This window comes from Mobula birostris, chromosome 13 (assembly GCF_030028105.1).
Source record: "Mobula birostris isolate sMobBir1 chromosome 13, sMobBir1.hap1, whole genome shotgun sequence".
Taxonomy (NCBI): Eukaryota; Metazoa; Chordata; class Chondrichthyes; order Myliobatiformes; family Myliobatidae; genus Mobula; species Mobula birostris.
Window position 1 is genome coordinate 23,398,523 of NC_092382.1, and position 259,065 is coordinate 23,657,587.

General features: G+C 45.0%; 3 protein-coding genes and 2 non-coding genes across 5 annotated transcripts; 2 read left to right on the forward strand and 3 right to left on the reverse strand.

The window, feature by feature from the left end:
* The first annotated feature begins 12,172 nt into the window (after positions 1-12,172).
* Positions 12,173-81,197, forward strand: LOC140208576 (uncharacterized). Its single transcript, XM_072277332.1, has 3 exons — positions 12,173-13,995; positions 49,052-50,462; positions 80,244-81,197. The coding sequence occupies exons 1-3, from the start codon at positions 12,536-12,538 to the stop codon at positions 81,015-81,017; spliced, it is 3,645 nt and encodes a 1,214-aa protein (XP_072133433.1). The 5' UTR covers positions 12,173-12,535; the 3' UTR covers positions 81,018-81,197.
* LOC140208566 (uncharacterized) lies at positions 26,150-215,853 on the reverse strand. The gene is given in 7 exon segments (XM_072277316.1): positions 26,150-28,934; positions 139,582-139,898; positions 155,870-156,077; positions 185,515-186,198; positions 186,787-186,861; positions 207,648-208,657; positions 215,794-215,853. Coding segments are annotated over 6 exon segments (3,216 nt in total). The 5' UTR covers positions 208,335-208,657; positions 215,794-215,853; the 3' UTR covers positions 26,150-27,689.
* LOC140207393 (uncharacterized) lies at positions 113,592-131,522 on the reverse strand. The gene is made up of 2 exons (XM_072275926.1): positions 130,448-131,522; positions 113,592-113,722 (listed from the first exon to the last, which is right to left on the reverse strand). Exons 1-2 carry the CDS (start codon positions 131,169-131,171, stop codon positions 113,592-113,594), a joined length of 855 nt encoding a protein of 284 aa, XP_072132027.1. The 5' UTR covers positions 131,172-131,522.
* A 28,420-nt stretch (positions 215,854-244,273) lies between the features above and the next one.
* Positions 244,274-244,355, reverse strand: trnas-gcu (transfer RNA serine (anticodon GCU)). Its single transcript has one exon. It is a non-coding gene; the product is annotated as a tRNA-Ser (tRNA).
* A 1,643-nt stretch (positions 244,356-245,998) lies between these two features.
* trnar-ucg (transfer RNA arginine (anticodon UCG)) lies at positions 245,999-246,087 on the forward strand. The gene is given in 2 exon segments: positions 245,999-246,035; positions 246,052-246,087. It is a non-coding gene; the product is annotated as a tRNA-Arg (tRNA).
* Positions 246,088-259,065: the final 12,978 nt, after the last annotated feature.

Sequence of the window (259,065 nt, forward strand, 5' to 3'; positions counted from 1 at the left end):
ATGAACTGGATCCTGGGATCCTTCTGCACATTAACACTGGACTTCAACACAATCCAATCTCACCCCATGACACGTATCCCAGAGTCCCGGTAAACCTCCTCTGCATTCTCCCAGCACAAGACATCTTCTCGACTGAATGTTGACCAGAACGGGATGCAAAAAATTCAAGAAACTTAGCAGGTCAGGCAGCATCTATTGAAAGATACAGAATCAATGTCTCGGAAGAGATCCATCCCTTTCAACATTGGCACGGGTCCTTCAACACAGCCCTTCCATGCCGACCAGGTGAGCACCTAAACTAGTTCTGTCTGTCTGCGTCTGACCCATTCCCCCTGAAACTGGAATTACATCGAATGCAGATCTCGGTCGCTTTGGCACATGGGCTGAAGGGTATTTTCCCTGCTGTAAATACCGCACCAGTAAGGAGGTCTTGTCCACTGACTTAAAGAGAATTAAGTTCGAGAACCTTCCAGAGCCTGGGGGGCTACACTGCACATTATTGTGAGATGGAGTAGATGACATTACTGGGGACTTCAGCAATACATTTGTCCTCTCTCTAGCCACAAGCAAGATCCCAGAAAGCCAGGGATAAATGTTATTATATTATTTAGGAAGCTGGATGAATAATATTGGAATACAATGACCCACCTCACGTCAGGATATGTAAATTACTGGAGAGCATTCTTTGGGATGGGATGTACTTATTGAACAAAACACACATAAACATACACCTTGTTTCTTCCAAACTGTTCTGACCTGTTCCCTGCTCTAGTCCCATCGGCCTGCACCCGGAAAAGAGTCTTTCATACTATCCACCCCTCCCCCCCCCAATCCACGTAGCTGTCCAAGTGGCTACAGAATGTTGCAATTGAACCTACGTTCTCCACTTCCCCAGACAACTCATTCCACACTCCCACCGACATCTGAGTGAACTTCCCTGTCCTCTGACCCTTAAGTATTTCATCTTTTACCCTTAACCTATGATCTCCTCTAGAGTCATCCAACCTGAAGTGGTAAAGCCTCATTTGGGCGAGACCCAACCTATTGAATATTACCCTATAACGCAGACCCAAAGTCCTGGGAACATCATTGAAATTTTCTCTGTAATCTTTCAAATTATTCACATATTTCCTGTAGATTGTTGATCAGAACGACAAACAATAGAAGTTTGTCCTCACTGACGTCACATTCAACTGCAATATAACGTCACAATTCTTGTACTCAGTAGTTTGATTTATGAAGGCCAAGGTGTCGAAAGCTTTTTTGTGACCCTGTCTCGGGATTATGGGACTGTATTCCCAGATCTCTCTGTTCCCCCGCACGCCACAATTCACTACCGTTTACTGTGTAATTCCTACCGGGGTTGGAGCTCCCAAAGCGCAACACCTTACACTTTCCTGCATTGAATCACATCTGCAAAGTTTTCAGCCCATTTTCCAGTAGCTCCACTCATGCTGGTCGGCACAACTTTGTGGGCCGAGTGGCCGGTTCCTGTGCTGCACAGTGCTATGGTCAATGTTGGACGTTTAGGACTGAGCACAATACTCTAAATGTATTCTAACCATAGTTTTGTAGACCTGCAACATTATGTCACGGAATTTGGTTTGGCTCTAGAGGTAGTACCGAGGAATAGATTATAGTGATGACGGGGTTAAGCCTATGTGTCTCCTGGGAGTAAACTGACTGTACTTCAGAAGAAGGAGAGGGGATCGGACTGAAATGAACCAAGTAATGAAAGAGGGATGGGTAAATCAGAGGCAGGGAAATCATTACCACTGGCGGGTGAGACTACACTTGGGGATCACAGACTCAAGATTCGGGAATTAGATTTAGGACGGAGATGAGGAGGAAGTGAATTTCACATAAGGTGGTGAACCTGTTGACTCCTCTGTAGTTGAGGCTACTTCAGTAAACACCCACTCAGTGGCCGGGTTGTCAGGTACAGGAGTGGAAGCCGGTGCCGCCTTTTGCCGCTGCAGCCCATCCACGACAAGGCTCGACGTGTTGTGTGTTCACGGATGCTCTTCCGCACGCCGCTGTGGCAACGTGTGGTTATTTGATTCACTGATGTGCGTGAAAATCCCAGAAGCTGAGTCGCTTCAGAAATTCTCAAACCATTCCGTCTGGCATCAATAATTATCCCACGCTCAAAGTCAGTTCAATCACATTTCTTCCCTTGTCTGACGTTTGGTCTCAACAGGGACTGAACCTCGTCATCATATCTGCACAATGTTTATGTGTTGAGATGCTGCCGCATGATTGACTGATTCGCTATTTGCATCAACGCACAGGTATACAGGTGTACCGAATGCAGCGTGTAGTTCAGACACGGGCAGGTTTCCGCACAGCAGGGAATTTATGAGTGCAGGGTGAAAGGCAGATAGTGTTACTGTGGTCACCGGCAGGACATTGGAGAAATGGCAGACTTTGTCCCGGTGAGGGGTGACCACAACTCAACACAGGTTTGGGGGAATATAAGATCCCCCGTCGAGACAGAAACAAAGGAATAGAAAGACAGCATCAGAGGCGTTACTAAACGGCAGCGCGAGGAAAATAATTCTTCCAGACACAAGGACGTTTGCACGATATATTTCTCTGTGAACATTCGGTGTTTGATAGTCTTTTTTTCACTTTGATTTGCCGAGAGTTTGACACTATGCCCGAATGCTTGAACTGTGGACAGTTAGAAGATGAGGTGTTGTTCCTCCAAATTGTTTTGAGCTGTGACAGAGTTTTTAATCAGAGATCACCATGGAGACCAAAATTATCTCAGCTGAAATGTCCTTCGCCCACTTGGCGTGCTTTGTAAACTTTTAACTGGGTAGAAGAGGCAAAGGATTTGTGTATGGGAATCTCAAACACAACAGCACGTTAGTTCCGCTGTATCTGTCAGTTCACCAGCGCTTGAATGCCGCCGATCCTTGAATGTGGAGACGGAGATGCTGGAGAAGACGGCGCCCCACTCGCTACAAGGAGATCCCGATCACGTGTCCATGTCCGTGATCTGATTGGATACATTGCCATGACGTTATAGCAGTGTGATGTCATTCACTGGCTCTCATTTTGGAAGGGATTCAGTCGGACATCCCAGATACACCAACAGCTTCGCACTGGGAAGCGGCCGTTCACCTGCTCCGTGTGTGCGAAGAGACTCATTCAGTTAACCCACCTTGTGATGCTCCGGTGAGTTCACAATAAATAGAGGCCACATTTCTGTCCGGAGTGAGTAAAGAGTTTTACTCAATCATCCCAGCTGCTGCAACACCAGCAACTTCACATCAGGGAGGAAGGTCAAATCAGCTCTGTGTTAAATCACGGTGACTGAAGGCAGCTGCAGGTTCATGAGGGACTGTTACTGTCAGATTCTGCAGTTCGTGCGGCTGCTCATCGCACCCAGTACTGAACCCTGGTCACTGAGCATTGGAGGAGTCTGTTCTGCTGATGTTAGCCTCAAACTAGACTGGTGTTTAATATTGTGGATCTGTGAAAGATAAATCAGTTCTGTATCAAATCCCGTGTCGCAGGTACTTACTATCTCTACCACACTCACAACGTACACTAGAGAGGCCACTCAGTCTATCCGGTCCCTGCCCATGTTTCTGTCACTGCCCTATCATTGCCGCTCCCCTCTCACTCTCCCTGTGATGACAGTCTATAACTAGTCACCACTCCGTGGGAGAAGAGATTTCGCTTGAATTCCATAGAATCACATAAATCTACGCCGCATTACAGGCCTTTCGGCCCACAGTGTTGTGCCGACCATGTAAACCAACTCAAGAAACCTACCACATAGCGCTCTATTTTTCTAAGCTCCATGTACCTATCTAGGAGTCTCTTTGTATCCGCCTCTACCACCGTCGCTGGAAGTGCATTCCACATACACACCTCTCTTATTGAAATATATAAGATTATTAAGGGATTGGACATGTTGCAGGCAGGAAGCATGTTCCCGCTGATGGATGAGTCCAGAACCAGAGGCCACAGCTTAAAAATTAGGGGTAGGCCATTTAGAACGGAGTTAAGGAAAAACTTTTTCACCCAGAGAGTGGTGGATGTATGGAATGCTCTGCCCCAGAAGGCTGTGGAGGCCAAGTCTCTGGATGCTTTCCAAAAAGGAATGGATACAGCTATTAAAGATAGTGGAATCAAAGGTTATGGAGATAAGGCAGGAACTGGATGCTGATAGTGGATGATCAGCCATGATCACAGTGAATGGCGGTGCTGGCTCGAAGGGCCGAATGGCCTACTCCTGCACCTATTGTCTATTGTCTCTCTATGTTTAAAAATCTTAGCTCTGACATATCCTCTGTACCTACTTCCAAGGAGCTTAAAACTAAGCCCCCTCGTGTTAGCCGTTTCAGCCCTGGGAAAAAGCCTCTGGCCATTCACACGACAAATGCCTCTAATCATCCTGTACACCTGCATGAATTTCCTGCATGATTTTCTCCAGGCTGAATAAGACGATGAGCTCACTGTGGTTTTGACGTTGTTCAGGGCTCTGGACTAAGATGGTTAAACTCCTTCTTCCCTGCTCTTTTCAAGTTTTGTGTCATTTTCACTAATTTCAAAGGTCTATGCCTCAGACAGCTGGGTTGTCGCAATGCACCTCTAAAGTCTGACAGCAGACTAGCGAGTGAATCTTCTTCGGAGCAGAGTCAGAAACCAAAGAGTTTCCAGCCTGAATCAGGGCTCTGCGTCTCCAGAAAGAGATGGGGTCTAGAGCTTACCAGAAGGAAGAGGAAGAGGAATCAGACCAGCAGGATGTGGATACAAGTGAAAGATCAGAAACATTTGGAAACTGGTTGATCGAAAAAAGGGTGGTTAATTTCTTCAAAATACTGGTGGATATCAACAGATCAGGCAGCAATCGTGGAGAGGATTAAATCGACAACGTTTAGGCCGAGCCACTTCAGCATGCTTAGACTGTGTACTCGTCTGCTTAGTCGCTGCCTGAACTGCAGAGTTCCTCCAGCATTTTGTGTGTGTGTCTCTGTATTTCCAGCAACAGACGAATCTCTTGTGTTTCATATCTGCCTTTGTAAGAGGATTGTACTTTGGCATTAGATACACGTCGATATTGAGTGTACTGTTTACTGGAGCCGCTTTCTGTGTTAAAACAGCTGCTGAATTTTCTACACACAAAAAAAAACCCTGGGGTATGGACAGAGAACCGGTGCTTGCAGGAACTGTTAATGGTACTCTGATTACCCATAAAGCTCTGTGTTAAAAATTTCGCTGATGCTGCAGCACCGATCAACTGCGCAGGCGTCAGCGCTGTTGACCTCAGAGAATGTCACGCATGCGCGCAGTACACAAAGGCCTTGCAAGTATCGAGTAAAGGTGAGAGTGAATTTCCGTGCTTAATTTTCAACACCGACTTCGGGTAGTTGTTGTGACTCCGGACTCTGTGACCCGCAATCCCGGGACAGTCCTGCTCTCTTCCCTCTCTCTCAGCCCCACCATCCGTACACGGGCCCCGGGGAGCTTCCGGCTGATGAGGGAATGGGAACCGATGGGTCTCTCAGACAGAGCTGAGCTCCAGCTGTCTAAATGCAAGGATCGGGAACTCGGAGAAAGGGAACAAAATCTTTTACATCAGCTGTTGTGAAAATCACCTTTGTTCTGCCTCCAGTCACAAACAAGAGAAAATCTGCAGAGAGGGCACAGTTTTAAGGTGCTTGGAAGTAGGTACGAAGGAGATGTCAGGGGTGTTGTGTTCTTTATACGTACCGTGGGTTACTAATAACAAACCATATTCTGCAGAATTGAACTTTTATTTAATAGCAACAAAACCAGGTTTTACACTGCCATGCTTCTCGATCATGCTTCATTTCTGCTCATGTTAAGAACTCTGTCCAGTCACGTCCTGACACGTGATATCACCACAAGGGGTGAGTTTTTTACACAGAGTGGTGAGTGCGTGGAATGGGCTGCCGGCGACTGTGATGAAGCCAAATACAATAGGGTCTTTTAAGAGGCTCCTGGATAGGTACATGGCACGTAGAAAACTACAGGGCTATGGAGAACTCTAGGGAATTTCTGAAGTAAGTAGCGTTCGGCACAGCATTGTGGGCCGAAGGGCCTGTATTATGCTGTATTGTATTGTGTTGTATAAATGGGGAAGTCACTTACCCATGACCATTAGTTGTCGTCCCACCCAACATCAATGGAAAAAGCTGCTTGCATTTACCCTATCTATACCCTCATAATTTTGTATACTTCTAACAAATCCAAAAGAAATGGTATAATTTCCTTGTGTATGCTTAGAGCCTTTTTCAGATGGATAAGATGATGAGGGGCATTGATCGTGTGGATAGTCAGAGGTTGTTCCCCAGGGCTGAAATGGCTAACGTGAGGGGCATAGTTTTAAGCTGCTTGGAAACAGGTACCGAAGGGAAGGCAGGGGTAAGTTTTTTTACACAGAGAGTGGTGGGTGTGTGGAATGCACTGCCAGCAGTGGTGGTCGAGGCAGATACAATAGGGTCTTTTTACAGCCTCTTAGATAGGTACACGGAGCTTAGAAACATAGAGGTCTATGTGCTAGGGAAATTCCAGGCAGTTTCTAGAGTAAGTTTCATGGTTGGCACAACATTGTGGGCTGAATGGCCTGGAATATGCTGTAGATTTCTATGTTCTATGTTGAAAAGCGAAATAACTTTGACTATCCAACAATCCTCGGATAACTCCTCCAGCACTAAGGATGATTTAATTATCTCTGCTAGGGCCCCAACAATTTCTACACTTGCCTCCGGTAGGGTCCGAGGGAGCACCTTGTCATGCCCCGGAGATTTATCCACCCTAATCTGCCTCAGGATAGCAAACATCTCCTCTTCTTTAATCTGTGCAGGGTCCATGATTTTAATGCCGCTTTTCCACACTCTCATTGACACTGTGTCCATCTGAGTAAATAGAAATGAAAAAAATATTTAAGATCTCCCCCATCTGCTTTGGTTCCAGCCATGGATTGCCATTCCGGTCTTCCAGAGGACCAACTTTGTGCCTTGCAATCCTTTTGCTCTTAATCTATCTCCAGAATCACTGAGGATTATCCTTCATCTTTTCTGCAAGGGCAACGTCATTCCTTCTTTTAGCCATCCTGAGTTATTTCTTATGTGTTCTCTTGCATTTCTTAAACTCCATAAGAACCTACCTGCCTATCCCTGTTATGCAACTCCATTTTGTGCTTCACCAGGGTCTCGATATCTCTTGAAAACCAAGAGATACAGTTTCTGTCTTTATCTTTTATTCTGAAAAGCACATACCCACTTTGTGTTTACAAAATTTTGCTTTGAAGGCCTCAATTTACCAAGCACACCTTTGCCATAAAGCAGCCTGTCCCAGGCCACAGTTGCCAGATCCTAGTGTCATAATTCCAGCTGTTGATCCATGCCCTGAACACATCCGCCTTTCCTGCACTGCTCCTTGTATTGAAGTATACAGGATTGAGCATATTCACTGCACCATGCTTAACTTTGTCAATCCTGTCTTTGAGGTCTCAACAGCAACTGTCTCCACAGCCTCTCCAGTATCTGTTCTGTTATTCAGGCTCCCATTCCCCCTGCAACTTTAGTTTAACCCTCCCCCACCCCCACCCCCTACCATGCAGCTCTATCACCCCTTTGGCTTTCATCTCCCAGATCAATAAAAAGGAGGTGCATACCAGGTACAGGCAGATAGGAACAAATGGGATACTTATGAAGTACAGGAAATTCAAGTGAACACTTATGAAAGACAAAGAAGGCATGAGGTTGCCCCAGCAGACATGGTGAAGGAGAATCCACAGGGATTCTGCAGACATGTTAAGAGCAAAAAGGATTGCAAGGGGAAAAAAAATTAATCCTGTGCAAGATCAGAACAGTAGTTCTGATCTGAGACAAAATAGATGTGGGAGATTTTTTTCTGCAACCGTATTTACACAGTACATGGACACAGAGTCTATAGAAGTGAGGCAAAGCAGCATCAACTTCATGGATCCTGTACAGATTACAGAGGTGGAGGTGTTTGCTGTCTGAAGGCAAATTAGCGTGGATAAATCCCCAGGGCCTGACAAGTTGTTCCCTGGGACCCTGCGGAAGACAAGTGCAGAAATTGTCGGGGCACAAGGACAGATATTTAAATCATCCTGGGTGACAGGTGAGGTACTGGAGGATTGGAGGACAGCCAATGTTGTTCCGCTGTTCAAGAAAGGCTCTAAAAATAAACTAAGAGATTGTACATTGGTGAGCTTGACATCAGCAGTGGGAAAGTTATTGGAACGTGTGTGCAGGAACTGGAGATATGCTGTAAGTATTTGGATAGATGTGGACTGATTAAGGATAGACATCAGGGCTTTGTGCACGGTAGGTCATGTCTAACCAATCTTGTAGAGTCTCTCGAGGAAGTTATCAGTTAAGGAAGTGGATGTTGTCTACATGGACTTCAGCAAGGCACTTGACAAAGTCTCATATGGGAGGTTGGTCAAGAAGGTTCAGTCACTCAGCATTCAAGATGAGACAGTAAATTGGATGAGACACTGTCTTTGGGAGAAGCCAGTGTGTGGTAGCAGATGGTTGCCTCTCTGACTGGAGGCCTGTGACTAGTGGTGTGTCATAGGGATCTGTACTGGATCTGTTATTGTTTGTCATCTATACCAGTAATCTGGATGATAGTGTGGTTAACTGGATCAGCAAATTTGTGGCTGACACCAAGATTGGTGGTGTAGTGGTCAGTGAGGAAGAGTATCAAGGCTTGCAGTGCGATCTGGACCAGCTGGGAAAATGGGTTGAGAAATGGAAAATGGAATTTAATGCGGACAATGTGAGTTGTTGCACTTTGGTATGATCTACCAAGGGAGGTTTTTCACCGTGACTGGTCGGGCACGGTGGAGAGTTGTAGAAGAAAGGGACCTGGGAGTACAAGTCCTTAATTCACTGAAAGTGGTGTCACAGTTAGATAGGGACGGAAAGCAGGATTTCAGCCCATTGGCCTTCATGAACCACAGTACTGACAATGATAGATACTTTATACTTTATTGTCGCCAAACAATTTGTACTAGAATGTACAATCATCACAGCGATACTTGATTCTGCGCTTCACACTCCCTGGATTACAAATATTAAATATTAAAATATTAAAAGTAGTTAAAATTAGTCAATATTAAAAATTTAATGTATAAATCATAAATAGAAAATAGAAAAATGGGAAGTAAGGTAGTGCAAAAAAACCAAGAGGCAGGTCCGGATATTTGGATGGTTCGGCCCAGATCCGGGTCAGGATCCGTTCAGCAGTCTTATCACAGTTGGAAAGAAGCTGTTCCCAAATCTGGCTGTACGAGTCTTCAAGCTCCTGAACCTTCTCCCGGAGGGAAGAGGGACGAAAAGTCTGTTGGCTGGGTGGGTCGTGTCCTTGATTATCCTGGCAGCACTGCTCCGACAGCGTGAGGTGTAAAGTAAGTCCACGGGCGGAAGATTGGTTTGTGTGATGTGCTGCGCCGTGTTCACGATCTTCTGCAGCTTCTTGCGGTCTTACGGATGTTATGTTGAATTGTAGAAGATATTGGTAAGGCCTGATTTGGAGTCTTGTTTGCAGTTGTGGTCACCTACCTACAGGAAAGATGTAAAAGAGGTTGAAAGAGTTCTGCGAAAATTCACAAGGACGTTGCCAGGTCTGGAGGACTTGGGTTATAAGGAAAGATTGAACAGATCAGGACTTTATTCCCTGGAATGTGGAAGATTGAGCAGAGATTTGATTGTGATAGCGGGGCATAGATGGGGTAAATGCAAGCTGACTTTCTCCACTGGGATTGGGTGGGACTACAACCAGAGACCATGGGTTCAGTGTGAAAGGTGAAACGTTAAGGGGAACATGAGGGGGAACATCTTCACACAGACGGTCATCCGGGTGTGGAATGAGCAGCCAGCACAAGTGGTGCATGCGAGCTCAAGTTCAACATTTAAGAGGTTTGTGTAGGTACCTGGATGGTAGGGGTATGCGAGTAGAAAGTTTAAGCAGCTGGGCACCACCTAGATGGCCCAAAGGGCCTGTTTCTGTGCTGTAATTTTCTGTGACTGTGACAAGAACCTGAAATAATACAAAAATTCACACTAAGTCCTTTTAACAGCTGTGCGGACCAACCATTCATCTCAGCAGGAATTGTTTATATGGTGTTAAAACTGTGGCACTTCAAGTTAATAACGCATAAAAGAAACTCCCAGCTGCATGTCAACAAAGGCTATTTGTGTGTGAGAGTGTTTCAGTTTCTGTGGAGCCAGGTACCCATGCAGCTCACTGGGAACAGGGAATAATACAAATGGAGAGAGTCAACCTGAACCAGGTCACAGATTGGGGACAGTGGAAACATAGACAGGCTCGTTGGCCCACAAAGCTGTGCCGTACATGTCCTTACCTGAGAAATTACCTCTAATCTTCTGAGCTCCATATACCTGTCCAGGGGTCTCTTAAATGACCCTATTGTATCCACCTCTGCCACTGTCGCCAGCAGCCCATCCCACACACTCAGCACTCTGCATAAAAAAACTTGCCCCTCACATCTCCTCTGTACCCATTCTCATAGAGACAGAAAGAACATCAGAGAATTTGATGGTCATTCCAGATACCATCACTGTGCCCAGTTACGAGATGATTTCTCTCTCTAACTTGGTTTGAACTTCACTGTAACAGTGTGATGTCGGATCACACCTTGACTTCATCTGAACTGTTGTGCTATACCAATTGATGGATTTTGTAAATCTCTTTACAGGTTAAAACTGACAAGGAATTTGTCTACGGGAATCTCGAACACAACACGCCAGTTTTGCTGTCTCTGTCCAGATATTTAAGAAGTGGAGCAAGGGATTCACTCGATCATCCTTCCTGCTCAGACTGTGGGGAGGGATTCACTCGATCATCTGACTGACCGGCATTCCCATCATTTTACACAAGGGGGAACACATTCACCTGCTCAGTCAGTGGGAATGGATTCAGTTGGTCATTTCAATTGAAGGTACATCAGTAAGTTCACACTGGCAAGGCCATTCCCTGTTAGTTTTTGCTCTTTTGTTTGCTCTCTCTTTGGCTTTTATTTTGGCTTTAACTTCTCATTTCAGCCAGGATTTTGTCCTCCTTCCTTTGCAATGCTTCCACTTCTTTGGGATGTATTGATCGCTCAGCTCCCGAATTGCTCCCAGAAACTCCAGCCATTGCTGCTCCATTGTCACTCCTACCTTTTCCCTTCCAGACAAGTTTGTCCAGCTGCTCTGTCATAGAAACATGGAGAGGTTCAGTACAGAAACAGGCTATTTGGACCATCTAGTCAATGCACTGGGACCTTCGCCCTCCATCCCCCTACCATCCAGGCTCCCATCAAAACTTCTTTTAAATGGTGAAACGGAGCTCATATTCACCACTTGTACTGGCATCTCATTCCACACTCTCACAACCATTTCAGTAAAGAGCTTTTCCAAATGTTCCCGTTAAATTTTCACCTTCCCCACTTGCCCATGATGTCTGGTTGTCATCCCTCCCAACCTGAGTGGAAAAAGCTGCTTGCATTTACCCTATCTATACCCTCATAATTTTGTATACTTCCAACAAATCCTCAAAGCAATGTATAATTTCCTTCTTTATGTTTAGAGCCTTTTTTAGATGTATAAGATGATGAGGGGCATTGATCATGTGGATAGCCAGAGGTTGTTCCCCAGGGCTGAAATGGCTAACACGAGGGGCATAGTTTTAAGGTGCTTGGAAATAGATACCGAGGGGATGTCAGGGGTAAGTTTTTTACACAGAGAGTGGTGGGTGTGTGGAATGCACTGCCGGCTATTTGTGTGAGTGTTCCAGTTACTGTGGGACCAGGAACCCATGCAGCTCAGTGGGAACAGGGAATAATACCAGCACAGAGAGTCAAACTGAGCCAGGTCACAGACTGGAAATGGCAGAAATGCCCCATTCTTATAGAGACAGGAAGAGCATCAGAGAATTTGATGGTCATTCCAGATACCAGCACTGTGCCCAGTTAGAAGATGATTTCTCTCTCCAACTTGGATTTAACTTCACTGTAACAGTGTGATGCCAGATCACACCTTGAAACTCAAGGGATCTCATCGGAAATATTGCCCAACACCCAATGATGGATTTTGTAAATATTTTTACAGGTTAAAAATGACAAGGAATTTGTCTACGGGAATCTCGAACACAAAACACCAGTTTTGCTGTCTCTGTCCAGATATTTAAGAAGTGGAGCAAGGGATTCACTCGATCATCCTTCCTGCTCAGACTGTGGGGAGGAATTACTCAATCATCTGACCGACTGGCATTCCCGTCATTTTACACGGGGGAACCCATTCATCTGCTCAGACAGTGGGAATGGATTCAGTTAGTCATTTCAACTGAAGGTACATCAGCAAGTTCACACTGGGCAAGGCCATTCACCTGTTCTGTGTGTAAGAAAGGATTCAGTCGGTATTCCCACCTGTGGACACACTAGTCATTTCGCACTGGGCAGAGGCTGGTCATCTGCTAAATTTGTGGGGAAGGATTCACTCGGTCATCTGACCTAATGGCTCACCAGCGAGTTCACACTGGGGAGCGGCCATTCACCTGCTCAGACTGTGGGAAGGGATTCACTTCGTCATCTGTCCTACAGAGACACCAGCGAGTTCACACTGGGGAGAGGCCGTTCATCTGCTCAGTGTGTAGGAACGGATTCACTCAATCATCCCACCTACAAGCACACCTGTCTGTTCACACTGGGAAGAGGCCATTCACCTGCTCCGACTGTGGGAAAGGATTCACTAATTCATCTCACCTACTGAGACACCAGTCAGTTCACACTGGGGAGCAGCTGTTCACCTGCTCAGACTGTGGGAAGGGATTCACTTGCTCATCCCACCTGAAGCTACATCAGCGAGTTCACACTGGAGAGAGTGCCTTCACCTGCTCAGACTGTGGGAAGGGATTCACTTGCTCATCCCACCTGAAGCTACATCAGCGAGTTCACACTGGGGAGAGGCCATTCTCCTGCTCAGACTGTGGGAAGGGATTCACTCGGTTATCTGTCCTACAGAGACACCGGCGAGTTCACGCTGGGGAGCGGCCGTTCACCTGCTCAGTGTGTGGGAAGGGATTCACTCGATCATCCCACCTACAAGAACACTGGTCTGTTCACACTGGGGAGAGGCCGTTCACCTGCTCAGACTGTGGGAAGGCATTCACTTGCTCATCTCACCTGAAGGTACACCAGCGAGTTCACACTGGGGAGAGGCCATTCACCTGCTCAAACTGCGGGAAGGGATTCACTCAGTCATCTGAACTGAAGGTACACCAGCGAGTTCACACTGGGGAGAGGCCGTTCACCTGCTCGGACTGCGGGAAGGGATTCAGTTGCTCATCCCAGCTGAAGGTACACCAGCGAGTTCATACTGGGGAGCGGCCGTTCACCTGCTCAAACTGCGGGAAGGGATTCACTCAGTCATCTGAACTGAAGGTGCATCAGCGAGTTCACACTGGGGAGAGGCCGTTCACCTGCTCAGTCTGTGGGAAGGGATTCACTTGCTCATCGCAACTGAAGGTACATCAGCGAGTTCATACAGGGGAGAGGCCGTTCACCTGCTCAGACTGTGGGAAGGGATTCACTCGGTCATCCACCCTACTGACACACCAGCGAATTCACAGTGGGGAGCGGCCATTCACCTGCTCAGACTGTGGGAAGGGATTCATTCAGTCATCTAAACTGAAGATACATCAGAGAATTCACACTGGAGAGAGGCCATTCACCTGCTCAGACTGTGGGAAGGAATTCACTCAGTTATCCACTCTAATGGCACACAAGGAAGTTCACAGCGGGGAGCGGTCGTTCACCTGCTCAGACTGCGGGAAGGGATTCACTCAGTCATCTGAACTGAAGATACATCAGCGAGTTCACACTGGAGAGAGGCCGTTCACCTGCTCCAAATGTGGGAAGGGATTCACTACATCATCTGAACTGAAGGTACACCAGCGAGTTCACACTGGGGAGAGGCCGTTCATTTGCTCAGTGTGTGGGAAGGGATTCACTCGGTCATCCCACCTACAAGCACACTGGTCTGTTCACACTGGGGAGAGGCCGTTCACCTGCTCAGTGTGTGGGAAGGGATTCACTCGGTCATCCAACCTACGGAGACACCAGCGTGTTCACACAGGGTAGAGGCCGATCACCTGCTCAGACTTTGGGAAGAGATTCCCTCAGCCATCTGCACCAAATGTGCACTATTGAGTTCACACTGGGGAGAAGCTGTTCACCTGCTGTAAATGTTGGAAAGGATGCACTCAGTCATCTAACCTTATGTAACTCTTGCTTCGGCAAGCAGCTTAATGTAGGAGGTGATAGCCCCCCAGCCCGGCCAAACTTAAGAAATCTCATTTGGGTGGATGCTGCTCGATGTGTCCCCTGTTACAAATCAGTACCCCGAAATAACAAACGGTACATAATATGTGAATAAACAATTGGGCTTTATAGTTCTTACTTTGACTATAGGGTTAGTAAAGAAAAAAAGAAGAAGGGCCCACTCTCTCCATTTGCGACTTCTCATCTCTCCCCAGCAAAAGACCGTGAAAATCTCTCTTCCAGACTCACAAGAAAGAACATTTCTCTCATTGGATAGCCCCGCACTCCAAAACCCTGTTATCTCTAGTCGTAACCTAAACATTGCTGCTGCAGAGAAACCATTACCTCAGCAGTGAAACATTACAGAGGGGCCATTACATTAACAGTGAAACCTCACAGCATGTTACACTTGTGACACACTACCAGGTTCACACTGGGGAGAAAGTTTCAATAAACTGCTTGCTGGATATTTGTTCGTCGCCATTGCTGAATGCAATTTCGAGAGTGACTGTCGGTGCTGAACTCTGCAATTATTGCTGATGCTCACCACACCCAGTTCTGCACCCTGGTCACTGAGTGTGGGAGGAGTTTCTTCTGCTGTGTATTCACCTTATTGGGACTGGAGTTTTATATGGACTGGAGTGGAGAGCGGCCAGTGAAGGAGTGGAGCTTTGAGGCTTTGGCTCGAGAGGTTCTGGCAGTTGGATTGTGCAGTCATGTCAATCAAGATTTGGATAGCTCAGACTCAGCAGACAGCAGCTGATTGGGCAATTGAAAATTGAAAAACTCAACAGACAAATAAAAAGAGGGGCAGCTCAAGTGGAGCGGCTAGTGAGTGAGTGGGCCAGTGAAGGAGTGGAGCTTTGGGGATTTGGCTCAAGAGATTTCAGCGAGCAGAGGCAGAGGATGACCTTGCTCCCAGTGAGGTAAGACCGGGTAAGTTTATTTAATTAATTAACCTAGGAGTCAGTAATAGAGGCAGTAGATAGGGCAGTCCAGTGCTCCGATTGCAGGACGTGGAAGTCAGGGACAGCACAATTTTCTCCGATGTCTACACCTGCAAGAGGTGCATCCAGCTGCAGCTCCTGTCAAATCGGTTCATTCGGGGGGCAGAGGCAGTAATAGATCAGAGTTTCAGGGAGACAGTCACCCCTAAAAGCCAGGAGACAGGTCGGGTGACTGTCAGGAGAGGGAAGGGGAATAGACAGAAAGAGCAGAGCACCCCTGTGGCCGTTCCCATCAACAATAAGTATACTGTTTTGGATATTGTTGGTGGGGATGACCTACCAGGGACAAATTGTAGTGGTCGCGTCTCTGGCACCGAGACTGGACCCTCAGCTCAGAAAGGAAGGAGTGAAAAGAGGAGAGCAGTAGAGATAGGGGATTCGATAGTTAAGGGGACAGATAAGAGGTTCTGTGGGAAAGATATAGAATCCCGGATGGTCTGTTGCCTCCCTGGTGCCAGAGTCCACAATATCTCGGATGGAGTTCTCGGTATTCTCAGGAGAGAGGGTGAGCAGCCAGATGTCGTGGTCCACGTGGGGACCAATGACATAGATAGGAGTAGGGATGAAGTCCTGAAGAAGGAATATGGGGAGTTAGGGAAAAAAAAGTTAAAAAGCAGGACCTCAAGGGTGGTAATCTCAGGATTGCTGCCTGTGCCACGAGACAGAGAGGGTAGGAACAGGAAGTCATGGCAGTTGAATGTGTGGCTGAAGAGTTGGTGCAGGGGGCAGGGGTTCAGATTTCTGGAGCATTGGGATCTCTCCTGGGGAAGGTCTGACCTGTACAACAAGGACGGGCTGCACCTGAACTGGAAAGGGACCAATATCCTGGTGGGCAGGTTTGTTAGAGCTGTTGGGGAGGGTTTAAACTAGTTTGTCAGGGGGGTGGGAATCAGAATGTGAGTGCAGAGATGTGGGTAGAAGGACAAGGGCATGATGCTGTGTGTTCTGAGTTGCTGAGGAAGGACAGACAGGGGACAAAACATACATGTAGCCAGTTCGAGGGGTTGAAATGTGTCTATTTCAACGCTAGGAGTATTAGGAATAAAGGGGATGAACTTAGAGAATGGATCAGTACATGGAACTACGATGTTGTGGCCATTACTGAAACTTGGCTGGAGGAAGGGCAGGATTGGCTGATGCAGGTACCGGGGTTTAGGTGTTTTAAAAGGAATAGGATGGGAGGTAGAAAAGGGGGGGAGTAGCATTACTGGTCAGGGATAGTATCACAGCTGTAGAAAGGGAGGACGCTGCAGAGGGGGTGTCCACTGAGTCGGTGTGGGTGGAAGTCACAAATAGGAAGGGATCAATCACTGTGCTGGGAGTAGTCTATAGGCCCCCAAATAGCCCTCGGGACACCGAGGAGCAGATAAGCAGGCAGATTTTAGAATGGTGCAGGAAATACAGGGTTGTAGTTATGGGTGATTTCAACTTCCCTCATATTGACTGGCACCTCTTGACTGCAAGGGGGATAGACGGGGCTGAATTTGTCAGGTGTGTTCAAGAAGGATTCTTGACACAGTATGGGGACCGGCCGATGAGAGGAGAGGCCATACTGGATCTAGTTCTAGGTAATGAACCTGGTCAGGTGGCAGACCTCTTGGTGGGGGAGCATTTTGGTGAGAGTGACCACAACTCCCTTAGCTTTAGCATAGCTATGGAAAAGGATAAAAACAGACAAAATGGGAAAGTGCTTAACTGGGGAATGGCTAACTATGAATGGATGAGGCAGGAACTAGCGAGAATAAATTGGAAACAGGTGTTCAAAGGTGAAAGCACAGAAGTAATGTGGAGGAAGTTTAGGGACCACTTGTGCAGGGTTCAGGATAGGTTTGTCCCACTGAGGCAAGGAAAAAATGGTAGGAAAAGGGAATCATGGCTGACGAAACATGTGAGGCAACTCGTCAAGTGGAAGAAGGAAGCAGATGTTAGATATAAGAAGCAGTCAGAGCCCTGTTGGTCGCTTTTCGATTGCTCCTACCCTGTTTACTTAATTGTTTCCTACCAGTCTTTTTTTTTGAAACCTTATTATAATACTTCAATACTGCTTTACTATGGCTGGGAAAAGAACCAGAGCATTTGCAAAAGAAAGAGAAACAGAAGATGAATCCCCAGTCACTTTGGATTCAATCAGTGACTTCCTTAAATCGCAGAAATAGGAATTCTCTGAGGAGTTTCAATGGCTTAACAGCAAATTGGATACAATTCAACAAACTTTATTTGAGCATGAGAACCAAATTCAGGAGAATACTGCGAAGCTAATGACACTTGAAGAGGACATTGAAGATAAAATTAAACTCTGCAAAGAGTTATCTTTATCCAGTGATAAAATGCTGAAAAGGATCATCAGTCTCGAAAACAGGAACAGGAGAAATAACTTGCAAATCCTGGGTCTTGAAGAATCAGTTGAAGGCGCTGACCGTTCGAAGTCTTTGCAAACTTTCTGAAGCAGATTTTCCCAGCTTTATTCACTTCTGAGCCGAAGCTCAATCGAGCTTTTGGCTCTCTGACTTTGAAGCCGTTGTCCTCAGCGGCGAAACCCAGATCGGTCGGACTAACCTTTCAGGAGTTTCATATTAAGGGCCTTTTAATTTGCCATACCCGGCGACAAGGAATGATTGATTTCCAAAGTTACATGGTTAGATTTGTGGAAGACTATTCACCTGAAATTTTGACTGATTGCATGAAATATAAAGAAGTTATGTTGGAATTTTATAATGAAGGATATAAACCATCCCTTCGGTTCCCCGCTCATCTGAGTATTGTTTTGAAGAACGGATTGTGAAAAAGAATAAAGTCAGTTGAAGATGCAAAAGATTTTCTGAAGGATGAAGTCTAAAACTGTTATACTTCTTATTTGATCAAGTTTTTTCTTCTGTTAATATGAATTTAAAATAAGGTTTCATTAAGCTTACATTTGGCTGTTCATATATTGTCTGTTGTTTTTTTTTGATACTACTTTATTTTATCCCTTTTTGAGGCTTTATTTTAATACAGCTTTCTTTGGATTTGTTTAAAGTGACCTTTTCATATTTTCGAATACTGAGTTCTTTTGCTTTTTATGTTGTGTATTGATAGGGACATAATGACCTTGCAAGACTGGAGTTTTTTCTGTCAACAGGATTTTTTTGGGGCCGGTACTTAGTTCTTAGCTCACTGACTGTCTATTGGTCAGCTTTCTCGCTTTGGATGGGGGAGGGCGTAGGGCCTATTTCTCTCTGGGAGCTGTGTTGGGTTGAATATATAATTGTTTGAGATTCCTGCACCCTAAGGACAAAGAGTTTTCATTCTTCTCACATGTTTATCATTCTTATTCTCGAATTGATTATTTTTTTATTGACTCATCTAATTCCATCTGTAATCGACTGCAAATATGACATTATCGCCATTTCAGATCATGCTCCAGTGAAACTTTCTATCAAGTTAATGGATACCACTTGTACTAATAGGCAATGGCGATTTAATTCCAATTTGCTTCAAGACCTGTACTTTGTTAAATTTATGAAGGAACAGATTGATTTCTTTTTTTCCAACTAACATTACGGAAGAAATTTCCAAAGGCACAGTTTGGGATGCTTTTAAAGCTTATATCTGCGGACAGATTATTTCTTTTTCTGTTGGTTTAAACAAACGTATTAAGAATGAAACATTTTTGTTGGTTGATAAAATTAAAGAAATTGATAAGAAATATTCTATTGCTCCTAGTAAGGAGCTCTACAAACAGAGAGTCGAACTTCAAATGGAACATAACTTATTATTAACATCCTCAATTGAAAATCAATTAATGAAAACTAGAAGTGAGTTCTATATTCATAGTGATAAATTGGGTAAATTATTAGCTAATCAATTGAAAACTACTTTGGTTAAACGTCAAATTATCAAAATTCGTAAACATGATGACACTTTGACAGTTGATCATGACGAGATAAAACTTTTCAAGAATTTTATATTTCTTTATACAATTCTGATTTTCCTCATGACTCTAACACTGTGCATGATATTTTAAGGAAATTGAACTTTCCGAAATTATCACCCCAAGAATGTTCAACATTAGAAACTCCTATTACAGATGAAGAAATAACAATGAACTCTGGCAAAATACCTGGTCCTGATGGTTTTACAGTGGAATTTTTAAAGTTTTTCCTCTATTCTCTCTCCTTGGTCGTCTAGAATATTTAAAGAAGCAATCAGATTAGGTAAATTACCACAATCATTTTATGAAGCTTCTATTTCTTTAATTCTTAAAAAGAATAAAGATCCTACTGATTGTGCATCATACAGACCGATATCGCTTTTGAATGTAGACGCCAATTTTTTTTCTAAAATATTAGTAACTAGGTTAGAAAAGGTACTACCTCAAATTATCTCTGTGGACCAAGCAGGATTTATTTAAAATCATTATTCATTTTTTTTTAATATTAGGAGGTTAATGAATATTGTTTATACTCCTTCATTTAACGTCCTGGAATGTATTATTTCATTAGATGCTGAGAAAGCTTTCGACAGAGTTGAATGGCCATATTTAGTTACCATGTTTGAGAAATGTAATTTCAGTCTGATATTTATATCTTGGATTAAATTGATATATCATTCCCCTGTAGTTTCTGTTTGTAGTAACAATCAAAGATCTTCCTTTTTTCGTCTATCTCGGGGTACTAGGCAGGGATGTTCATTATTATTTGATATTGCCCTTGAACCTTTAGCAATTGGTATCCGAGACTCACCTAACATTTTTGGTATTACCCGTGGAAATGAAATACATAAGTTATCATTATATGCGGATGATTTGTTATTATGCATCTCTAATCCTGGAAAATCTATTCCTGTTACTTTATTCTTGTTGGCTCAGTTTAGTAATTTCTCTGGTTACAAATTTAAGCTTAATAAGAATGAACTATTTCCCCTAAATATGCAGGTTTCTATTGATGGATGTTTACCATTTAAATTGGTTACTGACTCTTTTATATATTTAGGGGTTAAAATTACGAAAAAGCATAAAGATTTATTTAAAGCTAATTTTTCTACCTTTAATCGATCAGATTAAACTTTTGTTTACTAAATGGTCACCAATGTCTTTATCGTTGATCGGTCAGATCAATGTTATCAAGATGATTATTTTGCCTAAGTTTTTATACGTATTTCAAGTGGTGCCAATTTTCATTCCAAAATTATTTTTTGATAATGTTGATTCCAAAATCTCCTCATATATATGGCAGAACAAAAATCCTAGGTTAGACAAAGGACATTTACAGAAATCTAAAAAGGAGGTGAGGTTTAGCTTTGCTGAATTTTAGATTTTACTATTGGGCAATTAACATTTGATATTTAAATTTTTGGTTATGAGACTTGGACGCAACTTCAAGTCCACGTTGGGTGAGTCTTGAATGTAATTCTTTACAAGGGTTTTCATTGGGTTCTATTTTAGGGTCTTCACTTCCCTTTACTCTTTCTAAATTGTATAAACAAATGGATAACCCAATAGTTAAATATACTTGACATATATGGTTTCAATTTGGAATTCTTTTTGGGTTGAATCAATTTACTTTAGCAAGTCCTATTGTATCTAATTTCTTTTTTCAACCCACTACTATAGATTAAGAATATTTGGCTTGGAAAATTAAAAGTAGAGTACGATTTTGTGATTTATTTTCAGATAATTGTTTCACGTCTTTTGAACAACTAATAAATATAATTTGCCTAGATCTCACTTTTTTAGATATTTACAAGTTAGAAATTTTTCTAAAATACTGTTTTTCCTACCTTCCCGAATTTACAAACGTTTGTATAATCAATGGATATTTTGGAAAAACAAAATTAGATTTAAAGCCTCTTCAGAATGGTGTAATAGCAATTATTTATGATATAATTATGAAAATATGTCTAATAAAAATCAGAGTGATTGGGAAAGGGAACTTAAGATTATTGTACCAATTGAAAAATGGGAAAAACATCTTCAATTAGTTAATTCATCTATATGTGCGAAACATGCGTTGATACAGTTTAAAGTAGTAGATAGGGCTCATATGTCTAGGGATAAATTATCTAGTTATTATTCTCATATAAATTCTATCTGTGATAGATGTCACTCTGAGATAGCTTCTCTAACTCAAATGTTTTGGTCATGTCCTTTGTTGAAAAAAATATTGGAAATATATTTTTGATATTATCTCAACTGTTTTGAATATTGACCTACAACCTCACTCTATTACTGCCATTTTTGGGTTACCAATGATAGAATCAAGTCATTTAACCCCTTCAGCTCGTCGGATGATTGTATTTCTTACATTAATGGCTAGAAGATCCATTTTGCTGAATTGGAAAGAGATTAATCCTCCCACCACATTTCATTGATTTTCTCAAACTATGTTGTGTTTAAATTTGAAAAAAAAAATTAGAAGTGTTGTTTATGATCCCTCTATTAAATTCGAAGAAGACTTGGAGGCCATTTATTAAACATTTTCATATGATGTAACTTGACCTTTTCCAAACTTATTTTATTTCTTTGTAATACATGGTGAGAGGAACGGAGTCAACAACACTAATGGTTCCCTTTTTTTAACGATGTTACAAAACAGCCCATGCCTTTTTTTAGTTTAGTTGATTAACATTGTTTATGTTAGTTTTTTTTTCCGGGATATATTTCTGTTTTTTTTTTCTTTTTCAGGATTTTTTTATATAGATTTCTTTGTTTTATATTGTTCATCTGTATCATGTATGATAGGGAGATTTAATAGTCATGTGTCAACTGGGCTTATATTTAACTATGAAAATTACAATGCTGTATTCCCAATAATTTTGTATCAATACTGTGGTATGTTTATTATTATGATACTAATAAAGATTGAAAAAGAGAAAAAAATATATATGATTGTTTGTTTGAATATCTTACTTTATGGTTTGCTTTCTAGTTTTAATAAGTCATGGCCAGATATTTTTAGTTACATGTTGATTAGTATTTAAAATGGTTTGAAATAGTAACCTATTTAATTTGAATGTGAAAGGGCTGAATCACCCCACCAAAAGGAACAAAGTGTTTGCTTATATTCAAAAATTAAAAGCACCTTTTTTTTTTACAAGAAACACACATACGCAGCTGTGATAGCTTACGTTTTTTTTTACTCGGTGGTAGGATATGCAATTCCACTCTTCGTTTAATGCAAAATCATGTGGAGTTTCGATTTTTGTAGGCAATACAATTTCCTTTATTCAGCATAAAGTTGTTTCGGACCCTAATGGTCGATTTGTTATTGTATCGGAGTTCAGACAGTAAATTGATTGTTTTTGCTAATGTTTATGCCCCCAATGTAGATGATCTATGATTTTTTGAAAGTCTATTTTCATTTTTGCCAGATTTGTGTACGTACTCCCTTGTGATGGGAGGAAATTTTAACTGCTGGTTAGATCCAGTATTAGATCGCTCATCTATTAAACCAGCCACACTTAATAAATCAGCTTTGTTTATCCAATCGTTTCTAACTATATGTGGTAGAGTTGATGCTTGGCGATTTCTTCATCCGACGGACAGGGAGTATTCTTTTTTTTCTCTCATGTCCATCATACTTATACTGGGATTGACTTTTTTTATTGGTAGTCAAATGATTCTGTTAGTTCAATCGGTTGAATATAAAGAGATTGCTATCTCTGACCACTCTCCTGTAATTCTATTTTTTAAAGCTTCCTGGTCCTATCCCCATGAGTAGATTTTGGCAATTTAATTTAACTCTGTTATCCGATGAAGATTTTTTAAACATTTATGGAGAATCAAATTACTCTTTATTGTTGAAGAAAATATGTTGGAAAAGACGTCTAGCCTTATCATATGGAATACTTTTAAAGCATACATCTGGGGTCAAATTATTTCTTATATCACAAACATCATTAAAAAAGCTAACAAAGAAAGAAATGAATTAGCCAATCAGTTAAAGCAACTGGACCATACATATGCTTCAGTTCCTGATCCTGAAACATATAAGAGACGTACTGAAACTAAAACTAAATATGATCTTTTAATGTATCCAATTGAAAGCCAACTTTTAAAAGATAAGATTAGATTATGAGGACACTCAGTCCTCGTTTGTCATTTAGTAATGCATGCATTAAGAAATGATACAATGTTCCTCCAGTATATTATGGAAACACAAGACAGACCAAGACTAAAACTGACAAAAACCACATAATTATAACATAGTTACAACCCTGCAAAACAATACTGTATTTGATAAAGAGCAGACCATGGGCACGGTAAAAAAAAAGTCTCAAAGTCCCGATAGCCCCATCATTTCACACAGATGGTAGAAGGAAGAAACTCTCCCTGCCATGAACTTCCAGCGCCGCAAACTTGCCGATGTAGCACCCTGGAAGCACCCGACCACAGCCGACTCTGAGTCCATCCGAAAATGTCGAGCCTCCGACCAGCCCTCCGACATCCAGCACCATCTCTGCTGAGTGCTTTGACCCTGGTCCTGGCCGCCAAGCAACAGGCAAAGCCGAGGATTCAGGGCCTTCCCCTCCGGAGATTCTAGATTGCACAGTAGCAGCGGCAGCGAAACAGGCATTTCAGAAGTTACACCAGATGTTCCTCCGTGCTTCTCACATCCGTCTCCATCAAATCAGGATCGTGCACAGCATCCTACTTGACAAATAACAATATTCATCACTGGAGTGGCCGCTGTGCGCTTCGTCACGCCACCGTCTTCTCTCAGTCAACTTTATATTCACGGAGATAAAACTGGTAAGCTACTGGCTAATCAATTGAAGCCATTTTCAGCCAATCGGCAAATTAAAGAAATACATAAAATTAATGAGGACATGACAACTGACCACCTTGAAATTAATGCCACTTTTAGGGAATTTTATTCTAAATTGTATAGTTCTGACTCTGTTAATGATAATATTGCAATGAATAATTTTTAGATCAATTAAATATCCCAAATCTTTCGTTAGATGATCGTAGGCAATTGGATCAACCTATTTCCCAGGAGGAAATTGCTCAGGCTATTTGAGATTTGCATTCTGGGAAATCCCCAGGACCCGCTGGATTCTCTGGAGAGTTTTATAAGGCTTTTTCCTCCTTGCTTATACCACACTTATGTTCTACCCTTACAGATTCCTTTAAGGCAGGAAGACTACCGCAGTCTTCTTACGAAGCTTCCATTTCGCTCATTCTCAAAAAGAATAAGAATCTTACTGTATGTTCTTTGTATAGACCAATCTCTTTACTCAATTTCGATTCTAAAATTTTATCCAAAGTATTGGCTCGCAGACTTGAAAATATTATATTGTAGCTGTGTGCTACACACAGCGCTAAAAATAACCACACGTAGTCGGTGAGTTAGAGTTGTGATAAAAGAGATTTATTCAAACTTTGCGGCCTGCTTTAAAGCCTTCCTGTTCCCGCCCTCCCTGGGTGGGACTGCTGTGGGGAATGCATAATCACAGACCCTTTCCGCGCACGGGATTTCCCCCCTGCTGCTGAAGATGGCCTGGCGCCCTTTTTGGGGCCGGCCTCTCTGCCAGCGCGCGCCGGTTCGTGTGTGCTAGAAAGTGGGTCACCACGTAACCACCCCCCGCCCCCAGAACCGGCGATACCTCCCCCAATGTCCACAGTCTGGATCGGCCTCTGTTTGGGAGGTCTGCCCCTGCGCCGCGGTGCCTGAGCCTGGACCAGCTGCGCCAAGTCCACATGGGCCGGTTTGAGTCGGTCCACCGTGAAAACCTCCTCTCTCCCCCCAATGTCCAGCACGAACGTGGACCCGTTGTTCCTGATCACCTTAAACGGCCCCTCGTAGGGCCGCTGTAGCGGTGCCCAGTGTCCGCCCCGTCGTACAAAAAGAAACTTACAGTTCTGCAGGTCTTTGGGTACGCAGGTCGGGCTCTGTCCGTGCTGTGAAGTGGGGATGGGGGCCAGGTTACTGAGACGCTCCCGTAGTCAGACCAGGACTGCTGTGGGTTCTTCCTCTTGCCCCCTTGGGGCTGGTATGAACTCTCCTGGGACGACCAGGGGTGCGCCGTACACCAACTTGGCTGATGAGGTGTGCAGATCCTCCTTGGGCGCCGAGCGGATTCCGAGCAGGACCCAGGGAAGTTTGTCCACCCAGTTAGGCCCCTCCAAGACGGCCATGAGAGCCGACTTCAGGTGATGGTGGAAGGTATTTGTGTGGTGTAGCTGCGATCCTAAAAGGCTGGCCATAGCCGACCACAGGCTGGAGGTGAACTGGGCTCCCCTGTCGGAGGTAATGTGGGCAGGTACCCCGAAGCGGGCTACCCAGGTTGCGATCAGTGCTCGGGCGCAGGATTCGGAGGTGGTGTCGGTGAGCGGGACTGCCTGTGGCCATCTGGTGCACCAGTCTATCATAGTTAGGAGGTACCGCGCTCCTCGTGATACTGGCAGGGGCCCCACGATATCCACATGAATGTGGTGGAACCTCCAGCGGGTGGGTTCGAACCGCTGCAGCGGAGCCTTGGTGTGCCGCTGCACCTTGGCCGTTTGGCACTGCATGCACATTTTGGCCCATTCACAGACCTGTTTACGCAGTCCATGCCACACGAACCTGTTGGCGACCAGCCGGACGGTTGTCCTGATGGAGGGGTGCGCTAAGTTGTGAATGGATTCGGAAACCTGCCGGCGCCAGGCTGCTGGGATGATGGGGCGGGGTTGGCCGGTAGCTACGTAACACAGTAGGGTCCTCTCACCTGGGCCTACGGGGAGGTCTTGGAGCTGTAAACCGGAGACTGCAGTCCTGTAACTGGAGATCTCAGCGTCTGCCTGCTGTGCCTCTGCCAGCGCTGCATAGTCCACCCCCTGGGACAGGGCCTGTATGGTAGGTCTGGATAGTGCGTCCGCCACGACGTTGTCCTTTCCCGGACATGCCGGATGTCCGTCGTATATTCGGAGATGTAGGACAGATGTTGCTGCTGGTGGGAAGACCAGGGGTCGGACACCTTAGTGAACGCAAAGGTAAGCGGTTTGTGGCCTGTGAACGCAGTGAAGGGCCTACCTTCTAAGAAATATCTGAAATGCCGGATTGCCAGGTATAGTGCCAATAGCTCCCGGTTGAAAGCACTGTATTTGAGTTCGGGTGGTCGTAGGTGTTTGCTGAAGAATGCCAGGGGTTGCCAGCGACCCTCGATGAGTTGTTCCAGCACTCCACCAACTGCTGTGTTGGATGCGTCCACCGTGAGGGCAGTAGGAACGCCCATTCTGGGGTGCACTAGCATCGCGGCGTTTGCTAAGGCTTCTTTGGTTTTAACAAAAGCGGCTGCGGCCTCTTTATCCCAGGTAATGTCCTTGCCCTTACCCGACATCAGGGTGAACAGGGGGTGCATGATTCGGACTGCTGAGGGGAGGAAACAGTGGTAGAAATCCACCATACCCATGAAACGTCGACTGTACTTCTTCCTAGAGATGCTGCCTGGCCTGCTGCGTTCACCAGCAACTTTGATGTGTGTTGCTTGAATTTCCAGCATCTGCAGAATTCCTCATGTTTAGGAAAATGGTGCATAGTTCTCTGAAGGTGGAATCTCATGTGGATAGGGTGGTGAAGAAAGCTTTTGGTATGCTGGCCTTTGTAAATCAGAGCATTGAGTATAGGAGTTGGGATGTAATGTTAAAATTGTACAAGGCATTGTTAAGGCCAAATTTGGAGTATTGTGTACAGTTCTGGTCACCGAGTTACAGGAAAGATGTCAACAAAATAGAGTACAGAGGAGATTTACTAGAATGTTCCCTGGGTTTCAGCACCTGAGTGACAGAGAAAGGTTGAACAAGTTAGATCTTTATTCTTTGGAGCGTAGAAGGTTGAGGGGGGACTTGATAGAGGTATTTAAAATTATGAGGGGGAAAGATAGACTTGACGTGGATAGGCTTTTTCCATTGAGAGTAGGGGAGATTCAAACAACTGGACATTAGTTGAGAGTTAAGGGGCAAAAGTTGAGGGGTAACACGAGGGGGAACTTCTTTACTCAGAGAATGGTAGCTGTGTGGAACGAGCTTCCAGTTGAAGTGGTAGAGGCAGGTTCGATTTTGTCATTTAAAAAAAATTCGATCAGTATTTGGACAGGAAAGGAATGGAGGGTAGAGGCAGGTAGATGTGACTAAATGAGAGTAAGCGTTCAGCATGGACTGGAAGGGCCAAGTTGGCTTATTTCCGTGCTGTAATTGTTATATGGTTATATGAACTTGCGGGTGTCTCTGTAGGTTGGACAACTGAGTGACTTCCTTCTCAGACCGAGCAGGTGAATGGCCTCTCCCCAGTGTGAACTGACTGGTGTGCTTGTAGGTTAGCTAACTGTGTGAATCCCTTCCCACAGACTGAGCAGGCGAATGGCCTCTCCCCAGTGTGAACTCACTGATGTATCTGTAGATCAGGTGATCGAGTGAATCCCTTCCCACAGACTGAGCAGGCGAATGGCCGCTACGCAGTGTGAACTGACTGGTGTCTCAGTAGGTGAGATGCCTGAGTGAATCCCTTCCCACAGTCTGAGCAGGTGAACGGCCTCTCCCCAGTGTGAACTCTCCGATGCACCTTCAGTTGGGATGACTGAGTGAATCCCTTCCCACAGTCTGAGCAGGTGAACGGCCTCTCCCCAGTGTGAACTTGCTGGTGTCTCTGTAGATCAGGTGATCGAGTGAATCCCTTCCCACAGACTGAGCAGGTGAACGGCCTCTCCCCAGTGTGAAATCGCTGGTGTTTCAGTAGGTCGGATGACTGAGTGAATCCCTTCCCACAGTCTGTGCAGGTGAACGGCCTCTCTCCAGTGTGAACTCGCTGATGTACCTTCAGATGAGATGATAAATTAAATCCCTTCCCACAGACTGAGCAAGTGAATGGCTTCTCCCCAGTGTGAACTCGCTGATGTACCTTCAGTTTAGATGAGCAAGTGAATCCCTTCCCACAGACTGAGCAGGTAAATGGCCACTCCCCAGTGTGAACTGACTGGTGTTCTTGTAGGTGAGCTGACTGTGTGAATCCCTTCCCACAGTCTGAGCAGGTGAACGGCCTCTGCCCTGTGTGAACTCGCTGATGTATCTGCAGATGAGATGACTGAGTGAATCCCTTCCTACAGACTGAGCAGGTGAATGGCCTCTCCCCAGTGTGAACTCGCTGATGTATCTGCAGATCAGGTGATCGAGTGAATCCCTTCCCACAGTCTGAGCAGGTGAACGGCCTCTCCCCAGTGTGAACTCGCTGATGCACCGTCAGTTGAGATGACGAAGTGAATCCGTTCCCACAGTCTGAGCAGGTGAACGGCCTCTCCCCCGTGTGAACTCTCTGATGTTCCTTCAGTTGAGATGACGAAGTGAATCCCTTCCCACAGTCTGAGCAGGTGAACGGCCTCTCCCCAGTGTGAACTCGCTGATGTATCTGTAGATCAGATGATCGAGCAAATCCCTTCCCACAGTCTGTGCAGGTGAACGGCCTCTCCCCAGTATGAACTCTCTGATGTACCTTCAGGTTAGATGACTGAGTGAATCCCTTCCCACAGTCTGAGCAGGTGAACGGCCTCTCCCCAGTATGAACTCTCTGATGTACCTTCAGGTTAGATGACTGAGTGAATCCCTTCCCACAGTCTGAGCAGGTGAACGGCCTCTCCCTGGTGTGAACTCGCTGGTGAGACATTCGGTTGAATAACCAAGTGAATCCTTCCCCACAAATTCAGCAGATGACCAGCCTCTGTTCGAAGTGAACTGACCTGTGTGTCCAGGTGGGAAGACCGACTGAATCCTGTCTCACACATAGAACAGGTGAATGGCCTTGTCTCAGTGTGAACTTGCTGATGTACCTTCAGTTGAGATGACGGAGTGAATCCACTCCCACTGTCTGAGCAGGTGAATGGGTTCCCTTGTGTAATATGATGGGCATGCCAGTTGGTCAGATGATCAAATGAATCTCTCCACACAGTCTGAGCAGGAAGGAGAATCGAGTGAATCCCTTGCTCCACTTCTTAAATATCTGGACAAAGACAGCAAAACTGGCGTGTTGTGTTCGAGATTCCCGTAGACAAATTCCTTGTCATTTTTAATCTGTAAAAAGATTTACAAAATCGATCAATGAGTGACGGACAACATTTCAGATGAGATCACTTGAGTTGCCAAGGTGTGATCTGGCATCACACTGTTACAGTGAGGTTCAACCCAAGTTGGAGAGAGAAATCATCTTCTAACTGGGCACAGTGCTGGTATCTGGAATGACCATTAAATTCTCTGATGCTCTTCCTGTTTCTCTAAGAATGGGGCATTTCTGCCATCTCCAATCTGTGACCTGGCTCAGTTTGACTCTGTCCATTGATATTATTCCATGTTCCCACTGAGCTGCATGGGCTCCTGTCCCCACAGGAACTGAAACACTCTCACACAAATAGCCGGCAGTGCATTCCACGCACCCACCACTCTCTGTGTAAAAAACTTACCCCTGACATCCCCTCAGTATCTATTTCAAAGCACCTTAAAACTATGTCCCTCGTGTTAGCCATTTCAGCCCTGGGAATAAACCTCTGGCTCTCCACATGATCAATGCCCTCATCATCTTATACACCAAAAAAAGGCTCTAAACATAAACAAGGAAATTACACATTGCTTTGAGGATTTGTTAGAAGTATATAAAATTATGAGGGTATAGATAGGGTAAATGCAAGCAGCTTTTTTCACTGAGGTTGGGTGGGATGACAACCAGAGGTCATAGGTAAGTGGGGAAGGTGAAAATTTAATGGGAATATTTGGAAAAGCTCTTTCCTGCAGTGGTTGTGAGAGTGTGGATTGAGATGTCAGCACAGGTGGTGAATATGAACTCGGTTTCACCATTTCAAAGAAGTTTGGATGGGAGCCTGGATGATAGGGGTATGGAGGGCGATGGTCTCGGTGCAGGTAGTTGCATTAGACCAGCGGTCCCCAACCACCGGGTCGCAAAGCATGTGCTCCCGGGCCGCGAGGAAACAATATGATTTGGTGATATGAGTCAGCTGCACCTTTTCTCATTCCCTGTCACGGCCACTGATCAGCCATTACGCATGTGAGGTCATGACCCGCACGTCATCTGTGTCAGCGCGGGAAGGAGATCAACTCCTCGAGCTTGCAAATGACGGCGGGCTGAGAAGTATGTTTGACATAACATCCCTGTCGGCATTCTGGATCAAAGTCAAGGCTAAATATCCTGAGATAGCCACGAAAGCACTGAAAACGTTGCTTCCATTTCCAACATTTTTCTGCGAAGCGGAGTTTTCTCCAATGAATGCAACGAAAACTAAATTGCGGAATAGACTGGACAGGAACTCACTTCGAGTATCGCTGTCTCCCATCATCCCTCGATAGGACCGTGTTGTTGGAGGGAAACAAGCCCAGGGCTCCCACTGATTCAGCGATATTGGTGTGTTCCAATGATCTTATATATTCATACGGGGAAAATATGTGCTGTGTGTTTAAAATCCAAACGTTACTTAAAATGTCATGATGCTATTGACTTACCTATATAACCATATAACAATTACAGCACGGAAACAGGCCATCTCTGCCCTACTAGTCCGTGCCGAACGCTACTCTCACCTAGTCCCACCGACCTACACTCAGCCCATAACCCTCCATTCCTTTCCTGTCCATATAGCTATCCAATTTTTCTTTAAATGATAATATCGAACCTGCTTCTGCCACTTCTACTGGAAGTTCATTCATCACTTACTTCAAGCTCCTCTAATAATTGACTTATCACTATATTCATGTGAGGAAAATATGTGCTGTGTGTTTAATATTAAAGTCGTTAGATAAACACTTTTAGAAACGAAATTGGGTGTATTAGCCATTTATCACCTATATTCCAGTCATGATTAACACCGCCCCCCCCCCACTCCGAATAGAATCACGAAAAAGGATTTGCAGGAAAAATCGGTAGGCCACAACGCGCATGCGCACTGGTGCCCGCGCAAGGGTTCATGGTCATTGTAGTCTTTCTCTGGGTAAACGCAACGTATTTGACTGCTACTCTTGTCCGTTGGCAACCCTACCCACCAACCCCGCCCCCCCCACCCCACCGGGTTGGCCGGTCCACAAGAATATTGTCAATATTAAACCGGTCCGCAGTGCAAAAAAGGTTGGGGACCCTTGCATTAGACAGCTTAAATGTTTTTTCAGCATTGACCAGATGGGCTAAATAGCCTGTTTCCATACGGAACTTCTCCATGTTTCTATGACACAGAAGCTGGCCAAACTTGTTTGGAAGGGAAAAGTTGGGAGTGACAACGGAGCAGCGATGGCTGGAGTTTCTGGGAGCAATTTGGGAGCTCAGTGATCGATACATCCGAAAGATGTGGAAACATTGGAAAGGCAGGAGGACACAACCGTGGTTGAAATGAGAAGCCAAAGCCAACATAAAAGCCAAAGAGAGGGCAAACAAAAGAGTGAAAACGATTGGGAAGCTTTTAGAAACCAACAGCAGACGACTAAAAAAAAAGTCAGAGCTCAGGGCGTGGAATTATGATATTGTAGTCATTAGTGAGTCTTGGTAGCGCTCAACAGTCTGAGGCATTTAGAGGAACAAAATATCCGGGGCCTCAATATCTCTTGCAAACCAAGGTTCCCTGCACCAGTTAACTTTCAACTTTTATTATGCAGGCACATACAAACTCTACACCTTCAAAATTTCACTTCTGAAGGCCCCCCACTTACCAAGTATTCCTTTGCCAGAAAACAGCCTGTCCCAAACCACACTTGTCAGATCCTTTCTGACCTTTCTCCAATTTAGAATCTCAACCCACGGTCCAGACCTCTCTTTTTTCCATATTTACTTTGAATCTCATGGCATTATGGTCACTAATTTCGGTCACCAGCCCTGGATCATCAACCTATTGCACACTTTTACATCAGGAATTCTATGTACTGATTAAGGGCACATTTGACAAACTATACCCCATCTAGTCCTCTTACAGTATGGGAGTCCCAGTCAATACATGGAAAGTTAAAATCACTTACTGAATCAACCTTTGTTTCTTGGCATGGTCTGCGATCTCTCTACAAATTTGTTCCTCTAAATCCCTCGGATTGTTGGGTGCAACCAAGTCCCCAATAATGGCTACAATATCAGAATTCCCTGTCCTGAGCTCATCTGGTTTTCCTACAATTCTTGCATTGTGATATACACAGCTCAGCACATTCATCGCTCCATGCTCAACCATTTGATTGCTGACTGTATCTGGTGTCTGAACAACATCTGACTGGTGTCAAGAAAACAACCTCTCCTCATTGTCACAAAACATGCATCATTGCTGTCGCAGTTTATGTTCCACTGGATGCTAATGCTAAAGTAGCCATGAAAGACCTCAGTGCTGCTATTAGCAAGCTGCAGACATTGCATCCAGACGGAGCTTTGACTGTCGCTGGAGACTTTAATCATTGTAACCTGTGTACCGTGCTTCCAAGATTTTACCAAAATGTATTACGCACCACCAGGTGTAATAAAACCTTAGATCATGTGTACACAAATGTGGCTGACACTCAAACTAACTACCCTCCCCCATCTGGGACAGTCCGACCATCTTTCATTGTTTCTGCTTCCCAAGTATAGCCCGGTCATTAAACGTGTGAAACCCACAATGAAGACTATTAAGATCTGGCTGGAGGGGGCTGACTCTGCTCTTCAGCACCAATTCCAGCACACAGACTGGAGCATGTTTGCTGCCCATGCCACCACAGACTCTCAGATTAACATTGATTTATAAACCAACTCTGTCCTTGAGCACATCAACAAGTGTGTAGATAGAGAGACATTACTAAAACAAATAAGAGTTTTCCCCAATCAGAAACCATGGATGAACAGAGAGGTTCACCTCCTGCTCAAAGCCAGAGATTCAGCCGTCAGGTCTGGAGACGGGGAGGTTCACAGCTCAGCCAGGGCCAACCTGAGGAGGGGAATCTCTCAGGCTAAACACATATACAAACAGAGAATCGAGGAGCATTTCAACTCCTCAGACCCCCGGTCCATGTACATGGCATACAGGTTATACAGACTTCAAACCTCCTAGTACTGTGCCCCCTTCCAGCTCTGCTACCCTCCCTGATGAGCTCAATTACTTCTACGCTCGCTTTCATCGAGGGAACAAGGAGGTCACCCTCAAAGCGGATCTCCCACCTGGTGAACTGTCTCTCTCACTTTCCACCTCCGATGTTTGTGCCACCCTGAGCAGGGTGAATGTACGGAAGGCAGCTGGTCCGGATGGAATACCTGGCCGTGTGGTGAGAGTCTGTGCAGGGCAGTTGACCGGGGTCTTCACGGACATTTTTAATCTGTCCCTGGCCCGGGGTGTTGTCCCCACAAGCTTCAAGATCACCACCATCGTGCCAGTGCCGAAGCATTCCACTGCCACGAGCCTGAATGATTTCCGCCCAGTTGCACTCACCCCCATCATTGCAAAGTGCTTTGAAAGACTGGTTCTATCACATCTAAAATCCTGTCTGCCCACTACCCTGGACCCCCATCGCACCAACAGGTCAACAGAGGACGCCATCTCCACGGCACTTCACTCTGCCCTGACCCACCTGGACAGCCCCAACTCTTATGTCAGAATGAGGTTCATTGACTTTAGTTCGGCATTTAATACTGTGATCCCCTCAAAGCTGATCACCAAACTTCGCCAGCTTGCTATCAGCTCATCCCTCTGCAATTGGACCTTGGACTTTCTGATGAACAGACCCCAATCAGTTAAGTTAGACAACCTCTCCTCCTCCACTCTCACCCTGAACACCGGCGTGCCTCAAGGCTGTGTGCTGAGCCCTCTTCTGTACTCCCTTTTCACCTGTGACTGTGTTCCTGTACATGGTTCTAACTCCATAATCAAGTTCGCAGATGACACCATGGTGGTTGGCCAGATCAGAGGGGATGACGAGACAGCCTACAGGGACGAGGTCCAGCACCTGGATGCGTGGTGTGCCGACAACAATCTGACCCTTAACACCCAGAAGACCAAGGAGATCATTGTGGACTTCAGGCATGCCAGGAGCCACACTCACGTCCCCATCTACATCAACGGAACTGTAGTGGAGCGTGTATCAAGCTTCAAATTCCTTGGTGTCCACTTTTCCGAGGATCTCATCTGGTCCCTGAACTCCTCCATCCTGATCAAGAAGGCACAACAGCACCTTTACTTCCTGCGGAACAACAAGAAATCTCACCTCTGTCCCAGGATATGACAGACTTTTACTGCTGTACCATTGAGAGCATACTCACCAACTACATCTCAGTGTGGTATGGCAATTGTCCTGTATCAGAGCGCAAAGCACTCCAGTGTGTGGTGAAAACTGCCCAGCGGATTATCGACAGCCAATTGTCCACCATTGAGAACATCTACCATTAACGCTGCCTGGGTAGGGCGAAAAGAATTATCAAGGATACATCTCACCCTAACCATGGACTTTTTAACTCTCCTCCCATCAAGGAGGTGCTAAAGGAGCCTCCGCTCCCACACCAACAGGCACAGGAAGAGCTTCTTCCCTGAGGCTGTGACACTGCTGAACCTCTAGTCACAGCGCTAAGCAGTATTGCATCCATATTGTACTGTCTCAGTACTTTTATATTTGTGGGCTGTAGCACTTTTTTATTCAGTTATTTTGTAAATAACACGATTCTTTGCATTTCTGGTCAGATGCTAACCACATTTCATTGGCTTTGTATCTGTACTTGGCACAATGACAATAAAGTTGAATCCAATCTAATCTAAAAAAAACAAAGGAGCTGATTGTGAACGACAGGAGGAATGGAGACAGGCTAATCCCGATTGACATCGATGGATCTGGGGTTGAGACAGTGAACTGCTTTAAGATCCTTGGCATAAACATCAGCGAGGACCTGACATGGTCTGTCCATACCGGCTGTGTTGTGAAAAAAGCACAACAGTACCTTGCTCACCTCAGACGGCTGAAGAAGCTTGGGATTGAGTCCCAAATCCTAAGAACTTTCTACTGGAACACAACTGAGAGCATCCTGACTGGCTGCATCACTGCCTGGATGATCTGGAATTGATCCATTTCAAGTTCCAACTCCGTAAAGTGCAGGGTTACAAGCTGCAGCTGGACGCACATCTTGTAGGTAAGGGCATAAGGGACAGTGGAAGTTCCGCCACCAATGTCCCCTCTAATTTGTAATGACCGGTCTGCACATAGAGCTTTAAGTTCCTCGGGGTAAATATCACAAATGACCTGACCTGGTCCAACCAGGCAGAGTTCACTGCCAAGAAGGCCCACCAGCACCTTTACTTCCTGAGAAAACTAAAGAAATTTGGCCTGTCCTCTAAAACCCTCACTAATTTTTATAGATGCACTGTAGAAAGCATTCTTCTTGGGTGCATCACAACCTGGTATGGAAGTTGTCCTGTCCAAGACTGAAAGAAGCTGCAGAAGATCGTGAACACGGCGCAGCTCATCACACAAACCAATCTTCTGTCCGTGGACTCAGTTTACACCGTACGGTGTCAGAGCAGTGCTGCCAGGATAATCAAGGACGCAACCCACCCAGCCAACAGACTTTTCATCCCTCTTCCCTCCAGGAGAAGGCTCAGGAGCTTGAAGACTCGTACGGCCAGATTTGGGAACAGCTTCTTTCCAACTGTGATAAGACTGCTGAATGGATCCTGACCCGGATCTGGGCCGTACTCTCCAAATATCCAGACCTGCCTCTCGGTTTTTTTGCACTACCTTACTTCCCATTCTTCTATCTTCTATTTATGATTTATAATTTAAATTTTTAATATTTACTAATTTTAACTAATTTTAATATTTATAATATTTAATATTTGTAATCCAGGGAGTATGAAGCGGAGAATCAAATTTCGCTGTGATGATTATACATTCTACTACCAATTGTTTGGCGACAATAAAGTACAAAGTAAAGTAAATCTTGTACTGTTCATTCTTTTAACCAGTGACAACATGTGCACAGTGAATTTTATATAGAGAGGTATTCATTTTAACTGCTAGCAAATCACTGTCAGTAAGAACTTTGATCTCCTCTGGGTTTGATGGAGTTCATCTGCACTCTCACACAACCCATGTAGCAGGCCTGTAACGGGTAATGAAGGATTTTCTCGCCAGAGCTTTTGCACATTGTCCATATCTGATTTGCTTGCTAAATGACGCTTTAAAAAGTCAGATTTCAAACTATCACTCCACTTCTTCCCACTTTCAAATTCTCCAGCAACTTTTGCATCACCACAATACACACAGGTAACACCAGTTTCTGTATTGTAGACAAATATTTCCCCTGAACCCTCCCCCAGGTGACTGACGGTGGTGAACTCAGTGATGGCAATGCCAATGAATATGAAGGGAAGGGCAGTAGTCTGTCTCATTGGAGTCTGGCACATTTGTGATGTGAAAGCTACTTGTTGCCCAGGGCAAAGGTGTTTGATATCATTATGTACCCAGAGAGAATGGGACAAAACATGTTCTCACGGGTAGAAAGTCCAGAACAAAACGGGGGTGGAACAAGCAACAGACACAAAATGCTGGAGGAACTCAGCAGGCCAGGCAGCATCTATGGAAAAGAGTACTAATGCTGAGTTCCTCCAGCAATTTGTGTGTGTTGCTCGGATTTCCAGCATCTGCAGATTTTCTCTTGTTTGTGACTGGAGGCAGAACAAAGGTGATTTTCACAACAGCTGATGTAAAAGATTTTGTTCCCTTTCTCCGAGTTCCCGATCCTTGCATTTAGACAGCTGGAGCTCAGCTCTGTCTGAGAGACCCATCGGTTCCCATTCCCTCATCAGCCGGAAGCTCCCCGGGGCCCGTGTCCGGATGGTGGGGCTGAGAGAGAGGGAAGAGAGCAGGACTGTCCCGGGATTGCGGGTCACGGAGTCCGGAGCTCACAGCAACTACCCGAAGTCGGTGTTGAAAACGCCGCCCGGTGAGACCCCCAACCCGGAGATCCCTTCTCACCTCAACCGATCATCCGGGGCCTTTTGTGCCCCGCGCGCTGGTGAGCTCGAGCTTGGTCGGTTTAACGGCTGGGCTACTGATCACGTGACCAGCCCCTCCCCCACCGCTGCCAACAGAGGAGTCACGCGATGCGCTGTTCCCATTGGTCCGAAGTGATGTCAATCATTGCTTTCAGCCAATAGCGGAGGCGGACCAGCCGAGAGGGCGTTACCCCCGATGACTCCGTCTCCCGAACTTTCCGTCACGGCGGGACAACCGTCAAAGTAAATGTCCGCTTTCTGATTTATTTCCATTTCCCTCCGAGGGAAGTTGGGGCGTTTGTGAAGCGTCTCCTGCGGCCGGAGTCTGATGTGTCGCTGAGAGGTAGGAGGAGACCGCTCGGCCCGTCGGTTTGATGCCGGTTCCCCGGGGAGGGAGAGGATGAAGACGGTGAGAGAGGGGGCGGACAGGATGTTTGTCCCGGTGGGGACAGGAGGGGCTCATCTGTGGAAATGTCTGAGCCCACGGTGGTGGCGATTCACCACATTGGGGGGCAAACACCGGCAGACTGTTGCCCTGCAAGCGGGGCCGATGGTCCGGGCAAAGTGACAATTATTTGTGTTTTGTTGAGACTGTACCGGGAATATGGTGTAAAATCCCGCTCCCCACACTAACACGGGTCACACAGACCAAAGAACAAACTGCCGGAGGAACTCAGTGGGTCGGGCAGCATCTGTGGAGGGAAATGGACCGTCAACATTTCGGGCCGAGACCCTCCCTCTGGACTGAGAGTGGACGGGAAATAGTCCGAGAAAAGAGGTGAGGGGTGGGGATGGGGCAAGAGCTGGGGAGTGAGAGGTGGATCCAGGTGAGGGGGAGGTGGGAAGGTGGAAATAGTGACGGGGGTGGGAGGTGAGTGGTTGGGGCAACACGGGGCTGCAGAAGATGGAAATTAATTCCATAGAGGATTAACAAAGAGGTTAGAGAGTATTTGTTATAGAGAGTGCAATGAAGATTCACCAGACTGATCCCTGGAGTGGTGGGGTCATCATATGAAGAAAGATCAAATGCGATAACCCTTTCATTTAGAGAATCGAGGACTGAGAGATGAAGACATTGAAATGCACAACATCATTACTGGCTGAACCAGGGATCCCAGTCTCTGAAAAAGGGGGTGGACTGTCTGGGACTGAGATGAGGGGAAATGTCTCCATTCTGAGGGTGGTGAATGTTTGTAAATCCCCACCACAGAGGCCAGTGAAGACTCAGTGATCGTCCTCACATAAAACAGAGGCCAGCAGATGTGTGGAGACCGAAGGGATCGAGGAAATGAGGATTGGGCAGAAACATGTGGCTGAGATGGGAGAGCAGCTGTCATCTTCTTGATGGTTAGAGGGGCCGAATGGCCACCTCCTGCTGTTTCTCACTTGATGTTTCAGTGTTCCTGTCCAGTGAGGCTGGAGGAATGTGAATAGAAATTAGAAACATCGAAAAACTACAGCAGAACATAGGCCCCTCAGCCACAATGCTGTGCCTTACCTCATATATATCCTTACCTCAGAAATTACCTCGGGTTACCCATAGCCCCCTATTTTTCTAACTTCCATGTCCAGGAGTCTCTTCAAAGACCCTATCATATCCACCTCCACCTCCATCGCCAGCAGCCCATTCCAGACACTCACCACTCTCTGTGCAAAAAAAAACTTAACTTACCCCTGACATCTCCTCTGCACCTACTCCCCAGCACCTTAAACCTGTGTCCTCTTGTGGCAACCATTTCAGCCCTGGGAAAAAGCCTCTGACTATCCACAAGATCAATGCCTCTCATCATCTTATACACCTCTATCAGGTCACCGCTCATCCTCTGTCGCCCCAAGGAGAAAAGGCCATGTTCACTCAACCTATTCTCATAAAGCATGCTCCCAATCCAGGCAACATCCTTGTAAATCTCTTCTGCACTCTTTCTATGGTTTCCACGTCCTTCCTGTCGTGATGTGAACAGAACTGAGCACCGTACTCCAAGTGGGGTTGACCAGGGTCCTATTTAGCTGTAACGCTACCTCTCAGCTCCTAAACTCAATCTGAGGGTTGATTAAGGCCAATGCACCGTACGCCTTCTTAACCACAGAGTCAACCTGCGTAGCAGCTTTGAGTGACTTATGGACTCGGACCACAAGATCCCTCTGATCCTCCACACTGCCAAGAGTCTTACCATTAATACTATATTCTGCCATCATATTTGACCTACCAAAGTGAACCACCTCACACTTGTCTGTGTTGAATTCCATCTTCTACTTCTCAGCCCAGTTTTGCATCCTATCAATGTCTGCTGTAATCTCTGACAGCCCTCCACACTATCCACAACACCTCCAACCTTTGTGTCATCAGCAAATTTACTAACCCATCTGTCCACCTCCTCATCCAGGTCATTTATAAAAATCACGAAGAGTAAGGGTCCCAGAACAGATCCCTGAGGCACACCACTGGTCACTGATCTCCATGCAGAATATGACCTGTCTACAACCACTCTTTGCCTTCTGTGGGCAAGCCAGCTCTTGATCCACAAAGCAATCTCCCCTTGGATCCCAGGCCTCCTTACTTTCTCAATAAGCCTTGCATGGTGTACCTTATCAAATCAAATGTTCTTCTGATGTTAGCCTTAAACTAGACTGGTGTTTAATATTGTGGATCTGTAAAAGATAAATCAGTTCTGTTTCAAATCTCATGTCACAGATACTTACTGTCTCTACCACACTCACTCTGTACACTAGAGAGGCCACTCAGTCTGTCTGGTCCCTGCCCATGTTTCTGTTCCATATCAGTATTTTACAGTCTAGCCCTGTTGTTCACTTCACCTCTCACTCTCCCCATGATGACAGGTTGCAACTCGTCACTACTCTGCAGGAGAAGAGATTTCCCTTGAATTTCATAGAATCATAGAAATCTAGAGCAGATTACAGGCCCCTCAGCTCACAATGTTGTGCCAATCATGTAACCTACTCCAGAAACTGCCTGGAATTTCCCGACCGCATTGCCCTCTATTTTCCTAAGCTCCATGTACCTGTCTATTGGTAATCATTTTCCAATGTTCTATAGATTCAGGATCAGTTCCTGCGGATTGGAGGGTAGCTAATGTTATCCCACTTTTGAAGAAAGGAGGGAGAGAGAAAACAGGCAATTATGGACCAGTTAGTCTGACATCAGTGGTGGGGAAGATGCTGGAATCAATTGTAAAAGATGTAATAGTGGCACATTTGGATAGCAGTGGCAGGATAGGTCCCAGTCAGCATGGATTTACATAGGGGAAATCATGCTTGACTGATCTTCTGGAATTTTTTGAGAATGTAACTATGAAAATGGACATGGGAAAGCCAGTGGATGTAGTATACCTGGACTTTCGGAAAGCCTTTGATAAGGTCCCACATAGGAGGTTAGTGTGCAAAATTAGAGCAAATGGTATTGGGGGTAGGGTACTGACATGGATAGAAAATTGGTTGGCAGACAGGAAACAAAGAGTAGGGATTAATGTGTCCTTTTCAGGCAGTGACTAGTGGGGTACCGCAAGGCTCGGTGCTGGGAACACAGCTATTTACAATATACATTAATGATTTAGATGAAGGGATTAAAAGTAACATTAGCAAATTTGCAGATGACACAAAGCTGGGTGGCAGTGTGAAATGTGAGCAGGACGTTATGAGAATGCAGGGTGACTTGGACAGGTTGGATGAGTGGGCAGATGCATGGCAGATGCAGTTTAATGTGAATAAATGTGAGGTTATCCACTTTGGTGGCAAGAACAGGAAGGCAGATTACTTTCTAAATGGTGTTAAGTTAGGAAAAGGGGAAGTACAACGAGATCTCGGTGCTCTTGTTCATCAGTCACTGAAAGTGAGCATGCAGGTACAGCAGGCAGTGAAGGAAGCTAATGGCATGCTGGCCTTCATAACAAGGGGAATTGAGTATAAGAGCAAAGAGGTCCTTCTGCAGTTGTACAGGGCTCTGGTGAGACCACACCTGGAATATTGTGTACAGTTTTGGTCTCCAAATTTGAGGAAGGACATTCCAGCTATTGAGGGAGTGTAGCATAGTTTCACAAGGTTAATTCCCGGGATGGTGGGACTGTCATATGTTGAAAGATTGGAGCAACTGGGGTTATATACACTGGAATTTAGAAGGATGACAGGGGATCTGATTGAAATGTATAAGGTTGTTAAGGGATTGGACACACTGGAGGCAGGAAACATGTTCCCGATGTTTGGGGAGTCCAGAACCAGAGGCCACAGTTTAAGAATAAGGGGTGGACAATTTAGAATGGAGTTGAGGAAAAACTTTTTCACCCAGAGGGTTGTGGTTCTGTGGAATGCTCTGCCTCAGAAGGCAGTGGAGACCAATTCTCTGGATTCTTTCAAAAAAGAGTTAGATAGAGCTCTTAAAGATAGTGGAGTGAAGGGATATGGGGAGAAGGCAGGAACTGGATACTGATTGTGGATGATCAGCCATGATCACAGTGAATGGTGGTTCTGACTCAAAGGGCTGAATGGCCTACTCCTGCACCTATTGTCGATTGTCTAAGAGTGTCTTAAAAGACCCTACTGTATCCACGTCTACCAATGTCTCTGGCTGTGCATTCCACACACCCACCACTCTTTGACATCTCCTGTGTGCCTGCTTCCAAGCACCTTAAAACTATGCCCCTTGTGTTAGGCATTTCAGCCCTGGGAAAAAGCCTCTGGCTATCCACACGACCAATATCTCTCATCAACTTATACACCTGCATGAATTTCCTGCATGATTTTCCCCAGGCTGAATAAGACGATGAGCTCCCTGTGTATTTGAAGTTCTTCAGTGCTAAGAAGTAATTTAGCTAAACTCCTTCTTCGCTGATCTTTTCAACGTTTTTGGTCATTTTCACTAATTTCAAAGGACTGTGCCTCAGACAGCTGGGCTGTTGCAAAGCGCCTCTAAAGTCTGACAGCAGACTAGCGAATGATTCTTTGATGGAGCAGAGTCAGAAACCAATGAGATGCCGGCCTGAGTCAGGGCTTTGAGGCTCCAGAGAGAGATGTGGTCTAGAGTTTATGAGGAGGAGGAGGAATCAGACCAGCAATTTGTGTCTACAAATGAAACATTTGGAAACTGATTGATTGAAAAAAAAATGTTGGTTAATTTCTGCAAAATACTGGAAGAAATCAGCAGATCTGGCAACAAATGTGGAGAGGAATAAGTAGATAACATTCAGGCCGAACCCTTTCAGCATGCCTAGACTATGTACTCCTCTGCTTAGTCGCTGCCTGAACTGCAGAGTTCCTCCTGCATTTTGTGTGTTTCCGTCTCTGTACTTCCAGCAACTGCAGAATCTGTTGTGTTTTATATCTACGTTTGTAAGAGGATTTTACTTTGGCATTTGATACACGTTGATATTGAGTATATTGTTTATGGGAGCCGCTTTCTTCGTTAAAACAGCTGCTGAACAAAAAAAACTTAGGTATGGACATGGAACAGGTGCTCACAGAAACTTGTAATGGCGCCGTGATTACCCATAAATCCCTGCATTAGAAATTTCGCCGAAGCACCGATCAAATGCGCAGGCGTAAAGGTTGTGACGTTGTCGAATATCACGCATGCGCGCAGTACAGTGGGCCTAAGTAGATCTGCTGCAGGTAAGAGGGAGCCTCCGGGACAATTGCTGTTAATTCCGGACACCGTGGCCCGAAATCCCGGGACAGTCCTGCTCTCTTCCCTCTCTCTCAGCCCCACCATCCGTACACGGGCCCCGGGGAGCTTCCGGCTGATGAGGGAATGGGAACCGATGGGTCTCTCAGACAGAGCTGAGCTCCAGCTGTCTAAATGCAAGGATCGGGAACTCGGAGAAAGGGAACAAAATCTTTTACATCAGCTGTTGTGAAAATCACCTTTGTTCTGCCTCCAGTCACAAACAAGAGAAAATCTGCAGAGAGGGCACAGTTTTAAGGTGCTTGGAAGCAGGTACGAAGGAGATGTCAGGGGTGTTGTGTTCTTTATACGTACCGTGGGTTACTAATAACAAACCATATTCTGGCAGAATTGAACTTGTATTTAACAGCAGCAAAACCACGTTTTACACTGCCATGCTTCTCGATCATTCTTCATTTCTGCTCATGCTCAGAACTCTGTCCAGTCACGTCCTGACACGTGATATCACCACAAGAGGTGAGTTTTTTTACACAGGGTGGTGAGTGCGTGGAATGGGCTGCCGGTAACTGTGATGAAGCCGGATACAACAGGGTCTTTTAAGAGGCTCCTGGATAGGTACACAGCATGTAGAAAAATACAGGGCTATGGGGAACTCCAGGGAATTTCTGAAGTAAATAATGTTCAGCACAGCGTTGTGGGCCGAAGGGCCTGTGTTGTGCTGTATAAATGGGGAAGTCACTTACCCATGACCTCTGGTTGTCGTCCCACCCAACATCAGTGGAAAAAGCTGCTTGCATTTACCCTATCTATACCCTCATACTTTTGTACACTTCCAACAAATCCTCAAAGCAATGTATGATTTCCTTGTTTATGCTTAGAGCCTTTTTTAGGTGTATAGGATGATGAGGGGCATTGATCATTTGGATAGCCAGAGGCTTTTCCCAGGGCTGAAATGGCCAACATGAGGGGCGTAGCTTTAAGCTGCTTGGAAATAGATACCGAGGGGATGTCAGGGGTAAGTTTTTTACACAGAGTGGTGGGTGTGTGGAATGCACTGCCTGCGGTGGTGGTCGAGGCAGATACAATAGGGTCTTTTAACAGCCTCCTAGATAGGTACATGGAGCTTAGAAACATAGAGGTCTATGTGCTAGGGAAATTCCAGGCAGCTTCTAGAGTAAGTTACATGATTGGCACAACATTGTGGGCTGAATGGCCTGGAATATGCTGTAGATTTCTATGCTCTATGTTGAAGAGCGAAATGACTTTGGCTATCCTACAATCCTCTGATAACTCCCCTGTCACTAAGGATGATTTAATTATCTCTGCTGGGGCCCCAACAATTTCTGCACTTGCCTCCCGTGGGGTCCAAGGGAGCACCTTATCATGCCCTGAAGATTTATCCACCCTAATCTGCCTCAGGATAGCAAACATTTCCTCTTCTTTAATCTGTACAGGGTCCATAATTTTAATGCCACTTTTCCACACTCTCATTGACATTGTGTCCATCTCCTGAGTAAATGAGATGGAAAAAATATTTAAGATCTCCCCCATCTGCTTTGGTTCCACACGTGGATTGCCACTCCAGTCTTCCAGAGGACCAATTTTGTGCCTTGCAATTCTTTTGCTTTTAATCTATCTCCAGAATCCCTGAGGATTATCCTTTATCTCTTCTGTGAGGGGAATCTCATGCTTTCTTTCAACCGTCCTGAATTATTTCTTATGTGTCCTCTTGCATTTCTTATACTCCATAAGAACCTACCTGCCTATCCCTGTTATGCAACTCCATTTTGTGCTTCACCAGGTTCTCAATATCACTTGAAAACCAAGAGATACAGTTTCTATCTTTACCTTTTATTCTGACAAGCACATGCCCAGTTTGTTCTTACAAAATTTTGCTTTGAAGTCCTCAATTTACCAAGCTTACCTTTGCCATAAGGCAGCCTGTCCCACGCCACAGTGGCCAGATCCCAGTGTCATAATTCCAGGTGTTGATCCATGCCTTGAACACATCTGCCTTTCCTACGCTGCTCCTTGTATTGAAATATACAGGGCTCAGCATATTCACTGCACCATGCTCAATGTTTTTCATTCCTGACTTTGTCTGAGGACTGAACAACATCTGTCTCCACAACCTCTCCACTATCTGTTCTGTTATTCAGGCCCCCAATCCCCCTGTAACTTTAGCTTAGCCCCCCCCCCCCTTACCCCTACCTCCCACCGTACAGCTCTATCACCCCTTTGGCTTTCCTCCCCCAGATTCATAAAAAGGAGGTGCATACCAGGTACAGGCAGATTGGAACAATTGGGGTACTTATGAAGTACAGGAAATTCAAGTGAACACTTATGAAAGAAATAAAAGAAGGCATGAGGTTGCCCCAGCAGACAAAGTGAAGGAGAATCCTCAGGGATTCTGCAGATATATTATGAGTGAAAAGATTGCAAGGGAAAAAATTAATCCTCTGCAAGATCAGAATGGTAATCCATATGAGGAGACAAAATAGATGTGGGAGATTTTTTTTGCATCCGTATTTACACAGGAGATGGTCACAGAGTCTATAGAAGTGAGGCAAAGCAGCATCAACTTCATGGACCCTGTACAGATTACAGAGGTGGAGGTGCTTGCTGTCTTCAAGGCAAATTAGCGTGGATCAATCCCCAGGGCCTGACAAGTTGTTCCCTGGGACCCTGCGGCAGACAAGTGCAGAAATTGTCGGGGCCCAAGCACAGATATTTAAATCACCCTTAGTGACAGGTGAGGAACTGGAGGATTGGAGGACAACCAATGTTGTTCCGCTGTTCAAGAAAGGCTCTAAAAATAAACTAAGAGATTGTACATTGGTGAGCTTGACATCAGTAGTGGGAAAGCTATTGGAACGTGTGTGCAGGAACTGGATATATACTGTAAGTACTTGGATAGATGTGGACTGATTAAGGATAGACAGCATGGCTTTGTGCACGGTAGGTCATGTCTCACCAATCTTACAGAGCCTCTCGAGGAAGTTATCAGGAAAGTGGATGAAGGCAAGGCAGTGGATGTTGTCGACATGGACTTTAGCAAGGCACTTGACAAAGTCTCATATGGGAGGTTGGTCAAGAAGGTTCAGTCACTCAGCATTCAAGATGAGATAGTAAATTGGATGAGACACTGGCTTTGTGAGAAGCCAGAGTGTGGTAGCAGATGGTTGCCTCTCTGACTGGAGGTCTGTGACTAGTGGTGTGCCACAGGGATCAGTGCTGGATCTGTTATTGTTTGTCATCTATGTTAATAATCTGGATGATAACATGGTTAGCTGGATCAGCAAATTTGTGGCTGACACCAAGATTGATGGTGTAGTGGTCAGCGAGGAAGACTATCATGGCTTGCAGTGTGATCTGGACCAGCTGGGAAAATGGTTTGAGAAACGGAAAATGGAATTTAACGCAGATGAGTGTGAGGTGTTCCATTTTGATAGGACCTAGGTAGCACGAGGATTGCTGTAGAAGAAAAGGATCTGGGAATTCAGGTCTATATTTCACTGGAAGTGGTGTCACAGCTCGAGGGGGACAAAAAGAATGATTTTGGCAAATTGGCCTTCGTAAACCAAAGTACTGAGTACAGGAGACGGATGTTATGTTGACATTATACAAGACAATGGTGAGGCCTAACTTGGAGTGTTGTGTGCAGTTTTGCTCACCAACGTGCAGGAAAGATGTAAAAGAGGTTGAAAGAGTTTAGAGAAAATTCACAAGGATGTTGCCAGGTCTGGAGGACTTGGGTTATAAGGAAAGAATGAACAGGTCAGGACTTTATTCCTTGGAATGTAGAAGATTGAGGGAAGGTTTGATGGAGGTGTACCACTATTATGAGGGTTTATAGATACGGTAAATGCAAGCTGGCTTTCTCCACTGAGATTGGGTGGGACGACAACCAGAGGCCATGGGTTAAGGGTGAAAAGTGAAACGTTAAGGGGAACATGAGGGGAAACTTCTTCACACAGATGGTCATCCGGGTGTGGAATGAGCAGCCAGCACAAGTGGTGCATGCGAGCTCAATTTCAACATTTAAGAGGTTTGCATAGGTACCTGGATGGTAGGGGTATGGGAGTGGGCAGTTTAAATAGTTCAGCACAAACCAGATGGCCCAAAGGGCCTGTTTCTGCGTTGTACTTTTCTACGTCCACACTGCACCGGATAATTTTGAAAACAAACCTTTTACTCTTTGTTTTGACCCTCCGTCCACACTAAAGTGGCATTTTCATCCCCCGAAAAAGGAGATTTTCAGAAACTGTCTCCAGAGTGAATAAATCTGAAAACGCCTAATATCCGTCGTAGTGTGTACGGGGTAAATGGGGAGATTTAAAAACGCTGTCGTGACAACACCACAACAACAATGCTTTTTCTGCTGCTGCTTGGTACTGCGCAAGCACTGCCGTACGGCTGTTATAACGCGCAGTCGGTGTGAACAGCGTGAGAGTTAAATTGTAAAGTGAGCTTTATTGACTATTTAAAAATGCTGTCATGACGTGCCGGAACAGATCGCCGCAGCACCGCATTTTGTTGTTTTCTTGAACACAATCCCCCACCAACCTAACAATTTCAGAACAGACGGCAACGAGACTGAAGCCAGAAGAGTTAGAAATGTACTCACCAAATACCTTGACCCATAGCTTACTGAATAAATAAGTATACTCACTTTGCCCTGTTCTCTGTCCTTGCTTGTATGAAGGTGGTTTACCTATTTATGCAAGTACTTCTCTGACAAATAGATGTGTAACAGCTTAATGTAACGTTGTATTGAAATACAAGATAACACTGATGCAGATATGTTTTATACATTTAACAAGGTGCTTTATTAATGCAACAGAGTTAGTCAGTTTTTCGATGTTTGTCGTCAGCCGGGTCATGCTGTCCATGAACTCCCCGTCCATTGCCTCCATACGCTCCAGTACTTGATTTCAGTTTTAAGTCCTCCTGCGCAAGAGCCAAGAGCAATTCCTTTTAAAGTTTTCTACTCTGTAACTGGACAAACACACACCAAGTATACTGTTTCCTCTTCGCTTGTTTTCTGTGTGTCCTGCGCATACCCAGTGGGAGGAGATTCGCCCAAATATCCGTTCTAATGTGGACAGAGATATTTTGAAATATGCTTGGTGTGGATGCCTATCGTTTTTACTCGAAACTGGCATTTTCAAAATTATCTGGCGTAGTGTGGACATAGCCTAAGACTGTGACAAGAACCTGAAATAATACTAATATTCACTCTACTTCCTTTTAACAGCTGTGCAGACCAACCATACATCTGAGTAGGAGATATTTACATGGCGTTAAAACTGTGGCACTTTGAACTAACAGTACATACAAGAAAATCCCAGCTGCACGTTAACTAAGGCTATTTGCTTGAGAGTGTTTCAGTTACTGTGGGGCCAGGACCCATGCAGCTCAGTGGGAACAGGGAATAATACCAATGGAGAGAGTCAACCTGAGCCAGGTCACAGATTGGAGATGGCAGAAATATCCCATTCTTATCAAGACAGGAAGAGCATCAGAGAATTTGATGGTATTTCCAGATACCAGCACTGTGCCCGGTTAGAAAATGATTTCTCTCTCCAACTTGGGTTGAATCTCACTGTAACAGTATGATGCCAGATCACACCTTGGCAACTGAACTGATCTCATCTGAAATGTTGTCCTACCCCCATTGATGGATTTTGTAAATCTTTTTACAGGTTAAAAATGAGAAGGAATTGGTCTCTGGGAATCTCGAGCACAACACACCAGTTTCACTGTCTCTATCCAGATATTTAAGAAGTGGAGCAAAGGATTCAGTCAACCATCCTTCCTGCTCAGACTGTGGGGAGGGATTCACTTGATCATCTTGCCGACTGGCACGCCCGTCATTTTACACAGGGGAAAGGCCGTTCACCTGCTCAGACAGTGGGAATGGATTCACTCGGTCATCTCAACTGAAGGTACATCAGCAAGTTCACACTGGGCAAGGCCATTCACCTGTTCTGTGTGTGAGAAGGGATTCACTCAGACTTCCCACCTGTGGACACACCAGTTAGTTCTCACAGGGCAAAGGCTGGTCATCTGCTGAGTTTGTGGGGAAGGATTCACATGGTCATCTGACCTAATGGCTCACCAGCGAGTTCACACTGGGGAGAGGCCGTTCACCTGCTCAGACTGTGGGAAGGGATTCACTTTCTCATCTAAACTGAAGGTACATCAGCAAGTTCACACTGGGGAGAGGCTGTTCACCTGCTTGGACTGTGGGAAGGGATTCACTAGATCATCTCACCTACAGAGACACCAGTCAGTTCACACTGGGGAGAAGCCATTCACTTGCTCAATCTGTGGAAAGACATTCACTCAGTCATCCAACCTACAGAGTCACCAACGAGTTCACACTGGGGAGAGGCCATTCACCTGCTCAGACTGTGGGAAGACATTCACTCAGTCATCCCACCTACAGAGACATCAGTCAGTTCACACAGGGGAGAAGCCATTCATCTGCTCAGACTGTGGGAAGGGATTCACTCTGTCATCCTCCTTATTGGCACACCAATCAGTTCACACTGGGGAGAGGCCATTCACATGCTCAGTGTGTAGGAAGGGATTCACTAAATCATCTCACCTACTGTTACATCAGTCAGTTCACACTGCAGAGAGGGATTTCACCTGCTCAGCTTGTGGGAAGAGATTCCCTCACTCTTCCACCCTACAGAGACACCAGCGAGTTCACAGTGGGGAGAAGCTGTTCACCTGCTCAGAATGCGGGAAGGAATTCACTCAGTCATCCCACCTACAGAGACACCAGCGAGTTCACACTGGGGAGAAGCCGTTCACCTGCTCAGTCTGTGGGAAGGGATTCACTCAGTCATCCAACCTACAGAGTCACCAACGAGTTCACACTGGGGAGAAGCCATTTACCTGCTCAGAATGTGGGAAAGGATTCACTCAGTCATCCGGACTACTGGCACACCAGCGAGTTCACACAGAGGAGAGACCATTCACCTGCTCAGACTGTGGGAAGGGATTCACTCGGTCATCCGATCTGCTGGCACACCAACGAGTTCACACAGGGGAGAGACCATTCACCTGTTCAGACTGTGGGAAGGGATTCCATGGATCATCTGACCTTCACAGACACCAGCGATTTCACACTGGGAAGAAGCCGTTCACTTGCTCAGTCTGTGGGAAAATGTTCACTTTATTATATCACCTACGGAGTCACCAGCGAGTTCACACTGGAGAGAGGCCGTTCACCTGCTCGGACTGTGGGAAGACATTCACTCAGTCATCCGACCTACAGAGTCATCAGCGAGTTCACACTGGGGAGAAGCCGTTCACCTGCTCAGACTGTGGGAAAACGTTCACTCAGTCATCCAACCTACAGAGACATCAGCGAGTTCACACTGGGGATAAGCCGTTCACCTGCTCAGTCTGTGGGAAAACATTCACTCAGTCATCCCACCTACAGAGTCACCAGAGAGTTCACACTGGGGAGAAGCCATTCACCTGCTGTGAATGTGGGAAGGGATTCACTCAGTCATCTAACCTTGTGACACACTGCCGGGTTCACACTGTGAGAAACTTTCAATAAGCTGAATGCTGGATATTTGTCCATCATCGTTGCTGAATGCAATTTTGAGAGTAACTGTTGGTGCTGAACTCTGCAATTATTGCTGCTGCTCACCACACCCAGATCTGCACCCTGGTCACTGGGCATGGGAGGAGTTTTTTCTGTGGCACAATCACCTCTAATGGGACTGGAGTTTAATATTCTGGATCTGAGACAAATAAATCAGTTCTATTTTAAACTCTGTCTGTGGTACTTAGTGAATTTATAACACACCTAGTGTACAGTAGAGAGTCAACTCAGGCCTGCTGGACCCTGCCAGTGATTCAGTTCCACAACAGTCCTTTTAAATCCTCCCCTGTTGTTCTCCTCTCGCTGTCCCTGTGGTGATGGGTTCCAAACAGTCACCACTCTGTGGGTGAAGAGGTTTCCCTTGAATTCTCTGCAGACTGAAGAAGTCGAGCTGACTGCAGTTCTGTCTGAGATGTTCTTTGCCCCTCAAATCTCTGGGCTGAGGAAGAATGACATTGGGAGTTAACCTCCTTATTCAGGGCTCATTTCCACATTATGGGTCATTTTCCCTGCTTCTAAAGGGTTGTTAGAAAACACCTCTGTCCTCTGAAGACTGAAAGCAGAATGGGAAACCATTAGTTGGATGTTCAACAGAGTAGGGTCAGAAACCAGAGGCGGGTTTGCACAGGGCGGTGTTAGGGGCTCTGGACGATGGTCGGATTAAAAATGTATGATGAGAAGGGAATCAGCAGCGGGGTGTGGCAACGAATGACAGAGTGGAAACTTTGGAAGCTGATTGACAGATAAAATCTTTTGTCTGACACAAACAATACCTGTGGTGAGGTGCTCCACTGGTCGAGAAAAGTGTGTGTTGAGAATGGTTTGTCTACTGAGGGAGTTGTTCCTGTTGTTTATCCTGTAATATTATATCTGGATGGTTATTTTAGATTATCCTATCTGTAATAATGTATTGATTATCATATAAATTGTGAGATTCTGTCCCTAACTGGAACAGGCTTGAATTTATGGTGCCTTAATGAAGTGATGGTGGTCATTCATGAGTTTGTATTTCAAAGCAAGATTTTGGTGAATGATATTTGCCACTTGATTGTACCTGTGTAAGCAATCAGATTGAGTTAAACTGCTGCAGGATCCTGGAATGTGTTGGATTGTGTCTGGTTTCTCTTGGCATTTTCTGCACTTACTGCCTTGTTGGTTTGTATTTCATATATTTTCATTTTTTTATTTCCTTTTGTTACCCACCTTGTCCTGTATTTCTTCAAGAAACCCCTCTGTTTCTGGGACGAGCTCTCCAACTCTCAGTCAGGTGCTCGATGCTTCTTTGTCAACATCTAGTCTACTCAGATCGTTGAGATGTCTCCCATGGAGGATCATTCTCATTCCACTGGTTAATACTGACATTGACTTTTTTAATAAAAATATCTTGGTCCCATTTCAATCAGTAAAATTTTCATAGTGACGATTCATTTTTCTGAGTTGGCCACTCATTTAAGTTTTCTGGTCTGTATTTCTTATCACGATTGCTTATACACACATGGAGTGCTGAACCCTGTTCAGTTTTGATGAAAATATATACTTAGAAGTTTTAGCTGACTGTTGTGTGATTTCTCTTTCGTGTGTGTTATTTCTCTTCCTCCTTCTGTCCAAGGTAGTGTTAATCTAAGTGGGTTTGAGTATAAATAGTCTTTTCGAAAGTTTTCTAAAGTTCTTATTTATCTTTGTAAATTTTACTGATTGAAATGGGACCGTGATATTTTTTATTTAAAAAAAGTCAATGTCGGTATTGATGAAATTGATTATTGCCGTTGTTGTATTTGTTAACAATTGAGCTCTGTTTGGCAGGGTTTTTTTTTGCCTTGAACTAAATTTTGTCAAAGATTTTCCCTATTTCACACTACTTTCTATTGTCTTTGCTTGTTGATATTCCAGATACATGAGTATCAAGAGTCCCACTGAAGCGTCTTGGCCCGAAATGTTGATTCCCATCCATAGATGCTGCCCGTCATGCTGAGCTCCTCCAGCACGTTGTGTGTATTTCTCTAGATTTCGAGCATCGGCAGGTCCTCTTGTTTCCCAGATACTTGTATGTTTCTTGAAAGAACAAGCTGGTAGTGGGGTTGTGTGGCTTATGGTAAAATATTAAATAAAATCATTAGACGTGGCAAGTGTTGTAAGGCGTAGAATCTGTGGGTAGAATTAAGGAACAGCAAATGTTTAAAAAAAATCCCTGATGGGAATTGTATAGAGACCCCAAACAGTAGTATGTGGTCCGCAAATGACAATGGGAGATAGAAAATGCCTGCCAAAAGGGCAATGTTACAATAGTCATGGAGGATTATCATGCAGGTGATTAGGAAAATTAGGATGGTGTTGGTGTCAAGAGGAGGAATTCCTAGAATGCCTACAAGATGCTTTTTTAGAGCAGCTCATGGTTGATCCCACTTTGGGTTCAGCTATTCTGGATTGGGTGTTGTAATGAACCGGAATTAATATGGTTACTTTAGTTCAAATAACTCTCAGGGGCAAGTCATCTTAATGTGATCAGATTCACCCTGACATTGGAGAAGGAGAAGCTAAAGTCAGATGTGGAGTAAAGAGAATTAGAGAGGCATGAGAGAAAAATTGGTCAATATTGATTTGAAAAGAACACAGGTAGCGATGAAAACATTTGCAATGGCTGTAATTTCTGGAAGCAATTCAGAAGGCACAGGATATATACATCAGAAAGAGTAAGCAGTATTCTAATAGTAAGGTGGTAAACCCATGGCTGATAAGAGAGGGCACAGAGCAAAAATTACTAGGAAGTTAGAGGACTGGGAAGCTTTTAAAACCCAACAGAATGTAACTAAAATAATTGAGAAGGAAAAGATGGAATACATAGGTGAGCTTGCCAGTAATATTAAAGAGGATACCAATTTTTTTCTTCAGTTACATATAGTGTAAAAGAGAGGCGGAAGTGGATATCAAACCACTGGAAAATGATGCTGGAGAGGTAGTAATGGGGTGGGGGTGCAAGGTGATGGCAGATGAACTGAATAAGTATTGTACATCACTCTTATCTTTCAAAGACACTGGCAGGAATATGGAATTCGCAGATGTCACTGGTCAGAATGTGTAAAGTTACATTAATCGGGAGAAGGGTCTTGGGAAACAGAGATGGTCTGGAGGTAAATAGATCACCTGGACCAGATGGTGTACACCCCAGAGATCTGAAATGGTGACTGAAGAGATGTGGATGCATTAGCAATGATCTTTCGAGAATTGTTAAGGAAATTATGTCTGAAGAAGTTTTTTCCTTCACTACTCCCCCTCTCCCAGTTTCACCTATCACCTACCACTTCTTCCACCCAATTCACCCCCAGACTCTGACGTGTCATCTTTTTTCCCCCAGTTCTGATGAAGGGTCTCGGCCCAAAACATCGACTGTTCACTATTTCCCATATACGCTGCCTGGCCTCCTAGGTTCCTCCAGCATTTTGTCTATGTGTTAGTTGGATTTCCAGCATCCACAGAGTTTCTCCTGTTTTTGATAAAAGCAAAAGCAGGGTCATATAATATAGCAAGAAAACAGTGGGAATGAGAGGATTGGAAAGCTTTTACAAACGTACATAACCAATAGGAGACAACTGAAAAAAAAAACACACAGGAGAGACAAGATGAAACATTAAGGTAAGTGAGCCAATAATATCAAGTATCAAAATTTGTTCAGGTATATAAAGAGCAAAAGAGAGGCAAGAGTTGATATTGTACCGCTGGAAGATGATGCTGCGAGTTAGTAAAAGAGCAAAGAAATAGTGGTGGAATGTAGTAAGTATTTTGTGTCAATCTTCACTGTGTAAGACACTAGCAGTAAAAGACCATAAGACATAGGAGTAGAATTAGGCCATTCAGCCCCATCGAGTCTGCTCCGCCGTTCTATCATGGCTGATCCCGGTTCTCACTCAGCCCCATTCACCTGCCTCCTCGACATGTCCTGTAATGCCCTGACTGATCGGCAAACTATTAGCTTCTGCCTGAAATGTACCAACAGACTTGGCCCCCATCGCCGTCTGTGTCAGTGAATTCCATGGATTCACTGCTCTCTGACTAAATAAAATCCTCCTTAACTATTCTAAAAGGTCGCTGCTCAGTTTTGAGGCTGTGCCCTCTGTTATGGCTACCCCCACCATACGAAAAGTCCTCTCCTCATCCACCCCATCGAGACCTTTCCACATTCGGTGGGTTTCAGTGAGATTTAACACCCCCTCCCCACCCGCGTTTATTAAACATAGGTCAGTGCAGGAGTACAGGACCAAGGCTGGCAAACACTCCTCATATCTTAACCCCTTCATTCCCGGAATCATCTTGAACATCCTCTGGACTCTCCCCAATGACAACACACCTTTTCTGAGATATGGGTCCCAAATACTCTTAAGTAGAGTTTAGAAAGTACCAGCATTATCTCCTTGCTTATATATGCTACTTCACTTTAAATAAATGCCAGCGTTGCATTTGCCTCCTTTACCACAAACCCAACCTGTAAATTAACCTTCTGGGAGTCTTGCCCGAGGACTCATATTCCATATTTCCGAGGACTCAGAAGTTTACTATAAGCTTACTGCCTCTCACAGCTATTTGGACTGTTCCTCTTCTCACCCTGTCTCTTGCAAAAATGCCATCCCCTTCTCGCAATGCCTCCATCTCCGCCGCATCTGCTCTCAGGATGAGGCTTTTCATTCCAGGACAAGGGAGATGTCCTCCTTTTTTAAGAAAGGGGCTTCCCTTCCTCCACCACCAACTTGGCTCTCAAACGCATCTCCCCCATTTCACGCACATCTGCTCTCACTCCATCCTCCCACCACCCCACTAGGAATAGGGTTCCCCTGGTCCTCACCTACCACCCCACCACCCTCTGGGTCCAACATATTATTCTCCGTAACTTCCGCCACCTCCAACGGGATCCCACCAATAAGCACATCGTTCTCTCCCCCCTCTGCTTTCCGCAGGGATCGCTCCCTACGCAACTCCCTTGTCCATTCGTCGATCCCATCCCTCCCCACTGATCTCCCTCCTGGCACTTATCCTTGTAAGCAGAACAAGTGCTACACGTGCCTTTACACTTCCTCCCTCACCACCATTCAGGGCCCCAGACAGTCCTTCCAGGTGAGGCGACACTTCACCTGTGAGTCGGCTGGGGTGATATAATGTGTCCGGTGCTCCCGATGCGGCCTTCTATATATTGGCGAGACCCGACGCAGACTGGGAGATTGTTTCGCTGAACACCTACGCTCTGTCTGCCAGAGAAAGCAGGATCTCCCAGTGGCCACACATTTTAATTCCACATCCCATTCCCATTCTGATATGTCTATCCACGGCCTCCTCTACTGTAAAGATGAAGCCACACTCAGGTTGGAGGAACAACACCTTATTCCATCTGGGTGGCCTCCAACCTGATGGCATGAACATTGACTTCTCAAACTTCCGCTAATGCCCCACCTCCCTCTCGTACCCCATCTGATATTTATGTATATACACACATTCTTTTTCTCTCTCTCCTTTTTCTTCCTCCGTCCCTCTCAATATACTCCTTGCCCATCCTCTGGGTTTTCCCCCCTCCCCCTTTTCTTTCTCCCTGAGCCTCCTGTCCCATGATCCTCTCATATCCCTTTTGTCAATCAACTGTCCAGCTCTTGGCTCCATTCCTCCCCCTCCTGTCTTCTCCTATCATTTTGGATCTCCCCCTCCCCTTCCCACTTTCAGATCTCTTACTAGCTCTTCCTTCAGTTCGTCCTGACGAAGGGTCTCGGCCCGAAACGTTGACTGTTCCTTTTCCTAGAGATGCTGACCGGCCTGCTGCGTTCACCAGCAACTTTGATGTGTGTTACTTGTATTTCCTTCTGTTGTTTGAACCGTTTGCCCAATCAGATAATAGTTCACTAATGTTGTTTTTGCCAAAATGCATTATCGTACATTTCACAATATTGTATTCCATCTGCCACTTTGTTGCCCATTCTCCAAATTTGTCTGTGTCCTGCTGCAACAGCATTGCTTCCTCAGCACTACAAACACCTCCACCTATCCTTGTATCATCCGCAAACCTTCCCACAAAGCCATCAATTCCTTTATCCAAATCATCGACAAATAATGTGAAAAATAGCGGACCGAATACTGACCCCTGAAGACCATGAGTCACTGTTAGCCAGCCAGAAAAGGCTCTTTTTATTCTCACTCACTGCCTCTTGGCTGCCAGACATTCCTCTATCCATGCCAGTATTTCTTCTGAGTTTTATCCTGTTAAGCAATGGGAGTGTATGGGGTGGTTGGGTCCTGACTAAATATCAGGAAATTGCAATAGCGATTATATAGCTTCTGCCGCCCAAGACAACTCCGCCTTCACGTCGGGCTCAGGTCCGGGTGCAGCCTGTCTCGCTGAAGGAGCTCTGTCTATGGCGAGTGTTTAGCGCCAGAAAAATAACCAGACCGACGCTGGTGGTGTCACCTAAAATCACTGAAGTCTTCGGCAGCAGGGCGATTGATTTCAAGCTGTGGTGGAGGATTGTCTTTGTACAACAACAGCAAAGGTAGGGCGACGCCTAGTGTATGATTCCCAATCGGGAACACCAGTAGAGGTCAAATGCTCTAGTTAGATGAGCACTGCGGCAAGAGAAGGCAACGGCAACCCACTGTTGAAATTTCTGCCTCTTCAGTCATGAAAAGAAACAAAAGAAGGAAACCGGACAACAGCGTGAATGGGGTTGAAGCTAATGAACAGAACAACACCTCGCTCGGCCGGGGTAGTCACGTGCTGCAGGTGACACCAGACCGTCATCCAGAGACTGTAAGCAATAGGGAAAGGCTAAGGGTAGCAACATGGAACATCCGTATACTTTACCAGAAAGGAAGTTGGACAACACTTTAACTGTAATGTAAAGGTTGGAAGTTGATATCTTAGGCGTGTCAGAAATTAGGTGGACCAATAGTGGCAAATTCACTGAGAATAGTTCTCTGATCATGTACTCTGGAGGTCAACAGCGTATGTATGGAGTTGGAATTATTTTAAACAAACAAGTATCAGAATGTGTTATGGGATATTGGGCTGCTTTTAGTTAAATTTAGCGGTAACCCTTTTAATATTAGCATAATCCAAGCCAATGTGCCAACAAATGATGCAGATGAAGAAGATGTCGACAGGTTTTATGAAGGCTTTAGAAATAATATCACATATTCTAAAACCTACCCAGGAGTAGACTGTAGTTCAGATCACCATCCAGTAGTAACTACCATTAAAACAAAATTAAAGAAACTCAAACTTGGAAAAAAGAGAAAGAAGTATATGTTGGAAGAACTTAAAAATGGTAGCATAGCTAAGCAACAATTCAAAACAGTTTGGGATGGAATTAAATATGCTATACAGCAATCAGCAGAGGAGATAATCCCAGTACAAGAAATCCAACACACCAACAAGGGGAGGATACCTCAAGAAATTCTGGATCTGATGGAACAAAGGAGGTTAGTGAAGAATAAGGAAGTGGAACACAGAGAGCGAGACAGATAGACCAGACAATTGTGCAATATTGCAAAGGATGAATGGCTGATTCAAAAATGCAATGAAGTAGAAAGCCATATTAACAACAGCAAAGAAATGCACAAGAAAATTAAGGAAATTACTGTAATTAATTTCGGGAGGAATTAATTTCAGGCAGAAGGAGAAGATGGCGACGTGATGCGGCGCACACAGCTCTCCAGTGAAATGATATCATATTTGTTAAATCGGGTACCGTGCACAATTCTGATTTGATGGAGACAGACGTGAGAAGGCACAGAGGAACATCTGGAAATTTCTGAAATACCCGGTTCGCTGCCGCTGCTACTGTGGTATCGAGAATCTCTGGAGGGAAGGCCCCAAAATCCCCGGCTTTGCCTGCCGCTGGTGACCGAGGCTGAGGTCGAAGCATTCGGCAGATATGGCGCTCGGTACTCGGCGTCGGATGGCTGATCGGAGCTCGAAGTTTTTGGACGACTGAAAGTTGGATTGTGGTCGGGCATGGCAGGGAGAGTTTTCTTCCTTCTCCCGTCTGCGTGAGATGTGGGACTTTCGAGAGACTTTGAATTTTTTTACTGTGCTCATGGCCTGTTCTTCATCAAGTTATGGTATTGTTGCACTGTTGTAACTATATATTATAATTATGTGTTTTTTGTTAATTTTTAAGTCTTGGTCTGTCCTATGTTTCTGTGATATCACGCCGGAGGGATATTGTATCATTTCTTCATGCATGCATTACTAAATGACAAAAAAGAGGACTGCGTGTCCTCATAATCTAATCTAATTAACAAAACCTCCTCTACAGGATGCATAAGATCAGCAGACAGATGCATGCTAACAGACCCAAATAAAGCATGTGAGAGGTGGATTCAGTATATAGATCAGCTTTTTGAAGATAATAGAGGGGAACTCCCAGATATTAAACACCCTAATCCTGGCCCACCTATTACCAAAGAAGAAATAACTAAAGCAATGAAAAGCATAAAACATGGTAAAGCCACTGGACCTGATGAAATTTCAGTGGACATGATACAAGTCCTGGAGGATCTGGGCATAGATATTCTTTTTGAACTGTTTAATGTCATAAATGAGTCTGGTGTATGCTCTGACGATCTCTTGAAGTCAGTATTTATAACTCTGCCAAAAATTCCTGAAACTATTGACTGCGAAAATTATACAACAATCAGTCTGGTGAATCACATAATAAAGATTTTGTTGAGACTTGTTCTGAGTCGAATTAAAAACAAGTTAAGTCTAGCAACTTCTAAACTGCAATATATGTTTATTGACGATAGACGAACTAGGAACGTAATTTTCATACTATGAATGCTTTCAGAAAAGGCCATTGAATATCAAAGTGATGTCTTTTTATGTTTTATTGATTTCACTAAAGCATTCGACAAAGTGAAACATGAAAAATTCTTTCAACTCTAGCTGAACTAAACACTGACGGAAGGGGCCAACAACTGCTTCAAAATTTATATTGGAATCAAACAGCGACAGTTAAAAAAAGTATGATAAAATAAGCAGTTGGACTAAAATTCAAAGAGGAGTTAGACAAGGATGCGTTGCCTCACTGGAATTATTTAATATCTATAGTGAAATGATTCTCAGAGAAATAGAAGACCTAGATGGGATAAAAATTGGAGGTGTTAACATCAACAATATAAGATATGCAGACGATATCACCCTAATAGCAAGTGCTGCAGAAGACCTACGCATCCTCCTAAACAAAGTAGTACAAACAAGTGCAGATTTTGGTCTAACCACCAACTGTAAAATAAAACAAATGTATGGTAATATCAAAACAGCAGGATACGATTTAATGAAGCAGGAAGGTAGATAGAGTTTGGATGTCCTTCAGTAATGTTCCTAACAAAGCACCCATGGCAGATACAGGGATGCGGAGATGAATTGGCAAACTAGTCACAGGATTAGCTTGGTAAATGGATGTGAATGGTCATGTGCCAGCTTGTCTCTCCTCCCGGACGCCGGCAATAAGCGGCGAGCTGTAGATTTGCTGATGTATCCTTTGTTGTTTGTAAAAGAGTATGTGAAACAAAATATGACTTGATCCACGTTGTGAAATAAAAATCTGGGAGACAATATAGACCTTTGGAGGGTCGTTTTTAGTTGTAACCTTGCAATGCCAGGCCATACCTTTCTGAATGGAGGAGGACAGTACAGCAGAAGTGGATTGTGTTAATCTTGCATTGTTCACCGAGGCTTTGAGTGGAAGAATTCCGACTCGGTCTTACAGCTATACGGAGCACTGGTGATAACAGACTGAGAGCAATGGGTGCAATTCTGATTGCCACGCCATGGGAAGGATGTTGTAAGAACTGAGCTATGGTAGATCAAAATTCACCAGATTGTTTCCTGGACTGTGGGGAAGGGGATAAACTATAAGGAAAAGTTTGATTGTCTGAAATAAAAAATAAAATGAATGGTCCTTGTAAAAGTTTATACAATTATGAGGAGGTGTATATTGTACAGATAGCCAACAACTTTGTCTTCTCCTATGTCAGCAGTGGCACGTCCATACACAGATCTGAAGACATTCTTTTTCTCGCCCAGTGCGGCGTGGTTATGTCTGCAGCAGACGTGCTGAATGCAGGTGATAATAAAATAATGGAAACGTGTCTGGAGAACCCTTGGTTAACAAAGGTGGAGAGGGATACGGGCTGCATTATGGCTCTGGGGATTGGCATAGGTCGCCATAGTCGAGCTGGGGCAGCATCTATGCAATATTGATTCCGCACTGCAATCTACAAGAAGGTAGCTCTGTCACAGCGCTGACCGCAGCGAATCTGCACTGCCAGTGTAAAAGTCATTCCGATGACTCCACCTTTACCCGAGTTACCCAGCGGCCAAATGAGCCCTGAGTGTCAACGCAGCTGTCAAACGCAACGAGTGAATGAAATCAACTGAGCGATCGGATACCAGGATTGTTGATGCCGTCACGGCTATCAAGGACGCTTCTGCAAAGAAATGGATTTATATTTGATTCCAAGTCAATTTAATAGCGAGACACATTATAGTTAAACACATAAAACGCAGATGTACATCGCGACCCAATGACAGATTTCCGATGCGCAGAATTAGTGGGTAATGAACTTTCGAACTTTAGGAACATGTGCTTTGCTTTACCTGTGTTTTTTAACTAGTATTAAAAACAAAGTCCAAGGGTATTTTAACACCAGCCGCATTTCCTCTCTAAACTTAGCCTGGGTCGCTGTATAAATACAGGCGTTCGTGCAGGAACTCAGATACATGATCATGTAGCCGGCTTCAGTGGCGACATAGGCAGAGTCGGTGTAATCGCCGTCGTAATGCGCGGTTCCTGTGAGTCGGGTGATCTGAAAGATCACAGTGACCGACAGCCACAACAGAATGAAACTGCCGGACACACTAAAGAGTAAAATGATGGATTTCCGGCGGCCTTCCATCTCCGGATCCTTCTGTGTTTGACTGCCTTGACCGCGCAGTCCGCGGCGCACTTTACTGGCTAATAAAATGCGCCTTACCGTCAGACAGTTAAACAGGGTTATCAGAGCAAAAGGTAATATAACCGTTAAAATAGTCTGCAGAAAGGAGAATGCGACGCCCACAAGAGACGTAATGAACCATGAGCTCGGCTGACAGCCCCATTGAATACCGTTAATTACACGCACAGGTTTATACTCAAATAGATATGGGACGTTCTGTAAATACATCAGGAGCGGCACGGTTATAATGCCAGCAACAGCTGTCCTCGCCGTGCAATATTTCGTTTTAAGCTTCTGACAACAGATCGCTACAAACCGATCGGCTGTGAACAGGACAGTGTACCAGACCGAGGTTTGCAGGCAGGTCGAATTGAAGTACAGGACGACCTTACAGGCGGATGTGTAGGACAGGAAGGAGAATGGAAACTGGTACGTGACGATATGATACACAATTACAGAGACGATCATCACCAGGAAATCTGCCATTGCCATGAAAGCCATGTAGAGCGATATACATTTGGAAAGGCCACAATTCCCTCGGAAGAGGACCACCATTGTCAATAGGTTCGCTAGGGAAAGAGTCACAAATTGTGAGTTACAAACAGGGCGAGGAGAAACGTTCTCGGAATCGAAAGTGAAAATACTATTCCGACTGTGATCGGCAAAATTACCGGGTAAATATGTTCCAAGAGAGAATAAAAACTCCTCATTCAGTGAACTAAAACAGTTTGCATTCGAACTGCGCATTTGCTCCCGGTTAAGTTGCTGGTGACGTGCTCTCGATGTCACCTTGGCGATGTAACCGAGAGGGGGCAGCAGTGCTCCTGGTTAAGTTGCTGGTGACGTGCTCTCGATGTCACCTTGGCGATGTAACCGAGAGGGGGCAGCACTGCTCCTGGTTAAGTTGCTGGTGACGTGCTCTCGATGTCACCTTGGCGATGTAACCGAGAGGGGGCAGCACTGCTCCCGGTTAAGTTGCTGGTGACGTGCTCTCGATGTCACCTTGGCGATGTAACCGAGAGGGGGCAGCACTGCTGCTCATTCGCCATCTCAACCCAGAAAAATGGGGGAGATCACCATCTTCTCCCATACCTCCCTTGCGCCCTACACTCCCTACCCGTGGGATCGTCATTTCAATGGCTCTTACCCTCGAAGCCCCATTCAGACACCAGCCGTAGTGAATGAGAGCCGTGATAGAGCTGAACACGGTGGCTGTAGGAGGATCGGCTGATGTGCAGTCGACAGATTCCACTCAACGGAACTCTCGTTATTATTGAGCCGGTCCTGGCCCGGAGTAAGTGGGGCCGTGCCCGCTGTCGGTCATCAGCCCCAGGGTGAAACCGATGCACTCGTTCCCTCCGTTTAGTCAATGAATGAGCGCAGGGCCCGGTGAACAGAATTGGACTTCACTGACTCGTTTAGTGTCGCTTGTACGCAATCTAGCTTAAACTCGAATAATTTCAGAAACGTCTATCAATAAATAAGTTCTTCCACTTGGATATATCCGCCATTTTTGATCACATTCGTTATCATCTTAAAGGTGCGATAGGGAGAAATTAATTCAAATCTCCAGGTGGGCACCCCATTCTTGTGCTAGCTATATTTACTATAATTCCCAACTGGTTCGGGTAAGACATCTAATGAAAGGTTTGATCGGAAATCCACAAAGCGGGGAGGGAAGGAGAGGGAGAGAGTGAGTGAGCGAGCGAGAGAGAGAGAGAGAGAGAGAGAGGGAGAGAGCGAGAGAGAGGAAGAGAGAAAGAGAGAGACACAGAGAGACAGAACAAGAGAGATTGTGCGAGAGGGAGAGAGAGAGAGATGAGAGAGAGAGAGAGAGAGAAAATTCAGCTACGGTGGCAGTTGGTACAATCCGCAACGCTCCCACAAATCGTCCTGTTCTACTGCTCCTTCACCAAAAGTTAGGTCACAAAATACATTTCAATCTGCAACAATGCCGGTATCAGATTTACGCTGACAGTGGTGAACAGCGGAGAGGATTGATCTCCCTGAATTTCAGCAGCATCGTCTACGATGAACTCTGGGGGCGGGATGGGGGGTCGGGGTGACAGTGAACTTGACCCTGCATCAGCGTGTGGAGCGGAGACGAACCGTTCAGCAGCGGTAGTCTGCCGTGTCTGTGCGCTGGGTCGGTTTCGCCGGGAAACAACACCCAGTGAAATGACTGTTAATAGAAGTCCGTCGCTAACATCTCAGACAGAGGATGTGTCGACTTACCCGGAACACCGAAAGCTGCGAGAATAGGGTAAAATACAATCGTCACATGCCGGATTGTTGGTAGAGCCATTTTCGGGTGTTGTACAAAATGTACCGCACTGCTCGCACTGAGAGCCACTCGCCTGCGTTCTGACCTCGCCGCCCTTTTATACATTAATCTATACCCCGGTGAATAAAACACAGAGGCTGCACAATAACTCGAGTTAGTTACAGTCAGTTAACAAACAAGGCGCCGTTTCTCTCGGCACCGCGGGGAATACTTAAAGCTCAGTCCATAACACCGTCTAGTAAAGTAGACAATCAGAAAGTTTTTAAAGCTGTTCCACGCACTCCAGATTGAAATGCCAGTCATGACCTATCACCTGCTTATATTAACACACACAAAACGCTGCGTTCCACCAGCATTTTATGTATGTTGCTTGAATTTCCAGCATCTGCAGATTTTCTCGTATCTACTTCTATTGTTGCCTTCACATTCATTTTATTTGATATTAATTGTATGATATCTCGCTCCATAGCTCTCAAAGCAAATGTTAGCTCTGAGCGATCTCACAATTTATCCTGAAACCAACCCCACATTATATGAACATTACAGCGGGCCTGCACAGTCTGCGTTATTTGCCCAATGTCATTGTAGACCACACGGATTCCATCACCTTACTCCAAATTTGTCCATTCCTCTTCACTCACAGTGAACTCAGCAGCCCGTTGTGCGGGCATGATTGACAAGGGCAACACGAAATGTATTTAAGTAGTCCCTGCTTTTTGACATTGAAGGTTAAAAATCTCTATAATCACATCTGTGACCAATATTCCCGATACCGAATGTGCATCGGCTTTTCCGGCTCCGAATAAGGTCTCAGTAAATGGCGGCGCATATTATGGATCACCACTGGCTCCTCATTTCCATCATCAGAATCGCAACCAGCATCACGTTTACTGTCTCCAGTAAATGTCGTGAAATGTGTGTACAGTGCAATACGTCCAAAAGCACCGAAATAAACAATAAATAAATAAACAAGAGAGGCAGCGCTAAAAGAATGCAAACAGTGACGTAGTATTGTTTAATTTAGAAAAGTTTAGAAATAATTTAGAAAGCCGATGCTTGAAGAGAATAAGCTCAACTAAGATATGCGAGGCTTAGCGAGTATTTTGGTGATACTGACGACAACTCCCTGAACTTTTACAGAGCCATGGACAAGGATATGAGCAGAAAGTATTGGGACGTGTTTAATTTGCGGGAGTACCCATCATGACGCTATGAGGCAGGAACCTGGGGATGTAAACCAGGAACGGATGTGTTCAGGGAAATGCCCAACAGAAATGTGCAGCTTGTTCCGGGTGCCCTTGCTTGGCGTTCTGGGCAGGTTTGTCCCGCTGAGGTGGGGAAAGGACGCTAACTCGAAGGGGTCACGGCTGTGACGAGATGTGGAGCATCCATTCCCGAGGAAGAAAGAAGCATGCTTAAGGCTTAAGAAGCAGAGATCATCAGAGAGGGTTCTGGAGAGTTACGAGGTCGCCAAGAAGGAGCCAAACTGTGGACATAAGTGTTAGGAGTGTGCATTGGCGAGGAGGAGAACAGGAGGATGAGAGGGTAGAAGCGATGAAGGATACAAGAGGAACGAAACATGCACCTGGAGTCGGGGGCGGTAGTGGAGGTCGGTAATGAACGCTTTGCTTCAGTATTCACCAGTGCAGAGCTTCCTGACAGATCAGATGCCGCGGACCAGCACTATTCAGCCAGGACTCCGTAGACCACAGAGTAGGAATCCCAGAGGGAACTTGATGAATGTGGGGGCAGCGTGAACAGCCTGATATGCTGGAATATGTCAAGGTTTCGAAGGAAGATGCATTGGAGAATTTGAAGAGCATGAGGATAGATAAGACCCTGAGACCGAAAGGAATATCGCACATGATACTAATGGATGCGTGGGAAGAGATTTCCTCGGCTTTGGTGATGACATGTGCGTCCTCAGTGGCCACAGGAATAGGTGCGAAGCATCAGACGGTGGGAGGTTCTGACAAATATCATTATTGTGTTCAAGAAAGGTACCTGGATTAACCCTGGGAATGATAGACCAATTACTCTTACTTCAGAGACGGGCAAATTTGCCGAAAATTTCTGGAGATGACGTTCAGGAGCTCCACAAGTCTCGGCACATCAGCCTGTAATTGGAACTTAGACTTCCTCAGTCATCGTACCCAAACGGGGAAACTAAGCAAGTGCGCATCAAACCCCCAAAACTCCAGCACAGGCGCCCCGCAGTGGCGTGTACAGAGACACGTCTCTACTCTCTCTCTTCGCCCATGACTGCACTCCCGCTCCTGCTACAAACTCAGTCATCATAGTCGCAGAGGTCACAGCAGTGACTGGCCTCATCACAAACACTGATGAATCTGCATATAGAGAGGATGAACCTCAAACTTCGACCAGCACTAAGAAGACAATAGAAATGGTAATCGACTTCAAAATTACAAGAAGTGTCGAAAGCCCCCTATCCCTGCATGGTGAAGTAATGGGGAGCGTTCAGAGGTTCAAGTTTTTGGGGATGAATATCACCGAGGAGTTCTCTCGGCCCATCAGCAAAACCTCGTCAGCAACGAAAGCACAACAGTGACTATACTATATGAGGTGATTAGGGAGAGCTGATCTGTCTCAGAAATAGCTGGTCAACATTTTAAGTGCGGTAGAGAGCAGACTGACACACGGAATGGCAGTGCTGTGCTCCAGATGCAGCGAGACAGATTGCAAACCACTCAAAGGGTTGATTAGGACGGCTCCGATCATCACCGGGTCTCAACTACCGGACTGGGAGACAATCTAACTCCGGATGCTCACGGCAACAGTAAAAACCCATCCGATCCCTGACACTGTCTGGTTAATTTCCTGCCACCTGGTAGGAGATAGGGAAACCTCTTCGCCATGCCATTAGACGGAAATATCTTCCTCCGAGGGCCGTTGTTGTGCTGAATAATGCAACACCCTGCCTTGCCAATGGCCTTTGAGTGCCACTGAAATCATTTGAGTATGTAAATACAGTTTTTTTTCTTGTTTGAATGAATCCGGACCGCACGCATTGCAAATATCTGTTTAGCGCGGTCTGGAGCAGCGCCGCCATTTTGTTGTCTTCAGCCATGACAATACAGTTCCATTGTATTCTATTGATTTGCCGAAGCACAGTCTGATTAGGGATAGTCGACAGGACTTTCAGAAGAGCAGAACATGTCTCACGAAGATGATTGAATACCGTGAGGAATGGGCGAGACATATTGTTTAAAACCGAGGATTGGAGGTTGTGGATATGGATTTTAGTATGGTATGTTCGCCGAACGATAAGCTCATTCAGGAAGGTGGGAGGCACCAGTTCCAGGGAAAATTGCCCGTGTGGATTCAGAATTGGTTTGGCCGCAAAAGGCAGAGGCTGCGGTGGTCTTCATTAGACGGGGGAATGAGGGTAAGAGCCGTGAAATAATTTTGTAGCCTTAGAAAACCCTGCTGAATCCGCACTTCCTGTCTTCTGTTCCGTTCCGGTGGTCACATTATAGGAAGGATGTCGAATCGTTAGAGATGGAGCAGAGGAGTTTCACTGCGATGACACCAGGATTATGAAGAGCGGTTGACCGAGCTAGGGTTTTACTTTAGGAGGACAGAAAATGAGCTGTGATGTTGGGAAGGTGTACACAATGATAAGAGGCAGCGGTCGATTGTACAGCAAGAGATACTGCATGTTTCCCAGGCGGAAATGGCGAATACACGGTGGTATAACTTTATGGAGTTGGGCGGAAGGTATTGTGGTGATGGCGGAGGCATTTCTTTTACACACTGAGGGGTGTGTCCGTGTGACGCTTGTAATCAGCGGCGTGGCGTCATTTCCGTTATGGACATTCCACAGACTCTCAGATAGGCGGGTGGATGAATGGGAAAGATGAGGGCGATGTAGTCGGAAAGGGTCAGATTGATCTTGGAATCGACTAAAACATGGGCACAACCGAGTGCCTACGATGCCATATTGCTGTATGCACTGTGCGATCATGTGTTAGTGAAACGTACAGGGTGTGTCTTGTGACCAGTTACCTCCTTACTGATGCCAGCAATGCAAAGTGTTCCGGATCCTGAGGGTCCGTAATGATGGATGCCGTCTTCTTCAGACATTGCTTTCTGAATATGATGGGAGCCTGATGCCTTTGCTGGAGCTGACTGACTTTACAACGCGTTGTGGCTTTTTCCGATCTTCTGCATTAGCGCCTCCACACCTGACGGGAAACAACAGCCCGCACACTGTCCGGGGTACATCACTAATCTTCTCAAACGTTTTCGTAATTGCATCAATTCTTCATCTCCAACTCATCACCTACAGAGCTGTGGACACACGGGAAATAGAAGCTCCTCGGCCTTTCCTCTGCTGACCCGTCGAGGAAGACTACCTGTTCACAGTTCAAAATTCAAAGTGCATTTATCATACTTTTTCAACAATTAGATTCGTCTCCTTACAAATAACCACAAAACAAAGAAAACCAATAGAACCGGTTAAGAAAGAAAATCGTCAAACACCCGATGTGCAGAGAGAAAAATACAAAAAGACCAAATCTGCAAACGATAAACTTCACCAAATAACATTCAGAACTGAAGTTCAGAAAATTGAGTCCCTCCACGGACAGGAAGCCAGGTATTGCAACAACCGATTCGAGAACATGTCCCTGCCTCTGTTGAACGTAGTGCCGAGAAAACGTCGCGGAGCACCGAGCCGAAGCGTCCCGTCCATCGTTCGATCTGGCCCGTCGTTGAAAACATGCAAACATCGCGTCGTTCCTCGCTTTCGGACCCGGGCCCTGCTGCTTCGTTACTCTCTCGGGCCTGGCCTCACCGCCTCTATTCCGCTCGTTCCAAATTTTCCAATTCGGCCCCAGTTTAAAATCGATCACATCTCGGTTCTGTCCTCGCTGTCGGGCACGGGTCCGGGCTCTGCCTCATCTCCGCTCGCCTCTGTTCCGCCATATCGAATCGCCTCTAAGTCCGCGTCGGCAATTGGCTCGTTCTCGGATCTCCGACACGGACCCCGACGGCTGGATTCGGCTTTCAAGGCAGCACTGTCCAGCGCTTTCGAGCTTTCAGATCGCACCGCAAAAATGCCAGTTCATACAGGCGGTCCAATAGCTCAGCTCCGAATGGAAAGTTAGAGGCTTTTGTTGGCAGCGCTCGTTAACCAGAAAAAAAGTTATTAATAACGTATTTAGTTGTTTTCTTTGTTTTGTTTGCCGCCGCTAAGTGGTCACCGAGCTTCACCAGCAGCATCTCACAGCGGAAGCCTCTCCGCCTCTCCCCACTCCTGCTTCCTGAATCCACGATCAGTTCACTGGTTCCGATGACGCTGATGCTGGGCTGTTGTTGTGACGTCACTCAACCTGCCGATCCGTCTCACTCCTGTCCCGCTCCTCGTCACCCTCTGAGATTCTGCCTGCAACAGTTGTGTTATCAGCAAAATTACAAACAATATCTGAGCTGTACCTATGCCACTGTTACAATTAAAGGACGTTTATCGTGTCATCTGCAGCCGAATAGGCCTCCTGTACTCGTAGTCAGCCGGACACAATGAACACGATCACACGGACAGAATTAGTGGACCCAACGTTAACTGATCAATCGAGCAATCCCGTGAGTCACATGACACACCAATAAACAGTCGTTCTGTGGATTGGACATCTCTCCACCCTCTATGCTTTTAGGCGAAACCATCTTGATAATATTCCTCCAGTTCACTGGTCCGTTCTGATCGGCGCAATCCAGAAACCCCAGGCTGGAGTGATGGACCGGATCCAGTGCTTTCAACTGGGGATTCGCTTCGATAGCTTGCGGGGCTAACCTGGCTTGTTCACTCGCTGGTTGTGGAACGAGGGATTCACTTGGCCGTCTCCTGATCTGGTCCAGGTGTCGGCGGCATACAGCATCATCCTCGAGTGCTGAAGTTAATTGTCCGTCCTTTTTGACCACAACTTCTCTTTTCATCCAGGGTTCCGGCGAACACAAACCGGATCTCCCACCTCAGAGTTCCGATGTACCGTGTTTCAATCGGACCGCACGCCCATTGTCTTTTGTCTCTCTTACTCGGTCTTCCGGATCTGTCGGAATAAATCTAATCGGGAATATAACCTGCGGTCCATAAATCTCTGTGTGGTGGGTTGTGAGATTATCCGGCACCGGAAAACAAAAGCCGGTAGATTCTGTGGAGTATGTCCCCATTCAACTTTTGTGTCCCTGTTTGACAATCCGAACAGCTCATTCAGCCGTACCGTTTGAAGATGGGTGACAAAGGGGCGAATGTTGCGGTCGAACACTGCCTTGTAAAAATAGTTGGAATCCCTTACTTGTAAACGCGGGACAATTATCACAGTATCGGTGATACCATGCGTACAAAATAGTGTGCGTAAAGTGTTTATCATTGTCTCGCGGGTCGAAGTTTTAACCGCTTTGGCCTCAATCTATTTAAAATGCGCATCGGTGACGACCAATGATTTGTGACCGTCCAATGAACCCGCGTAGTCAATGTGTAAACGTCTCCAGGGGCTGGTTGGGCAATGCCATGGGACGGGAGCGTTTACAGGTCGAGACTGCCGGCAGGGGTCGCATGGACGAACAACGTGCTCGATGCCTTCATCAATTTTTGGCCACCAAACTGAATTCCTGGCTCGAGCTTCCATACCTTTTTTATGGAGTAGAAAATTTGCCATTTCAGCTTGCTTTCCTAGTCTTCATGGTCTCCTTTATCTATACAAAATACGCTAGTGTCCGAGAATCCATTTTACCTTCTTGAGAATGTTCGGCAAATAATATTCGGGTTGTGTATTTATGGAATGGTGACCTACATCAACAGTGAATTTCAACACCTCTTTTTGGCATCAGATTTGATGAGTGTCCTACTGTCAACACTCGAGGAAAGTGGACGTTAGTCACCATTGACCAGAACGTAGCTTGGTCAAACACATCATGATCAATAAGAAGAGATCAGATGCTGTGGGACGTTTTGGTTTGGATGGAGACCGAGATCGGCAAACTCTGGTCAAGTGTCCTTTCTTTTGGCAAGTAAAACGCAATGAGTCTCGGTGTCAACAGTTAGGAGGCGTCTGGTGAAATTCAGCGCAACGGTAACATCGGAAAACCCGGAGTATAATTCTTTTGATTCTTAGCTGGGGACACTTTGTTAGCGTCAGTACAATCTGTGGCAGTTGTAGATGATGGAGACGTCACCGCTCTTTGTACTTGGCACTCTTGCGACAAAACTGCATTTTTATCTGCCGCTTGCATGCCATTTGCGATTTCAAAAGCTGACTGAAGTGAGAGCTCTGATTCTGCCGGTAAGCGACGCTGAATGCGAACATCACGCCGACGACTGAGCGATCTCGTATCATAACTTCTCGAACAGCAACGTAAACACAAAGTTCAGTCAGTTTTCTTAATTCAGCATCAAACGTTGCTGTTGGTTCGTTTTCTAACTGAAAACGAGAGCTGAATCTAACGCGCTGCACAATATCCAATGGTTTAGGATTGTAATGAGATCAAATCTCAGAAGATGCTCTTAAGATTTCAAAGAGAGCAAATCGGGATCATTCAAACTTCGGACGATGTTGTATGTTTCCGGACCGCATAAACTGAGCAAGATAGTAACCTTTTGATTGGGCTCGGTGATGTTTGCCGCGAATAACGAGCCAAACATTTCAATGTAAACCTTCCCATGGTCTGTGAATCATAATATTCCTGAACTTGTCCAATGATGGTCATTGTTCAAATGTGAACACAGATTCCAAGAGAGCGAGTGTCACAGATCCCATCCCCGTCACCACTGTTTGACGTAAGAACGGTAATCGTGTCCAGTGCAGCCGAACTGGTCTGCTTGACTCGTAATCACGCAGAAAAAAAAACATGTTCACACGCACAGAGTTAGTAGGTCAAACGCGAATCGATAGATGGAGAAGTCGGCGACATCGACAGATCCCGTGATGTCACATGACAGACTAATAACGCCCACACAGTGGATAGGACACTCCACTCTCACCTCTATCTCTTCCTCCCTTTTAACCCCATTCTCCCTCCGTCTCCCCATCCCTCTTCCTCTACCGCTGTCTCAGCATTCTCTCCCACCCTTCTCACCCTTCTCTCTCACCTTCCATCTCGCCACATCTACTGTATCTCTCGATCTCTCGCTACCCCCCGCTCTGCCTCTCGGTCTATCCCTCTCTCTACTCTACCGGCCGAGTTCCTCCCAACATCTCCTTCTCCAACCTTTCCCCGATCCCCTCTCTCTATCTCACCGTGAGTGTGGTCACGGTGACTTTGCTGGTAAGCTGTTTCGTGTCGCTGATGGTGTCCTGGGTTCTTGCAAATGGGGATTTCAGTAACCCCTCCAGTTTCCAGCGTCGCAGTCCCGTTGGAAATGAACGGAAAGAGATCTCATTGAGAGTGCAAATGGCGAGAGTGGGTGGGAAGGGATGGAGTCTACGGGAGTGCGGATGATGGTAGTGAATGAGAAGGGGTGCGATCCCATTGGGAGTTCGAGTTCGGACAATCCTTCCGCTCCCCTCTCATTCTCCCTGTGATGACAGGTTGCAGCTGGTCACCACACCGTGGGAGAAGAGATTTCCCTTGAATTTCACAGAATCATAGAAATCTACAGCACGTTACAGGCCCTTCGGCCCGCAGTGTTGTTCCGACCATGTAACCTACTCCAGAAACTGCCATGAATTACCCTCCCGCATCGCCCTCTATTTTTCTAGACTCCATGTACTATCTAACATCTATGTAATATCTAAGAGTTTCTTAAAAGACCCTATTGTATCCGCCTCTACCACTGTCGCTGGCAGTGCATTCAACACACACACCACTTAGCTCTGACATCTGCTCTGTACCTTGTTTCAAACAAGTTAAAACGTTGCCCCCTCGTGTTCAGCCGGTTCGGCGGAAGGAGAGAGTGCAGCGTTCCGCGCGTGCGCAGCCCTTCGGAGAAAAATGATATCGTATCCGTGAAAAAGAGGCCGTGGACAATTCTGATTTGATGGAGAGGGACGTGAAAGTACAGAGGAACACCTGGAGACATTTCTGAAACGCCGGTTCGCTGCTGTCGTTACTGCGCGATCGTGAATCTTCCGGAGGGAAGGCCTCAAAATCCCCGGCTTTGCCTGCTGTTGGCGACCGAGATTGAGGTCGAATCGCTCGGATAGAGATGATACTCGGTACTCGGTGTCGGAGAGCTAATCGGAGGTTCGAAGTTTTCGGACGACTCGGAGTGGGACAGTGGTCGGGCATGGCAGTGAGAGTTTTTCTTCCTTCTCCCGTCTGCGTGAGATGTGGGACAATTGAGAGACTTTAAACTTTTTACTGTGCTCATGGACTTTTCTTCATCAAGTTATGGTATTGTTGCACTGTTGTAACTATATGTTACAATTATGTGATTTTGTTAGATTTTTCAGTCTTGTGTTTTGTGATGTCAGACCGGAGGAAATATTGTATCATTTCTTAATGCATGCATTACTAAATGGCAATAAAAGAGGACTGCGTGTCTTCATAATCTAAATCTAAAGCGCTAGGAACAAGCCTGTGGCTATTCACACGACCAATGTCTCTCATCATCCTACACATCTGCATGAATTTCCTGCATGATTTTCTCCAGGCTGAATAAAACGATGTGTATTTGAAGTTCTTCAGTGCTGTGAAATAATTTAGCTAAACTCCTTCTTCGCTGCTCTTTTCAACGTTTTCGGTCATTTTCACTAATGTCAAAGGACTCCAGACAGAGATGTGGTCTAGAGTTTATGAGGAGAAGGAGGAATCTGACCAGCAGGATGTGTCTACAAATGAAAGATCAGAAACATTTGGAAACTGATTGACTGAAAAAAAGTGGTTAATTTCTGCAAAATACTGGAGGAAATCAACAGATCAGGCTGCAAATGTGGAGAGGAATAAATAAACAACATTTATGCTGAGCCCCTTTAGCATGTCTAGACTGTGTACTCCTCTGCTTAGTTGCTGTCTGAACTGCAGAGTTCCTCCAGCATTTTGTATGTCTGTGTCTCTGTACTGTATTTCCAGCAACTGCAGAATCTCTTGTGTTTTATATCTACACTTGTAAGAGGATTGTACTTTGGCATTAGATACACGTTGATATTGAGTATATTGTTTATGGGAACCGCTTTCTGCGTTAAAACAGCTGCTGAATTTTCTATGCACACAAAAAAAACTGAGCTACGGACATGGAACTGGTGCTTCCAGAAACTTTTAATGGCACCGTGATTACCCATAAATCCTTGCGTTACAAATTTCGCCGTTGCCTAAGCACCGATCAAATGCGCAGGCGTCAACTTTGTGAAGTTTCCGAATATCACGCATGCGCGTAGTACACAGGGCCTTAGAAGAGCGGCGGGAGTAAGAGCGAGTCTCCGGGGGTAAGAGAGAAGGGAGAGAGGGGGCAGGGGAGCGGGGAGAAGGGGGAAGGGGGAAGGGGGAAGGGGGAAGGGGGAAGGGGGGGTTGGGGATGTTCAAAACCGACTTTGGGACTATTACTGTGACTCCGGACACCGTGAGCCGCAATCCCGGGACAGTCCTGCTCTCTTCCCTCTCTCTCAGCCCCACCATCCGTACACGGGCCCCGGGGAGCTTCCGGCTGATGAGGGAATGGGAACCGATGGATCTCTCAGACAGAGCTGAGCTCCAGCTGTCTAAATGCAAGGATTGGGAACTCGGAGAAAGGGAACAAAATCTTTTCCATCAGCTGTTGTGAAAATCACCTTTGATCTGCCTCCAATCACAACCAAGAGAAAATCTGCAGAGAGGGCACAGTTTTAAGGTGCTTGGAAGTAGGTACGAAGGAGATGTCAGGGGTGTTGTCTTCTTTATACGTACCGTGGGTTACTGATAACAAACCATATTCTGGCAAAATTGAACTTTTATTTAACAGCAACAAAACCACGTTTTACACTGCCCTGCTTCTCGATCATTCTTCATTTCTGCTTATGCTCAGAACTCTGTCCAGTCACGTCCTGACACGTGATATCACCTCAAGGGGTGAGTTTTTTTTTACACAGAGTGGTGAGTGCGTGGAATGGGCTGCCAGCGACTGTGATGAAGCCGGATACAATAGGGTCTTTTAAGAGGCTCCTGGATAGGTACATGGCGCCTAGAAAAATAGAGGGCTACGGGGAACTCTAGGAAATTTCTAAAGTAAGTACTGTTCGGCACAGCATTGTGGGCCGAAGGGCCTGTATTGTGCTGAATTGTATTGTGTTGTATAAATGGGGAAGTCACTTACCCATGACCTCTGGTTGTCGTCCCACCCAACATCAGTGTACACTTCCAACAAATCCTCAAAGCAATGTATAATTTCCTTGTTTATGTTTAGAGCCTATATTATTTGTGTAAAATGATGAGGGGCATTGTTTGTGTGGATAGCCAGAGGCTTTTCCCAGGGCTGAAATGGCTAACAAGAGGGGCGTAGCTTTAATCTGCTTGGAACTAGGTACCGAGGGGATGTCAGGGGTAAGTTTTTTTACACAGAGAGTGATGGGTGTGTGGAATGCACTGCCAGCAGTGGCGGTAAAGGCAGATACAATAGGGTCTTTTAACAGCCTCCTAGATAGGTACATGGAGCTCAGTAAAATAGAGGTCCATGTGCTAGGGAAATTCCAGGCAGTTTCTAGAGTAAGTTTCATGGTTGGCACAACATTGTGGGCTGAATGGCCTGGAATATGTGTAGATTTCTATGTTCTATGTTGAAAAGCGAAATAACTTTGGCTATCCTACAATCCTCTCATAACTCCCCCGTCACTAAAGATGATATAATTATCTCCGCAAGGGCCCGGACAATTTCTGCACTTGCCTCCCGTAGGGTCCGAGGGAGCACCTTGTCATGCCCTGGAGATTTATCCACCCTAGTCTGCCTCAGGATAGCAAACATCTCCTCTTCTTCAATCTGTACAGGGTCCACGGTTTTAGTGTCACTTTTCCACACTCTCATTGACACTCTGTCCATCTCCTGAGTAAATAGAGATGAAAAAAATATTTAAGATCTCCCCCATCTGCTTTGGTTCCACACATGGATTGCCATTCAACTTTGTGCCTTGCAGTCCTTTTGTTCTTAAGCTATCTCCAGAATCCCTGAGGATTGTCCTTTATCTCTTCTGTGAGGGGAATCTCATGCTTTCCGTTAGCCATCCTGATTTATTTCTTACATGTTCTCTTGCATTTCTTATACTCCATAAGAACCTGCCTGCCTATCCCTGTTGTGCAACTCCATTTTGTGCTTCACCAGGGTCTCAATATCTCTTGAAAACCAAGGTTCCCTGCAGTTTCTATCTTTACCTTTTATTCTGACAAGCACATACCCACTTTGTACTTTCAAAATGTTTGGTTTGAAGGCCTCAATTCACCAAGCACCTTTGCCATAAAGCAGCCCATCCCAGTCCACAGCTGCCAGATCCTAGTGTCATAATTCCAGTGTTGTTCTGTACCCTGAACACATCCGCCTTTCCTATGCTGCTCCTTGTATTGAAATATACAGGGCTCAGCATATTCACTGCACCATGCTCAATGTTTTTAATTCCTGACTTTGTCTGAGGTCTGAACAACAACTATCTCCACAAACTCTCCACTCTCTGTTCTGTTGTTCAGGCTCCCATTCCCCCTGCAACTTTAGTTTAACCCGCCCCCACCACCACCCCACACCATGCAGCTCCATCACCCCTTTGGCTTTCATCTCCGAGATCAATAAAAAGGAGGTGCATTCCAGGTACAGGCAGGTAGGAGCAAATGGGGTACTTGTGAGATACAGGAAATTCAAGTGAACACTTATGAAAGAAATAAAAGAAAGCATAAGGTTGCCTCAGCAGACAAGGTGAAGGAGAATGCTCAGGGATTCTGCAAGTATGTTAAGAATGAAAAGATTGCAAGGGAAAAAAATTAATCCTCTGCAAGATCAGAACAGTAATCCGTATGAGGAGACAAAATAGATGTGGGAGATTTTTTTCTGCATCTGTATTTACACAGGAGATGGACACAGAGTCTATAGAAGTGAGGCAAAGCACCATCAACTTCATGGACCCTGTACAGATTACAGAGGTGGAGGTGTTTGCTGTCTTAAGGCAAATTAGCGTGGATCAATCCCCAGGGCCTGACAAGTTGTTCCCTGGGACTCTGCGGCAGACAAGTGCAGAAATTGTCGGGGCCCAAGCACAGATAGTTAAGTAACCCTTAGTGACAGGTGAAGTACTGGAGGATTGGAGGACAGACAATGTTGTTCCGCTGTTCAAGAAAGGCTCTAAAGTAAACTAAGAGATTGTACATTGGTGAGCTTGACATCAGTTGTGGGAAAGGTATTGGAACGTGTGTGCAGGAACTAGATATATACTGTAAGTACTCGGATAGATGTGGACTGATTAAGGATAGGCAGCATGGCTTTGTGCATGGTAGGTCATGTCTAACAATCTTACAGAGCCTCTCGAGGAAATTATCAGGAAAGTGGATGTTGTCTACGTGGACTTTTGCAAAGCACTTGACAAAGTCTCATATGGGAGATTGGTCAAGAAGGTTTAGTCACTCAGAATTCAAGATGAGACAGTAATTTGGGTGAGTCACTGTATTTGGGAGAAGCCAGTGTGTGGTAGCAGACGGTTGCCTCTCTGACCGGAGGCCTGTGACTAGTGGTGTGCCACAGGGATTAGTGCTGTATCTGTTATTGTTTGCCATCTATATCAATAATCTGGATGATAGTGTGGTTAACTGGATCAGCAAATTTGTGGCTGACGCCAAGATTGGTCGTGTAGTGAACAGCGAGGAAGCGTATCAAGGTTTGCAGTGTGATCTGGACCAACTGGGAAAATGGTTTGAGAAATGGAAAATGTAATTTAATGCAGACAAGTGTGAGGTGTTGTACTTTGGTATGATCTACCAAGGGAGGTCCTTCACCGTGACTGGTCGGGCACAGTGGAGTGTTGTAGAAGAAAGGGACCTGGAAGTACAAGTCCTTAATTCACTGAAAGTGGTGTCACAGTTAGATAGGGACGGAAAGCAAGATTTCAGCCCTTTGGCCTTCATGAACCAAAGTACTGAAAATGATAGATATTTTATACTTCATACTTTATTGTTGCCAAACAATTTGTACGAGAACGTACAATCATCACAGCGATATTTGATTCTGCACTTCACACTCCCTGGATTACAAATATTAAATATTAAAATATTAAAAGTAGTTAAAATTAGTCAATATTAAAAATTTAAATTATAAATCATAAATAGAAAATAGAAAAATGGGAAGTAAGGTAGTGGAAAAAAACCGAGAGGCAGGTCCGGATATTTGGAGGGTACGGCCCTGATCCGGGTCAGGATCCGTTCAGCAGTCTTATCACAGTTGGAAAGAAGCTGTTCCCAAATCTGGCCGTACCAGTCTTCAAGTTCCTGAACCTTCTCCCGGAGGGAAGAGGGACGAAAAGTGTGTTTGCTGGGTGGGTTGTGTCCTTGATTATCCTGGCAGCACTGCTCCGACAGCGTGCGGTGTAATGTAAGTCCACGGACGGAAGATTGGTTTGTGTGATGTGCTGCGCCGTGTTCACGATCTTCTGCAGCTTCTTTCGGTCTTATGGATGTTATGTTGACTTGTAGAAGATATTGGTGAGGCCTAATTTGGAGTCTTGTTTGCAGTTGTGGTCACCTACCTACAGGAAAGATGTAAAAGAGGTTGAAAGAGTTCTGCAAAAATTCACAAGGATGTTGCCAGGTCTGGAGGACTTGGGTTATAAGGAATGATTGAACAGATCAGGACTTTATTCCTTGGAATGTGGAAGATTGAGCAAAGATTTAATTGTGATAGACGGGCATAGATGGGGTAAATGCAAGCTGGCTTTCTCCACTGAGATGGTGTGGGACTACAACCAGAGGCCATGGGTTAAGGGTGAAAAGTGAAACGTTAAGGGGAACATGAGGGGTAACTTCTTCACACAGATGGTCATCTGGGTGTGGAATGAGCAGCCAGAACAAGTGGTGCATGCGAGCTCAATTTCAACATTTAAGAGGTTTCTATAGGTACCTGGATGGTAGGGGTATGGGAGTGGGTGGTTTAAATAGTTCAGCACAAACCAGATGGCCCAAAGGGCCTGTTTCTGTGTTGTAATTTTCTGTGACTGTGACAAGAACCTGAAATAATACAAAAATTCACTTTAAGTCCTTTTAACAGCTGTGCAGACCAACCATTCATCTCAGCAGGAATTTTTTTATATGGTGTTAAAACTGTGGCACTTCAAGTTAATAATACATAAAAGAAAATCCTCGCTACACGTCAAGAAAGACTATTTGCGTGAGACTGTTTCAGCTACTGTGGGGCCAGGCACCCATGCTGCTCAGCAGGAACAGGGAATAATACCAATGGAGAGAGTCAAACTGAGCCAGGTCACAGATTGGAGATGGCAGAAATGCCCCATTCTTATAGAGACAGGAAGAGCATCTGAGAATTTGATGGTCATTCCAGATACCAGCACTGTGCCCAGTTAGAAGATGATTTCTCTCTCCAACTTGGGTTGAACCTCACTGTAATAGTGTGATGCGAGAATACACTTTGACAACTCAAGTGATCTGATCTGAAATATTGTCCGACACCCGTTGATTCATTTTGTAAATCTTTTTACAGGTTAAAAATGACAAGGAATCTGTCTACGGGAATCTCGAACACAACACACCAGTTTTGCTGTATCTGTCCAGATATTTGAGAAGTGGAGCAAGGGATTCACTCGATCATCCTTCCTGCTCAGACTGTGGGGAGGGATTCACTCAGTCATTTCAACTGAAGATATATCAGCAAGTTCACACTGGACAAGGTCATTCATTTGTTCTGTGGGTGAGAAGGCAATTCAGTTGGTCATCCCACCTGTAGACACACCAGTCAGTTCACCCTGGGCAGAAATTTGGTCATCTGCTGAATTTGTGGGGAAGGATTCACTCGGTCATCTGACCTAATGGCTCACCAGCGAGATCACACCGGGGAGCGGCCGTTCACCTGCTCAGACTGTGGGAAGGGATTCATTAACTCATCTGACCTACTGAGACACCAGTCAGTTCACACTGGGGAGCGGCTGTTCACCTGCTTGGACTGTGGGAAGAGATTCACTTGCTCATCCCACCTGAAGGTTCATCAGCGAGTTCACACTGGGGAGAGGCCGTTCACCTGCTCAGTCTGTGGGAAGGGATTCACTTGCTCATCCCTACTGAAGGTGCATCAGCGAGTTCACACTGGGGAGAGGCCGTTCACCTGCTCAGTCTGTGGGAAGGGATTCACTTCGTCATGTGTTCTACACAGACACCAGCGAGTTCACATTGGGGAGAGGCCGTTCACCTGCTCAGTGTGTGGGAAGGGATTCTTTCGATCATTCGATCTACAAGCACACTGGTCTTTTCACACTGGGGAGAGGCCGTTCATCTGCTCCGACTGCGGGAAGGCATTCACTTGCTCATCCCACCTGAAGGTTCATCAGCGAGTTCACACTGGGGAGAGGCCGTTCACCTGCTCAGACTGTGGGAAGGGATTCACTTCGTCATCCCAACTGAAGGTACATCAGCGAGTTCACACTGGGGAGAGGCCGTTCACCTGCTCAGACTGTGGGGAGGGATTCACTGTGTCATCTCAACTGAAGGTACATCAGCGAGTTCACACTGGGGAGAGGCCGTTCACCTGCTCAGACTGTGGGAAGGGATTCACTTCGTCACTTGTCCTACAGAGACATCAGCGAGTTCACACTGGGGAGAGGCCGTTCACCTGCTCAGACTGCGGGAAGAGATTCCGTTGCTCATCTCAACTGAAGGTACATCAGCGAGTTCACACTGGAGAGAGGCCATTCACCTGCTCAGACTGTGGGAAGGGATTCACTTCGTCATGTGTCCTACTCAGACACCAGCGAGTTCACACTGGGGAGAGGCCGTTCACCTGCTCAGTGTGTGGGAAGGGATTCATTCGATCATCTCACCTGCAATCACACTGCTCTATTCACACTGGGGACAGGCCGTTCACCTGCTCTGACTGCGGGAAGGCATTCACTTGCTCATCCCACCTGAAGGTTCATCAGCGAGTTCACACTGGAGAGTGGCCCTTCTCCTGCTCAGACTGTGGGAAGGGATTCACTTGGTCATCCCAAGTGAAGGTACATCAGCGGGTTCACACTGGGGAGAGGCCGTTCACCTGCTCAGTGTGTGGGAAGGGATTCACTCGGTCATCGAACCTACAGAAACACCAGCGAGCTCACACTGGGTAGAGACTGATCACCTGCTCAGACTTCGGTAAGAGATTCTCTCAACCATCTCCACTGAATGTGCATCATTGAGTTCACACTGGGTAGAGGCCGATCACATGCTCAAACTTCGGTAAGAGATTCTCTCAGCCATCTCTGCCGAATGTGCATCATTGAGTTCACACCAGGGAGAGGTCGTTCACCTGCTGTGAATGTGGGAAGCGATTCACTCAGTATTCTAACCTTATGTAATTCTCACTTTGGCTAGCAGCTTAATATAGGGGGTGATAGCCCCCCAGCCCGGCCAAACTTAAGAAATCTTGTTTGGGTGGAAGCTGCTTGATGTGTCCCCTGTTACATATCAGTACCCCGAAATAATAAATGGTACATAATATGCGATTAAACGATTAGGCTTTATAGTTCTTTCTTTGACTATAGGGCTAGTAAAGAAAAAATAAAGAAGAAAAAGGGCCCACTCTCTCCATTCATGTCTTCTCATCTCTCCCCGGTAAAACACCGCAAAAATTCCTCTTCCTGACGAACAAAAAAGAACATTTCTGTCATTAGATAGCCCTGCATTCAAAAACCCTGTTGTCTCTAGTCGTAACCTAAACATTGCTGTTACAGAGAGAACATTACCTCAGCAGTGAAACATTGCACAGAGGCCGTTACATTAGCTGTGAAACCTTACAGCATGTTATTTGTGACACACTGCCGGGTTCACACTGGGGAGAAAGTTTCAATAAGCTGCATGCTCGATATTTGTCCGTCACCGTTGCTGAATGCAATTTCGAGAGTGACTGTCAGTGCTGAACTCTGCAATTATTACTGCTGCTCACCACACCCAGTTCTGCACCCTGGTCACTGGGCATGGGAGGAGTTTCTTCTGCTGCACATTCACCTTTAATGGGACTGGAGTTTAACGTGGACTGGAGTGGAGAGCGGCCAGTAAAGGAGTGGAGCTTTGAGGCTTTGGCTCAAGAGATTTTGGCAGTTGGGTTGTGCAATCAAGTCAATCAAGATTTGAACAGCTCAGACCCAGCAGAAAGCAGCTGATTGGGCAATTGAAAATTGAGAAGCTCAACAAACAAGTGAAAAGAGGGGCAGCTCAAGCCAGTGAGTGAGTGGGCCAGTGAAGGAGTGGAGCTTTGAGGCTTTGGCTCGAGAAGTTTCGGCGAGCAAAGGCAGAGGACGAGCTTGCTCCCAGTAAGGTAAGGCTGGGTATGTTTCTTTAATTATTTTGATTAACTTAGGAGTTGGTAATGGAGGCAGTAGATAGGGCAATCCAGTGCTCCGATTGTAGAATGTGGGAAGTCAGGGACAGCACAATTGTCCCTGATGACTAAACCTCAGGGATCTGTACTGGGTCCAATGTTGTTTGTCATATATATTAATTATCTGGATGATGGGGTGGTAAATTGGATTAGTAAGTATGCAGATGATACTAAGATAGGTGGAGTTGTGGATCATGAAGGAGGTTTTCAAAGCTTGCAGAGAGATTTAGACCACTTAGAAGAGTGGGCTGAAAGATGGCAGAAGGAGCTTAATGCTGATAAATGTGAGGTGCTGCATTTTGGTAGGAGTAACCAAAATAGGGCATACATGGTAAATGGTAGGGCACTGAAGAATGCAGTAGAACAGAGGGATCTAGGAGTAATGGTGCATAGTTCCCTGAAGGTGGAGTCTCGTTTGGATAGGGTGGTGAAGAAAGCTTTTGGTATGCTGGCCTTTATAAATCAGAGCATTGAGTATAGGAGTTGGGATGTAATGTTGAAATTGTACAAGGCATTGGTAAGGCCAAATTTGGAGTATTGTATACAGTTCTGGTAACCAAATTATAGGAAATATGTCAATAAAATTGAGAGAGTACGGAGGAGATTTACTAAAATGTTGCCTGGGTTTCATCTCCTAAGTTACAGCAAAAGGTTGAACAAATTAGGTCTTTATTCTTTGGAGCGTAGGAATATTGGGAGTTAGGAAAAAAGTGAAAAAGCAGGATCTCAGGGATGGTAATCTCAGGATTGCTGCCTGTGCCACAAGACAGAGAGGGTAGGAACTGGAAGTCATGGCAGTTGAAAGTGTGGCTGAAGAGTTGGTGCAGGGGCAGGGGTTCAGATTTCTGGAGCATTGGGATCTCTTCTGGGGAAGGTTTGACCTGTACAACAAGGACGGGCTGCACCTGAACTGGAAAGGGACCAATATCCTGGTGGGCAGGTTTGTTGGAGCTGTTGGGGAGGGTTTAAACTAGTTTGTCAGGGGGGTGGGAATCAGAATGTGAGTGCAGAGATTAGGGTAGAAGGACAAGGGCACGATGCTGTGTGTTCTGAGTTGCTGAGGAAGAACAGGCAGGGGACAAAACATACATGTAGCCAGTTCGAGGGGTTGAAGTGTGTCTATTTCAATGCCAGGAGTATTAGGAATAAAGGGGATGAACTTAGAGAATGGATCAGTACGTGGAACTACGATGTTGTGGCCATTACTGAAACTTGGCTGGAGGAAGGGCAGGATTGGCTGATGCAGGTACCGGGGTTTAGGTGTTTTACAAGGATTAGGATGGGAGGTAGGAAAAGGGGGGGAGTAGCATTACTGATCAGGGATAGTATCATGGCTGTAGAAAGGGAGGTCGCTGCAGAGGGGGTGTCCACTGAGTCGGTGTGGGTGGAAGTCAGAAATAGGAAGGGATCAATCACTGTGCTGGGAGTAATCTAGAGGCCCCCAAATAGCCCTCGGGACACCGAGGAGCAGATAAGCAGGCAGATTTTTGAATGGTGCAGGAAATACAGGGTTGTAGTTATGGGTGATTTCAACTTCCCTCATATTGACTGGCACCTCCTGACTGCAAGGGGGATAGAGGGGGCTGAATTTGTCAAGTGTGTTCAGGAAGGATTCCTGACACAGTATGTGACCGGCCGATGAGAGGAGAGGCCATACTGGATCTAGTTCTGGGTAATGAACCTGGTCAGGTGGCAGACCTCTTGATGGGGAAGCATTTTGGTGAGAGTGACCACAACTCCCTTAGCTTCAGCATAGCTATGAAAAGGATAAAAACAGACAAAATGGGAAAGTGCTTAACTGAGGAAGGGCTAACTATGAATGGATGAGGCAGGAACTAGCGAGAGTAAATTGGAAACAGGTGTTCAAAGGTGAAAGCACAGAAGTAATGTGGAGGAAGTTTAGGGACTACTTGTGCAGGGTTCAGGATGGGTTTGTATCACTGAGCCAAGGAAAAAATGGTAGGAAAAGTGAACCGTGGCTGACGAAACACCTGAGGCAACTCATCAAGAGGAAGAAGGAAGCATATGTTAGATATAAGAAGCAGTCAGAGCCCTGTTGGTCGCTTTTTGATTGCTCCTACCCTGTTTACTTAATTGTCTCCTTTTTTTTTTGAAACCTTATTATAATACTTCAATACTGCTTTACTATGGCTGGGAAAAGAACCAAAGCATTTGCAAAAGAAAGAGAAACAGAAGATGAATCCCCAGTCACTTTGGATTCAATCAGTGACTTGCTTAAACAGCAAAAATCGGAATTCTCTGACGAGTTTGAACGGCTCAACGACAAATTGGATACAATTCAGCGAACTTTATTTGAGTATGAGAACCGAATTCAGGAGAATACTGCGAAGCTAATGACACTTGAAGAGGACATTGAAGATACAATTAAACTCTCCATAGAGTGATCTTTATCCAATGATAAAATGCTGAAAAGGATCATCAGTCTCGAAAATAGAAACAGGGGAAGTAACATGCGAATCCTGGGTCTTGAAGAACCAATTGAAGGTGCTGACCCTATTTTTTGCAAACTTTCTGAATCAGCTTTTCCCTGCTTTATTCACTTCCGAGCTGACTTAGAAGCCATTGTCCTTGGCGGCGAAACCCAGCTCGGTCGGACTAGCCTTTCATGAATTTCAAATTAAGGACCTTTTAATTTGCCATACCCAGAGAGAAGGAATGATCGATTTCCAAAATTACAAGGTTAGATTTGTGAAGACTATTCGCCTGAAGTTTTGGCTGATTGCATGAAATATAAACAAGTTATGTTGGAATCTTATAATAAAGGATATAAACCATCCTTTCAGTTCCCCGCACGTCTGAGTATTGTTTTGAAGAACGGATTGCGAAAAAGAATAAGTTCAGTTGAAGATGCAAAAGAGTTTCTAAAGGATGAAGTCTAACACTTATATTTCTTATTTGATCAAATTTTTTCTTCTGTTAATATGAATTTGAAATAAGGTTTTATTAAACTCATGTTTTGGCTGTTCATATATTGTCTTTTGTTATATATTTTTTTGATACTACTTTATTTTATCCTGTTTTGAGGCTTTATTTTAATATAGCTTTCTTTGAATTTGTTTGAAGTGATCCTTTCATATTTTTGAATACCGAGTTATTTTACTTTTTATGTTGTGTCTTGGTAGGGACATAATGACCTTGCAGGACTGGAGTTTTTTTTCTGTCAACGGGATTTTTGGGGGCCGGTACTTAGTTCTCAGCTCACTGACTGTCTATTGGTCAGCTTTCTCGCTTTGGGTAGGGGAGGCGGTAGGGCCTATTTCTCTCTGGGAGCTGTGTTGGGTTGAATATATGATTGTTCGTTTGAATACCTTACTTTACCGTTTGCTTTCTAGTTTTAATAACTTATGGCCAGATCTTTTAATTACTTGTTGATTGGTATTTAAAATGGTTCAAAATATTAACCTGTTTAGTTTGAATGTGAAAGAGCTGAATCACCCCACCAAAAGGAACAAAGTGTTTGCTTATATTAAAAAAAATAAAAGCACCCATTATTTTTTTTTTTACAAGAAACACACATACACAGCTGTGATGCCTTACGTTTTTTTTTACTGGGTGGAAGGGTATGCAATTCCACTCCTCGTTTAAGGGAAAATCACGTGGAGTTTCGATTTTTGTAGATAATACAGTTTCCTTTATTCAGCATAAAGTTGTTTCGGACCCTAATGGTCGATTTGTTATTGTATCAGGGAGTTCAGACAGTAAGTTGATTGTTTTTGCTCATGTTTATGCCCCAGCGTAGATGATCCAGGATTTCTGAACGTCTATTTTCATTTTTGCCAGATTTGTGTACTTACGCCCTTGTGATGGGATGAGATTGTAACAGCTGGTTAGATCCAGTATTAGATCGCTCATCTATTAAACCAGCCACACTTAGTATATCAGCTTTGTTTATCCAATCTTTTCTAACTAAATGTGGTATAGTTGATGCTTGGCGGTTTCTGCATCTGACGGACAGGGAGTATTCTTTTTTCTCTCATGTCTATCATTCTTATACTGGGATTGACTTTGTTTTTATTGATAGTCAAATGATTCCATTAATTCGATCAATTGAATATAAAGAGATTGCTATCTCTGACCACTCTCCTGTAATTCTATCTTTAAATCTTCCTGATACTATCCCCATGTGCAGATTTTGGTGATTTAATTTAACTCTGTTATCCGATGAGGATTTTTAAAAAAATTATGGAGAATCAAACTACCCTTTATTTTTGAAGAAAATACATTGGAAGAAGCGTCTAGCCTTATTATATGGGATACTTTTAAAGCATACATCCGGGATCAATTATCTCTTATACTGCAAACATCATTAGAAAAGCTAACAAAGAAAGAAATGAATTAGCCAATAAGTTAAAGCAACTGGACCATAAATATGCTTCAGTACCTGATCCTGAAACATATAAGAGACGTATTGAAACTAAAACTAAATATGATCTTCTTATAACATATCCAATTGAAAGCCAACTTTTAAAAGATACAAGACAACTTTACATTCATGGAGATAAAACTGGTAAGCTACTGGCTAATCAATTGAAGCCATTTTCAGCCAAGCAGCAAATTAAAGAAATACATAAAATTAATGGGGACATGACAACTGACCACCTTGTAATTAATGACACTTTTAGAGAATTTTATTCTAAATTGTATAGTTCTGACTCTGTTAATGATAATATTGCAATGAATAATTTTTAGATCAATTAAATATTCCTAATCTTTCGTTAGATGATCGTAGGCAATTGGATCAACCTATTTCCCAGGATGAAATTGCTCAGGCTATTTGAGAATTGCATTCTGGGAAATCCCCAGGCCCCGGTGGATTCTCTGGAGAATTTTATTAGGCTTTTTCCTCCTTGCTTCTACCACATTTATGTTCTACCATTAGAGGAAGGAAGACTACCGCAGTCTTTTTACGGAGCTTCCATTTCGCTCATTCTCAAAAAGAATATGAATCCTACTAAATGTTCTTCATATAGACCTATCACTTTACTCAATTTTGATACTAAAATTTTATCTATAGTGTTGGCTCACAGACTTGAAGATATATCTTGTGCATGCACCGGTCGTGCATGCAGCCTGGTACAGCCAATCTGATCTATTCTTACTTTCTTCTTCTTACTTTTTAATTTATGTTATCTTTTGTATTTTTTTTCTCACGGTAACACGTCGAAGCTGCACGCTGTCTAACATGCTGGTAGAGAGAGTTTTCTTTGGGTTTTCTTTAGCACTGGAAATGGTTACATACCGATACGCGGGACAGAAGCAAGGTCGCATTGTATATTTCATGGACCAGCAAACACCGGCTGGCTTAGCGAACAGAGCGGCGGCCACCCCTGCTGAAATCCGGAGGAAAACACACAGAGGGGGATCACAAAGCCGAGGAAAGAGGACCGGGTCGAGACAACAGAGACTTTTGGAGAAGAGGAGTTCGGTGGGTAATACCGTTCCGGCTGACCGGAAGTGCACTGAGAGCAGTAAGCGTAAAGGAGTTGGGTGCTTACTGATCTGGCTAACAACGGATAGTGCAATCCGGGGTATATTATGATTGAGGAATGTGTTTGCAGACTGGATATCGAACTTTTTACTGTTGGACTTCGGCCACATTCCACCATGATACAACACTTGGCAGCACGGGAGGTCGTTCCTGCCCGTGGCCATCGAACATGCAGCTCCTCCCGTGGAGGGTCAGACACCCTGAGCCAATATAACTGGTCCTGGACTTATTTTCCATCTGGCACAGTTTGCATTTTGGTGTTTGATTGTTGTGGTTTTTTGTATTGCTATATTTACGCTCAATTCTTGGTTGGTGCAGCTGTAACGAAACCAAATTTCCCTCGGGATTAATAAAGTATATCTATCTATCTATATCTATATTGATAGGATGCAAAACTGGGCTGAGAAGAGGCAAATGGTGTTCAACCCAGATAAGTGTGAGCTGGTTCATTGTATTAGGTCAAAGATGATGGCAGAATATAGCATTAATGGTAAGACTTGGCAGTGCGGAGGATCAGAGTCAAGTCAAGGCACTGTATATTGTCATTTCCACCATAACTGCTGGTACCGTACACAGTAAAAATGAGACAATGTTTTTCAGGACCATGGTGCTACATGAACAATACAAAAATTACACTGAACTACGTAAAAAAACACAAAATTACACGAGACTCCAGACCTACTGAGGACTGCATAAGGTGCACAAAACAGTGCAGGCATTACAATAAATAATAAACAAGACAGTAGGTTGGTGTCAGTCCAGGGTCTGGGTGTTAGTGTGGGGAGCGGGATTTTACACCATATTCCCGGTACAGTCTCAACAAAACACAAATAATTGTCACTTTGCCCGGACCATTGGCCCCGCTTGCAGGGCAACAGTCTGCCGGTGTTTGCCCCCCAATGTGGTGAATCGCCACCACCGTGGGCTCAGACATTTCCACAGATGAGCCCCTCCTGTCCCCACCGGGACAAACATCCTGTCCGCCCCCTCACTCACCGTCTTCATCCTCTCCCTCCCCGGGGAACCGGCATCAAACCGACGGGCCGAGCGGTCTCCTCCTACCTCTCAGCGACACATCAGACTCCGGCCGCAGGAGACGCTTCACAAACGCCCCAACTTCCCTCGGAGGGAAATGGAAATAAATCAGAAAGCGGACATTTACTTTGACGGTTGTCCCGCCGTGACGGAAAGTTCGGGAGACGGAGTCAGCGGGGGTAACGCCCTCTCGGCTGGTCCGCCTCCGCTATTGGTTGGAAGCAGTGATTGATATCGCTTCCCACCATTGGGAATACCGCAGCGCGTGACTCCTCTGTTCACAGCGGTGGGGGAGGGGCTGGTCACGTGATCAGTAGCCCAGCCGTTAAACCGACCAAGCTCGAGCTCACCAGCGCGCGGGGCACAAAAGGCCCCGGATGATCGGTTGAGGTGAGAAGGGGTCTCCGGGTTGGGGGTCTCACCGGGCGGCGTTTTCAACACCGACTTCGGGTAGTTGCTGTGACTCCGGACTCCGTGACCCGCAATCCCGGGACAGTCCTGCTCTCTTCCCTCTCTCTCAGCCCCACCATCCGTACACGGGCCCCGGGGAGCTTCCGGCTGATGAGGGAATGGGAACCGATGGGTCTCTCAGACAGAGCTGAGCTCCAGCTGTCTAAATGCAAGGATCGGGAACTCGGAGAAAGGGAACAAAATCTTTTACATCAGCTGTTGTGAAAATCACCTTTGTTCTGCCTCCAGTCACAAACAAGAGAAAATCTGCAGATGCTGGAAATCCGAGCAACACACACAAATTGCTGGAGGAACTCAGCATTAGTACTCTTTTCCATAGATGCTGCCTGGCCTGCTGAGTTCCCCCAGCATTTTGTGTCTGTTGCTTGTTCCACCCCCTCTTGTTCTGGACTTTCTACCTGTGAGAATATGTTTTGTCCCACTCTCTCTGGGTACATAATGATATCAAACACCTTTGCCCTGGGCAACAAGTAGCTTTCACATCACAAATGTGCCAGACTCCAATGAGACAGACTACTGCCCTTCCCTTCATATTCATTGGCATAGCCATCACTGAGTTCACCACCGTCAGTCACCTGGGGGAGGGTTCAGGGGAAATATTTATGTCCAATATGGAAACTGGTGTTACCTGTGTGCATTGTGGCGATGCAAAAGTTGCTGGAGAATTTGCAAGTGGGAAGAAGTGGAGTGATATTTGGAAATCTGACTTTTTCAAGCATTATTTAGCAAGAGAATCACATATGGACAGTGTGCAAAAGCTCTGGTGAGAAAATCCTTCATTACCCACTACAGGCCTACTATACAGGTTGTGTGAGAGTGCAGATGAACTTGATCAAACCCAGGGGACATCAAAGTTTTTATTGACAGTGATTTGCTAGCTTTAAAATGAATAGCTCAAAATGTAAAATTTAGTGCCCACATGTTGTTGTCACCGGGCAAAAAATTGCACAGCACAAGATTTTTCCGCACACTGGTCATTAGAAATTAGAGGGGAGACCTCCAGTGTCCCTGATGCCCTCACCTACAAGATCTGCATCCAGTTGCAGCTTGTAACCCTGCACTTTAAGGAGTTGGAACTTGAAAAGGATGAATTCCGGATCATCCAGGATTTGGGGTGGGTGATTGATATGACATGAAGTGAAGTGAGTTACACCCACAGTGCAGGACACAGGATGAGAGTCAGGAAGGGGAATGAGGGTAAACAGCCATCGCGGGAGACTCTTGTTGCCATCCCCCACAACAGCAGGTAGACCACTTTAGAAACTCTTGGTGGGGATTACCTGACTGACCAAAGTCAAAGGGATGATAGGGGATTTGTTAGTTGGGGAACAGAACTAAAAGGGAATGAATATCCTAATGGTAAGGCTTGCTAGTGCATACCTGTGGGGTGGGTGGTTAAACTGAAGTTACAGGGAGGATTGGAGCCAGAATGATAGAACAGATAGTGGAGCGGTTGAATTGACTTTATTACTTTCATCCTTCATATACATGAGTAGAAATCTTTGCATTACGTCTTTGTCTGAGTGTGCAATTTATAGTAACTTATAATAATTAATATGTACAACAGGACATTCAATATAACATAGAAATGCAATTGTATCAGCATGAATTAATCAGTCTGATGGCCTGGTGGAAGATGATGTCCCGGAGCCTGTTGGTCCTTTCGCTGTGGTACTGTTTCCTGGATGGGAGCAGCAGGAACAGTTTGGGGTTGTGGTGAATTGGGTCCCCAATATCCTTTGGGCCCTTTTTACACACCTGTCTCTGTAAATGTCCTGAATAGTGGGAAGTTCACATCTACAAATGCGCTGGGCTGTCTGCACCACTCTCTACTTGTTGGTCCTGGCTTTTATGCTGCAGTACTGTTTCCCAGATGGTAGCAGCTGCAACGGTCTGTGGTTGGGGTGACTCAGCTCCCCAGTGATCCTACGGGTCCTTTTTACACAATAATGTTAATATCCTGGATAGGGGGGAAGTTCACATATACAGTTGGGCTGGGCTGTCTGCACCACTCTCTGCAGAGTCCTGTGACTGAGGGAAGTATTGTTCCCATCTCAGGCAGTGATGCAGACTCTCAGGATGAGCTCAAGTGTGCCCCTGTAGAAAGTTCTTGGGATTTGTAGAACCATACCAAACTTCTTCAACAGTCTGAGCTGAAGGAGGCGCTGTTGTGCCTTTCTCACCACACAGCCAGTATGAACAGACCAGGTGAGATCCTTGGTGATGTTTATGTCGAGGAATTCAAAGTTGTTCACCCTCTCAACCCCAGATCCATTGATGTCAATAAGGGTTAGCCTGTCTCCATTCCTCCTGTCGTCCACAACCAGCTCCTTTGTTTTTGTGACCATGAGGGAGAGGTTGTTTTCTTGACACCAGACAGATGTTGTTCAGATCTCAAAGAAAGTCAGTAATCAAAAGGTTGAGCATGGTGCAATTTACTCTCCTAAGCTGTCTATATCACAATGCAAGAAGCATTGGAGGAAAGCCAGATGAGCCCAGGACAGGGAATTATGATATTACTGGGAGTTGGTTGCTCCCAACAGTGAGGGATTTAGAGGAACAAATTTGTAGAGAGATCGCAGACTGTGCCAAGAAACAAGGGTTGAGATTGTAAGTGGTTTTAAATTTCCATATATTGACTAGGACCCCACACCATAAAAGGGCAAGATGGAGTAGAGCTTGTCAAATGTGCCCTTAATCAGTACGTAGAATTTCCAGCATAGAAACGTAGAATAAGCTATTAGGAAATGATCCAGAATTAGTGACAGAAATTAGTGTATGGGAACACTTTGTATCCAGTGATCATAATGCCATGAGATGTTTTCAGCCATCTTCTGTTGGTTTTTCAAAGTTTCCAAATATTTTTTGCTCTATTATTTGCCATCTCTTTGGCTTTTATGTTGGCTTTGGCTTTTCATTTCAGCCACGGTTGTGTCCTCCTGCCTTTAGAGTGCTTCACTGGGATGTATCTACCGTGCACTCAGCTCCCGAATTGCTGCCAGAAACTCCAGCCACTGCTGCTCCATTGTCACTCCAACCAGTTTCCCCTTCCAGTCAAGTCATAGAAACATGGAGAAGTTCAGTGTGGAAACAGGCCAGTTGCCCCATCTAGACAATACTAGAAACATTTAAGCCGTCCAATGCAATGCCCTGCACCAGTACCATAGCCCTCTATACCCTCACCACCCAGGTACCTGTCAAACTTCTCTTAATGGTGAAATCAACCTCACATGCAGCACTTGTGCTGACATCTCATTCCACACTCTCAGAATTAATTCAGTGAAAAGGATTTCCACGTGTTCCTGTTAAATTTTTGTTAAATGGGGAAGTCACTTACCCATGACTTCTGGTTGTCATCCCACCCAACCTCAGTGGAAAAAGCCTGTTTGCATTTACCCTATCTGTACCCTCATAATGTTGCCTACTTCCAACAAATCCTCAAAGCAGTATATAATTTCCTTGTTTATGCCTTTTTTAGGTGCATAAGATGAAGAGGGGCACTGATTATTGTGTGGATAGCCAGAGGTTTTTTTTCTCCCAGAGTTGAAATGGCTAACACGAGGATCATAGTTTTAAGGTGCTTGGAAATAGCTACCACTCTCTGAGTAAAGAAGTTCCCCCTCGTGTTACCCCTGAATTTTTGCTCTTTAACTCTCAACTCTTGTTTGAATCTCCCCCATTCTCAGTGGAAAAAGCCTATCCACGTCAACTCTATCTATCCCCCTCATAATTTTAAACACCTCTATCAAGACCCCCTCAACCTTCTACGCTCCAAAGAGTAAAGACCCAACTTTTTCAACCTTCCTCTGTAACTTAGGAGATGAAACCCAGGCAACATTTTAGTAAACCTTTTAGAATGCACGATTTCTCTCCCTCTTTCACCAAATTTCAATCCCTCATTATGATATTGTAGCCATTATTGGGACTTGGTTGTGCCCAACAGTCTGAGAGATTTAGAGGAATAAATTTGTAGAGAGATCGCAGACCATGCCAAGAAAGAAAGGTTGATTCAGTAAGTGATTTTAACTTTCCATATATTGACAGGGACTCCCATACTGTAAAAGGACGAGATGGGGTAGAGTTTGTCAATGTGCCCCTGATCAGTAGGTAGAACTCCTGACGCAAAAGTGTGCAACGAGCTGTTAGGAAATGATCCAGGGCTGGTGACAGGAATTAGTGATCATAATGCTGTGAGATTCAAAGTAAATATGTGAAAAGATAGATCTGGACCACGGGTTGAGATTCTAAGTTGGAGAAAGGTCAATTTTGAACGTATCAGAAATGAGCTGACAAGTGTGGTTTGGGACAGATGTTTTCTGGCAAAGGAGTACTTGTAAGTGGGAGGCCTTCAGAAGTTAAATTTTGAGGGTGTAGAGTTTGTATGTGCCTGTCAAAATAAAAGTTGAAAGGTAACTGGTGCAGGGAACCTTGCTTTTCCAGAGATATTGAGGCCACGGATATTTTGTTCCTCCAAATGCCTCAGACTGTTTGGTGCTACCAAGACCCGTTAATGACTACAGTATCATAATTCCACGCACTGAGCTCATTGGACTGTTTTTTAGTCATCTTCTGTTGGTTTCTAATAGCTTCCCAATAGTGTTTGCTCTTTTGTTTGCCCTCTCTTTGGCTTTTATGTTGGTTTTGGCTTCTCATTTCAGCCACAGTTGTGTCCTTCTGCCTTTCCAATGCTTCCACTTCTTTGGGATGTATCTATCACTCGGCTCCCGAATTGCTCCCAGAAGCTCCAGCCATTGCTGCTCCGTTGTCACTCTTACATTTTCCCTTCCAAACAAGTTTGGCCATCTTCTCTGTCATAGAAACATGGAGAAGTTCATTATGGAAACAGACTAATTGTCCCTTCCAGTCAATGCCAAAAAGCATTTAACCTGTCTAATGCAACTATCTGCACTGGGACCATCGCCCTCCATACCCCCACCATCCAGGCTCCCATCCAAACTTCTTTTAAATGGTGAAACTGAGCTCATATTCACCACTTGTGCTGGTACCTCATTCCACACTCTCACGACCATTTCAATAAAGAGCTTTTCCAAATGTTCCAGTTAAATTTTCACCTTTCCCAGTTACCCATGACCTCTGGTTGTCATCCCACCCAACCTCAGTGGAAAAAGCTGCTAGCGTTTACACTATCTATACACTCATAATTTTATATACTAACAAATCCTCAAAGCAATGTATACTTTCTTTGTTTATATTAGGAACCTTTTCTAGGTGTATAAGATGATGAGGGGCATTGGGCCAGAGGATTCTTTCCCAGGGCTGAAATGGCTAACACGAGGGGCATAGTTTTAAGCTGCTTGGAAATAGGTACCAAGGGGATGTCAGGGGTAAGTTTTTTTACACAGAGAGTGGTGGGTGTGTGGAATGCACTGCCAGCAGCGGTGGTCGAGGCAGATACAATAGGGTCTATTAACAGCCTCTTAGGTAGGTACATGGAGCTTAGAAACATAGAGGGCTATGCGCTAGGGAAATTCCAGGCAGTTTCTAGAGTAAGTTTCATGGTTGGCACAACATTGTGGGCTGAATGGCCTGGAATATGCTGTGTATTTCTATGCTTTATGTTGAACAGCAAAATAACTTTGGCTATCCTACACTCCTCCGTCACTAAGGACAATTTCAGCACTTGCCTCCTACAGGGTCTGAGGGAGCACCTTGTCATGACCTGGAGATTTTCCACCCTAATCTGCCTCAGGATAGCAAATATCTCCTCTTCTTTAATCTGTACAGGATCCACAATTTTTATGCTGCTTTTCCTCACTCCCGTAGACCCTGTGTCCATCTCCTGAGTAAATAGAGATGAAAAAAAATACTTAAGATCTCTCCCATCTGCTTTGGTTCCACACGTGGATTCCCATTCCGGTTTTCCAGAGGACCAACTTTGTCCCTTGCAATCCTTTTGCTCTTAATCTATCTCTAGAATCCCTGAGGATTACCTTTCCTCTTTTCTGTGAGGGCAACCTCTTGCCTTCTCTTAGCCATCCTGATTTATTTCTTATGTGTTCTCTTGAATTTCTTATACTCCATAAGAACCTACCTGCCTATCCCTGTTATGCAACATCATTTTGTGCTTCATCAGGATCTCAATATGTCTTGCAAACCAAAGTTCCCTGCAGTTTTTATCTTTACCTTTTATTCTGACAAGCACATACCCACTCTGTATTCTCAAAATTTCACTTTGAAGGCCTCCCATTTACCAAGCACACCTTTGTCTTAAAGCAGCCTGTCCCAATCTGCAGTTGCCAGATCCTAGTGTCATAATTCCAGGTGTTGATCCATGCGCTGAACACACCCGCTTTTCCTACGCTGCTCCTTGCATTGAAATATATGGGCCTCAGCATATTCACTGCACCATGCTCAACTTTTTCATTCCTGACTTTGTCTGAAGTCTGAACAACAACTGTCTCCACAACCCCTCCACTATCTGTTCTGTTATTCAGGCTCCCATTCATCCTGCAACTTTTGTTTCACAGACCCCACACACTGTGAAGCACTAGCAAGCCTTACCATTGGTATCAGATACATTCTTGTTTTGTTCCCCAAACTCATGAATCCTCTATTACCCCTTTGGCTTTCCTCTCCCAGATCAAAAAACAAGGAGGTGCATACCAGGTACAGGCAGATAGGAGTAAATGGGGTACTGATGAGGTACAGGAAATTCAGGTGAAGTAGCCCCAGCAGACAAGGTGAAGGAGAATCCTCAGAGATTCTGCAGGTATGTTAAGACCAAAAAGATTGCAAGGGACAAAATTGTTCCTCTGGAAGATCAGAATGGTAATCCATACGAGGAGACAAAATATATAGGGGAGATTTTAAATATTTTTTTGCATCTGTATTTACTCAGGAGATGGACACAGAGTCTATAGCAGTGAGGCAAAGCAGCATCAACTTCATGGACCCTGGACAGATTACAGAGGTGGAGGTGTTTTCTGTCTTAAGGCAAATTAGCATGGATAAATCCCCAGGGCCTGACAAGTTGTTCCCTGGGACCCTGCAGAAGACAAGTGCAGAAACTGTTGGGGCCCAAGCACAGATATTTAAATCATCCTCAGTGACACGTGAGGGACTGGAGGATTGGAGGACAGCCAATGTTGCTCCGCGTGTAAGAAAGACTCTAAAAAGAAACTAGAATTTTATATGTTGGTGAGCTTGACATCAGTAATGGGAAAGTTACTGGAACGTATGTGCAGGAACCGGATATATCAGTATTTAGATAGTTGTGGACTGATTAAGGATAGACAGCATGGCTTTGTGCATGGTAGTTCATGTCTAACCAATCTTCTAGAGCTTCTTGAGGAAGTTATCAGGAAAGTGGATGAAGGCAAGGCAGTGGATGTTGTCCACATGGACTTGAGCAAGGCACTTGACAAAGTCTCATATGGGAGGTTGGTCAAGAATGTTCAGTCACTCAGCATTCAAGATGAGATAGTAAATCGGATGAGACACTGTCTTTGGGAGAAGCCAGACTGTGGTAGCAGATGGTTGCCTCTCTGACTGGAGTCCTGTGACTAGTGGTGGTGTTGCACAGGGATCAGTGCTGCATCTGTTGTTTGTCATTTATATCAGTAATCTGGATGATAACATGGTTAACTGGAGCAGCAAATTTCTGTATGACATTAAGACTGGGGGTGTAGTGGACAGTGAGGAAGAATATAATATCTTGCAGTGTGATCTGGACCAGCCGAAGAAATGTAAAATGGAATTTAATGGAGACAAGTGCGAGGTGTTGCACTTTGGTAGGATCAAGGTCTTGCACAGTGAATGCTCGGACACTGAGAGGTGCTGTAGAAGAAAGGGATCTGGGAATACGGGTCTATAAATCACTGAAAGTGGTGTCACAGTTCGATAGGGACAGAAGGAAAGATCTTGGCATATTGGCCTTCATGAACCAAAGTACTGAGTACAAGAGATGGATGTTATGTTGACATTTTACAATACATTGGTGAGGCCTAATTTTGAGTGTTGTGTGCAGTTTTGGTCACCTACTTACAGGAAAGATGTAAGAGAGGTTGAAAGAGTTCAGAGAAAATTCAGAAGGATGTTGCCAGGTCTGGAGGACTTGGGTTATAAGGAGAGATTGAACACGTCAGGGCTTTATTCCTTGGAATGTAGAAGATCGAGGGGAGATTTGATGGAGGTATACCACAGTTTTTAGGGTTATAGATAGGGTAAATGCAAGCTGGCTTCTTCCACTGAGATTGAGTGGGACTACAACCGGAGGCCATGGGTTAAGGTTGAAAGGTGAGATGTTAAGGCGAACATGAGGGGAAACTTCTTCACACAGATGGTCATCTGTGTGTGGAATGAGCAGCCAGAACAAGTGGTGCATGCGAGCTCAATTTCAACATTGAAGAGGTTTGTATAGGTATCTGGATGGTAGGGATATGGGATTAGACAGTTTAAATAGTTCAGTACAAACCAGATGGCCCATAGGGCCTGTTTCTGTGTTGTACTTTTGCATGACTCTGTGACAAGAACATGAAATAATACTGATATTCACTCTAAGTCCTTTTAACAGCTGTGCATACCAATGATTCATCTGGGCAGGAAATTTTTACATGGCTTCAAAACTGTGATGCTTTAAATTAACAGTACATAAAAGGAAATCCCAGCTGCATGTCAACAAAGGCTATTTGTGTGAGAGTATTTCAGTTACGGTGGGGCCAGGCACCCATGCAACTCAGTGGGAACCGGGAATAATACCAATGGAGAGAGTCAAACTGAGCCAAGTCGCAGATTGGTGACAGCAGAAACATAGAAAAAAAACCTAATCCACAATACAGGCTCTTTGGCCCACAAAGCTGTGCCGAACATGTCCTTACCTGAGAAATTACCTAGGGTTAGCCATAGCTCTTTAATTTTCTGAGCTTCATATACCTGTCCAGGGGTCTCTTAAAAGACCCTATTGTATCCGCCTCCATCACTGTTACCGGCAGCCCCTTCCACGCAGTCACCACTCTCTGCATAAAAAAAAGCTTACCCCTGATATCTCCTCTGTATCCATTCTCATAGACACAGAAAGAACATCAGAGAATTTGATGGTCATTCCAGATACCATCACTGTGCCCAGTTAGAAGATGATTTCTCTCTCCAAGTTGGGTTGAACTTCACTGTGACAGTGTGATGCCAGATCACACCTTGACAACTCAAGTGATCTCATCTGAAATGTTGTCCTGCACCCATTGTTGGAATTTGTAAATCTTTTTTCAGGGTAAAAACAATAAGGAATTTATCTACAGGAATCTCAAACACAACACGCCAGTTTTGCTGTCTCTGTCCAGATGTTTAAGAAGTGGAGCAAGGGATTCACTCGATCATCCTTCCTGCTCAGATGGTGGGGAGGGATTCACTATCTGACCAACTAGCACGCCCATTATTTTACATAGAGGAAAGGCATTCATCTGCTCAGACAGTGGGAATGGATTCACTCTGTCATCTCAACTGAAGGTACATCAGCAAGTTCACACTGGGACAAGGCCATTCATCTGTTCTGTGTGTGAGAAGGGATTCAGTCGGTCTTCCCAACTGTGAACACATCAGTCAGTTCACACTGGGCAGAGGCTGGTCATTTGCTGAATTTGTGGGGAAGGATTCACTCAGTCATCTGCCCTAATGTCTCACCAGCGAGTTCACACTGGGGAGAAGGCATTCACCTGCTCAGACTGTGGGATGGGATTCACTCGGTCATCGGACCTACTGAGACACCAGTCAGTTCACACCAGTGAGAGGCCATTCACCTGCTCAGACTGTGGGAAGGGATTCACTCGGTCATCCACCCTAATGGCACACCAGCGAGTTCACACTGGAGAGAGGCCGTTCACCTGCTCAGACTGTGGGAAGGGATTCACTTGCTCATCCCAACTGAAGATACATCAGCGATTTCACACTGGAGAGAGGCCGTTCACCTGCTCAGACTGTGGGAAGAGATTCACTCAGTCATATCACCTACTGAAACACCAGTCAGTTCACACTGGGGAGAGGCCATTCACCTGCTCAGACTGCGGGAAGGGATTCACTCGGTCATCCGACCTACTGAAACACCAGTCGGTTCACACTGGGGAGAGGCCGTTCACCTGCTCAGCCTGTGGGAAGAGATTCACTCGATCATCCACCCTACAGAGACACCTGCGAGTTCACACCGGAGAGAGGCCATTCAGCTGCTTAGACTGTGGGAAGGGATTCACTCGGTCATCCACCCTAATAGCACACCAGCGAGTTCACACTGGGGAGAGGCCGTTCACTTGCTCAGACTGTGGGAAGGGATTCACTCGGTCATCTCAACGACAGAGGCACCAGCAAGTTCACACTGGGTAGAGGCCGATCACCTGGTCGGACTTTGGGAAGAGATTCTGTCTGCCAAATCAACCAGATGTGCACCATTGAGTTCACATTGGGGAGAGGCCATTCCCCTGCTGCGAATGTGGGAAGTGATTCACTCAGTTATCTATCCTTATGACCCACTACCGGGTTCACACTAGGGGAGAGGCTGTTCACCTACTGTGAATGTGGGAAGTGATTCACTCAGTCATCTAACCTTATGTAACTCTCGCTTAGCTAGCAGCTTAATATAGGTTGTGACAGCCCCCCAGCCCGGCCAACGTTAAGAAATCTCGTTTGCGTGGATGCTGTGTGATGTGTCTCCTGTTACAAATCAGTACCCCGAAATAACGAACAGTACACAATATGCGATTAAATAATTGAGCTTTATAATTCCTACTTTGACTATATGGTTAGTGAAGTAAACAAAAAAAGAGAAAAAGGGCCCACTCTCTCCATTCTCATCTTCTCATCTCTCCCCAGCAAAAAACCACAAAAATCTCTCTTCCAGACTCACAAGAAAGAACATTTCTGTCATTGGATAGCCCCGCACTCTGAAACCCTGTTATCTCCAGTCGTAACCTAAACATTACTGCTGCAGAGAAGCCATTACCTCAGCAGTGAAACATTGCAGAGAGGCCATTACATGAGCAGTGAAACCTTACAGTGTCTGACAGCTGTGACACTCGACTGGATTCACACTGCGGAGAAAGTTTCAATAAGCTGCATGCTGGATATTTGTCCATCACCGTTGCTGAATGCAATTTTGAGAGTGACTGTCGGTGCTGAACTCTGCAATTATTGCTGCTGCTCACCACACCCAGTCTGCACCCTGGTCACTGGGCATGGGAGGAGTTTCCTCTGCTGCATATTCACCTTTAATGGGACTGGAGTTTAATATTCTGGATCTGAGAGAAATAAATCAGTTCTATTTTAAACTCAGTCTCTGGTACTTGGTGAATTTATAACACACCTAGTGTACAGTAGAGAGTTAACTCAGGCCGGCTGGACCCTGCCGGAGCATCTGTTCCAAGACAGTCCTTTTAAACCCTCCCCTATTGTTCACCTCTCGCTCTCCCTGTGGGATGGGTTCCAGTCACCACTGTTACATATCTTGTGGGTATCTTGTGACTGTCTTATGACCATGATGTAATGCAGAATCTTATGAGCATGAGGTAATGGTCTTGTGATGGTGGGGTGATGTAATTTTCCCGCCAATGTGAGGTCACGTGATGACATGTTCACAACAGGTATATTACGGGGAACCCTGGTGTGACGCAGTTTGTCTTCAGCTGAGTTATTTTTAGTTTGTCAGATACTCCGTTATGCTGCGTATTTGTCTCATGATGCAGTTTCATTTTAAACCGGAGTTTTACTTTCTATTTTAAGATAAAACCTCTGTGCTGGCAGTTTTGCCAATATCTGCCAGGTTTTTGTTAGTTTTACCTTTGCAGTTCAGTATCAAAGAGTGAAGACCTTCATCAAAAGGACGGGAACCTGAAGGATCACAATAAGGTTGGAGTCGTTCAGCGGGGTAATGAAGGATCGACCTTATTGAGTCTTCGGTCAAGAAATAGTGACCTGCATCTGAGATAACTCCTGTAAAAGAGCAGGGAAGTTTCAGCAGTGTTACTTGCCTGGAAAAGGTCAGTTCCTTTACGCCGTTTTATTTCCTTCATCGTGAATCCTTTGGACAGAATCAGCAGAAACGTCATGTCTGTGAAGAAATCCGTCTCCAGAGAAGTCTCTCCTTATTGACTGTGTAAATCACTTGAACTTTTGAATTTACTACTTTAAGAACTGTGTTAGAATTTACCACTTTAAGAATTGTTGCAGAGTTGTGTATAGCAGTTAACTCCGGTTAAGTTAGTTGTTTGTTTACTTTTCACTATTGTGGAGCAAAGTTTCATAAATGTTTATGTTTGTTTAAAAAAAACACTGACTCATTTCTATATTCATTGTTGCTAATGCTGTAACCAATCGGGGGCTCTTGGGATTGTTCCGATTTTGAGGTTGAGTGCTTGTTTAATTAGTAATCTGATTTGAATAAGGCAATTTCCAATTGTTTTGTTTGATTGGTTTGTGGGTGGTATTCAGCAGCAATGAATATTGATGAGTTTATGGAATCACCAGACCTGGACTTATTAGCGATGGCGAAAAAGGGTGATGTATCCGAGATTGCTAGAGGGTTGGACCTTAAAGGAATTGCAAAAGTTACAACAAACCCATAATTCAAAGAAAAAGCGTGACACACTATATAGCATCCGGTAATTTTGCTGGGGATGCGTTAGAAATGTTTCCATTCAGTAATCTTGAGGTGCAGTTCCATAACGAACAGATAAAGTTCGAACAAGTTAAAGTGGACTTGGAATGAAGTTAATTAGAAGAAGAATATAAACTAAGGGAATTTAAAACTAGAGAAGCAGATAAACAGAGACAGTTTGAGCTAGCGATGGAGAAATTAAAGTCTGAGAATCAGAATTCCGGTTCTATGAAATAGTTTCTTGCTAGTCGAGAAGTTATTTTGGCTCCTCCACTTAATGAAACAGAAGTGGACAAATATTTGTAACATTTTGAAATTGTTGCTCTCACTTCAAGGTGACCAAAAGATCAATGGCCAGTGATGTAACAAAGTATAATTAGAGGTAAGGCACAGAAAGTTTATACAGCAATAACTGCTGAGCAAACACTTGATTATGATACTGTGAAGCAGCATATATTGAAAGCGCATGAACTGGTTCCAGAAGCTTATAGAGAAAAATTCAGAAATTTGAAGAAAGCTGTGGACAAAAATTACGTGGATTTTACCTACGATAATTCTGTGTGTTTTGAGAGATGGGTTTCCTCTAAAAATGTGAATGGGGAGTAGAGTAAATTAAAAGAGTTGATTTTATTGGAGGAATTTAAAAGGTGCATCCCTATTGAGGTAAGGACATACTTAAATGAGAGGGACACTGCTACGTTGCAGGAGTCTGCTAAATTAGCTGATGAGTATGCTTTAATCCATAAGAGTAGATTTCCTCAGGGTAGGACTTTTAAAAGGAAAGATAGCACAGGGAGTCAAGGTAAACCAGAAATTAAGTCAGAAGTTAGTGAGAAAGGTAAGGATGAAGGGAAACATATGAAGGAAAGACATTTTGGTCCTATTTGTAATTATTGTAAGAAACCTGGACACATCATAGCTAACTGTTTCTGATTAAAGGAGAAGGCGGCAGTCCCGGATGCTTGTGTGCAACGTATTGAAACACTTGTAAATCCACAGAGTTCGATAAATACACATGAAGCTTTGTCAGACTTCGACCAAGTTAAGAGGGGATATGATTATTTTATAACCGAAGGATTTGTATCCTTGAAAGAGGGACCCAATCCAGTGCCAATAAAAATCCTTAGGGATACTGTAGCTTCTCAATTACTTATATTAGACAGTGTTCTCAAATTTAGTGATGAGTCTGACATTGGTGAGGTAAACCCTATAAGAGGTGTTGGGAGTGCCCTTATGCCAGTACATTTGCATAGAGCAAACTTAAGGTCAGGGTTAGTTACGGGACTTGTGAAGTTACGACTACAACCCAGTTTAAGGATGAATTGCGTTTCTCTATTATTAGGGAATGACTTAGCAAACAGACAAGTCTTTCCAGAAGTGCATTTGACAACAAAGCCCATACCTGAGGAACCACAGATGGATTCTTCTAAAACGGATTCTTCCTGTGTTGTAACCCAAGCTAAGGCTAAAAAGATTGATGTGCAGGATGGGTCTGTTACCCATGACTGTTCAACTCGGGATTCAAATTTTGAGGATGTGTCAGAAACTTTCTTACCTTCATTGTTTGATCAAGATTCTGGTAGTAAGTCTGACCATGAAGATTTATCTCTATCTCAGAAAAAGATGATAACAGAGCAGAGTAGAAACCCTGAGATTATCAAATTAAAAGAACAAGCTCTTCCAGATTGTGAAATTGAGAAGGTGTCAGTAGGGTATTATTTTGAGAAAGGAGTATTAATGAGGAAGTGCAGATCACCTACAAGTCCTGCAAGTGAAGAATGGGAAGTTAATCACCAGGTAGTAGTTCCTAAAGTTTACTGGAATGAGATTTTAACTATGGTTCATAGTATGCCTTTGGGTGGCCATCAACGTGTAAAGAAAACTGCAAATAAGGTTTTTAAATATTTTTACTGGCCTACTTTAAGAAAAGATGTGGCGACATTTTGCAGAACGTGTCAAACTTGCCAAATTGTGGGTAAAGCTAATCAAGTTACTCCAGTGGCCCCACTGCAACCGATTCCAGCATTTGGTGAACCATTTTCCAAAATTATTATAGATCGTGTAGGCCCATTGCCAAAAACTAAGATTGGACATCAATATTTGCTGGCTATCATGTGCACAGCATCTAGGTTTGCAGAGGCCATTCCACTCAGGAATATAACAGCTAAAACGGTAATAAAGGCTCTTATAAAGTTCTTTACTTATTTTGGATTTCCTAAGGAAATACAATCTGATCAAGGTGGTAATTTTATGTCTGGATTGTTTCAGCAGAGAGATTATAAACTGGGAGCAAAACAGATTACCTCATCTGCATACCATTGTGAATCACAAGGAGCCTTGGAGAGGTTTCATTCTACCCTCAAAACCATGGTTAGGATGTATTGTGTGGAAAATGAAAAGGACTGGGATGAGGGCGTACATTTATTACTTTTTGCAGTCTGGGATTCAGTGCAGGAATCCCTAGGTTTTAGTCTTTTGAACTTGTGTTTGGGCATAGATTTAGAGGACCTTTGGACTTGTTGAAAGAGCAGTGGATTAATAAAGAGGTACATACGAATTTGCTGGATTATGTTTTAAAGTTCAAGGAAAGATTACTTAAAGCGTGTAGCTTAGCCAACGGAAACTTAAAGTTGGCTCAGGAGAAAATGAAAACGTGGTATGATAAGGATGCTAGAATGAGGTCATTTAAGCCTGGAGATAAGGTGTTGGTTCTTTTCCCGGTGCAAACGAACCCTTTACAAGCTAAATTCCATGGTCCTTATGAGGTTATATCCAAAGTTAATTATGTGGATTATATGATAAAAAACGCCAGATCAAAGAAGTCCCACACAGCTATGTCATATAAATATGATAAAACCATATTATGAGAAACAGTCTGCTACTATGACTGTTATGGTTAATAATAAAGAGGCTGATCCCACTAGGGACTTAATGGATGATTCATCTGAAACTCATTTTAAACCCAGCATTATTTCTGCCAGATCATCAAACTCAACAATTCTGGAAAATATTGATGAGAAATTAGCTCATTTATAGCCAGAGCAGAGACAACAAATGAAACAGTGAATTGTTAAATACAGTATAGGGATTTATTTCCAGACGTTCCTAAAAGAACCACTGTAGCTACAGTTGATGGAGATGTTGGAGATGCAAATCCCATAAAGCAACATCCATATAGGATGAACAGGGAAAAATGTGAACTTGTGAACAAGAAATTAAGTATATGTTAGAGAATAATATTATTAGACCTTCTAATTCGAATTCGAGTTAACCTTATGTGATGGTTCCTAAGCCAGACAGTAGTATTTGGTTTTGTACTGATTACAGGAAGGTGAATACTGTGACAAAAACTGATGCATATCCAATCCCTGGAGTAGATGATTGTGTGGATGAAGTGGGAAAAGCAAAGTTCCTTACAAAAATTGATTTGTTAAAAGGGTATTGGCATGTTCCATTGATGGATAGAGGTCGAGAGATTTCTGCATTTGTAACCCCATCTGGGTTATACGAATATAATGTTCTTCCATTTGGGATGAAGGATGCACCAGGTAATTTGCAGCGGACGATTAATTCTGTGATTCATGGGCAGATGCCTATATTGATGATTTTGTTACAGGAAATGATACTTGGAAAGCACATGTTACTGCGGTGGAGAAACTATTTGAAAGACTTTCAAAAGCTAACTTAACTATTAACTTAGTTAAAAGTGAATTTGGCCATGCCATAGTGACCTATCTTGATCACCTTGTAGGTCCGGGTTTGGTTAAGGATAATGGTTAAGGAAATGAAGCAAACTCCAATTCAGTAACAAAGTTTAATGTTACAGGAGTATAATATTTTGATAACCTATATTAAAGGCAAAGATAATGTGATTGCTGACAGTCTACCTAGATATTAAATGTGCAATGTAATTTTTTATGGAGTTATATTTTAGCATTTGTAACACTTCTACTGTATATTAGTTTGTAAGGTACTGTATGATACTGTGTATGTTGTAAATTTTATACATTTGTATTTCTTTTATAAATTGTTAGTTTTTAAAAATTTTGTTCATAACAGACCAAAATTTTCTCCTTTTTGGTGGGAGGTCTTATATACCTTGTGGGTATCTTGTGACTGTCTTATGACCATGATGTAATGCAGTATCTTGTGAGCATGAGGTAATGGTCTTGTGGTGGTGGGGTGATGTAACTTTCCCTCCAATGTGAGGACACGTGATTACATGTTCGCAACAGGTATATAACAGGGAACCCTGGTGTGATGCAGTTAGTCTTCAGTTGAGTTATTTTTAGTTCGTCAGATAGTCCGTTTTGCTGCGTATTTGTCTTGTGATGCAGTTTCGTTTTAAACCGGAGTTTTACTGTCTATCTTAAGGTAAAACCTTTGTGCTGGCAGTTTTGCCAATATCTGCCAGGTTTTTGTTAGTTTTACTTTTGCAGTTCAGTATCGGAGAGTGAAGACCTTCATCAAAAGGACGGGAACCTGAAGGATCACAATAAAGTTGGAGTCGTTCAGCGGGGTTATGAAGGATCGCCCTTATTGGACTCTTCGGTCAAGAAATAGTGACCTGCATCTGAGATAACTCTTGCAAAAGAGCAGGGAAGTTTCAGCAGTGTTACTTGCCTGGAAAAGGTCAGTTCCTTTAAGCTATTTTATTTCCTTCGTCATGAATCCTTTGGACAGAATCAGCAGAAATGTCATGTCTGTGAAGAAATCCATCTCCAGAGAAGTCTCTCCTTATTGACTCTGTAAATCACTTGAACTTTAGAATTTACCACTTTAAGAACTGTGTTAGAATTTACCACTTTAAGAACTGTTCCAGAGTTGCTTATAGCAGTTTACTTCCAGTTAAGTTAGTTGTTTCTTTACTTTTCACTATCGTAAGCAAAGTTTAATAAATGTTTATGTTCGTTTAAAAAAACATTGACTCATTTCTAAATTCATTGACAGATAGATAGATAGACATACTTCATTGTTCTGGAGGGAAATTGGGTTTCATTACAGTTGCACCAAGAATAGAGTATAAATATAGCAATATAAAACCATAAATAAATAATAATATGCAAGTTATGCCAGATGGAAATAAGTCCAGGACCAGCCTATTGGCTCAGGGTGTCTGACCCTCCAAGGGAGGAGTTCTAAAGTTTGATAGCCACAGGCAGGAATGACTTCCTATGATGCTCAGTGTTGCATCTCAGTGGAATGAGTCTCTGGCTGAATGTACTCCTGTGCCCAACCAGTACATTATGCAGCGGATGGGAGACACTGTCCAAGATGGCATGCAACTTGGACAGCATCCTCTTTTCAGACACCACCGTCAGAGAGTCTGGTTCCATCCCCACAACATCACTGGCCTTACGAATGAGTTTGTTGATTCTGCTGGTGTCTGCTACCCTCAGCCTGCTGCCCCAGCACACAACAGCAAACATGATAGCACTGGCCACCACAGACTCGTAGAACATCCTCAGCATCAGCATTGTTGCTAATGCTGTAACACCACTCTGTGGGTGAAGATGTTTCCCTTGACTTTTCTGCAGACTGAAGAAGTTGAGCTGACTGTAGTTCTGCCTGAGATGTTCTTCACCCCTCAAATCTCTGGGCTGAGGAAGAATGACATTGGGAGTTGTCAGGGTAAGAATGTAGGATGAGGAGAAGGGAATCAGCAGTGGGGCGTGGCAATGAATGACAGAGTAGCAACATTTGGAAGCTGATTGACAGAGAAAGTAATCTGGTTGTCTGACTGATGACACAAACAATACCTGTGGTGAGGTGCTGCACTGGTCGAGGCACATGTGTGTGGTGGGAATGGTTTTATCTATTGAGGGAGTTGTTCCTGCTTGTTTATCCCATAATATTATACCCAGATGGTTATTTTAGATTGTCCTATCTGAAATAATGTATTGATTTTCATATAGTTTGTAAGATTTTAACTCTAAAACTGGATCAGGCTCGAATTTATGGTGCCTTTATGAAGTGATGGAGGGAATTCATGAGTTTTTATTTTGAAGCAAGATTTTGGTGAATGATATTTGCCACTTGATTGTAATTAATCAGATGGAGTTAAACTGCTGCAGGAGCCTGGAATATATTGGATTGTCTCTGGTTTCTCTTGGCATTTTCTGCCTTGTTTGTTTGTATTTCATTTATTTTCGATTTTTTTAAATCATTTTGTTAACAACCTTGTCCTGTATTTCTGCAAGGAACTCCTTCTAGGATGAGGTCTCCAACTCATTAGAAAGAGTCAGAAGGTGTTGAGTCATTGTGGGTAGAACAAAGGAGTAGTAAGAGTGAAAAGACAGAGATTGGAGTTTTATAGAGACCCCCAAACAGTAGTATGTATACCTTCTACAAATTACAATGGGAGAAGGAAAATGCATGCCAAAACAGCAATATTACAGTATTCATGGGAGATAGTCATGCAGATATATTGGGAAAATCAGGTAGGTGCTGGATCCCAAGAGGAGGATTTCCTAGAATACTCACAAGATGGCTTATTACAGCAGCTCCTGGTTGATCCCAGCTGGGATCAGCTATTCTTGATTGGGTGTTGTGCAATGAATAGGAATTATTTAGAGCACTTAAGGCAAAAGAACCCAGAGGGGAAGTGATCTTAATATAATGGAATTCGCCCTGAAATGCGAGAAGGAGAAGCTAATGTGAAATGTGTCAGTATAATTGTAGAATAAAGAGAATTACAGAGGCATGAGAGAAGAATTGGCCTAAATTGATAAGGAAAGAACACTGGAATGGATGACGACAGAATGGCTGGAATTTCGGTGAGTAATCCAGAAGGCACAGGATATATAAGTACTAAAGAGGAAGAAGTATTCCAAAGGTAAGATGATACAACTGTGGCTAATAGGAAGGCAAAGCCAACATGGACACCAAAGTGGAGGCATATAACAGAGCAAAAAATGGTGGGAAGTCAGAGGAATGGGAAGCTTTTAAAAAACAACAGAAGGCAACTTAAAAAAAAAATAAGAAGGAACAATATGGAATACAAAGGTAAGCTCGCCAATAAAGAGGATACTAAATGTTTCTTTAGATGCATGAAGTGTAAAGGAGAGGTGAGGGTACATATCGGACCAATGGAAAACATTGCTGGAGGGGTGGTAATAGAGGCAAGGAGCTGGCGGATGAACTGAGTAGGTGTTTTATATCAGTCTTCACTATGGAAGACACCAGCAGGATGGTGGAAGTCCAGATGTCAGTGGTCAGAAATATTTATAGTACATTACTTGGGAGCAGGTTCTTGGGAAACAGAAAAGTTTGAAGGTAAATACGCCACCTGGACCACATAGTGTACATCCCAGAGTTCTCAAAGAGGTGACTGAAGACATTGTGGAGGGATTAGTAATGATGTTTCAATAATCAATTGAATCTGGCGTGGTTCCATACAACTGAAAATTTGGAATTATCACTCCACTCTTCAAGAAGGGAGGGAGCTAGATAAACAGAAATTATAGGCCAGTTAGTCTCACTTCACTCTTTGGGAAGATATTGGAGTTGGATGTTGAGGATGTATTTTCAGGGTATTTTCGGTCATTTTCAGCATGGTTTCCTCAAGGGAAAATCTTGCCTGACAAGTATGTTGAAAGTCTTTGAATTCATTGAAGAAGTAACAAGCAAGATGGACAAAGGAGAATCGGTTGATGCTGGACACGTGAGGTTTCAGAAGGTCCTTGACAAGGTGCCACACATGAGGCTGCTTATCAGGTTATGAGCCCATGATATCACAGGAAAGATTCTTGCATGGATGAAGCAGTGGCTGATTGGCAGGAGGTTAAGAATAGTAATAAAGGGAACCTTTTCTGATTGGTTGCTGGTGACCAGTGGTGTTCCACAGGGATCTGTGTTGGGACCGATTCTTGTCTGTTATATGACGGTGACTTGGATGACAGAATTGATGGCTTTGTTGCAAAGGTGTGGATGATACCAAGTCAGTTGGAGGGACAGGAAGTTTTGAGGAAATTGAGGAGCTCAAAAGGACACACAGATTAGAGACAATACTTTAGTCAGAGGGTGGTAAATCTGTGGAATTTATTGCCACGAGCGGCTGTGGAGTCTAAGTCATTGGTTGTGTTCAAGGCAGAGATAGATAGTTTCTTGATTAGCCAGGGCATCAATGGGTATGGTGTGAAAGTAGGGGAGTGGGGATGACTGGAATAATTGGATCAGCCCATGATTGAATGGCGGAGTAGACTCGATTGGCCGAATGGCCTACTTCTGCTCCTGTATCTTATGATCTTATGGTTTGAAGGCGGTGAAGCCTTGAATTCTAATCCTGCTAAGAATTAGACACCACAAAAAGTGCGTCTTTAGAATGTAACAAACCTGGAATATTGTTTTATTCTCTTTGTGTCAGATCAGATATGCCCCATGTGTCTTACTTGTAAACAACGAAACCATCAAGATTGCAGCAATACTTCCATAAGTGACACACTTAAAAAGCTACTTATGGTTTTACTCAGTTCTGGAAGATGAAAGAAGCATTTGAAAAGCGTTGCACACTCGAGTCATTTGGAAAGAAAGCAACAAATGACTTTGATCGTCGTCTCATTGCTTCTCATAACATTTCCAAAGTAATAGCAGAAGTCTGCAAGATCTCATACAATTAGTGAAAGATTAATAAGGCCTGCCGTATCAGGTACTCACCACTGTTCTCAAAACAGATACCTGTATTTTAAAATTGACTCCTCTGAGTATTAATTCTGCAGCACCTCATATTGATGAAACGAGTGAGGACATTGAGTATCACTATGCACAGAGCTAAAGGAAAACAGAATTTGGGAGCCAACTGTGCGACGAGGCATTGATAATGGCACATGCACCGTTCATCAACAATGGAAAAATCGATCGAGAGATTCTCGATTGTATAAAGTTGAAAATAGATATCAACGGAGAATCAGTCCACGACGAACTCAAAGTGAAATTGATAACAAAATGATTCTGATTAGGAACATGATTTCTTGTGCACCGGATGGAGCACCATATATAACAGGTTGCCATGCTGGTTTCGTGGAATTTATGAAAATGAAATTGCAAGTCTATTGTGTCATTCATCGTTACCATCCCGCAGCTACTGGGCAGCGGGCAGGTGCTGTAAAATCTACGTTTAATGATAAATATGAAGTTAAAGCAGAATATCTTTCTCATGTTAGCATATGGTAGCCATGTTTTTACACTATGGGGGCGATGGAAAGTATATTGTGCTTAAGTAGGACGTTGGAAAGTAAGAAGGTGCTTTAGGAGGGCGTTGGTAAGTATGAAGGTGCTTCATGAGGGCGTTGGGCTAAAAAGGTTGGCAAACACTGCTATAGAAGAAAGAGTTAGCCAACAGATAAGCATAACTGTCCATGGATGAAATCTCTGCGATCTGAGCAGACTAGGTGTCAACGAGAAAGCGTTCAAAGACTGGCTCAAATTTGTAGACGTCTTCCCAGAAACAGAATGTTTCCTTGTAGCAATACAGGACTAGGTGCTTAAGACAAAGACATCAAAAATGCACAATAAAAAAAACTAACAAATTCAAGATGATAAAAGTCGAATATGCCATGTGAAACCAGAAAATATCCTGCAGTACCTTGCAACAGATTAATTCAACCTTACACAAGTACAGGCAAACATCTTTCACCAAAATCTTGCTTTAACATGCAAAACATTCTATACAATATTATACAGTAAATACAACCCTAATCGAGTTTTGGAGTCTCTTATGACCAATCTATTACTAGAGATGGGGCAATACCTGGTACCCGTCGGATCTAATATTACAGGGTAATAGGGATGGTCATTCCGAACACACACACCGCATGAAAATCAGTAAGTAAGAAACACCAGAAGTATGCTGACTTGAAAGAGGAAAATGAAAGACAGTGGTACATGAACATTGTCCCATTTGTGATATACACGACTGGCATCATTCTAAAGTCACCACACAACAGCATTAAACAATGCGACCCGCACGACAATATCTATGTAAATCTCCAGACAGCCACAATACGCAACACCATCAGAATCGGCCGAAGGTTCCAAGCGATTGAGAAATCAGTGGGCTTCTCCGTGTACATGTCCATACCGCAATTTTTATCAGATTGAGCTGAGATAGAAAATAAAAATAATAATAAATATGCGATTCTACCTGAGTGAATGCAGAGGAGAGTCAACACGCAATTTGATCGGATGGAAATTTATTAAAAATCAGGAAGTGAGATGACATCATTTTCTTTGAAGCAGACTAGGCATCGGAGGTTTCCGTGAAAATTTTGGCAATTATGCATGAGTTCTGTGGTGTTAAACATACCCCCGCAACATCTTTGTCTAATGCGACGGACAAGTGCGAGCTTTACTGTAAATTCGTGCAGTCTGTTGACATTTTTTTCCATTTCATTCTTATGCAAGAGACCGAAGTAACTAATGAGTTGCATTTTGGCCTGTTTAGTCTTGAATGTTCCCAGAGCCTGTCCACTTTATCATGACCGAAAAGGGTCTGGCGGTGGCGAGCGCGGAAATATGGTGGAAAACTAAACATTAAAGGTAGGATGAGCTTAATAATTGGTAGGAGAGGAGGTCGCGGGGTGCGGGTGTCGGAGAGTCTGTTCCTGTGCTGCGTCTCTCTCTCGGGCTCGAAACCAGATTTACTCTCCCCGCTGCCACCTTCTCCGATGATCATTGGTTCTGCAGAGTCAAGATCGGAAACATTGCGAATCCCGCCGAGAAGAGATGAGATATGTTGTTTGTTAATTTGTTGAATAATTGACGTGAGCGGATATTTCGCTGTGCTAATGGACTGCTCTCTGAACTTGGACTGAGTTACCCCACAAATAAATGTGTTTGTACAACAGCTTTATATCATCGGCATGTCTCCGGAGTGTTGAAAAGTGTATTCAGAATCGTTGTAGTCATTCCGATCCAACCCGGCGATGGTGTTATAAAGGAATTCGGCAACACTCACCGACCACAGGATGATGAAGCTGCCGGAGATGGTGAGAAGTAAGATCACAGACCTCCTCCTGCTCTCCATCTCCAGGTCACTGCGGTTCTCCGCCTTGCTCTGACCCCTCAGCCCCTTACGGACGAGACTAAAATGTGTCTGACTGTCAGAGCGTTAAACAGGAGTATTAACACGAATGGGAGTAACGGCGTTAGGACGGTAGAAAGCCGGTCATATCCCACCCACTCGGGATCCATATAGTAGCCCGGTATTTCAGTACAGTCCCGGGGTATAATGTCGACTACTTTCAGAGGACGATATATAAAGAAGTAGGACACATTATTAAAACAGAACAGAACGCCGGTTGTTGTCAGAACCACAGCCGCAGTTTTCCCCGTGCAATACTTTATTTTCCACTTCTGGCAACAAATGGCGACAAACAGGTCAAACGTAAAGCTGACGGTGAACCAGACAGAACAGTCTGTGGCTGCCTCTCCCAGGGCAGCGATCACACTGCACACGGGCGTGATGTCCAGGAAAGTCCCGAGGAAATAATATTAACCGACACGCCACAATATCACCGCAAACACGATGGTCAGTACATCCGCCCCTGCCGTGGCCACCAGGTAGCGAGTGGTGCGGGTGGAGAGGCCGCACTTTCCCCGGGACAGGATCACCATCGCCACTAAATTCACTGGGAAACAACCGAGAGAGCGAGTGAATTACTGTCTGTCCACTCCGTGGGTCTCGGGGCAGGGAGATGCTGGAAACGGAGAGCAGCTCATTCCCGGAGGGTTAAAACGGGGAAGGCGGGGATCGCCGGCGCCTCAAAGGTGCTGATGCCGGGAGAAACGTTACGGTCCGGGGCGCTGACTGCACGGCGGGCAGGGTTCGGGAAGGAGGCCGGGAACGCTTTGGAAAATCAGTGTAAATCTCTGTCCATCGGGTTTCTGACTGATGTACAAAGCCGAGAAAGCCTCGGCAACTTTCTCAGCCACACTGATTCCTGCGATCCCATCATATCTGTTCACACTGTCCGGTACCGCTCAGCCCCGCTGTCTCCGACTTTGTCCATGGACAATTTCCAAAGCTCATTGCAGATTTACTTCCCCCGTTCACAGGCATCGATCTCCTGCTCCGCTTCCACCCACACGGGCCCGGCTCGGCTCGGCTCGCTTGTTTTAAATTCCGCAGCTACTCTTCGTGGTGGTTCCTTCACACTCTGTCAGGGGTTCGGATCAGAAAGTTCCCATGTTGGTTTTATTTAATATTCTCCCCGATCCGCTCCGAATTACTGCGACGTTACTCTAAATGCTCCGGTGCTGGTTGTCCCGGAGCGGAGTGTCACCTGTAACTTACCCTTTCTGACCTGTATCGGGCCCCGCTGTGTCGGCTCTGAACTCCCTCTTCACTACATCAACATGGAAACAAACCCCGGGAAACAAAAACGCACAGACACCCTCATTTAATTTTTCCAAACCCCCGAAACTCTCGGGCTCTAATATACAGTTGGAGTCATTTTCAGGATATTCAATACACAATAGACAATAGGTGCAGTAGGCCATTCACCGCCATTCGAGCCAGCACCGCCATTCACTGTGATCATGACTGATCATCCACAATCAGTATCCAGTTCCTGCCTTATCCCCATAACCTTTGATTCCGCTATCTTTAAGAGCTCTGTCGATCTCTTTCTTGAAAGCATCCAGAGACTTGGTCTCCACAGCCTTCTGGGGCAGAGTATTCCATATATCCACCACTCTCTGGGTGAAAAAGTTTTTCCTCAACTCCGTTCTAAATGGCCTACCCCTAATTCTTAAACTGTGTCCTCTGGTTCTGGACTCACCCATCAGCGGGAACATGCTTCCTGCCTCCAGCGTGTCCAATCACTTAATAATCTTATATGTTTCAATAAGATCCCCTCTCAGCCTTCTAAATTCCAGAGTATACAAGCCCAGTCGCTCCAATCTTTCCACATATGACAGTCCCGCCATCCCGGGAATTAACCTTGTGAACCTACGCTGCACTCCCTCAACAGCAAGAATGTCCTTCCTCAAATTTGGAGACCAAAACTGCACACAGTACACCAGGTGTGGTCTCACCAGGGCCCTGTACAGCTGCAGAAGGACCTCTTTGCTCTTATACTCAAGTCCCCTTGTTATGAAGGCCAGCATGCCATTAGCTTTCTTCACTGCCTGCTGTACCTGCATACTTGCTTTCAGTGACTGATGTACAAGAACACCTAGATCTCGTTGTGCTTCCCCTTTTCCTAACTTGACTCCATTTAGATAATAATCTGCCTTCCCGTTCTTACCACCAAAGTGGATAACCTCACATTTATCCACATTAAACTGCATCTGCTATGCATTTGCCCACTCACCCAGCCTGTCCAAGTCACCCTGCATTCTCATAACATCCTCCTCACATTTCACACTGCCACCCAGCTTTGTGTCATCGGCAAATTTGCTAATGTTACTTTTAATTCCCTCATCTAAATCATTAATATATATTGTAAATAGCTGCGGTCTCAGCACTGAACCCTACGGTACCCCACTGGTCACCGCCTGCCATTCCGAAAGGGACCCGTTAATCGCCACTCTTTGTTTTCTGTCAGCCAGCCAATTCTCAATCCATGTCAGTACTCTGCCCCCAATACCATGTGCCCTAATTTTGCCCACTAATCTCCTATGTGGGACTTTATCAATGGCTTTCTGAAAGTCCAGGTACACTACATCCAGTGGCTCTCCCTTCTGCATTTTCATAGTTACATCCTCAAAAAATTCCAGAAGATTAGTCAAGCATGATTTCCCCTTCGTAAATCCATGCTGACTCGGACCGATCCTGTTACTACTATCCAGATGTGTCATAATTTCATCTTTTATAATTGATTCCTTGTATCTAACACACACAGACACCAGGAACAGCAGCAGGCCACTCGGCCCTTCTGGCACGTCACGTCATTGAATAAGACCCGGGCCCCAGCACCACTCCCATCCCCACTTTGCTCGGACCATTGGCCCCACTTGCAGGGCAACAGTCTGCCGGTGTTTGCCCCCCAATGTGGTGAATCCCTCTGCTCGCCACCACCGTGGGCTCAGACATTTCCACAGATGAGCCTCTCCTGTCTCCACCGGGACAAACATCCTGTCCGCCCCCTCTCTCACCATCTTCATCCTTTCAATAAAATCCCCCTCTCCCTCCCCGGGGAACCGACATCAAACCGACGGGTCGAGCGGTCTCCTCCTACCTCTCAGCGACACATCAGACTCCGGCCGCAGGAGACACTTCACAAACGCCCCCAACTTCCCTCGGAGGGAAAAGGAAATAAATCAGAAAGCGGACATTTACTTTGGGATTTGTTCCGCTTTGACGGGGAGATCTACCGGCAGCGGGAGTCGGGTTCAGCAGGTCCGCCTCCGCTATTGGTTGTAACAATTGACTGACATCGCTGCGCACCAATGGGAATAGCGCAACGCCTGAATCCTCTGTTGATAGCGGTTGGTGAGATAAGTGATTAGTAGCTGTTCAATCGACCAAGCTCGAGCTCACCAGCACGTGGGTGACGTAAGACATTAGTACACCACAGCACAGTACAGGCCCTTCGGCCCTCGATGTTGTGCTGACCCATATATCCCTTAAAAAAGTACTAAACCCACATTACTCCATAACTCTCTATTTTTCTTTCATCCATGTGCCTGTCCAAGAGGCTCTTAAATATCGCTAATGTTTTAGCCTCCACCACCATACCTGGCAAGTCATTGCAGGCACCCACAACCCTCTGTGTAAAAAACTTACGCCTGATGTCTCCCCTAAACTTCCCTCCCTTAACTTTGTACATATGACCTCTGGTGTTTGCTATTCGTGCCCCGGGAAACAGGTATTGGCTATCCACCTTATCTATGCCTCTCATAATCTTGTAGACCTCTATCAAGTCCCCTGTCATTCTTCTATGCTCCAAAGAGAAAAGTCCCAGCTCTGCTAACCTTGCCTCATAAGACTTGTTTTCCAATCCAGGCAACGTCCTGGTAAATCTCCTCTGCACCCTCTCCATAGCTTCCACATACTTCCTATAATGAGGTGACCAGAATTGAACACAATACTCTAAGCGTGGTCGCACCAGAGATTTGTAGAGTTGCAACATGACCTCTCTACTCTTGAACTCAACCCCATATTAATGAAGCCTAGCATCCCATAGGCCTTCTTAACTGTCCTATCAACCTGTATAACAACCCTGAGGGATGTATGGATTTGACCCCCGAGGTCCCTCTACTCATCCACACTCTTAAGTAACCGACCATTAACCCTGTACTCAACCTTCTGGTTTGTCCTTCCAAAATACATTGCCTCACAGTTATCCAGATTGAACTCCATCTGCCACTTTTCTCCCCAACTCTGCATCCTGTCTGTATCCTCTTGTAGCCTTCGACAACCTACAGCTCCATCCACAACTCCTCCAATCTTCGTGTAATCCACAAACTTACTTACCCATCCTTCTACCTCTTCATCCAGGTCATTTATAAAAATCACAAATAGCAGGGGTCCCAGGACAGATCCCTGCGGCACTCCACTGGTCACCTCCAGGCAGAATATTTCCCTTCCGCTACTACCCTCTGCTTTCTTCCTTTAAGCCATTTTATTATCCAAACAGCCAAGGTTCAACTGATCCCAAGACTCATGACTTTCTGTATGAGTCTCCCGTGAGGGACCTTGTCAAATGCCTTGCTAAAATCCATGTAGACCACATCTACCGCCCTACCCTCATCAATTTCTTTTGTTACCTCTTCAAAAAACTCAATTAGACTCGTGAGGCACGATCTTCCCTTCATAAAACCATGTTGACTATCCTTGAGTAGACTGTACCTCTCCAAATGCTCATAGATCCTATCTTTAAGAATCCTTTCCAATAGTTTGCAGACCACCGACATAAGACTCACTGGTCTATAGTTCCCAGGTTTCTCCCTATTACCTTTTTGAAACAAGGGAACTACATTTGCCATTTACCAATTCTCCGGCACCTCCCCTGCAGCCAAAGAGGATTCAAAAATCATAGGTACTGCTCCAGTAATCTCTGCTCTCACTTACCACAGCAACCTGGGTATATCACGTCCGGCCCTGGGGATTTATCAATCTTGATGTTTTTAAGACGATCCAACACTTCTTCTTCCTTAATCTCCACATTGTCCAGCACATAGGCCTGTTCTATTTCGACCTCACCCTGATCAAGATCCTTTTCACTTGTGAATACTGAAGCAAAGTATTTATTTAGGACCTCCCCAACCTCCTCCACCTCCAGGCATGAGTTGACCTCTTCATCCTTTAGTGGCCCCACCTTCATTCTTGTCATCCTTCTGTTCTTCACATACGCATGGAACACGTTGGGGTACTCCTTAATCCTACATGTCAAGGCCTTCTCATGCCCTCTTCTGGCTCTCCTAAGTCCTTTCTTAAGCTCCTTCCTGGCTACCCTATATTTCTCATGAGCCCCTCCTGCTTCCTGCTTCTTATATCTTCTTCCTTTTTCAATATTTTTATTGGTATTATATAAATTCACGAATGCAAATACAAAAATCATAAGGATACAAGTAAATAATCCGAATTACATTACATTTAAATTACAGTAATAGGATCACAGTGTCCCATATTCCAAAACAATCATGTATAAAAAAAGATTGAATTATAAAATGAAATAGAAAAAAAAAATTGTATCTTATTTATAAAATCTACCCCCACTACCAAAATGAGCTGGTTGGTTAAAATAAAACAGAAGAAAATTGAAAAATACCTTACAATATGATATAATAATAATAATGGCACAGATCCATGCATTAATAACTGTTCAAAGATTGTGAAAATTATTCAGAAAGTGTCCCCATAACATTAAAAAATCATGTTTCGAATCAGAAACCAAACAACGAATCTTCTCTAGATTAAGGCACAACATGACGTCAGCTCGCCATTGAACATGAGTGGGCGGGGCGGCCTCCTTCCACTTGAGCAAGATCGTCCTCCTGGCCATAAGAGACATAAAGGCCAATACCCGCAAATTAGATGGCTTCAGTTTTGTAGCACTGTCCTCAACAATACCAACCATGGCAGTCAAAGGATTGGGCTTAAAGCTGACATTCAAAAGTGCAGAAAGCGTTTGAAATACATCTTTCCAGAAGTTTTCAAGGCTCAGACATGACCAAAATATACAAATTAGTGTGGCCACTCCATTACCACATCTATCACAGTAAGGGGAAACATCTGCGTAGAAACGGGAAAGCTTATCTTTAGACTCATGAACTCTATGTACCACTTTGAATTGTAATAAAGAATGATGAGCACATAATGATGAAGAATTAATCAATTTTAAAATAATCTTCCAGCTCTCATCAGATATGAAAACCTGTAGATCCTTTTCGCAGTCTCCCTTAATTTTATCTAAAGAGGCCATTTTCAGTCCCGACAGCAGACTGTAAGATATTGAACTGTTATCAAAGGATTTCAAATTAAAAATTGTATCTAATATATTCTTATCTGGACTTGAAGAAATGTAAGTAATTGCGATCTTAAAAAATCTCCAATCTGTAAGTATCGAAAAAACTGAGTGTTGGAAAAGTTAAATTTCGTTGGAAGTTGCACAAAAGAAGAGAGATTCCCTCCATTAAACAAATCCTGAAATCGTTTAATACCGAATCTATCCCATTCTTTAGAAGATGAGTCTAAAGGAGGAGGAGGAGAAGATGGCACACGCGGCCATTTCGGTGGTGCTGTCTGTTATTTGTCAAGTAGGGGACCGTGCACAATTCTGATTTGATGGAGATAGACGTGAGAGTACGGAGGAACATCTGGAGAAACTTCTGAAATACCCAGATCGAAAAGTAATCCGGGAAATTATAGGCCGGAAAGTTTGACGTCGGTAGTAGGTAAGTTATTGGAGGGAGTACTAAGAGACAGAATATACTAGTATTTGGATAGACAGGGACTTATTAGGGAGAGTCAACATGGCTTTGTGCGTGGTAGGTCATGCTTGACCAATCTATTGGAGTTTTTCTAGGAGGTTACCAGGAAAGTGGATGAAGGGAAGGCAGTGGATATTGTCTACATGGACTTCAGTAAGGCCTTTGACAAGGTCCCGCATGGGAGGTTAGTTAGGAAAATTCAGTCACTCGGTATACATGGAGAGGTGGTAAATTGGATTAGACATTGGCTCAATGGAAGAAGCCAAAGAGTGGTAGTAGAGAATTGCTTCTCAGAGCGGAGACCTGTGACTAGTGGTGTGCCACAGGGATCAGTGCTGGGTCCATTGTTATTTGTCATCTATATCAATGATCTGGATGATAATGTGGTAAATTGGATCAGCAAATTTGCTGATGATACAAAGATTAGAGGTGTAGTGGACAGTGAGGAAGGTTTTCAAAGCTTGCAAAGGGACTTGGATCAGCTGGAAAAATGGGTTGAGAAATGGCAGATGGAGTTTAATACAGACAAGTGTGAGGTATTGCACTTTGGAAGGACAAACCAAGGTAGAACATACAGGGTAAGGCACTGAGGAGTGCAGTAGAACGGAGGGATCTGGGAATACAGATACAAAATTCCCTAAAGTCGCGTCACAGGTAGATAAGGTCATAAAGAGAGCTTTTGGTACATTGGCCTTTATTAATCAAAGTATTGAGTACAAGAGTTGGAATGTTATGGTGAGGTTGTATAAGGAATTGGTGAGGCCGAATTTGGAGTATTGTGTACAGTTTTGGTCACCAAGTTACAGGAAGGATATTAATAAGGCTGAAAGAGTGCAGAGAAGGTTTACAAGGATGTTGCTGGGACTTCAGAAACTCAGTTACAGAGAAAGGTTGAATAGGTTAGGACTTTATTCCCTGGAGCGTAGAAGAATGAGGGGAGATTTGATAGAGGTATATAAAATTATGATGGGTATAGATAGAGTGAATGCAAGCAGGCTTTGTCCACTGAGGCAAGGGGAGAAAAAAAAACAGAGGACATGGGTTAAGGGTGAGGGGGGAAAGTTTAAAGGGAACATTAGTGGGGGCTTCTTCACACACAGAGTGGTGGGAGTATGGAATGAGCTGCCAGACGAGGTGGTAAATGCGGGTTCTTTTTTAACATTTAAAAATAAATTGGACAGATACATGGATGGGAGGTGTATGGAAGGATATGGTCCGTGTGCAGGTCAGTGGGACTAGGTAGAAAATGGTTCGGCACAGCCAAGAAGGGCCAAAAGGCCTGTTTCTGTGCTATAGTTTTTCTATGGTTTCTAAATGCCCCCTTCGCTGCCGCTGTTACTGTGTGGTCCGGTATCTCCGGAGAAGGCCCCGAATCCTCGGCTTTGCTTGTTTTGGCGGCCGGGCGAGGTCGAAGGCGCTTGGCAGAGGATGGCAGTTGGGAGGCTGTATCGGAGGGGCTGGTCGGAGGCTCGAAGTTTTTGGACGGATGGATTCAGTGTCGTCTGTGGTCGGGTGCTTCCAATGCATCAGCAGTTGTCGGTGCCTGGAGGTTTATGGCAGGGAATTTCTCCCTTTGCCGCTTGCTATCGGGGACTCGGGAGTCGATCGACTCGGGACTTTGAGACGGTTTTTTTTACCGTGCCCATGGTTTGTTCTTTATCAAATTATGGTTTTGTTTTGCACTGCTGTAACTATATGTCATAATTATGTGGTTCTGTCAGTGCTAGTCTTTGGTTTGTCCTGTTTTTTCTGTGATATCACTCTGTATCATTTCTTAATGCATGTATGCATTTCTAATGACAGTAAACGAGGACTGAGTGTTCTCATTATCCAATCTAGTCTAAATTAAAGATGGTTTTAAAAAAAAATCAGAAAATTTGGGACTTGAGAGGGAGAATATCAATAAACCAAAATGTTTTCTAAACTGTAACCACATCCTCAATGTATGTTTAACCACCACATTGTCAATTAATTTATTTAAAGGTAAAGGAAGCAAGGATCCAAGTAAAGAAATAATGGAAAATTTTATAACAGAGTTGACTTCCAAAACGCAATATTACGTATATTTACTGCCCAATAATATAAGCTAAAATTGGGTAGGGCAAATCCTCCGTTCTGTTTGGTTCTTAGAAGGTGAGCTTTATTTATACGAGTTTTTTTATTCTTCCATATATAGGAAGAAAAAAAATTGAATCCAAAGAGTCAAAAAAAGATTTAGGAATAAAAACAGGCACAGATTGAAAAAGGTATTTAAATTTAGATAAGATATTCATTTTAATAGAATTGATTTGGCCAATCAGTGATAAAGAGAGAGGTGACCAATTAGTATTTTTAACGTAATTCAATAAACCTAAGAATTCTTCCTTAAATAAATCTTTATAATTCTTATTAATTGTTACTCCTAAATATGTAAATTGTTTTGTTTTCTAAAAATTTTAAAAGGAAGGTTGATATCAATTGGTATTAAATTGTTTAAAGGAAACAGTTCACTCTTCAGTAGATTTAATTTGACTAAAATTAGTCAGTAAACAGAACACAAATGGTAAGGAGGTTGTAACATTGAATATAAAAAGGAATAAGTCATCAGCAATAGAGCGACACTTTATGAATAGTACCTCTCCTTAAAATGCCAGTGATCTATTTTGACTCTCGACAAGCAATTGCTAAGGGTTCTAATACCAAATCAAAAAGCAGAGGGCTCAAAGGGAAACCTTGTCTAGTTCCACGCTGGAGTTTAAAGGGTTTAGAATTCTGAAAATTTGTAAGAACCCGAGTGGAGGGAGATAAATAAAGTAGTTTAATCCAATGAATAAAATTAGGTCCAAAATAAATTTTTCTAAGGATGCAGATAGAAAGTTCCATTCAACTCTGTCAAGAGCCTTCTCCACATCCAAAGATATCACACATTCTGGTATTTCCTTAGATGGAGAGTATATAACATTTAACAAATGCCATATATTAAAATGGGAATATCGATTTTTAATAAATCCTGTCTGATCATCCAAAACTACAGAAGATATAATATTTTCAAGTCTGCAAGCCAACACTTCAGATAAAATTTTAGTATCAAAATTGAATAAAGAGATAGGTCTATACAAAGAACATACAGTAGGATTCTTATTCTTTTTGAGAATTAGCAAAATGAAAACTTAGTAAAAAGACTGCTGTAGTCTTCCTACCTTAAAGGAATCAGTAAGGGTAGAACATAATTGTGGTATAATCAAGGAGGAAAAAGCCTATTAAAACTCTCCAGAGAATCCAGCGGGTCCTGGGGATTTCCCAGAATGCAATTCTCAAATAGCCTGAGCAATTTCATCCTGGGAAATAGGTTGATCCAATTGCCTACGATCATCTAACGAAAGATTAGGAATATTTAATTGATCTAAAAAAATTATTCATTGCAATATTATCATTAACAGAGTCAGAACTATACAATTTAGAATAAAATTACCTAAAAGTGTCATTAATTTCAAGGTGGTCAGTTGTCATGTCCCCGTTAATTTTACGTATTTCTTTAATTTGCCGCTTGGCTGAAAATGGCTTCAATTGATTAGCCAGTAGCTTAGCAGTTTTGTCTCCGTGAATATAAAGTTGACTTGTATCTTTTAAAAGTTGGCTTTCAATTGGGTATGTTAAAAGAAGATCATATTTAGTTTTAGTTTCAATACCTCTCTTACATGTTTCAGGATCAGGTACTGAAGTGCATTTATGGTCCAGTTGCTTTAGCGGATTGGCTAATTCATTTCTTTCTTTGTTAGCTTTTTTAATGATGTTTGCAGTATAAGAAATAATTTGACCCCGGATGTATGCTTTAAAAGTATCCCATATAATAAGGCTAGGCACCTCTTCCAACGTATTTTCTTCAAAAATAAAGAGTAATTTGATTCTCCATAAATTTTTTTTAAAAATCCTTATCGGATAACAGAGTTAAATTAAAGCGCCAAAATTTACTCATGGGAATAGGACCAGGAATATTTTGAGATAGAATTACAGGAGAGTGGTCAGAGATAGCAATCTCTTTATATTCAATCAATCGATCTAATGGAATCATTTGACTATCAATAAAAAAAAGTCAATCCCGGTATAAGAATGATAGACATGAGAGAAAAAAGAATACTCCCTGTCCGTCAGATAAAGAAATTGCCAAGCATCAACTATACCACATTTAGTTAGAAAAGATTGGATAAACAAAGCTGATTTATTAAGTGTGGCTGGTTTAATAAATGAGCGATCTAATACTGGATCTAACCAGCAGTTAAAATCTCCTCCCATCACAAGGGCGTAAGTACACAAATTTGGCAAAAAGGAAAATAGATGCTCAAAAAATCCTGGATCATCTACGCTGGGGCATAAACATGAGCAAAAACAATCAACTTACTGTCTAAACTCCCTGATACAATAACAAATCGACCATTAGGGTCCGAAACAACTTTATGCTGAATAAAGGAAACTGTATTATCTACAAAAATTGAAAATCCACGTGATTTTGCATTAAGCGAAGAGTGGAATTGCATATCCTTCCACCGAGTAAAAAAATGTAAGCTATCACAGCTGCGTATGTGCATTTCTTGTAAAAAAAATAGGTGCTTTTAATTTTTCAATATAAGCAAACACTTTATTCCTTTTGAAGGGGTGATACAGCTCTTTCACACTCAAACTAAATAGGTTAATATTTCGAACCATTTTACATACCAATCAATGTGTAATTAAAAAATCTAGCCATAAGTTATTAAAACTAGAAAACAAACCGTAAAGTAAGGTATTCAAACAAACAATCATACATTCAACCCAACAGAGCTCCCAGGGAGAAATAGGCCCTACCCCCCTCCCCTACCCAAAGCGAGAAAGCTGACCAATAGACAGTCAGTGAGCTAAGAACTAAGTACCGGCCCCAAAAAATCCTGTTGACAGAGAAAAAACCTCCAGTCCTGCAAGGTCATTATGCCCCTACCAAGACACAACATAAAAAGCAAAATAACTCAGTATTCGAAAATATGAAAGGATGACTTTAAACAAATTCAAAGAAAGCTGTATTAAAATAAAGCCTTAAAAAGGGATAAAATAAAGTAGTATCAAAAAAATACATAACAAAAGACAATATATGAACAGCCAAAACGTAACCTTATTTCAAATTCATATTAACAGAAGAAAAAACTTGATCAAATAAGAAATATAACAGTTTTAGACTTCATCCTTCAGAAACTCTTTCGCATCTTCAACTGAGTTTATTCTTTTTCACAATCCGTTCTTCAAAACGATACTCAGACGTGCGGGGAACTGAAGGGATGGTTTATATCCTTTATTATAAAATTCCAACATAACTTCTTTATATTTCATACGATCAGCCAAAACTTCAGGTGAATAGTCTTCCACAAATCTAACCTTGTAATTTTGGAAATTGATCATTCCTTGTCTCCGGGTATGGCGAATTAAAAGGCCCTTAATACGAAATTCATGAAAGGCTAGTCCGACCAATCTGGGTTTCGCTGCCAAGGACAATGGCTTCAAAGTCAGAGAGCGAGAAGCTCGATCGAGCTTCGGCTCCGAAGTGAATAAAGCAGGGAAAAGCTGCTTCAGAAAGTTTGCAAAAAACTTCGTAGGGTCAGCGCCTTCAATTGATTCTTCAAGACCCAGGATTCACAAGTTATTTCTCCTGTTTTTGCTTTCGAGACTGATGATCCTTTTCAGCATTTTATCACTAGATAAAGATAACTCCTTGCAGAGTTTAATTGTATCTTCAACGTCCTCTTCAAGTGTTATTAGCTTCATAGTATTCTCCTGAATTTGGTTCTCATGCTCAAATAAAGTTCGCTGAATTGTATCCAATTTGCCGTTAAGCAGTTGAAACTCCTCAGAGAATTCCTACTTTTGCCGTTTAAGGAAGTCACTGATTGAATCCAAAATGACTGGGGATTCATCTTCTGTTTCTCTTTCTTTTGCAAATGCTTTGGTTCTTTTCCCAGCCATAGTAAAGCAGTATTGAAGTATTATAATAAGATTTCAAAAAAAAAATGACTGGTAGAGACAATTAAGTAAACAGGGTAGGAGCAATCGAAAAGCAACCAACAGGGCTCTGACTGCTTCTTATACCTAACATATGCTTCCTTCTTCCGCTTGACGAGTTGCCTCACGTGTTTCGACAGCCACGGTTCCCTTTTCCTACCATTTTTTCCTTGCCTCAGTGGGCCAAACCTATCCTGAACCCTGCACAAGTGGTCCCTAAACTTCCTCCACATTACTCTTGTGCTTTCACCTTTCAACACCTGTTTCCACTTTACTCTCACTAGTTCCTGCCTCATCCCTTCATAGTTAGCCCTTCCCCAGTTGAGCACTTTCCCATTTTGTCTGTTTTTATCCTTTTCCATAGCTATGCTGAAGCTAAGGGAGTTGTGGCCACTCTCACCAAAATGCTCCCCCACCAAGAGGTCTGCCACCTGACCAGGTTCATTACCCAGAACTAGATCCAGTATGGCCTCTCCTCTCATCGGCCGGTCACATACTGTGTCAGGAATCCTTCTTGAACACATCTGACAAATTCAGCCCCATCTATCCCCCTTGCAGTCAAGAGGTGCCAGTCAATATGAGGGAAGTTGAAATCACCCATAACTACAACCCTGTATTTCCTGCACCATTCAAAAATCTGCCTGCTTATCTGCTCTTCGGTGTCCCGAGGGCTATTTGGGGGCCTATAGACCACTCCCGGCACAGTGATTGATCCCTTCCTATTTCTGACTTCCACCCACACCGACTCAGTGGACACTCCCTCTGCAGCGTCCTCCCTTTCTACAGGTGTGATACTATCCCTGATCAGTAATGCTACTCCCCCCCTTTTCTACCTCCCATCCTATTCCTTTTAAAACACCTAAACCCCGGTACCTGCATCAGTCAATCCTGCCCTTCCTCCAGCCAAGTTTCAGTAATGGCCACAACGTCATAGTTCCACGTACTGATCCATTCTCTAAGTTCATCCCCTTTATTCGTAATACTCCTAGCATTGAAATAGACACACTTCAACCCCTCAAACTGGCTACATTTATGTTTTGTCCCCTGCCTGTCCTTCCTCAGCAACTCAGAACACACAGCATCGTGCCCTTGTTCTTCTACCCTAATCACTGCACTCACATTCTGATTCCCACCACCCTGCCAAACTAGTTTAAACCCTCCCCAACAGCTCCAACAAACCTGCCCACCAGGATATTGGTCCCTTTCCAGTTCAGGTGCAGCCCGTCCTTGTTGTACAGGTCAGACCTTCCCCAGAGGAGATCCCAATGATCCAGAAATCTGAACCCCTGCCCCCTGCACCAACTCTTCAGCCACACATTCAACTGCCATGACTTCCTGTTCCTACCCTCTCTGTCTCGCGGCACAAGCAGCAATCCTGAAATTAGCACCCTTGAGGTCCTGCTTTTTCACTTTTTTCCCCTAACTCCCTTTATTCCTTCTTCAGGACCTCATCCGTACTCCCATCTATGTCATTGGTCCCCACGTGGACCAGGACATCTGGCTGCTCACCCTCTCTTCTGAGAATACCGAGAACTCCATCCGAGATATCGCGGACCCTGGCACCAGGGAGGGAACAGACTGGGATTCTATATCTTTCCCACAGAACCTCTTAACTGTCCCCTTAACTATCGAATCCCCTATCACTACTGCTCTCCTCTTTTCACTCCTTCCTTTCTGAGCTGAGGGTCCAGTCTCGGTGCCAGAGACATGACCACTACAATTTGTTCCTGGTAGCTGTAGGTCGTCCCCACCAACAGTGTCCAAAACAGTATACTTATTGTTGATGGGAACGGCCACAGGGGTGCTCTGCTCTTTCTGTCTATTCCCCTTCCCTCTCCTGACAGTCACCCATTTACCTGTCTCCTGACTTTTAGGGGTGACTGTCTCCCTGAAACTCTGATCTATTACTGCCTCTGCCCCCCGAATGAACCGATTTCACAGGAGCTGCAGCTGGATGCACCTCTTGCAGGTGTAGATATCGGAGACAATTGTGCTGTCTCTGACTTCCCACATCCTACAATCGGAGCACTGGACTGCCCTATCTACTGCCTCCATTACTAACTCCTAAGTTAATTAATTAAATAAACTTTCCCAGCCTTACCTTACTGGGAGCAAGCTCATCCTCTGCCTCTGCTCGCTGAAATCTCTCGAGCCAAAGCCTCAAAGCTCCACTCCTTCACTGGCCGCTCTCCACTCCAGTCCACGTTAAACTCCAGTCCCAATAAAGGTGAATATGCAGCAGAAGAACCTCCTCCCATGCTCAGTGACCAGTGTGCAGAACTGGGTCTGGTGAGCAACAGCAATAATTGCAGAGTTCAGCACCGACAGTCACTCTCGAAATTGCATTCAGCAACGGTGATGGACAAATAACCAGCATGCAGCTCGTTGAAACTTTCTCCCCAGTGCAGAAATCGTGCTTGACTAATCTTCTAGAATTTTTTGAGGATGTAAGTATGAAAATGGATGAGGGAGAGCCAGTGGATGTAGTGCACCTCGACTTTCAGAAAGCCTTTGATAAAGTCCCACATAGGAGATTAGTGGACAAAATTAAGGCACATGGTATTGGGGGCAGAGTACTGACATGGATTGAAAATTGGCTGGCTGACAAAAAACAAAGAGTAGTGATTAACGGGTCCCTTTCGGAATGGCAGGCGGTGACCAGTGAGGTACCACAGAGTTCAGAGCTGGGACCGCAGCTGTTTACAATGTATATTAATGATTCAGATGAAAGGATTAAAAGTAACATTAGCAAATTTGCCGATGACACAAAGCTGGGTGGCAGTGTGAAATGTGAGGAGGATGTTATGAGAATGCAGGGTGACTTTGACAGGCTGGGTGAGTGGGCGGATGCATGGCAGATGCAGTTTAATGTGGATAAATGTGAGGTTATCCACGCTGGTGGTAAGAACAGGAAGGCAGATTATTATCTAAATGGAATCAATTTAGGAAAAGGGGAAGTACAACGAGATCCAAGTGTTCTTGTACATCAGTCACTGAAAGCAAGCATGCAAGTACAGCAGGCAGTGAAGAAAGCTAATGGCATGCTGGCCTTCATAACAAGGGGATTGAGTATAGGAGCAAAGAGGTCCTTCTGCAGTTGTACAGGGCCCTGGTGAGACCACACCTGGAGTACTGTGTGCAGTTTTGGTCTCCAAATTTGAGGAAGGACATTCTTGCTATTGAGGGAGTGCAGCATAGGTTCACAAGGTTAATTCCCAAGATGGTGGGACTGTCATGTGTCGAAAGATTGGAGCGACTGAGCTTGTATACACTGGAATTTAGAAGGCTGAGAGGGGATCTTGTTGAAACATATATGATTATTAAGGGATTGGACACGCAGGAGGCAGGAAGCATGTTCCCGCTGATGGGTGAGTCCAGAACCAGAGGCCACAGTTTAATAATAAGGGGTAGGCCATTTAGAACGGAGTTGAGGAAACATTTTTTCACCCAGAGAGTGGTGGATGTATGGAATGCTCTGCACCAGAAGGCTGTGGAGGCCAAGTCTCTGGATGCTTTCAAGAAAGAGATGGATAGAGCTCTTAAAGATAGCAGAATCAAAGGTTATGGGGGTAAGGCAGGAACGGGGTACTGATTGTGGATGATCAGCCATGATTACAGTGAATGGCAGTGCTGGCTCGAAGGGCCAAATGGCCTACTCCTGCACCTATTGTCTATTGTGAACCCAGTAGTGTGTCACAACTGTAACATGCTGTGAGGTTTCAGTGTTAATGTAATGGCCTCTCTGTAATGTTTCACTGCTGAGGTTACTGTTTCTCTGTAGCAGCAATGTTTACGTTACGACTAGAGACAACAGAGTTTTGAAGTGCAGGGCTATCCAATGAGAGAAATGTTGTTCTTTCTTGTGAGTCTGGAAGAGAGATTTTTGCAGGTCTTTTGCTGGGGAGCGATGAGAAGACATGAATGGAGAGAGTGGGCCCTTTTCCTTTATTTTTTCTTTACTAGCCCTATAGTCAAAGTAAGAACTACAAAGCCCAATCGTTTAATCGCATATTATGTACCGTTTGTTATTTTGGGGTACTGATTTGTAATGGGGGTCACATCCTGCAGCATCCACCCAAACGAGATTTCTTAAGTTTGGCCGGGCTGGGGGCTATCACCCCCTATATTAAGCTGCTAGCTGAAGCGAGAGTTACATATGGTTAGATGACTGAGCGAATTGCTTCACACATTCACAGCAGGTGAACGGCCTCTCCCCAGTGTGAACTCAATGATGGACATTTGGTGGCGATGGCTGAGAGAATCTCTTCCCAAAGTCTGAGCAGCAGATCGGCCTCTACCCAGTGTGAACTCGCTGGTGTCTCTGAAGATGAGACAACCGAGTGAATCCCTTCTCAGTCTGAGCAGGTGAACAGCCTCTCTCCAGTGTGAACTTGCTGGTGACTCAGTAGTTGAGATGACGTAGTAAATCCCTTTCCACAATCTGAACAGGTGAATGGCCTCTCTCCAGTGTGAACTCCCTGATGCACCTTCAGTTGAGATAACTGTGTGAATCCCTTCCCACAGACTGAGCAGGTGAATGGCCGCTCCCCAATGTGAACTCGCTGGTGTGCCATTAGAGCGGATGACTGAGTGAATCCCTTCCCACAGTCCGAGCAGGTGAACGGCCTCTCCCCAGTGTGAAATCGCTGATGTACCTTCAGTGCAGATGAGCAAGTGAATCCCTTCCCACAGTTTGAGCAGGTGAACGGCCTCTCCCCGGTGTGAACTGACTGATGTGTCAGTAGGTTCGATGACCGAGTGAATCCCTTCCCACACACTGAGCAAGTGAACGGCCTCTCTCCAGTGTGAACTTGCTGGTGTACCAACAGTTCAGATGACTGAGTGAATCCCTTCCCGCAGTCTGAGCAGGTGATCGTCCACTCCCCAGTGTGAACTTGCTGATGACCCTTCAGTTGAGATGATCGAGTGAATCCCTTCCCACAGTCGGAGCAGGTGAACGGCCTCTCCCCAGTGTGAACTCTCTGATGTACCTTCAGTTGGGATGAGCAAGTGAATCCCTTCCCACACACTGAGCAGGTGAACGGCCTCTCCCCAGTGTGAACAGACCAGTGTGCTTGTAGGTGGGATGATCGAGTGAATCCCTTCCCACACACTGAGCAGGTGAATGGCCTCTCCCCAGTGTGAATACGTTGGTGTCTCTGTAGAACAGAGGACGAAGTAAATCCCTTCCCACAGTCTGAGCAGGTGAACGGCCTCTCCCCAGTGTGAACTCGCTGATGCACCTTCAGTTGGGATAAGCAAGTGAATCCCTTCCCGCAGTCTGAGCACGTGAACGCCCTCTCGCCACTGTGAACTGACCGGTGTATCCGTAGTTTATATGATTCAGTGAATCCCTTCCCACAGTCTGAGCAGGTGAATGGCCGCTCCCCAGTGTGAACTCGCTGGAGAGCCATTAGGTCAGATGACCGAGTGAATCCTTCCCCACAAATTCAGCAGATGACCAAGTTTCTGCCCAGGGTGAACTGACTGGTCTGTCCACAGGTGGGATGACCAACTGAATGCCTTCTCACGCACAGAACAAATGAATGGCCGTGTCCAGTGTGAACTTGCTGATATATCTTCAGTTGAAATGACCGACTGAATCCATTCCCACTGTTTGAGCAGGTGAATGGGCTCCCCCCCATGTGTAAAATGATGGGCATGCCAGCCGGTCAGATGATCGAGTGAATCCCTTGCTCCCCTTTTTAAGTATCTAGACAGAGACAGCAAAACTGGCGTGTTGTGTTCGAGATTCCCGTAGACAAATTCCTTGTCATTTTTAACCTGTAAAAATATTTATGAAATCCATCAATGGGTGTAGGACAGTATTTCAGATGAGATCCCTTGAGTTGTCAAGGTGTGATCTGGCATCACACTATTACAGTGAGGTTCAACCCAAATTGGAGAGAGAAATCATCTTCTAACTGGACACAATGCTAGTATCTGGAATGACCAACATATTCTTTGATACTGTTCCTGTCTCTATAATTTCTGCCATCTCCAATCTGTGACCTGGCTCAGTTTGACACTCTCCATTGTTATTATTCCCTGTTCCCAATGAGCTGCATGGGTTCCTGGCCCCACAATAACTGATACACTCTCACACAAATAGCCGGCAGTGCATTCCACGCACCCACCACTCTGTGTTAAAAAACTTACCCCTGATATCCCCTTGGGATCTATTTGCAAGCATCTTAAAACTAAGCCCCCTCTTGTTAGCCATTTCAGCCCTGGGAATAAACCTCTGGCTACCCACATGATCAATGCCCCTCATCATTTTATACACCTAAAAAGGGCTTGAAACATAACTAAGGAAATTATACATTGCTTTGAGAATTTGTTGGAAGTATAGAAAATTATGAGGGTACAGATAGGGTAAATGCAAGCATGTTTTTCCACTCAGGTTGGGTGGGATGACAACCAGATGTCATGGGTAAGTGGGGAAGGTGAAAATTTAACAGGAACATTTGGAAAAGCTCTTTCCTGAAATGGTTGTGAGAGTGTGGAATGAGGTGTCAGCACAAGTGAAGAATATGAGCTCAATTTCACAATTAACTGAAGTCTGATAGCAGACTGGATGGTAGGGGTATGGAGGGCGATGGTCCTGGTGCAGGTAGTTGCATCAGACAGCTTAGATGTTTTTTCAGTATTGACTAGATGGGCCAAATAGCCTGTTTCTGTACTGAACATTCCCATGTTTCTATGACAGAGAAGCTGGCCAAACTTGGTTGGAAGGGAAAAGGTAGGAGTGACAATGGAGCAGCAATGGCTGGAGTTTCTGGGAGCCGAGTGATAGATACATCCCAAACAAGTGGAAGCATTGGAAAGGCAGGAGGACACAACTGTGGATGAAATGAGAAGCCAAAGCCAACATAAAAGCCAAAGAGAGGGCAAACAGAAGAGCAAAAACTATTGGGAAGCTTTCAGAAACCAACAGAAGACAACAAAAAAAAAGTCGGATGAGCTCGGGGGTGGAATTATGATATTGTAGTCATTAATGAGTCTTGGTAGCACCCAACAGTCTGAGGCATTTGGAGGAACAAAATATCTGGGGCCTCAATATCTCTTGAAAACTGAGGTTCCCTGCACCAGTTACCTTTCAACTTTTATTTTGGCAGGCACATACAAACTAGACACCCTCAAAATTTCACGTCTGAAGGCCTCCCACTTACCAAGTACTCCTTTGTCAGAAAACGCCTGTCCCAAACCACACTTGCCAGATCCTGTCTGATACCATCAAGATTGACCTTTCTCCAATTTAGAATCTCAACCCGCGGTTCAGACCTTTCTTTTTCCATATTTACTTTGAATCTCATGGCATTATGATCACTAATTTCTGTCACCAGTCCTGGATCATTTCCTAACAGCTTATTGCACACTTCTATGTTGGGAATTCTACGAACTGATTAAGGACATATTTGACAAATTCTACCCCATCTAGTCCTTTTACAGTATGGGAGTCCTAATCAATATATGGAAAGTTAAAATCATTCACTGAATCAACCTTTGTTTCTTGGCATGGTCTGCAATCTCTCTACAAATTTGTTCCTCTAAATCCCTCAGACTGTTGGGTGCAACCAAGTCCCAATAATGGCTACTATATCATAATTCCCTGTCCTGAGCTCATCTGACTATCCTACGATGCTTCTTGCATTGTGATATACACAGCTCAGCACATTCATTGCACCATGCTCAACCATTTGATTGTTGACTCTATCTGAGGTCTAAACAACATCTGACTGGTGTCAAGAAAACAACCTTTCGCTCATTGTTACAAAAACAAAGGAGCTGATTGTGGATGACAGGAGGAATGGAGACAGGCTAACCCCTATTGACATCAGTGGATCTGGGGTTGAGAGGGTGAACAGCTTTAAGTTTCTTGGCATAAACATCACCGAGGATCTCACATGGTCTGTACATACCAGCTGTGTCATGAAAAAAGCACAACAGCACCTCTTTCACCTCAGATGGTTGAAGAAGTTTGGGATGGGGTGCCAAATCCTAAGAACTTTCTACAGGGACACAACTGAGAGCATCCTGACGACTGCATCACTGCCTGGTATGGGAACTGTACTTCCCTTAATCGCAGGAACCTGCAGAGAGTGGTGCGGACAGCCCAGCACATCTGTAGATGTGAACTTCCCACTGTTCAGGACATTTACAGAGACAGGTGTGTAAAAAGGGCCCAAAGGATATTAGGGATGCAATTCACCACAACCCCAAACTGTTCCTGCTGCTACCATCCAGGAAATGGTACCACAGCAAAAAGACCAACAGGGTATCATCTTCCACCAGGCCATCAGACTGATTAATTCATGCTGATACAATTGCATAACTATGTTATATTGACTGTCCTATGTACAAACTATTTATTATAATTTACTATAAATTACACATTGCACATTTAGATGGAGACGTAACGTAAAGATTTCTACTCCTCATGTATATGAAGGATGTATGTCATTAAGTCAATTCAATTCAATTCAGCCTCTCCTCTATCTATTCTGTCATTCTGGCTCCCATTCCCCCTACAACTTATTTTAACCACATCACCCCACTCCCCCAACTCTAGCACTAGCAAGCCTTATCACTAGGATATTGGTCCCCTCTTGTTCTGTTCCTCTAACTAACGAATCCCCTATCACCCGTTTGACTTTCCTCTGCCAGGTAATTCCCCCAAAATGTTTCTAAAGTGGTTCCACCTGTTGTTGTGCGGGATGGACACAAGAGTACTCTGCGATGGCTATTTAACCTCATTCCCCTTCCTGACTCTCACCCAGTTTGCTGTATCCTGCACCTTGGGTGTAACTCACCTCTCTTCATGTCATATCTATCACCCCCTCCGACTCCCAGCTGATCCAAAATTCATCCATTTCAAGTTCCCAATCTGTAAAGTGCAGGGTTACAAGCTGCAGCTGGATGCACATCTTGTATGTGAGGGCATCAGGGACACTGGAGGTCTCCCCACCTTCCCACCAATGTCCCCTCTAATTTGTCATGACCAGTGTGCAGATAAATCTTGTACTGTACATTTTTTTACCCGGTGACAACATGTGCACAGTGAATTTTATATAGAGAGGTATTTATTTTAACAGCTGGCATATCACTGTCAGTAAGAACTTTGATCTCCTCTGGGTTTGATCGAGTTCATCTGCACTCTCTCACAACCTATGTAGCAGGCCTGAAACGGTTAATGAAGGATTTTTTCACCAGAACTTTTGCACATTGTCCATACCTGATTTGCTTGCTAAATGACACTTTAAAAAGTCAGAAGTCCAAATATCACTCCACTTCCTCCCACTTGCAAATTCTCCAGTAACTTTTGCATCACCACAATACACACAGGTAACACCAGTTTCTGTATTGTACATAAATATTTCCCCTGAACCCTCCCCCAGGTGACTGACGGTGGTGAACTCAGTGATGGCAATGCCAATGAACATGAAGGGAAGGGCAGTAGTCTGTCTCATTGGAGTCTGGCACATTTGTGATGTGAAAGCTACTTGTTGCCCAGGACAAAGGTGTTTGATATCATTATGTACCCAGAGAGAGTGGGACAAGACATGTTCTCACAGGTAGAAAAGTCCAGAACAAGAGGAGGTAGAACAAGCAACAGACACAAAATGCTGGAGGAACTCAGCAGGCCAGGCAGCATCTATGGAAAAGAGTACTAATGCTGAGTTCCTCCAGCAATTTGTGTGTGTTGCTCGGATTTCCAGCATCTGCAGATTTTCTCTTGTTTGTGACTGGAGGCAGAACAAAGGTGATTTTCACAACAGCTGATGTAAAAGATTTTGTTCCCTTTCTCCGAGTTCCCGATCCTTGCATTTAGACAGCTGGAGCTCAGCTCTGTCTGAGAGACCCATCGGTTCCCATTCCCTCATCAGCCGGAAGCTCCCCGGGGCCCGGATATTGGATATTCTCCATAACTTCCGCCACCTCCAACCGGATCCCACCATTAAGCACATCTTCCCCACACCCGCCCCCCCCGCTTTCCGCAAGGATCGCTCCCTAAGCGACTCCTTTGTCCAGTCGTCCTCCCCCATCCCTCCCTACTGATCTCCCTCCTGGCACTTATCCGTGTAAGCAGAACAAGTGCTACACATGCCCTTACACTTCCTCCCTCACCACCATTCATGGCCCCAAACAGTCCTTCCAGGTGAGGCGACACTTCACCTGTGAGTCGGCTGGGGTGATATACTGCGTCCAGTGCTCCCGATGTGGCCTTCTATATATTGAGAAGACCAGACGCAGACTGGGAGACCGCTTTGCTGAACACCTACGCTCTGTCCGCCAGAGAAAGCAGGATCTCCCAGTGGCCACACATTTTAATTCCACATCCCATTCCCATTCTGACATGTCTATCCACGGCCTCCTCTACTGTAAAGATGAAGCCACACTCAAGTTGGAGGAACAACACCTTATATTCCGTCTGGGTAGCCTCCAACCTGATGGCATGAACATCGACTTCCGCTAATGCCCCACCTCCCCCTCGTACCCCATCCGTTATTTATTTATATACACACATTCTTTCTCTCTCTATCCTTTTTCTCCCTCTGTCCCTCTGACTATATACCCCTTGCCCATCCTCTGGTTCACACCCCCCCCTTGTCTTTCTCCCCGGACCTCCTGTCCCATGATCCTCTCATATCCCCTTTGCCAATCACCTGTCCAGCTCTTGGCTCCATCCCTCCCCCTCCTGTCTTCTCCTATCATTTTGGATCTCCCCCTCCCCCTCCAACTTTCAAATCTCTTAATAGCTCTTCTTTCAGTTAGTCCTGACGAAGGGTCTCGGCCTGAAACGTCGACAGTACCTCTTCCTAGAGATGCTGCCCGGCCTGCTGCATTCACCAGCAACTTTGATGTGTGTTGCTTGAATCCCTTCTTAACTTGGTTAGACCTCTCAGTCCTTAACTGAGCCGCAACAGAATCTTCAGAACCCTGTGGGTTTATAGGTGCTTCAACATACTGATCACAGGCATGTGGGACTGCCTCCTTTTCTTTTTTCTTCTTCAGGACAGAACAATTAGCCATCATATGACCAGCTTTCTTACAATAGTAACAAGAGAGACCAGAATATTTCTCCTTCAACTGCTTCCCTTCATCCTTACTCTTGTCACGAGTCCCAGCTTTAATTTCTGGTTATCCCTGCTACTCTTTTGGAAACTCTCCTGAGTCAGGGTAAACATAACCTTGTGGGTTAAAGCAAACTTATCTGCTAATCTAGCAGACTCCTGCAAAGTGGCAGTGTCCTTTTCATCTAATTACATCTCTATGTCACCAGGGACGAACATTTTGAGTTCTTCAATTAAAACCAACTTTTTCAAGCTGTTAAAATTATCATTTACATTTTTATATATGCACCAGCGGTCAAAACACACAAACCTCTCTTAAGCAAATTCCATATAGGTCTGGTTCACAGGTTTCCTCAAATTTCTAAACTTTTGCCTGTATGCTTCTGGGACCAACTCGTAAGCTTTGAGTACAGCCTGTTTCACTATGTCATAATCAGCTGCTTCAACAACTGTGAAAGCAGAATAGGCTTGCTGAGCCTTTCCCTTAATTACACTTTGTAAGATAATGAGCTAATCCTCTTTTTACCATTTTAAACTCTGAGCAACTTTCTCAAAATGCTGAAAGTATTTATCAACCTCTGCCTCGTCAAATGGGGGTACCAATTTATCTTCACGACTGGCCTCAAACTTATCACCAGAGTCTAACGCGAGACCCTTTTGCTGCAATCTCTCTATCTTTTCCAGCTCGAACAGCCACTGTCTTTCTGCTTCCTCCCTGTTTTTCTGCCTCTTCTCTGTTTTTCCACCTCTTCTCTCCGTTTTCCTGCCTCTCTAGCCTCAACCTGCCTCTGCCTTTCCACAGCCTCCATCTTTATTTTGTCTAACTTGTACTGGAGCTCAAGCTCACTAGGTTTACTTTCAGGAAACACCTCCAACTCCTCCACGTTAAACACACCCTTAGATACGTAATGCTCAGTTATGATCTTCTGCATCTGTGCCCTTCTCATTGTCAATTTCACCTTAGCAAGTTTTAACCTTTTTGCAATACTCAACAACTCAATCCTTCTGATGTCCTTTAGTGCCTCAGAGGTTGGCGCTTCCAGACATCTATCAACATCCATTGCTGCTGAATTTCCACACACAAATAAATCAAAAGGGATTTCCCCAATGAAATCGATAATTAATCAATATGCCTCCAAATCTGTTCCTATCCCGGATGCAGGCCCCAATTTTGTTATGAACCGTAACGCTTTAGAAATGAGTCAGCAGCAATAGACTACACCTAGAGTCTGTTTTTGATGTTAAATCCATTATCTTTATTAGTACCTACTAACAATATAGTAACTTAAGCAAGATAAACAAAAGTTAACAGTGTTATGTGTATTCATGTGGGTAAATATAACTCCCAAACTATTGAGCTCAGGGGAAACAAGGCTTGGAGTCTTGAGATGGTAAAGTATGAAAGTTCAGTACAACCACAGAATAGTTGAGGAGAGAGAGATATTTGTAATCCAGAGTAAATGTCGAGAGAAGGCAATAACGTTGAATTCCACAGTTTCCACCGTGGTAAAACGAGAGAACAGTCGCTGTAGGTTTTATCCGTCGTTGTTCCAAGTCCACATACAAATTATCACCGAAAGTGACTTGTCACAAGGGGTATCGTCTTCAAGTGAATTACCACACCACACTCAGGCAAGGGTTAACACATAAGTGGTCTTCACAGGATACCCCAAATCCGATCCACTCCTATAGATCAAACGAGGTGACAACCACACATTCGATATACACTGAATTGATAATTAACCCACACTTGTGGGCATAGGAAAGTTCTAAACAGTGACCCTTGGCCACTAATTCCCTTGTTTCAATCCTTCCATTTTTCCTCCTTCATCTCCGTCTGACTCTGAGTGTCTGTGTCCTTGATTAAAACTAAACAAGCTGTGAGCGATGTAAACAAGATGCAAGTCAGACTGATTCACCTTCTTAATCTCTCTCTTTCTCTCTCAGAATGACAGTCCACAGCAAACAAACCCTAGGGATTCATAACAATGGCCACTCCCCATTGTGAACTGACTGGTGTGCTAGTAGCTTGGATGACTGAGTGAATCTCTTCCCACAGACTGAGCAGGTGAACGGCTTCTCCCCAGTGTGAACTCGCTGATGACTCTGTAGGTTGGATGACTGAGTGAATCCTTTCCCACATTCTGAGCAGGTGAACGGCTTCTCCCCAGTGTGAACTCGCTGGTGTCTCTGTAGGGTGGATGATCGAGCGAATCTCTTCCCACATTCTGAGCAGGTGAATGGCTTCTCCCCAGTGTGAACTCGCTGATGACTCTGTAGGTCGGAAGACCAAGTGAATCTCTTCTCACAGACTGAGCAGGTGAACGGCTTCTCCCCAGTGTGAACTCGCTGATGACTCTGTAGGTGAGATGACTCAGTGAATCTCTTCCCACATTCCGAGCAGGTGAACGGCTTCTCTCCAGTGTGGACTCGCTGGTGTCTCTGTAGGATGGAAGAGTGAGTGAATCTCTTCTCACAGACTGAGCAGGTGAATGGCCACTCCCCAGTGTGAACTGACTGGTGTGCCAGTAGTTGGGATGACTGAGTGAATCTCTTCCCACAGACTGAGCAGGTGAACGGCTTCTCCCCTGTGTGAACTTGCTGATGACTCTGTAGGTGGGATGACCGAGTGAATCCCTTCCCGCAGTCTGAGCAGGTGAACGGCTTCTCCCCAGTGTGAACTCGCTGATGACTCTGCAGGGTGGATGACAGTGTGAATCCCTTCCCACAGACTGAGCAGGTGAACGGCTTCTCCCGTGTGAACTCGCTGATGACTCTGCAGGTTGGATGACTGAGTGAATCCCTTCCCGCAGACTGAGCAGGTAAATGGCTTCTCTCCAGTGTGAACTCGCTGATGTACCAGTAGGTTGGATGACTCAGTGAATCTCTTCCCACAGTCTGAGCAAGCGAACGGCCTCTCCCCAGTGTGAACTCGATGGTGCCTCTGTAGGTCAGATGACTGAGTGAATCTCTTCCCACACTCTGAGCAGGTGAATGGCTTCTTCCCAGTGTGAACTCGCTGGTGTGTCAGTAGGTGAGATGACAAAGTGAATCCTTTCCCACAGACTGAACAGGTGAACGGCCGCTCCCTGGTGTGAACTTGCTGGTGTGCCATTTGTTCAGATGACCGAGTAAATCCTTCCCCACAAATTCAGCAGATGACCGGCCTCTGCCCGGTGTGAACTGACTGGTGTGTCCACAGGTGGGAAGACCGACAGAATCCTTTCTCACACACTGAATAGATGAGTGACCTTGCCCAGTGTGAACTTGCTGATGTACCTTCAATTGAGATGACCGAGTGAATCCCTCCCCACAGTCTGAGCAGGAAGGATGGTCGAATGAATCCCTTGCTCCACTTCTTAAATATCTAGACAGAGACAGCAAAACTGGCGTGTTGTGTTTGCGATTCCTTGAGACAAATTCCTTCTTATTTTTAACCTGTGAAAAGATCATCAAAATCCATCAGTGGGTGTAGGACATTTCAGATGAGATTACTTGAGTTGCCAAGATTTGATCTGGTATCACACTGTTACAGTGAGGTTCAACCCAAGTTCGACAGAGAAATCATCTTCTGACTGGTCACAGTGCTGGTATCTGGAATGACCATCAATTCCCTGATGCTCTTCCTGTCTCTATCAGAATGGGGCATTTCTGCCATCTCCAATCTGTGACTTGGCTCAGTCTGACTCTCTCCATTGTTATTATTCCCTGTTCCTGCTGAGCAGCATGGGTGCCTGGCCCCACAGTAACTGAAACAGTCTCACGCAAATTGTGTTTCTTGACGAGATGAAGGGTTGGTCCGCACAGCTGTTTAAAGGATGCACTTGTGCTGGCTGCTCATTCCACACCTGGATGACCGTCTGTGTGAAGAAGTTTCCCCTCATGTTCCCCTTAACGTTTCACCTTTCACCCTTAACCCATGGCCTCTGGTTGTAGTCCCACCCAATCCCAGTGGAGAAAGTCAGCTTGCTTTTACCCTGTCTATGCCCCTCTATCACAAACAAATCGCCCCTCAGTATTCCACATTCCAAGGAATAAATTCCTGACCTGTTCAATCTTTCCTTATAACTCAAGTCCTCCAGACCTGGCAACATCCTTGTGAATTTTCTCACAACTCTTTCAACATCTTTTACATCTTTCCTGTAAGTAGGTGCACACAATACTTCAAATTAGGCCTCACCAATGTCTTATACAACTCAACATAACATCCATCTATTGTTGTCATTACTTTAGTTCACGAAGGCCAATGGACTGAAATCCTGCTTTCCGTCTCTATCTTACTGTGACACCACTTTCAGTGAATTAAGGACTTGTACTCCCAGGTCCCTTTCTTCTACAACACTCCTCCGTGCCCGACCAGTCACTGTGAAAAACCTGCCCTGGTAGGTCATACCAAAGTGCAACAACTCGCTCTTGTCTGCATTAAATTCAATTTTCCGCTTCTCAAACCATTTTCCCAGCTGGTCATGATAGTCTTCCTCACTGCCACTACACCAGCAATCAAGGTGTCATTCACAAATTTGCTGATCCAGTTAACCACACTGTCATCCAGATTACTGATATAAATGACAAACAACAACAGATCCAGCACTGATCCCTATGACACACCACTAGTCACAGGCCTCCAGTCAGAGAGGCAACCATGTACTACCACACTCTGGCTTCTCCCAAAGCCAGTGTCTCATCCAATTTACTATCTCATCTTGAATGCTGAGTGACTTAACCTTCTTGACCAACCTCCCATATGAGACTTTGTCAAGTGCCTTGCTAAAGTCCATGTAGACAACATCCACTGCCTTGCCTTCATCCACTTTCCTGATAACTTCCTCCAGAGACTCTATAAGATTGGTTAGACATGACCTACCGTGCACAAAACCATGCTGTCTATCCGTTATCAGTCCACACCTATCCAAATACTTACAGTATATATCCAGTTCCTGCACATACATTCCAATAACTTACCCAAAAACTATTGGGAAACTTTCAGAAACCAACAGCAGACAACTAAAATAAAGTCAAATGAGCTCAGGGCGTGGAATCATGATATTGTAGTCATTAATGGGTCTTGGTAGTACCCAACAGTCTGAGGCATTTAGAGGAACAAAATATCCCGGGCCTCAATATTTCTTGAAAAGCAAGGTTCCCTGCACCTGTAACTTTACAACTTTTATTTTGGCAGGCACATACAAACTCTACACCCTCAAAATTTCACTTCTGAAGGCCTCCCACTTACCAAGTACTCTTTTGCCAGAAAGCAGCCTGTCCCAAACCACACTTGTCAGAGCCTTTCTCATACCATCAAAATTGACCTTTCTCCAATTTAGAATCTCAACCCGTGGTCCAGACCTCTCTTTTTCCATATTTACTTTGAATCTCATGGCATTATGATCACTAATTTCTGTCACCAGCCCTGGATCATTTCCTAACAGCTTATTGCACACTTCTACGTCAGAAATTCTAATTACTGATTAAGGGCACATTTGACAAACTCTACCCCATCTAGTCCTTTTACAGTATGGGAGTCCCAGTCAATATATGGAAAGTTAAAATCACTTACTGGAACAACATTTGTATCCTGGCATGGTGCAATCTCTCTACAAATCTATTCCTCTAAATCCCTCAGACTGTTGGATGCAACCAAGTCCCAACAATGGATACAACTTCATAATTCCCTGTCCTGAGCTCATCTGGCTTTCCTACGATACTTCTTGCATTGTGATATACACAGTTCAGCACATTCATCGCACCATGCTCAACCATTTGATTGCTGACTCTGTCTGAGGTCTGAACAACATCTGACTGGTGTCAAGAAAACAAACTCTCCCTCTTTGTCACAAAAACAAAAGAGCTGATTGTGGACGGCAGGAGGAATGGAGACAGGCTAACCCCTATTGACATCAATGGATCTGGGGGTTAAGAAGGTGAACAGCTTTAAGTACCTCAGTATAAACATCACCAAGGATCTCACATGTAACCATATAACAATTACAGCATGGAAACAGGCCATCTTGGCCCTTCTAATCCGTGCTGAATGCTTACTCTCACCTAGTCCCACCAACCTGCACTCAGCCCATAACCCTCCATTCCTTTCCTGTCCATATAGCTATCCAATTTTACTTTAAATGACAATATCGAGCCTGCCTCAACCACTTCTGCTGGAAGCTCATTCTACACAGCTACCACTCTCTGAGTAAAGAAGTTCCTCTCATGTTACCCCTAAACTTCTGCCCCCTAACTCTCAACTCATGTCTTGTTTGAATCTCACTTACTCTCAATGGAAAAAGCTATACACGTCAACTCTATCTATCCCCCTCATAATTTTAAATGCCTCTGTCAAGTCCCCCCTCAACCTCTACGCTCCAAAAAATAAAGACACGACTTGTTCAACCTTTCTCTGTAACTGAGGTGCTGAAACCCAGGTAACATTCTAGTAAATCTCTGTCCTCTCTCTATTTTGTTGACATCTTTCCTGTAACTCGGTGACCAGAACTGTACACAATACTCCAAATCTGGCCTTACCAATGCCTTGTACAATTTTAACATTACATCCCAACTCCTATACTCAATACTCTGATTTATAAAGGCCAGCACACCAAAAGCTTTCTTGACCACCCTATCCACATGAGATTCCACCTTCAGGGAATGATGCACCATTACTCCCAGATCCCTCTGTTCTACTGCATTCTTCAATGCCCTACCATTTACCATGTATGTCCTATTTTGATTAGTCCTACCAAAATGTAGCACCTCACACTTACCAGCATTAAACTCCATTTGCCATCTTTCATGTACATGGTCTGTACATACCGGCTGTGTTGTGAAAAGAGCACAGCAGCACCTCTTTCACCTCAGATGGTTGAAGAAGTTGGGGATGGGGCCCAAAATCCAAAGGTCCTTCTACAGGGACACACAATTGAGAGCATCCTGACCAGCTGCATCACTGCCTGGTATGGGAACTGTACTTCCCTTAATCACAGGAACCTGCAGAGAGTGGTGCGGACAGCCCAGCGCATCTGTAGATGGGAACTTCCCACTATTCAGGACATTTACAGAGACAGGTGTGTGAAAAGGGGCCAAAGGATATTGGGGACCTAATTCACCACAACCACAAACTGTTCCTGCTGTTACCATCCAGGAAATGGTACCACAGCAAAAGGACCAACAGGCTCTGGGACATCATCTTCCACCAGGCCATCAGACTGATTAATTCATGCTGATACAATTGTAAACTATGTTATATTGACTGTCCTATGTATAAACTATCTGTTATAAATTACTATGAATTACACTTTGCACATTTAGATGGAGATGTAAAGATTTCTACTCCTCATGTATATGAAGGATGTATGTAATAAAGTCAATTCCATTCAATTCACCCTCTCCACTATCTGTTCTGTCATTCTGGCTCCCATTCCCCCTACAACTTATTTTAACCACATCACCCCTCCCCCCATCACTAGCACTAGCGAGCCTCACCACTAGGATGTTAGACCCCTCTTGTTCTGTTCCCCTAACTAACAAATCCCCTTTGACTTTTCTCTGCCAGGTAATCTCAACAGTTTCTAAAGTGGTTCCACCTGTTGTGTGGGATGGACACAAGAGTACTCTGCGATGGCTATTTAACCTCATTCCCCTTCCTGACTCTCATCCAGTTTCCTGTGTCCTGCACCTTGGGTATAACTCACCTCTCTTCATGTCATATCTATCACCCTCTCCAACTCCTGGATGATCCAGAATTCATCCATTTCAAGTTTCAACTCCTTAAAGTGCAGGGTTACAAGCTGTAGCTGGATGCACATAGAAACATACAAAATAGGTGCAGGAGTAGCCATTCGGCGCTTCGAGCCTGCACCGCCATTCAGTATGATCATGGCTGATCATCCAACTCAGAACCCTGCACCAGCCTTCCCTCCGTACCCCCTGATCCCCGTAGCCACAAGGGCCACATCTAACTCCCTCTTAAATATAGCCAATGAACTGGCCTCAACAGTTTCCTGTGGCAGAGAATTCCACAGATTCACCACTCTCTGTGTGAAGAAGTTTTTCCTAATCTCAGTCCTAAAAGGCTTCCCCTTTATCCTCCAAATGTGACCCCTCGTTGTGGACTTCCCCAACATCGGGAACAATCTTCCTGCATCTAGCCTGTCCAATCCCTTTAGGATTATATACGTTTCAATCAGATCCCTCCTCAATCTTGTACATCTTGTACATGAGGGCATCAGGGACACCAGAGGTCTCCCCACCTTCCCACCAATCTCCCCTCAAATTTGTAATGACCAGTGTGACATAAAGCTTGTATTATGCATTTTTTACCCACACGTGCACAGTGAATTTTATATAGAGAGGTATTCATTTTAACAGCTATCAAATCACTGTCTGTAAGAACTTTGATCTCTTCTGGGTTTGATTAAGTTCATCTGCACTCTCACACAACCTATGTTGCAGGCCTGTAACAGGTAATGAAGGATTTTCTCGCCAGAGCTTTTGCACACCGTCCATATGTGGTTTGCTTGCTAAATGACACTTAAAATGTCAGATTTCTAAATAACACTCCTTCCCACTTGCAAATTCTCCAGCAACTTTTGCATCGCCACAGTACACACAAGTAACTCCAGTTTCTGTATTGTATATAAATATTTCCCCTGAACCCTCCCCCAGGTGACTGATGGTGGTGAACTCAGTGATGGCAATGCCAATGAATATGAAGGGAAGGGCAGTAGTCTGTCTCATTGGAGTCTGGCACATTTGTGATGTGAAAGCTACTTGCTGCCCAGGGCAAAGGTGTTTGATATCATTATGTACCCAGAGAGAATGGGTCAAAACATGTCCTCCCGGGTAGAAAGTCCAGAACAGTAGGAGGTGGAACCAGCAACACACACAAAATTTTGGAGGAACTCAGCAGGCCACGCAGCATCTATGGAAAAGCGTACTGCCTTGCAGAGGGTGGTTAGGGGAGCAGAGAAGGTTATTGGGGTCTCCCTACCTTCTGTCCAAGACCTCTTTCAGAGGCGATGCCTCCAGAAAACACGGTACATCATTAAGACCCCTCACACCCTCTCCATGAACTGTTTGTTTTTCTGCCATCAGGCAAACGTTACAGGAGCATCAAAACTAAAAGCAGAAGGCTACCAAACAGCTTCCTCCCACAGGCAGTCAGACTGCTAAATAGCTGCTCCACCTGACTCTGCTTTGGACACTTTTAACTTGCACTGGACATTTATCACTGATTTTAACTGACATGTGACTGTTGTGTTTTACTATTTATTGTTATGTTTATTATTTAGTGTTGTGTTTGTTATGTTATGATTGCACTGCCTCTGAGAAACGCTGTCTCATTCTGCCCTGCAGACCTGATGTGCGGTTAGAATGACAATAAAGTTTCTTGAATCTTGAATCTAATGCTGAGTTCCTCCAGCAATTTGTGTGTGTTGCTCGGATTTCCAGCATCTGCAGATTTTCTCTTGTTTGTGACTGGAGGCAGAACAAAGGTGATTTTCACAACAGCTGATGTAAAAGATTTTGTTCCCTTTCTCCGAGTTCCCGATCCTTGCATTTAGACAGCTGGAGCTCAGCTCTGTCTGAGAGACCCATCGGTTCCCATTCCCTCATCAGCCGGAAGCTCCCCGGGGCCCGTGTACGGATGGTGGGGCTGAGAGAGAGGGAAGAGAGCAGGACTGTCCCGGGATTGCGGGTCACGGAGTCCGGAGTCACAGCAACTACCCGAAGTCGGTGTTGAAAACGCCGCCCGGTGAGACCCCCAACCCGGAGACCCCTTCTCACCTCAACCGATCATCCGGGGCCTTTTGTGCCCCGCGCGCTGGTGAGCTCGAGCTTGGTCGGTTTAACGGCTGGGCTACTAATCACGTGACCAGCCCCTCCCCCATCGCTGTCAACAGAGGAGTCACGCGCTGCTCTATTCCCATTGGTGCGAAGCGATGTCAATCATTGCTTCCAGCCAATAGCGGAGGCGGACCAGCCGAGAGGGCGTTACCCCCGATGACTCCGTCTCCCGAACTTTCCGTCACGGCGGGACAACCGTCAAAGTAAATGTCCGCTTTCTGACTTATTTCCATTTCCCTCCGAGGGAAGTTGGGGCGTTTGTGAAGCGTCTCCTGCGGCCGGAGTCTGATGTGTCGCTGAGAGGTAGGAGGAGACCGCTCGGCCCGTCGGTTTGATGCCGGTTCCCCGGGGAGGGAGAGGATGAAGACGGTGAGAGAGGGGGCGGACAGGATGTTTGTCCCGGTGGGGACAGGAGGGGCTCATCTGTGGAAATGTCTGAGCCCACGGTGGTGGCGATTCACCACATTGGGGGGCAAACACCGGCAGACTGTTGCCCTGCGAGCGGGGCCAATGGTCCGGGCAAAGTGACAATTATTTGTGTTTTGTTGAGACTGTACCGGGAATATGGTGTAAAATCCCGCTCCCCACACTAACACGGGTCACACAGACCAAAGAACAAACTGCCGGAGGAACTCAGTGGGTCGGGCAGCATCTGTGGAGGGAAATGGACCGTCAACATTTCGGGCCGAGACCCTCCCTCTGGACTGAGAGTGGACGGGAAATAGTCCGAGAAAAGAGGTGAGGGGTGGGGATGGGGCAAGAGCTGGGGAGTGAGAGGTGGGTCCAGGTGAGGGGGAGGTGGGAAGGTGGAAATAGTGACGGGGGTGGGAGGTGAGTGGTTGGGGCAACACGGGGCTGCAGAAGATGGAAATTAATTCCATAGAGGATTAACAAAGAGGTTAGAGAGTATTTGTTATGGAGAGTGCAATGAAGATTCACCAGACTGATCCCTGGAGTGGTGGGGTCATCATATGAAGAAAGATCAAATGTGATAACCCTTTCATTTAGAGAATCGAGGACTGAGAGGTGAACACATTGAAATGCACAACATCATTACAGGCTGAACCAGGGATCCTAGTTTCTGAAAAAGGGGGTGGACTGTCCGGGACTGAGATAAGGGGAAATGTCTCCACTCCGAGGGTGGTGAATGTCTGTAAATCCCCACCACAGAGGCTGGTGAAGACTCAGTGATCGTTCTCACATAAAACAGAGGCCGGCAGATGTGTGGAGACCGGTGGGATCGAGGAAATGAGGATTGGGCAGAAACATGTGGCTGAGATGGGAGAGCAGCCATCATCTTGTTGATGGTTAGAGGGGCTGAATGGCCACCTCCTTCTGTTTCTCACTTGATGTTTCAGTGTTCCTGTCCAGTGAGGCTGGAGGAATGTGAATAGAAATTAGTGTTTATAAACATGGACAGATTTAAATGAAACCTGCACATTTCCGGTTTGGGTCTGAATTGTGTGTTGGACCAGGATGGGAATCGAGCCTGTGACTCTGTGACCTTGGGGTGGAGGGAAAGGGACAGGGAAGATATGGAGGGAAGAAGTAAAAATGTATCTGGTGTAAATATGGAATAATGTGGGAAATTCGGCGGATGGGTCGGGCAGCGTGTGAGGGGCGAAGAGCAGAGTCACCGGATCAGATGGGAGACCCTCCACCCGTCACCTGATCCTGTTTCCTGTTCACGTTTTTCCACAAATCTGCAGCATCTGCCAGTCACTGCTGGAGTGTACGTGTAGCTTCATCTTTCCCCCGTTCAGAAAAGGCAGTGAGATCCGGATCTATCACGTCCTCTCGTTGTGGGTGGACAATGATTTATTCTGCAATATTTTCAGCATGTTTCCATATAACCACATAACAATTACAGCACAGAAACAGGCCATCTTGGCCCTTCTAGTCCGTGCCAAATGCTTTCTCTCACCTCGTCCTCGGCCTCAAACCATAACCACTGGGCTGAGGCCTGGGATTAGGCCTCATTCCACTGTTTTTACCTGCTGAAGAGCAGCCAATGTTTCTGGCTATATGACCCATTTATGTGAGAACTTAGCCTTTTGTATTTATCTGAGCTTTTCATAAGTTTAGTTATACTTTAGTACAGTTTAGTTCAGCTTCACTCCAGAATTTCCAAAGCAACAACCCATTGAGTCAAATAGTTCCACACAATTAAAATAGTTTACAGTATTACATTTTTAAATTTTTTGTTTTGTACTACTTATATAATTTAACTATTTAATATGTATATTCTTATTTTAAATCAATTTTTAAAATCTATTGTTACGAATTAGGTTCTATTGCTGCCGCAGAGACAACAAATTACATGACATCTGCCAGTGCTATTAAACCTGATTCTGATAATTGGTCTGGGAGACCCACCACCGGTCACCTGATCCCAGTTACTGCAGATCGTAATGTGAGATTGAAGCCTTTTCTATTTATTTGTGTTCCTCAGTTGTGTTAAGTTTCCCTCTGTGCTTCCAAAGCAGAAGCTCAGTCTGTCTAATATTTCCACAAAACTAAAATGGGGAATTTGTTTATTCTTATCACGTATTGAGCTACAGTGAAAATCTTGCCTGACCTACCATCCACACAGATCGATACATTACAACAGTACATTGAGCTGATATACGACAAAACAATAACTGTAACAAAGCATTGTGGCTGCAGAGAAAGTGCAGTGCAGATAGACATATGGGGCAGGGTCACGTCAAGTTACATTGTGAGGTCGAGTCTATTTTATTGGACCGGAGACCATTAATTTGGCTTACAATTGCAAACAGGAAGCCGTCCATGAGCCTGGTGGTACGCGTTTTAAGGCTTTTGTATCTCTTCCGCGATGGGGGATTGGGTTTGCGGCATCTTTGAGTACATGGCCTGCTTTTCCAATGCAGGGGAAGTGTAGGAAGAGTCCATAGAGGGGAGGCTTGTTTCTATGATGTTCCCAGATGAGACCAAAGTTCTCTGCAGTTCCTTGCAGTCATGGGCAGAGCTTTAGCCATACGAAGGCGTGAAGTATCGACAAGAAGCTCAGAGACCTCGGCCTTCTCCCTGCCTTGTGCAGCTGGATCCTGGACTTCCTGTCAGATCACCGGCAGGTGGTAAGAGTGGGCTCCCTCACCTCTGTCTCTCTTACCCTCAGCACACATGCCCCACACGGTTGTCTCCTTGGCCCCCTCCTTTACTCTCTGTGCACCCATGACTTGTGTCACCACCCAGAGCTCCAATCTGTTAATTACATTTGCTGACAACACTACATTGATTGGCCTCATCCCAAATAATAACTTTCAATTGATCAAATGCTTCCTGACAAGGCTCGGTCCAAACAAACTTTTCACCCTTCTTCAGGAGATTAGTCAGAGGAAGAGCGATATCAGCAAAGTTCTTCCAGAACTTACGATAATATCCAACCATTCCCAGAAAACTTCCAAGAGCCTTCTTACCAGTCTGTCACAAAAACTGTGGGTCAACTGTCTAAGAAAAATAACAAGATGGCTTGAGTTGCAAAAATGGTTTCAGGTGCTTTTATTTACAAAAATAGTGGAAAATCAAAACTTGGATGTCCACATCAAAACAAGAAATTTTTTTAAAAATGCAATATATATATATATATATATACACAGCTTGCAGTTGTCACCTGTCTGGTTAACAGCCACCCTCAAATTAAACAAAAAAAGAACCCAAAGCGCTAAGCTGATCCCCCTAGACAAACCAAAAGCTAATTAACTCAATTATCTTCCATTTCAGGCAATCTGAAACTCTACCACCAGTTCTCACAATAAACACATATACTTCATCATAGGATTCACCATTTCCCGGTTAAATAACTTAAATAAACCCCATGAGTAATTAGGTAACATAACCCTTGTCCCAGGTAAAGATGGTATCCTCCACCATCGGCACACCTGTGCAGGTTGCTGCTGCCTCTATATAAGACAGCTCCATGCAGCAGCTCTGTTTCAGACCCAGTGACTGTGGAGGAGAGAGACGTCAGATTACCATGACACTTCGGCAAAACACTTACTGGAAAGATGAATATGAATAAATTGACCTGAGATAATAAAACTGTGACATAGTGTGTTTCTTTTTTCCATGCCTGTTACTGCTGGGGATGAGTGTAAAATTGTGACTGTTGATTTATTGTGACGCGTGCACTCACCACAATAACAGAGGGAAATAATGTGTGTGGATGACCCTTTGAGTGTTTTACCGAGTGTGCCATGAAACATCTGTAATCAGTGACCGGCCTTCGTCACACAGTCGCAATAGGAACTTCAGAAATTGCCTGGATTTTGCCTGCACAGGAGCCAACTTGCCTTGACCTACAACACAGCCAAGACAGATCACAGTGGCGTGGCCAAGTTCACTCTTAGCTCAGTCAGCTGTAAGGTTGGCCCTGGAGAGCCTGTCAAACAGCTCTTCCACTACAGACATATGCTCTTCCCAAGTGTCACTCCCTGTGACTAAGTCATCAATATAGGCATCTGTGTGTCCTAACCCTCAAATTACAGGATCAATCATTCTCTGGAATGTTCCTGGAGCATATTTCATTCCAAATGGTGAAACATTGTATTCATACAACCCAGAAGGTGTCACAAATGCAGAAATTTCTCTACCTCAGTCCGTCAATGGAACACACCAATACCCTTTCAACAGATCAATCTTTGTAAGAAATTACCTTTTCCAACCTTATTGATGCAATCATCCACCCTAGGCATCTGTTTTTGTTACTGCATTTACCTTCCTATAATCAGTGCAAAATCTAACACTACCATCAGGTTTGGGCACAATAACACAGGATGAGCTCCAATCTGATGTTGAAGGCCTAATAATACCATTTTTCAGCATATATTCAATTTCTTGCTCAGCCAATTTCCATTTCTCTACGTTCATGCGATATGGGTGTTGTTTAATCGGTTTGGCTTGACCAATATCTACGTCATGTACTGCGACCCTGGTTTGCCTGGGAACATCGGGAAATAAATCTTTAAACTTCAGCTGTTGTTGTTGCTTTGGCTGCAGATGAGCCAACTTGTTGTCAATGTTTTTGAGAACAACCGAGTTCATTAGCCTAACTGGGACCATGTTTGGCTTGTGAAAAGTCTCAGACGAGTCAATTGTTTCATTCTCAGGGTTGTCAGATTGATATGTTTGACAACACTCACCGATGGTGCCTGCTTGTCAGAATAAGGCTTTGTCATATTGATGTGTACCACCTGTGTTAGTTTACGTCGGTGGTGTGTTTTAATAACATAATTCACATCATTAATTTGAGAGACTATTTCATACAGTCCATTGAATTTCACCTGAAGTGGATTCGTCAACATTGGAGATAAGGCAACACATTATCCCCCACCTAGTATTTTCTTTTGTTTTGGTCTGCTTATCAAACCAACACTTCATTTTGTTTTGAGAAATCTTTATGTTTTGTCTCGCTAGACGACAGGCTTGGTGTAGTTTATTTTTGAACTTCAAAACATAGTCTAACAAGTTAACATGTACATCCCCATCAATCCACTGTTCCTTTAACAAGGTCAAAGATCCCCTCACTCTATGACCAAATACAAGTTCAAATGGACTAAAGCCCAGTGATTCCTGTACCGACTCTCTTAAGCCTCATTTATACTTGTGCGTCAAGTGTACGCCATAGGCATCATGTACCCTACGCCGTACCCACGCTGTAGGGTGACGTGCATCTCCTCTAAAAAGTAACTCACACGTCGCGGCGATGCAGACCGCAACAACTGTGATTGGAGACAATGAGCCAAATCGTTAAAATTTCTGTCCTATGAAATTTAGGAACTACAACTTGGTGAACAACTGCCCATTCCTCACTCGCAGGTATAGCAGGTGGCCTCCACTTCCCCATTAACACTCCATCCTTGAGATAATACCCTACTGACATTTTCTTAATCTCATCATCTGAGAGAGATGTTTCTTATGAAGCTTCAATCTCAGGGTCTCGGTTCTGTTCTGCTATAAACTCCTTCCTAGACAGGGATAAATCTTTCTCATCAGACTTACTACCTGAATCCTGTTGGAACAATGAAGGCAAAAAAGTCCCTGACAAGTCATCATAACCTGAATCCCAACTTTGGCTATCTTGGGTATCAGAATCGTGCTGCACAGAACCGTCTGCATCGGGAGAATTTTTAGCTGTACTTCGAGTTACTGCACAGGAAGGATAAATGTTAAAATCCATCTGTGGGTCGTCAGTGGTTGGTTTAGTTGTCAACTGCACTGCAGGAACAACTTTACCATCTGCCAGGTCATTCCCTAACAGCAAAGTAACATCTTCCACAGGTAAACTGGAGCATAATCCGATCCTAACAGGTCCTGAAACCAACCCTGACTGTAAAGTTACCTTGTACAATGGCACAGATACAATGCTGCCCCCAATGCCTTTAATAAGATTTACCTCACCTATCTCAGTCTCATCACCAAACTTTAGAACGCTGTCTAATATAAGTGACTGAGAAGCCCCAGTATCTCGAAGAATTTTCACTGATACTGGGGTTGACCCTTCCATTACTAATACAAACCCATTTGACATAAAATGATCGAATCCCTTAACTCGGTCAGACCTCTCAGTCCTTAACTGAGCCGCAACAGAATGTTCAGAACCCTGTGGGTTTATAGGTGCTTCAACATACAGATCAGAGGTATTTGGGACTGCCTCCTTTTTCTTTTTCTTCTTCAGGACACAACAATTAGCCATCATATGACCAGCTTTCTTACAATAGTAACAAGAGAGACCAGAATATTTCTCCTTCAACTGCTTCCCTTCATCCTTACTCTTGTCACTAGTCCCAGTTTTAATTTCTGGTTTACCCTGGTTATCCCTGCTACTCTTCTGGAAACTCTTACTCGGGGTAAACATAACCTTGTGGGTTAAAGCAAACTCATCTGCTAATCTAGCAGACTCCTGCAAAGCAGCAGCATCCTTTTCATCTAAGTACATCTTTATGTCATCAGGGATGCACATTTTGAATTCTTCAATTAAAACCAACTCTTTCAAGCTGTTAAAATCATCATTTACATTTTTATATGTGCACCAGTGGTCAAAACACACAAACTTCTCATAAGCAAATTCCATATAAGTCTGGTTCACAGCTTTCCTCAAATTTCTAAACTTTTGCCTGTATGCTTCTGGTACCAACTCGTAAGCCTTGGGCACAGCCTGTTTCACTATGTCATAATCAACTGCTTCAACAACTGTCAAAGCAGAATAGGCTTGCTGAGCCTTCCCCTTAATTACACTTTGTGGCCAACCCTCTTTTGGGCACTTTAAACTCTGAGCAACCTTATCAAAATGCTGAAAGTATTTATCAACCTCTGCATCATCAAATGGAGGTACCAATTTAACTTCCTGACTGCTCTCAAACTTATCACCAGAGTCTAACGTTATAACCCTTTGCTGCAATCTCTCTATCTTTTCCAGCTCGAACAGCCACTGTCTTTCTGCTTCCTCCCTGTTTTTCTGCCTCTTCTCTCTGTTTTCCTGCCTCTCTAGCCTCAACCTGCCTCTGCCTTTCCACAGCCTCCATCTTCAATTTTTCTAACTTGTACGGGAGGCCAAGCTCACTAGGTTTACTTTCAGGAAACACCTCCAACTCCTCCACTTTAAACACACCCTCAGATACATAATGTTCAGCTATTATCCTCTGCATCTGTGACCTCCTCATTGTCGATTTCACCTTAGCAAGTTTTAACCATTTAACAATACTCAACAACTCAATCCTTCTGGTGTCCTTTAGTGCCTCAGAGGTTGGCGCTTCCAGAAATCTATCAACATCCATTGCTGCTGATTTTCCACACACAAATAAATCAAAAGGGATTTCTCCAATGAAATCGATAATTAATCAATATGCCTCCAAATCTTTTCCTATATCGGATGCAGGTCCCAATTTTGTCCCCGTAACACTTTAGAAATGAGTCAGCAGCAATAGACTACACCTAGAGTCTGTTTTTGATGTTACATCCACTATCTTTATTAGTACCTACTAACAATATAGTAACTTAAGCAAGATAAACAAAAGTTAACAGTGTTATGTGTATATATGTGGGTAAATATAACTCCCAAACTATTGAGCTCAGGGGAAACAAGGCTTGGAGTCTTGAGATGGTAAACTATGAAAGTTCAGTTCAACCACAGAATAGTTGAGAAGAGAGAGATATTTGTAATCCAGGGTAAATGTAGAGAGAAGGCAATAATGTTGACTTCCACAACATCCATGGTGGTAAAACGAGAGAACAGTCACTGTAGATTTTATCTGTCATCGTTCCAAATCCACATACAAATTATCACCAAAAGTGACTTTTCACAGGGGGTATCGTCTTCAAGTGAATTTCCACACCACACCCAGGCAAGGGTTAACACATAAGTGGTCTTCACAGGATACCCCAAATCCGATCCACTCCTATGGATCAAACGAGGTGACAACCACACATTCAACGTATGCTGAATCAATAATTAACCCACCCTTGTGGGCATAGGAAAGTTCTAAACAATGACCCTTGGCCACTGGTCCCTTGTTCCGATACTTCCATTTTTCCTCCTTCATCTCCGTCTGACTCTGAGTGTCTGTGTCCGTGGTTAAAACTAATCAAGCTGCGAGCAATGTAAACAAGATGCAAGTCAGACTGATTTCCATTCTTAATCTCTCTCAAAATGACAGTCCACAGCAAACAAAATCTAGGGATTTATAACAATGGCCACTCCCCAGTGTGAACTCGCTGATGTCTCAGTAGGGTGGATGACTGAGTGAATCTCTTCCCACAGACTGAGCAGGTGAATGGCTTTTCCCCAGTGTGAACTCGCTGATGTCTCTGTAGGGTGGATGATCGAGCGAATCTGTTCCCACATTCTGAGCAGGTGAATGGCTTCTCCCCAGTGTGAACTCGCTGATGAATCTGTAGGTCGGATGACCAAGTGAATCTCTTCTCACAGACTGAGCAGCTGAATAGCTTCTCCCCAGTGTGAACTCGCTGATGACTCTGTAGGTGAGATGACTCAGTGAATCTCTTCCCACATTCCAAGCAGGCGAACGGCTTCTCTCCAGTGTGGACTCGCTGGTGTCTCTGTAGGGTGGAAGAGTAAGTGAATCTCTTCTCACAGACTGAACAGGTGAATGGCCACTCCCCAGTGTGAACTGACTGGTGTGCTAGTAGTTGGGAAGACTGAGTGAATCTTTTCCCACATTCTGAGCAGGTGAACGGCTTCTCCCCAGTGTGAACTCGCTGATGACTCTGCAGGGTGGATGACTCAGTGAATCCCTTCCCACAGACTGAGCAGGTGAACGGCTTCTCCCCAGTGTGAACTCGCTGATGACTCCGTAGGTTGGATGACTGAGTGAATCCCTTCCCACAGACTGAGCAGGTGAATGGCTTCTCTCCAGTGTGAACTCGCTGATGTACCATTAGGTTGGATGACTCAGTGAATCTCTTCCCACAGACTGAGCAAGCGAACGGCTTCTCCCCAGTGTGAACTCGATGGTGTCTCTGTAGGTCGGATGACCAAGTGAATCTCTTCCCACATTCTGAGCAGGTGAATGGCTTCTTCCCAGTGTGAACTCGCTGGTGTGTCAGTAGGTGAGATGACCAAGTGAATCCTTTCCCACAGACTGAACAGGTGAACGGCCGCTCCCTGGTGTGAACTTGCTGGTGTGCCATTTGTTCAGATGACTGAGTAAATCCTTCCCCACAAATTCAGCAGATAACCAACCTCTGCCCAGAGTGAACTGACTGGTGTGTCCACAGGTGGGAAGACCGACAGAATCCTTTCTCACACACTGAATAGTTGAATGACCTTGCCCAGTGTGAACTTGCTGATGTACCTTCAATTGAGATGACCGAGTGAATCCCTCCCCACAGTCTGAGCAGGAAGGATGGTCGATTGAATCCCTTGCTCCACTTCTTAAATATCTAGACAGAGACAGCAAAACTGGCGTGTCGTGTTTGAGATTCCTGGAGACAAATTCCTTCTTATTTTTAACCTGTAAAAAGATTTATAAAATCCATCAGTGGGTGTAGGACAACATTTCAGATGATATTACTTGAGTTGCCAAGGTTTGATCTGGTATCACACTGTTACAGTGAGGTTCAACCCAAGTTGGAGAGATAAATCATCTTCTAACTGGGCACAGTGCTGGTATCTGGAATGGCCATCAATTTCCTGATGCTCTTCCTGTGTCTGTAAGAATGCAGCATTTCTGCCATCTCCAATTTGTGTCTTGGCTCAGTTTGACTCTCTCCATTGGTATTATTCCCTGCTCCTGCTGAGCAGCATGGGTGCCTGACCCCATCATATCTGAAACACTTTCACACAAATAGTCTTTCTTGACGTGCAGCGAGGATTTTCTTTTATGTATTATTAACTTAAAGTGCCACAATTTTAAGTTTTAATGCCATATAAAAAATTCCTGCTGAGATGAATGGTTGGTCCACACAGCTGTGAAAAGGACTTAGAGGGAATTTTTGTATTATTTCAGGTTCTTGTCACAGTCACAGAAAAGGACAACACAGAAACAGGCCCTTTTGTTTGTGCTGAACTATCTAAACTGCCCACTCCCGTACCCCTACCATCCAGGTACCTAAGCAAACCTCTTAAATGTTGAAATTGAGCTTGCTTGCACCACTTGGGCTGACTGCTCATTCCACACCCGGATGACCATCTGTGTGAAGAAATTTCCCCTCATGTTCCCCTTAACGTTTCACCTTTCACCCTTAACCCATGGCCTCTGGTTGTCGTCCCACCCAATCCCAGTGGAGTAAGTCAGCTTGCTTTTACCCTGTCTATGCCCCTCTATCACAAACAAATCGCCCCTCAGTCTTCTACATTCCAAGGAATAAATTCCTGACCTGTTCAATCTTTCCTAACAACCCAAGTCCTCCAGACCTGGCAACATCCTTGTGAATTTTCTCTGAACTCTTTCAACCTCTTTTACAACTTTCTTGTAGGTAGGTGACCAAAACTGTACACAATACTCCAAAGTAGGCCTCACAACTGTCTTCTACAAGTCAACATAACGTTCATCTATTGTTGTCAGTACTTTGGTTCATGAAGGCCAATGGGCCAAAATCTTTCTTTCGATCCCATCTATGACACCATTTTCAATAGACAATAGGTGCAGGAGTAGGCCATTCGGCTCTTCGAGCCAGCACTGCCATTCACTGTGATCATGGCTGATCATCCACAATCAGTACCCCGTTCCTGCCTTCTCCCCATATCCCTTGACTCCGCTATCATTAAGAGCTCTATCTAACTCTTTCTTGAAAGCATCCAGAGAATTGGCCTCGAGGCAGAGCATTTCACTGACCCACAACCCTCTGGGTGAAAAAGTTTTTCCTCAACTCCGTTTTAAGTGGTCTACCCTTTATTCTCAAATTGTGGCCTCTGGTTCTGGACTCCCCTAATATCAGTGAATTAAGGACTTGTATTCCCAGATCCCTTTCTTCTGCAAAACTCCTCAGAGCCCTACCAGTCACTGTGAAAGACCTACCTTGATAGGTCCTACCAAAGTGCAACACCTCACACTTGTCTGTATTAAATTCCATTTTCCATTTCTCAAACCATTTTCTCAGCTGGTCCAGATCGCACTGCACGTCATGATATCTTTCCTCGCTGACCACTACACCACCAACCTTGGTGTCATACAGAAATTTGCTGATCCAGTTAACCACACTATCATCCAGATTACTGATATAGATGAAAAACAACAACAGATCCAGCACTGATCCCTGTGGCACACCACTAGTCACAGGCCTCCAGTCAGAGAGGCAACCATCTGCTACCACACACTGGCTTCTCCCAAAGACAGTGTCTCATTCAATTTACTATCTCCTCTTGAATGCTGAGTGACTGAACCTTCTTGACCAACCTCCCATATCAGACTTTGTCAAGTGCCTTGCTAAAGTCCATGTAGACAACATCCACTGCCTTGCCTTCATCCACTTTCCTGATAACTTCCTCGAGAGACTCTACAAGATTGGTTAGATATGACCTACCGTGCACAAAGCCATGCTGTCTATCCTTAAACAATCCACATCTATCCAAGTACTTACAGTATATATCTGGTTCCTGCACACACGTTCCAATAACTTTCCCACTACTGATGTCACCAATGTACAATTTCTTAGTTTATTTTTAGAGCCCTTCTTGAACAGTGGAACAACATTGGCTGTCCTCCAATCTGCCAGTCCCTCACGTGTCACTGAGGATGATTTAAATATCTGTGCTTGTGCCCCAACAATTTCTGCACTTGTCTGCCGCAGAGTCCCAGGGAACAACTTGTCAGGCCCTGGGGATTGATCCACGCTAACTTGCCTGAAGACAGCAAACACCTCCACCTCTGTAATCCGTACAGGGTCCATGAAGTTGATGCTGCTTTGCCTCACTTCTATAGATTCTGTCACCATCTCTTAAGTAAATATGGATGCAAAAACATCTGCCACATCTATTTTGTCTCCTCATATGGATTAACGTTCTGATCTTGCAGCGGATTAATTTTTCCCTTGCAATCTTTTCGCACTTAACATACCTGCAGAATCCATGAGCATTCTCCTTCACTTTAGTCTGCTGGGGCAACCTCATCACTTCTTTTATTTCTTTCATAAGTGTTCACTTGAATTTCCTGTAACTCATCAGTACCCCATTTGTTCCGATCCACCTGTACCTGGTATGCGCCTCCTTTTTATTGATCTGGGGGAGGAAAGCCAAAGGGGTGATAGAGCTGCATGGTGGGAGGTGGGGGTGGGGGGGGGTGATAAACTAAAGTTGCAGGGGGAATGGGAGCCTGAATAACAGAACAGAGAGGGGAGGGGTTGTGGAGACAGTTGTTGTTCAGTCCTCAGACAAAGTCAGGAATGAAAAGGTTGTGCATGGTGCAGTGGATATGCTGAGCCCTGTATATTTCAATACAAGGAGCAGTGTAGGAAAGGCGGATGTGTTCAGGGCATGGATCAACATCTGGAATTATGACACTAGGATCTGGCCACTGGGGACTGGGACAGGCTGCTTTCTGGCAAAGGTGTGCTTGGTAAATGGGAGGCCTTCAAAGCAAAATTTGATAGTACAAAGCGGGTGTGTGTTTGTCAGAATAAAAGGTGAATATAGAAACTGTAGGAACCTTGGATTTCAAGAGATATTGAGACCCTGGTGAAGCACAAAATGGAGTTGGATAACGGGTATAAGCAGGCAGATTCTTATGGAGTATAAGAAATGCAAGAGAATACATAAGAAATAAATCAGGATGGCTAAAAGAAGGCATGAGGTTGCACTCGCAGAAAAGCTGAAGGATAATCCTCAGGGATTCTAGAGATAGGTTAAGAGCAAAAGGATTGCAAGGGACAAATTCGGTCCTCTGGAAGACCGGAATGGCAAACCACGTGTGGAAGCAAAGCAGATGCGGGAGATCTTAAATACTTATTCATCTCTGTTTACTGCATCTGTATTTACTAAGGAAACTGGCATGAAGTCCATGGAGTTAAGGGAAACAAGTAGTGAGATCATGGAAACTGTACAGATTGAAAAGGAGGAGGTGCTTGCTACCTTGAGGAAAATTAAAGTGGATAAATCCCCAGGACCTGACAGGGTGTTCCCTCGGACCTTGAAGGAGACTTGTGTTGAAATTGCAGGGGCCCTGGCAGAAATATTTAAAATGTTGGTGTCTACAGGTGAGGTGCCGGAGGATTGGAGAGTGGCTCATGTTGTTCTGTTGTTTAAAAAAGGATCAAAAAGTAATCCGGGAAATTATCGGCCGGTAAGTTTGATGTTGTTAGTGGGTAAGTTATTGGAGGGAGTACTAAGAGACAGAATCTATAAGCATTTGGATAGACAGGGACTTATTAGGGAGAGTCAACATGGCTTTGTGCGTGGTAGGTCATGTTTGACCAATCTGTTGGAGTTTTTCGAGGAGGTTACCAGGAAAGTTGATGAAGCGAAGGCAGTGGATGTTGTCTACATGGACTTCAGTAAGGCCTTTGACAAGGTCCCGCATGGAAGGTTAGTTAGGAAAATTCAGTCGCTAGGTATACATGGAGAGGTGGTAAATTGGATTAGACATTGGATCGATGGAAGAAGCCAGAGAGTGGTGGTAGAGAATTGCTTCTCAGAGTGGAGGCCTGTGACTAGTGGTGTGCCACAGGGATCAGTGCTGGGTCCATTGTTATTTGTCATCTATATCAATGATCTGGATGATAATGTGGTAAATTGGATCAGCAAATTTGTTGATGATACAAAGATTGGAGTTGTAGTAGACAAAGAGAAAGGTTTTCAGCACCTGCAGAGGGACTTGGACCAGCTGGAAAAATGGGCTGAAAAATGGCAGAAGGAGTTTAATACAGACAAGTGTGAGGTATTGCACTTTGGAAGGACAAACCAAGGTAGAACATACAGGGTAAATGGTAAAGCACTGAGGAGTGCAGTAGAACAGAGGGATCTGGGAATACAGATACAAAATTCCCTAAAAGTGGCATCACAGGTAGATAGTGTCGTAAAGAGAGCTTTTGGTACATTGGCCTTTATTAATCAAAGTATTGAGTATAAGAGCTGGAATGTTATGATGAGGTTGTATAAGGCATTAGTGAGGCTGAATCTGGAGTATTGTATTCAGTTTTGGTCACCAAATTACAGGATGGATATTAATAAGGTTGAAAGAGTGCAGAGAAGGTTTACAAGGATGTTGCCGGGACTTGAGAAACTCAGTTACAGAGAAAGGTTGAATAGGTTTGGACTTTATTCCCTGGAGCGTAGAAGAATGAGGGGAGATTTGATAGAGGTATATAAAATTATGATGGGTATAGATAGAGTAAATGCAAGCTGGCTTTTTCCACTGAGGCAAGGGGAGAAAAAAAAGAGGACATGGGTTCAGGGTGAGGGGGGAAAAGTTTACAGGGAACATTAGGGGTGGGCTTCTTCACACAGAGAGTGGTGGGAGTATGGAATAAGCTGGCAAACGAGGTGGTAAATGCGGGTTCTATTTTAACATTTAAGAATAAATTGGACAGCTACATGGATGGGAGGTGTATGGAGAGATATGGTCCGTGTGCAGGTCAGTGGGACTAGGCAGAAAATGGTTTGGCACAGCCAAGCAGGGCCAAAAGGCCTGTTTCTGTGCTGTAGTTTTTCTATGGTTTCTACTCAGGAGGTGGACAAAGAGTGTATGGGAGTGTGGAAAAGCGGCATTAAAATCGTGGGCCCTGTACAGATTAAAGAAGAGGAGATGTTTGCTATCCTGAGGCAGATTAGGCTGGATAAATCTCCGGGGCATGACAGGGTGCTCCCTCGGACCCTACGGGAGGCAAGTGCAGAAATTGTCAGGGCCCCAGCAGAGATAATTAAATCATCCTTAGTGACAGGAGAGTAATCAGAGGATTGTAGGATAGCCAAAGTTATTTCGCTGTTCAACATAGAACATAGAAATCTACAGCATATTCCAGGCCATTCAGCCCACAATGTTGTTCCAACCATGAAACTTACTCTGGAAACTGCCTGGAATTTCCCTAGCACATAGACCTCTATTTTACTGAGCTCCATGTACCTATCTAGGAGGCTGTTAAAATACCCTATTTTATCTGCCTCGACCACCGCTACTGGCAGTGCATTCCACACACCCACCACTCTCTGTGTAAGAAAAGATACCCCTGACATCCCCTCGGTACCTACTTCCAAGCACTTTAAAACTATGCCCCTCGTGTTAGCCATTTCAGCCCTGGGTAAAAACCTCTGGCTATCCACATGATCAATGCCCCTCATCATCTTATCCATCTGAAAAAGGCTCTAAGCATAAACAAGGAAATTATACATTGTTTTGAGGACTTGTTGGAAGTGTACAAAAGTATGAGGGTATAGATAGGGTAAATGCAAGCAGCTTTTTCCATTGATGTTGGGTGGGACGACAACCAGAGGTCATGGGTAAGTGACTTCCCCATGTATACAATACAGAATACAGAATACAATACAGCACAATACAGGCCCTTCGGCCCACAATGCTGTGCCGAACATTACTTTAGAAATTATCTGGAGTTCCCCATAGCCCTCTATTTTTCTACGCACCATGTACCTATCCAGGAGCCTCTTAAAAGACCCTATTGTATCCGGCTTCATCACAGTCGCCGGCAGCCCATTCCACGCACTCACCACTCTGTGTAAAAAAAACGCACCCCTTGAGGTGATATCACGTGTCAGGACGTGACTGGACAGAGTTCCCAGCATGCGCAGAAATGAAGACTGATCGAGAAGCATGGCAGTGTAAACCGTGGTTTTGTTGCTGTTAAATAAAAGTTCAATTCTGCCAGAATATGGTTTGTTATTAGTAACCCACGGTACGTATAAAGAACACAACACCCCTGATATCTCCCTCGTACCTACTAACAAGCACCTTAAAACTGTGCCCTCTCTGAAGATTTTCTCTTGTTTGTGATTGGAGGCAGAACAAAGGTGATTTTCTCAACAGCTGATGTAAAAGATTTTGTTCCCTTTCTCCGGGTTCCCGATCCTTGCATTTAGACAGTTGGAGCTCAGCTTTGTCTGAGAGATCCATCGGTTCCCATTCCCTCATCAGCCGGAAGCTCCCCGGGGCCCGTGTACGGATCGTGGGGCTGAGAGAGAGGGAAGAGAGCAGGACTGTCCCGGGATTGTGGCTCACGGTGTCTGGAGTCACAGTAATTGTCCCGAAGTCAGTGTTGAAACACCCCCCAACCCCCCCCTCCCCCTGCCCCCCTCACCCTCTCTCCCTTCTTCCCCCCCCTCACCCTCTCTCCCTTCTCCCCCCCTCACCCTCTCTCCCTTCTCCCCCCCTCACCCTCTCTCCCTTCTCCCCCCCCTCACCCTCTCTCCCTTCTCCCCCCCTCACCCTCTCTCCCCCCCTCACCCTCTCTCCCTTCTCCCCCCCCTCACCCTCTCTCCCTTCTCCCCCCCTCACCCTCTCTCCCTTCTCCCCCCTCACCCTCTCTCCCTTCTCCCCCCTCACCCTCTCTCCCTTCTCCCCCCCCTCACCCTCTCTCCCTTCTCCCCCCCCCTCACCCTCTCTCCCTTCTCCCCCCCCTCACCCTCTCTCCCTTCTCCCCCCCTCACCCTCTCTCCCTTCTCCCCCCCCTCACCCTCTCTCCCTTCTCCCCCCCTCACCCTCTCTCCCTTCTCCCCCCCCCACCCTCTCTCCCTTCTCCCCCCCCTCACCCTTCTCCCCCCCCTCACCCTCTCTCCCTTCTCCCCTACCCCCGGAGAGTCGCTCTTACCTGCCGCTGCTCTTCTGAGGCCTTTGTGCACTGCGCGCATGCGTGATATTCGGGAACGTCACAACGCTGACGCCTGTGCATTTGATCGGTGCTTCGGCGACGGCGATATTTGTAACGCAGGGATTTATGGGTAATCACGGTGCCATTAAAAGTTTCTGCAAGCACCAGTTCCATGTTCGTAGCTCAGTTTTTGTGTGTGTGTGCATAGAAAATTCAGCAGCTGTTTTAGCGCAGAAAGCGTTTCCCATAAACAGTATACTCAATATCAACGTGTATCTAATGCCAAAGTACAATCCTTTTACAAGTGTAGATATAAAACACAAGAGATTCTGCAGTTGCAGGAAATACGGTACAGAGACGCGCACACAAAATGCTGGAGGAACTCCGCAGTTCAGGCAGCTACAAAGCAGAGGAGTACACAGTCTAGACATGCTGAAGGGGCTCAGCATAAATATTGTCTATTTATTCCTCTCCGCATTTGCAGCCAGATCTGTTGATTTCCTCCAGTATTCTGCAGAAATTAACCACCTTTTTTTTTCAAACTGTTTGAAAATGTTTCTGATCTTTCATTTGCAGCCACATCCTACCAGTCTGATTCCTCTTCCTGCTCCTCCTGGTAAACTCTAGGTCCCATCTCTTTCAGGAGCCCCAAAGCCCTGATTCAGGCTGATTTCTGACTCTACTCCATCGATGATTCACTCACTAGTCTGCTGTCAGACTTTAGAGGTGCATTGCAACAACCCAGCTGTCTGAGACACAGTCCTTTGAAATGAGTGAAAATGATACAAGACGTTGAAAAGAGCGGGGAGGAAGGAGTTTAACCAACTTCATCCAGAGCCCTGAAGGACGTCAAAAGCACAGTGAGCTTATCGTTTTATTCAGCCTGGAGAGAAACATGCAGGAAATTCATGCAGGTGTACAGGATGATGAGAGACATTGGTCGTGTGGATAGCTACAGGCTTGTTCCTAGGGCTTTAGATTTAGATTATGAAGACACACAGTCCTCTCTTATTGTCATTTAGTAATGCATGCATTAAGAAATGATACAATATTTCCTCCAGTGTGATATCACAAAACACAGGACAGAACAAGACTGAAAAATCTAACAAAATCACATAATTATAACATATAGTTACAACAGTGCAACAATACCATAACTTGATGAAGAAGTCCATGAGCACAGTAAAAAGTTCAAAGTCTCTCAAATGTCCCACATCTCACGCAGACGGGAGAAAGAAGAAAAAACTCTCCCTGCCATGCCAACCACAGTCCGACTCCGAGTCGTCCGAAAACTTCGAGCCTCCGATCAGCTTTCCGACACCGAGTACTGAGTATCATGTCTATCCGAGCGATTTGACTTCAATCTCGGTCGCCAACAGCAGGCACAGCCGTGGATTTTGAGGCCTTCCCTCTGGAAGATTCACGATCGCGCAGTAACGACAGCAGCGAACGGGCGTTTCAGAAATTTGTCCAGATGTTCCTCTGTACTTTCACGCCCCTCTCCATCAAATCAGAATTGTCCACGGCCCCTATTTAACGGATACGATATCGTTTTTCACCGAAGGACTGCACGCGCGGAACGCTGCACTCGCTCCTCCCGCCGAACCGGCTGAACACGAGGGGGCAGAGTTTTAACTTGCTTGGAAGTAGGTGCAAAGCAGATGTCAGAGCTAAGTGGTGTGTGTGTGGAATGCACTGCCAGCGACAGTGGTAGAGGCGGATACAATAGGGTCTTTTCAGAGACTCTTAGATATTATATAGATGTTAGATAGTACATGGAGTCTAGAAAAATAGAGGGCGATGCGGGAGGGTAATTCGTGGCAGTTTCTGGAGTAGGTTACATGGTCGGCACAACACTGCGGGCCGAAGGGCCTGTAACGTGCTGTAGATTTCTATGATTCTGTGAAATTCAAGGGAAATCTCTTCTCCCACGGTGTGGTGACCAGCTGCAACCTGTCATCACAGGGAGGGTGAGAGGGGAGCGGCAGGATTGTCCGAACTTGAACTCCCAATGGGATCGCACCCCTTCTCATTCACTACCATCATCCGCACCCCCGTGGACTCCATCCCTTCCCACCCACTCCCACCATTTGCACTCCCAATGAGCTTTCTTTCCGTTCATTTCCAACGGGACTGCGACGCTGGAAACTGGAGGGGTTGCTGAAATCCCCATTTGCAAGAACCCAGGACACCATCAGCGACACGAAACAGCTTACCAGCAAAGTCACCGTGACCACACTCACGGTGAGAGAGAGAGGGGAGCGGGGAAAGGTTGGAGAAGGAGATGTTGGGAGGAACTCGGCCGGTAGAGTAGAGAGAGGGGAGCGGGGAAAGGTTGGAGAAGGAGATGTTGGGAGGAACTCGGCCGGTAGAGTAGAGAGAGGGGAGCGGGGAAAGGTTGGAGAAGGAGATGTTGGGAGGAACTCGGCCGGTAGAGTAGAGAGAGGGATAGACCGAGAGGCAGAGACGGGGGGATAGCGAGAGATCGAGAGATACAGTAGATGGGTGGCGAGATGGAAGGTGAGAGAGAAGGGAGAGAGAGGGTGAGAAGGGTGGGAGACAATGCTGAGACAGCGGTAGAGGAAGAGGGATGGGGAGGCAGAGGGAGAATGGGGTTAAAAGGGAGGAAGAGATAGAGGTGAGAGTGGAGTGTCCTATCCACTGTGTGGGCGTTATTAGTCTGTCATCTGACATCACGGGATCTGTCGATGTCGCCGGTTTCTCCATCTATCGATTCGCGTTTGACCTGCAAATTCTGTGCGTGTGAACATGTTTTTTTTTCTGCGTGATTACGAGTCAAGCAGACCTGTTCAGCTGCAATGGACACGATTAACGTTCTTAGTAAAACAGTGGTGACGGGGATGGGATGTGTGACACTCGCTCTTTTGGAATCGATGTTCACATTTGAACAATGACCATCATTGGACAAGCTCAGGAATATTATGATTCACAGACCACGGGAAGATTTACATTGAAATGTTTGGCAAGTTATTCGCGGCAAACAACATCACTGAGCCCAATCAAAAGGATAGTATCTTGCTTGGTTGTTGCGGTCCGGAAACACACAATATCGTCCGAGGTTTGATGAATCCCGATTTGCTCTCTTCGAAATCGTATGTGGGACTTCTGAGATTTGATCTCATTACAATCCTAAACTGTCCTATATTGTACAATCCTATATTGTGCAGCGCGTTAGATTCAGCTCTCGTTTTCAGTTAGAAAACGAACCAACAGCAACGTTTGTTGCTGAATGAAGAAAACTGACTGAACTTTGTGTTTACGTTGATGTTCGAGAAGTAACGATACGAGATCGCTCAGTCGTCGGCGTGATGTTCGCATTCAGCGTCGCTTATCGGCAGAATCGGAGCTCTCACTTCAGTCAGCTTTTGATATCGCAAATGGCATGCAAACGGCAGATAAAAATGCAGTTTTGTCGCAAGAGTCCCACGTACAAAGAGCGGTGACATCTCCATCACCTACAACTGCCGCAGATTGTACTGACGCTAACAAAGTGTCCCCAGCTAAGAATCAAAAGAATTATACTCCGGGGTTTCCGATGTTACCTTTGCGCTGAATTTCACCGGAAGCCTACAGACTGTTGACACCGAGACTCATTCCGCTTTACTTGCCGAAAGAAAGGACACTTGACCAGAGTTTGCCGATCTCGGCCTCCATCCAAATCAAAACGTTCCACAGCATCTGATCTCTTCTTATTGATCATGATGTGTTTGACCAAGCTACGTTCTGGTCAATGGTGACCAAGTCCACTTTCCCCAAGTGTTGACAGTAGGACATTCATCAAATCCAATGCAAAAAAAGAGGTGTTGAAATTCACTGTTGATGTATGTCACCATTCCATAAATGCGGTGTGATCTGAAAGCTCGAAAGCGCTGGACAGTGCTGCCTTGAAAGCCGAATCCAGCCGTCGGGGTCCGGGTCGGAGATCCGAGAACGAGCCAATTGCCGGCGCCGACATAGAGGCGATTCGATGTGGCGGAACAGAGGCGAGCGGAGGCGAGGCAGAGACCGGCCCCGTGCCCGACAGCGAGGACAGATCCGAGATTTGATCGATTTTAAAGTGGGGCCGAATTGGAAAGATTGGAACGAGCAGAATCGAAGCGGTGAGGCCAGGCCCGAGGGAGTAACGAAACAGCACGGCCCGGGTCCGAAAGCGAGGAACGACGCGATGTTCAAACGTTTTCAACGACGGAACAGATTGGACGATGGACGGGACGCTTCGGCTCGGTGCTCCGCGACGTTTTCTCGGCGCTACGTTCAACAGAGGCAGGGACATGTTCTGGAATCGGTTGTTGCAATACCTGGCTTCCTTACCGTGGGGGGACTCAATTTTCCGAACTTCAGTTCTGAATGTTATTTGGTGAAGTTTATCGTTTGCAGCTTTGGTATTTTTGTGTTTTATTCTCTGCGCGTCGGGTGTTTGACGATTTTCTTTCTTAACCGGTCCTATTGGTTTTCTTTGTTTCGTGGTTATTAGTAAGGAGCCGAATCTAAATGTTGAAAAAGTATAATAAATGCACTTTGAATTTTGAACTGTGAACAGGTACGTCTTCCTCGACGGGTCAGCAGAGGAAAGGCCGAGGAGCTTCCATTTCCCGTGGGTCCACAGCTCTGTAGATGATGAGTTGGAGATGAGGAATTGATGCAATTACGGAAAAGTTTGAGAAGATTAGTGATGTACCCCGGACAGTGTGCGGGCTGTTGCATCCGGTCAGGTGTGGAGGCGCTAATGCAGAAGATCGGAAAAAGCCACAACGCGTTGTAAAGTCAGTCAGCTCCAGCAAAGGCATCAGGCTCCCCGCCATATTCAAAAAGCAATGTCTGAAGAAGACGGCATCCATCATTGAGGACCCTGAAGATCCAGAACACTTTGCATTGCTGACATCAGTAAGGAGGTACCTGGTCACAAGACACACCCTGAACGTTTCACTAACACATGATCGTACAGTGCATACAGCAATATGGCATCGTAGGCACTTGGTTGTGCCCACGTTTTAGTCCATTCCAAGATCAATCTGACCCTTTCCGACTACATCACCCTCATCTTTCCCATTCATCCACCCGCCGACCTGACAGTCTGTGGAATGTCCATAACGGAAATGACGCCACGCCGCTGATTACAGAGCGTCACACGTACACACCCCTCAGTGTGTAAAAGAAATGCCTCCGCCATCACCACAATACCTTCCGCCCAACTCCATAAAGTTATACCTCCGTGTATTCGCCATTTCCGCCTGGGAAACATGCAGTATCTCTTGCTGTACAATCGACCGCTGCCTCTTATCATTGTGTACACCTTCCCAACGTCACAGCTCATTTTCTGTCCTCCTAAAGCAAAACCCTAGCTCGGTCAACCGCTCTTCATAATCCTGGTGTCATCGCAGTGAAACTCCTCTGCTCCATCTCTAACGATTCGACATCCTTCCTATAATGTGACCACCGGAACGGAACAGAAGACAGGAAGTGCGGATTCAGCAGAGTTTTCTAAGGCTACAAAATTATTTCACGGCTCTTACCCTCATTCCCCCGTCTAATGAAGACCACCGCAGCCTCTGCCTTTTGCGGCCAAACCAATTCTGAATCCACACGGGCAATTTTCCCTGGAACTGGTGCCTCCCACCTTCCTGAATGAGCTTATCGTTCGGCGAACATACCATACTAAAATCCATATCCACAACCTCCAATCCTCGGTTTTAAACAATATGTCTCGCCCATTCCTCACGGTATTCAATCATCTTCGTGAGACATGTTCTGCTCTTCTGAAAGTCCTGTCGACTATCCCTAATCAGACTGTGCTTCGGCAAATCAATAGAATACAATGGAACTGTATTGTCATGGCTGAAGACAACAAAATGGCGGCGCTGCGCCAGACCGCACAAAACAGATATTTGCAATGCGTGCGGTCCGGATTCATTCAAACAAGAAAAAAAACTGTATTTACAGAAACAAATGATTTCAGTGGCACTCAAAGGCCATTGGCAAGGCAGGGTGTTGCATTATTCAGCATAACAACGGCCCTCGGATGAAGATATTTCCGTCTAATGGCATGACGAAGATGTTTCCCTCTCCCCTACCAGATGGCAGGAAATTAACCAGACAGTGTCAGGGATCGGATGGGTTTTTACTGTTGCCGTGAGCATCCGGAGTTAGATTGTCTCCCAGTCCGGTAGTTGAGACCCGGTGATGATCGGAGCCGTCCTAATCAACCCTTTGAGTGGTTTGCAATCTGTCTCGCTGCATCTGGAGCACAGCACTGCCATTCCGTGTGTCAGTCTGCTCTCTACCGCACTTAAAATGTTGACCAGCTATTTCTGAGACAGATCAGCTCTCCCTTATCACCTCATATAGTATAGTCACTGTTGTGCTTTCGTTGCTGACGAGGTTTTGCTGATGGGCCGAGAGAACTCCTCGGTGATATTCATCCCCAAAAACTTGAACCTCTGAACGCTCCCCATTACTTCACCATGCAGGGATAGGGGGCTTTCGACACTTCTTGTATTTTTGAAGTCGATTACCATTTCTATTGTCTTCTTAGTGCTGGTCGAAGTTTGAGGTTCACCCTCTCTATATACAGATTCATCAGTGTTTGTGATGAGGCCAATCACTGTTGTGACCTCTGCCACTATGCTGACTGAGTTTGTAGCAGGAGCGGGAGTGCAGTCATGGGCGAAGAGAGAGAGTAGAGACGTGTCTCTGTACACGCCACTGCGGGGCGCCTGTGCTGGAGTTTTGGGGGTTTGATGCGCACTTGTTTAGTTTCCCCGTTTGGGTACGATGACTGAGGAGGTCTAAGTTCCAATTACAGGCTGATGTGCCGAGACTTGTGGAGCTCCTGAACGTCATCTCCAGAAATTCCCCCCAAATTTGCCCGTCTCTGAAGTAAGAGTAATTGGTCTATCATTCCCAGGGTTAATCCCGGTACCTTTCTTGAACAAAATAATGATATTTGTCAGAACCTCCCACCGTCTGATGCTTCGCACCTATTCCTGTGGCCACTGAGGACGCACATATCATCACCAAAGCCGAGGAAATCTCTTCCCACGCATCCATTAGTATCATGTGCGATATTCCTTTCGGTCTCAGGGTCTTATCTATCCTCATGCTCTTCAAATTCTCCAATGCATCTTCCTTCGAAACCTTGACATATTCCAGCATATCAGGCTGTTCACGCTGCCCCCACATTCATCAAGTTCCCTCTGGGATTCCTACTCTGTGGTCTACGGAGTCCTGGCTGAATAGTGCTGGTCCGCGGCATCTGATCTGTCAGGAACTCTGCACTGGTGAATACTGAAGCAAAGCGTTCATTACCGACCTCCACTACCGCCCCCGTCTCCAGGCGCATGTTTCGTTCCTCTTGTATCCTTCATCGTCTCTGCACTCACGTCCTCCTGTTCTCCTCCTCGCCAATGCACACTCCTAACACTTATGTCCACAGTTTGGCTCCTTCTTGGCGACCTCGTAACTCTCCAGAACCGTCTCTGATGATCTCTGCTTCTTAAGCCTTAAGCATGCTTCTTTCTTCCTCGGGAATGGATGCTCCACATCTCGTCACAGCCGTGACCCCTTCGAGTTAGCGTCCTTTCCCCACCTCAGCGGGACAAACCTGCCCAGAACGCCAAGCAAGGGCACCCGGAACAAGCTGCACATTTCTGTTGGGCATTTCCCTGAACACATCCGTTCCTGGTTTACATCCCCAGGTTCCTGCCTCATAGCGTCATGATGGGTACTCCCGCAAATTAAACACGTCCCAATACTTTCTGCTCATATCCTTGTCCATGGCTATGTAAAAGTTCAGGGAGTTGTCGTCAGTATCACCAAAATACTCGCTAAGCCTCGCATATCTTAGTTGAGCTTAATCTCTTCAAGCATCGGCTTTCTAAATTATTTCTAAACTTTTCTAAATTAAACAATACTACGTCACTGTTTGCATTCTTTTAGCGCTGCCTCTCTTGTTTATTTATTTATTGTTTATTTCGGTGCTTTTGGACGTATTGCACTGTACACACATTTCACGACATTTACTGGAGACAGTAAACGTGATGCTGGTTGCGATTCTGATGATGGAAATGAGGAGCCAGTGATGATCCATAATATGCGCCGCCATTTACTGAGACCCTATTCGGAGCCGGAAAAGCCGATGCACATTCGGTATCGGGAATATTTGTCACAGATGTGATTATAGAGATTTTTAACCTTCAATGTCAAAAAGCAGGGACTACTTAAATACATTTCGTGTTGCCCTTGTCAATCATGCCCGCACAACGGGCTGCTGAGTTCACTGTGACTGAAGAAGTATGGACAAATTTGGAGTAAGGTGATGGAATCCGTGTGGTCTACAATTAGATTGGGCAAATAACGCAGACTGTGCAGGCCCGCTGTAATGTTCATATAATGTGGGGTTGGTTTCAGGATAAATTGTGAGATCGCTCAGAGCTAACATTTGCTTTGAGAGATATGGAGCGAGATATCATACAATTAATATCAAATAAAATGAATGTGAAGGCAACAATAGAAGTAGATACGAGAAAATCTGCAGATGCTGGAAATTCAAGCAATATACATAAAATGCTGGTGAAACGCAGCATTTTCTGTGTGTTAATATGAGCAGGTGATAGGTCATGACTGGCATTTCAATCCGGAGTGCGTGGAACAGCTTTAAAAACTTTCTGATTGTCTACTTTACTAGACGGTGTTCTGGACTGAGCTTTAAGTATTCCCCGCGGTGCCGAGAGAAACGGCGCCTTGTTTGTTAACTGACTGTAACTAACCCGAGTTATTGTGCAGCCTCTGTGTTTTTTTCACCGGGGTACAGATTAATGTATAAAAGGGCAGCGAGGTCAGAACGCAGGCGAGTGGCTCTCAGTGCGAGGAGTGCGGTGCATTTTGTACAACACCCGAAAATGGCTCTACCAACAATCCGGCATGTGACGATTGTATTTTACCCTATTCTCGCAGCTTTCGGTGTTCCGGGAAAGTCGACACATCCTCTGTCTGAGATGTTAGCGACGGACTTCTATTAACAGTCATTTCACTGGGTGTTGTTTCCCGGCGAAACCGACCCAGCGCGGAGACCGGCAGACTACCGCTGCTGAACGGTTCGTCTCCGCTCCACACGCTGATGCAGGGTCAAGTTCACTGTCACCCCGACACCCATCCCGCCCCCAGAGTTCATCGTAGACGATGCTGCTGAAATTCAGGGAGATCAGTCCTCTCCGCTGTTCACCACTGTCAGCGTAAATCTGATACCAGGATTGTTGCAGATTGAAATGTATTTTGTGACCTAACTTTTGGTGAAGGAGCAGTAGAACAGGACGATTTGTGGGAGCGTTGCGGATTGTACCAACTGCCGCCGGAGCTGAATTTTCTCTCTCACTGTCTCCCTCTCTCTCTCTTCCTCTCGCACAATCTCTCTTGTTCTGTCTCTCTGTGTCTCTCTCTTTCTCTCTTCCTCTCTCTCTCTCTCTCTCTCGCTCACTCACTCTCTCCCTCTCCTTCCCTCCCCCCTTTGTGGATTTCCGATCAAACCTTTCATTAGATGTCTTACCCGAACCAGTTGGGAATTATAGTAAATATAGCTAGCACAAGAATTGGGTGCCCACCTGGAGATTTGAATTAATTTCTCCCTATCGCACCTTTAAGATGATAACGAATGTGATCAAAAATGGCGGATATATCCAAGTGGAAGAACTTCTTTATTGATAGACGTTTCTGAAATTATTCGAGTTTAAGCTAGATTGCGTACAAGCGACACTAAACGAATCAGTGAAGTCCGATTCTGTTCTTTACCCGGTAATTTTGCCGATCACAGTCGGATTAGTATTTTCACTTTGGATTCCGAGAACGTTTCTCCTCGCCCTGTTTGTAACTCACAATTTGTGACTCTTTCCCTAGCGAACCTATTGACAATGGTGGTCCTCTTCCGAGGGAATTGTGGCCTTTCCAAATGTATATCGCTCTACATGGCTTTCATGGCAATGGCAGATTTCCTGGTGATGATCGTCTGTGTAATTGTGTATCAAATCGTCATGTACCAGTTTCCATTCTGCTTCCTGTCCTACACATCCGCCTGTAAAGTCGTCCTGTACTTCAATTCGACCTGCCTGCAAACCTCGGTCTGGTACACTGTCCTGTTCACAGCCGATCGGTTTGTAGCGATCTGTTGTCAGAAGCTTAAAACGAAATATTGCACGGCGAGGACAGCTGTTGCTGGCATTATAACCGTGCCGCTCCTGATGTATTTACAGAACGTCCCATATCTATTTGAGTATAAACATGTGCGTGTAATTAACGGTATTCAATGGGGCTGTCAGCCGAGCTCATGGTTCATTACGTCTCTTGTGGGCGTCGCATTCTCCTTTCTGCAGAGTATTTTAACGGTTATATTACCTTTTGTTCTGATAACCCTGTTTAACTGTCTGACAGTAAGGCGCATTTTATTAGCCAGTAAAGTGCGCCGCGGACTGCGCGGTCAAGGCAGTCAAACACAGAAGGATCCGGAGATGGAAGGCCGCCGGAAATCCATCATTTTACTCTTTTGTGTGTCCGGCAGTTTCATTCTGTTGTGGCTGTCGGTCACTGTGATCTTTCAGATCACCCGACTCGCAGGAACCGTGCATTACGACGGCGATTACACCGACTCCGCCTATGTCGCCATTGAAGCCGGCTACATGATCATGTATCTGAGTTCCTGCACGAACGCCTGCATTTATACAGCGACCCAGGCTAAGTTTAGAGAGGAAATGCGGCTGGTGTTAAAATCTCCTTGGACTTTATTTTTAATACTGGTTAAAAAAACACAGGTAAAGCAAAGCACATGTTCCTAAAGTTCGAAAGTTCATTACCCACTAATTCTGCGCATCGGAAATCTGTCATTGGGTCGCGATGTACATCTGCGTTTTATGTGTTTAACTATAATGTGTCTCGCTATTAAATTGACTTGGAATCAAATATAAATCCATTTCTGTGCAGAAGCGTCCTTGATAGCCGTGACGGCATCAACAATCCTGGTATCCGATCGCTCAGTTGATTTCATTCACTCGTTGCGTTTCACAGCTGCGTTGACACTCAGGGCTCATTTGGCCGCAGGGTAACTCGGGTAAAGGTGGAGTCATCGGAATGACTTTTACACTGGCAGTGCAGATTCGCTGCGGTCAGCGCTGTGACAGAGCTGCCTTCTTGTAGATTGCAGTGCGGAATCAATATTGCATAGATTCTGCCCCAGCTCGACTATGGCGACCTATGCCAATCCCCAGAGCCATAATGCAGCCCGTATCCCTCTCTACCTTTGTTAACCAAGGGTTCTCCAGACACGTTTCCATTATTTTATTATCACCTGCATTCAGCACGTCTGCTGCAGACATAACCACGCCGCACTGGGCGAAAAAAAAACAATGTCTTCAGATCTGTGTATGGACGTGCCACTGCTGACATAGGAGAAGACAAAGTTGTTGGCTATCTGTACAATATACACCTCCTCATAATTGTATAAACTTTTACAAGGACCATTCATTTTATTTTTTATTTCAGACAATCAAACTTTTCCTTATAGTTTATCCCCTTCCCCACAGTCCAGGAAACAATCTGGTGAATTTTGATCTACCATAGCTCAGTTCTTACAACATCCTTCCCATGGTGTGGCAATCAGAATTGCACCCATTGCTCTCAGTCTGTTATCACCAGTGCTCCGTATAGCTGTAAGACCGAGTCGGAATTCTTCCACTCAAAGCCTCGGTGAACAATGCAAGAATAACACAATCCACTTCTGCTGTACTGTCCTCCTCCATTCAGAAAGGTATGGCCTGGCATTGCAAGGTTACAACTGAAAACGACCCTCCAAAGGTCTATATTGTCTCCCAGATTTTTATTTCACAACGTGGATCAAGTCATATTTTGTTTCACATACTCTTACAAACAACAAAGGATACATCAGCAAATCTACAGCTCGCCGCTTATTGCCGGCGTCCGGGAGGAAAGACAAGCTGGCACATGACCATTCACATCCATTTATCAAGCTAATCCTGTGACTAGTTTGCCAATTCATCTCCGCGTCCCTGTATCTGCCATGGGTGCTTTGTTAGGAACATTACTGAAGGACATCCAAACTCTATCTACCTTCCTGCTTCATTAAATCGTATCCTGCTGTTTTGATATTACCATACATTTGTTTTATTTTACAGTTGGTGGTTAGACGAAAATCTGCACTTGTTTGTACTACTTTGTTTAGGAGGATGCGTAGGTCTTCTGCAGCACTTGCTATTAGGGTGATATCGTCTGCATATCTTATATTGTTGATGTTAACACCTCCAATTTTTATCCCATCTCGGTCTTCTATTTCTCTGAGAATCATTTCACTATAGATATTAAATAATTCCAGTGAGGCAACGCATCCTTGTCTAACTCCTCTTTGAATTTTAGTCCAACTGCTTATTTTATCATACTTTTTTTAACCGTCGCTGTTTGATTCCAATATAAATTTTGAAGCAGTTGTTGGCCCCTTCCGTCAGTGTTTAGTTCAGCTAGAGTTGAAAGAATTTTTCATGTTTCACTTTGTCGAATGCTTTAGTGAAATCAATAAAACATAAAAAGACATCACTTTGATATTCAATGGCCTTTTCTGAAAGCATTCATAGTATGAAAATTGCGTTCCTAGTTCCTCTATCCTCAATAAACATATATTGCAGTTTAGAAGTTGCTAGACTTAACTTGTTTTTAATTCGACTCAGAACAAGTCTCAACAAAATCTTTATTATGTGATTCACCAGACTGATTGTTGTATAATTTTCGCAGTCAATAGTTTCAGGAATTTTTGGCAGAGTTATAAATACTGACTTCAAGAGATCGTCAGAGCATACACCAGACTCATATATGACATTGAACAGTTCAAAAAGAATATCTATGCCCAGATCCTCCAGGACTTGTATCATGTCCACTGAAATTTCATCAGGTCCAGTGGCTTTACCATGTTTTATGCTTTTCATTGCTTTAGTTATTTCTTCTTTGGTAATAGGTGGGCCAGGATTAGGGTATTTAATATCTGGGAGTTCCCCTCTATTATCTTCAAAAAGCTGATCTATATACTGAATCCACCTCTCACACGCTTTATTTGGGTCTGTTAGCATGCATCTGTCTGCTGATCTTATGCATCCTGTAGAGGGGGTTTTCTTAATTAGATTAGATTATGAGGACACGCAGTCCTCTTTTTTTGTCATTTAGTAATGCATGCATGAAGAAATGATACAATATTCCTCCGGTGTGATATCACAGAAACATAGGACAGACCAAGACTTAAAAACTAACAAAAAACACATAATTATAATATATAGTTACAACAATGCAACAATACCATAACTTGATGAAGAACAGGCCATGGGCACAGTAAAAAAATTCAAAGTCTCTCGGAAGTCCCACATCTCACGCATACGGGAGAAGGAAGAAAACTCTCCCTGCCATGCCCGACCACAATCCAACTTTCAGTCGTCCAAAAACTTCGAGCTCCGATCAGCCATCCGACGCCGAGTACCGAGCGCCATCTCTGCCGAATGCTTCGACCTCAGCCTCGGTCACCAGTGGCAGGCAAAGCCGGGGATTTTGGGGCCTTCCCTCCAGAGATTCTCGATACCACAGTAGCAGCGGCAGCGAACCGGGTATTTCAGAAATTTCCAGATGTTCCTCTGTGCCTTCTCACGTCTGTCTCCATCAAATCAGAATTGTGCACGGTACCCGATTTAACAAATATGATATCATTTCACTGGAGAGCTGTGTGCGCCGCATCACATCGCCATCTTCTCCTTCTGCCTGAAATTAATTCCTCCCGAAATTAATTACAGTAATTTCCTTAATTTTCTTGTGCATTTCTTTGCTGTTGTTAATATGGCTTTCTACTTCATTGCATTTTTGAATCAGCCATTCATCCTTTGCAATATTGCACAATTGTCTGGTCTATCTGTCTAGCTCTCTGTGTTCCACTTCCTTATTCTTCACTAACCTCCTTTGTTCCATCAGATCCGGAATTTCTTGAGGTATCCTCCCCTTGTTGGTGTGTTGGATTTCTTGTACTGGGATTATCTCCTCTGCTGATTGCTGTATAGCATATTTAATTCCATCCCAAGCTGTTTTGAATTGTTGCTTAGCTATGCTACCATTTTTAAGTTCTCCCAACATATACTTTTTTCTCTTTTTTCCAAGTTTTAGTTTCTTTAATTTTGTTTTAATGGTAGTTACTACTGGATGGTGATCTGAACCACAGTCTACTCCTGGGTAGGTTTTAGAATATGTGATATTATTTCTAAAGCCTTCATAAAACCTGTCGATATCTTCTTCATCTGCATCATTTGTTGGCACATTGGCTTGGATTATGCTAATATTAAAAGGGTTACCGCTAAATTTAACTAAAAGCAGCCCAATATCGCCCAATATCCCATAACACATTCTGATACTTGTTTGTTTAAAATAATTCCAACTCCATACATATGCTGTTGACGTCCAGAGTACATGATCAGAGAACTATTCTCAGTGAATTTGCCACTATTGGTCCATCTAATTTCTGACACGCCTAAGATATCAACTTCCAACCTTTACATTTCAGTTAAAGTGTTGTCCAACTTCCTTTCTGGTAAAGTACACGGATGTTCCATGTTGCTATCCTTAGCCTTTCCCTATTGCTTACAGTCTCTGGATGACGGACTGGTGTCACCTGCAGCACGTGACTACCCCGACCGAGCGAGGTGTTGTTCTGTTCATTAGAATAAACCCCATTCCCGCTGTTGTCTGGTTTCCTTCTTTTGTTTCTTTTCATGACTGAAGAGGCAGAAATTTCAACAGTGGGTTGCCGTTGCCTTCTGTTGCCGCAGTGCTCATCTAACTAGAGCATTTGACCTCTACTGGTGTTCCCGATTGGGAATCATACACTAGGCGTCGCCCTACCTTTGCTGTTGTTGTACAAAGACAATCCTCCACCACAGCTTGAAATCAACCTCCCTGCTGCCAGAGCCTTCAGTGATTTTAGGTGACACCACCAGCGTCGGTCTGGTTATTTTTCTGGCGCTAAACACTCGCCATAGACAGAGCTCCTTCAGCGAGACAGGCTGCACCCGGACCTGAGCCCGACGTGAAGGCGGAGTTGTCTTGGGCGGCAGAAGCTATATAATCGCTATTGCAATTTCCTGATATTTAGTCAGGACCCAACCACCCCATACACCCCCATTGCTTAACAGGATAAAACTCAGAAGAAATACTGGCATGGATAGAGGAATGTCTGGCAGCCAAGAGGCAGTGAGTGAGAATAAAAAGAGCCTTTTCTGGCTGGCTAACAGTGACTCATGGTCTTCAGGGGTCAGTATTCGGTCCGCTATTTTTCACATTATTTGTCGATGATTTGGATAAAGGAATTGATGGCTTTGTGGGAAGGTTTACGGATGATACAAAGATAAGTGGAGGCGTTGGTAGTGCTGAAGAAGCAATGCTATTGCAGCAGGACACAGACAAATTTGGAGAATGGGCAACAAAGTGGCAGATGGAATACAATATTGTGAAATGTACAATAATGCATTTTGGCAAAAGCAACATTAGTGAACTATTATCTGATTGGGCAAACGGTTCAAACAACAGAAGGAAATACAAGTAACACACATCAAAGCTGCTGGTGAACGCAGCAGGCCGGTCAGCATCTCTAGGAAAAGGAACAGTCAACGTTTCGGGCCGAGACCCTTCGTCAGGACGAACTGAAGGAAGAGCTAGTAAGAGATCTGAAAGTGGGAAGGGGAGGGGGAGATCCAAAATGATAGGAGAAGACAGGAGGGGGAGGAATGGAGCCAAGAGCTGGACAGTTGATTGACAAAAGGGATATGAGAGGATCATGGGACAGGAGGCTCAGGGAGAAAGAAAAGGGGGAGGGGGGAAAACCCAGAGGATGGGCAAGGAGTATATTGAGAGGGACCGAGGAAGAAAAAGGAGAGAGAGAAAAAGAATGTGTGTATATACATAAATATCAGATGGGGTACGAGAGGGAGGTGGGGCATTAGCGGAAGTTTGAGAAGTCAATGTTCATGCCATCAGGTTGGAGGCCACCCAGATGGAATCAGGTGTTGTTCCTCCAACCTGAGTGTGGCTTCATCTTTACAGTAGAGGAGGCCGTGGATAGACATATCAGAATGGGAATGGGATGTGGAATTAAAATGTGTGGCCACTGGGAGATCCTGCTTTCTCTGGCGGACAGAGCGTAGGTGTTCAGCGAAACGATCTCCCAGTCTGCGTCGGGTCTCGCCAATATATAGAAGGCCGCATCGGGAGCACCAGACACAGTATATCACCCCAGCCGACTCACAGGTGAAGTGTCGCTTCACCTGGAAGGACTGTCTGGGGCCCTGAATGGTGGTGAGGGAGGAAGTGTAAAGGCACGTGTAGCACTTGTTCTGCTTACAAGGATAAGTGCCAGGAGGGAGATCAGTGGGGAGGGATGGGATCGACGAATGGACAAGGGAGTTGCGTAGGGAGCGATCCCTGCGGAAAGCAGAGGGGGGAGAGAACGATGTGCTTATTGGTGGGATCCCGTTGGAGGTGGCGGAAGTTACGGAGAATAATATGTTGGACCCAGAGGCTGGTGGGGTGGTAGGTGAGGACCAGGGGAACCCTATTCCTAGTGGGGTGGTGGGAGGATGGAGTGAGAGCAGATGTGCGTGAAATGGGGGAGATGCGTTTGAGAGTCAAGTTGGTGGTGGAGGAAGGGAAGCCCCTTTCTTAAAAAAGGAGGACATCTCCCTTGTCCTGGAATGAAAAGCCTCATCCTGAGAGCAGATGCGGCGGAGATGGAGGCATTGCGAGAAGGGGATGGCATTTTTGCAAGAGACAGGGTGAGAAGAGGAACAGTCCAGATAGCTGTGAGAGGCAGTAAGCTTATAGTAAACTTCTGAGTCCTCGGAAATATGGAATATGAGTCCTCGGGCAAGACTCCCAGAAGGTTAATTTACAGGTTGGGTTTGTGGTAAAGGAGGCAAATGCAACGCTGGCATTTATTTAAAGTGAAGTAGCATATATAAGCAAGGAGATAATGCTGGTACTTTCTAAACTCTACTTAAGAGTATTTGGGACCCATATCTCAGAAAAGGTGTGTTGTCATTGGAGAGAGTACAGAGGATGTTCAAGAAGATGATTCCGGGAATGAAGGGGTTAAGATATGAGGAGTGTTTGCCAGCCTTGGTCCTGTACTCCTGCACTGACCTATGTTTAATAAACGCTGGCGGGGGGGGTGTTAAATCTCACTGAAACCCACCGAATGTGGAAAGGTCTCGATGGGGTGGATGAGGAGAGGACTTTTCGTATGGTGGGGGTAGCCATAACAGAGGGCACAGCCTCAAAACTGAGCAGCGACCTTTTAGAATAGTTAAGGGGGATTTTATTTAGTCAGAGAGCAGTGAATCCATGGAATTCACTGACACAGACGGCGATGGGGGCCAAGTCTGTTGGTACATTTCAGGCAGAAGCTAATAGTTTGCCGATCAGTCAGGGCATTACAGGACATGTCGAGGAGGCAGGTGTATGGGGCTGAGTGAGAACCGGGATCAGCCATGATAGAACGGCGGAGCAGACTTGATAGGGCTGAATGGCCTAATTCTACTCCTATGTCTTATGGTCTTTTACTGCTAGTGTCTTACACAGTGAAGATTGACACAAAATACTTACTACATTCCACCACTATTTCTTTGCTCTTTTACTAACTCGCAGCATCATCTTCCAGCAGTACAATATCAACTCCTGCCTCTCTTTTGCTCTTTATATACCTGAACAAATTTTGATACTTGATATTATTGGCTCACTTACCTTAATGTTTCATCTTGTCTCTCCTGTGTGTTTTTTTTTTCAGTTGTCTCCTATTGGTTATGTACGTTTGTAAAAGCTTTCCAATCCTCTCATTCCCACTGTTTTCTTGCTATATTATATGACCCTGCTTTTGCTTTTATCAAAAACAGGAGGAACTCTGTGGATGCTGGAAATCCAACTAACACATAGACAAAATGCTGGAGGAACCTAGGAGGCCAGGCAGCATCTATGGGAAATAGTGAACAGTCAATGTTTTGGGCCGAGACCCTTCATCAGAACTGGGAGAAAAAAGATGACACGTCAGAGTCTGGGGGTGAATTGGGTGGAAGAAGTGGTAGGTGATAGGTGAAACTGGGAGAGGGGGAAAAAACTTCTTCGGATATAATTTCCTTAACGATTCTTGAAAGATCATTGCTAATGCATCCACATCTCTTCAGTCACCGTTTCAGATCTCTGGGGTGTACACCATCTGGTCCAGGTGATCTGTTTACCTCCAGACCATCTCTGTTTCCCAAGACCCTTCTCCCGATTAATGTAACTTTACACATTCTGACCAGTGACATCTGCGACTTCCATATTCCTGCCAGTGTCTTTGAAAGATAAGAGTGATGTACAATACTTATTCAGTTCATCTGCCATCACCTTGCACCCCCACCCCATTACTACCTCTCCAGCATCATTTTCCAGTGGTTTGATATCCACTTCCGCCTCTCTTTTACACTATATGTAACTGAAGAAAAAAATTGGTATCCTCTTTAATATTACTGGCAAGCTCACCTATGTATTCCATCTTTTCCTTCTCAATTATTTTAGTTACATTCTGTTGGGTTTTAAAAGCTTCCCAGTCCTCTAACTTCCTAGTAATTTTTGCTCTGTGCCCTCTCTTATCAGCCATGGGTTTACCACCTTACTATTAGAATACTGCTTCCTCTTTCTGATGTATATATCCTGTGCCTTCTGAATTGCTTCCAGAAATTACAGCCATTGCAAATGTTTTCATCGCTACCTGTGTTCTTTTCAAATCAATATTGACCAATTTTTCTCTCATGCCTCTCTAATTCTCTTTACTCCACATCTGACTTTAGCTTCTCCTTCTCCAATGTCAGGGTGAATCTGATCACATTAAGATGACTTGCCCCTGAGAGTTATTTGAACTAAAGTAACTATATTAATTCCGGTTCATTACAACACCCAATCCAGAATAGCTGAACCCAAAGTGGGATCAACCATGAGCTGCTCTAAAAAAGCATCTTGTAGGCATTCTAGGAATTCCTCCTCTTGACACCAACACCATCCTAATTTTCCTAATCACCTGCATGATAATCCTCCATGACTATTGTAACATTGCCCTTTTGGCAGGCATTTTCTATCTCCCATTGTCATTTGTGGACCACATACTACTGTTTGGGGTCTCTATACAATTCCCATCAGGGATTTTTTTAAACATTTGCTGTTCCTTAATTCTACCCACAGATTCTACGCCTTACAACACTTGCCACGTCTAATGATTTTATTTAATATTTTACCATAAGTCACACAACCCCACTACCAGCTTGTTCTTTCAAGAAACATATTAGTATCTGGGAAACAAGAGGACCTGCCGATGCTCGAAATCTAGAGAAATACACACAACGTGCTGGAGGAGCTCAGCATGACGGGCAGCATCTATGGATGGGAATCAACATTTCGGGCCAAGACGCTTCAGCGGGACTCTTGATACCCACGTATCTGGAATATCAACAAGCAAAGACAATAGAAAGTAGTGTGAAATAGGGAAAATCTTTGACAAAATTTAGTTCAAGGCAAAAAAAAACCCTGCCAAACAGAGCTCAATTGTTAACAAATACAACAACGGCAATAATCAATTTCATCAATACCGACATTGACTTTTTTTAAATAAAAAATATCACGGTCCCATTTCAATCAGTAAAATTTACAAAGATAAATAAGAACTTTAGAAAACTTTCGAAAAGACTATTTATACTCAAACCCACTTAGATTAACACTACCTTGGACAGAAGGAGGAAGAGAAATAACACACACGAAAGAGAAATCACACAACAGTCAGCTAAAACTTCTAAGTATATATTTTCATCAAAACTGAACAGGGTTCAGCACTCCATGTGTGTATAAGCAATCGTGATAAGAAATACAGACCAGAAAACTTAAATGAGTGGCCAACTCAGAAAAATGAATCGTCACTATGAAAATTTTACTGATTGAAATGGGACCAAGATATTTTTATTAAAAAAGTCAATGTCAGTATTAACCAGTGGAATGAGAATGATCCTCCATGGGAGACATCTCAACGATCTGAGTAGACTAGATGTTGACAAAGAAGCATCGAGCACCTGACTGAGAGTTGGAGAGCTCGTCCCAGAAACAGAGGGGTTTCTTGAAGAAATACAGGACAAGGTGGGTGACAAAAGGAAATAAAAAAAATGAAAATATATGAAATACAAACCAACAAGGCAGTAAGTGCAGAAAATGCCAAGAGAAACCAGACACAATCCAACACATTCCAGGATCCTGCAGCAGTTTAACTCAATCTGATTGCTTACACAGGTACAATCAAGTGGCAAATATCATTCACCAAAATCTTGCTTTGAAATACAAACTCATGAATGACCACCATCACTTCATTAAGGCACCATAAATTCAAGCCTGTTCCAGTTAGGGACAGAATCTCACAATTTATATGATAATCAATACATTATTACAGATAGGATAATCTAAAATAACCATCCAGATATAATATTACAGGATAAACAACAGGAACAACTCCCTCAGTAGACAAACCATTCTCAACACACACTTTTCTCGACCAGTGGAGCACCTCACCACAGGTATTGTTTGTGTCAGACAAAAGATTTTATCTGTCAATCAGCTTCCAAAGTTTCCACTCTGTCATTCGTTGCCACACCCCGCTGCTGATTCCCTTCTCATCATACGTTTTTAATCCGACCATCGTCCAGAGCCCCTAACACCGCCCTGTGCAAACCCGCCTCTGGTTTCTGACCCTACTCTGTTGAACATCCAACTAATGGTTTCCCATTCTGCTTTCAGTCTTCAGAGGACAGTGGTGTTTTCTAACAACCCTTTAGAAGCAGGGAAAATGACCCATAATGTGGAAATGAGCCCTGAATAAGGAGGTTAACTCCCAATGTCATTCTTCCTCAGCCCAGAGATTTGAGGGGCAAAGAACATCTCAGACAGAACTGCAGTCAGCTCGACTTCTTCAGTCTGCAGAGAATTCAAGGGAAACCTCTTCACCCACAGAGTGGTGACTGTTTGGAACCCATCACCACAGGGACAGCGAGAGGAGAACAACAGGGGAGGATTTAAAAGGACTGTTGTGGAACTGAATCACTGGCAGGGTCCAGCAGGCCTGAGTTGACTCTCTACTGTACACTAGGTGTGTTATAAATTCACTAAGTACCACAGACAGAGTTTAAAATAGAACTGATTTATTTGTCTCAGATCCAGAATATTAAACTCCAGTCCCATTAGAGGTGAATGTGCCACAGAAAAAACTCCTCCCATGCCCAGTGACCAGGGTGCAGATCTGGGTGTGGTGAGCAGCAGCAATAATTGCAGAGTTCAGCACCAACAGTTACTCTCAAAATTGCATTCAGCAACGATGATGGACAAATATCCAGCATTCAGCTTATTGAAAGTTTCTCACAGTGTGAACCCGGCAGTGTGTCACAAGGTTAGATGACTGAGTGAATCCCTTCCCACATTCACAGCAGGTGAATGGCTTCCCCCCAGTGTGAACTCTCTGGTGACTCTGTAGGTGGGATGACTGAGTGAATGTTTTCCCACAGACTGAGCAGGTGAACGGCTTATCCCCAGTGTGAACTCGCTGATGTCTCTGTAGGTTGGATGACTGAGTGAACGTTTTCCCACAGTCTGAGCAGGTGAACGGCTTCTCCCCAGTGTGAACTCGCTGATGACTCTGTAGGTCGGATGACTGCGTGAATGTCTTCCCACAGTCCGAGCAGGTGAACGGCCTCTCTCCAGTGTGAACTCGCTGGTGACTCCGTAGGTGATATAATAAAGTGAACATTTTCCCACAGACTGAGCAAGTGAACGGCTTCTTCCCAGTGTGAAATCGCTGGTGTCTGTGAAGGTCAGATGATCCATGGAATCCCTTCCCACAGTCTGAACAGGTGAATGGTCTCTCCCCTGTGTGAACTCGTTGGTGTGCCAGCAGATCGGATGACCGAGTGAATCCCTTCCCACAGTCTGAGCAGGTGAATGGTCTCTCCTCTGTGTGAACTCGCTGGTGTGCCAGTAGTCCGGATGACTGAGTGAATCCTTTCCCACATTCTGAGCAGGTAAATGGCTTCTCCCCAGTGTGAACTCGTTGGTGACTCTGTAGGTTGGATGACTGAGTGAATCCCTTCCCACAGACTGAGCAGGTGAACGGCTTCTCCCCAGTGTGAACTCGCTGGTGTCTCTGTAGGTGGGATGACTGAGTGAATTCCTTCCCGCATTCTGAGCAGGTGAACAGCTTCTCCCCACTGTGAACTCGCTGGTGTCTCTGTAGGGTGGAAGAGTGAGGGAATCTCTTCCCACAAGCTGAGCAGGTGAAATCCCTCTCTGCAGTGTGAACTGACTGATGTAACAGTAGGTGAGATGATTTAGTGAATCCCTTCCTACACACTGAGCATGTGAATGGCCTCTCCCCAGTGTGAACTGATTGGTGTGCCAATAAGGAGGATGACAGAGTGAATCCCTTCCCACAGTCTGAGCAGATGAATGGCTTCTCCCCTGTGTGAACTGACTGATGTCTCTGTAGGTGGGATGACTGAGTGAATGTCTTCCCACAGTCTAAGCAGGTGAATGGCCTCTCCCCAGTGTGAACTCGTTGGTGACTCTGTAGGTTGGATGACTGAGTGAATGTCTTTCCACAGATTGAGCAAGTGAATGGCTTCTCCCCAGTGTGAACTGACTGGTGTCTCTGTAGGTGAGATGATCTAGTGAATCCCTTCCCACAGTCCAAGCAGGTGAACGGCCTCTCCCCAGTGTGAACTTGCTGATGTACCTTCAGTTTAGATGAGAAAGTGAATCCCTTCCCACAGTCTGAGCAGGTGAACGGCCTCTCCCCAGTGTGAACTCGCTGGTGAGCCATTAGGTCAGATGACCATGTGAATCCTTCCCCACAAACTCAGCAGATGACCAGCCTTTGCCCTGTGAGAACTAACTGGTGTGTCCACAGGTGGGAAGTCTGAGTGAATCCCTTCTCACACACAGAACAGGTGAATGGCCTTGTCCCAGTGTGAACTTGCTGATGTACCTTCAGTTGAGATGACTGAGTGAATCCATTCCCACTGTCTGAGCAGGTGAACTGCCTTTCCCCTGTGTAAAATGACGGGCGTGCCAGTCGGCAAGATGATCAAGTGAATCCCTCCCCACAGTCTGAGCAGGAAGGATGGTTGACTGAATCCTTTGCTCCACTTCTTAAATATCTGGATAGAGACAGTGAAACTGGTGTGTTGTGCTCGAGATTCCCAGAGACCAATTCCTTCTCATTTTTAACCTGTAAAAAGATTTACAAAATCCATCAATGGGGGTAGGACAACATTTCAGATGAGATCGGTTCAGTTGCCAAGGTGTGATCTGGCATCATACTGTTACAGTGAGATTCAACCCAAGTTGGAGAGAGAAATCATTTTCTAACCGGGCACAGTGCTGGTATCTGGAAATACCATCAAATTCTCTGATGCTCTTCCTGTCTTGATAAGAATGGGATATTTCTGCCATCTCCAATCTGTGACCTGGCTCAGGTTGACTCTCTCCATTAGTATTATTCCCTGTTCCCACTGAGCTGCATGGGTCCTGGCCCCACAGTAACTGAAACACTCTCAAGCAAATAGCCTTAGTTAACGTGCAGCTGGGATTTTCTTGTATGCACTGTTAGTTCAAAGTGCCACAGTTTTAACGCCATGTAAATATCTCCTACTCAGATGTATGGTTGGTCTGCACAGCTGTTAAAAGGAAGTAGAGTGAATATTAGTATTATTTCAGGTTCTTGTCACAGTCTTAGGCTATGTCCGCACTACGCCAGATAATTTTGAAAATGCCAGTTTCGAGTAAAAACGATAGGCATCCACACCAAGCATATTTCAAAATATCTCTGTCCACATTAGAACGGATATTTGGGCGAATCTCCTCCCACTGGGTATGCGCAGGACACACAGAAAACAAGCGAAGAGGAAACAGTATACTTGGTGTGTGTTTGTCCAGTTACAGAGTAGAAAACTTTAAAAGGAATTGCTCTTGGCTCTTGCGCAGGAGGACTTAAAACTGAAATCAAGTACTGGAGCGTATGGAGGCAATGGACGGGGAGTTCATGGACAGCATGACCCGGCTGACGACAAACATTGAAAAACTGACTAACTCTGTTGCATTAATAAAGCACCTTGTTAAATGTATAAAACATATCTGCATCAGTGTTATCTTGTATTTCAATACAACGTTACATTAAGCTGTTACACATCTATTTGTCAGAGAAGTACTTGCATAAATAGGTAAACCACCTTCATACAAGCAAGGACAGAGAACAGGGCAAAGTGAGTATACTTATTTATTCAGTAAGCTATGGGTCAAGGTATTTGGTGAGTACATTTCTAACTCTTCTGGCTTCAGTCTCGTTGCCGTCTGTTCTGAAATTGTTAGGTTGGTGGGGGTTGTGTTCAAGAAAACAACAAAATGCGGTGCTGCGGCGATCTGTTCCGGCACGTCATGACAGCGTTTTTAAATAGTCAATAAAGCTCACTTTACAATTTAACTCTCACGCTGTTCACACCGACTGCCCGTTATAACAGCCGTCCGGCAGTGCTTGCGCAGTACCAAGCAGCAGCAGAAAAAGTATTGTTGTTGTGGTGTTGTCACGACAGCGTTTTTAAATCTCCCCATTTACCCCGTACACACTACGACGGATATTAGGCGTTTTCAGATTTATTCACTCTGGAGACAGTTTCTGAAAATCTCCTTTTTCGGGGGATGAAAATGCCACTTTAGTGTGGACGGAGGGTCAAAACAAAGAGCAAAAGGTTTGTTTTCAAAATTATCCGGTGTAGTGTGGACGTAGAAAAGTACAACGCAGAAACAGGACCTTTGGGCCATCTGGTTTGTGCTCAACTATTTAAACTGCCCACTCCCATACCCCTACCATCCAGGTACCTATACAAACCTCTTAAATGTTGAAATTCAGCTCGCATGCACCACTTGTGCTGGCTGCTCATTCCACACACGGATGACCGTCTGTGTGAAGAAGTTTCCCCTCATGTTCCCCTCAACGTTTCACCTTTCACCTTTAACCCATGGCCTCTGGTTGTAGTCCCACCCAATCCCAGTGGAGAAAGCCAGCTTGCATTTACCGTATCTATAAACCCTCATAATAGTGGTATACCTCCATCAAACCTTCCCTCAATCTTCTACATTCCAAGGAATAAAGTCCTGACCTGTTCATTCTTTCGTTATAACCCAAGTCCTCCAGACCTGGCAACATCTTTGTGAATTTTCTCTGAACTCTTCCAACCTCTTTGAATTCTTTCCTGCACGTTGGTGAGCAAAACTGCACACAATACTCCAAGTTAGGCCTCACCATTGTCTTGTACAATGTCAATATAACATCCGTCTCCTGTACTCAGTACTTTGTTTTACGAAGGCCAATTTGCCAAAACCTTTCTTTTTGTCCCCCTCGAGCTGTGACACCACTTCCAGTGAAATATAGACCTGAATTCCCAGATCCTTTTCTTCTACAGCAATCCTCAGTGCTACCTAGGTCCTATCAAAATGGAACACCTCACACTCATCTGCGTTAAATTCCATTTTCCGTTTCTCAAACCATTTTCCCAGCTGGTCCAGATCGCTCTGCAAGCCATGATAGTCTTCCTCGCTGTCCACTACACCACCAATCTTGGTGTCAGCCACAAATATGCTGATCCAGCTAACCATGTTAACATCCAGATATCTGACATAGATGACAAACAACAGATCCAGTACTGATCCCTATGACACACCATTAGTCACAGGCCTCCGGTCAGAGAGGCAACCATCTGCTACCACAGTCTGGCTTCTCCCAAAGACAGTGACTCATCCAATTTACTATCTCATCTTGAATGCTGAGTGACTGAACCTTCTTGACCAACCTCCCATATGAGACTTTGTCAAGTGCCTTGTTAAAGTCCATGTAGACAACATCCACTGCCTTGCCTTCATCCACTTTCCTGATAGCTTCCTCGAGAGACTCTATAAGATTGGTGAGACATGACCTACCGTGCACAAAGCCATGCTGCCTATCCTTAATCAGTCCACATCTATCCAAGTACTTACAGTATATATCTGGTTCCTGCACACACGTTCCAATAACTTTCCCACTACTGATGTCAAGCTCACCAATGTACAATCTCTTAGTTTAATTTAGAGCCTTCCTTGAACAGCGGAACAACATTGGCTGTCCTCCAATCCTCCAGTACCTCACCTATCACTAAGGATTATTTAACTATCTGTCCTTGAGCCCCGACAATTTCTGCACTTGTCTGCCGCAGGGTCCCAGGGAACAACTTGTCATGCCCTGGGGATTTATCGATGCTAATTTGCCTTCAGACAGCAAACACCTCCACCTCTGCAATCTGTACAGGGTCCATGAAGTTGATGGTGCTTTGCCTCACTTCTATAGACTCTGTGTCCATCTCCTGTGTAAATACAGTTGCAGAAAAAAATCTCCAACATCTATTTTGTCTCCTCATATCGATTACCATTCTGACCTTCCAGAGAATTAATTTTTCCCCTTGCCATCTTTTCGCACTTAACATATCTGCAGAATCCATGAGGATTCTCCTTCACCTTGTCTGCTGGGGCAACCTCATGCCTTCTTTTATTTCTTTCATAAGTGTTCACCTGAATTTCCTGTACTTCATAAGTACCCCATTTGTTCCTATCTGCCCATACCTGGTATGCACCTTCTTTTTATTGATCTGGGAGATGAAGTACAAAGGAGTGATGGAGCTGCATAGTGGGAGGTGGGAGTAGAGGGAGTTAAACTAAAGTTTCAGGGGGAAATGGAAGCATGAATAACAGAACAGGTAGTGGAAGGGTTGTGGAGACAGTTGTTGTTCAGACCTCAGACAAAGTCAGGAATGAAAAAGTTGAGCACGGTGCAGTGAATATGCTGAGGCCTGTATATTTCAATGCAAGGAGCATCGTAGGAAAGGCGGATGTGTTCAGGACATGGATCAACACCCGGAATTATGACACTAGGATCTGGCAACTCTGGCCTGGGACAGGCTGCTTTGTGGCAAAGGTGTGCTTGGTAAATTGAGGCCTTCAAAGCAAAATTTTGTAAGCACAAAGTGGGTATGTGTTTGTCAGAATAAAAGGTAAAGATAGAAACTGTATCTCTTGGTTTTCAAGAGATATTGAGAACCTGGTGAAGCACAAAATAGAGTTGCAGAACAGGGATAGGCAGGTAGGTTCTTATGGAGTATAAGAAATGCAAGAGAACACATAAGAAATAAATCAGGACGGCTGAAAGAAAGCATGAGATTGCCCTCACAGAAAAGATGAAGGATAATCCTCAGGGATTCTGGAGAGAGATTAAAAGCAAAAGGATTGCAAGGCACAAAATTGGTCCTCTGGAAGACAGGAATGGCAATCCATGTGTGGAACCAAAGGAGATGGGGGAGATCTTAAATATTTTTTACATCTCATTTACTCAGGAGATGGACACAGTGTCAATGAGAGTGTGGAAAAGCGGCATTAAAATCATGGGCCCTGTACGGATTAAAGAAGAGGAGATGTTTGCTATCCTGAGGCAGATTAGGGTGGATAAATCTCCAGGACATGACAAGGTGCTCCCTCGGACCCTACGGGAGGCAAGTGCAGAAATTGTCAGGGCCCTAGCAGAGATAATTAAATCATCCTTAGTGCTGGGGGAGTTATCCGAGGATTGTTGGATAGTCAAAGTTATTTCACTGTTCAACATAGAACATAGAAATCTACAGCATATTCCAGGCCATTCAGCCCACAATGTTGTGCCAACCATGAAACTTACTCTAGAAACTGCCTGGAATTTCCCTAGCACATAGACCTCTATTTTTCTAAGCTCCATGTACCTATCTAAGAGGCTTTTAAAAGACCCTGTTGTATCTGCCTCGACCACCGCTGCTGGAAGTGCATTCCACGCACCCACCACTCTGTGTAAAAAACTTACCCCTGCCATCCCCTCAGTACCTATTTCCAAGCAGCTTAAAACTATGCCCCTCATGCTGGCCATTTCAGCCCTGGGAAAAGCCTCTGGCTATCCACACGATCAATTCCCCTCATCATCCTATACACCTAAAAAAGGCTCTAAGCATAAACAAGGAAATTATACATTACTTTGAGGATTTGTTGGAAGTATACAGAACTATGAGGGTATAGATAGGGTAAATGCAAGCAGCTTTTTCCACTGATGTTGGGTGGGACGACAATATTTACCTCAGAAATTCCCTAGAGTTCCCCATAGCCCTGTATTTTTCTATGCGCCATGTACCTATCCAGAAGCCTCTTAAAAGACCCTATTGTATCCGGCTTCATCACAGTCACCGGCAGCCCATTCCACGCACTCACCACTCTGCATAAAAAAACTAACCCCTTGTGGTGATATCACGTGTCAGGAGGTGACTGGACAGAGTTCCTAACCATGAGGAGAAATGAAGAATGATCTAGAAGCATGGCAGTGTAAGACATGGTTTTGTTGCTGTTAAATACAAGTTCAATTCTGCAGAATATGGTTTGTTATTAGTAACCCACGGTACGTATAAAGAACACAACACCCCTGACATCTCCTTCGTACCTGCTTCTGAGCACCTTAAAACTGTGCCCTCTCTGCAGATTTTCTCTTGTTTGTGATTGGAGGCAGAACAAAGGTGATTTTCACAACAGCTGATGTAAAAGATTTTGTTCCCTTTCTCCGAGTTCCCAATCCTTGCATTTAGACAGCTGGAGCTCAGCTCTGTCTGAGAGATCCATCGGTTCCCATTCCCTCATCAGCCGGAAGCTCCCCGGGGCCCGTGTACGGATGGTGGGGCTGAGAGAGAGGGAAGAGAGCATGACTGTCCCGGGATTGTGGGTCACGGTGTCCGGAATTAACAGCAACTGTCCCGAAGTCGGTGTTGAAACCCCCTACTAAACCCCGGAAACTCACTCTGACCTGCAGGCAACCTACTTAGGCCCACTGTACTGCGCGCATGCGTGATATTCGGCAACGTCACAACCCTGACACCTGCGCATTTGATCGGTGCTTCGGCGACGGCGAACTTTCTAATGCAGGGATTTATGGGTAATGCCGGCGCCATTATAAGTTTCTGGAAGCACCGGTTCCATGTCCATACTTAAGTATTTTTTTGTGTATATAGAAAATTCAGCAGCTGTTTTAACACAGAAAGCGGTTCGCATAAACAATATACTCAATATCAACGTGTATCAAATGCCAAAGTACAATCCTCTTACAAATGTAGATATAAAACACAAGAGATTCTGCAGTTGCTGGAAATACAGAGACATACACACACAAAATGCTGGAGGAACTCTGCAGTTCAGGCAGCGACTAAGCAGAGGAGTACACAGTCTAGGCATGCTGAAAGGGTTTGGCCTGAATGTTACCTATTTATTCCTCTACACATTTGTTGCCTGATCCGCTGATTTCTTCAGTATTTTGCAGAAATTAACCAACTTTTTTTTCAATCAATCGGTTTGCAAATGTTTCTGATCTTTCATTTGTAGACACATCCTGCTGGTCTGATTCCGCCTCCTCCTCAGAAACTCTAGACCCCATCTCTCTCCGGAGCCTCAAAGCCCTGACTCGGGCCGGCACCTCATTGGTTTCTGAATCTGCTCCATCGAAGATTCATTCGCTAGTCTGCTGTCAGACTTTAGAGTCGCATTGCAACAACCCAGCTGTCTGAGGCACAGCCCTTTGAAATTAGTGAAAGTGACCAAAAACATTGAAAAGAGCAGCGAAGAAGGAGTTTAGCTAAATTATTTCACAGCACTGAAGAACTTCAAATACACAGGGAGCTCATCGTCTTATTCAGCCTGGAGAAAATCATGCAGGGAATTCATGCAGGTGTATAAGATGATGAGAGATATTGGTTGTGTGGATAGCCAGAGGCTTTTTCCCAGGGCTGAAATGCCTAACACGAGGGGCATAGTTTTAAGGTGCTTGGAAGCAGGCGCACAGGAGATGTCAAAGAGTGGTGGGTGTGTGGAATGCACAGCCAGAGACATTGGTAGACGTGGATACAATAGGGTCTTTTAAGACACTTAGACAATCGACAAGAGGCACAGGAGTAGCCCATTCATCCCTTTGAGTCAGAACCACCTTTCACTGTGATCATGGCTGATCATCCACAATCAGTATCCAGTTCCTGCCTTATCCCCATAACCTTTGATTCCACTATCTTTAAGAGCTCTATCCATCTCTTACTTGAGAGCATCCAGAGACTTGGCCTCCACAGCCTTCTGAGGCAGAGCATTCCACAGAACCACAACCCTCTGGGTGAAAAAGTTTTTCCTCAACTCCGTTCTAAATTGTCTATCCCTTATTCTTAAACTGTGGCCTCTGGTTCTGGACTCCCCCAACATCGGGAACATGTTTCCTGCCTCTAGCGTGTCCAATCCCTTAATAACCTTATACGTTTCAATCAGATCCCCTCTCATCCTTCTAAATTCCAGTGTATATAACCCCAGTCACTCCAATCTTTCAACATATGACAGTCCCACCATGCCAGGAATTAACCTTGTGAAACTATGCTACACTCCCTCAACAGCTAGAATGTCCTTCCTCAAATTTGGAGAGCAAAACTGTACACAATATTCCAGGTGTGGTCTCACCAGGGCCCTGTACAATTGTAGAAGGACCTCTTTGCTCTTATACTCAATTCCCCTTGTTATGAAGGCCAGCATGCCATTAGCTTTCTTCACTGCCTGCTGTACCTGCACGCTTGCTTTCAGTGACTGATGAACAAGAGCACCGAGATCTCGTTGTACTTCCCCTTTTCCTAACTTAACACCATTTAGATAGTAATCTGCCTTCCTGTTCTTGCCACCAAAGTGGATAACCTCACATTTATTCACATTAAACTGCACCTGCCATGCATCTGCCCACTCACCCAACCTGTCCAAGTCACCCTGCATTCTCATAACGTCCTGCTCACATTTCACACTGCCACCCAGCTTTGTGTCATCTGCAAATTTGCTAATGTTACTTTTAATCCCTTCATCTAAATCATTAATGTATATTGTAAATAGCTGCGGTCCCAGCACCGAGCCTTGCGGTACCCCACTGGTCACTGCCTGAAAAGGACACATTAATCCCTACTCTTTATTTCCTGTCTGCCAACCAATTTTCTATCCATGTCAGTACCCTACCCCGAATACCATTTGCTCTAATTTTGCACACTAACCTCCTATGTGGGACCTTATCAAAGGCTTTCTGAAAGTCCAGGTACACTACATCCACTGGCTTTCCCATGTCCATTTTCATAGTTACGTTCTCAAAAAATTCCAGAAGATTAGTCAAGCATCATTTTCCCATCGTAAATCCATGCTGACTGGGACCTATCCTGCCACTGCTATCCAAATGTGCCGCTATTACATCTTTCACAATTGATTCCAGCATCTTCCCCACCACTGATGTCAGACTAACTGGTCTATAATTGCCTGTTTTCTCTCTCCCTCCTTTCTTCAAAAGTGGGATAACATTAGCTACCCTCCAATCCACAGGAACTGATCCTGAATCTATAGACATTGGAAAATGATTACCAATAGACAGGTATATGGAGCTTAGGAAAATAGAGGGCAATGCGGTCGGGAAATTCCAGGCAGTTTCTGGAGTAGGTTACATGATTGGCACAACATTGTGAGCCGAGGGGCCTGTAATCTGCTCTCGATTTCTGATTCTATGAAGTTCAAGGGAAATCTCTTCTCCTGCAGAGTAGTGACGAGTTGCAACCTGTCATCATGGGGAGAGTGAGAGGTGAAGTGAACAACAGGGCTAGATTTTACAATACTGATATGGAACAGAAACATGGGCAGGGACCAGACGGATTGAGTGGCCTCTCTAGTGTACAGAGTGAGTGCGGCAGAGACAGTAAGTATCTGTGACATGAGATTTGAAACAGAACTGATTTATCTTTTACAGATCCACAATATTAAACACCAGTCTAGTTTAAGGCTAACATCAGAAAAACGTTGATAAGGTACACCATGCAAGGCTTATTGAGAAAGTAAGGAGGCCTGGGATCCAAGGGGAGATTGCTTTGTGGATCAAGAGCTGGCTTGCCCACAGAAGGCAAAGAGTGGTTGTAGACAGGTCATATTCTGCATGGAGGTCGGTGACCAGTTGTGTGCCTCAGGGATCTGTTCTGGGACCCCTACTCTTGGTGATTTTTATAAATGACCTGGATGAGGAAGTGGAGGGATGGGTTAGTAAATTTGCTGATGACACAAAGGTTTGAGGTGTCGCGGATAGTGTGGAGGGCTGTCAGAGGTTACAGCGGACATTGATAGGATGCAAAACAGGGCTGAGAAGTAGAAGATGGAATTCAACCCAGATCAGTGTGAGGTGGCTCACTTTGGTAGGTCAAATATGATGGCAGAATATAGTATTAATGGTAAGACTCTTGGCAGTGTGGAGGATCAGAGGCATCTTGTGGTCAGAGTCCATAAGTCACTCAGAGCTGCTACGAAGGTTGACTCTGTGGTTAAGAAGGCGGTACGGTGCATTGGCCTAAATCAACCCTGGGATTGAGTTTAGGAGCCAAGAGGTAGTGTTACAGCTAAATAGGACCCTGGTCAACCCCACTTGGAGTACTGTGCTCAGTTCTGTTTGCATCACTACAGGAAGGACGTGGAAACCATAGAAAGAGTGCAGAAGAGATTTACAAGGATGTTGCCTGGATTGGGGAGCATGCCTTATGAGAATAGGTTGAGTGAACATGGCCTTTTCTCCTTGGGGCGATGGAGGATGAGTGGTGACCTGATAGAGGTGTATAAGACGATGAGAGGCATTGATCTTGTGGATAGTCAGAGGCTTTTTCCCAGGGTTGAAATGGTTGCCACAAGAGGATACAGGTTTAAGGTGCTGGGGAGTAGGTGCAGAGGAGATGTCAGGGGTAAGTTCTTTTTTTGCACAGAGTGGTGAGTGCGTGGAATGGGCTGCCGGCGACGGTAGTGGAGGCGGATATGATAGGGTCTTTTAAGAGACTCCTGGATAGATACAGCGAGGTTAGAAAAATAGAGGGCTATGGGTAACCCTAGGTAATTTCTGAGGTAAGGATATATTCGGCACAGCTTTGTGGCTGAAGGGCCTATGTTCTGCTGTAGTTTTTCTATGTTTCTAATTTCTATTCACATTCCTCTGGCCTCACTGGACAGGACCACTGAAACATCAAGTGAGAAACAGCAGGAGGTCGCCATTCAGCCCCTCTAACCATCAACAAGATGACGGCTGCTCTCCCATCTCAGCCACATGTTTCTGTCCGATCCTCATTTCCTCGATCCCTTCGGTCTCCACACATCTGCTGGTCTCTGTTTTATGTGAGGATGATCACTGAGTCTTCACCGGCCTCTGTGATGGGGATTTACAGACTTTCACCCCCCTTGGAGTGGAGACATTTCTCTTCATCTCGGTCCTGGACAGTCCACCCCCTTTTTCAGAGACTGGGATCCCTGGTTCAGCCGGTAATGATGTTGTGCATTTCAATGTGTTCACCTCTCAGTCCTCGATTCTCTAAATGAAAGGGTTATCACATTTGATCTTTCTTCATATGATGACCCCACCACTCCAGGGATCAGTCTGGTGAATCTTCATTGCACTCTCTATAGCAAATACTCTCTAATCTCTTTGTTAATCCTCTATGGAATTAATTTCCATCTTCTGCAGCCCCGTGTTGCCCCAACCACTCACCTCCCACCCCGTCACTATTTCCACCTTCCCACCTCCCCCTCACCTGGATCCACCTCTCACTCCCCAGCTCTTGCCCCATCCCCACCCCTCACCTCTTTTCTCGGACTATTTCCCGTCCACTCTCAGTCCAGAGGGAGGGTCTCGGCCCGAAATGTTGACGGTCCATTTCCCTCCACAGATGCTGCCCGACCCACTGAGTTCCTCCGGCAGTTTGTTCTTTGGTCTGTGTGACCCGTGTTAGTGTGGGGAGCGGGATTTTACACCATATTCCCGGTACAGTCTCAACAAAACACAAATAATTGTCACTTTGCCCGGACCATTGGCCCCGCTTGCAGGGCAACAGTCTGCCGGTGTTTGCCCCCCAATGTGGTGAATCGCCACCACCGTGGGCTCAGACATTTCCACAGATGAGCCCCTCCTGTCCCCACCGGGACAAACATCCTGTCCGCCCCCTCTCTCACCGTCTTCATCCTCTCCCTCCCCGGGGAACCGGCATCAAACCGACGGGCCGAGCGGTCTCCTCCTACCTCTCAGCGACACATCAGACTCCGGCCGCAGGAGACGCTTCACAAACGCCCCAACTTCCCTCGGAGGGAAATGGAAATAAATCAGAAAGCGGACATTTACTTTGACGGTTGTCCCGCCGTGACGGAAAGTTCGGGAGACGGAGTCAGCGGGGGTAACGCCCTCTCGGTTAGTCCGCCTCCGCTATTGGCTGGAAGCAGTGATTGACATCGCTTCTCACCAATGGGAATAGCACAGCGCGTGACTCCTCTGTTGACAGCGGTGGGGGAGGGGATGGTCACGTGATCAGTAGCCCGGCCGTTAAACCGACCAAGCTCGAGCTCACCAGCGCGCGGGGCACAAAAGGCCCCGGATGATCGGTTGAGGTGAGAAGGGGTCTCCGGGTTGGGGGTCTCACCGGGCGGCGTTTCCAACACCGACTTCGGGTAGTTGCTGTGACTCCGGACTCCGTGACCCGCAATCCCGGGACAGTCCTGCTCTCTTCCCTCTCTCTCAGCCCCACCATCCGTACACGGGCCCCGGGGAGCTTCCGGCTGATGAGGGAATGGGAACCGATGGGTCTCTCAGACAGAGCTGAGCTCCAGCTGTCTAAATGCAAGGATCGGGAACTCGGAGAAAGGGAACAAAATCTTTTACATCAGCTGTTGTGAAAATCACCTTTGTTCTGCCTCCAGTCACAAACAAGAGAAAATCTGCAGATGCTGGAAATCCGAGCAACACACACAAATTGCTGGAGGAACTCAGCATTAGTTCTCTTTTCCATAGATGCTGCCTGGCCTGCTGAGTTCCCCCAGCATTTTGTGTCTGTTGCTTGTTCCACCCCCTCTTGTTCTGGACTTTCTACCCGTGAGAACATGTTTTGTCCCACTCTCTCTGGGTACATAATGATATCAAACACCTTTGCCCTGGGCAACAAGTAGCTTTCACATCACAAATGTGCCAGACTCCAATGAGACAGACTACTGCCCTTCCCTTCATGTTCATTGGCATTGCCATCACTGAGTTCACCACCGTCAGTCACCTGGGGGAGGGTTCAGGGGAAATATTTATGTACAATACAGAAACTGGTGTTACCTGTGTGTATTGTGGTGACGCAAAAGTTACTGGAGAATTAGGAAGTGGGAAGAAGTGGAGTGATATTTGAAAATCTGACTTTTTTAAGTGTCATTTAGCAAGCAAATGACACATGGACCGTGTGCAAAAGCTCTGACAAGAAAATCCATCATCACCTGTTACAGGCCTGCAACATAGGTTGTATGAGAGTGTAGATGAACTTAAACAAACCCAGAGGAGATCAAAGTTCTTATAGACAGTGATTTGATAGCTGTTAAAATGAATACCTCTCTATATAAAATTCACTGTGCACATGTGGGAAAATTGCATAATACAAGCTTTATGTCACACTGGTCATTACAAATTTGAGGGGAGATTGGTGGGAAGGTGGGAAGACCTCCAGTGTCCCTGATGCCATGACGTACAAGATGTGCATCCAGCTGCAGCTTGTAACCCTGCAGTTTAAGGAGTTGGAACTTGAAATGGATGAATTCCGGATCATCCAGGAGTCGGACGGGGTGATAGATATGACATGAAGAGAGGTGAGTTACACCCAAGGTGCAGGACACAGGAAACTGGGTGAGAGTCAGGAAGGGGAATGAGGTTAAATAGCCATCGCAGAGTACTATTGTGTCCATCCCGCACAACAACAGGTGGACCACTTTAGAAACTGTTGAGATTACCTGGCAGAGAAAAATCAAAGGGGTGATAGGGGATTCGTTAGTTAGAGGAACAGAACAAGAGGGGACTAATAATCCAGTGGTAAGGCTCGCTAGTGCTAGTGATGGGGGGAGGGGTGGTGTGGTTAAAATAAGTTGTAGGGGAAATGGGAGCCAGAATGACAGAACAGATAGTGGAGAGGGTGAATTGAATGGAATTGACTTTATTGCATACATCCTTCATATACATGAGGAGTAGAAATCTTTACATCTCCATCTAAATGTGCAATGTGTAATTTATAGTCATTTATAATAAATAGTTTGTACACAGGACAGTCAATATAACATAGAAATTGAATTGTATCAGCATGAATTAATCAGTCTGATGGCCTGGTAGAAGATGATGTCCCGGAGCCTGTTGGTCCCTTTGCTGTGGTACCGTTTCCTGGATGGTAGCAGCAGGAACAGTTTGTGGTTGTGGTGAATTGGGTCTCCAATATCCTTTGGGCCCCTTTTACACACCTGTCTCTGTAAATGTCCTGAATAGTGGGAAGTTCACATCTACAGATGCGCTGGCTGTCCGCACCACTCTCTGCAGGTTCCTGCGATTAAGGGAAGTACAGTTCCCATACCAGGCAGTGATGCAGCCAGTCAGGATGCTCTCAATTGTGTCATAGAAACATAGAAACATAGAAAATAGGTGCAGGAGTAGGCCATTCGGCCCTTCGAGCCTGCACCGCCATTTATTATGATCATGGCTGATCATCCAACTCAGAACACCGCCCCAGCCTTCCCTCCATACCCCCTGACCCCCGTAGCCACAAGGGCCATATCTAACTCCCTCTTAAATATAGCCAATGAACTGGCCTCAACTGTTTCCTGTGGCAGGGAATTCCACAGATTCACCACTCTCTGTGTCCCTGTAGAAAGACCTTCGGATTTTGGGCCCCATCCCCAGCTTCTTCAACTATCTGAGTTGAAAGAGGTGCTGCTGTGCTCTTTTTACAACACAGCCGGTATGTACAGACCATGTACATGAAAGATGGCAAATGGAGTTTAATGCTGGTAAGTGTGAGGTGCTACATTTTGGTAGGACTAATCAAAATAGGACATACATGGTAAATGGTAGGGCATTGAAGAATGCAGTAGAACAGAGGGATCTGGGAATAATGGTGCATCATTCCCTGAAGGTGGAATCTCATGTGGATAGGGTGGTGAAGAAAGCTTTTGGTATGCTGGCCTTCATAAATCAGAGCATTGAGTATAGGAGCTGGGATGTAATGTTAAAATTGTACAAGGCATTGGTAAGGCCAAATTTGGAGTATTGTGTACAGTTCTGGTCACCGAATAATAGGAAAGATGTCAACAAAATAGAGAGAGGACAGAGATTTACTAGAATGTTACCTGGGTTTCAGCACCTCAGTTACAGAGAAAGGTTGAACAAGTTGGGTCTTTATTTTTTTGGAGCGTAGAAGGTTGAGGGGGTCTTGACAGTGGAATTTAAAATTATGAGGGGGATAGATAGAGTTGACGTGTATAGGCTTTTTTCATTGAGAGTAGGTGAGATTCAAACAAGAGGACATGAGTTGAGTGTTAGGGGGCAGAAGTTTAGGGGTAACATGAGGAGAACTTCTTTACTCAGAGAGTGGTAGTTGTGTGGAATGAGCTTCCAGCAGAAGTGGTAGAGGCAGGCTCGATATTGTCATTTAAAGTAAAATTGGATAGCTATATGGACAGGAAAGGAATGGAGGGTTATGGGCTGAATGCAGGTTGGTGGGACTAGGTGAGAGTAAGCATTCAGCATGGACTAGAAGAGCTGAGATGGCCTGTTTCCATGCTGTAATTGTTATATGGTTATATGTGAGATCCTTGGTGATGTTTATGCTGAGGAACTTAAAGCTGTTCACCTTCTTAACCCCAGATCCATTGATGTCAATAGGGGTTAGCCTGTCTCCATTCCTCCTGTCGTCCACAATCAGCTCCTTTGTTTTTGTGACAATGAGAGAGAGTTTGTTTTCTTGACACCAGTCAGATGTTGTTCAGACCTCAGACAGAGTCAGCAATCAAATGGTTGAGCATGGTGCGATGAATGTGCTGAGCTGTGTGTATCACAATGCAAGAAGCATCGTAGGAAATCCAGATGAGCTCTTGGACAGGGAATTATGATATTGTAGCCATTATTGGGACTTGGTTGCACCAAACAGTCTGAGGGATTTAGAGGAACAAATTTGTAGAGAGATTGCAGACCATGACAAGGAACAAAAGTGTGATTTTAACTTTCCATATATTGACTGGGACTCCCATACTGTAAAAGGACTCAAGGGGGTAGAGTTTGTCAAATGTGCCCTTAATCAGTTTGTAGAATTCCTGACGTAGAAGTGTGCGATGAGCTGTTAGGAAATGTTCCAGGGCTGGTGACAGAAATTAGTGATCATAATGCAATGAGATTCAAAGTAACTACGGAAAACGAGAGGTGTGCACCACGGGTTGAGATTCTAAATTGGAGAAAGGTCTATTTTGATGGTATCAGAAAGGATCCGACAAGTGTGGTTTGGGACAGTCTGTTTTCTGGCAAAGGAGTACTTGGTAAGTGGGAGGCCTTCAGAAGTGAAAATTTGAGGGTGTCTAGTTTGTATGTGCCTGTCAAGATAAAAGTTGAAAGGTAACTGGCACAGGGAACCTTGGATATTTTGTTCCTCCAAATGCATCAGAATGTTGGGTGCTACCAAGGTTCATTAATGACTACAATATCAAAATTCCACCCCCGAGCTGATCCAACTTTTTTTTAGTTGTCTTCTGTGGTTTCTAAAAGCTTCCCAATAGTTTTTGCTTTTTAGTTTGCCCTCTCTTTGGCTTTTATGTTGGCTTTGTCTTCTCATTTCATCCACAGTTGTGTCCTCCTGCGTTTCCAATGCTTCCACTTCTTTGCGATGTATCTATCACTCAGCTCCCGAATTGCTCCCAGAAACTCCAGCCATTGCTGCTCCATTGTCACTCGTACCTTTTCCCTTCCAAACAAGTTTGGCCAGCTTCTCTGTCATAGAAACATGGAGAAGTTCAAACGGAAACAGACTATTTGGCCCATCTAGTCAATGCCGAAAAAAACTTTAAGCTGTCCAATGCAACTACCTGCACTGGGACCATCGCCCTCCATACCCCCACCATCCAGGACCCATCCAAACTTCTTCTAAATGGCGAAACCGAGCTCATATTCACTACTTGTGCTGACATCTCATTCCACACTCTCACGACCATTTCAGTAAAGAGCTTTTCCAAATGTTCCCGTTAAATTTTCACCTTCCCCACTTACCCATGACATCTGGTTGTCATCCCACCCAACCTCAGTGGAAAAAGCTGCTTGCATTTACCCTATCTATACCCTCATAATTTTGAATACTTCCAACAAATTCTCAAAGCAATGTATAATTTCCTTGTTTATGTTTAGAGCCTTTTTTAGGTGTATGAAATGATGAGGGGCATTGATCATGTGGGTAGCCAGAGGTTTTTTCCCAGGGCTGAAATGGCTAACACGAGGGGAAATAGTTTTAAGGTGCTTGGAAATAGATACCGAGGGGATGTCAGGGGTAAGTTTTTTACACAGAGAGTAGTGGGTGCGTGGAATGCACTGCCGGCTATTCGTGTGAGAGTGTTTCAGTTACTGTGGGGACAGGAACCCATGCAGCTCAGTGGGAACAGGGAATAATACCAGCGCAGAGAGTCAAACTGAGCTGGGTCACAGATCGGAGATGGCAGAGAGGTCCAATTCTTATAGAGACAGGAAGAGCATCAGAGAATTTGATGGTCATTCCAGGTAACAGCACTGTGCCCAGTTAGAAGATGATTTCTCTCTCTGACTTGGGTAACAGTGAAGTTGAACAGAGTGATGCCAGATCACACGTTGACAACTCAAGTGACCTCATCTGAGATATTGTCCGACACCCATTGATGGATTTTGTAAATATTTTTACAGGTTAAACATGACAAGGAATTTGTCTACTGGAATCTCGAACACAACACGCTGTCTCTGTCCAGATAATTTAAGAAGAGGAGCAAGGGATTCACTCGATCATCCTTCCTACTCAGACTGTGAGGAGGGATTCACTCGGTCATCTGACCGACTGGCACACCCATCATTTTACACAGTGGGGGGTGGAGGGAACCGATTCACTGAGCAAACAGTGGGAATGGATTCAGTCGGTCATTTTAACTGAAGGTACGTCAGCAAGTTCACACCGGACAAGGCCATTCACCTGTTCTGTGTGTGAGAAGGGATTCAGTTGGTCATCCCACCTGTGGACACACCGGTCAGTTCACACTGGGCAGAGGCTGGTCATCTGCTGAATTTGTGGGGAAGGATTCACTCGGTCATCTGACCTAATGGCTCACCAGCGAGTTCATACTGGAGACCGGCCGTTCACCTGCTCAGACTGCGGGAAGGGATTCACTCGATTATCCCAACTGAAGGTACATCAGCGAGTTCACACTGGAGAGAGGCTGTTCACTTGCTCAGTGTGTGGGAAGGGATTCACTCGGTCATCCACCCTACTGACACATCAGTCAGTTCACACTGGGGAGAGGCCATTCACCTGCTCAAACTGTGGGAAGGGATTTATTTCCTCATCCCACCTGATTAGCCACCCTCCAATCCTCAGGAACTAGTCCAGAATCTAACGAGTTTTGAAAAATTATCACTAATGCATCCACTATTTCTTGGGCTACTTCCTTAAGCACTCTAGGATGCAGACCATCTGGCCCTGGAGATTTATCTGCCTTCAATCCCTTCAATTTACCTAACACCACTTCCCTACTAACATGTATTTCGCTCAGTTCCTCCATCTCACTGGACCCTCTGTCCCCTACTATTTCTGGAAGATTATTTATGTCCTTTTTTCCCCTTCCTAATTAAGCCATTTGTCCTCCTCCGCTGAACTCTGAATTTCTCCCAGTCCTCAGGGGAGCCACTTTCTCTGGCTAATTTGTATGCTTCTTCTTTGGAATTGATACTATCCCTAATTTCTCTTGTCAGCCACGGGTGCACTACCTTCCTTGATTTATTCTTTTGCCAAACTGGGATGAACAATTGTTGTAGTTCATCCATGCAACCTTTAAATGCTTGCCATTGCATATCCACCGTCAATCCTTTAAGTGTCATTTGCCAGTCTATCTTAGCTAATTCACGTCTCATACCTTCAAAGTTACCCCTCTTTAAGTTCAGAACCTTTGTTTCTGAACTAAACACAAAGTGCTGGAGGAGCTCAGGCAGCTGATGGATGGAAATCAGCATTTTGGGCCAAGACCCTTCATCGGGACTCTTGATACACACGTATCTGGAATATCAACAAGCAAAGACAATAGAAAGTAGTGTGAAATAGGGAAAACCTTTGACAAAATTTAGTTCAAGGCTTTAAAAAACCTACCAAACAGAGCCCAATAGTTAAATACAACAAAGGCAATAAACATTCTCATGAATACAGACATTGACTTTTTTAATGAAAATATTTTGTCCTATTTCAATCAGTAAAATTTACAAAGATAAAGAAGAACTGAAATGACAACTTTAGAAAAGACTATTTACACTCAAACCCATTTAGATTAAAATAACCTTGGACAGAAGGAGGAAGAGGAATAACACACATGGAAAAAAAAAATCACAACTGTCAGATAAAACTTCTAAGTATATAAACTGAACAGGATTCAGCACTCCAGGTGTGTATCTGCAATCATGATAAGAAATACAGACCAGAAAACTTAAATGAGAGGCAAACTGAGAAAAATAAATCATCATTATGGAAGAAAACATTAACCAGAGTATGACCCTCCATGGGAGACATCCCAACGATCTGAGCAGACGAGATGGTGACAGGGAAGCATCGAGCACCTGACTAGAGTTGGAAACCTCTTCCCAGAAACAGAGGGGTTCCTTGCAGAAATACAGCACAAGGGGGTTCACAAAAAGAGAAACAAAATCAAAAACACATACAATACAAACAAACAAGGCAATAAATGCAGCAAATGCCGAGAAACCAGACACAATCCAACACATTCCGGGATCCTAAAGCAGTTTAACTCAATCTGATTACATATGAAGGCACAATGAAGTGGCAAATATCATTCACCAAAATCTTGCTTTAAAATACAAACTCATGAATGACCACCATAACTTCATTAAGGCACCATAAATTCCAACCTGATCCAGTTCAGGACAGAATCTCACAATTTATATGATAATCAATACATTATTACAGATAGGATAATCTAAAATAAACATCTGGACATAATATTACAGAATAAACAAGCAGGAACAACTCCCTCAATAGATATAACCATTCCCAACACACACATGTTCCTCGATCAATGGAGCACCTCACCACAGGCGTTGTTTGTGTCATCAGTCAACCGAATTATTTTCCCTGTCAATCAGCTTCCAAATGTTGCTACTCTGTCATTCGTTGCCCCACCCCGTTGCTGATTCCCTTCTCCTCATCATACATTCTTACCCTGACCATCGTTCAGAGCCCCAAACTCTGCCCTGTGCAGACCCGCCTCTGGTTTCTGACTCTGCTTCATTGAGCATCCAACTAATGGTTTCCCATCCTGCTTTCAGTCTTCAGAGGACAGTGGTGTTTTCTAACAACCCTTTAGAAGCAGGAAAAATGACCCATAATGTGGAAATGAGCCCTGAATAAGGAGGTTAACTCAGCCCAGAGATTTCAGGGGTGAAGAACATCTCAGACAGAACTGCAGTCAGCTCAACTTCTTTAGTCTGCAGAAAATTCAAGGGAAACCTCTTCACCCGCAGAGTGGTGACTGGAACCCATCCCACAGGGAGAGCAAAAGGGGAACAACAGGGGAGGATTTAAAAGGACTGTTGTAGAACAGAATCATTGGCAGTGTCCAGCCAGCCTGAGTTGACTCTCTACTGTACAAGGTGTGTTATAAATTCACTAAGTAATGAAGACAGCGTTTAAAATAGAACTGATTTATTTGTCTCAGATCCAGAATATTAATCTCCAGTCCCATTAAAGGTGAATATGCAGCAGAATAAGCTCCTCCCATGCCCAGTGACCAGGGTGCAGAACTGGGTGTGGTGAGCAGCAGCAATAATTGCAGAGTTCAGCACCGACAGTCACTGTTGAAATTGCATTCAGCAATGGTAATGGACAAATATCCAGCAGGCAGCTTATTGAAACATTCTCCCCAGTGTGAACTTGCTAGTGTGTCACAAGGTTAGATGACTGAGTGAATCCCTTCCCACATTCACAGCAGAAGAACGGCCTCCCCCCAGTGTGAACTCAATGATGCACCCTTGGTGGAGATGGCTGAGAGAATCTCTTCCCAAAGTGTGAGCAGGTGATCAGCCTTTAACCAGTGTGAACTCACTGGTGTTTCAGTGGATGAAATGATCGTGTGAATGCCTTCCCACATTCACAGCAAGTGAATGGCCTCTCCCCAGTGTGAACTCGCTGGTGTGCCAAAAGATCAGATGACAGAGAATCCCTTCCCACAGTCTGAGCAGGTGAACAGTCACTCCCCAGTGTGAACTCGCTGGTGACTCTGTAGGTTGGATGATCGAGTGAATCCCTTTCCACAGTCTGAGCAGGTGAACGGCTTCTCCCCAGTGTGAACTCGCTTGTGTGTCTGTAGGTTGGATGACTGAGAGAATCTCTTCCCACAGTCTAGGCAGGTGAAATCCCTCACTGCAGTGTGAACTGACTGGTGACTCAGTAGGTGAGACGATGTGGTGAATCCCTTCCCACAGTCTGAGCAGGTGAACGGCCTCTTCCCAGTGTGAACTGACTGGTGTGTTTGTAGGTTAGCTAACTGTGTGAATCCCTTCCCACAGTCTGAGCAGGTGAACGGCTTCTCCCCAGTGTGAATTCGCTGGTGTGTCTGTAGGTTGGATAACTGAGTGAATGTCTTCCCACAGACTGAGCAGGTGAATGGCCTCTCTCCATTGTGAACTGACTGGTGTCTCCGTAGGTGAGATGCCTGAGTGAATCCCTTCCCACAGTCTGAGCAGGTGAACAGCCCCTCCCCAGTGTGAACTCGCTGGTGACTCTGCAGGTGGGATGACCGCGTGAATCCCTTTCCACAGTCTGAGCAGGTGAATGGCTTCTCCCCAGTGTGAACTCGCTGGTGTCTCTGTAGGTTGGATGACTGAGAGAATCTCTTCCCACAGACTGAGCAGATGAAATCCCTCACTTCAGTGTGAACTGCCTGGTGAATCAGAAGGTGAGATGATATGCTGAATCGCTTCCCGCAGTCTGAGCAGGTGAACGGCCTCTCCCCAGTGTGAACTCTGTGATGTACCTTCAGTTTGGATGAGCAAGTGAATCCCTTCCCACAGTCTGAGCAGGTAAACGGCTGCTCCCTGGTGTGAACTCGCTGGTGAGCCATTAGGTCAGATGACTGAATGCATCCTCCCCCACAAATTCAGCAGATGACCAGCCTCTGCCCAGGATGAACTGACTGATGTGTCCACAGGTGGGATGAGCAACTGAATGCCTTCTCACCCACAGAACAAATGAATGGCCTTGTCCGGTGTGAACTTGCTGATATATCTTCAGTTGAAATGACTGAGTGAATCCCTCCCCACAGTCTGAGCGGGCGGGACGATCAAGTGATTCGCTTGCTCTACTTCTTAAATATCTGGACAAGAACAGCAAAACTGGTGTGTTGTGTTCAAGATTCCCGTAGATAAATTCCTCGTCATTTTTAACCTGTAAAAAGATTTACAAAATCCATCAATGGGTGTCGGACAACATTTCAGATGAGATCACTTGAGTTGCCAAGGTGTGATCTGGCATCACACTGTTACAGTGAGGTTCAATCCAGGTTGGAGAGAGAAATCATCTTCTAACTGGGCACAGAGCTGGTATCTGGAGTGACCAGCAAATTCTCTGATGCTCTTCCTGTCTCTATCAGAATGGGGCATTTCTGCCGTCTCCAATCTGTGACCTGGCTCAGTCTGACTCTCCCCATTGGTATTATTCCCTGTTCCCACTGAGCTGCATGGGTTCCTGGCCCCACAGTAACTGGTACACTCTCACAAATAGCCGGCAGTGCATTCCACGCACCCACCACTCTCTGTGTAAAAAAACTTACCCCTGACATCCCCTCGGTATCTGATTCAAAGCACCTTAAAACTATGCCCCCTCATGTTAGCCATTTCAGCCCTGGGAAAAAACCTCTGGCTATCTACATGATCAATGCCCTTTATCATCTTACACATCTAAGAAAGGCTCTAAACATAAAGAAAGAAATTATACATTGCTTTGAGGATTTGTTAGAAGTATACAAAATTATGAGGGTATAGATAGGGCAAATGCAAGCAGCTTTTTCCACCGAGGTTGGGTGAGACTACAACCAGAGGTCAGGGGTAAGTGGGGAAGTTGATAATTAAACAGGAACATTTGGAAAAGCTCTTTACTGAAATGGTTGTGAGAGTGCAGAATGAGATGCCAGCACAAGTGGTGAATATGAGCTCAGTTTCACCATTTAAAAGAAGTTTGGATGGGAGCCTGGATGGTAGGGGTATGGAGGGCGATGGTCCCAGTGCAGGTAGTTGCATTAGACAGCTTGAATGATTTTTCAGCATTGACCAGATGGGCCAAATAGCCTGTTTCCGTACTGAACCTCTCCATGTTTCTATGACAGAGAAGCTGGCCAAACTTGGTTGGAAGGGAAAAGGTAGGAGTGACAATGGAGCAGCAATGGCTGGAGTTTCTGGGAGCAATTCGGGAGCTGAGTGATAGATACATCCCAAAGAAGTGGAAGCATTGGAAATGCAGGAAGACACAACTGTGGATGAAATGAGAAGCCAAAGCCAACATAAAAGCCAAAGAGAGGGCAAACAAAAGAGCAAAAATGACTGGGAAGCTTTTAGAAACCAACAGATGATGACTAAAAAAAAAAGTCAGATGGGCTCAGGCGGTGGAATTATGATAATGTAGTCATTAGTGAGTCTTGGTATCACCCAACAGTCTGAGGCATTTAGGGGAACAAAATATCCGGGGCCTCAATATCTCTTGAAAACCAAGGTACCCTGCACCAGTTACCTTTCAACTTTTATTTTGGTAGGCACATACAATCCCTACACCCTCAAAATTTCACTTCTGAAGGCCTCCCACTTACCAAGTACTCCTTTGCCAGGAAACAGCCTGTCCCAAACCACACTTGTCAGATCCTTTCTGATACCATCAAAATTGACCTTTCTCCAATTTAGAATCTCAACCCCTGGTCCAGACCTGTCTTTTCCCATATTTATCCTGAATTTCATGGCATGATGATCACTAAATTCTGTCACCAGCCCTGGATCATTCCCTAACAGCTTATTGCACACTTCTACGTCGGGAATTCTACTTACTGATTAAGGGCACATTTGACAAACTCTAACCCATCTAGTCCTTTTACAGTATGGGAGTCCCAGTCAATATATGGAAAGTTAAAATCACTTACTGAATCAACCTTTGTTTCTTGGCATGGTCTGCGATCTCTCTACAAATTTGTTCCTCTAAATCCCTCAGACTGTTGGGTGCAACCAAGTCCTAATAATGGCTACAATTTCATAATTCCCTGTCCTGAGCTCATCTGGCTTTCCTGCGATGCTTCTTGCATTGTGATATACACAGCTCAGCACATTCATCGCACCATTCACAACACGCTGGAGGTACTCAGCAGGTCGGGCCGCATCCGTGGAAATGATCAGTTAACATTTCGGGCCATGACCCTTCATCAGGACTGAAGAGGGTAGGGGCAGAGACCCCATAAAGAAGGTGGTGGGAGGGTGGGGAGGAGAGGGCTCCATGCTCAACCATTTGATTGCTGACTGTATCTGGTGTCTGAACAACATCTGACTGGTGTCAAGAAAACAACCTCCCCTCATTGTCACAAAACATGCATCATTGCTGTCGCAGTTTATGTTCCACTGGATGCTAATGCTAAAGTAGCCATGAAAGACCTCAGTGCTGCTATTAGCAAGCTGCAGACATTGCATCCAGATGGAGCTTTGATTGTCGCTGGGGACTTTAATCATTGTAACCTGTGTACTGTGCTTCCAAGATTTTACCAAAATGTATTATGCACCACCAGGGGTAATAAAACCTTAGACAATGTCTACACAAATGTGGCTGATGCTTACAAACTCACTACCCTCCCCCACCTGGGATGATCCGACCATCTTTCATTGTTTCTGCTTCCCAAGTATAGCCCGGTCATTAAACGTGTGAAACCCACAATGAAGACTATTAAGATCTGGCTGGAGGGGGCTGACTCTGCTCTTCAGCACCAATTCCAGCACACAGACTGGAGCACATTTGCTGCCCATACCACCACAGACTCTCAGATTAACATTGATTTATACACCAACTCTGTCCTTGAGCACATCAACAAGTGTGTAGATAGAGAGACATCACAAAAACAATAAAAGTTTTCCCCAGTCAGAAACCATGGATGAACAGAGAGGTTCACCTCCTGCTCAAAGCCTGAGATTCAGCCTTCAGGTCTGGAGACCAGGAGGCTTACAGCTCAGCCAGGGCCAACCTGAGGAGGGGAATCTCTCAGGCTAAACACATATACAAACAGAGAATCGAGGAGCATTTCAACTCCTCAGACCCTCGGCCCATGTGGCATGGCATACAGGTCATTACAGACTTCAAACCTCCTAGTACTGTGCCCCCTTCCAGCTCTGCTACCCTCCCTGATGAGCTCAATTACTTCTACGCTCGCTTTGACCGCGAGAACAAGGAGGTCACCCTCAAAGCGGATCTCCCACCTGGTGAACTGTCTCTCTCACTTTCCACCTCCGATGTTTGTGCCACCCTGAGCAGGGTGAATGTACGGAAGGCAGCTGGTCCGGATGGAATACCTGACCATGTGCTCAGAGTCTGTGCAGGGCAGTTGGCCGGGGTCTTCACGGACATTTTTAATCTGTCACTGGCCCAGGGATTTGTCCCCATAAGCTTCAAGATCACCACCATCGTGCCAGTGCCGAAGCATTCCACTGCCACGAGCCTGAATGATTTCCGCCCAGTTGCACTCACCCCCATCATTGCAAAGTGCTTTGAGAGACTGGTTCTATCACATCTGAAATCCTGTCTGCCCACTACCCTGGACCCCCATCGCACCAACAGGTCAACAGAGGACACCATCTCCACGGCACTTCACTCTGCCCTGACCCACCTGGACAGCCCCAACTCTTACGTCAGAATGAGGTTCATTGACTTTAGTTCGGCATTCAATTCTGTAAGCCCCTTCAAGCTGATCACCAAACTTGGCCAGCTTGGTATCAGCTCATCACTCTGCAATTGGACCTCGGACTTTCTGACAAACAGACCCCAATCAGTTAAGTTAGACAACCTCTCCTCCTCCACTCTCACCCCGAACACCGGCGTGCCTCAGGGCTGTGTGCTGAGCCCTCTTCTGTACTCCCTCTTCAGCTATGACTGCATTCCTGTACATGGTTCTAACTCCATAATCAAGTTCGCAGAGGCCACCATGGTGGTTGGTCTGATCAGAGGGGATGACGAAATGGCCTACAGGGATGAGGTCCAGCACCTGGCTGTGTAGTGTGCCGACAACAATCTGCCTCTTAACACCCAGAAGACCAAGGAGATCATTGTGGACTTCAGGCATGCTAGGAGCCACACTCACGTCCCCATCTACATCAACGGATCTGTAATGGAGCGTGTATCAAGCTTCAAACTCCTTGGTGTCCACATTTTCGATGATCTCACCTGGTCCCTGAACTCCTCCATCCTGATCAAAAAGGTGCAACAGCGCCTTTACTTCCTGCGGAGCATCAATAAAGCTCTCCTCTGTCCCAGGATATGACAGACTTTTACCGCTGTACCATTGAGAGCATACTCACCAACTGCATCTCAGTGTGGTATGGCAATCGTCCTATATCGGACTGCAAAGCACTCCAGCGTGTGGTGAAAACTGCCCAGCGGATTATCGGCACCTAATTGTCCACCATTGAGAACATCTACCATAAATGCTGCCTGGGCAGGGCGAAAAGCATTATCAAGGATGCATCTCACCCTAACCATGGACTTTTTACTCTCCTCCCATCTGGTAGGTGCTACAGGAGCCTCCGCTCCCACACCAGCAGGCACAGGAAGAGCTTCTTCCCTGAGGCTGTGACCCTGCTGAACCTCTCATCACAGCGCTAAGCAGTATTGCACCCGTCTCAGTACTACTCGGGACAGTATTACTGTCTCAGTACTTTTATATTTGTGTGCTGTAGTACTTACTTTTTATTCTCAGTTATTTTGTAAATAACACTATTCTTTGCATTTCTTGTCAGATGCTAACTGCATTTCATTGGCTTTGTATCTGTACTTGGCACAATGACAATAAAGTTGAATCCAATCTAATCTAAAAAAAAAAGGAGCTGATTGTGGACGACAGGAGGAATGGAGACAGGCTAACCCCTATTGACATCAATGGATCTGGGGTTGAGAGGGTGAACAGCTTTAAGTCCTTGGCATAAACATCACCGAGGATCTCACATGATCTGTGCATACCGGCTGTGTTGTGAAAAAAGCACACCAGCACCTCTTTCACCTCAGACGGCTGAAGAAGTTCGGGATGGGCCCCAAATCCTAAGAACTTTCGACAGGGACACAATTGAGAGCATCCTGACCGGCTGCATCACTGCCTGGTATGGGAACTGTACTTCCCTTAATCGCAGGAACCTGCAGAGAGTGGTGCGGACAGCCCAGTGAATCTGTAGATGTGAACTTCCCACTATTCAGGACATTTACAGAGACAGGTGTGTAGACAATAGACAATAGGTACAGGAGTAGGCCATTCAGCCCTTCGAGCCAGCACCACCATTCACTGTGATTATGGCTGATCATCCACAATCAGTACCCTTTTCCTGCCTTCTCCCCATATCCCTTCACTCCATTATCTTTAAGAGCTCTATCTAACTCATTTTTGAAAGAATCCAGAGAATTGGCCTCCGCTGCCTTCTGAGGCAGAGCATTCCACAGAACCACAACCCTCTGTGTGAAAAAGGGCCCAAAGCATATTGGCGACCCAACTCACCACAACCTGTTCCTGCTGCTACCATCCAGGAAATGGTACCACAGCAAAAGGACCAACAGGCTCCGGGACATCATCTTCTACCAGGCCATCAGACTGATTAATTCATGCTGATACAATTGCATTTCTATGTTATATTGACTGTCCTGTGTACAAACTATTTATTATAAATGACTATAAATTACACATTGCACATTTAGACGGAGACATAATGTAAAGATTTCTACTCCTCATGTATAGGAAGGATGTATGTAATAAAGTCAATTCAATTGAATTCACCCTCCCCACTATCTGTTCTGTCATTCTATCTCCCAAATCCCCTACAACTTATTTTAACCACATCACCCCTCCACCCACACTAGCACTAGCGAGCCTTATCACTAGGATATTAGTCCCCTCTTGTTCTGTTTCCCTAACTAACAAATCCCCTATCACCCCTTTGACTTTCCTCTGTCAGTAATCCCTCCAACAGTTTCTAAAGTGGTCCACCTGTTGTTGTGTGGGATGGACACAAGAGTACTCTGCGATGGCTATTTAACCTCATTCCCCTTCCTGACTCTCACCCAGTTTCTTATGTCCTGCACCTTGGGTGTAACTCACCTCTCTTCATGTCATATCAATCACCGCCTCCATCTCCTGGATGATCCAGAATTCATCCATTTCAACTCCTTAAAGTGCAGGGTTACAAGCTGCAGCTGGATGCACATCTTGTAGGTGAGGGCATCGGGGACACTGGAGGTCTCCCCTCTAATTTGTAATGACCAGTGTGCGGAAAAATCTTGTGCTATGCAATTTTTTGCCCAGTGACAACGTGTGGGCACTAAAATTTTGAGCTATTCATTTTAACAGCTAGCAAATCACTGTTAATAAAAACTTTGATGTCCTCTGGGTTTGATCAAGTTCATCTGCACTCTCACACAACCTATGTAGCAGGCCTGTAGTGGGTGATGAAGGATTTTCTCACCACAGCTTTTGCACACTGTCCATATCTGGTTTGCTTGCTAAATGATGCTTAAAAAAGTCAGATTTCAAATATCACTCCACTTCTTCCCACTTGTAAATTCTCCAGCAACTTTTGCGTCACCACAATACACACAGGTAACACCAGTTTCTGTATTGTACATAAATATTTCCCCTGAACCCTCCCCCAGGTGACTGACGGTGGTGAACTCAGTGATGGCAATGCCAATGAATATGAAGGGAAGGGCAGTAGTCTGTCTCATTGGAGTCTGGCACATTTGTGATGTGAAGCTACTTGTTGCCCAGGACAAAGGTGTTTGATATCATTATGTACCCAGAGAGAGTGGGACAAAACATGTTCTCACGGGTAGAAAAGTCCAGAACAAGAGGGGGTGGAACAAGCAACAGACACAAAATGCTGGGGGAACTCAGCAGGCCAGGCAGCATCTATGGAAAAGAGTACTAATGCTGAGTTCCTCCAGCAATTTGTGTGTGTTGCTCGGATTTCCAGCATCTGCAGATTTTCTCTTGTTTGTGACTGGAGGCAGAACAAAGGTGATTTTCACAACAGCTGATGTAAAAGATTTTGTTCCCTTTCTCCGAGTTCCCGATCCTTGCATTTAGACAGCTGGAGCTCAGCTCTGTCTGAGAGACCCATCGGTTCCCATTCCCTCATCAGCCGGAAGCTCCCCGGGGCCCGTGTACGGATGGTGGGGCTGAGAGAGAGGGAAGAGAGCAGGACTGTCCCGGGATTGCGGGTCACGGAGTCCGGAGTCACAGCAACTACCCGAAGTCGGTGTTGAAAACGCCGCCCGGTGAGACCCCCAACCCGGAGATCCCTTCTCACCTCAACCGATCATCCGGGGCCTTTTGTGCCCCGCGCGCTGGTGAGCTCGAGCTTGGTCGGTTTAACGGCTGGGCTACTAATCACGTGAGCAGCCCCTCCCCCACCGCTGTCAACAGAGAAGTCACGCGCTGCGCTATTCCCATTGGTACGAAGCGATGTCAATCACTGCTTCCAGCCAATAGCGGAGGCGGACCAGCCGAGAGGGCGTTACCCCCGCTGACACCGTCTCCCGAACTTTCCGTCACGGCGGGACAACCGTCAAAGTAAATGTCCGCTTTCTGATTTATTTCCATTTCCCTCCGAGGGAAGTTGGGGCGTTTGTGAAGCGTCTCCTGCGGCCGGAGTCTGATGTGTCGCTGAGAGGTAGGAGGAGACCGCTCGGCCCGTCGGTTTGATGCCGGTTCCCCGGGGAGGGAGAGGATGAAGACGGGGAGAGAGGGGGCGGACAGGATGTTTGTCCCGGTGGGGACAGGAGGGGCTCATCTGTGGAAATGTCTGAGCCCACGGTGGTGGCAATTCACCACATTGGGGGGCAAACACCGGCAGACTGTTGCCCTGCAAGCGGGGCCGATGGTCCGGGCAAAGTGACAATTATTTGTGTTTTGTTGAGACTGTACCGGGAATATGGTGTAAAATCCCGCTCCCCACACTAACACGGGTCACACAGACCAAAGAACAAACTGCCGGAGGAACTCAGTGGGTCGGGCAGCATCTGTGGAGGGAAATGGACCGTCAACATTTCGGGCCGAGACCCTCCCTCTGGACTGAGAGTGGACGGGAAATAGTCCGAGAAAAGAGGTGAGGGGTGGGGATGGGGCAAGAGCTGGGGAGTGAGAGGTGGATCCAGGTGAGGGGGAGGTGGGAAGGTGGAAATAGTGACGGGGTGGGAGGTGAGTGGTTGGGGCAACACGGGGCTGCAGAAAATGGAAATTAAATCCATAGAGGATTAACAAAGAGGTTAGAGAGTATTTGTTATGGAGAGTGCAATGAAGATTCACCAGACTGATCCCCGGTGGTGGGGTCATCATATGAAGAAAGATCAAATGCAATAACCCTTTCATTTAGAGAATCGAGGACTGAGAGGTGAACACATTGAAATGCACAACATCATTACCGGCTGAACCAGGGATCCCAGTCTCTGAAAAAGGGGGTGGACTGTCCAGGACTGAGATGAGGGGAAATGTCTCCATTCCGAGGGTGGTGAATGTCTGTAAATCCCCACCACAGAGGGCGGTGAAGACTCAGTGATCGTCCTCACATAAAACAAAGGCCGACAGATGTGTGGAGACCAGAGGGATCGAAGAAATAATGATCGTGCAGAAACATGTGGCTGAGATGGGAGAGCAGCCATCATCTTGTTGATGGTTGGAGGGGCTGAATGGCCACCTCCTGCTGTTTCTCACTTGATGTTTCAGTGTTCCTGTCCAGTGAGGCTGGAGGAATGTGAATAGAAATGAGTGTTTACAAACATGGACGGATTTAAATGAAACCTGCACATTTCCGTTTTGGGTCTGAATTGTGTGTTGGACCAGGATGGGAATCGAGCCCGTGACTCTGTGACCTTGGGGTGGAGGGAAAGGGACAGGGAAGATATGGAGGGAAGAAGTAAAAATGTATCTGGTGTAAATATGGAATAATGTGGGAAATGCGGCAGATGGGTCGGGCAGCGTGTGAGGGGCGAGGAGCAGAGTCACCGGATCAGATGGGAGACCCTCCACCAGCACATGATCCCGTTTCCTGTTCACGTTTTCCCGCAGATCTGCAGCATCTGCCGGTCACTGCTGGAGTGTACGTGTAACTTCATCTTTCGCCCGTTCAGAAAAGGCAGTGAGATCCGGATCTATCACGTCCTCTCGTTGTGGGTGGACAATGATTTATTCTGGAATATTTTCAGCATGTTTCCATATAACCACATAACAATTACAGCATGGAAACAGGCCATCTCGGCCCTTCTAGTCCGTGCCAAATGCTTTCTCTCACCAAGTCCCAGACCTCAGACCATAACTACTGGGCCGAGGCCTGGGACTAGGCCTCATTCCACTGTTTTTACCTGCTGAAGAGCAGCCAATGTTTCTGGCTATATGACCCATTTATGTGAGAACTTAGCCTTTTGTATTTATCTGAGCTTTTCATAAGTTTAGTTATACTTTAGTACAGTTTAGTTCAGCTTCACTCCAGAATTTCCAAAGCAACAACCCATTCAGTCAAATAGTTCCACACAATTAAAATAGTTTACAGTATTACATTTTTAAATTTTTTGTTTTGTACTACTTATATAATTTAACTATTTAATATGTATATTCTTATTTTAAATCACAATGGTTAAAATCTATTGTTATGAATTAGGTTCCATTGCTGCCGCAGAGACAATGAATTCCATGACATCTGCCGGTGCTATTAAACCTGATTCTGATAATTGGTCTGGGAGACCCACCACCGGTCACCTGATCCCGGTTACCGCAGATCGTAATGCGAGATTGAAGCCTTTTCTATTTATTTGTGTTCCTCAGTTGTGTTAAGTTTCCCTCTGTGGTTCCAAAGCAGAAGCTCAGTCTATCTAATATTTCCACAAAATTAAAAGGGGGAATTTGTTTATTCTTATCACGTACTGAGCCACAGTGAAAATCTTGCCTGACCTACCATCCACACAGATCGATACATTACAACAGTACATTGAGCTGATATACGACAAAACAATAACTGTAACAAAGCATTATGGCTGCAGAGAAAGTGCAGTGCAGATAGACATATGGGGCAGGGTCACGTCGAGTTACATTGTGAGGTCGAGTCCATTTTATTGGACTGGAGACCATTAATTTGGCTTACAACTGCAGGCAGGAAGCTGTCCATGAGCCCGGTGGTAAGCACTTTAAGGCTTTTGTATCTCTTCCCCGATGGGGGATTGGGTTTGCAGCAATAATGTCCAAAGTTGTGGGCATCTTTGAGTACACGGCTTGCTTTCCCGAGGCAGGGGGAAGTGCAGGAAGAGTCCACAGAGGGGAGGCTTGTTTCTACGATGTTTCCAGATGAGACCAAAGTTCTCTGCAGTTCCTTGCAGTCATGGGCAGAGCTTTAGCCATACAAAGGTGTGAAATATTGACAAGAAGCTCAGAGACCTCGGCCTTCACCCTGCCTTGTGCAGCTGGATCCTGGACTTCCTGTCAGATGGCCGGCAGGTGGTAAGAGTGGGCTCCCTCACCTCTGTCTCTCTGACCCTCAGCACACATGCCCCACACGGTTGTCTCCTTGGCCCCCTCCTTTACTCTCTGTGCACCCATGACTGTGTCGCCACCCACAGCTCCAATCTGTTAATTAAATTTGCTGATGACACTACATTGATTGGCCTAATCCTAAATAACAACTTTCAATCGATCAAATGCTTCCTGACAAGGCTCGGTCCAAACAAACTTTTCACCCTTCTTCAGGAGATTAGTCAGAGGAAGAGCGATATCAGCAAAGTTCTTACAGAACTTACGATAATATCCAACCATTCCCAGAAACCTTCCAAGAGCCTTCTTACCAGTCTGTCACAAAAACTGTGGGTCAACTGTCTAAGAAAAATAACAAGATGGCTTGAGTGGCAAAAATAGATTGAGGTGCTTTTATTTACAAAAATAGTGGAGAAACAAAAATTTGGATGTCCACATCAAAACAAGAAATTTTAAAAAAAAACTATATATATATGCAGCTTGCAATTGTCACCTGTCCGGTTAACAGCCACCCTCAGACTAAACAAAAAAAGAACCCAAAGCCTTGGTAACCCAAGGCTTACAACATCTCAGCCAATCCCCCTAGACCAACCTGAAGCTAATTAACTCAATTATCTTCCATTTCACACAATCTGAAACTCTACCACCAGTTCTCACAATAAACACATAGACTTCATCACAGGATTCACCATTTCCCGGTTAAGTAACTTGTATAAACCCCAAAACTTTACCACAAGATGAGTAATTAGGTAACATAACCCTTGTCCCAGGTAAAGATGGTATCCTCCACCATCGGCACACCTGTGCAGGTTGCTGCTGCCTCTATATAAGACAGCTCTATGCAGCAGCTCTGTTTCAGACCCAGTGACTGTGGAGGAGAGAGACGTCAGATTATCATGACACTTCGGCAAAACACTTACTGGAAAGATGAATATGAATAAATTGACCTGAGATAATAAAACTGTGACATAGTGTGTTTCTTTTTTTCATACCAGGGGATGAGTGTAAAATTGTGACTGTTGATTTATTGTGACATGTGCACTCACCACAATAACAGAGGGGAATAATGTGTGTGGATGACCCTTTGGGTGTTTTACCGAGTGTGCCCTGAGACGTCTGTAATCAGTGACGGGCCTTCGCCACACAGTCGGAATAGGAACTTCAGAAATTGCCTGGATTTTGCCTGCACAGGAGCCAACTTGCCTTGACCTACAACACAGCCAAGATAGATCACAGTGGCATGGCCAAATTCACTCTTAGCTAAGTCAACTGTAAGATTGGCCCTGGAAAGCCTGTCAAACAGCTTTTCTACTACAGAGATATACTCTTCCCAAGTGTCACTCCCTGTGACTAAGTCATCAATATAGGCATCTGTGTGTCCTAACCCTTGAATTACAGAATCAATCATTCTCCGGAATGTTCCTGGAGCATATTTCATTCCAAACAACAAAACATTGTATTCATACAACCCAGAAGGTGTAACAAATGCAGAAATTTCTCTACCTCAGTCCGTCAATGGAACACACCAATACACTTTCACAGATCAATCTTTGTAAGAAATTACCTTTTCCAACCCTATCGATGCAATCATCCACCCTAGGGATAGGATAGGCATCTGTTTTTGTTACTGCATTTACCTTCCTATAATCAGTGCAAAATCTAACACTACCATCAGGTTTGGGCAGAATAATGCAGGGTGAATCCAATTTGATGTTGAAGGGCTAATAATACCATTTTCAGCATATATTCAATTTCTTGCTCAGCCAATTTACACTTCTGTACGTTCATGCGACATGGGTGTTGTTTAATCGGTTTGGCTTGACTAATATCTACGTCATGTACTGCGACCGTGGTTTGCTTGGGAACATTGGGAAATAAAACTTTAAACCTCAGAATTAATTCCTTCAGCTGTTGTTGTTGCTTTGACTGCAGATGAGCCAACTTGTTTTGAATGTTTTCGAGAACAACCGAGTTCATTAGCCTAACTGGGACCATGTTTGGCTTGTGAAAAGTCTCCGACGAGTCAATTGTTTCATTCTCAGGGTTGTCAGATTTATATGTTTGACAACACTCACCGATGGTGCCTGCTTGCCAGAATAAGGCTTTATCATATTGATGTGTACCACCTGTGTTAGCTTACGTCAGTCATGTGTTTTAATAACATAATTCACATCATTAATTTGAGAGACTATTTCATACAGTCCGTTGAATTTCACCTGAAGTGGATTCGTCAACATTGGAGATAAGGCAAGCACATTATCCCCCACCATGTATTTTCTTTTGTTTTGGTCTGCTTATCAAACCAACACTTCATTTTGTTTTGAGAAATCTTTACGTTTTGTCTCGCTAGACGACAGGCTTGGTGTAGTTTATCTTTGAACTTCAAAACATAGTCTAACAAGTTAACATGTACATCCCCATCAATCCACTGTTCCGTTAACAAGGTCAAAGGTCCCCTCACTCTATGACCAAATACAAGTTCAAATGGACTAAAGCCCAGTGACTCCTGTACCAACTCTCTTAAGCCTGATTTATACTTGTGCGTCAAGTGTACGCCATCGGCACTACGTACCCTACGCCATACCCACGGTGTACCTTACGCCGTAGGGTGACGTGCACCTCCTCTAAAAACTCACGCGTCGCGGCGACGCAGAGCGCAACAACTGTGATTGGTCCGCTTGGTAGCATCGCATTTCCTCCTACACATTTCTGGTTGCTTTTCTCCGCTATGTCTGTACACTGATGCAAAATAAATGGTTGGAGACAATGAACCAAATCGTCAAATCTACCTGCCAACATCGGAAAATATTTGAAATGCATTTCCTCGTCCATGTCTCTCACGAAAAAGTTCAACAGTGTCAGAGAAACCCCACCGCCAACTTGCATTTTGGTGGTGAAGTGCAAAGCGATGCGGACACAGCTACGCATGCTCGCTACGGCGTAGGGCTACGCAAAAATTAAATTGGGCCTACGGTGCAGGATACGGCGTATCCCGAACTCACAAGTATAAATCAGCCTTTACAGTGAACAAAAGCAAATGTATTCCTTCATCCCAGTCTTTTCCATTTTCAACACAGTATGTCTTTATCATTGTTTTGACAGTAGAATTAAATCTTTCTAAAGCCCCTTGTGATTCTGGATGGTACGCAGACGACGTAATTTGTTTAGCTCCCAGTTCATAAACTAGCTGCTGGAATAATCCAGATGTAAAATTACTTCCTTGATCAGACTGGATTTCTTTAGGCAGGCCAAATAAAGTAAAAAACTTGTTAAGAGCCTTCGTCACAGTCTTAGCTTTAATATTTCTGAGAGGTATTGCCTCTGGGAATGTGGATGCGGTATACATAATAGTTAGCAAATACTGATGGACAGCTTTAGTCTTTGGCAATGGGACAACACAATCCACTATAACTTTGGAACAGGGTTCTCCAAATGCAGGTATAGGCTGGAGTGGGGCCACTGGGGTGACCTGATTAGGTTTACCCACAACTTGACAAGTGTGACAGGTTCTGCAAAAGGTCACAACACCTTTCCTCAAATTAGGCCAGTAAAATTCCTTTATAATCCTGTTTACAGTTTTATTCACTCCATAATGGCCATCTAAGGGCATAGTGTGGGCCAAAGTTAAAATTTCAGTCCTATGAACTTTAGGAACAATTGCCCATTCCTCACTCGCAGGTATAGCAGGTGGCCTCCACTTCCTCAGAAACACTCCAGCCTTGAGATAATACCCTACTGTCATTTTCTTAATCTCATCATCTGAGAAAAATGTTTCTTATAAAGCTTCAAACTCAGGGTCCCAGTTCTGTTCTGCTATAAACTCCTTCCTAGACAGGGATAAATCTTTCTCATCAGACTTACTACCTGAATCCTGTTGAAACAATGAAGGCTGAAAGGTCCCTGACAAGTCATCATAACCTGAATCCCGATTTTGGCTATCTTGGGTATCAGAATCATGCTGCACAGAACCGTCTGCATTAGCAGACTTTTTTGCCGTACTTCGAGTTACTGTGCAGGAAGGATAAATGTTAAAATCCATCTGTGGGTCGTCAGTGGTTGGCTTAGTTGTCAACTGCACTGCAGGAACAACATTACCATCTGCCAGGTCATTCCCTAACAGCAAAGTAACAGCTTCCACCTGTAAACTGGAGCATAATCCGATCCTAACAGGTCCCGAAACAAATCCTGACTGTAAAGTTACCTTGTGCAATGGCACAGAAACCATGCCACCCCCAATGCCTTTAATAAGATTTACCTCACCAGTGTCAGTCTCATCACCAAACTTTAGAAGGCTGTCTAATATAAGTGACTGAGAAGCCCCAGTATCTCGAAGAATTTTCACTGGTACCGGGGTTGACCCTTCCATTACTATTACAAACCCATCTGACATAAAATGATCAAATCCCTTCTTAACTTGGTCAGACCTCTCAGTCCTTAACTGAGCCGCAACAAAATGTTCAGAACTCTGTGGGTTTATAGGTGCTTCAACATACTGATCACAGGCATTTGGGACTGCCTCCTTTTCCTTTTTCTTCTTCAGGACAGGACAATTAGCCATCATGACCAGCTTTCTGACAATAGTAACAAGAGAGACCAGAATATTTCTCCTTCAACTGCTTCCCTTCATTCTTACCTTATTACTAATCCCAACTTTAATTTCTGGTTTACCCTGGTTATCCCTGCTACTCTTTTGGAAGCTCTTATTCGGGGTAAGCTTAATGTTATGAGTTAAAGCAAACTCATCTGCTAATCTAGCAGACTCCTGCAAAGTGGCAGCATCCTTTTCATCTAAATCTAAATCAAGGGTGCATCTTTTGAATTCTTCAATTAAAACCAACTCTTTCAGGCTGTTGAAATCATCATTTACATTTTTATATGTGCACCAGCGGTCAAAACACAAACTTCTCATAAGCAAATTTCATATAAATCTAGTTCAGAGATTTCCTCAAATTTCTAGACTTTTGCCTGTATGCTTCTGGGACCAACTAATAAGCTTTGAGCACAGCCTGTTCCACTATGTCATAATCAGCTGCTTCATCAACTGTCAAAGCAGAATAGGCTCACTGAGCCTTCCCCTTAATTACACTTTGTAAGAGAATGGGCCAACCCTCTTTTCACTACTTTAAACCCTGAGCAACCTTCTCAAAATGTTGAAAGTATTTATCAACCTCTGCCTCGTCAAATGGGGGTACCAATTTAACTTCCCGACTGGCCTCAAACTTATCACCAGAGTCTCACGCTAGACCTCTTTGCTGCAATCTCTCTATCTTTTTCAGTTTGAACATCCTCTACCTTTCTGCTTCCTCCCTGTTTTTCTGCCTCTTCTCTCTGTTTTCCTGCCTCAAACTGCCTCTGCCTTTCCACAACCTCCATCTTTATTTTTTCTAACTTGTACGGGAGCTCAAGCTCACTAGGTTTACTTTCAGGAAACACCTCCAACTCTTCCACTTTAAACACACCCTCAGATACATAATACTCAGCTATTATCCTCTGCATCTGTGACCTCCTCATTGTCAATTTCATCTTAGCAAGTTTTAACCTTTTAGCAATACTCAATAGTTCAATCCTTCTGGCGTCCTCTAATGCCTCAGAGGTTGGCGCTTCCAGACATGTATCAACATCCATTGCTTCTCATTTTCTACACACAAGTAAATCAAAAGGGATTTCACCAATGAAATCGATAAGTAATCTATACGGCCCCAAATCTGTTCATATCCAGGATGCAGGCCCCAATTTTTTTATGAACCCTAACACTTTAAAAATGAACCAGCAGCAATAGACTACACCTGGAGTCTGGTTTTGATGTTAAAACCACTATCTTTATTAGTATCTACTTCTAATATAATAACTTAAGCAAGATAGGTAGTGGTGGAAGGAGTACATTCAGATTGGAGGATTGTGACTACTGGTGTCCCACAAGGATCTGTTCTGGGACCTCTACTTTTCATGATTTTTATTAACAACCTGGAGGTTGGGGTAGAAGGGTGGGTTGGCAAGTTTGCAGACGACACAAAGGTTGGTGGTGTTGTAGATAGTGTAGAGGATTGTCAAAGATTGCAGAGAGACATTGATAGGATGCAGAAGTGGGCTGAGAAGTGGCAGATGGAGTTCAACCCAGAGAAGTGTGAGGTGGTACACTTTGGAAGGACAAACTCCAAGGCAGAGTACAAAGTAAATGGCAGGATACTTGGTAGTGTGGAGGAGCAGAGGGATCTCGAGGTACATGTCCACAGATCCCTGAAAGTTGCCTCACAGGTGGATAGGGTAGTTAAGAAAGCTTATGGGGTGTTAGCTTTCATAAGTCGAGGGATAGAGTTTAAGAGTTGCGATGTAATGATGCAGCTCTATAAAACTCTGGTTCGGCCACACTTGGAGCACTGTGTCCAGTTCTGGTCACCTCACTATAGGAAGGATGTGGAAGCATTGGAAAGGGTACAGAGGAGATTTACCAGGATGCTGCCTGGTTTAGAGAGTATGCATTATGATCAGAGATTAAGGGAGCTAGGGCTTTACTCTTTGGAGAGAAGGAGGATGAGAGGAGACATGATAGAGGTGTACAAGATAATAAGAGGAATAGATAGAGTGGATAGCCAGCGCCTCTTCCCCAGGGCACCACTGCTCAATACAAGAGGACATGGCTTTAAGGTAAGGGGTGGGAAGTTCACGGGGGATATTAGAGGAAGGTTTTTTACTCAGAGAGTGGTTGGTGTGTGGAATGCACTGCCTGAGTCAGTGGTGGAGGCAGATACACTCGTGAAGTTTAAGAGACTACTAGACAGGTATATGGAGGAATTTAAGGTGGGGGCTTATATGGAAGGCAGGGTTTGAGGGTCGGCACAACATTGTGGGCCGAAGGGCCTGTACTGTGCTGTACTATTCTATGTTCTATGTTGTATAAACAATAGTTAACAGTGGTATGTGTATATATGTGTGTAAATATAACTCCCACCCTACTGAGCTCGGGGGAAACAAGGCTTGGAGTCTTGAGACGGTAAAGTATGAAAGTTCAGCTCAATCACAGAATAGGTGATGAGAGAGAGATATTTGTAATCCAGGGTAAATGTTGAGAGAAGGCAATTATGTCAAATTCCACAGTTTCCACGGTGGTAAAACAAGAGAACAGTTGCTGTAGAATTTATCCATCGTTGTTCCAAATCCACATACGAATTATCACCAAAAGTGACTTGTCACAAGGGGTATCATCTTCAAGTGAATTACCACACCACACCCAGGCAAGGGTTAACACATAAGTGGTCTTCACAGGATACCCCAAATCCGATCCACTCCTATAGATCAAACGAGGTGACAACCACACATTCAACGTATGCTGAATCGATAATTAACCCAACCTTGTGGGCAGAGGGAAGTTCTAAACAGTGACCCTTGGCCACTCGTTTCCTTGTTTTGAACCTTCCATTTTTCCTCCTTTATCTCTGTCTGACTCTGAGTGTCTGTGTCCTCGGTTAAAACTAAACAAGCTGTGAGTGATGTGAACAAGATGCAAGACAGACTGATTCGCCTTAATCTCTCTCCCTCTTAAAATGACAGCTCACAGCAAATGAAACCTAGGGATTCATAACAACGGTCACTCCCGATTGTGAACTGACTGATGTGCCAGTAGTTGGGATGACTGAGTGAATCCCTTCCCACATTCTTTGCAGGTGAATGGCTTCTCCCCAGTGTGAACTCGCTGATGTTTCTGTAGGGTGGATGATCGAGTGAATCTCTTCCCACATTCTGAGCAGGTGAACGGTTTCTCCCCAGTGTGGACTCGCTGATGTACCATTAGGGCAGAAGAGTGAGTGAATCTCTTCTCACAGACTGAGCAGGTGAACGGCTTCTCACCAGTGTGAACTCGCTGATGACTCTGTAGGTTGGATGACTGAGTGAATCCCTTCCCACAGACTGAGCAGCCGAACGGCTTCTCCCCAGTGTGAACTCGCTGATGAATCTGTAGGTCGGATGACCGAGTGAATCTATTCCCACATACAGAGCAGGGAAACGGCTTCTCCCCAGTGTGAACTCGTTGATGACTCTGTAGGTCACATGACCGAGTGAATCCCTTCCTGCAGACTGAGCAGGTGAACGGCTTCTCCCCAGTGTGAACTCGCTGATGACTCTGTAGGTTGGATAACTGAGTGAATCCCTTCCCACATTCTGTGCAGGTGAACGGCTTCTCCCCAGTGTGAACTCGCTGATGACTCCGTAGGTGGGATGACTCAGAGAATCTCTTCCCACATTCTGAGCAGGTGAACGGCTTCTCCCCAGTGTGAACTCGCTGATGACACTGTAGGTGGGACGACCGACTGAATCTCTTCTGACAGACTAAGCAGGTGAACGGCTTCTCCCCAGTGTGAACTCGCTGATGTAACAGTAGGGTGGAAGACTGAGTGAATCTCTTCCCACAGACTGAGCAGGTGAACGGCTTCTCCCCAGTGTGAACTCGCTGATGACTCTGTAGGTGGGATGACCGAGTGAATCTCTTCCCACATACTGAGCAGGTGAACGGCTTCTCCCCAGTGTGAACTCGCTGATGTACCAGTAGGGTGGAAGAGTGAGTGAATCCCTTCCCACAGTCTGAGCAGGTGAACGTCCACTCCCCGGTGTAAACATGCTGGTGAGCCATTAGGTCAAATGACTGAGTCAATCCTTTCCCAGAAATTCAGCAGATGACCAGCATCTACCCGGTGTGAACAGACTGGTGTGTCCACAGGTGAGACCACTGACTGAATCCTTTCTCACACACAAAACAGGTGAAAGGCCTTGCCCAGTGTGAACTTGCTGATGTACTTTCAATTGAGATGACCGAGTGAATCGATTCCCACTGTTTGAGCAGGTGAACGGCCTTTCTCCTGTGTAGAATGACGACTGTGCCAGTCTGTCAGATGATCGAGTGAATCCCTCCCCACTGTCTGAGCAGGAAGGATAGTCGATTGAATCACTTCTTAAATGTCTAGACAGAGACAGCAAAACTGGTGTTTGAGATTCCTGGAGACAAATTACTTCTCGTTTTAACCTGTAAAAAGATTTACAAAATCCATCAATGGGTGTAGGACAACATTTCAGATGAGATTACTTGAGTTGCCAAGGTTTGTTCTGGTATCACACTGTTACAGTGAGGTTCAACCCAAGTTCGACAGAGAAATCATCTTCTAACTGGGCACAGTGCTGGTATCTGGAATGACCATCAATTCCCTGATGCTCTTCCTGTCTCTATCAGAATGGGGCATTTCTGCCATCTCCAGTCTGTTCCTTGGCTCAGTTTGACTCTCTCCATTGGTATTATTCCCTGTTCCTGCTGAGCCACATGGGTACCTGGCCCCACAGTAACTGAAACACTCTCGCGCAAATAGTCTTTCTTGACGTGCAACTGGAATTTTCTTGTATCATTAACTTAAGGTGCCACAGTTTTAACACCATATAAAAAATTCCTGCTGAGATGAATGGTTGGTCCACACAGCTGTTAAAAGGACTTAGAGTGAATTTTTGTATTATTTCAGGTTCTTTTCACAGTCATAGAAAATTACAACACAGAAACAAGCCCTTTGGGCCAACTAGTTTGTGCTGAACTATTTAAACTGCCCAATCCCATACCACTACCATCCAGGTACGTATACAAACCTCTTAAATGTTGAAATTGAGCTCGCATTCACCACTTGTGCTGGCTGCTCATTCCACACCCGGGGTCTGTGTGAAGAAGTTTCCCCTTATGTTCCCCTTAACGTTTTACCTTTCACCCTTAACCCATGGCCTCTAGTTGTAGACCCACCATCTCAGTGGTAAAAGCCAGCTTGCACTTACCGTATCTATAACCCTCATAATCGTCGTATACCTCCATCAAATCTCCACTCAATCTTCTACATTCCAAGGAATAAAGTCCTGACCTGTTCAATCTTTCTTTATAACCCAAGTCCTCCAGACCTGGCAACATCCTTATGAATTTTCTCTGAACTCTTTCAACCCCTTTTACATCTTTCCTGTAGGTTGGTGACCAAAACTGCACGCAATACTCCAAATTAGGCCTCACCAATGTCTCGTGCAGTGTGAACATAACATCCATCTCCTGTACTCAGTACTTTGGTTCATGAAGGCCAATATGCCAAAATCTTTCTTTCCGTCCCTATTTAACTGTGACACCACTTTCAGTGAATTATGGACATGTATTCCCAGATCCCTTTCTTCTGCAGCGTTACTCAGTAACCGACCATTCACTGTGCAATTCTAGGTCCTACCAAAATGCAACACCTTGCACTTGTCTCCATTAAATTCCATTTTGCATTTCTTCACCCATTTTTCCATCTGGTCCAGGTCGCACTGCAAGCCATGATAGTCTTCCTCACTGTCCACTACACCCCCAGTCTTGGTGTCATCCACAAATTTGCTGATCCAGTTAACCACACTATCATCCAGATTACTGATATAGATGACAAACAGTAACAGATCCAGCACTGATCCCTGTGGCACACCGCTAGTCACAGGATGTGGTCAGAGAGGCAACCATCTGCTACCACACTCTGGCTTCTCCCAAAGACAGTGTCTCATCCAATTTACTATCTCATCTTGAATGTTGAGTGACTGAACCTTCTTGACCAAACTCCCATATGAGAATTTGTCAAGTGCTTTTGCTAAAGTCCATGTAGACAACATCCACTACCTTGCCTTCATCCACTCTCCTGATAACTTCCTCGAGAGACTCTATAAGATTGGATAGACATGATCTGCTGCCTATCCTTAATCAGTCCACATCAATCCAAATACTTGTATATCCGTCTCCTGCACACACATTCCAATAACTTTCCCACTACTAATGTTAGGCTCACCAATGTATAAATTCCTAGTTTATTTTTAGAGCCTTTCTTGAACAGCAGAACAACATCGGCTGTCCTCCAATCCTCCAGTATCTCACCTGTCACTGAGGATGACTTAAATATCTGTGCTTGGGCCCCAACAATTTCTGCACTTGTCTTCCGCAGGGTCCCAGGGAACAACTTGTCAGGCCCTGGGGATTTATCCACGCTAATTTGCCTTCAGACAGCAAACAGCTCCATCTCTGTAATCTTTACAGGGTCCATGAAGTTAATGCTGCTTTCCCTCACTTCTATAGACTCTGTGACCATCTCCTGAGTAAATACGGATGCAGAAAATATCTCCCCCATCTATTTGTCTCCTCATATCGATTACCATTCTGACCTTCCAGAGAATTAATTTTTCCCCTTGCCATCTTTTCGCACTTAACATATCTGCAGAATCCATGAGGATTCTCCTTCACCTTGTCTGTTGGGGCAACCTCATGCCTTCTTTTATTTCTTTCATAAGTGTTCACCTGAATTTCCCGTACTTCATAAGTATCCCATTTGTTCCTATCTGCCCGTACCTGGTATGCACCTCTTTTTTATTGATCTGGGAGATGAAAGCCAAAGGGGTGATGGAGCTGCATGGTGGGAGGTGGGAGTAGGGGAGGGTTAAACTAAAGTTGCAGGGAGAATGGGAGCCTGAATAACAGAACAGATAGTGGAGGTGTTGTGGAGACAGATGTTGTTCAGTCCTTAGGCAAAGTCAGGAATTAAAAACATTGAGCATGGTGCAGTGAATATGCTCAATCCTGTACATTTCAATACAGGGAGCAGCGTAGGAAAGGCGGATGTGTTCAGGACATGGATCAACATCTGGAATTATGACACTAGGATCTGGCAACTGTGGACTGGGACAGGCTGCTTTATGGCAAAGGTGCACTTGGTAAATGGGAGGCCTTCAAACCGAAATTTTGAAAGTACAAGGCGGGTATGTGCCTGTCAGAATAAAAGGTAAAGATAGAAACTGTAGGGAACCTTGGTTTTTAAGAGATATTGAGACCCTGGTGAAGCACAAAATGGAGTTGCAGAACAGGGACAGGCAGGTAGGTTCTTATGGAGTTTAAGAAATGCAAGAGAACACATAAGAAATAAATCAGGATGGCTAAAAGGCATGAGATTCCCCTCGCAGAAAAGATGAAGGATAATCCTCAGGGATTCTGGAGATAGATTAAGAGCAAAAGGACTGCAATGCACAAAATTGGTCCTCTGGAAGACCGGAATGGCAAACCATGTGTGGAACCAAAGCAGATGGGGGAGATCTGAGTATGGAATGAGCTGCCAGACGAGGTGGTAAATGCGGGTTCTTTTTTAACATTCAAGAATAAATTGGACAGATACATGGATGGGAGGTGTATGGAGGGATATGGTCCGTGTGCAGGTCAGTGGGACTAGGCAGAAAATGGTTTGGTGCAGCCAAGAAGGGCCAAAGGGCCTGTTTCTGTGCTGTAGTTTCTATGGTTCTATCTCAAATATATTTTTCATCTCATTTACTCAGGAGATGGACACAGGGTCTATGGGATTGTGGAAAAGCGGCATTAAAATCATGGAACCTGTACGGATTAACGAAGAGGAGATGATTGCCATCCTGAGGCAGATTAGGGTGGATAAATCTCCAGGGCATGACAAGGTGCTCCCTTGGACCCCACGGGAGGCAGTGCAGAAGTCGTTGGGGCCCTAGCAGATATAACTAAATCATCCTTAGTGACAGGGGAGTTATCTGAGGATTGTAGGATAGCCAAAGTTATTTCGCTGTTCAACATAGAACATAGAAATCTACAGCATATTCCAGGCCATTCAGCCCACAATGTTGTGCCAACCATGAAACTTACTCTAGAAACTGCCTGGAATTTCCCTAGCACATAGACCTCTATTTTACTGAGCTCCGTGTACCTATCTAAGAGGCTGTTAAAAGACCCTATTGTATCTGCCTCGACCACCGTTGCTGGCAGTGCATTCCACACACCCACCACTCTCTGTGTAAAAAAAACTTAATCCTGACATCCCCTTGGTATCTATTTCCAAGCACTTTAAAACTATGCCCCCTCGTGTTAGCCAGTTCAACCCTGGGGAAAAACCTCTGGCGATCCACACGATCAATGCCCCTCATCATCTTATACACCTCAAAAAGGCTCCAAACATAAACAAAGAAATTATATATTGCTTTGAAGATTTGTTAGAAGTATACAAAATTATGAGGGTATAGATCGGGTAAATGCAAGCAGCGTTTTCCACTGAGGTTGGGAGGGATGACAACCAGAGGTCATGGGTAAGTGGGGAAGGAGAAAATGTAATGGGAACACGTGGAAAAGCCCTTCACTGAAATGGTCGTGAGAGTGTGGAATGAGATGTCAGCACAAGTGGTGAATATGAGCTTGATTTCACAATTAGGAGAAGTTTGATAGGTACCTGGATGGTCGGGGTATGGAGGGCGATGTTCCTGGTGAAGGTAGTTGCATTAGACAGATGAAATGTTTTTTCGACATTGACCAGATGGGTCAAATACCCTGTTTCTGTACCGAACTACTCCATATTTTTATGACAGACAAGCTGGACAAACCTGTTTGGAAGGGAAAAGGTAAGAGTGACAACGGAGCAGCAATGGCTGGAGCTTTTGTGAGCAATTCGGGAGCTGAGTGATAGATACATCCCAAAGAAGTGGAAGCATTGGAAAGGCAGGAGGACACAACCGTGGCTGAAATGAGAAGCCAAAGCCAACATAAAAGCAAAAGAAAGGGCAAACAAGAGAGCAAAAACTATTGGGAAGCTTTTAGGAACCAACAGAAGACGATTAAAAAAAAAGTCAGATGAGCTCAGGGGGTGGAATTATGTTACTGTAGTCACTAATGAGTCTTGGTAGCACCCAACAGTCTGAGGCATTTAGAGTAACAAAATAACTGGGGCCTAAATATCTCTTGAAAACCAAGGTACAATATGATAATTCCCCGTCCTGAGCTCATCTGGCTTTCCTACGATGCTTCTTGCATTGTGATATACACAGCTCAGCACATTCATTGCACCATGCTCAACCATTTGATTGCTGACTCTATCTGAGGTCTAAACAACATCTGACTGGTGTCAAGAAAACAATCTCTCGCTCATTGTCACAAAAATGAAGAAGCTGATTGTGGACGACAGGAGGAATGGAGACAGGCTAACCCCTATTGACATCAATGGATCTGGGGTTGAGAGGGTGAACAGCTTTAAGTTCCTCGGCACAAACATCGCCGAGGATCTCACATGCTCTGTACATACCTGCTGTGTTGTGAAAAAAGCACACCAGCACCTCTTTCACCTCAGACGGTTGAAGAAGTTCGGGATGGGGCCCCAAATCCTAAGAACATTCTACAGGGACACAACTGAGAGCATCCTGACTGGCTGCATCACTGCCTGGTATGGGAACTGTACTTCCCTTAATCGCAGGAACCTGCAGAGAGTGGTGCGGACAGCCCAGCACATCTGTAGATGTGAACTTCCCACTATTTCAGGACATTTACAGAGACAGGTGTGTAAAAAGGGCCCAAAGGATATTGGGGACCCAATTCACCAAAACCACAAACTGTTCCTGCTGCTACCATCCAGGAAACGGTACCACAGCAAAAGGACCAACAGGCTCCGGGACATCATCTTCCACCAGGCCATCAGATTGATTAATTCATGCTGATACAATTGCATTTCTATGTTATATTGACTGTCCTATGTACAAACTATTTATTATAAATGACTATAAATTACACATTGCACATTTAGTCGGAGATGTAACGTAAAGATTTCTACTCCTCATGTATATGAAGGATGTATGTATTAAAGTCAATTCAATTCAATTCAGCCTCTCCACTATCTGTTCTGTCATTCTGGCTCCCATTCCCCCTACAACTTATTTTAACCACATCACCCTCTCCCCACACTAGCACTAGCAAGCCTTACCACTATGATATTGGTCCCTTCTTGTTCTGTTCCCCTAACTAACAAATCCCCTATCACCACTTTGACTTTCCTCTACCAGGTAATCCCTGCAACAGTTTCTAAAGTGGTCCACCTGTTGTTGGCGGGTTGGACACAAGAGTACTCTGCAATGGCTATTTAACCTCATTCCCCTTCCTGACTCTCACCCAGTTTCCCGTGTCCCGCACCTTGGGTGTAACTCACCTCTCTTCATGTCATATCTATTACCCCTTCCAACTCCCAGCTGATCCAAAATTCATCCATTTCAAGTTCCAACTACGTAAAGTGCAGGGTTACAAGCTGCAGCTGGATGTACATCTTGTAAGTGAGGGCATCAGGGACACTGGAGGTCTCCCCACCTTCCCACCAATGTCCCCTCTAATTTGTAATGACCAGTGTGCACATAAAGCTTCTACTGTGCATTCTTTTACTCAGTGACAATACGTGCACAGTGAATTTTAAATAGAGAGCCATTCATTTTAACAGCTAGCAAATCACTGTCAATAAGAACTGTGATGTCCTACGGGTTTGATCAAGTTCATCTGCACTCTCACACAACCTGTATAGTAGGCCTGTAGCGGGTAATGAAGGATTTTCTCTCCACAACTGTTCCACACTGTCCATATGTGATTTGCTTGCTAAATGACGCTTAAAAAGGTCAGATTTCCAACTATCACTCCACTTCTTCCCACTTGCAAATTCTCCAGCAACTTTTGCATCACCACAATACACACAGGTAACACCAGTTTCTGTATTGTACATAAATATTTCCCCTGAACCCTCCCCCAGGTGACTGACGGTGGTGAACTCAGTGATGGCAATGCCAATGAATATGAAGGGAAGGGCAGTAGTCTGTCTCATTGGAGTCTGGCACATTTGTGATGTGAAAGCTACTTGTTGCCCAGGACAAAGGTGTTTGATATCATTATGTACCCAGAGAGAGTGGGACAAAACATGTTCTCACGGGTAGAAAAGTCCAGAACAAGAGGGGGTGGAACCAGCAACAGACACAAAATGCTGGGGGAACTCAGCAGGCCAGGCAGCATCTATGGAAAAGAGTACTAATGCTGAGTTCCTCCAGCAATTTGTGTGTGTTGCTCGGATTTCCAGCATCTGCAGATTTTCTCTTGTTTGTGACTGGAGGCAGAACAAAGGTGATTTTCACAACAGCTGATGTAAAAGATTTTGTTCCCTTTCTCCGAGTTCCCGATCCTTGCATTTAGACAGCTGGAGCTCAGCTCTGTCTGAGAGACCCATCGGTTCCCATTCCCTCATCAGCCGGAAGCTCCCCGGGGCCCGTGTACGGATGGTGGGGCTGAGAGAGAGGGAAGAGAGCAGGACTGTCCCGGGATTGCGGGTCACGGAGTCCGGAGTCACAGCAACTACCAGAAGTCGTTGTTGACAAATAACCGCCCGCCAATTTCCTCTTACCTGCACCGATCCGCCTGAGGCCCTCTGTATTATGTGCGCATGCGTGCATTCGAACGTCATCGATCCAGACGCCTGCGCATTTGATCGGCGCTTCAGCGGCAGCGAAACTTCATACGCAGGGTTTTATGGGTAATCACGGTGCCATTAACAGTGTCTGCAAGCACCGGTTTCATGTCCATATCTCCGTTTTTTTTGTGTGTATAGAAAATTCAGCAGCTGTTTTAACGCAGAAAGTGGCTCCCATAAACAATTTACTTAATATCAACGTGTATCTAATGCCAAAGTACAATTCTCTTACAAATACAGATATGAAACACAAGAGATTCTGCAGTTGCTGGAAATACAGAGACGCACACACACAAAATGCTGGAGGAACTCTGCAGTTCAGGCAGCAGCTCAGCAGAGGAGTATACAGTCCAGGCATGCTGAAGGAGCTCGGCCTAAATGTTGTCTATTTATTCTCTCCACATTTGCTGCCTGATCTGTTGATTTCCACCAGTAATTTGCAAAAAATAACCATCTTTTTTTCGATCAAGCAGTTTCCAAATGTTTCTGATCTTTCATTTGTTGGCACATCATGCTGGTCTCATTCTTCTTCCTCCTCGTAAACGCCAGACCCCATCTCTCTCTTGAGCCCCAGAGCCCTGACTGAGGCTGGCAACCCTTTGGTTTCTGACTCTGCACATTCAAAGATTCACTCGCTAGTCTGCTGCCAAACTTTAGAGGTGCATTGCAACAACCCAGCTGTCTGAAGCACAGTCCTTTGAAATGAGTGAAAATGACCCAAACATTGAAAACAGCAGGGAAGAAGGAGTTTAACCAACTTCGTCCTGAGCCCTGGGGAAAATCAAAACCACAGTGAGCTCGTCGTCTTATGCAGACTGGAGAAAATCATGCAGGACATTCATGCAGGCGTATAGGATGATTAGAGGCATTGGTCGTGTGGATAGTCAGAGGCTTTTTCCCAGGGCTGAAACGGCCAACATGAGGAGGCATAGGGTTAAGGTGATTGGAAGGAGGTACAGAGGAGATGTCAGAGCTAAGTTTTTTTTTAAACAAAGAGTGGTGTCTGTGTGGAATGCACTGCCAGCGACGGTGGTAGAGGCGGATAAAATTGGGTCTTTTAAGAGACTCCCAGATAGCTACATGGAGATTAGGAAAATGCAGGGCTATGCGGTAGGGTAATTCGCGGCAGTTTCTAGAGTAAGTTACCCACAACCTCGGGCCAAATTGTCTGTAATGTGCTGTAGATTTCTATGATTTCTATGAATTTTATGAAATTCAAGGGAAGTTTCCTATCCCACGCAGTGATGACTGGCTGCAACCTGTCATCACAGGGAGGGTGAGAGGGGAACGGCAAGGATAGATGTTCATATACTGATATGGAACAGAAACATGGGCAGGGATCAGACGGGCTGAGTGGCCTCTCTAGTGTACGTTGTGAGTGTGGTAGAGACAGTAAGTACCTGAGATCGGGATATGATAGAGAACTGATTTATCTTTCAAAGATCCACAATATTAAACACCAGTCTAGTTTAAGGCTAACATCAGCAGAACGGACTCCTCCAGTGCTTAGTGACCAGGGTTCAGTCCTGGGTGCCATGAGCAGCGCAAGAACTGCAGAATCTGTCAGTAACAATCCCTCATGAACCTGCAGCTGCCTTCAGTCACCGTGATTTAACACGGAGCTAATTTGACCTTCCTCCCTGATGTGAAATTACTGGTGTTGCAGCAGCTGGGATGATTGAGTAAATCTCTTTACTCACTCCGGACAGAAATGTGGCCTCTATTTATTGTGAACTCACCGGAGCATCACAAGGTGGGTTAACTGAATGAGTCTCTTCGCACACACGGAGCAGGTGAACGGCCGCTTCCCAGGGCGAAGCTGTTGGTGTATCTGGGATGTCCCACTGAATCCCTTCCAAAATGAGAGCCAGTGGATGACATCACACTGCTATCAACGTCATGGCAATGTATCCAATCAGATCACGGACACGGACACGTGACCGGGCTCTCCTTGTAGCGAGTGGGGCGCCGTCTTCTCCAGCATCTCCGTCCCCACATTCAAGGATCGGCGGCATTCAAGCGCTGGTGAACTGACAGAAACAGCGAGACTAACGTGTTTGAGTTTCGCATACACAAATCCTTTGACTTTTCTACCTGTTAAAAGTTTACAAAGCACGTCAGTGGGTGAAGGACAACATTTCAACTCAGATAATTTTAGTCTCCGTGGTGCCTTCTGATAAAACACTGTCACAGCTCAAAATAATTTGGAGGAACAAGATTTTATTTTCTAACTGTCTACAGTTCCGGCATCAGGCACAATAACAAACTCTTTGCTTCCCTCTCGGTATCAAAATGGATCATTCCTCCCCTTCCTCAGTCTGTGACTTGGCTCAGTTTGTCTGTCTCCTTCGCATTCTGAGCATGCGCCACACACCCACTAAGATCACATTTTATTTACACGGCTGCGACTAGAAACTTTCTGATTATTATGTCCCTCCTGGCATCTGACGGTGGTAAACTCAGAGTCAGCAATGGTATTGACCTTCAGGAGTAGGTGATTAGGCTTTTTCGTTGGCGATCCATAAACTGCCGGTAGTGTGTGGTCGGATGAGTGGGTCGTTTTCAGACCGGAAGGAGGTAGCGTTTGGAGTATTCCAGAGATCAGTCCCTGACCACAGTTGTTCACATTTTAATGGCCTGGCGGAGGCAGCGAGATGTGAGATGTCCCAGTCTGCTGGTGACGCAGAAGGAGCGGAGTTGGGGGAGGGGAGGTTATTCCCATACTCTTTCGTAGTTTTGCAATCTGTACACAGTGCACTGTGGGGCTGCAGTGGCGGGTTCCATTGCTGGGATCAGTGCACAGTCACTGTGGGCTCTGAGGATTTTGTGAATAAAGCGCCATTCTCCAATTCAGAATCTCAAGCCGGGGAGCAAGCCTATCATTTGTATATTAAAGTTGTATTTAGGGCATTGTGATAACCAGATACTATAGCCCTCCACGACCTCTCTATCTAGTCCTTTCAATATTCGACTTCATTCGTACATTTGGCCAGCGGGCCATCAATACTGTCATCCGATGCATTGACATAGAACTCGCTAATACAATAGTAAATTTTTCTCAGGTACAACCCTACGGCTTTAAGCAAACAATGTTACTTTACTTGCTTGCTAATTATATTTTCTGATAATGTGTGAGTGCAAACTTGCAATACTTTGTCATATTATTAAATTAAGTATTATATGTTTTATTGTACCAGTTATACACTGAAATGCACTGATAGGCTATGGTCTTGTGAATGTCAAAACTACCACTGTATTTATCTTTAGCTCTGCAATTCATGTATTTCTTTCATCTTGGTTTAGTGCTTGATATCATAAGAAGCCCTAGTCATTCATATATATATATATATAAAATACACACACACACATATATATGTATACTAGATTAGATTTGATTAGATTATGAGAACACGCAGTCCTCTTTTATTGTCATTTAGTAATGCACGCATTAAGAAATGGTACAATGTTTTTTTCCGGAATGATATCACGGAAACACATAACAAACCGATTTAAAAACTAACAAAAAACACATAATTATAACATATAGTTACAACAGTGCAAAGCAATACTGTAATTTGATGAAGAGCAGACCATGACACTGTCTCTCCCCCGCGCTTGCATACGCTGAATTTCAAGCGTGGCCGTTCTCAGGTTTTATGCAATGTGGAGTCGGTTAAGAACAGCCGACTCTTGTCAGTTATTGGTTAAAACAAGATAAATAGATAACAATAAAAATGTAACATTAACAGAGCAAGTAATGTAAACAAATAGGTGCAAGTTCAGAACGAGGGAGATTGTGGGAGAAATTTAATCAGGTCAGACTATGGAAACATTTATTTGTTTTGTCAGAGTGGGACAGAATCTGTTACTGAACCTGGTGGCTGGGGCTTTCAGGCTTCTGTATCATCGGCCCGATGGATGATGGCGGTGAGGGTGGTTGGGGCAAGAGAAATAACGGCATGGGTCTGCCTTTGATTATGGTGGCTACTTTACCGAGCTGAACTGGTTCCACATCCCTCCAGTTCTCTGTGGTCAGATGCAGGGCAGCAGCCGTACCGAGCCACAATGCGCCCCCGTACTTGTGAAACTGAATCTATGTTTCCGTGTTATGAAACTTTCCATCCCAGGAACATGCTGGCGAGACTCTTCAGCACATTTGTGCCGGATCCTTTTCTCTTTGTGCCGTTGATAGCTGCGTGTAGCGCTTCAGTCGAAGGTGGTGCGAGCCAAGTACATTTGTAATAAATATCTCTGTTATTGTACACTGTGCTTCATGAAATTAAAGGAACACGTTTCCTGATGTGTAACCATTCAGTTTTTTTATGTTCCTCGCAGCGAACCTCGTGAAGATTTTAATCTTGCGCTGTGGCTCCGGAAGAGCATAAGACCATAAGATATAGGAGCAGAATTAGACCATTCGGCCCATCGGGTTTGCTCCGCCATTCAATCATGGGTCGATCCAGTTCTTCCGGTCGTCCCGACTCCCCTGTCTTCTCCCCATACCCCATAATGTACTGGCTAATCAAGAAACGATCTATATCTGCCTTAAATACACAAAATGAAATGCCTTGGAGTTTGTCCTTCCAGAGTGTACCACCTCATACTTCTCCGTGTTGAACTCTATCTGCCTCTTCTCAGCCCACTTCTGCATCCTATCAATGTCTCTCTGCAATCTTCGACAATCCTCTACACTATCTACAACACCACCAACCTTTGTGTCGTCTGCAAACTTGCCAACCCACCCTTTTATCCCCACATTCAGGACGTTAATAAAAATCACGAAAAGTAGAGGTCCCAGAACAGATCGTTGTGGGACACCACTAGTCACAACCCTCCAATCTGAATGTACTCGCTCCAGCACGACCCTCCGCCTTCTGCAGGCAAGCCAATTCTGAATCCACCTGGCCAAACTTCCCTGCATCCCATGCCTTCTGACTTTCTGAATAAGCCTACCGCGTGGAACCTTGCCAAATACCTTACTAAAATCCATGTAGATCACATCCACTGCACTACCCTCATCTATATGCCTGGTCACCTCCTCAAAGAACTCTATCAGGCTCAAAGAACTCTATTCAGTCCCTCAAAAAAAGGAGGAGAAGATGTCGGCGGGACGGCAGCGCGCGCGACCTCTCTGGTGAATGATAATCTATAATCTGTCAAGTAGGGGACCGTGCACAATTCTGATTTGATGGAGACAGACGTGAGAGTACGGAGGAACATATCGAAAACTTCTGAAATGCCCGCTTCGCTGCCGCTGCTACTGTGTGGTTACCAGAATCTCCTGAGCAGAAGGCCCCGAATCCTCGGTTTGCTTGTTTCAGCGGCTGGGGATAGGTCGAAGGTGCTCGGCAGAGGATGGCGCTCGGGAGGCTGTATCGGAGGGGCTGGTCGGAGGCTCGATGTTTTCGGACGGACGGACTCAGTGTCGGCCGTGGTCGGCAGCTTCCACGGCATCAGCAAGTTAACGGTGCCTGGAGGTTTATGGCAGGGTGTTTCTCCCTTTTGCCGCCTGCTATCGGGAACTCGGGAGTCGATTGACTCGGGGACTTTGAGACCTTTTTTTTTTACCGTGCCCATGGTTTGTTCTTCATCAAATTATGGTATTGCTTTGCACTGCTGTAACTATATGTGATAATTATGTGGTTCTGTCAGTGTTAGTCTTTGGTTTATCTTGTTTTCTGTGATATCACTCCGGAGAAACATTGTATCATATCTTAATGCATGTATGCATTTCTAAATGACAATAAAAGAGGACAGAGTGTTCTCATAATCTAAACAAAAAGCTGTCCTGACAGCCGATGCTATCTATGGATCTTTACCATCTCACAACTTCTCTCCTGTTCCAGGTCCACATGGTTCTAAATTTCCCAGTCTTTACAAATGTATCCCCTTCTTTATTATGTACAGCCAGTGATCTAATCTCAGCAAACCTCTAAGGTAGAGAATTCCAGACAGTCACTCTTTTCTATGGGAAGAAACTGCGATGTACCTCAGTGGTAAATCAGCCCATTATGTCCCCTTGTTGAAAGCTCTGTTGCAAATGGAAACATACGCCTTGGGTGCTGGTTAAGTGGAGATTACACCAAATCCCCGTGATCACAGGTATTTAACCTGAATGTTCCAGTTTCCTCAACATCTCACATGTATGTGTGATTTTGGTTTATTTTGTGTGTCCCTTTAAATGCAGGTGAGCGGTAGAATGTGGATGAGAGTAAAGAGAATATAAAGGGCTGGGGCATATTTAGTTTTAAATAGTCCTTGATGGCTACATGGAGTCGATGGGTTGAAGAGCCTATTTCTATGCTATTTATCGCTCTGCCTCCCTGTCAACATCCACCCTGCTGTGTCCTCTGGAGTTCTGTCTGGTTCAAATCCTCGTTCTATAATCTTCAGCCATTAGTGATAGGACAACGCCTTTGACCCAGGAATTATCTGAGGTAATATCTTCTGGACTGTCAACATGAACGTATTCCCTCTTAAATAGGGGATTCAGAGCCGTCCATAGTGGTCGAGGTGTGGCTGTGCTAATACTCTGCACAATTGTGTTTCCGAACTCCAGCCCTGTTGTAATAAATACCATTGTGCCATTTGCTGCCTTGTTTGCACCATCATACTAACTATTCTAAATCTCACATGCAGGAACAACTCACTCCCTTTGAATTTCACTTACATGTAATGTACTCTACTTGATTCCTCTTCCCTCACATTTTCCATCATTAACCTCCACGTGCCGACTTTTCATTTACTCTTTCTGTCTATCAGTACGCAAGTCCAAATCTACGCATTGCACCCGCCCTCTCACCTTCTTTCGAGTTAACACCAAACTTCGAAACACCCTCTAGGTCATGCTTGTAGGTGGAAATACAGACGACGTCTATGTCAGGTACTGGCCGAATCGAAGCGACGAAACCCGAGCCCGAGGGCGTATCGAAGTAACAGAGAGCGAGGAATGACACAGGGTTTTGACGATTTAAGAAACAGGTCAGATAGAAATGGCTTGTTTTCGGAGCCGGAGGCAAGGGATTGTTCGGCACAGCTTGCTGCCCTGCGGGATTCGCTTGTGTCTGTGCTGGCCTGAGACTGTGGCCGACAACTAGTGGACCTCTTGTCCGGCTGCAGAGATGCCTGGCTTTGTGACCTTTTGTCTGAACACTGTTTTCGTGCTTTTGTTTTTGTGCGATATTTTTCTCTCTCTGTACACTGGATGTCTGACTGTCTTCTTTTGTTTTAATGAGTTTTATTGTGTTTCTTCGCTTCGTAGCTGCCTGTACGGAGACGAATCTCAAGGTTGTTTAAAGTCTGTACACTTTGATAATAAATTAAGGGACAGACGCTGAGAGAGGCAAAAAGCGAAACTAATCGTCATCGCAGGTTTTGCCGACATTCACGCCAATCTTCTTGTCCCAAAATATTGTGGAGGCAGTTGTAATGATCCTTCAAGAATCACTGTATTTTTGAATAGTTTTGAAATTGGAAACGTCATTCTCTCTTTCAGAAGGGAGTGAAGCAAAAAAGAGAATATCAGCCTGTTAGCCCGACCACAGCGTTTGCGACGATGTTGCAGTTCATTATTAAGGAGGAAGTTTCGCTGCATTTCGTGACACACAATAAAATAGGCCAAAGTCAACATTGTTTCCTCAGGGGGTAATCTATCCTGACAAATTGCTTGGGATTCCTCGAGGAAATAACAGGCAGAATAAACAGAGTGAAGTCACTGGATATTGCTTAGTTGGATTTTCGGAACGTTGTTGACAAAGTGCAGTATATGGGCCTGCTAAAAATGATAATGCAGCATATATACCGCCATGAAGAGACGAATGACTGACTGGGTGGAGACAAACATTGATAATGAAGGGGACATTTTCTGGTTGCCTGCCGGTGACTAGTCTGTATTCCGATCGCAACCTTTCACCTCATATGTCAATGGATCCTGATGATGAAACTGGTGGCTTTGCGGCCAAATTAGAGGACAATCCAAATCTAGCTTAAAGGACAGGTAGTCCCGAGGAAGCAGAAAGTTTGCAGAAGAACTTGGACAGATGAGAAGAATAGGCAATGAATTATACTGTCGGGAAATGTATGGAATTGTACTTTGTAGACGCAAAGAGGAGAAAGTCTATTACCTAAATGGGGATAAATTTAGACAAAAAGATGTGTAAAGGGAGTTCAGAGATCTCGTGCACGGTTCCCGACATGTTTACATACAGTTTGAGGCGATAGTAAGGAAGACAAATGTAATGTCAGTATTCATTTCGAGAGAGCTGGAAAACAAAAAGGAAGAATGTAATGCTAACCCTTTACAAGGTTTTAGTGAGACCGCCTCTGGAGTATGGTAAACATTTGGGTCCCTTATCTAAAACGGATGTGCTGACATCGGAGGCTGATATCTAGAATGATCCCGGGATTGAAAAGGTCACACTTGAGGAACGTTTTCCAACTCTGGGCCTGAGCTCGCTTGAATTTAGATGGACGAGTCGCGGATCTCATTGACATCTATCGAATATTGAATGGCTGAGATAAAAGGACATGGAGAGAGTGTTCCCTGAAGTGGCAGAGTCTGGGGCCAGAGGGCTCAGATAAGAGCGTCCCTTTGAAACAGGGATAAGGAGGACCTCCTGCAGAGGAAGATAAGGATCTGTGGATTTTTTGCTCACTGTGGAGCCCATCTTATGGGGTTTATTTAAAGTGGAGGTTGACAGCTTCTCGATTAGTAAGGTTGACCAAGGTGACGAGGAGAAGCCAGGAGAATTGGGTTGAGATTAGCCATGATGGGTTGGCGGAGAAACATCGATGAGCCGAATAGCCGAATTCAGTTCCTATATTTTGTGGTGTTGTGGCCAAATTTGGTGACGAACTAATGGTGAATATTGTTTTTTCATGACTAACACACCAACCTGTCGGCGTCCCTGTGACAAAAGGTGAAGGCTCGGAACTTTTAAAGTGATCAATTCGAAGATGGTCTCGCAGATAAACACCTCACGACGAGGATGGGATTCGAACCCACGCATGCAGAGCACAATGGATTAGCAGTCCATCGCCTTAACCTCTCGGCCACCTCGTCTGCTCTTCCCTCTCTTGTAACTGGAAGTCTTGAATTTCTTCAGAACACTTACAGACTCTGCTTATGGTACACACATTTATGTTCAGATTCTACGTCGATTTATTTTGCTCGCCGTGCTTACCAGAATTCAAGGACGTGAAAAGCTGAGTTCAGAGAGATTGGTGCTAATCACAGGAAACATGGGAATAGCTAATGTAGGCGGCTTAGACGCTATGGACGTGCTGTGGCAAAAGGATCGATTCCGTTCTCTGTAACTCTAGAACCTGTGAGTGTTTTAAGTTTGTCACGAACCCCGTGACGGGAATAAAGAACCAGCAGAGATGGAAAGCACTTTGGAGTCCGGTATTGCTATAAACTAATAATATGTATTAGTAACTACGCAATACAGTAATATAAATGTAGACAATCAAACAGGTTAGCAATGACTTTATATATAACAGTCACAGACTTTGACTGTAACAAAGGGGACCGCTTTTCTGTGGTGAGCTATCCCCCAGGCGAGGGTGGACACATGGACAACTCCCCACCAGTCAACCCTTTTTCTCTTTCCACTGCAAAAACGACAGATCGATCCGCCTCATTGATCCGCTAAAACCCACTTTTCCTCCGGGCACAACAGTGCTCATTCACTGTCCAGAACATGTGCTTGATGTCTTTATCATCTGACCTCCTATTTATCTCACCGTACTGGGTACCACCTGCCATTCAAATAATCTCTCCTTCCTCTGTCTGTGAAAGAAATGCAAGCAGACAAAAATCCTTGCAGGAAGTGTCAACAACCTGCCGAAAATCATTAGATCGAGTGTCTATTAAATAACACCGCTTTCGGTCACTATAGCAACATACGAGCTGCTCGGTGCTATCTCCACTTCAACAGAAATCCAACAGTTAAGCAGTTCTTTCTTGTTCCTTAAAGTGACAGTCCCACCGTTAGTCTTCGTCTCACTCTCTCTTTTACAAACAAGTCGGTGTTAAATAACGCTCTCTCTCTCTCTTTTCAAAACAACAGTTCATAGGGGTAATTCAGGATCCCATTACAAGTTGTACAATGAGATAAATTTATGTTAAATTAAATTCTTGTCATATTACTCGGTTTCAAGTAAACAGATATTATTGAAATTTGCCATCTGGTTCGAGAATAACGACTTTCCGTGTATTCGACAAATGCAATAACCTGAAAGCTACCACATTACGGACACGATGACGGCACGCCCGGCTGTGCGCAACCGCAGATCCGATCACCCGAAAGCTTACCCGACACATACACATGGCTGCCCGGCTCTGGAATATCAATCGAACGGCTGATATATCTAAAAAGTATTCGAGCTCACTCTATGAATAATGTATTGAATATGGTGGACCATTTTCACTGATTCCAATCCCAGAATATAACACCGCTACAAAAGACCGTGACTTGTGCCTTGGAGAATTCCTTTCTGCGTGACAGAATATTGAATTTAAATGAACAGCCCAAAGTAGGAATTATTAGGAAGATATTAACAACAAAGGTTGAATGTTCACCTGGGATGAAATCACTGTGTGCCAGTACTTTTAACTCGGTCAGGAAAACATTCTATACATGGAAACTCCTTGCAGCAGTCAGCATTTCCCATTTTCGTTCCTTGGCCTATCTTAGAGGACACGGCCGTGTGGCCTAATGGATAAGGCGTCTGACTTCGGTGCTTGATTAGAAGTCATCAGAAGATTGCAGGTTCGAGTCCTGCCACGGTCGTTTTGACAAACTGGCGGTTTTCTTTCCATTCTGTCTTTCACTCTCAGCATGGATGTCTCAATTTCGCATGGGGATTAATCGGAGTACACTACCCTAGTGTAAAATGTAACGCCACGTGTTCGTTGTACGCAACATATAATATTATGTGTCTGGTGTGTGAAGTATTTCTGCAAACACTTCCGTAAACAATTCGCTACAGCTTCTCAGACTTCCGGGATGAGCTGCTGTTGGGAAGGTGAAGTTTATTTCACATTCATCTCCGTCTCCGAGCCCACTTTTTGGGCGACAATTCACCACCCAGCACTGACGGTGCATTCTCCTGTCTCCAGCCCTCCTCCTCTTCTCTGACACAGCGCATTGATTCTCTGCCTGATCTGGATCTTCTCATCACTAATTGCCGACCAGACATCAACCGCCTCAACATCAGGAATCTTCACTTCTCCTCGACCCTTACCCCCTCCGAATGCACTACTCCCCCATTCCCTAAACACCACACCCAAACGTACCATCGAGCCCGCAGACACAATGGTTGCTGTTGTAGAGTGGTGGTCTGATCTCTGCCTTGGTGAGACTAGGCGGTAACTCTCATGACTACACCTTGAAGAAGCCTGGACAGCAGACCATCAGAGAACCGTCTCTGACATCATCGCTGACATCATCAACTCTGAAGAACCTCCATTCCCTGTGGAAAACTCATGGTTCCATTGCCCTGAACTGCACTCTTCTACCTCCTACTCGATTCACAAGTCTGAATGTCCGGGTAGGCTCATTGTCTCTGCCCGCTCCTACCCCACTGATCCTGTGTTCTCATCGCTCCAGTCCATCCTATGCCCCATCCTTCAGTCCCTTCCCACCGGCATTCCCGACCCTTCCCGTGCTCTCCATCTACTCACTAACTTTCAATTCCCTGGCCCTGGCCGTCTCATTTTCTCTAGGGATTTCCAGACCCCATCAAAAGGGCCTTAAATTTCTCCACATTTCTCAAGGAAAGAACCAACCACTTCCCCTCCAGCACCACCATCCTCCGACTGGCAGAACCGGTCCCCACCACAACAGTTTCTCCTTCGGCTGCGCCCACTTATTCCAAATTCAATGTGTAGGCATGGGCACTCGCATAGGCCCCAAATATGCCTTCCTGTTCGTTGGCTGAGTAAAACAGTCCATTTACCAAAACTCGCATCGGTAATGCATCCTATCTCTTCCACCGCTACGTCAACGAATGTATTGTTGCCGCTTCATGCACTCGCGCTGACTTCGACATTTTCACCCACTTTGCCTCCAACTTCCACCCTGCCCTTAAACGTCTCACTCAATGCAACCAAGTCTAAGGAAGGAGACACCAGAGGTTTCGGAGGATCAGAGGGGGTGAGCAACTTTAAATTCCTGATGTTACTATTTCTGGGGATCTGCCCTGGACCCATCAAGTACAATTGCGAAGAGAGCACGGCGGTGACTCTGGTTTCTTAGGACTCTGCAGAGATTCGGCATGAGATCTAAAAGCGTGACAAAGTTCTATAGATACAGAACGTATTGAATGGCAGCATCGTGGCTTGGTATAGAAACATAGGTATCATTCAACGTAAGTTCTCTGGGGACTTTGCCATTGATTTAGTGGGTGGGGGGGGCTGATGCTTTTTGCTGAAACGTGGGGGTGGGGTGATACATTGCTGCTGATTTATCATTCCCGTCAACCCCCATTTTCCTGCCTTCTGCCCGGGACCTTTGACGCACTTACTGATCAGAAACCTATCAACACTTGCTTTATAAAAATCAAATTACCCTGCCTCTACAACCATCCATAGCGATGGGTTCCATGGATTCACCACTCTCGTTGCAGAATTTTATCCTCATTTTTCTTCTGAAGGGACGCCCATGTGTTCTGAGGCAGCGCCGTCTGGTTAGAGACTCACCACCCCCCCCCTCCCCCAACCCACTATAGGAATTATTCCCTCCATATCCACTCTCTCACGGCCTTTCAATATTCTATAGTTTTCAATAACGTGCACCCACATATATCAAACGTTTCTCACACGTTAACACTTCAACTTCGGGAGCATTGTCGTGTGCTTCCCCAGGACCCTCTCAAATGCCAGTGCATCCTTCATTAGATAAGGTGACCGAAATTGCTCATAATACCTGATATTAAGCCGCAGCATTTAATATTGTAGTCCGCACAAAATGAATACAGACATCGCATAGTGGCTGATTTGATGAATATGGGGACGGCAGCTTGTAAAATATTGAAGATGTCCATGGAGACGTCAGTGCTCTGGCGTGCACACAGCCTGAGCAGCCGGCCTGGGAGTTTGACTGATCCGGCAGCCTTACGGAGACTGGCTTCGTGCAGAGTCGTTCCCATGTCTACTGCTGCTGCAGACGGCGGCTGCCAACCTGTCAGACATTATGTTGATGTGAGTTTGCCCTCTGCGGAGTCCTTCTCATGTGCCGCTGCTACCGACAGTGGCTGCTCACCGGGAAGGCGTTATGTTGACGGGGACTGGCTCGCTGCAGATTTGATATCGTCTCTGCCGCTGCTACCGACAGTGGCTGCTCACCGGGAAGGTGTTTTCTTGCATCCCTCGAAGCGTGTATAACATTTCCTTGAGAGGCTCGGTAGGGAGACCACACTGGTACAGTCGACAGTCACTGATACAGTTTCCTCGTGAGCAATACCGCCCCTGCTGCCCAGCTGTATACCGTTATCAGAAAGATGTTGCTGATTTTTCTTTTTCGCATTGACCGTCTGTGCCGTCTTGATACCTAATATGACCCGCACGTTAGCGTGATAGAAGACTCCTGCATCTATGAATAGATCGCCCGGATGCTGCTGAACAGCCGGTGATACTGTAAAGCTTTCCCAGCGCGTCCTTGGCGGTCACTGTCGGGGTGGGGTCTGGGTTTTGATGAAGGCAGTCGGGATGGGGTGGGGGTGGGGTCTGGGTTTTGATGAAGGCATCAGTAAACCGGCTGAGCGGGTATTCTGGCCGCCATTTAATTGTGATGGTGGTTGACATCCGTGTGCCTTGGAGGGACAGTGAGTGATCATCATCACGAGCATGGGCGGAAGGTATGGAGATCTTCAGCTGCCCAGTTGTCAAGGTGCGCCCCCCCCCCCACCCTCTTTCGGCCTCACCATTGTAGTCCAAAAGAAACCTTATGAAGCGATACGTTTGTCACCAGCTTGGCTGCAGAAGCTGCCGGAAAGGCGTTCTGCGACGTTCAGCCGCCTTAGGAGCTCCCTTCCGGATTTGCTGTCAATGTCTAATCCCGTAGCGTTCGTCCCTCCCGAGGCTTACCACAGGGCAGTGGGGTTATTTACCCACAGCTGGAGATCCGGTTCACGAGCACCAGGGCGTGTCTACACGTCGGTGAGCCGACGTGCTACGTCTGCAGGGGCCAGACCTCCTTCCCCGTCCTCTGTCGTTCAGCCTGAGTCCGAAAGGAGTTCAGCTTCCGTGTGTCGCCAGCGACCAGGCACTACACAAGGCTTGCTGTTGGCGAGGGAGAGGCTTACACCTTCAGCTCTCCTTTTCGCGAGACTGCCAGCCTCGGTGGAAGCTGAAATTGAGAGCGACAAACACTATCCGTTTCACTATCACGCTAGACGTGTCAGAACAACCATATTGACTTCTGTCTGTGACCCTAATGATATTCTACACCTCGTTAATGTCACCCCACTGCGTCTTATGCAGCAGGAAGAAATCTCTCAGCTTACACAACCTCTCCTTATAGTTCAAACCGAGTGTTCTAAGTAACATTCCCATGAAACGTTTCCGGTATGCTTTCTAGTCTGATAGCATCCTTACTGTGCCTTGTCAACGTGTATAACCAGTTTCAGCGAGTAAGCTTGGTTTATCCAATCCTACAACATTTCCAGCACCCTGCCGTTCACTATGCAAGAACTGCCCTGCCTTAACTCTACAAAGCGCAGCGTCTGGTCAAGTTAACTTCCACCTGCCATTCCTTGGTCCCTTTTTAAGTTGGTCTCGCTCTCTTTGTAAACTTAGCCAATCCTCTTCATTGTGCACGACACCACCAATACTGATGTCATTTACAAATTTAGGAACTACGTGATTATATAGCCTCTGCCTGTTTAAATGCTGACAGATCCTAACACCTGAAAATTCTCCGGTAACTTTTCCACCAGCTCAATCTTGACTGTCTGGATATTCCCGGGATGATGCATCATGACGCACTTCACTCATTGGATCTCTGGGTTGAACACTATCATTCCTTCAGAACTAATCAATAATCTCCAAGATTTATGCTTCAATAACTCCTTGTGAGGATTCTCGATTTCCTCACTTGGCGAACCCAGTCAGCTCTGGTTGGTAACAACATCTGCTCCACAATCATCATCAGCACAGATCCACCAAAAGTCTCAGCCCCTGCTCTACTTGCTTTATAACTGTGACGGAGGCTAGGTACGACCCCGATACCACATTTGAGTCAGCTGAAGGTACCTCTGTTGTTTCTCATATGAAAAGTTAGGGTGAATCGGTGTATAGCAGGGAGATTGAAAGTCTGCCTGAATCGCGCCACGACAGAAACCTCTTATTAACCGTCGGCAAAAGTAAAGAGCTGATTATTGACTACAGAAAAGGGTGACCGGAGGTCCGTCAAATACTCCTCATTAGGGTATCAGAAATAGAGAGGGTCAGTAACTTTGAATTCTATGGAGTTATCGTATCAGAAGATATGTCCTGGGTCTAGCACATAGGTGTCTTTAGAAAGAAGGCACGACAGCTTCTCTACTTTCTCAGATGTTTACGAAGTTTAGGCATTTCATCTCATGGTTCGACAGCCTTCTATGGAGGTGCAGTGATGAGTGTATTTACAATTGCATCGCGACCTGGTATAGAATCGTCAATGCCTTTAAACGCAAAAGTGCACATACAGTAGTGTAGTAGAGGGAGGAGAAGAATATCGATTATGTGTAACTAGGGGGCCTTGCACAATCCGGATTTGATGGAGACAGACGTGAGAAGCGCAGAGGAACACCTGCAGTAACTTCTGAAATGCCTGCTTCGCTGCCGCTGCTGCTGTGCGATCGAGAATCTCCAGAGACGAAGGCTCCAAAACCTCGGATTTGCTTATCGACTGTTGCCGGGGCCGGGATCGAAGCGCTCGGCAGAGATGGTGCTCGGTGCTCGGTGTCGAAGAGGTCGTCGGAGACTCGGAGTTTTCGGACGGATTCGGAGTCGGACTGTTGTCGGATGCTTCCAGGATGCTGCATCGGCAAGTTGGCGGCGCTGGAGGTTCACCGTCTGCGTGAGATGATGGGACTTTCGAGAGACTCTGAGACTTTTACTGTGCCATGGTCTGTTCTTATCAAATTACGGTATTGCTTTGCACTGTTGTAACTATATGTTATAATTATGTGGTTTTTGTTAGTTTTTAAGTCGGTTTGTCATGTGTTTTCGTGATATCATTCTGGAAAAACATTGTATCATTCCTTAATCCATGTATTACTAAATAGTAATAAAAAGGGGGCTGCGTGTCCTCATAATCATAATCATAATAATACGGGCTATTTCATCACAACCACCAGTACATCTACAGGGAGCGCTGATGCAGGAAACAGCATCAATCACTTAGGTCCCCGACCATCCAGGTCGTGCTCTCCTCTCGCTGCTGCCATCTGGTGCCGGTGGGTGGTGGTGGTGAGGGAACAAGAAGGTTAAGATGCCCACGACTGGAGCACGAACACTGATTCCCTCTCAACCATCAGGAAACTGAACCGGAGTGGGTAACATCGCTCACTCTATCACTTAATCGATTCCACAGCCGATTAGCAAACGTCCAATGACGGTACAGCTCAAAAACGCAATATTTATCACTTATTTGTTCATTAGTATAATTTATGTATATATTTTATTTAATATTTGCTCATTCGCTGGTTACCTATAGTTGTGTACAATGCTTCCGTAGTTTCCCTGGTGATGTAGTGGTTAGGATTCGGCGCTCTCACGGCCGCGGACGGGGTTTGATTCCTGGTCAGGGAATTAGAATATTTCTTAACAATAATCTGTAGCACTAATTGTAACTTATTGTGTGTATTAACCTGCTGCCACAACATCCGCATTCTTGTCTATGTTTCACCAATATCAGGACCATAAGACCATGAGATTAATTGGGCTCTTATGCCTATTGGCTTTGCTTCGCCATTTCACCGTGGAAGACGCAATTTTTCTCTCAGTCCCATTCCCCGGCTTTCTCCCTGTATCCCTTCAAGCCTGGATCAATCAGGAATCTATCAGCCTGGGTCTTAAATACACACAAAGACGGCCGCCACGACTGTTTGAGGCAACAAATTCCGCAGATTCACCAACCTCTGTCTGAAGTATTTACTCCTCATCTCCATTCTAAAAAGACGCCCCTCTATCCCGAGGCTGGGCCCTCTGGTCTTAGACTCACTCAGTTCAGCGAGCGCGTCTCCTCCACTGCGACTCCAAAGAGTTTCGATACCCACGCCTGATTTGAGATAATATTTCACACAATATTTCCATGAATGTGACATAATTCATTTTTCTGCTGGACTATTTAAAACTTCATTATGAAGAAAGATGAAGGCAAATATTAACTTAATTCGTCAGTATCACTGAACATAGAAAGATACACACAGGAAATGTACTTTGTCCCACCTTGTCTGTGCTGAACGATACCAATCTAAACATTTCATGTGAACATATGAATAAAAATATGTGAACACGCAGCAGCAGTTGTTCAGTAAGGAGCTGGTTGATCTGACCGTGATCCCCATTCCCCATTCCTTCACCCGACCCCCGCCGCTCCCATTGCTCTTCACTCCATTTCATATCAACAGGCCAGACAGAGTGCCTTCTTGGGTGTATGCAGGGTCTTCGTTCCCGGAACGTCGTTCCGTGTATCAAACTGAGCAGTAAAGACCTGAGAGCTGTCTCATGCAGCCGATATGACGGCAGCATCCCGATCTCTCAACCGTGCTCCGACTTCTGTTCGCCAGAGAAAGCAGGATCTCCCTGTGGCCACACATTTTAATTCCACATCCCATTCCCATTCTGACATGTCTATCCACGGCCTCCTCTACTGTAAAGATGAAGCCACACTCAGGTTGGAGGAACAACACCTTATATTCCGTCTGGGTAGCCTCCAACCTGATGGCATGAACATCGACTTCTCTAACTTCCGCTAATGCCCCACCTCCCCCTCGTACCCCATCTGTTACTTATTTTTATGCACACATTCTTTCTCTCACTCTCCTTTTTCTCCCTCTGTCCCTCTGAATATACCTCTTGCCCATCCTCTGGGTCCCCCCCCCCCGTCTTTCTTCCTCCCGGACCTCCGGTCCCATGATCCTCTCGTATCCCCTTCTACCGACCACCTGTCCAGCTCTTGGCTCCATCCCTCCCCGTCCTGTCTTCTCCTATCATTTTGGATCTTCCCCTCCCCCTCCCACTTTCAAATCCCTTATTCACTCTTCCTTCAGTTAGTCCTGACGAAGGGTCTCGGCCCGAAACGTCGACTGCACCTCTTCCTACAGACGCTGCCTGGCCTGCTGCGTTCACCAGCAACTTTGATGTGTGTTGCTTGAATTTCCAGCATCTGCAGAATTCCTGTTGTTTCCGACTTCTGTTGCCAGCCATCAGCCAAGATTTGTTCTCACGTAGATACTGTTAAGAATGGCGACGTTCTCAATGCACATCAGAGGCCTCGCATATTCAACGATTTAGTGTGGCAGTAAAAGGCAGCCGCCTCTCGGAAGATGATCTAGTCCGTGTTTTCAAAGCAGTCCTGAAATGCTGAGGTCCTTTCCTGTGGTCAGGACTTTATCTCCCTCTGAACTCGTTTCACGAGTTTCATCAGTGGTTGATATGCAGGAATCTGCAATACTGTGACTTTTCTCTGTTCGGTCCCCACCCCATAACAGCATCCAAAGTGGTGAGGGGGTTGTGCACAGGGGTACTCTGCACTGGCTCCCTAACCCCTTTCCCCTTCCTGATGGTCACACAGTCTCCTGTGTCCTGCACCTTGGGTGTAACTACCTCTCTATATGTCCTATCTATTACCCCTCAGCCTCCCGAATGATCCGGAGTTCATCCAGTTCTAGCTCCAACTCCTTAACGCGGTTTGTTAGAAGCTGCAGCCGGATGCATCTCTCGCAGTTGTAGCGGTCAGGGACACTGGAGGTCTCGCTGCCTACCCACATCCCTGAACAGGAGCACTCAACTATCCTGCCTGGCAACTCTGCTGTACTAACTGAGCAGATGTAGTTTACCACGATATTTTAATTACTTATTTATCTCTTTTATTTCTCTGACTGAAGTTTCTCCTTGCTGAAGCCTCGAAGAGCTAAAGCCTCAAGATCACCACTTTCACTCTGTCCACTCAGACTATGGCCACTGCGACAATACACAGACACTGAATTAATTGTACAGACTGCTATAGAGTATATAAAGTTGTAACGTAACTTCATGGTCTTTTAACTCAGTGTCTCGACTAATAAAGGCAACCATGCTATTTGTCATCTGAACCACCCTGTCAATCTCTGTAGCCACATTCAGGGAGCTGTGAACTTGGACTCCAATATCCGTCTGCTCATCAACATGGTTAAGGGTCTTCCATTTGACAGTGTACTGTCTCTTTACATTTGACCTACAGAGGTGCCAAGGAGAGAGTCCAGAGGAGTTTCACAGGGATAATTCCAGGAATGAAAGGGTTATCATACAGGCTCTGGGTCTGTACTCGCTGGAATTCAGAAGGATGAGGGGGGATCTTAGTGAAACAATTCGAATGTTGAAAGACCTAGACAGAGTAGATGTGGAAAGGATATTTCATATGGTGGGAGAGTCTAGGACAAAAGGGCACAGACTTAGGATGGAGGGGCGCCCTTTCAAAGCAGAGATGCGGAGAAATTTCCTTAGCCAAAGGGTGGTGAATTTGTGGAATTTGTTGCCATGTGCAGCTGTGGAGGCCAGGTCGTTGGGTGTACTGAAGGCAGAGATTGATAGCTTCTTGACTGGACATAACATCAAAGGTTACAAGGAGAAGGCTGGGAACTGGGCTTGAGGTGGGGGGGAAAGATTAGACATGATTGAATGGTGGCGCAGACTCGATGGGCCGGGTGGCCGAATTCTGCTCCACTGTCTTATGATCGTATGGTCTTATGATCATCACCGATCAAATCTCACTGAGTTGTCTCAGGTCCTGTTGAATTTAGTGACAAGAGCACAAGTACGGGAAGGTTCAGGACAGAGAAACACTGACTTGCAGCAGCATCACAGGCAAGTACATTCAGATAACACACGGAACATCAATTATACAATTGTGTGTCATTATCAACATATAAATATACATTTTGTGTCATTAACAAGGTATAAATATAAATTTTGTGTATATATAACTATACATTTTGTATTATTAAAGATGTATAAATATACATTTTGCGTCAATAACAGACTTGGAAATGTTGAATTTGGTCCCTCAGCCAAATAGTTGACACAGTTTGGGAACAACTGGGCTCCAAGCACCAGTCCCTGCAACATCCTGCAGGCACATGAAGGGTCTGATTATTCCTTCTCTTTAAACACACAGACAACTGGAAAAAGGAACAAGCCACAGGAGATGGGATGGTGCAGAGGGCGATTATCTCAATGACTGACACTAGGCACGTGTGATGTGACGCTGTGGCGGGATCCTCACTCTGTGTCTGATGCAAGAACTTTGTAATAGGACTGCTCGGAGTGAGATTTTCTCTAGGTCTGACCCTGGGGGTGTATCGTGGGATGCTGTGCAGGGAATTCTCTGTCTCTCACTCTATGATTGGGACTGTGTGATAGGACGGTATGGGGGGAGCTTCACTCTGTCTGACCCGGGAAGTGTGTGATAGGACGGTGCGAAGGGGGCTTCACACAGTCTCTGATCTGGTGAGTGCGTGATGGGACGGTATGGAGGGAGCCTCACTCTGTGTCTAACCACGGGAATGATTGATAGGATAGTGTGCTGGGAGGTTCGTTCTGTGTCTGATCCCTGGAGTGTGTGATGGCACAGTGTGGAGGGAGATTCATTTGGCTGATCCAGGGATTCTGTAATGGGATGGTATGGAGGGAGCTGCACTCTGTGTCTGAGCCGGGGTGTGTGTGATGAGAAGGTTTTGAGGAAGCTACATTCTGTGTCTGATCCACAGAGTGTGTAGTAGGTTGGGCTGGAGGGAGATTCACTCTGTGTCCAACACCTGCAGTGTTTACTGGGAAGATGACGAGGGTGCATTATCCTCTGTCTGCTCCGGGGAGTGTGAGGTACGGTGGTGCGGAGGGAGAATCTCTCAATATCTGACCCTAGGACTGTCTGAAAGGATGGTGTGGAAGGAAATTCTCTCAATATCTGACCCTGGGACAGTGTGAAATTATGGTGTGGAGGGAGATTTTCTCATTTTCTGATCCTGGAACTGTGGGAAATGATGGTGTGGAGGATGGTTCTCTCATTATCTGACCCTGGGACTGTGTGAAATGATGGTGTGGAGGGAAATTATCTGAGTATCTGACCCTGGGACTGTGGGAAATGATGGTGTGGAGGATGGTTCTCTTAGTATCTGACCCTGGGACTGTGTGAAATGATGGTGTGGGGGAGATTCTCTCATTTTCTGACCCTAGGACTGTGTGCAATGATGGTGTGGAGGGAAATTCTCTGAGTATCTGACCCTGGGACTGTGTGAAATGATGGTGTGGAGGGAGATTCCCTCAATATCTGACCCTGGGACTGTGTGCAATGATGGTGTGGAGGGATCTTCACTCCCTGTCTGACCATGGGAATGATGGCACATTGTGGAAGGAGTTTCGCTCTGTGTCTGCCCCTGAGACTGAGTGACGGGACGGTGCAGAGGGAGCTTCACTGTGTGTTTGACATTGGGAGTGTTTGCTGGGACGGTGTGGAGGGAGATTCACTCTTCGTCTGATCCGGGGAGTGTGTAATGGGACTGCGTTGAGCGAGCTTCACTGTGTTTCTGATCCCTGGAGTTTGTGTAATGGACCATTTGTAGGGACCTTCACTCTGTTTCTAGCCCCTCTAGTTTGTAGAAGATTCACCCTGCGACCGATCCAGGGAGTGTGAGGTAAGGTGAGGTGTTCTCAATGTCTGGCCCTGGGAGTTGTGTGATGCGATGGTGTGGAGGTACCATCACTCTGTGTCTGATCCGGGGAGTGTGTGATGGGATGGTGTGAATGGAATTTCACTCTGTGTCTGGGCCTGAGTGTGTGTATTGGGACAGTGAGAAAGGAGCTTCACTCTGTGTCTGACCCCGGGAGTGTGACGGGATGAATTGAAGTTAGATTTTTCAACGTCTGACCTGGGAGAGTATCATGGGATGGTGTGGAGGGAATTCTCTGTGTCTGACCCTGTGAGTGTGTGATCCGACTGTGAGGAGGGAGCTTCACTCTGTGTCTTATCCAGGGAGTGTGTGAAGGGACTGCATCGAGGGAGCTTCGTTCTGTTTCTAACCTGGGAGTGTGTGATGGGACGGTGTGGAGGGAGCTTCTCTCAGTGCCTGACCCTGGGGTGTTTGATGGAATGGTGTGGTGGTAGCTGCTCTCAGTTTCTGACCGGGAGACTATTTGATGGGTTCGTGTCGAGGGAGTTTCTCTCAGTTTCTGAGCGGTTTGTTGGGGCGAGATGGTGGTGGAGGGAGCTGCAGTGTGTTGCTGTCCCCGGGATTGTGTAATGTGATGATGCAGATGGAGCTTCACTCTGTGTTTTAACCCTGGGAGCGTGCGATGGTATGTTGCAGAGGAAGCTTCACTCTGTTTCTGACCACAGGAATGTTTGATGGATCTTTGTGGAGAGCGTTTGGATCTGTGTCTGACCAAAGGAGTGATTGATGGGAGACACGGATGGAGCTTCACCCTGTGTCTGATCTGGGGAGTGTGTGATGATAATGTGTGGAGGGAGATTCATTTTGTGTCTAATCCAGGGATTCTGAGATGGGACGATATTGACGGAGATTCACTCTGCATCTGAGCGGGGTGTGTGTGATGGGACGGTGTGGAAGGAGCTTCACTCTGTGTTTGATCCGGGGGAGGGTGAGGTAAAGTGTTGCGGTGGGAGATTCACTCAATGTCTGAGCCTATCAGCGTGTGACGGGACGGTGTGAAGGGAGCTTTACTCTTTGTCTGACACAGGAATATTGTAATTCAATGTCCCGGATTGAGATTGATGGAACGATGCATACGGAGTTTCAGTCTGTGTCTGACGCCCAATGTTGACTGTTTCTGTTCCATTCTCTTCTTCGAGACTTTTGGTGACGTGGGTCAGATATTATACAGTATATGAGCTTCCAATCTCCTTTGTCGTTTTTGTCTGTGAGAGCAAGGACAGCGCGCAGGAAGGTGGGGGTCAGTATAGTGCGCGTATCTGGGGTGTGAGGAGGCAGTGCTCAGCCTGGATGGAGACGGGGAATGAAGAGATCCTGGGGACCAGACACTATTTGACTGACATCCCTGAGCTTGGAGCTGAGACGCTGCTCTACCAGTGTGAGGAGCTCTGACCCATCACCGCAGTTCACCGGGTGCGGGGGGCAGCAGTAACCCCAGGTCACTGTTTCTCCTCCAGTGAGACTCGAGTCCGACACTAAGACAGGAAATTACAGCAGTTTATTGATTTCCTCATGACAAAGGTAAATTAAACAATGTGTGAGCTGCTGACGTGCGGGAATAAATAAGCTGCTCCCGACTCACTCACAGTCACACACAATTAACTGACCGGCGACAATGAGTGACTGGTTGAATAATCTCACCGTCGCTCCGCATTGGGGAACCAATAATCATTAAAATCACATTTCAGAGCCATATCCGGGATCGCTGCAGATCTACTGTCACATCCAAGGTATTTGTCTATTTAACATCATTATATCGGCCAGACTGCCGAATGCACCGTCCTCAGCAAAAGGAGTAAAATGATTCTCTCCCCGGATAATCTCATCCTGGGACACCCGTGTCCCAGACTGAG

Bases quoted from the DNA above. Each gene is read 5' to 3' on its own strand.
- LOC140208576 (XM_072277332.1), top strand. From the start codon at position 12,536: ATGGCTCACCAGCGAGTTCACACTGGGGAGCGGCCATTCACCTGCTCA. The intron at 13,996-49,051 runs GCCGTTCATTTG...CACTGGGGAGAG, and splicing joins CGAGTTCACACTGGGGAGAG to GCCGTTCACCTGCTCAGACT. The intron at 50,463-80,243 runs GTTCACACTGTG...AAGGTTCATCAG, and splicing joins ACCTTGTGACACACTGCCGG to CGAGTTCACACTGGGGAGAG.
- LOC140207393 (XM_072275926.1), bottom strand. From the start codon at position 131,171: ATGGCTCTCCAGCGAGTTCACACTGGGGAGCGGCCATTCACCTGCTCA. The intron at 113,723-130,447 runs GTGGGAAGGGAT...GATTTTCCAAAG, and splicing joins GCCGTTCACCTGCTCAAACT to CGTTCCCGGCCTCCTTCCCG.